This window comes from Rhopilema esculentum, chromosome 8 (genome assembly GCF_057945365.1).
Source record: "Rhopilema esculentum isolate cy_ngs chromosome 8, ASM5794536v1, whole genome shotgun sequence".
Classification (NCBI taxonomy): domain Eukaryota; kingdom Metazoa; phylum Cnidaria; class Scyphozoa; order Rhizostomeae; family Rhizostomatidae; genus Rhopilema; species Rhopilema esculentum.
The window spans coordinates 2,475,057-2,697,530 of NC_142822.1; the positions used below are offsets into that span (position 1 = coordinate 2,475,057).

Below are 222,474 nucleotides of genomic sequence, written 5' to 3' on the forward strand. Positions count from 1 at the left end.
CTGGTGTTTCGTAGCCTGCGTCCTCGTCACAGACCATCTATGACGCAGGCTAGTGTTTCGTCACTTTCGCAGAGAACTGCACACCCCAAAGATGGTGCAAACACGCTTTTCGTTAGTTCCTTTTTCCTGCTACAACAAGCATGTGCGAGGAAAAACTAATAAATGTTTGTTTATACAACAGAACAGGAGGGTTATGAGCAGGGGCATGTGGGCATAACGGTGGATAAAGGTTAGGGGGTCTTTGTATGGATCCTGCCCGAATATCATTGCTACATTGAGATGGAACTGCCCAAATGAAGCCTGAAATGTAACAAATCTTGGCTTATTAGGGAGGGGCTGCAGCCCTCTAAGCACCTATTTCTTCTACACCTATGAGCTGGGGCACAAATGAAGGCTAATCAATGCCCCAAAAATCAAGTCAATCGGTCCTGGATTAAGCTATTTTTGCTGCTCTCTATGCAACTATGAAAAGTTTGCCTTGTTTTCCAGTCCTTGGAAAACATTCAAGGGAAGACAAAATATCGGCCAATGGATGAATGCGGGAAATGCAACATGGAAGGAGTCGCTCCCAGCAAAAATGCAGAGCTCCCAAGTTATTCATCCCGCAGGTGCAGGGAATGATACTCCGCGAAGTTATTTTGATCTGGAACCAAAAGGGAGATTAGAAGGCGAACTTTGGTGCGCTTTTGAAATTTTATCTAATCCGGTCAAAAACTATCGACATTGACAATCAGTTACCCTGGGTACAAGACTCACTCATCCGGACACTTTCGCATTTAGATGCGAATCTGCTGTGTAGATCAAATGAAATCAGAGTTAATTTCACGGGGGATGTTGTAGAATTTGATTTCGCTGGGGTTCTTATTTTAGCTTATTTGTATTATTCTCATTTGGGTGTCGATTGTCATGCTTCAGTTTGGTATTCAAGTCCTTATGCGCTCCTTTGATACCATTGGGAATAATAGAGAAGAAAGAGTTCTATAGTTTGGGCTTTTCTGCACAAAACTGTGGGTTCCTTGACTCAGATGGGTGTGTTTAATTGCTTGGGTCGTCCCTCCGTCTCCTTTTGATATCAAGCGTAGTGTGTTTTTCAAATCCTTGTTTATTCTATTGTATTAGGCTAGGGCCTGTTTAGATCACGAGATTCATTTAAAAGTTCTTGTTATTTTTCATTTAGGAAAGACTAGGCTCTTAATTCAGTCATGTTTTCTCTTCCCCTCTCATATCTTAGGTATCTAAGGTAGGACTGGTGCATCGGAAAAGTGAACTTTACTTGAGTCTATTAAGCTATAACAAAGGTTAGGATTTTGTATGGGTTAGGTGAAGCAACTTGTGCCGATGCACCAACGGCCCTACCTTTTTTATCTTATTTTATTGAATGCATGTGTTGATGTTTCTCTACAGCTTTCAAAGCCAATTTTCATGAAACATTTGTATGAATTTAATCGAATTTTGTCTTGAAGTGTCTTTGGCCTATGAACTATTTATTAGTCAAAAGAAAAATTTATTTCATAGATATGTAAGTCAACGCTGTCGGGTTTTTTTTGTCAAGCCTGTAGCGACTGAAAAAATTGACTTACGAACAGCTGTAAAAAATAATGCTTTATCACAATAATGAAAAAAAAACTATCATTAAATTGCTAGCATCACTGGATGTATCAAGTCTGCTTCTTTAGTTTAAAAATTAAGAATTGTAATTGTAATTAAACTGAGTTGAATTTCTGGGTAAAAATTTACCAAGTGATGTTTTACTTACATATCTTATATGTCTTGAAATATGGTGATTAGACCTACGATCCCCGATAAACCTCTTGTCTAAAACAAAGCTATTCAACCTATCTTGCCAAAAAATCCAAGTTGGAAATATCACAAACATTGATTTGGGGGGATGGTGTGTTTGCATATTTATTCCACTTTTGTCATTTTGTGACTGTCGCGGAAAGCAGAGAGTTTGCTGCGCAAACGCCTTTCTCGTGGTTTAATTGCGTAATTAACCAGCGTGTTATTAATCAAGGTCGTGTTTCCAGTATTCTTACAATTTCTTTTGTTTCGTAATAGCTCTACATAGGTTTAATCGTTAACACATTCATTGTTGGTAATATCTTTTGTATTTGCCGGTTGGTTAATTGACTTGGAACGTTTACACATATCTTTTGTATCTATTTTTTCTAAAGGGACCAATAACTAAAAACTAATTGCTTATGGTTTAATGAAGTCAGAGTGTGCTTGAAATGAGCGTTCAATGTATGTATACCACATATTTTTACTCATAAAATTATCAAATACAAAATTTTGTATTGATTGTTGATTGCCTTACTGCAACACACTTTGTTGATTTGTTCGGACTGTTATTAAGAAAATGACAAGGTGATTAGCGATTTGCCGAAATACAGGGCATTTTTTAACATATAAAGTAGTGGGGTAATTCCCCACCAGCCCCTTTCATTGCCCCACCAGTGGAACATGTTTGCCCCACCACTTAAGTGCCCTTATGATTCGGTGACTTTTTTACTTTTTACTTTATTTGAGATATTTGTGGATGAAATCTTCATTGAACAGGTTTCAAATCTCAATTCATTTTTCCCTGGAACTGCTGCTTCTATAGGCGATTCCCCTAGAATATTTTTGAAAGCCTGTTTATCTGTAAATTCTAACTTTATCTATATGCCCTTTTCTCAAATGCCCCACCAGTGGAAAATTCTTAAAAAATGCCCTGGAGAAATAATTTTCATAATCACAAGCATTGAACTTCTTCAAATTATTTGCCAACAAGAAAAATAAAACCTGAGAAACTAATTGAATGATACTGCTATCCTTGCAAACGTCAGAAAAATTGATAGTCTTGTCACGTTTAACCTTTTTCAACCTCAATTTTTTCTTCTCTGCGTCACAACATTCCGCCTTGATAATGATAAATTATTTTCGCATTCTTTTACGTAACAACATATAAGCTTTAAACCCTTGACTGTACGCTGACGAATGAGCTTTCTTATATTTTCTCATACACACCTTTACTGCTTTTAATAATTTGATTGGCTAAATTTTAATTCCTTTTCCTGAAGTTTCCTATTTCCACAGTACAACTGCAGTTACCCTAATTCACGTCTATGCGACCAGTTACCCACCTTTTTAAAAGAATACCTCATTTTTTAGTGAGCGTCAATAATCAAAGTTTTTTAATTTGAGCCTACGATTGTTCTTACGTCATTCTTAAGCGACATAAAGTATAACCAGGTTGCATTATAGTCTTAATGACTGCAAGGCCAGATACGTCTATTCGAAAAATATAGCCTGAAACTCACATTTGTTTTGCTTTCTGAAGATTTGTGCCACTCAAATGAACAAAATTTATGGTGAAGCTTGAGCACTATTCTAAAATTATGCTTAAATTTCAGTGATTTTGAGCCACAGTATTCTTATAGACTATATTGTTAAGATGATATTGTTATGATAAAGAAGTGTGTTGAGCAATTCCGTATCCTCTTTCAGGAGTTTACGTTTGTTGGATTTATTATAACGTTTAGAAACGATGGTATTGAGGATACGGAACACTTTTTGTTGCTTTGCCCTTCCCTTGCAGTACTACCACGTAGAGACCTTCTCGCTGGAGTTTCTGCTTTAATACGACCATATGGACATACCGACCTCCAAAATAGTCATCTAATGCAGATTTTATTGTATGGTGACAAAAATTTCCCAGATGAAGTTAATAAAGATATACTCCTGCTGATGCTTAAATTCATCCACAAATCTGGTCGATTTGATTTGATTTGATTAGAAAATTTCAAACTCCGTTATAAGTCATAAAACCACAGCCACCATCTCCCATTTCCCATGTTCCTTTCTTTCTTTCTTTTTCTTTTTTTTAGTCGCGTATTTTTAAAAGTCTGCCTCAAATTGGATGCCACGCAGTAGTTGCGATGATACCTAAACCTCCCTTCTTAAATTTGAATTCATCGCAGACATTCTCGTGGTATGTAAACAGACAGACTATAGTAGTTTATTTTAACTGTGTCTTGGCCCCCGGGTAGTCATAGCTCCTCGGGGGTATCGTCCGAGTAGTATTGTAAAGTAAATTTGCGTAGCTTGTATTTATGTATTGTAACTTTTTAATGGAAATATAAAAAAAACGTTTAGAAATACACAAGTTGCTGTTTGTTTGACCGCTCGAATTATCTCTCATCTGTATACTGTATGGACTTGGAGTACACTACGCAGTTCAAATTGTGCTTATTCAGAACTTTATGTGCACAGTTGAAAAACCATAAACAACAGTGTTTAGATATCTGTTGCATCAGCCCCTGCTCTATCTTCAACTTCATCCAATTGTATAATTTCGAAATTTTTGGTAATCACATAGCTAGTCTCGGAAACAAATCGACAAAGTTCTCGAGCAGCATCGATTAATCATTTTCGCTGTGCATGTGCAAAATTTTCAAAAGCCAACAAATCAACCAAAAAATAAAGTTTCGTCTCCCCACCCCCCAACAAATAAGTTATTTCAAATAACACTGTAGGACTTCCTGGGGGTTCAAAGATGTAGGAAGTATTTCAAAAGAGGAGGGGCACATGTAGGCTAAAAAAGGGGCATCTCCATGAGCTGTTTTTGCCTCCGTTTTTCTCAAATTTAAGGGGCACGTGTTCCCCGTGTCTCCCGGTTCTTACCTCTTTGCAGGTATCTCTAGCACCAAAGAAGAAACTCCTAGCTGAAAAACTGGATGCAATCGTATCCCAGTTTATGTCTAGGAGACCCATATATGCCAAAGTCCAAGAAATTTTTAAGGCACAAATCTGTAGGATTTCTAGGGGCCACCGGAAAAATCTGCACCCCTGGGTGAAGCAGTAGAGGGAAGAAAGAGGAGAATGAGGCTCTTATCCCCCTCGGCGGTCTAGGGAGCTTCATAAAGTGATTGTATTGTAAATTATTTAACGTTGGTTTATACAATAGTGAATATACACTAGTGAGCATGCGCACTTGTTTTCAAGAAACCAAGTTTTGATCAAATTCTTAAATTGTCTAGTATTTTGTGCTGTCTTTATTGATTCCGGGAGTGAATTCCAGATTTTAGGCCCTTGAAAACTTAATGATCTGATACCATTATTGGTAGTTCTGGCTTTTGGAATGTCAAGGGGGTTTTTGAGTCGAAGGTTATGACCTGTTGTTTTGGGTACAAAATAGTCTTTCATGAAAACAGGATTAAGGTTGTTAAAATGAATTCTGTTTTCAAATAGAATTAATTGAAAGTAACAGAATTATATCTTGCATCATGTGCCGTCATCTTAAAGGAAGCGTTGCTAAATACAGTTTCAAAAGAGGCACTGAAATCTCCGTTTCTCTGTGGGTACCTTATCCGAAATGGACGTTGGCGATCATGGTTCTTTGTGGTCAGCAATAGCTCGACATCACCTAACCCAAACCGCGACCCAAACCAACACTTCTGCTCAGGTTGCTGACGTACGTTAATCTTGGTTTTCCTCTGCTACGTTTACCTTCTATCTTCCATCACTGAAGTCATACTTATGAAATGATGCTGCCAGTGTATTAAACTACTTAACAGGGTTATAAATCATTCTTGCTCACAACATGGCGGTAAATTCCAGATGCCGGCCAACGCCCCTCCCCCCAAATTAAAGATCTCTAGGCAGATTACTACTTAGAAATTTCACCTTTGTGATTAAAAGATTTGATTGAATATGTAGAAGATGTAAAAAAAGATTTAAAGAATATTCAAGACTTAAAAGCATTTAGCAAGCAAGCAGAAAAGGAAGCAATAGATCACTACAAAACCTGCAGAAGCTTCTCATACTAAAATGCAATAACTGTAAATATGGTTGTGTGAAAAGCTGTTAGCTTCCAACAAAAATGGCGATCTCATCTTATTGGAGTTGATGCAATTAATAGGATTGGAATTTTGGGAACCAGGAACAACACTAAATCTAAAACTGGTTGCCCTAAGTAAAGAATTATATCGAATGAGCTTTTGAGAGAAGTTTACTCATAACTGCCTTACTGAGAAAAACCCATTCCTAAGCATATCTTAAGTCTCTGCATTTTGCCATAAGAAACATTTCTGGAAACATCTTTCTTCGAAAAGTGATACGTTTAAAAGTCGCGGTTATAGGTAGTGCTATAATTACTTAGACTCGAAGAAAATTAAAGCGATAGTAGAGCAACAATGATAACAAAGTGAAATCCAAAAATAAAACGTGTCGATAAAAATTATGTGAAATTGGTGCATTTATGATGAGTAGTTATCCTTTCTAGATTACTATAAATGTGGACATAATGGCAAGCAGCAGAATGGCGAGTGAACATGACAGAATCGGGCCAGCACTCGTTTGATTGTCATCCCAAGTGGCTACGATTCGAAGAGGCCCCCCTGTACCTTCTCCAATTTTCATGGGTAATGCATATACCATGGCCCCTTTGGCTGGCACTTTATCCAAGTTGGCAACGTTTTCAAATGCTGGAACATTCTGTGCGAATAAGATTCTGTGTGACTGGTAGTCCTTTGATTGGCCGTAATCGATGGATGCTGTGTCAATGCCTATCGATTTTATCTGTTGAAAAATTGAGGGAAAAGTATCAGGGTGGTCGTCGTAAGTGAATTTTGCAGTGCATTAAGGGGGGTGTAGAATAAGAATTTTGCTGATAAAATGTTCTCTTTAGATGGGGCAATAAATTCTCGTTGCAGAGGAGATTTGAAGATTTTCCGACCACGGAAGGGGTTTGCCGGGGCAAACCGACGTCTGGAGGAGGGTTGTGTGAGATAAAACTGAGTTCTCTATCAAAACGGCCTTGCGGGGTAAAATATTGTTAACTGTCCAAAAAACAAAGAAAATAATATTCAGAACAAATAGAAAGCAAGATTTCTGTTTGACAAAGCGTCTATGTTTACGGGAGCTGTTGAAGGCATTGGCCATTTTAGTCAAGGTTGGGGGGTTTGGGTTTGACACTCGCTAGAAAACATTTCAATTTCAAAAGCGAGGAGTCTTTTGCCTTTTGGCCCTTTTGGGGTCCTTTGTCGGAAAATTTTCAGATCTGTCGGCAAGTAAAGGATGGCAAAGGCCCTGATATCGCCAGATCTCTCTCTCCCTATGAATGGACATCGATAGCAACAAAGTTTAACTAACCTTGCGATTATTCAACAGCCAAGTTGCTCCGCTGGGATCAAGACCGGGAAAATGCAGTAAATCTGTATTGTTTGTTGCTGTTCCAAAGTACAAAGCTGCATTTGGCCAAAATTTTCCAAATCCTGAAAATGGAATTTGCCCTTATCAGAAATTTCCTTGATTAAAGAAACTCTGTAATGGTACAGTACCAGGGATGCCGTCCTAAAATGTTAGGGAAGGGGCTGTGCTGTAGGTAGATTCAAGAGGTCATGCCCATGACCCCACCCTTACCAAACACAATGTACTTGCATTTATGAAAAAGACTCTCCGTTGTGTATAGGAATCATTCGACCAATAAAAATTTCTCATTCACGAGGAATCTATAGTATAATGAAGGGCTGCAAATACAAATTTCGTCTTACCAAATGAAAGTCCCCCCCCCCCCCCCCTCAAAAAATCTCGCTGAATATTAACAGGGTGGGCTGAGCCCCTCTGAACCCCCCCCCCCCCCTCCCTCTCTACTGCACCACTGTACGGTACTAATGTAACAGCTGTATGGTAATGTTTACTGGTATGCTGTGTATGAAAGTCAGGGGCAAGTGTACAACATTTGGAACAGAGGGAGACGACATCATTGTCAATGCAAGCTAACACCATAATTAATTCACTCAAAGTAGTGTTTAGCATCAGCTCAAGAAATTAACTGAATTTAGCATTTTAGAGCATACTTACGCTTTTTGTCTGACACTGTTCACAGTATAAAATGTCAGAACAAAGAACTAAAACACTACGCTAGGAAATATATCTGTGCTCGCCTTTTTGACTGGCCTATTTTGATCCACAACTGAGTATATACTATATGTATTTCAATATGTATTTCAATAGGCATTTCGTAAATTGCTAGAATTATTTCTTTAAAAATAGTAGAATAATATTAAAGCAATTTGATTGGTTAAAATTTTATAAACGATTTTGATTTCTGAAGCGTATTCGAGATTCGAATGCATGCCAGTTCACATGCTTCAACATCGAAGCATCCAAATAAAAAATAACAATATTTTCATTAAGGATAACCATCATGAAGTAGCTTTTGGATGCATCATATTCCATGCCCCCATTTCATACATCGAAGATGCGTTTGTAAGAGAAAATATGCCCTTTCCTCTTTTGTCAAAAGAATGCCCCTTTTTCAAGAATGTTGGAAATGTCTCTCTTTTTGACAGAGAGACACCTCTCTTCAGGACTAAGTGCCCATTTTTTAAAGCGTGGCCAATTTCTTGCTGTGCTGTCCTCTCAATGATTGGCTAATATCAACAATTGGACCTTCCAGCCTTAGCTGAATACGCTGCTCGCTTTGACCGGCTCTGGAATCAAAGTTGTCCCTTGTTGGTTTAAATATCAATAAGATAATGCTAAAAGATGAAAGCTACAGAGGGTGCGGCATCGGGCGCGGTGCAATGTTCTTATCCATCAGACAGTTTAAACTCGAACAACTGGCTTCAGGTTTTGGACAATGCATCTGACCTTTATTCGCAAGGTTAAAACCATTTTTCGTCATATTTGCAATACGTTGTCCAGATATTGTAGACATTCCTTGGCTTTGAAGGGTGTTAGCCTACCAAGCCCACACTGCTCCGTGATCCATGGTATCTTGATCATAATCATGTTTCCTTGAAAAAATCGTCAAGATAAGTAGATGATCGCGTTAGTTGGGAAGGGTAACGCCCAAATTCAGAACCTCGTGGAAAAAAATGTTGGGAATGGAGCCTGATGTGTCCTGCACTGATGCCAATATACAAAATATGCTGCTTTGGGGATTTATACAACAAAAGCTGGGAGGTATAATCCCACTTTATCGTCTCTCGTCCAAGGTTGTCCAACTCACAAAGAATACCTTAGCAAGCACCATGTATCCATCGCATCGACAACATAACATTGCCAACATAGCATCAAAGCTCTACTGCAGATTACCGATCAGAACAGAGTATAGCAGAAAAATTATCGTCAAAATACAATTTTACATATTTTATTACTTTAAGGTAAGAATTGCTGTTTGCAAAACATAAAAAATCACTAGAAATGCATCTCTATGTATTTGGCAGTTTTGATCTAACTCTACCGGGACCCCAGGTCTCTCAGCCAAGAAGATCATAGCTGTTGAAGGTGGTCTCGGGTAGCAGGGATGGGGTCAAAGTTACCAACCAACCGAAAGTGAAATGATGCAGCGTTTATGGATACACTCAATTTTTTTATAAGAAACAAAGGTCGATGTTGAGTACTCCAGTTTCTTAATGTTCTGGAAATCATTGTTTTATAAGAGTTTTTTAATTATGATGCCATGAATGATGTTATGAAATGTTCGTGACCATTTTTATCACATCAAGAGATTCGCTTCCGTTCTGATACTGTATTTAGATGTAGGAAGTATATTTTTTCCCTTGTGTCTTAAGTTCTTGGCCAACAGAGCATTCATGTTCTTAGAATTTACCAAATTTCGTTGTTCTCAATTTTATCACCATTTAATAGTTTCTTAAATTTTTTGCTTCGAGTACTGAAGTTTCTTAATTTTTTCTGACTGTCCAGTACTCGTTTCGTATAGCCAGTTTCTTATAAAAAAGGAGTGTATCCTTGGATTATCTTCTATTTAAGTGGTTTTTAGGGCCACCATTGGCCTCCAGCCGCCGTTACTGAGCGTTCGCAACCGAAACCTCGACCTTTGAAATATGAGCTCAATTCTCTTGTAGTTAAGTAACACGACCCTCGAAGATAAAAATATGGAAACAGATTTTTTGTGTAACGTGGGTCAAATATTTCACAGCATGACATATGAAGATAGAAACATAGTTCGAGGTACATAAAACACGCATTGGAAAATCAAGAATTTGGAAAAAAGTTAGAACGCATTCTTTCTTCGTGTCTGTGAGCTACCAATAGCAAGGCCGTTAAGAAGCCAAAGGGCATGCGCAGATAGACTCATAGCCGAGATCACCATGGCAACTAAACTACATGTTTGAAGTTACAGGAACCTGCCATTATTTAGAGGTACCTTTTTTCTGAAAAGTGTGGAATTATCGGTATCACTTTTTAAAATATGTGCGGAACTATGGGTACCCTTTGAAGAAACATGCAGAATTATGAGTACCATTTTGGGAAAATATTGCAAAATTATTAGGAGGGATATTTAGCATTAACAAAATGAAATAAAACTATGAAATATGTGTAATATTGAGATTTTGGGGCAAAGGCCATGCAAAATTTGTTTAATGATTTTTATGTGCTTTAAAGTTTTTATTTGCTTTGCAGAATTATGGCTATAGTTTTCATTATGCTTGCGGAATAATGGGTCACATTTTTTCAGACATTTGCGGAATTATGGGTCCAAATTTTTAACCAAAATGGCACGTCCCCGTCAAAAATTAGGCTTAGTTTACACCCCTGAATTTCTACCCACCTGTGTAAAGTAAAACGATAGAATCATCGGGAATTCGTCCGAATTTCTTTTCATGTTCGCGGAAATGAACTTCGCCGATCTGAAGATCGCTATTAAGTCTAGCTTGTTCCGTTACATTGATAACAACAGATAGGCCAATCAACCTGGAGAGGGGAATACGAGCAACACCGTATCCTCCTGCCACAAAGTGTCTTGGGGCATCGATGTGAGTTCCCGTGTGTTCTGCGACGGAGAAACTATTCGCTTCGTAGTGTGGCGAGTCATATTTTTCTCTTTTCGTAAAGCGAAAACGTTCTTTCCTTTCAGTTGGCCAGTTTAACGTTTGATTATTGTAAGTATAAGACAAATCAACCAAATGCTTTCCCAGTAGAACTTCAATGTAAGATAAGAGGAAGAGAGACAGGACGAAACTCAATGCTGCTGCCATTTAGCTGAAACACAGTTGTCTATTCCAACCCAAGGAAGCCGATTCCGCAGTTGTTGGCATTCATTCGACGCAACAATAATTGTTGACAATAAACAGTTTTCACAATAACACGAGCACGATACACTTTCGGAGAGTGCAGCTTTATATCGAGGTAAAACCGTTGTTTCCTGTTTGCAGGCGCTGCTCTTCTTGTAGCCTAGAAACAGCGTTGACACAAGTTAGGTCCCTAGCCCCCAGCCCCCAGCCCCAGCTCCTCTGACCCTAGACTTAAGATAGAATGGCACAAAGCACTTGTACTGGTTACTGGTTACTCTTCGGGATGTAATATTGCATAAATTAGAATAATTAGTTAATTTTGTGATGATAGAGAACCATGCTGTAACCAATGATATATAAGCGAGGAAGTCGCTAGATATCTAACTCTATTGTCATCGAACGAGGCAAAATCACTCATGCGGTAAAAGGGCAAGAAGGCGATTCCGGATAAGGGCTCAGTACGGGAAATTCCGAAGCTGGCGAACGGAACCCAAAATTTTAGATTATTTTATTTACAATTTAGATAAGTAACTTATATTGTGTCAGCTTGCTGTATGCATTTAGAAGGTTTTAAGCCATAATTATTGTTTTAACACGTGTTTTAAGATTTTTAAAATAATTTTTTAACCGTGTAGTTGATAAGGGCATTCTGGTTTAGAGAATATTTATATTTTTAGGAAGAATGTTTTCGGGCTTATTCACAAAAATTTCGTTTATGAAAACATATTCTGTTAATTTTTTATCGTAACATTCAACGTGGTAAAAGAGGTCATCTTCAAATCTGATTCAGCCACTCCACCTTCCTACAACATCCTGCTGTCGTCCGTAAATAAAAGTCTGATTTGCTGATGAACGTTAAAGGGAAGGTCTTGTCATGAAAAAAAACTTGATAAGATTTTTTACTCTTTACATCTGGAATCTCTACCACAAGTTGGCATATGTAGGGGGTTGCCAAAGTAGGGGACTGTTAATTTAACAAGTTGTCATAATGATATAAGAGTATTTGTTTACATCTACCCTTTTACTTAGAAAACACAAAATAAACCTAATTTTGAAATCATATGTGGATTTTTTTGCAAATCAACCCGAAAACAGTCTTCCTGAAAAGGTAAACATTGCCTGGGCCAGAGTGGCTGCCGCAGCAGAAAGTAATCTTAAAAATCTTGAAACCATATTGAACAACACAATTTATGGCTTAAAACTTTTTAAATTAATACGGCAAGCTAGTAAAATGTTTTTTACCTTTCAAGACTATGCTAACTTTCGATAATCTAGGTTTTTCTTCGTCAAACTTGCAACTTCCCTCACTGAGCCCAAATGCGGAATCGTCTTTTTGCCCTTTTACCGCTTCAGTAATTTTGCCTCACCAGCTTAATGGGCCCAGTTAGACATCTAGCGCCTTCGGCGCTTCTATATCATTGGCTGTAATGTACTTTCTCTTGTGTGTTACCTGCAATACGGAACATAATAGACTCCAGCCCCTTACCTCTAGAGCGAGTCTGGTACCAAGGTTACCAGCACCTGTTCCTCTTACCCTAGAACAAGTGACACAAGGCACTTGTACTAGTCACTTATTACACAGATGCGACTTTTCTTTCGCCTCGAAACTCACGTTCTTTTCATTCGTGGCGCATTCTGGAAAGAAGTTTACATGAAAGATAGGATATAAATCTTGTGGAGCTCAAACTCCTATAAGATGTAGTTCAAAAATACCCTTGTGCGACCTTTCTCGTATTTTTGTGGCAATTTCCGGAAAGGAGTGACCATTGTAAGTTTAAGTGTGGGGTTTCAAGCTTCCTTTGCTCCTGGTTGCAATAGTCTGGGTACCAGAATCACCAAATTTAGAGCGCTTAATCTTCTAAACTCCGTGCTTGAATTTGTATGGCTCTGGTGAGGGTTTTTAACGTGCAGTTCTATACAAAGTGTGCAATTCTAAAACTTCTTGTGTGTTGGTAAGAAAAATCTGTGCAGTTCTACAATTTTTACTTCACTGACTTTTTTTTGTTTTTAAGTCATGCATAAATAAAGCTCGAAATTGAAAGCGTCAAAGCAGGAACCTGCTTGAACTTTGAAAAATCATGTCACAAGTTTCATTTTTAGACTTAAGACAGTCAAAAGTTTATTTACAATTTAAATTGCAATCACTACTTAAACATACGTTTGAGAATCAAAACAGCTTCCTGCTTCGACGTCATCAATTTCACCCTTCTAATGGACATAACTTAAAGAAATAAAGATTTTGAAGTCTTGTAAACATTATTTATTTAAATGCTATTAAAGGTCATTTCATAAACAGAAGTTGTTTCTTTAGATTCAACGTAATCGAGTTGGTTTCTTGAGATTCTATATAACCATTAACTCACCTGGTAATTAAATAGCCTGTCCAATAGCTTTCAATCGCTGCAAATGATCTATTTTTAATTTTTTCCTCATTTCTGTGGTTGAAAAAATGCCACCAAAATTTCGCTATTGGAATGGGCACACAAATCCGCGCAACATGGACCCACACTGATCCGATCCCGTGTAAACGTGAATTTGTTCAGATAACATCCCGTGTAAACACCCCCTCAAAATTGAGATCAGATCTAAATGGATCCCATACTGTTTGTGTCCGATCCCGTGTAAAAAGGGCCTAATTCTATATATATTTATAACCTTTTCTCAATCATAAATGCGCTGAAAAGTCTCTTGTTAACTCTGCACGGTTCAATAGAGTTATCAAGTGTGACGTCACAAAAAAACTATTTTTAGAATTTTTCGAATTTTAACCACATAACATGAAAGGACACTATAAAATGCTCCCATATATGCAAAATCAGGTAAATTTGTCAAAAATCGGATCACTGTTATGTTGTCAAAAATCGGATCACTACTATATGAGCTACGGCAAATAGAAGATTTGAAGTTTGCTAACGGATCACTGTTATTTTGGCTCAGTTCATAAAGTTATGAACTGAGACCAAATTACAGAGATTTGATGGGGCCAGAGCTTGTGCTCATCTGGACATATCTCAACCAATTCGTTATACCTTTAACTGATTTTGCAGATTTAGAGGTATTGTATTGTATTGTATTGTATTGTATTGTATTGTATTGTATTGTATTGTATTGTATTGTATTGTATTGTATATTTTTTATTGTTAGTTTCTACAATAGTGAATATACACTAATTAAGACTAACATGAAGCAATTTCAAGGATTGCATAAGACAGTTAATTTACTGCACAATGAGCATGCGTACTTGTTTTCAAGGAACCAAGTTTTGATCAAATTTTTAAATTGTCTAGTATTTTGTGCTGTCTTTATTAATTCCGGGAGTGAATTCCAGATTTTAGGCCCTTGAAAACTTAATGATCTGATACCATTATTGGTAGTTCTGGCTTTTGGAATGTCAAGGGGGTTTTGAGTCGAAGGTTACGACCTGCTGTTTCGGGTACAAAATAGTCTTTCATGAAAACAGGATTAAGGTTGTTAAGTGTTTTATAAACTTCGAGCGCTAAAATTCTAACTGATTGGACAGTATCGTAGTTTCTTTTGAGTTAGCAAGTAAGTCTTTTTAAGAAGATGAATAGTCCGAATAGGCTAGTCTTAATGCCCTCTCGCTAATTTTCTCTAGCTTATCCTGACTTCCTTTATCACATAGCATCCATATCAATGGACAATAATTGAAGTGACATAGTATAAATGAATTCATAATTATCTTTTATTCTCTGTCGCCTATAAATCTTGCCAGTCTTTTTGAAGAATTTAACTGTTTAGCTGCTTTTTTACAGATCTTATCGACATGAGCGTCAAACTTCAAATTTTACATCAATCTGAACACCAAGCAAAGTAACGTTTTTCTCTATTTTAATTGCAAATTTTTGATCATTTTCAAACTCATGTATGCATTTATCTTTGCTGCCGATTGTGATAGCTTGAAATTTAGAGGGATTTGCAATCATTTCATTAGATTTGAACCAATCAAGACATTTTTTGGTGTTAATTTTAACAAGTTGCAATAGTTGCAACAATCAGTATTTGTTGCAGTGACAGACATCGTGTTGTCATCAGCAAATTTTACATAAAGACACTTCAGTAAGGCTGTAAAAAATATCATTTAGGAATATATAAGTAGGGGTCCAAGTATTGAACCCTATGGCACTCCTTGTCCAAGTTTACCCCAGGAGCTGCAATGACCTTTCACTTTGACTCTTTGCTTTCTATTAGACAGGTAGATTTGTATAAGTAAAAGAGAATTTCTATCTACACCATAGGCATGTAGTTTTGCTAAAAGTAGGTTTTTTTGGTAAACAGTCAAAGGCTTTTGACAAATCCATAAGGACAGCGCCAATATGTTTGTTCCTTTCCAGTTCTGTTTTCCAGTCATCAATAAGTCTAAAGAGAGCGTGCTGGGAACAAAACTGTTTTTTATATGCACATAGGAATTTCGAAAATTTTTCTTCAAGAAATGGAGAAAGTTGAAGCTCTATTGCTTTTATAAATACCTTTGAAAGTGTCGTTAGTAGACTTATTGGTATATAATTTTCCTTATTGAAAGAATCTTTTCTCTTATAGACAGGTGAGACTATAGCCCTTTTTAAAAAGTTTGGAAAAGTTCCTTGAATAATGCATTTATTTATGATTTTCAAGAGGGGTTGTAGGATGATATCAACTGAGATCTTTAGAAATTTTGCATTTATCATGTCGTGGCCGTGTGCTTTTTGTGATTTAGCTTCACAATTATTTGTCTTAGGCTTTCTTTGGTGATCGGTTTAAAGATTAAGGTTGAGTTATTTGTTAGGAAGTTGTTGATTGTTTTTATGCTTGAATGCCCTTTAAAGTATCTTATTATTTCAGTTATTGTTGAATTCTCAGTCCGGCCTTTATGGATTGAATTTGTGGTTTGACCAATGCTAACGAAATGGGTATTCAGAATCTCAGCAACTGACTGTGGATCACTAATAAGACAATCATTCTCAGAAATTGTGATATCTGAATCGCCTTGACCTTTAGTGAAAAAATATGGTTTTAATTTTTTCCAAAATGTTTTTGAATCTAGCATGCCTTCTTGGCAGATTTTTGTGAAGTAATTCATGGTGCTCTTTCAGGTTATGGGAAAAATTTCAAAAATTCTAAAAATAGATTTTCGTCAGTGGCGTACCCAAGAGGGGGGATAGGGGGTCCGGACCCCCCCACTTTTCTAAAATATGGTCCTCGAGATTTGTCCAAAAACGATGTAAAACTTATTGGGGGGGGGTAGTATACTGTATGCATGTGTCAATAACAATTGTAAAATGCTTTGCTATTTACCGTAGCTAACATGAATAAAAAATGGGGGAAAATTTTGCAAAAAAGGCGTTTCCCCGCATTTGCGAGTGTTTTAAGGGCGTGGTCCCCAAAACATTTCTCTGAGGGCTACGCCCCGGACCCCCCCACTGATGCAGCCCTGGGTACGCCACTGATTTTCGTGGCGTCATTACTTGACAACTCTGTTAGTTCTTCGTTATGAATACATCAGATATATTTTGGGCGTGTTACTTTAAAATCACATCTGTGTACGATAAGGTTAAGATAAGACAGCAGCTGATGTGAATAATTTGCAGAAGAACACCGTAGTAGGAGCAAAAGTACATTTGAGAGTTGATGTATCCTCATGGTGTGATGATGACAGTCAACCGTGATCAACTATTGTCTTATAGGGGTGAAGACCCTTCTGGTGTTAAGGGTCCTTTTTTATTTTAGTACTTTAGAGGCACCGCGGAGTAGGGGGGGCTGGGGGGGGCTTTTGCCCACTTTTTGCAAAATATGCCAAATATCAAACTACCAGAAAAGCCTCTTTTCATGCGGTTTTAGCCCCCCCCCCCACTTTATTTAGACCCCCACTTTTCTCAACGCTCCGCGGTGCCTGCTTTAGGGTCCTAGGTCTCAGGGTCTTGGGGTCTGGTTTTTACGGTATGTCAGTGTGATGCTGGCTACGTAGGGCGCACAACCCAAAGATTAGAGGATTGAATAAAACAGCATGCCCCTTCCATTATTAGAAACACAGCTCTCCCCCAAGAGAACAGCCTCTTTGGTCTTAGATTAAAGACTCATAGCTAACAATGGGCCTTTGCGAGCGTGGCGACGATCCAAACAATGGCAGTAAACTTCTACGGATTAACCAAAATTGATTTCAGACTGTATGAAAATGCATTATGGGATGCTTGCGTAGCGCAATGGCTCATTGTTAGCAGTGAGTCTTTAAAAAAAAGAATTAAAACGTGATTTTACTAACAAAGGCGGAATTTACTGGAAAATCCAGTTGGTGCAAAAAACTATAATGGCGACACGTTTCGTATTATTGGTAAAGCCCGATCGTCGTTTCATCTGGCAGTTTCGAAAATTACATACATAAACATGAAACAACTGTTAAATTAAAGGATTAGAGATGAACGCACTTGAACGCACTTAGTCGCCTACTGGGAACCAAGCTTTACAAGCAAAATCGCATCAACTAGAGTCTTTATATTTGCCAATTTGAACACTACAATAGATTTTATAGCAATTGTTGGTGCCAAATGCCTGTAGAATTCGTTCCCAAAAAATAATAAAAATAACAAATTCGTATGAATCCATCCTTTCTTTGAGTCTCTTTGCATCATCTTGCTCATTTTTGTTTTTTGATGTCGGTAATTCGAGTTAAAACTGTCATAATATGTGGATATTTATCACCGATTATGTTAATTCGAAAAAATTAAAAACATTCTTCAATGTCCCAAAGAAATAATTATTCTTCGGTACTGCCACCACAGCTTCACTAATGACCAGATTCAAGTGATGGCTGTAGGTTGCCGGGTGTTTGTTAAGAACGTGACGTGACCAGTCGGTGAAAAGTGTTTGGGAACAGTGGCGTCGCTTGACCTTTCAGACTAAGAGGGTGGAAGGAGGGTCATGTAATGGAAAAATTTACCGACGAAGACATAGGTGGAGAAGAATTTAGGTGCTATTTCACCTAATGATAGATGATTTTACCGACAAACTAAGGATTTTATAAACGATAATTGAAGATAACAGATAAACTACCCAGGCATTCCCACTTGCAAAACATAAACCCTCAGCTAGCTGTGTGAAGACAAGTCAAAATGTCTAAATGTCGCGTTTTATAGACTCTCGGACATGCATTCAAACACTAAGATAATTATCATTTTTGCTCTTTTATCACTTGTGAATTATATGCAATTGTAAGATGTTGTAACCCTCTCTTGAAAATTATGTAAAGGCCATTGTTAGCCACACTATCCGATCAAGTATCGCAACAGGATCGCAACTCAAGTTCCCTTGCATTTTCGTGACACAAATTTCGCAATTCTTTTACGTGTACATTGTAGGTGTTCTATGCTTTCAGTTTATGGCCTCTCGTTAGTCATTTCAAGTAATCCGGATTGTATAGCTCTTTTCAAAATTTCCATGTTAGCAGAAAAGGCAGTTATGTTAAAGGCAGTATGTCCGGCATTGTGGCCACGATATTCATGCATCGTTGATTCAATGCACAAATAAACAATCAGAATGAAGAACCATTATAGCGTAATTTTCCTGAGCATCACGAAGGGGACAGACTGCCTTTAATTGGCAATGTTTTATTGATCGCAATGTGCTAACAGTCACGAAATCGATTTCATGCGTTGCTACGGTTGAAATTGCTTTATTTTGGCTTTACATTTGCATCTTACTTGTTGGTTGATGAATGAAATATTTTCTGAATTTTTTGGCTTTTTTATGCTTAAACGCTCAGATCAAAATCTTTTGATCTTGGCGTTTAACTTTTTTGAGCTTTCAAGTGCGTTCATCTCCACCAAGTTAAACGCCCGGAGCATTCCCAATTGGCGTTTAACTTGAACGCTCAGAGATGAACGCACTTGATCGCACTTAGTCGCCTATTGGGAACCAAGCTTTAGTTAGCTGCCAGGTTAGTTACAAGCTCGTGCAGGCAAGGAGTCACTCACCGCAATCGATGAACAAACTGCTTTTGGGGCTATTTGACAGAATTTGGTGCTAGATCCAGTGAATTATGCCTCTTTGGACCCTCTTTTATTATCTGTTTTCTGTTAATGAATGATTGTACGCCCCATTTTTCATGGGAATTCATTTATTAATTCGAGTTAATACCCGCGGGGAGGGCGCTTATTCTTGTGCAAGGGTCGTGTTATCTTGCACGTACATCCCTGCTAGGCCCTCAATCATAAATTGTTATCTATTATTTTGCTAATTACCTCGTGGTGCTTTTACAAGGCAGTGCTCTAATCTGCGTGTAGTTTTTGATCTGGCAGCTCGTGGGTTACGCCACAATGTATGCATTTATTTCCCCTCCCAGTCCCACCCCTCTCTCAGTTCTTTTTTCTTCTCTACCTGCCCCGACTACACTTCCTTTTGCCTCTCTCCCAGCTAGTCTTCTCACACAGTCATTCGATTGTGTGACAGATGTATCAGTCTGATTGGCGGGTTAAAAAACTGAGATAGTTTTTGCCTGATATCAAACACCGACCATAAATTACGTCATTGCTCAGGCAATACAAGGGCTGATGCACCGAAAGCCCAAATTGTTTTTCGTGAGATAGAGATTCACTTAGTTCATTTTTAGGGGCCCCGCGAAGGAATTGACCGGTTCTTGTATTTCAAATCTGGCGATCTCCGACAAACATGAACGTATTTTAAACAAAAGAATAATAGCGGCCAGTGAGAACAGCCAAAAGTTGGAGCAAGCAAGATAAACGCGCAGCTGGAATACACTAGACATTTAATTGCCAGACAACTAAATGCGGCAATTAAATGCCTAGTGTATTCCAGCCTTTAAACAAGCGCCCAGTGTGAACACAGCCTTAGAATCAGAGCTACTGGCATTTGCTAACGAGTTTCGCGTCAAAATAAAAGAGAAATGGACAGCTGTAGACTTGGTTGATTTGATGTTGGAAAGTCGAGCCAGCTCTTCATTTCCATAAGTCTACAAAGGTTTTTTTCTTTTTGCCACAATTCCTATCACTGTGGTTACAGCAGAGAGATCTTTTCGAGGCCCACATTGATTGTCTTGAAAAAAATTCATTGTGAAAGGGCACCCAGGCAAAATATTGTTAACGGCCCCAAACTGTACCGTTGCGCCACTGGACATAGGACAAAATCATGAAACAAAAATGTAAGGCAAAAGCAAAATGCATACCAGTATTTAATAGAATGATAGACTCGTCTGGTATCCTCCCATGTTTCTTCTCGTATCTTTGAAAGTCAGGAGGACCAATCAAGTAATCACTGTTGTTCTTCGACTCTGCGGTGACATCAATGACTGCTACTTTGCCTATAAGCTTCGATAATGGTACTTGGTCTGCAGACATTTTCCCCTGCACAAAATGTGAAGGCGCATCCATGTGTGTGCCACCATGTTCGGCAGCACTGAAAAAGTTCATTCCGTAGTAAGTTGCGCCAGAACCAGCCGTGATTTTCTGTGTAAACCTGAAGCGATTTGACACTGCTATAGTTGGCCAGTGTAATGTTGTGTTATCGAAAGTGTGTGTGAGGTCTTGAATTTTCAGTGCACCCTCTGCATTATATAAAGAGAGAAGAACCAGGCAAAGGCCTCTTGCAATCTTTCTCATCGACGTTGCCATGCTGCTTGTCTTCACGCTCTTTCGCCGTGCAACTGACTGGACACAACAAACAACTCGAAAAAATCGATTTATCTTTATTGTCCCATTGTTTTCGCCAATCAATAGTGTGTTCAATGAAGCATAACAATTCATTCCTGGAAACAAATATCTCCATTATTTATCCTCAAAAAATACCTCCATTGTCTTGCATGTGGCAGCATTTGTAGACTCAGACACAGGCTAGTCCTGCACAGGCTGGAAAGTAATGAGATCAGGTGTGGAAAACCCTCCCCACTCACATTTGGGGGCCTTGTCATGTCAAGTAAAGTATATGCCAGTTTGAAAACACGACGAACTTAAGGCCAAAAAGGCGTTTAATAATCCACTAAAACAAAAGTACTGGTTTCGAGAAAGATTATTTTGGCTCACAAAACGATACGTCACGCTTGCTCAAACGCGCTTTACAAAGGGGATGACCAAGAAGAAAGACGTTGTTCCAGACCGATAGACCCTTTGGCAGTGCCACGTCTACCCATGGGCCCCAATTTTGAAAAGCCTTTAACGTGCTCTTGATTTCAATCTTGTGTTTGAATTGAGCCAGGGGGCCTTGTAAAGTAATGAATGGAATTAAGGGCGTGATCACAAGAGTTCTCAGCACGCTCTGCTCGCAGGGGGCCTCATATTTTGTATCATAGTGTAGAATAAGACAAAAAAGGCCTTTGAGTTGAGTTTGGTTTCTTGTGATTAAAGGACAAGTGACACGCTTTTGGCGCCAAATTTTTTTCTTCTTTTAACTTAAAGTAAAATGCTGTATGAGAGTGTTGTTGAAATATTTTTTCTTTCTGATTTCATTTTCCTACTTAAAAACCCTTTTCAAATTATGGCGGGAAATGAGTCACGTGACACCGTGACGTAGATTGTGATAATTTGTTAGTGTTGCTACTGGTATACAGTGCAACATTAACGTTTACAACACAGTTCTAAACGAATTCAGTTGGTCTGGACCTGTCGCGTCGTGTTTCGTAAATTCTCTACTAATGACAGGAAAATTCCGAGTTATCACAATGTACGTCATCGGGTCACGTGATAAAAAGCAAAATCGCGCCTTCTGTGCCCTCTGATTAGAATTTTTTGTTCTAAACCAGATAAAACTTACTTCTAAATGATGATCTATTAGTTAATTAAAAGAAAAGATAGGGTGAAAAGTGTGTCACTTGTCCTTTAAATATAACCAAGAATCTCAATGGTTGTCATATACTCAAAATTTGATTTTCTATTTTAATGTACTTTATATGTTTGCTCCCAAGTTGAGTTAGAATCTACTTGCTTTTTCTGCAAATTGATATTACATTGTTAATCTATTTGGAAAGCTTTCCTTTGAAATTGAGTGTTATGTATAGGTCTGAATTATACTACCAATAGGCATGGCAATTAAACATGCATAGTAACAATGTCCAGACCTCTACTTCCAAGTAAGGGGTCTGGAGCACAAGCTACCTGTACCTGCGCAACATCATGGCCGCCGAGAGGGAGGGAGGCAAGAGGAACAAATCGCCAAAGGGCCTCCAGGTATAGGGGGCCACATAAAGTAATGAATTGCGTTTTAAGATAGAATTAATTTAAGGTAGGTTTTGCCAAAAAATAATAAAAAATTTTAAACGAACTAATAAATTTAGGCCAATCTTAAGGGCGTAGTCCCAGAAATTTTCTTTTCACTTTGCTCGAAGGACCTAGATACAGTGGGGCCGGGGGCCTTGCCCTCCCAAAAAAAACTTAATTGGTATAAGTCAAATACTTTTATCTTGTAAGATATGGCTGTTTTCAAACTTATTTATCGGGGCTGGCCCTCTTAAAAAAACTTAATTGGTAATAGTCAAATACTTTTATCTTGTAAGATATGGCCGTTTTCAAACATATTTATCAGGGCTGGCCCTCGCAAACAATAAATTGGCATTTTTCTTGAATTATGGAGGCGCTTTAGAAGGTCGTGGACGAGACAACAAGTATAGAAGATCGCCAATTCCTAAAGGTGGATTCGAGATACCGATTGTACTAATCGTTAATAAGGATAAGACGCCAAGTTCTGTCTTCAATCGAATGAAAGAATATCTGCAAGACTACTATATTGAGCCAGAGAAGATGATAGTATCTTCTGACGAAACTGAAGCCGAGGAGAGATTGGCCGCTGATGATTTGGACGAATATGGCCCTGAGGAGGAGAACACTTTGGAAATGGAAGAACAAAATCACCCTTCAGACATTGGAGAGGACAATATTATCGTTATCAAAGATTAATGGATTTTTTTTAACTACAGCAAGCCCCCTTAAAAAGACACAAGTTTGTCATCTTTGTCAAATTTTAAGGATTAAGAAATCTTTTTATGGCCTTCAGTATGGACATTATTCCAGAAAGTCACTAAATGAGAACTGTAACAACGAAAGCAATCAACGCAGGATGAGAATTTGGCGCGCGTAAAGATGGTAACTTGAAGATTTCTTGAAGGGCCTAAAAACTAAGATTCTATTATAGAAAATAGATATTTTAACCACCTTTTAATTATCGCTACCTCTTATTTTCGCCCCCTTTAATTCTCGCCCCCCTCCGGGGCGAAAATTAAAGGCAGGTGAAATTTGAAGGGACTAAGGTAGTTAACGCACACGCTTTTGCAAGTGAAAGACAACCGACCGATACATAAGTGGCTTAAGCCACCCTTCAATCAGCATTGGCCAATCAACAACACTGATACGACCCAGACGCTTCATGATTGGCCAATAGGCCGATAGTTGCCTGGCAGATGGCATAAGCCAATTAAGTGTCTTCCGATTGCTTTATGCTTCGTTATCATGGACTGACCATTCTTATTATTCGTTATTATGGACTTTATCATTCTTTCATACAAAGTAATTTGACGTCAGCAAGTTAGTTGTAACAATACCGATTAACGCAAGTTTGGAAAATAAGATGTATATTCTGGCCGTCATGAAGAGCTGTCGCTTTTGAAGTTGTTGTCTTTTTTTAGTCCGTAAAAGAATAAGCGAGAACGGGATGGTTAAGTGTCCCACCTGTAGGTTTTAGAGCAAGCTATGATCTTTGCAAGATTAAATAAGAAACAACGAATTTTTTAAAAACTAATATAAAATATATGTTGTACATGGGCTAGAAAAGGAGGCTATTTTTCGATGTAAATATGATGGAATGCATAGTATAAACCCTAGGAGAGGTATTGGTGAACGAGGGGCAATTCACTCTTGCAAATAGCGTACGAGATTTTCCCTAAAACAAAAGGATCTCCGGCAATCTCTAGATAAAACAATAGGATTTCCACTAAAGGTGTACGAGATTTTTTGGAGTGATTTGCCCCTCGTTGGTGAAGAAGGCCTTTTTTGAAGAAGAAACAGATATCATCAAAAGTTTATCAGTACTCAGAACCACTTAATTACTTATAATAAATAATACGTTAAACCCTTTTACCTGTATAGAGATAGAATTATCGCTATGGTTATAAATATGTTACACCTTACAAATACTCTATCAATTCACCCCAGCTACTACCGGTCCTAACTTTTACAGGAAGACGTACTGCAAGTTTCAATGCTTGTTCCATTTCTGTTTTCATGATGCGTGTAAACAGTTTATGTTCCTGAACAGAACATTCATAAATCAATTCATCGTGAAGTTGTAGGATCAGCCTCGGCTTGCAAAGCCAGTTTGCGTTCATTCTACGAGAGTCGTTCGTACTTCCAAAGGCAACGTTCGGAACATTTGCATCATGAGGGCAATTATACGTGTTTGTTTTCTCCGGAAACTCTGCACTAATTCGCTTATCAATTTGAATCATTGCTTTTTTAACTAAGTCCGCAGCAGAACCTTGTATGGCAGTATTCACAGCCTGCCTTTCTGCAAGACTTCGCGACTGGGCATTTCTAGAATTGATTGTCGAAAAATACCTTTTTCTTCCAGACATTGTGAGGACGTAACCTTTTGCCCTGGCGAAATCAACCGTCCGTTTCGTAAACTCCCTGATGCCTGAAAACCGACATTTGAATTGTTCCATGAAGGCACTTGCCATATCCTCGTTGACATGTAGCTTTTCAGCAAGGGCTTTTGGTCCGATTCCATATATTATACCGTAGCATATATGCTTTGCGCTTTGTCGCTGTTGGTCATTAACTTCATTTATATGGCACTGATTTATTTCAGCTGCAATCATACGGAAAACGTCACCTTCACTATTCAGTATTGACAATAAGCGTTGATCACGTGACAAATGCGCTATGATTCGCAATTCTAGTTGTGAATAGTCAGCTGAAACCAGTATTCCCCCCTCTGCAGGTACAAAAGTTGTCCTCATGCTAATGTCGTGCTTGGCACCCTCATTAGGCCGATCACCTTCACCAAACGAAAGACGGGTACATTCTCTAACAGGCCTACGCGTAGAGTATGTCTTTTGAAAAATATCCTCTACGGCAGTACCTTCGCCATCCTGAACAATGTCAAAATCTTTCGGAACGTTTTGTATACACGGTTCAATGGCAATCATACGACCAGTAACAGTATGCAGTTGATAGCAAGAATGGATTCGAAACATCTTGGAACTTTGACAATATTCTTTAAGATGCTGCATCGGGTAAACGACTGATGTCAGAGCTTTGTTTACTTTCCTCCACTCAAGGACTACTGATGGCAATGGGTGAAGGTCCTTTAATTTCTCAAGAACACCTAGAAAAAACAAGAAAAATACTTCACACTCTGATTATGCCCTGTATGCCGAGGCAAAACACAGTCCTTTCAAATTTTAGTCATTTTTGTGTTTCCGTAAATCAAAATTGCGTTGTTTTCTCGTCGCATTGGATTTGTACTTCGTCAGTTGCGTTGCTCGTCTTTTGCAAGATTTGGTCAATCGAATGAAAGGCCAACCTTGGGCGTACCTTATTTTATAATCTTTGATAGTCCATGAAATAACGAGAAATGCAGAAGTGGACACGAGAAATTACTAACGATTAAGTACATAAGAGCAAGGAGAGTTAATTTTTTACTTTTAGATAAAATAAGTCTAGCTTCAATTGGCATTTGGCGGGTATTTATTGATCGCCTAAAACCTTATCAACACGAGAAGGAAAGAACAACTTGCAAGAATGTAGGTATAAGAATCGAGAATTTGGTTTCTGGGAATTTTAGTAACAGCTACCATTGGTTTTCAGTTTAGCTCGGTCATAAATTCTATACCAGTGAAAAATGTAAAACAGATTTTAGGCAAGTTTCATTCATTGAGTAGGCGTCAAACTCAAAATGTGAAAACATGGCTATAAAACTTGAGTTCAATTGTAATGAAAAACAGACATATGAGTACCTTTAGCAGTGCTGAGATGCCTCGTTCTGGACCTTTTCCCGCCTAATCCTCGTTTCTGTGCAACCAACACCTCAGCATCTCCACCTGGAGGCAATCCCAGCTCAATGAAAAGAACCTGGGCAACTTCCTCAGGATTATTAATAGAAAACGGACGCCGCGCTAGAGTCTTTGCTTTAGCTTCCAAATCTTGCAGTCTTTTCAGTAGCTTGTGCTTTAGTGCGTCGCACTGCTCAGGGGAAAACCCAAAGCCATTCAACTCCATTTTGGCAACAGTGTGTGCAACCGGCATTTCAATCTTAAATAGACACAGTAACTTAACATAAATCTCTATAAAGTACTAAGATACCATTCTCTAAAACAATATAGTGACTATAGTTTGCCATCATTAGAAGGTGATTCGGCTTTGGTATGCCATAAAATAAAACGGTATGCTTGTCACACTAGCGGTTAAGCTGAAGATAATTGGACTTTACCATGGCAAAGGGAAGTGGAACTTAGGTTCTCCATTCGGCTGTAAAGTGGTGATATTTTAGCATTGTTTTGAGAATAACGAGGAAATATTTGTACCGTCTGAAAGAATACTACTGAATTAGAGTCAAAGAAGTTCATGATCCTAAAAATGATGGAATCGTTTGTGTAGCTTCTGTCAGGGTTGTAGAATTATTGGCTCCCAAATGTCTGATATTCTGGAAGTCATGGGTGAAGATTTAAAAAAACACTGGATACTACTCAAAATTTTTACTGAGACATCATTCACAGACAGGAAAAGGTAGCAGTTGACAGAAAGAAGTTATTTAGGGTTGCTGGCGCTGAGAGTAAACAATGTTCAATGAATCTCTAAGCGGGGGCATCAAACAAAAGTGATGGGGCCATAGTACCACTGACACCTTTTGTTGGGAGCATGATAAAGATCGGACAAGCGTTGACCGGCAAAACAGGGAATTGTTTGGAAATAAGAGACAGTGTGCGATACAGGGCCTAAAATAAGCGTGGATCTGACTCACTTTGTGGTGTCGTAAATTAAAATTGTGGACCTGTAATTGTAGAAAGTGTGGACTTGTAAATAATGCATGTTCCTAAAAGTGCAGCATAAAATACCAACCGAAACGCCTGAGAAAGAAATGGGAACATTTTTTCAACTCGGAGTGAATGCCCGATCCCAGCCTTATGTATTGCACTCATTTTTTATAAGAAAATTACGATATGAAATAAGCAATGGATAATAAAGAAGAATTAAGAAACTTCAGAGCTCGAAGCTTCAGTACATGCGAAGAAAAATCAATTGCGCTTTATGATATTGTTGTGTGCTATTTTGAAGTAAGATGGAATCTGTATACAGCTTTAACTTCAAGACATCATCTCAATTTAGTGTGCTTTTATGACTTGCTTCAAAAAAGACACTGAGCCTTAAGACCAAGACCGAGATTATGATTTCCTGCCCGTAATGTATTTTGGGGTTTTTATGTGATATTTTTCAGTAGATTTCAAAGAAAATTATAAACCTTGATTTGAAATCTAGCATAATTTTTGCAAATCTAGCACAATCTTATGACAAATTTGGCGTAATTCCAAAATTGAGATCTGGTGCGTGGTTTCTGCATTACAAACAAGATGGGGGTAAATATCATGCTTTCAAACTGGGCGAAAAGAAAATAAGAAGAAACAAGCACAATTTGTACATCAGTGAGAGAAGAGTTTATTTGCCATCTGTAACGAGGTTTTCGTTTATAGTATCAAAACTTTTTGAAGAACAGATTTGATGGCAAAGAATTTGATGGGCTGAATGCAGTTAAGAACTTTCAATAAGTAAACAGAACTTAAGAAAGCTTCACCCAGCTTTTGTCCCGGATATCGCAGCAATCCCTAATTCTGTCGATGCAAAGAGGCTGATTCCCACCTATAACAAGATAGAAGCAGGTGGGGAAAGCAGCATAGCTCCAGAAAACTTATCAAATAGATAAATATTGCAATTAATATGCTTGATCTCGCAAGTTTCGAGTTCCGAGAAAAGCTGCAAAGATATGGTTCCAAAAAACCAAAAAATACCAAAAAATACCACAAGTCTGGGAAGTGAGGCTGATTTAAGAGAGTTTTTGAAGGTGACAGGAAAAAAAATAACTTTGACAGAGACCCGAACAAACCAAGAAAAAGATTTTTCTTTCGATAACTTTCCGCTCACACATTAAGACATCGCTATATGAAGCTAATTTTCTTATTAACCCAATCCATGTATTGTGAAGAATCAGCTTTTGCTACTTATACTTCATTCATTTAAGAATTTGCCAATGAGGACATGCTATTTGCACTATGATGGCAGTTTCTATATTTGCCACCCCCATGATACCAATCCCAGCAAAGTAACACGCCCAATTTTTATTAAAAATGTGGATCTGTAAAAATTTCTTATTTTAGGCCCTGGTGCATACTGCATTGTTTTTATAAATCAAGGCATCAAAGCTAGCATAGAAAATCACAATTCGTTACCAAGGCATTGCAAGGTTGTTTTTTTCAAACCAAGTTTGCTACAATGCTAGTAGCAATTTTGCGTCTGCATACCAGGGAACGAAGGTTTGAGGAAATTAGAGCATAAATGTTAGAATATTTGCGTAGTCCTGATGAAAATAAACGACTCACTTGTAGAAAACTTGAATAGAGACCTTCTGACAAAATCCTCATTTCCAATATTTCCATCAATCTGTAGATTGTGACCGCTTCAACGCTAGCACGTAAACGAGGCGACGCTGCAGTGTCACTTATGAGGCCGATACTTCCTGTGTCATATGTACTTCCAACCCCTAGAAAACAATGATTTTTAATATGTAATGCTTTGCAAATATATTAAGGAATTGCTACATTGAAGTAATGCACTAATGTGACTGCAGATAGTAAAATTTTCATGAAACTTAATTTAGAGTGGACTTACAGGTTCTTAATTATTGGGAAGTCATGCCACACGTGTTTGAAAGGTTCCAAACGTGAAGAGCAGTCCGGGACATTTATCTCAGTAGGACTGTGGCAGGAGCTGTAGGTTCCTTTGGTGAGCGACAGCAGTGTCTGCTTTAAACAACAGATCTAAAAGTTTGACGAGGGATCGTTGAATGGGATTCCCAATGCTCTTCCATTTTTTTATTCTATTTATCTCAAAATTCATATTCTTAAATGGAAGGTCCATAGTAGGGGACAATAGTTACATTAAGACCCGACGAACCCATTAATTATTTCCTTAAACTGATCGATTAATTCTGCTACAGTTTAAGAAGTAAGACGTACTTTTGTACTTATTATATTTGTGTCTTAAGAAATAAAAGAAATCTCTTCAAGGAAGAACATTCAGTCAAACGATTAGAATAATCCACCAAGTAAAGTGGCATGCACTCAAAAAAATCAAAGCCCTAGACTTTTTATATAAAGCCATCCTAGCCTCTTTCTACAATAAATAAAGATTAGTAGACCCATTGGTTCAGTCCCATTGATGGCTGACTTCCCACCAGTGGACACAATAACTTAATTCACTAAAATAGGATAACTTACTGTGAATTATGTCTTTGTAATCTTCTGGTAGATAGCGCAATGCAAGTTCGTGGAAGGTTGGTTCTTTTGAGCTAGGATCCAAAAGCCATGCGGCAACCTTAGGATCATAAATTTTTCCCTTCATCTCACATCCAAACGACTTTAAAAATACTTTGAAATGCTCTTTGGCATCATATACAATCTTTTTAACTGAGTCGCTATCTCTTGTCAACTCAACGATTAGTTTCCTAGCTATATCTTCGTTTCCTTTCAAACTCCAACCAATACAGTCTTGTAGTTCCAGAAAATCAACGAAGAAAGACGTCTTCCCTCCAAAGCAAACAGATAGCCCTGCAATGTCATTTTCAAAAGCTTGCTCTTTATTTTTGTTTGCATCCAGGTTTGAACCCCGAGCTACAGAAAATGAAAAGATCTTTGTACTTCTGCACCTCTCTATAAACAAATCAAACACATCTCTTTTGGCCACTACATCAACTATCCGAAAGGAGTCATCGTTACTTAACCTCCTTTTCGCGATACGTTCACTGCTACGCCGCTTGTTGCCATCTAAACGATTGCTAGCCTGGTTTAACTCTGCCTCGTCAGTGACCTTCAACTGCTTCTTTACGGGGTCATTTAAATCGATTTCACAGAGCGCTTTTGTAAATGAATCGCTCCCCGACATAACGATCTCGGCATCACCATCGATCCCTTTGTCAAATCCACATTTTGCTTTGATCTCAACCTTATCGTTTTCATCATCAAGAAAGTCAACAGCACTTTGTTTATGGTCATTGATTATACCAGATCGATCAGTCTTCTGTTTACGCAAAATAGGGATATTGATTCTGTCTTCAGTTGTTTCTTGGAAAGCATCGCCTTCATCAGCAAAAGACTCTGATAGCTTCAGGCAAAACGATTGTTCGTTATGATCATTATCATTACCAGGTGACAAAAGATTACAGGTGCCAAAACTGTCGAAAAGAATACTTGAAGTAGAGCCATCAAAAGAGATATTACTGTTTTTTCTCCTAATGGACAGGCAATTGTCCACAACAGTACACCCTTGTTCTTCGATCTTTTCGACATTGCTATTTCTAAATTCCTTATCTTGTCTGCATAAATTTCCTTTCTCGCTTAAAACAGCCGCAGCTCCATCAACATTCTCTGTTTGATTATCAAAAACATAATCAGATATCTTGGTAAATTTATTTATCGATCTGTATTCATTGAAACTTAGCGGTGTGTGAGTTTCAGCATCATCAAATTGTGGTTGTGAAAATAACTCCATTGATGTGTCCTTTTTAGATCCTTCACGATCAAACCCAACGTGTTCTTCCTCTCGTGAGTTAATCAAAATGAACGATCCATTTGCATCTTCTAGTGAATTTTCAGCAGTTCTGTCTGGTGACCTTTCAATTTGCAGGGGACTGATTTCCTGTTGTGCAAACGAACATTCCTCCTCTATATTTGCAGTCATACAATCGTTGTTCATTATCTTTTCGCTACTGTTGCCATCAGCTTCCTTCAAATCTGATATACAAGCATCAAAATCTTGTATATTCAAGGAATTAGTCATCTGAAAGTATTCTTGGTTCTTTGAATCATGAGAAATGTCATTAAAGCTTCTCTTTCTATTCGAAACTTCATCACATACCTCAGGAGATGACGGCTCATTGCGGACCTTCATGTCTTGCGGAGAAATGTTCTCCTTGTTGTTACTTGTATCTACACGTTTTATTGCGACTTGGGGCGGGGCAGTATATTTTGGTGCTTCTGCTTTGCTAGTGTCTCTTGGTTCTAAGTCTTCATTCACTTGGTCAAGTGTCTTTCTTAAGTTGCTCCTTTTACCCGTAGCTAGAGTTTGTTCAGCAGCTACAATGTCACGAGCTATCCTATCTCCATTCTTTGCAGTATTTCCATCATTTACTACCAGGTGCCTTTTCTGGTTTTGTGAAGAAGAAGAGCTCTTCTCTGAACAATTCACTGCAGGTACAGGGACTCGGTCACATTGCATACTGACAAAACCATTCGTTGAGGTCTGCAGCTCAGATATGTAATCGTTGTTGTGTTTCACCGCAGAACTAGATACCCTTCCACGATTTGAATGGTCTTCAGTCTTCTTGTTGACATGCCTTGTGAACTGATTGGTTTGAAATTGAACGTCATTCATTTGCACTCCCATAGCAGCAAGGTCTCCTTGCACAAGCTCCTTCGCCTCACATACGATCAACTCTGCAGCTTCTGCCTCTGTCATTGCACTCCGCCCTGTCACCCAAAAGTTTCTCAAACGCTTCTTTGAAGCAACTTCCCAGCCACTCTCGCCTTGTAGCTTTTTATCACTCTCGAAAGGAGCAAAATTTTCCAGCAACTTTCTTAAATCATTTGGTGAAGAGACAGCTAAAGCACCGACAGTATGATACCCAGCATTGTATAGTAATCGTGCTCTTGCACCGTTAAGACTTGAAATACGAACCAAGTCACAGAGTTCTTGAGTAACGCCAAACGATAGGCGATTTTGAAACTGATCAACAAGCATCTCGAGGTTTCTCCAACCTAACTTCTGACAAAACTTTGTGACCATCCCAGCAAACGTTGATGCTGAATTTTGAAGAGATTGCAGGAGGCCTTTGTTGACATTGTACCGTCTGCTCACAGTTCTCAATGGTATCTCATTTACTAATTCTAAGAGTACAAGTGCGGAGTAAAATCGTTTGTGTACCGCAAGCTTCTGTCTTTGGGCCTCTGATCTTGTTGGTACATGGCCACGTACTGCACTTGCGAGGAAAGCTTCTTCCACGCCAACAATTTCTCCAACTCTTTTGTACTGAGGAGGAAGCTTTTCGTAAATACTGAAGTAACGATACCAATCCAATTCTGGCCATTGTGATTGCATGTATATAGGCATCACCTGGAGAAATATAAGGATATTTGAATGGAACCTTGTTAGCAAGGTTTCAAGCTAGGCACAATAAAAGACATATAAACACATTATCTATGTACCATTTCATATAGAAGCACTATTTTGATATTTGTCAAGAGTATGTACTTAAAACACTTTAACATTAACAAATCATGTTATTTTCTTAAAATGCGGCAGTCGTTTTCTAGAATGCACCAAATCCGGCAGGCTTGTCCATAAGCATAATATCGAGTGTTTACTTATAAATGCAGAAAAATTACTTATAAATCACCGCACTTAATGAATCTAAGAGCGATAGCCGTGATACCCGTAAAATGAAGATAATCTTAAGTGTCAAAATTTTTGCCGTCCTTTTAATCGTCTTTTGACGCCTTTGAAAGCTAAACTCTTAAAAGGCATTGCTTTTTTGAAGATTGCATACTTATTCTCTCTTGAAGCTTCTCTTTCTCAATTTGGGTCAATAATTTTCGATCTAAAAATTGCTTTAATACATTAAATGTGTCATTTTTTGCATAACAGAGATAAATAAACTCAGTTCTTGAGGATATGGGAGAGTTTCTGGAATACCTGGTACACAATATGCAGTTCATTTTCCAAGACAAAACATCGCCTAGCTTTTTGGAGCTCTTTAAACACGACTAGAGCTTCGTCAGGTGATAATGCAGATGCCAATGTAGCTGAGCCTAATTGTGTTGGGGCGAATCTTTGCTCCGTTTCGTCTTCCTAAAACAGATAATCGTTGTAAAGAAAAATATAACGACGTCTGCACTGGAGATGGAGCATTTATTTATTTGTGCTTGGCTAGAAAGTGAAAAGAGGCCAAGAATTTGCAAAAAGTGATTTTTGCTACTCACACAAAGTATAACTAAAATTAGGACAAGTAAAACAAAGAAGGACAGGAAATATTTTGGCAGAAATACCACCAATTTCGATCCAAGGAGACATTTTTTATAGTACTTTCTCCATTTCGATAGGAATTATACGTTTTTTCAAGTACAATCGGGACTTTAGATGAATTACAGATATAGCTGTGATTTTCTAGAAAATACATAAATATTATTTATCAATTATAAATTATCTTTTGTGTATTGTTAAGTAAAATTGAGGTACTGGTGGTGGAGAGTCAAGGCAGGTGCAGTCAAAAACTGCTGTAAAGTAGGCAAAAATGGTACAATGTGGATTTGAAACATCGCTTTTTCCAGTGAAAACGTAACATGCAAAGTCTACAGGTCAAATATTTGGAGAAGCCTTTAAATGAAAAAAGAGATATTAAAGAAAATGAATATCCATCTGCAGTGAGACAGTGTGGTTGATTGACAAGCCTAACATTTTTTGATCTGACAGTGCACCGGCAAAGCCAGAAAACAATGTGTTAGCAAAAATGTGTTGGGATTTCTAGACATTTCAAGAACTGAACACTTCTGAACATTTTTTTTTAATTTAATGAAAGAAATCGATGTAGCCACTTTGAAGATTAAATAACAAAATAAGTTATTGATAGAAATAGAGATTATAAATTGTTTATCCTTACGAACAATTGCTTAAAATACTGGTTTTAAAACATATGCCAGAATTACACTAAGATTCTTAAAACAGCCGTTGCCGTTTCTTAAATAACTTTTCAGAAGAAAAGACTTGCTTGTTTCTCTTTGAAAAACTTAACGATGAGAAAAAGAAGAGACGGGATAGAATGAATGACTGTTCATACCAACTGGTTGTCCAAATTCGGTCCTTTATCGACCCTGATAAACTCATTCTCAATCAAAAATGAAATTGTGTTTTTGATTGCTTTGGCAGGGTCACAGCCTTTCAAGGAGGCAAGGCAGAAATTCAAATACGTGCTCTTCGCGTATGTTTCCGCGTCATTTCTTGTCGTTGCGACACCAGCAGCAATGATTTCAAGCAAAGCACGCTTCATACCAGGTACCTCACTCTCATTATCTGTGCCTGCAATATGACAAAAATGTTTACCATCTGAGCAGGCACTTTACTAAATCTCTTGCTTAACTTGGTTGAAATATGCAAACAATCTTTTCGTGGGGCAAAGTTGAAAACTGGCTTTGAAAAAAGCAAACATTTTGTGTCAAACTTACGCTTTTCATCTGACACTCTTCCGAGTATAAAACGGCAGTACATAGATCAAAACACTTTTTGCTTCAAAAGTTTTATTTTGTTCAATTTTTATGGATAAAATTCAATATGGTATAAGAATAAGATGAAAGTAAATTGACATATGTTCGAAGCATAGCATAATTAGGCAGTTTAAATGCATATAATCAAATTGGAAAACTTCTTGTTTATAAATATACTTTTCAATTACCTGCGACAAACATTTTGGGCTATGTTCATTACATGATAATTGAATATATCCATACTTTGAGAAAATACGATAATTTAGAACTTTTGTAATAACTGCAAAATTATAAGATAAAACGCTTTTATCTTCCAGATCTTTCTGATCGAAAGAGATTTGTAAACAAGAAGGTAGTGATGAGAACCAACCAATTAGGCAGCTGTAAACTGGATCGAGATGAGATCTGAGAAGCTTGATTCCTTTTTGCTTTTCACTGGGTTTGCAAATGAGAATACTTTCGCCTGTTGTGTCAACGCCCTTTCGCCCAGCTCTGCCTGTCATTTGCTTATACACCAGAGAATTTATCACTTTACCGTGAAAAATTGGGGTTCGTAGAATCACACGCCTTGCTGGTAGATTTACACCTAAAAGTCGGGTTAAATAATTTACAAAATAACCTAAATTTAAATCAGGACATGATAGAGATAAATAGCCTCACACTCCAGGTGGACATCCATTAACAGATACCAAAAGCGGATGCATTCATACAGCAAGGAAACAGTTTTCAATGTTTCTTTACTGCGCTAAAACCCTCCTAGATCAGAGATACTGGAAAAATAGAAATGAAAGGAATAGTTTATTAGAAACAAAGGATCTTTATGATATTTGAGGGGGCTCGAGCCCCAAGAACAATAGCCCAGCCCTGACATGCAGCCTTTCAGCAACAGATGCCTCTCTACAAACGACAACAGCTTCGGCACAAATGGGCCTACAATACGAAGGTGTCATGGTAAGGTATTGAACATCTGATTTAAAAAAATTTCAAATTATCAGAATACATGCTATAGAAAGTTATCTAAAAAAGAAATTATAATAGAATTCTCAACATCTTTCTTATTTTACCTTATAATGGTGTAAAAGCTTACACAGAAAAAACGTATACGTGAAGCATTATTCCACTATGAACTTTACCTGATGACAGAGTTGATGTAGCAACAAGAACCCTTACTGCTCCTCTTTTAAATGCACCCTCGATTATGTCTCGTTCGTCGAATGTAAGTCCAGCATGGTGAAATGACACCCCAGAAGAGACAACATCAGCAACGACTTTATCGAGCCCCGCTGGGGAACGTTTAAGCTGCTCAATGACTTCTGCTATCGCCACAGTGTCTAATAGGGCCGTGCGGCTATCCTCTACGCTCTGGAGTTCTCCTTGCTTGGGGTCGGGCATTATTAAGTGCTTTAAATTATCAGCAATGTTCTTTGCAAGCCGTTCACACCACTGTTTTGTTGGACAAAATATCAGCACAGAATGACAGTTGCGTATGGTTTCCAGGCAGAGCGGTACGATATGGTCCTCGTCTCCACGGACAATGTCACTTTCGTTGATTTCAGAAATCGTCCGTTGGTCTTGGTCCATTATAACCTTACCAACTTTGATCGTTTCAACAAGAGGCACGGGGCGGTATTCAGTGAGGTATAAATCAGCGTTGAGCCAATCAGCTAGCATGTTCAAGTTTGGCAAAGTGGCGCTCATACCAACGATTTGTACACCGCAGTCTTCTGCTGTATCATCAGTTGCAGACGATTCTTAAAGGAAAGTGTGAAGGAGCGTTTGACTTTAATGTGAAGATCAAGCATTATTGAATATAGTGAACGGTTAAGGCCCTTCATGTAGCCACATTTAAGATACATGTAAAATTAAATTAGAGGCATTGTGTCGTGATTAAAGGAGAGGGTATATCCAAATATGGCGAGTCGTGATATTCGTGCTGCATTGTTATTGGCGGGTCTGAGACTGATCACATGAACTCACCTCGTACTGATTAACAAAACAGCTTTCGTCAAAATCAATATCACATGCAACTACAGCGATCACACCGAAAGCAAATGGTCTCCTATAGAGAGAGCCTATTACAATGACTCGGTGCTTTAAGAAATTGTCTTAAATCTCTTTTGTTCCCTCTTTGCACTCATACTCTTTTCAGAACCCTAAAGGGTATACTTTTTGAATGATTGCCTACTTGGTTGGTTAGGTAATATCTACTTTGATGACTTGCTCGATCTTGCTAAACCCGTACAAACAGCGCTGCTCACCGCATTAAAAGCACTAGCCAAACCGTTACCACTCTCATTCTATTCAAAAAGGACAACAACAACTGTTTTCAAGCTTACTTTGAAGAAATCGAATCTTTGACAACATGAGTTCTAGCAGGTATCCTCTGTGACCATCCCCAATCATATGCATTTCGTCAATGACAACCATGCCTAAACTGCTTATTTTCCGCTCCTCCATTAATCGATTAACCAATGAGTTTGCCTTCTCGATTGTGCAAATAGCAATATCTGTCCCTATAAAGCCTTTACTCGGTGCCTGAGCACCCATGTATCCATCAACGCGAATTCCAGCTGCTCTGAACAAATCCTGCAAAAGAACCAACCTTTGTCAATGCAATGGTAGTCTGTGAAAAAGTTTGAAGAAAACAACAGCCTCAAGCTGAATAGGAAGCGGGGGGAGGTAACCTCTGGCAATTATTCCACCATGTCCATCCTATATCACAAAAATTCCAGCTTCTGTATCATTTCAGTACTATAACTATCTAATAAGATAATAAACAGTCATGACCTTCCGATGCCCATTTCCCCCTGAAAATCTCAAAGTGAAACAAATACCTGTAGCAAACTTTGATGGTGGCAATGTTAAACCAGGAAAGGTCTTAAAGAGATAGATATATATGTGAATTTAGAATGCAGAAATAGATTTATATTAGATACCTGTAAATAGAACATCTTTTCTCTTGCAACACTGACAAATGGCAAAACATAGATGGCCTTCTTTTTGGTCTTTAAAACCTGTTTCAGCATGAGAATTTCAGCAACAAGTGTCTTTCCAGCACTAGTTGGAGCACTGTAGACCAGGTTGCCTAGGTAAAAAATAATCAAACCTATAGGACCATCAAGGTGACAAAAATACAGTTTAATCTTGATAGCACAAACCCCCAAGGAAGATGATGAAATGTTTTTAAAATGTGTGAGTTACTGATGTTTGTAATAAGGGAATGTTCAAGCCTTTATTAAATGTAGCATGGTTTTCTTCTGTGTCAAAATCTTGACATTGTGTTAACAGTACTATGGCTATTATCGTCTACTAGGTATGAGAAAAAGTTGGAAAAAATATTCTTGAAATTAGAATTCAAGGGAAAATAAGAATCAAAAACTCTAATGAGGAAGGCTCTAAACAAAAGTCTTAAGAAGAAGGGAAACCTGATATATAAAAGATCATATGTATTCTTAATACATGTTTACCTCCGTTCAATGCTTTGCCAGTAAGCAAGCATTCTCTTTGCCATTCAAAGATATTTACTATGCCATGAGCAACATATTGATTGACAACACACTCTGGAAGACCCCATGAGTCTATTTTCAATGAGTATTTACTTGGTTTGGAACCAGATTGTGAATTGCATCCCAGACCAGGAGCACTTCTTGAGCTAGCACCAAGTCTAAAATGTGAAGATCATTATACTCAATAAAAAGACAACATGTCAGTCCATTATAATAGTAATTAGCTTTAATTTAAAATTATCAAATGACAAGGTCACCACTGTCTACAACAGCAAAAAAATAACAAGCAGATTAAAAAATAAGACCATTATGTAAAACATGAATAAAATTCATAGCCATGCATTAATTCGCAAAAAAATTCCAAGCTGCAATTTAGCTTTTTTTATTATTATTTTATCAAAAAATAGAGGCTTCAAACTCATGCAAAACTCTAGGTAAACAGCAAATTTTAAAAAATCACTTTGAAAGGTAATCATCTTGTTTGTTTGCAAGTTCTCTTTTGTTTCCCTTTTCATGTAAAAACAACAGACTTCCATCTTGTGTAGTTAAGGCTTTTGTCTTCGTGTTTACTGTACCAACAGGGGATATCATGCCATTGAAAATGTCTGCATGTGTATCTTTTGCCAGATCAGCAGGTGTTGAGACTTGTCTATTTTTTAAAAGATGTACACTATTCATGCTTGGGGATTTAAAACTTTCCAGCTTGCACTTTGAATCATGCTTTGTACTCGTGGCTGCTTCTTTGCTTGTTTTCAGTTGGCTGACAGTTGCAATTTCTTCAATTTGCCAATCAAAAGATGCTCCCAAAGAGGGCTAAAAGAAAATATTCACAAGAATAATTAAATATTGAGATTTCGGAAATTGCAACTTGTTAATAAACTTGATGATAAGTAACACAACCAATAAAAAAGACATTGTTTGAAACAGTCAACAACTTGTTATGAGTAGAAAAATCAGGTAAATGATGATGTTGACAATTCAATTAGATAAACAAGACCATAATACAAAATGATAATGTTTGACAATTCCATTAATTATACAAATCCATGATATTGACAATTCCATTCAATAGACAAGTCCATGATAAACGTTTTGACTCTATCTAGAGTCATCTTCAGGATAAAATAAAGGCCGAAAGAAGAATAATAAGTACATAGGCTAAACAAAGCGGATCATAAACCATGTGATAAAGCAGTACGCTAGAGGAGCAATCAGGATGCAAGAGAAGTCATAAGGAATAATAAACAACCTAAAGAGATAAACAAGGAATAAAGACGCACCAAAGAAAACAATGCGGGAAAAGAAAGTTAGAACAAAACCATAGGAATAGAGGACTGTTGGGAATAACACCTTTGATCTACTTATTCATGAAAGCACCATGACAGACCTTTGCTTAATTCCCAACAGTCCTAGATGGGTCTTAGAGTCAAAACGTTTATCATGGACTTGTCTATTTAATGGAATTGTCAATATCATGGATTTGTCTATATAATGGAATTGTCAAACATTATCATTTTGTATTATGGTCTTGTTTATCTAATTGAATTGTCAACATCATCATTTACCTGATTTGTCTACTCATAACAAGTTGTTGACTGTTTCAAACAATGTCTTTTTTATTGGTTGTGTTACTTATCATCAAATAATTAAAGAGGTCTTGACAATACATAAGGCAATGTAATTCCTCTAAAAAGACTCCTTGCATACTAAATTGTGATGACTACATTGCCAAAATGAGCCTTATATAATTCTCAGGTTGAATATTTAACAGATAGATCAGTTGTTTTATCAATTGATCAAACAGTTAACACATGGATATGTATCTTTTGTAAGAGCCTGAAAATAAGTGTGAATATTTTATTTCCTACAAAGTATACGGGTGATTGGGCAGACTGGTCTTCTACGTCCATCCACATGTTTTAATGTATCTTGAATTACCATAAGATCAAAGTCATTTTCTTCCTCTTCTTGTGTATCTTTTGTTCCGCTTTTTCTTCTGACATTATTTGACGAATGAGATGTATTTCGTGGTCTTTTCTGCCTCCATGTCTGACTAAGTTTTTTCATATCCGAGCAGAATCACAACTTTCTAAGGCAGAAATACCTCGTTTCAAATGTTCTTTTAAGCAGCGGAAACTCTGTCGTTTTTTAATACCCAAACTAATTTGAGCAAGATGGATCATTGTGTTGCAAACGGAAAGAGACGAGCGCAATCTTTCAACCAATCTTTGTAATGAATAGTTTACCCATTCAAAACAACCGCCATTTTGACTCTACGCATGCGTATGCTATATAAAGCTCCACCGTATAAACAAAACCCCGCAGTTCCAAAAATGATATTTACTGTAGTTCAGTAGTACCACTGAATTGTATGGAGTCATGTACTGGACATAATGGGTACCTTTGTTTCGTCGAGGCGATTGTCTGATCGTCGAGGCGGGTTTCTCTTCGTCGAGCCGGGTTTCACTTCGTCGAGCCGGTCCTGTATCGTGAAAGCTGTCGTTTCGTTGAGGCGGGTTGCTCTTCGTCGAGGCAGGATTGATTAATCGTGACAGGTCTCGCTTCGTCAAGGCAAATGTCACTTCGTCGAGGCATTGAATTGAATTGATCACTTTCATGTAGTCGAGTCGTGTTCCAGGGGGTAGTGGTTTATAGCAAGGAGCGGAAAGAGGCGGGGAGAGGAGGAGAAGTGTCTTGAAACTGTTTTTGATGAGCAGCTTGGTGCCTATCTTGCAAGAAAAGTCGTGTATTTTGATGACAGATACTTCCTATTGTAAGCCGGGACACAGAATACATACTGACTGATAAATATTTGGTCCTCAATTTGCTTTTATCAAGTTGGTTACAATTTCCGTTAGGTAGTTTCGTTTTTATTAAAAGTACCTAGTAGTCGGCCTAAGTAAGCTGTAAAATAGCCATATTCGTTTTTAGCATGCTGTAAATAAAGAAATAATTACGAGATGGTGATACACCCTTTTTTAATGAGAATGTTATAAAATATTTCCAGCTTCGATATTCTTATGATATTTTTGTTTTGACCCTGAATATATTCTGTCGGTATTCTTATTTTTTAAATCTGAATATAAACGCTTTTTCAAAACGCTCACTGGGGCCCCCCTCACTCTATAAAAAACCACGCTTTTTGAAAAACGAGATATAGATAGGTCAGTTCTACGATTCAATGCTATGAAAATCTCAAAACAGGCAAATGCTGAAAAATTAGGCACAAATATGCTGAGACTGAGCAATATTCTTAGAATATTCTTATAAATTGGATGATTCTGAGTTTGAATATTTTTACGAACAATGTTCTTGAAAAAGAAAGTGTTGTGGAGGGTGAGTCAGTGGCGTAACACAGTTTAAGGCCGCCAATTCTAAAACGAGGAACAAGCTGAACAACCCAGTAACAAGCGGATCAACTCTCAATTTCACCTCATTCTTGTAAACGTTTTATGAATTGCGTCAACTGGAGCTTCTTTTTCTCAAGCTCCAAACTCAAATTCATTTAATATTCAGCAACCATTTTACAATATTAGAAGTCAATAAAGTGTCGATAAAGATAATTACGAATTTTAACAGCAAGTAACATGTTAACAAAAAAGTTGCCTAGGATGTTGGGAGGCACCGAAACGGTGTTCGAGCCCAGTGAATACAGTAACATGATTATAGTAAAAGTGAAAATGATTTATAATGACAACGTTCTAGGTATTAAACATTACAACTTGTAATACAAGATGATATGAATTCGAGTTTTACATTTCAAACAGTAACAGAAAAGGGCCGGCGAAACGTATTTGAAAGTGGAGGGGCCAAAAAATCAAGGTTATGAAAGGTTTTAGGAAAGGCCACCATGGTTGGCGGCAAGAAAAATTTTAGAAATATGATATTTAAGGTATGGCCAGAAACAGTATCTAAAAATGGATTATGACTGAAGGAAAATCCGAGGAAATATTTTCAAGCTTTCTTTTATCAATGTGTCGCATAATTTCGTCTATTGTAATGTTGACATGTAACAGGAAAGTTTTTGCAAATTTTGGAGTAACCTTTTAATTGTAGCTCTTAATCAAGCTTTTTAGATCTAAAAAGGGCCCAAAAAGGGGCCACGATTAAATGAAGGAGAAAAAAAGGAATCAAGCTTTAACAAAACCATCAACATTGAAATATCAAAAGAATCACTGTCAACTCAAAATTAAAGATTATGCAACAAAAATTCTTCATTTCTCGTATTCTCAAAAATTTTCTTTCCAGCAGTTTCTTTCCTTCTACAGTTTTTGAGAAATTTCCTGCCAACAAATAGACCTTAGGAGCGAAGTTTAGGCTACCACTGGGACAATGACCGACTTTTTTGACCAAATTCCCATTTTCAATTTTCTTTTTTGTCCTCTTTGGTAAATACATAGTTACCAAGCTTAATCTAAGGTCATTTTAAAAATATTACTAAGTATACTTCAGGCACCGCGGAGCGCTGAGAAAAGTGGGGGTCTAAAAAGTGTGGGGTAAAAACAGTATAAAAAGAGGCTTTACTGGTAGTTTGTTACTTAAAATTTGGCATTTTTTGCAAGAAGCTAAAGCCCCCCCCCCCAGCCCCCTGCTTCGCGGTGCCTGCACCTACTTACAGAATGGTATACTAGATTTCTTTCCACTTTACCTCAAAAAAAATTATTCTACTCTGCAGAAAGGTGAAGGGGCCATGGCCCCCCGCCCCCCTGTTTCACCGGCCCTGCAGAACAATTATATAATGATAAAGATAAAAATTACGACAAAATAAAATGAGGAATGGGGTGTAAAATAAAGAGAAAAAAAAGAAAAATGGGGAAGGGGGACTCTTTAGATTTGTAATGAAGAAATCGAATATAGATTTTTTAGGTTCACATTTCATTATATATTTGTAGAAGCCAGTTGCGAAGCTATTTCTGAAATGATATCTTGCTTGACTTAGTACGAAGTTCCAATGAAATCTCGTTCCATATTTTGATTCCATAAAATATAATGTTAAGCCAATACGTTTGCACTACTTTTTTGACAAATTAAGAACAATCCAGGCCTAAAAGTTGGGAAAAAATTAATGAAAGCCTGTCTAAATTTGAATTTACTTGTTCTTTAAAAAAGAGTGTGATTGGGATATTTGTGAAAAAATTAATTGAAAGCTACTGGGAGAAACTGAAGCTCCTGGGACTCTTTAGAAAATCTTGAGCTGGGCCCCTTTGAACAAACTTCATGCTTCTTCGAAATATTCTTTCGTGTTTAGAAGGACGTAAACACCACTTCCCCATGGCTTCCAGCTGCTCAGATGGGCATCCAGTTGCTTAGCAAAAACAGTTTCAAGACACTTCTCCTCCTCTCCCCGCCTCTTTCCGCTCCTTGCTATAAACCACTACCCCCTGGAACACGACTCGACTACATGAAAGTGATCAATTCAATTCAATGCCTCGACGAAGTGACATTTGCCTTGACGAAGCGAGACCTGTCACGATTAATCAATCCTGCCTCGACGAAGAGCAACCCGCCTCAACGAAACGACAGCTTTCACGATACAGGACCGGCTCGACGAAGTGAAACCCGGCTCGACGAAGAGAAACCCGGCTCGACGAAGAGAAACCCGCCTCGACGATCAGACAATCGCCTCGACGAAACAAAGGTACCCATTATGTCCAGTACATGACTCCATAGAATTGTCAGACCTGACGACTCAAATTTCAAAAATGATGGCGTTGAAAGAATTTTCAAAACAGATTTTCAAAAGTGGCTTAGAGTCTGTGCTACCAAGGTCACTGATAATAAACAACCTGAAAATTGATGAAGGACAACTATTTGTAGGAGGTAAAAATTACAATTTGGACAATAATGTGTTTGTTATAGGCTTTGGTAAAGCAGTTCTTGGCATGGCTCAAGCTTTAGAGAGTTTGCTGGAAAATCATCTTCAGAAAGGTATTATTAGTGTCCCTGTGGGCATTCATGAATCTCTGAGGAACAGCCCTTTCAAAGATGCAAGAAAAATGCTTCTATCTGAAGGAAGTAAAATTTTAGCCAAAGAAGGTGCAAGAAACAATCTTCCTGATTATGCTGCCATGCAGACTGCTGTAGATATTGAAAATTTTATGAAAAATCTTCAAGCTGATGACATTCTTATTTCTTTGATCTCTGGTGGTGGGTCAGCATTGCTGCCAGCACCTGTCAAAGAAATATCCCTGAGTGACAAGCTTGAAACTATTAAGCGTCTTTCCAAAAATGGGGCCACCATACAAGAGCTTAATACTGTAAGAAAACATTTGTCAAGACTGAAAGGTGGCAAGTTGGCTTCAATGACAAAATGCAAATCTGTAATATCTTTAATCTTGTCTGATATAGTTGGAGATCCTATTGACTTGATAGCATCTGGACCAACATGCAAAGATACCTCACAATCATCTGACTGCATAGAAATTTTTAAACGTTACAGTATGTTGGACAATATACCTGAAAAAGTTAAAGAATATTTATCAAGAAAAAAATCAGAACCAGCACATGTCATTCTGGACTTACCAAATGTCCAAAATGTTATCATCGGCAACAATAAAGTGGCGATTGCCAAATGCAAGGAAATGGCAGAAAGCAAAGGCTACCCTGTCATGGTTATGAGTGATAGTCTTACTGGTGATGTGCAACGTGTTGCAAGTACTTTTTCAAGCATGCTTCTATTGTTTATGCATGATAGAATGCCCCAGTCTAACCTCTGTTTTGATCAACAAATTATCAAAGAAGCTTACCATATGTTCAAAACTAAAGGTAAAATATGTTTACTGAGTGCTGGAGAAACCACAGTCCATGTCAAAGGAACAGGGAAAGGTGGCAGAAACCAAGAATTGGTACTATGGACTGGATATACCTTTGAAAAGCTTGTTAAGTCATTGAAATTGCCTGCTGAGAAATCTGGGGTATCCTACTGCTTTTTGTCAGCTGGAACCGATGGGCAAGATGGACCAACACCTGCAGCTGGTGCTACATTTACAAAAAGTCTTTTTGTCCCAGAAAAGATCCAGGCACTGCAAATTGGAAAATATCTAAGAAACAATGGGTCTTATGACTTTTTTTCTACCTTTGACGATGGATCTGATCTTTTTGTGACAGGGCTCACAGGTACTAATGTCATGGATATCCAAATTCTTTTAGTAGAGAAAGCATAGTTATCAAGACAAAGAAATGTTAGGTTTATAGCAAGATCAAATTTTTCACACATTTTTAAGCACAAAAATAAACACACTCAGGGAAAGATTTCTTTCAGAAAGATTTCTTACAGTGATTGTTCTGTAGAAATAAGAGAAAGAGAAAGATGCAATTGATTTTTGATGAATCAATTGAAAGTCCTGTTTCTGGCTGTTTCACTCAGTTAGTGTTAATATCTGGATCAAAAATTTGATTGACATGGAATAACATCCTGGCAAAACAAACAAGATAAATAATATAAAGTGACATTAACAGTATAGGCTATTAACAAGTTGAATGATTGATTTTATATGTTTGAAGCAATAATATATTTTTGTGTGAGTGAAAGCTATAATAGAGTAAAAGTGTGAGTGAGTGAGTGAGTGAGTGAAAGTGAAAGTATAAAGTGAGAGTGAAAGTATATATATGTATAGCTAGAAAAATATCAAATTAAAATAAGGTTACAAACAAACAAAGCAACCATGATTAATTAGCCAGCAAGCAGAAATCCATTCACAATGAAATGATATTGATAGGAATAGAATCATTGAGTATTGCATTGTAACACAACATAGACCATACATCTCTACTATTTTCAAACTAATTTTTTCTTGATGCAATTTTTGCTTGTCAAAGGTATTTGAGTTTTCTAGATTTGGGCAAACATTTTTTAGATGTTTTGAGACTGATCTTTTGATAGTTCAGTGGAAGCCCTATATGATAGGGTGAAATATAAACTGAACAGTTTTTTATTTGGTTTTTTGTTCTCTCAGTGCATTGCGGCTGTCAATGTATCCTTTTTAATTGCCCCCCTCCCCCACTGCCTCCGCTAATCATTTTGTATTTAGAAAAAACATTGCCTCAATAAGGGGATAGATGGTTGACATCTCCCTAGGCAATAAATAATAGACGGTTCAAGGCAAATCAATACAGAAGATGATTCCAAGCATGTTCAATTGATTCCCCTTTTCCCCTAACTTCGTAAACAAACTTCGTAGCAGCCCCTCCCATTTCTTTGCAAATCAAAAAAGCTTTCTGGGAAAAATATTAGCAATGATTCTTTATGTTGCCTCCCCACCCCACCCCCTATTTTCAAACTTGCATTGGAGCCTACTTTTCGTAGCAGTTGGTTAATCTCTAGATCTTTGAAGATCTCTAGACTAAGATCTTCTTTTGCTTTAGATGCCGCATATAGATATATCACTGATTATCATATGCCTTTTCCAGGGGGGGGGAGGTAAAAATCGCTGTTTCAGACCTGCAGCCCTCAAACTATCCTATCGACTTCTTGGGAATTCTCAGTCATGATCCATACCCTTTCCAAGCTCAATTTTGCATAAAATTGAAAATACTCTTCCTTTGAATTTGATAACAGCACCAACAAAAAATGTCTTTCTCGGTTAATAAATAATTTGATAACCGTAAACAGTAGAACAATGTTTCCAACAGCAGCTTTGCCAATATTTGAAACGCACGCGATAAAATTGGAATGCCCTAACTAGTTTGTTACAAACCTGACCTATGTGTACATTCTTAGCAGAGGAATTGGTGCTTGTGGCTGACAGAAAGCTGTTTAAACAAAACGAAACGTAAACCGTTAGGTTTGGACTGACCAAAGACCCTCAGCAGAGGATCCTATTTCCAAGCGTTGCTCCCATTAACTACTTGCACAAAAAACTTACGGCTTTATCAAGGTCGGTCAATCTTTGTGAAAGTTGGATTGAACTTGTCCAGCTTGCTGTCAGTTTGAACACAGAATAGAGAATACAATGTATTATGTAAGATTAGAACCAGGACTGTAGCTTCTATATATAAAGGGGGGACTCGAGCACGAGCTTCTGCCACTATTGGGAGAACGAAATCAAGAGAATGTGGACAGTGGCGTAACGCACGGTGTGCACCTTTAAGCATAAAACTAAGGGCCCCCAAGCATTTGGGCCCTGAAGGGGCCTCCAAGAAGTTTATCGAAAAACGGGTTTTTAATGAAAGCGTATGATTCTTAATAGCATTATCAGCATCATTGGCGAAAGACTGGATACGGTTTGTGAATGTGAGCAACCAGTAAAATAATGATGCAAGATATAGCATGTCAATTAGGTTTTGCTCTAATGCACATCTATATCGGTATGAAATTTTGTATCTAATTTTACGAGAGTATAACATATATTTAAAATTTAATCGATGTCCTTCACGAAGCAGTTTGAAAATATTAATCTTCCTGAACATGTTTTCAAATGCATGTTCAATCCCAATCTGTATATGCTGCATGGAAATCCAGGAAAGCTTAGATGAAGATCAAAGGAAATGTCTCAGGCAGCAGAATTTCTCTTTATATGATTCTATATGTTATTTCTTTGGGTTTTACAGGAGCGAGTACTTAGCCTTTAAACCTGACGCAGATTTTGTTAAGTATACGGGCCCCAAAACACCACTTTCAATAAGGGCCCCCACACTTCTCCGTTACGCCACTGAATGTGGAACATGACATTTTGAGACTGTAATTCCGAGTACTTGATCAGAGAAGGTTAAATTCAATTTTGTGGAAATGTACCGCAAATTCCGCTAGAGTATGGTATAGCCTCTCCTTATGATGCCATAATGAGCCCCAAACATTACCCTCACCCCAACTATGGGTTCATTAACTATCCCCTTTTTCTCTGAAGTACATTAGACCCCTGACAGCTGAAAAGGTTTTGATTTTTTGAAAACTCTCATTGCAAAAGTATTAAACAAGCTTGAAATATTTCTAAATATATCTCCCTTTTTATTTTATTCATTCTCATTAAGGTTTGAGAATACATATCAGGCTACACAACGAGTGAAAAAGTGGAAAACCTGTGTATGAGCGTGCATACACCTAAACATTACCCCAACCCATTAACTGTGAGGTATTATCGAAAATAGAGAGAGGTACAGCTACTTAAACTGTAAATATGTAGGTGACTAACAAAAAATAGGAGGGAAAAGATAACAATTTTGAAAAAAGGTGAATAAAACTGTTTCATACATGCAGTATGTGATTGAAATATGATCGAGGCTTCTGAAGCGAAATCAGACTTATGTATAAAGAAAAACTTGAAACTTAACATAAAGCATAAATATACTTGACGGGTAGTAAGAAAAAGTCGCTGAATCAATGTTTGATCAATTTCTTATCAATATTAATTTTGTTTGCAATCGAATGTATAGCTGGTCTATTTAAAAGCAGTTTCTTCATGCTCTTCTTCAAACATACAACGGATTCTTGCTTGTGAAAGACAAGGATTACTAAAAACGATCTGCAGCACGGATGCTATTTCTAATACTGTTTCACCGAATACGGCAACCTATTATTCGCTATATGTAAACGGAGAAGAGATGGGCGAGTGTTTGGCTAATGATCTAGCTGCAAGCAGTCCGCTAGTTTACCATGCCATAACTGTAAAATATCTAGATATTGTAGCAACCATAGTGACAATAATTGGAAATGGTGTTTGTATTTTGACATTTATAAAGACAAGAAGTCTTCATTCACCTGCAAATTTTCTTGTTGGAGCTTTATGCATGAGTGATTTCATTGTTGGCTTAGTCGTGCAACCATTCTACTTGGCAATGTTGATTACCATGCAGACAAGCTCCGTCTCTTTTGAAGGGTATTGGAAAAGAACAGATTTTGTCATGGTATTATTTAATGGCTTCTCAGTGTTCTTGGCCTACCTCGTAACACTGGACCGTTACCTTGCTATTTGCTATCCTCTGAGATACTATACCATGGTGACAATAAAAAGATATGTATTAATGGTTTTCGTTGCGTCCTTAACCGCTTTGATAGGTGCATTGGCTGTCCTGTACGATCGTGCAGCGTATTACTACGGCTCGGCTATGATATATATAATTTTTGCACAATTTGTTGTGTTCTATGGCCTTATATACAACGCCATACGTCAACAGCGTAATAGAATTACAGTACTTGGAAGCATTGATGGAGAAAGCCGCAGTGTTGTACGTAAACAGAAGGCAGAGAAAGACAAAGCATACACAATTGGAATATTATTGGTGATATTTTTCTTATGCAATTTCCCAGGTACTGTTATCTTCATGATCGCTAAAGGAACCAACGAACTTTGTGACTGGACAGCAGTTGAAATAAAAATGCACATGTGGAGCTTTTGGTTGTTTCTTTTGAACAGCTCAATCAATCCTATTATATACTCCTTGCGAAGTAAAGAATTCAGACGTGCAACAAAACGTCTTGTGTGCCGGGGTTTCTTGGCAAGGCTCTCTGATTCTGATAGTGGTATTGCTTTGGAAGTTCCCGGAAGGAGACTTAACACAGAATCATTGTAAAAGAATATTCAGTTTTAAAGAATTCAGCAGTAACAACACGAAATATCAGTGCGTTAGAATGAAATTCATGTTAGTGGAGGGCTGCCTATTGTATTGCTTGCTATTCAGTACACTAGTGTAAAGAAATATAGTATAGTCTAATAATTATTGGGGGATTTGGGGGGCTCCATCCCCTGCTTCTGGCGGCCTTGCATACAAATACAGAAAAAGCAAACCAAAGAATGTTTTGCAAAGATGTTTTATGAGAAAGAGATTCACAAGAGAAACATTGAAGACAAAAGATTCAAAGTTATATGAATAAGCGCTAAAGAATCAATGCTATCACTTTAAATATATTTGTAAAACCATAGTTTGTCGAGTGCTATAACAATCTTGCTCATTATTATTTCATTTTAAAATATCAAAGAAGAAGGTAAAAGGCACTTTATGACAAGGCTTTTTGAAAGTTTACCACGCATCAAAGGTTTTCCGCCATATAGATATATTATAACATCCCAAATTTCATCTAACCCATCACTTCTTATTTCTATAGAGTTTATCATTAACTACATCCAATCGATTCTCTTCATCCGTCCTTACAAGAAGACTTTCCCTAATAGGCTGATAAAGTTATTGCAAATATATTAATTCTTACCTTATTATATTAATTCTTATTATAATATGTAAATATTAATTCTTATTACATCTGAAATGCTCTCAGTCGGTACACTTCCATAATTCCTAATTATATATCGTTATCAATAAAAAACGGGCTTAAGCTTGCTAGTTCGCAAACAAAAATCAAACTATGGAAGCGGGCCCTTTGAGAGCCAGCGCTTGCCCTGGGGCTACGAAAAACACGGGCTCTTGTGCTGGATTTATGGCGTAGGGGCAAGAAGAGGCTTTAGCATCAGCAAAATTTTTCGCGGGCCCTTCTTGGAACCCGGGCCCTGGTAATTTATCCCTGGAATGTTTTCTAAAATGCATTTAGGTTCATAATTCTTTATTTTCAGGTGCATTGATGTTCTGTGTAAGATATTTGTTATGGCAACAGAAATCAACAAAACGAGATCGCACTTCTTCATTTTGCATTTTCATAATGTAAATACGGTTACAAGTTAATTCAGTAAAGATACACAGTCACTATTAATATATGATTGGATTTTGGTGCTACACCCTTAAGTTGATGGAGTAGAGTTAAGTTGATGGCTAGAAATTGATGGAAACGACTATTTTCAAATTTCAGCTTTTAACTTCAAGAAAGTACGAATATAAGATACGAATAATAATGAAGCAAAATTTCCAGAAGGACGCACATATTTTTGGGGGGAGGGGTGTCACACCCTCTACACTCCCGGTAAATCCATCCCTTGATATATAGTTGCTATTGATGTACTTAAGATGTATAATCAGTGCCTGTTTGATTCCGAGGAAGGTTTTGTGCGGGGAGAACATGGACAAGTTTCTGCACTCTGAAATTTCCTCCACTGATTTAGATTCATTACCAAGGTTTTTTTTGAGATCAATACATGTTTGCTACTTGCAGTTAAAGCAGAACGTTACCCCTTGTAAATATTCATATTGTTGATGTGTTAAACACGTTGGTAGTTTGATGGTGTAAACGTTAAAGTTATGCCGCAGAAAACCAAGTATATATTGTCACGATTTAAACGACAGAATCAGAAGATTTGAGCAAGATTCATATTTAGTTGCAGCATAGAAAATACTTTAACTCTTTGTGTTGCTATTAAAAACGCTTCTAGCGATCAGGAATAAGTCTGATATTCCTTTTCTTTGTTTTCTGCGCTACGATTTTCGTCACCTAAAAAGCAAACTTTTTGAAGCTGAAACTTCTCTTTTTATCTTTCTGAAGTTAATTCTTGGTGCATGCTTTCAAAGGGTTATGCTAACTTAGCTGGGAAGTCCAAATGAACAGTTTTGTAATCAAGAACGAGATTTAGATAATTTAATAGACAGGGAATTTTGCATAACAATCTAGCAAGCTGGGTAACCGAAGTTTTTAAAGTTTAAATCATAAGAGTAAAGGCCACTGATCATTTTAAGCCCTGGAACATTCTGGCAAATGACCGGAAGTTGCGTTTCCGGAAGCATGAACAATACACGGTCAGCAAAATCTCAACTTTTGAATTTTTCAAATCTGATGATACTATCGGAAAAAACATGCAAAACTGAGCAAAAGATTTAAAAAGAGCAATGTGATCTCACCTATAAGCAAAAAATTATGGCTGTGGAAACTTTTCGTTTTGTCAAACAACTTGCTATCTCGAGTTTCCTGATAGTGCAGACGCATAGCAGTAGAATTGTGCATGTTGTCATAATAGTATGAAGTTTGATAAAGGTACACAATCCGATATGCTGAATAAGATGAAGTTCATATAAAGCTTCAAAAAAGCTGGTATAGCACTACAACCTTCTTAACATTGAAAGTTATAAAGCTGAAACTTTTTTCTGGCGTTATTTGATGTGCTGGATAAAATGGATAACCGGTCCTCCACTGCTTTCCGCATGCAGTGCTTTATTTAATGGGCAGCTTGGTATCGACTTTGATAAAGTTTACATAGAGAGTTTCAAAAAAGAAAGCGGTACAGAAAATTCGACGAATTCGCGTATTAAGGCGCGAAAACGCGAAAAGAGGCAGACGCGAAAGAGCTGCTTCAAGTTTACTGCGCAGGATCAGTTATAAACAGTAGTTTTTAGATGGAGTTAAAACAAAAATCAATCTTGACTTGGAAAAAATCAAGGATTCCTTGAAAAGAGTTTGATCTGCCTTGGTAAGATGTATTAAAGGGCTCTGTTTATAGAATAGTATTTTTTTCCAGCAATACACATTGTTAATTGAAGGGTTTATTGTATAAATTACGCCGGCTCTAGCTAGAGGCCAACCAAAAAGGTCTAGCAAGTAGATTGCTGGAAAATTACTAAATGTTATTACTCAATCTTCCCTCCCGCTATAGTAATTCATTGGTTTAATTGAGGTCCAAAGACTAAATTTTTTAATTAAAGTTGTGAACCTGTGTTGATATTTGTGACCCACCTCAACCCCATTGTAAGAGGCGTTACAACGTAAAGAGCGAGAGGCAAAGACAACGCGCTCTATACATTTTGTGTACTCTTCAATTGCACTAAAAACTAACTCTCTAAAAAATTACAAACACTGATATATACGGTAACACGTGTATGTCCTTGATTAATAGCTAACACGTGATATAACACGTCATTGTATATATACCATGATAGGGGGTCAATGTTGCTCCACCAAACATTGCCTTTTAAATGGGGTTAAAGGCATTGAGTCATGGTGAATAGGCCTTCTCTATAGGGGCTCATTTGGTTTCAGCATGATTGCTGCTGTTTCATGTGATTCTTACATCCATTGTTGACCACTTGCTATTGATGAAAATTGTTTTGTCAATCAGTACAAGGTGAGTTCATATGACCAGTTCCAGGTCAACCAATAGCATCACAGTCATGAAAATCATGACTCAGTGGATTTTGGCACTTAGGGTATACCAAATCCATTTTATCATGACTCAATGCCTTTAAGGTTAAGGGGTATATAGTTGATGGACTGCTCATGGAATTCATGCTATTGCTATCTGGCATGTTGGCAGGTGTCAGGGCTGGCAAAACCGGGGTGGGGTCAGGGCGCATGCCTTTTTTGCAGAGCATAAGCAATTTTTTGAGGCAAAAGTAGACAGAAATCTACTATATCATTCTCTAAGTAACTGTGCTTAGTCAGGCACGGGTCTATTTAAATTTTGACCGGTTTTGGGGTGCTGTGCTCCGTGGCAGCCCTGTGTGTTATTGGTCCATAAAATATTGCTAAAAGTTGCTAATGAGGTTAGTAAAATGTGCATAATTTGGCCTTTTACCATTCAGCATGGCCTTCGATCCTCTTCTTGTAACTGTAATTCTAATTTTTATGAGTTTTACTGAGAAATAAAGTCTAGTCCCACAATACAAAACCTCAGATTCTTATTTGCATCCATATTTCATTTTGTATCCTTTTTTTAAGCGTCCACACTTTCAAGCAATGGATATCAATATGGCATATGCTTTTTAGCCACTGGTTTTTTTTGCACGAGGAAAACATATGGGCACCAGTTTTTACAGGTTTTCAGAAAAAAATAGCCACCAGTTTCAATATTGGCGCATAGAAAGCATATTCCAAACTGTCATTTCGAGTAGCAACTGATTTCATCGGTTTTATATTCCTCTGATACTTTGGGAGCTCTATCAGAATCTTGTTGGGGTTCAATTTAGTATGTAAACGGAAGAACTGTAGCCAGTCAGGGAGAAATGCAGCAATTGTTGCAATTAAAATTTTAGATCAAAAGTTCGAGATTTACAAAGAAACATAGCTCAATTTGACTGAGTTTTTGAAACCTGTGCAACCGGTCTAGATCCGCGCCTGTTAGTAATCCCTTAAATATGCCCTTAGCTTTAGCTTGGTTGCTATATTTTTACCATAGAAGACATATATAAATTGAATATTGGAATTAAATCGAAGAAATCGGTCATTGTCTAAGTTTTACAACGAGTAACAGCTTGGCTTAGCAAATAGAACAAGAAACCTGATCCAAAATTACTTGGTGCCAGCACAAATTGATGGAGTTTCGTTTTTTCTATGGCCTAATCAGAAACATTATAAAAAAGAGAGAAATCAGCTGTTGAAGGAAAGAAAAAGCTGTGAAGAAAGTTTTAGAGGATATGAGAAATAAAGAACAGGCAGATTTGTTCTAAAAAAGTTTCATCAAGAAAACTTTAAAATTTGGTTGCTTGGATAATCCATTCCTACTAAGGATTTAAAGTCTAGAGTCTTTTTGTTAAAAACCCTTTATTCCAAAAGTTTAAGATCAGATGTTTCAAATTAATATCCCAACTGTACAAAAACTTTTATTTTTTATTTTTAGCTGATAGTTCTTCTGTTGATATTTCAATGTTAATGTTTTTTATTAAATCATTTTTTATTTATTTTTCTCCTCCATCTATTTCGGGTACCTTTAAAATCTAAAAAAAGTCACCCAGGACAATTTCTGCATAGATCTTTTTTTATAAACCATAAATTTTTGCAAAAGAATGTCACACGTCATCACATGCCTTGATGTTTTCAGGCGTGTGGTGGTTAGCATGCTTGCTATATTTTTCCCATGAAAGTCTGGACCATGGTAGCGGCCTTTCCTGATCACTTTCAAGTCTTTGATATTTTGGCTCCTCCACTTTCAAATATGTTTCACCGGCCCTGGGTGTTTGCCGCATCATCTATGTCCAGGACTTCGAATCAAACTTTCAAAGTTCTCTGCCAGATTAGACACACTTGCTATTCACAGTTGCAAACAACTACAGTCAAATCATCCTTAATTGCACCACAAAGAATTTTCAAACTTGACTTTAATATTTTGCTCACAGCAAATTCTAATCCTTTTTGCAACTCATTCTTTGGAAGCTAACTCCATGCAGCTATGCAAAGTCATTTTTAATTGAATACTGACACTTTGATTAGAACAGAAATTTCAGAAAGCAAAGAACACAAACAAAAGTCTGGAAATTTGAAATTTAGGTTCTTTAATTAATTTGGAACAGAAAACAATGTTTGGCATACATATAAAAGTTATAATATTGTGAAAGAGACCTGCACTTTAGTATCTTGATGAATGTTTAAACATTTATCAACTCTGCTCTAATTGTCTTATTTCATTGCGGTATGAAGCACCTAAGATGGAAACTTTCACAATTTACATGACATGCAAGCATTTTTTGTGTGTTTCTATAACATATGATCCAATTTTTCTTGAAAACGAATATTTTATTTTAGAGACAACTTTGATAAGGTATCATCCTTCATTCAGCATGGAGTCAAAAGAGTCAACAGAGGGTAAGAACTAATGGTTTTTAAAGAACAGCAAACTTGAAAAATATTTGAAGGCTTAGACGTACCTAGGCAAATATACATTATTCTTTTTGCAAGCATAGATATGTATGCCTGTGACAGAGTGACTTAGTGCCACAGAGACACATGATGCAAACTTACATAATTGTTAGAACTAATTCTAGAAACATTACATATGCCATTGTTTTGTTTAAGATTTGCTTTGTTTATCCCCTGCTGACATTTGCTCTGTAATTGTAGTTCATGGTATGATTAGTATGCATAGAGTTTTCTAGAACGTTCGACTGTAATCACAATAGGTATTTTTAGAAAAATGATGTATTGATTAGCAGTAGTATAAATAGAGGTTGTGTGCCCGTAGAAGAGAGATCATACTGAACTGTTCGAGTAGCTGTTTGCATTCGAAACAATTTTGAGTTCACAACAATACCTTATTTTGTAGAATGTGCAGAGAATGATGGTGAGGCAACTTTACAAGAAATGAAACCATCAAAGTTAAAATGGCCTCCAGTCAACTGCAAAGAGAAAATTGTAAGTTGTTAAAAACATTTTCCAGCAGCCAAAGTAGATTTCATTGTCTTTTCACATTTTGCTTTGTCAGTATCATTTATGCAGACTATTTTGCTGTTCCAATTCAGGAGATTTTAAGATGTCCAGTTACGATAGCAGTGACACAGAGAGTAGCTCAAAGTTGCTTTAAATATATTTCTGTATATTTTGATGGGGAATTGAGCTATACATCCATTGTTTTTTGTTATATTACAGAAATTCTATCCACACCTTGGCAACCTGTACTGTTTTATTTGTGTTTTTCTAACAGGTTATTTTTGTAGACATATCATCAGATATGAATAGTGAATCACTTAACCAAGGGAGATCAAGGTATGGTGATACATTTTTCATAAAACAATAAAACATATTATCTTTTATATTTAGATCATTTGTACTTCTGTTTAGACTATTTATAATAAATCTATTGTTGGTATTTGCTTGTTTGTTTTACTAGCCATAAAATTGGATTTTATCCGTTTTAACTTGAACCATTGAATTTGGTTGATACTATAATATAGTGTTCTAAATAGTTGTATGTGCTAGTTTCCCTTTTTGGTTTGGTTGTTGTTAAGAATTATTAGTCTTGATTATTATGATGAGCATCATTATCTTGTTTATGAGTTGAATTTTGCACATGGAGATTAACAATAAGTGATAAGCACGCTCCATTAATTCTAACCTTTTGTATTCAGCTCTATTGCTATTAGTTTGAGTTCTGTTTGATATGATAAATATAAGCTTGGAGAAAAGTGAATATCTTGTGATACTTCTGAAATTCTAACAGTTGTTCCTTGCAGTAATAATGCAATTGGCATGAATTTGGATTGAACTTTGTATCAGTTTTTTACATTAATTTACAGATCACAGCCCTTTATCTGGTTTGTCAAAAAGACTCTGCAGATGTTCTTTGTTTCAAAAACAATCTTGAATCCTGAGCATGAATATGCTTTGGTCCTTATGCAAGACAACACAACTGTCTGGGTATGAATGCAGTGTGTTTTGTTATTTTCTCTTGGTTGTTTTTTTATTAACAAACTAGTTATTTTGGTAACACTTGGTTGGCTGCCAGTGAAATAGCACAGAGATTGCCATCTACTGAATCTTTCTCATGATGAACTTTCATGATGAAAGAACGCCAAAATATATTGACATATCACTGAAAGAAAATACCAAAAATTCAAGTCCTTCTAGTTCTGTGCCTTTTTTTACGTCATCACATGCTTCTAACACATTCAGGAATGATGCAGCAGATCTATTCAATAAACTGCCGGCAGAAGTCAGGACAGCTAAGACTACAAGGGAATTTTCAAAGCAAATACAAGTATTTTATATTTAGATGAAAAGAAAAGACTTCTAGTACAACATTAGTTTGACATGAATTTTTTATTACTTGTTTAAATTAATTACCTATTATATTGTAAATAATTCTAAGAATTTTAAATCTTAAAACAAATAAAGTAGTTTTTAGCGACCAGGTGAAGAGTCCTTATTTTTAAAGGAGAGAACGAGGGTGAAAATTGAAAACGCGTAAAACGCTAAATTCTCATTCCTTTAAAAATAAGGTCTTATATCTCAATTTTTGAAAGAGCTTTGTTCCTTTGTTTATGTATTTCCATTCCGGAAGCTTCAAGCAAAATTTCACTTTTCCGCGTGTTCCCTGTGTTCCGCGTTTTCCGCGTTTTCGACCTGGCCGAACTGGCTTGCCTTTATGTTTCACTTAATGTTGCTTTTTCATCCCAAGAATCTTTCTCTCAATTTCATTCGAGGTTGATGTTGGTACAAACTATCCTTTCTAAATCTTTAAAATTCCACATTTTTCACCTTTCTACTTGTTTGCTAAACATCTCTTGTTTGATAATGTCTTTCAAATCTAATAAGCTCTGCCTATCATGTTTTCCTTAGCCATTTCACATATAATCTTCATCCTTTTTAGCAGTTTAATCATTTCAAAATTTAAGCTTTTAGTTAACATTTAAATTTTTTACCTTGTGTGATAGTAGTTTGTACTAGAAGTTTCAGCTCATCGACTGAAATAAAGTTAAACCTGATAACCTGGAAAAATCTAGGTAGAGTAAAGCTGAAAAAGAAGTTTGTTGAATCATATTTGAAAGAAATGCAAGCACCTAACCCTCTTAAATTCTTCTTTAGTTCCAAGAGTTCAGCAACAATTCTAAAAGACTGTGTGAATCAGTGGCAGATCTAGAAGCTGGAGAAGAGCCTGTTGATTCTGAGAACACCTATGGTATCCTTTCCAGATAAAAACTGCTGAAATATCTTCTTCTTTCTTTGTGTACATTTTCATACATGTTGTTGAATTGTTATATCTGTCATTTTTCAGAGAAATTGTCTTTAAGGTTTGGAAGTAAACAAATACTACCTGGCAACAAAATCTAGGAAGGATTAACCCGACAACTTAGTATTGTCTTTTAACACCAAATTATGAATTGGCTCTTTTTCAATGTTGCTAAAAAATTTGACCATATTTATAGTTGTGTGAACTACTTTAGAAAATTTTGATAAGCAATTTTTCTGAATCCTTCTTAACTCTCCTCCAGATTTTGGTGCAGTTGTAACACTCTTGTAAGGTTTTGAATTATTTTAGAATGCAGTGTATTTTTTTACATGAATTACTCAGTTTGATAAAATCAATGTATCCATTTATAGAAACAAAAATAGGACTATGTTTCCTGTCTTTCTTAAATTTTCTTCTTTACTTGAAGCTTTTGCCCTGAATTTTCAGAGATCTGATATCACCTTAAGCTCTTTATTGATTTGCATTGTTGTATGTATTTGTGTTATGTTTTTCTGTGCTGCAACAATTGTTTGCTTTTTGAGAACAGAAAATTTTAGAAAATGAAATAACCAGAACAGGACTTAAACCTGTGCTTTTTTGCTCCACCACTTAGCTTACCAGTAGCATTTTAAAAAAATCTAAGCATAAATTGTTTCACACCCAGTTTCTAAACCCGAAGTCAGGTTCTTTTAGCTTTTGTTAGAGAATACTAGAATCTATTCATAGGAGCTTTTTGGAACTTTGTTGATTGAGTTATATATTGTTCTGGCATAATGGGTTCCTTCTAGATTATTATTGCTTTTGTAGTTATAGTAGATAATTTCATATCATTGCTTTTTAGGAAAGAACACTGTGAGCTTCCAGAGGTAGAAGACATAGCTTTGCCACCACCATACATCATCCGTGTGATTTTCATTTATGGAAGATCTCAGTGTTGCTTGAATATGTCAGAAGAGAAACAGAAGGTGAAGAATCTCCCTGTTTTCTGATATAGTTTTCCTTTGTTTTCATAAATATATGTAGAAAGGAAAATGAATGTCTATAGATGGAATTTTTTAACTTTTTATGAATAAAATTTCCATTTAATAAGATTTTTTAAATGTCACATTTTTTTGTATAGGAGCTAGAAGAGCTGAAAAAATCTCCATATTTCTTTCTTGATGTTCTTTACCTGCACGAAATTCCCTCTGCTGATAACAAAGCTCAGGTATGCATATTATAGAGTTTGTTTGTTCTATTATGTGGATGAATTTCATGCCCGTTTCATCTTAATTGCTAGTCATTTCTTTATCAAGGTTGACAAAATGAGATTTACAAACCTAGAAGTAAAGTTAATGCACTTAATCAATATAAGAACAGTTTATTTAAATCCTAAGCATGCGACTGATACACATGAGAAATTCAGCTGATCTTGGCAGTTTGAAGAAGATTTTTCGATCGATCCTTAGAAAGTGATGAATAAGAGTACGGCGTATTTTCAATTTCTTTTGTTTAATATTTTTTAAGGGGTTTTGAACCACTCAACCTCTTTGTGACCCAGAAAAGTGTTCTGGGACACTGATTAGTGGCATCAGTAGCACTAGTTAATGGTGATGGTACTAAGTGTTCTAGGTCCAATCCAGTCAATTTGAATTCGGTGGATTTGTTGGAGATTGACAGGAATATGCTTGTGGTTGCTAGCTAGAAGCACATCCGTGTCTTAGATATCGCTCTCACAGAGGATGAAAGCAGTTGGGAGAAATTCTTCTCTTAGAGCCCGAAATACAGAGATCTATGACCATACCTACAACGGGGCAAATTAGTTACGAAGGAAATTTCAAATCACGGTTTTTCCAAACACTGTGGGTCCTTAGCTTTTACTTCCTAGCTTTTTGATTGCTTTGCACAACGGCTGAACAATCACACCAGCAATAAATCAATTTGAGAAAACACGCCTACAAGGAAGATTTTATTGAAACGAAGACATTTTTATAAGCCAAATTTGTAATCATGGTAGCAATTACTTTTCTTTTTACGTTATTACACAGTTTTGACACTGTAAACACGAATTATTTCTGGAAGTTGCTTTTTGCTATTTTTCCCTCCTACAAAAAGATGAAATCGCCAGTTTCGAGTAATCGCAATCTTCGATGTGTAATTACCAAACGCCTGACAAAATTCTTCTGGGTAAATACTGACAAAATCGAATTTATCCTTCTTGGTTACTTTATCCAAAGGCAAAGAGTTTTCGACTGTCTTAGTAATTTGTGTATCTCTTGCCAGGCAGAAATTTGAAGAGGAAAAATCAAATATTTCAAATGAGCACAGAAGCTATGTTAAAAACTTCGTTTGGAAAATAATCCGTATATTGTTCGGGAGACGAAACAATACCGTCTGGTTCCTTTGCTTCGAAACAATACCGTCTTAACCAATCAGCGTCGCAGGGTGATAAGAAGCGTGAATTCAATAATTAACTTCAGAAGTTCCATAACTGTTTTAATATGAGACACAGAATAGGATAAGAGTGATTATCTGGATGTTCTTACACTCGATGCTATTTTATCTGCCATAGCCCCAATTTTCCCTCTTGAATTTCCCTCCAAGGCTTCAAGTGATAATGCGCATGTGCCATTACCCTCTAACGGGGGCTAGTGCCTGTTCTGAAAGGCGGGCATGATTCGTCTCCCGAACAATACAGTTTTTCCTTTTTGATTAGGCCCCTGCTCGGAAATAACAGTAGAAAGTATTTTAATGAATAAGACTACCCCCTTCCCACGCCGTCCACAAAGTGCATGTGTATTGAACTTCGTCATTGATATACAAGATCATTAACCCCAATACTATGACTTACTTATTAGATGATTTGTGCGTTTACCCAGCAACCCCTATTTTGTTTTTCACAGCATTTTTGTATTCTCTCAAGTATTGCAAAACTTGCTAAAGCTAATTCTTTTCCATTTCCAGGAGATTTACGACTTCTTCTGCAATCTAGACAAAGAGGAAAAGGGATACATTTTAGAAGTCTCAAATAGTGCAAAGATTCTTTATGAAACTTTTGCAAAACTAATATGTCATCCGTTACAAAGATCTCCTCAAAATGAAGCTTTCTATGATTTGATACCAGCTCCAGTTGAAGAGGTTGCCGATAAACCGTGAAAAGTGTAGCAGAACAAATTAATAAACCACCTATCGCTGAAATTACAGACAAGAGTCTAGAAGAACATCAACTGAAGCCAACGATTAGAAGATAACACAAAATTCTGTCTAAAGGAGACTGCTCTAAGCTTTTTTAGTAAAGAATTTTTTGTCAAAATTTTCCTTTTACAGAGAAAATCCGTAAGGTCGGAATCTACTGTCCATTGAAGACTATTCAAACATTTCTAACGTAGATTGGTCTTCGTTTGATCAGCTTTGTTTATATTTCTTACGATGCTATGAAATAAATGTAACGTTATATTTGATTGCATTTATGGCAGATTATGAATAAGTTGCATAGTTCGTTTAATAATATCCCCGGGAAATTTATTGAAAAGAAGAGCTAACGTATAAACACATTTATTCCTAAATTTGAAGTCAAGCAACTTGTATTAAAGCATTCTAAATCCTTAAAAAAGCAAATTTTTTGACTCGGGTATCGGCATGTCGTCATCATAACCTTTTTGGGTGCATGGAGTGCGTTTCCTCGTCGCATCTTTTAAAAGGTAGTATCCAGAAATCCATGAAAGACATTTCAGTAATTATTGTTGCTTATTGTAGTTCAATTTCACAAATAAATGATGAACAGAAGAATCAAAGAAAATTTGTTGTCAAGGTTTTCTCATCAAGACATGTCTCTTTCGTAATTTATAACCCTTCCTTTTTAAAATTCACTACCATTTTATTACACAACGAAAATAATTTTTCAAATACTTTGCTCTCTACAGTTTGATAAAGTTATGAATCAAAGAAAACTAACACCCATTTTTGATCTTCAACATATCTGCGCAAAAAAGCTGCAATATACATATCAACAACACAGTTTTAAATTAAAAAAAGAATACAACTCAACTCTATCATAACTCGTAAACTGCTCTATCCCAAATTTGAACACATCTTCACAACAGAAACTCAGAAAAGATAGTCACATTGATTGTGCACCCCGAACATGCGGTTTAGTGTCCTTCTATTACCTCTTCTTTAAGGGGCCAAACTTGTGATTGCTTTTTACAGCGTATGCAGTTTCTTAATATCACAATTGAGTTAAGTTTGTTTCTTGGACAAGGCCTACCATAAATGTATTATAGAGATTTGAAGAACATTTAAAGATCGCCAAAATTTGCTACAAACTTGTATTGTATCAGTAAAGCACAATTGTCCCATTATTCTTTTGAATTTTTATATGTATTATTGACAAGAAATTTGTTGAAAACAACTTCGTGAGTAAAACTTATGTATGCCAAGCTCCTGTTGTGTATTGGCGAACGGAATCATAAATTCAAGACACAGTTAAGTGTCAGAATTGTTCACGAAAGGATGCTATGAAAAACCAAAATTAAGCGTCATTGTGAGTTCAATGAATTTATTCAGATGATATTTAAATGCTCAAAATGCATTTTGTAAAATCGTTGATAAAAAATTGACTTTTGAAGGTCACGAGATTAATAAGACGAAAAATAGATCGGGCTCAATCTTGTCTTAGTGCCGTAGTATCAAACTTGCGATCGATTATTTTTTTCGTTAAATTCTTGACGATCAAATTTTTCCCAAGTATGTAAAGGCCTGAAATTGGAACATTCTCAATATAAAATTTTGCAGGCAATGCGCCTTTTTGTCTTTTCATCTTTAAATCAAACAAACACATCTACCCATATGAGCATGCATTTGCACGAATGGTTTAGTTTACACGAAAGGAAATTATTTTTCGAAGGGTTGGTTTCAACCCAGGTTGATCCTAGGTGAAAATTTACATGTCCTCTTCCTTCGTAACAAATATAATCTTTCGTCCTTAAAGTTGAAAAGCAACAGATTTGATCATATAGATAAACCCTTACTCAGAACTTCTCATCTTCCTTTCATTTGCTAGAATTGTGACAAGGACCCACCCGGACCTTCCATTTACATCACCAGCTAAAAATAGTCCTGTGAAGAAATTTCGTGAAACATATTAGGCAATTTTCCTACTACTATTATTGCTTTCTCTGATCAGTGCGTAATGGGTTCATATTGCATCATTTCATGGAACTGGTTACTAAAAATATATGTACAAATATTATACACACAATGACGTGTTCGGTTCACAGGAACTGAGGTGTAAGCCTCTCTTTCGCAATCGATTCTGATAGAGGTTCCTGACGTCATCGTTTTATAAACGCACGCGTAATCCTGACATCGCTTCTCATTTTTTCTAGCAAAGTCTGAATGCCTGAAGTATAAGGCCGCTCTTCCCGCTGGTCATTGTACTTTTAAAGCTTAAGCCAGACGGGTGTGAATAACAAAAAAGGAGAAACATGGCTTCCCAACAGTAAGTACTTCATATTCTTGTTCGAAACTCAATAGTAGTGGTGTAAATTGAAGTTAAGTAGGCCCTCACCCTTTCAATAGCCCAGGTGCGGCGTCTGCCGTCCATTGACAAAAAGACAATTCTGATCTGAAACAAAATCGTACTTTATGTATTAGCTAGCAATTTCGTTACAAAACTGAGAATCTATTAATTAAAAATCGGTCGCAATCTTGAATTTGATTTTACGCTAAAGTGTTAAATGATTATAGTTTCTTTTAGTTGAGTTGTCTGTAGGAAGTTTAGAACGCTCAATTGTTTCTTATTACATAATGCCAATAAAACGAAAAGAAATACCAAAAGTTGTGCCACTAAAACTGTATGCAAGGTATCAAAAAACTCCCTGAGATTTCATGGTTTTAATCTAGTTTTCAGTTTCCTCATTTGATAGTTAATATAGGCCTACCATAGCCCTACCAAGATAGGAATTACGCACAAACAACCCGAAAGTAAGAGCAACAATTTTTTTAAAATGCGTTTTAGCAGCGTTACCCTAAGAAAACTCTCGAGCATTTATTAAGATGGTAATAGTCCAGAAGTATCAGACATCAAGCTGACCGTGTGGGTTTTCTATTCAATGCCAGTACACTTTCAACAGCTGTCAGTGCAGATCAATGCAAAAAACACTAGCATATAAAGGAAATTATAAAACGCCATTAAATGTATATTTTTGCAGTGCCATCGGAACGAAATTCATATTGGGGGGGGCTGCCCATTGTATTCCTTCTCATTTAGTACACTGTTTTAAAGGAAATATACTACAGTCTGACAATTATTGGGGGCTCCAGCCCCCCCGGTTCCGACGGGCCTGTTTTGGCTAAATTAATTTCAATGCCTGCGCATTTCTGTAAAATAATGACTTCTAAAAGGCTTTCAACATAAAGTTACCAGTATATATATTGTTAATTAATAAAGTGAAACAGGTATTGGTTGATGGAGATTTCAGGACAGTTTTTAATAATCATTATCCTTTTTTTAAGGGATGAGTTGGCAACTGCCATTCTCAAACAAAAAGCAAAGCCAAACAGATTGATGGTGGAAGAAGCTGTCAATGATGATAATTCTGTTGTTACTATGTCTCAGGTTTGTCTATAGTCCTTCATTGTAAACTTTAATATCAGATAAAAAAGATAGAACTGTAATAAAGGCAACCTGCTTAAAGTAAACTGTCTCAGATTTGTTCTGCAAATCATAAAGGAAGTACATGTTTATCCGAACGTCATGAGCTTATTGTTCGAATAAGCTGATTTACGGATAATCTAGGATGCATTGTTTATTCTATGCTAAAATCGAAGGAAAATATGCTGCTGTTAGCCAAATGGTCGAAATAGATACAAGGAAAAAGATAAATGAACATGCACTGTTTAATGAACATAGGTGTCACATGAAAAGAGAACAACATGATGCCCCTTGCAATGAAATTCTGCTGCACATGATCAAACACAATTTTCATGTAAACAAAGAAGTTTTGCTGATTTGCTGACTTTATTACAACATATACACCTTAATAAATGAGAGGTTCTCCTGAAGAAGGACCTAAAATGCCATTAAGTTTTTGATTATATTATTCCTTATCATGCTTTTTATGGAGAATTATATTTGCAAAATTATTGAGAATAAAAATTGATTTTTTCTGCCCTTTTTTTAAGGCAAAAATGGATGAACTGCAACTCTTTAGGGGTGATACAGTCCTTCTAAAAGGCAAAAGAAGAAAAGAAACAGTAAGTTTATTCGTAACTTATAAAATGTTGATAAAGTCTAGTTAATAATTCAAAGGTGCACAGAAAATTTAAATTGTTTTGGTATGGAATCTCCCAAAATATTCCCCTTCTGTTAAAATTTAAACTTTCATAAACCCTATTTAAAAGAAATTTCTATTATGTTTTCCAATACAATACTTTATTCCTACATTTCCTATAAAAACTTGGCTATGATTTGCAAGTCAGTTTCCTACAGAAAATCTGTTTTTTTTAATATTTTGTGCTCTGTTTCTTTAACAGATTTTGGCTCTGATTCTACAGTCTAGAAATATTTTTTAAATGTTAAATTTTAGGAGGTTAAAAATGTCTTTGTATTTAAATTAATTATGTATATTTATAGATAATTATTTGTTATTTTTTGTATGTTAAGTATATATTGTCTGGGCTAGCCATCTAGATTGATCTGTGTTCTGCCAACTGGAAAAATTTTCTGTCTTTATAACGACAGGCCTCTTAACCCTAACCCTTACATTTTAACCGATTAGATAACACTGCCCTATTTTCTAATGCTTTACTTTACCACATGTGGATATTTTCCAGGGTTTCTTCTCAAGAGCTGTTTGTTTTAACATTGAAAAGTTTGAACTATATTTGTTTTTATCTGCGAAGCCTGTAATCATTTGAAAAACAGTTTTTCTGATATGTACATCTACATATGCTAAACCTCTTTGATAAAAAAGCTTTAATTTCTACAGGTTTGCATTGCTCTATCAGATGAATCATGCTCCAGTGAAAAAATTAGAATAAACAGGGTTGTAAGGCAAAATCTGCGAGTGAGACTTGGGGACATTGTGAGGTAAGTTGAATGAAATACCTTTGGTAAATATCAGTAATCACTCTACCCTTACAAAGTATTGTTTCTGATACAATACAAAGAGATGTATCTTCACACTTAAGTTCTGCTTTTGATGTTTTCCCTGTTTTAACCTTTTTCGATAGCTTTGATTGTTTGAAAGCTTCAATATTTGTCTCTTGTTATACTTCTTAACATACAATTTTTCATTTTATATTTCTTTTATATCCCTTTAGTGTACAAGCCTGCCCAGATGTGAAGTATGGCAAGAGAATTTATGTTCTACCAATTGATGACACCGTAGAAGGATTAACAGGGTACTTAGTTGCTATTTAACACCACTGATTATTTTATTTGATTAAAACAGCATATATAATTATAATATTGATCTATCTCAAAGTATCAAATGTAAATAACATGGATGGGGAGGACTTTTTATCTAATGCTTTGCACTTAGATCTTTCTATGCTTTTAATTTCTAGTGAGTTATGTAATATTGTAATGTTATGTTCATTGTATTTGATTACAAGCTACCTGATATTTATTTATTTTATTGCTTTTTCTATTTTTAGGAGCTTGTTTGATGTTTATTTGAAACCATATTTCTTGGAAGCATACAGACCTGTGTGTAAAGGTATACATTTGCTGAATTTCCAAGAAATCCTACTAATTTCTCAGAAATTGAATAGGGGTTTTTTTATAATGAAACTGGAGAATCACTGAAATGTGTAATGAAATATGATCATTCAAGGGCAGTTTTGGCCATGAAATCATTTTTGTCAGTAACTAGGTTATTCATTTTACCTACTCACTATTATTTCCTCCTCCCTCCTTCTGACAATATGGATGCTAGGCCCTTAGTATAAGGCTGTGGTCCATACTGAAGTGTGATGCCTGATTGTTCAGAATTTTTTGTAAAGCCCTATTTGTGTCGTCAAAATTGACATTTGTGAAATTAATAATATATAATTCATTTTAGGGGATATATTTTTGGTCAGAGGTGGCATGAGGGCTGTAGAATTTAAAGTTGTGGAAACAGACCCAGCACCATATTGTATAGTGGCACCTGATACTGTGATACATTGTGAAGGAGAACCTATTAAAAGAGAGGTATACAAAACATTCTTTTGTTATAAGATCTATCTAAATGTTATGTTTGTACTTTTATTTTTGATAACAGACAATATCTTTCAGTGTTGTACTGAAAAGGGAAATCTTGAGACTGAGTCAACTAACTAGAAGATGACAAAACAAATATATAAAGAAATTTTTGTTAGAATTATTGTAGCCATATAAACTCATTTGTAATGCAATGAAACATGGAATTATAAAGCTTTAAGTTTGTACTTGGTTACCACTGCCAGACTTAAGATCATTTCAAGTTATACCTTTGATTATACATTTGATTATAACAGCATTTGAATATTCATCTAAATCATACTCTTTTATTTGCCATTGTATCTGTGCTCATTTGAACATTATTACCCTTTATTGATTTAGGATGAAGAAGAAGCTTTAAATGAAGTTGGTTATGATGATGTTGGTGGGTGTAGAAAACAGCTTGCTCAGATCAAGGAGGTATAAAGACAGTTTCAAATTGTATTGTATGTAAAACTGTTCTTGTTGAACATTTCATTCAGATGTTAACAAGTTAAATAGATTGATTGTCTTTTATTATCCTTTGATTTTTTAAGGCTGTCCACTTCTTTTACTACCTGGGCTATATTTGGTAGTTTGAAAAGGTCTACTGATGTAATGATTTGAAGGTCTACCATTAAGTATTTGATGTGTTTTCCTAGTTGTAAACCTTTAATAACTCTTTTCAGATGGTAGAGCTTCCATTGAGGCATCCACAGTTGTTCAAAGCTCTAGGAATAAAGGTCTGTATTTGACAGTTTTTTATTATATATATATTGTTTGCTGAATTGGTTATATTTATGCTACATCTATAGATGAATTATTTGTAATCAGTGTTGTCGCTGACTCTTTCAGCCTCCAAGGGGAATCCTGCTCTATGGGCCTCCAGGAACTGGAAAGACTTTGATAGCAAGGTAAGTGTGGAGGTCCTTTTATTTAAAACAGGGAAATAAAAAGTATGTGAATAAAGAAAAGTCACAGTAGCAGTCTGCTCGACGGACTCCAAGGAGTTCTTGGGGCGAAAAATTAATGAAAAAGTGCTACAAATAAAAAGTGTTTCTTAATTTCTTTGGCTCAACAAGACATTAAATTGACAATTATCAACAATCTTTATTAACAAGCAAAGTTTATAGAGTAGGTAAGTGTGGCAGCTTCCACAAAATCATTTTTTCAGCAAAGACTATTTTCCTATGATTGGCAATATATGAAATAATTTGGTTTGTTCAAAATTTTGTTTCCTTTTTAGGGCTGTTGCAAATGAAACTGGTGCTTTCTTTTTTCTTATAAATGGTAAGTTCTGTGTGTATATGAAATTGCAAAGTTGAGAACTATTTTTTATTATTTTTTCAAATAGGATCTTTGGTAATAATTACTGCTCTACCCATTAGCTTTTTTGTCAGTCCTTGGTATCATATGTAATTTGTAATGCTATACTCGTAAGGAACTGGTACATACTCATAGTATTTATCATAACAAAGCTTTTAAAGTTATGTTTAAATTTGTAAAGTATTTCAATTTTTCTATTGCTGCTTTTTAATGATTTTTTGATGATTCTTATTGTTTTTAGAACACTTGTGGAATTCATTTTGCATGTTGATAATCTGTATACACTGTTTCATAAGGAGGTTTTGAATAAATTTCAATGTTAAATAAAGTATTGTTATTTCATTCTCTCAGGTCCTGAAATAATGAGCAAGTTGGCTGGAGAATCTGAAAGCAATCTTCGAAAAGGTTGGCTTTGAAATATTGATTGTTTTATTAAATATTTGGTTTATTATTGTAGTGACATGCAGTTGAATAGTGTTATGGCTTTGTTACACTTTGACCAATTAGCTTTTCTCTTTCTTTTTAGCATTTGAAGAGGCTGAGAAAAATTCACCTGCAATTATATTTATTGATGAAATTGATGCCATTGCACCAAAGAGAGAAAAGGTACTAATTGATTAACCAATTAACCACTGACTTTTATGTTAAAATATTGATTGTCAATAGGTACTTCTTTTCCAAATTAAAACTTTGATGCTGCTGAGTGATTATATGTATATGTACAAAATAAAAAGACATTGAAAGTGAAATAATTTGCATATTGGATATCAATGAAATGTTCTAGCAGTTTATTAACAATGATAAAATATGATTGTTTGCTATTTTATACAGAAAAAGATATTCACTACCTAGCTTAGCATTCTCCTTCATAAACACGTTGAAATTTAGCTATTTTTAAATCATAATTCTAGTCAGCATCCCAAAGCAGTTGAGCCTTACTCATAATTAAGGTGCAATGATCACAGGGTGCTAGAATAATATGGTGTAGTTCCACTAGCAGTTTATTCAACCCTTAGGACATAAACTGCTAGTGAACTGTGCTTACCAGATATTTAGCCTCTAAGCTTCTTCTTTATTCTGGTGAAATTCTTAAGTATTAATCTCATGAAAATCTTCAAAGATACATCCCTAGCAACCAATTGCCTATTGCCACTAACTAGCAAAATTTAGGAATTCCTCTTGTTCATATCTCTTGGCATTGCAGCCTGTTAAAATTCCAACAAGCAGCATAATGAATTCCTTTGAATACAGGAGGACTTTTTGCTTGATAAATTACTGATTTATTTTTGCAGACACATGGTGAAGTGGAGAGAAGAATTGTTTCACAGCTTCTTACTCTCATGGATGGTTTGAAACAGAGATCACATGTTATTGTCATGGCTGCCACCAATAGACCAAACAGTATAGATTCAGCACTAAGGAGATTCGGTTTGTATTCATTGGTTGTTTTTAAAATACATATCCATTACATTTATCAGATTTTCCATGACTGGAGTACATTTGAGTCTTGAAACTATGAATTTACTTGAAACTTAGGTCGTTTTGATCGTGAAGTTGACATTGGAATACCAGATGCAACTGGTCGCTTGGAGATCCTGCAAATCCATACAAAAAATATGAGGCTTGATGATGAAGTAGACTTAGAGCAAGTAAGTTTTGATTAAGTTCAATTTGTTTCTTATATTAGCCTTTGGAGGAGGTTTTTTGAAATTTTTTAACTGATGAAGCAGAATTGTTGAACATTATAAAAAGCCTAGCTACATTTCTGTTGTTTACGATATATGTCAGTTGTTATATGCTCATTCAGAAAATTCTTTTGGCATACCTCAGGTTGTGTGGAGAGTTTTGAAGTACGTAGATAAAAAATATCATAGTTTTTTCTGATTTAAAACCATAAGATATGAAGACACAGATGATATGTAGTAAAAGATAGTTAATTTTATTGTATTCAATCACTGAAATATTGTTAGTTCATAATTTTGTTGTTTACTGGAAAGTTGATTTTTGAAGTTATTTTAATATTTTTTTCAATTGTTTTATTGTTATAGCTAAGAATGATGCTGTCAGTGATTTTAGTTATATTGTCATTTGATTACAAGATATATATCATCCAATTAATAATTAATTGTGAATTGTTTCTAGCAGTTAATTAACAATGATAAAATATGTTGATAACTGAACTGAAATTTGGCTTTTTTTAAATCATAATTCTAGTCAGCATCCCAAAGCAGTTGAGCCTTACTCATAATTAAGGTTCAATGATCACAGGGTGCTAGAGTAATATGGTGTAGTTCCACTAGCAGTTTATTCAACCCTTAGGACTGCTAGTGAACTGTGCTAACCGGATATTTAGCCTCTAAGCTTCTTCTTTATTCTGGTGAAATTATTCAGTCTCAATCTCATGAAAATCTTCCAAGATACATCCATAACAATCAATTACCTATTAACACTATAAAGACATTTCCCTTGAAATCATTTCCTCAACGTAATCTCCATGGCTATCCCTTCAAGTTAATCTTTATTTATTTCTGGTTTTGAACGTTCTATCCTATTGCATTCTCTGTCATTGACAGGCAAATCAAATCACTTTTCATGTCTTATTATTTTTGTATTTTTCCTCTACATTTCAACCCTATGCCAATGAGATCTCAAACTTACTCCCTGTACCAATGTTACAACCCCTGTAATTCACCTGAATGAGTCTGGGCAGCCATCATCCTCATCATTCCTATCTGGTCACATGTTTCCTTCTATTTCTCATTTCTCCATACAGAATCCCAAAGTTTTTATGCCTTGCCTTCTTTCCCTATGTAGGTAGCTGCAGAAACCCATGGTTATGTTGGTTCAGACATGGCATCTTTGTGCTCAGAAGCGGCTCTTCAACAGATTAGAGAGAAAATGGATCTCATTGACTTAGAAGATGACACCATCGATGCTGAAGTTTTGAACTCGCTAGCAGTTACAATGGACAACTTTAGGGTAAAATTATATTTTTGTGAGATCTTTATATTCTACAATAATTGCTAAGTTTTACCTTTGCACAATATTCCCAAAATGTATTTGCAGGATTGACCATGTTCTCAAGAATCATATCTTGGCATTTGTATGAACCAGATAAGTTCCAGAATGGTAATTACATCTACTCTAATGAATGTGTTTTTAACAGATGTTCAGCCCTGGCCGTTTGAGACGGGTGATCACCCGCGCCCGCCTCCACACTTGCCTCCCTCCACACTCGCCTCCCTCCACACTCGCCTCCCTCCACACTCGCCTCCCTCCACACTCGCCTCCCTCCACACTCGCCTCCCTCCACACTCGCCTCCAAAGTCGCTTCGGGTAACATGGCGAGCTATTCATTGCTCGTCCAATGTCAGTTCACACGTTAATCGCCCATCTTGGTCTTCCTTTCATTTCTCAACACCTCTTGAAGTAAAGCTAAAATATTGATAGGAACCTGATTCCCAATGTTTTGACTTAGAAATAACGTTTTAATCTCTCAGGGAGTCATCTACTCCTGTAAACTGGTTAACTACTTAACAAGTCACGCAAAAAATAAACGAAGCATTTTTAAAAGGAATAGGGAAGGAAATCCTTTGAATGGTTTCATTTCAACCAGAATGCTATTTCGAAGGCCAATTGAGTATTTCTAACATGTGAAACCCGAATCATTTCAACATGACTGTTGAGCTAAGAACTTTCGAAAAATACAACAACGGGGCTGTTCTTGGAAAAAAAATTGACGAGATACATGGAAAGTAGATGGTGACGTTCGTTTGGTGCAAACTTTTTGCTATAGATAAAGCTTCTATTTTCTTAAACCCGCTTTTCTTGAACCATGTACAGCATTTTGCATGTCTTGACTACTTTGCACGTGCAATGGCCTGCGGTGTGGACTGCTTTTTTATTGGTCGTTTATCATTCCTCTTGTCAAGAACTATGGGGTGCTGCTTTCAAGAAGACCTTTGTGCTACATACTGAACAGAAACCAAGGAAATTGGCAGAGAAACTGTTCTTGTTCCTCTTCAAAGATGTTGAATTAAATTAGTTAATAAATGTTTAGGATATAATTATAGAATCTTTTTGTTATCATTTATAGATATCTGAGTTGAAAAAATTTCAATTGCTCCTAGAAATGCATTGCTCCTACCATGCATTGTCGAGAAATTACCATGCAGCATCACTGACTTTAGCATCACTGACTTCAGTATCACCGTTAACGTAGTGGATATCATAGCAGATATTCTTTAAAAAAATATCCTTATACTATTTGATCTGTGTTCCTTTCACAACAATATGGAATTCAGCAAACAATCAAATGAGAAGGCATGGGTAGAAAAATGACACAAAGGTCGAAATAAACATACTTTCTTTGAACCCAAAAACAAGTTTTTGCAGCTATTAATCTTAAAAATAGTTCTATAACAGTTTAAAATAATTGAAAAGCAGTTTAGTCATCATCTCTTCTTTCTCAGGGCTTTCTTTAGTTTCCCCCTCTTTCTCTAGCTTAGGTTTCTTTGATGTACCGATACCATTATCATGCTTTCACTTTCTGCTCTTCAAAAGATAGAGCATCGTTGCCTTTTTCAAGATATTTTCTCTTTCTCCGTCAGTTCGTGTATTATCATTGATTGCAATACAAAGTCACATCCCCAAAACACTGTATGGAATTTGTAGTCTTATTATAATTAAGTTCTTTCTCCAACCAATGAATGTCGCCAGCTCCACTTGATTTCCTTTTCCCATGGTCACCAAAGAACAGAATAATCAACTGAACAGTGAAGACAACTTCTGGCTTGAAACTTAGTTTTGAATATTAATAAAGCACCAGGTGTTGATTGCAGATTACTCCCCTTTGACACCCCCTTGGTTAAATAACCGTGACGCTGTTGTTGAATAATAACTGCGGCCTGTATGGGCATAATTTAACAACACTTTGAAAGTGACAGAACTGCCTTTGAATTTGGCGACTTTGATTTACTGCTGCTTTAGATATCTTTGGAATATAAGCACTCTTTTATGGCAAACTCTTTGTTTTGCACATGTGATGGTTTGCACACCTTGGATAATCTGGGTGTGTGTGGAGGCACGTGTGTGCGATCGCATGCCTCGTATTACAAAGACTGGTCTTCATATGTAATCATTTGATTTTTAATTTTTTTATAGTTTGCAATGGGCTCAACCAACCCATCTGCTCTCCGAGAGACAGTTGTAGAAGTTCCAACAGTATCTTGGGATGATGTAGGAGGTCTTGAAAATGTTAAAAGGGAGTTACAGGAGCTGGTGCAGTACCCAGTTGAGCATCCAGAGAAATTCCTTAAGTTTGGAATGACACCTTCAAAAGGTGTCTTGTTCTACGGCCCACCAGGTTGTGGCAAAACTCTTTTAGCTAAAGCAATTGCTAATGAGTGTCAAGCCAATTTCATTTCAATCAAAGGCCCAGAATTACTCACTATGTGGTTTGGAGAATCAGAAGCTAATGTTAGGGATGTTTTTGACAAGGTAAGATCAATAGATTTTATTCATTATAAGTATGGTGGTAGTAGATATTTGCATCTAAAAACGATCGCAGGCTGCCAATTAAATCAGTCTGTGATAAGTATAGATGCAAGATCATTTTGTGCTATGATAGCTGGCTTTTGAAGGGCTTGGCTCTAATGAACAGTCAGAGAAATGCAACAATACATTTGTAGTAAAAATCTAATTAGAGCTTTGTCAGACAGAAGCTCTGTAGTACTTTCAACAAGAATTTGCTTGTTACAGGCTCGTATGGCTGCACCATGTGTGTTGTTCTTTGATGAACTGGATTCAATTGCAAAGTCAAGAGGTGGAAGTGCCGGAGATGGAGGTGGTGCCTCTGACCGTGTAATTAATCAGATTCTCACTGAAATGGATGGCATGGGACCAAAGAAGAATGTCTTCATCATTGGAGCTACCAACAGGTGAGCAATCTTTTCAACTGCAGAATGTTTTTAGCATCTTCATACAATCACTGATCCAATTTAATGGCTCTTTGATAATCAAGAGATGCAATATTATTTACCTGTGCAGTCTACCACATTTCCATATACTTTTTACTGGATGCAAAAGACTGTATAGTTACAAAAATTAATGACAGTAAACTGTTAAAATTTGTTTGCAAAAATTGGCAAGGAAAAAATATGTACTTACATTTATTAAATGCAAAATGATAACCTATATCTAGTGGTAGTAAATATCTGCTTAACTTTGAATTTTCATTATTAAAAATATGCTATGATTAGAAACATTTGTATCAATAACATGCTAGATAATGCCAGCACTGTCAATGGCTTTCTTTTATGCCATAATGAAGGTAAAAGAAAATAGCCCATCCTCTACCATGCCTTGTTCTTGCTATACTTTGTTTCCTTATTTAATCAGCTTTCCTTTTTAATGCTGTCCAAAGTCAGCTTGGTTTTGATAATTTCATGTCAGGGAGATAATTTTTTATTTATTTATTTAGGAAAGTATCCTGTTTTCATTTTGGACCACTCTCTTGTAATCATAATTGTTTTTAATTATGTCTTCTAGTGGAAGAAGTCTAGATTCAAATTTAGCAATAAGTAAGGTTTCAACCTAAATCATTATGCCAAAACTTTTGTTCATGTCAAACTTTTGTTTCTCATCAGGCCAGATATCATTGACCCTGCCATATTGAGACCTGGACGTCTTGACCAGCTCATTTACATCCCACTGCCAGATGAACCTGTAAGTACTCATGCCACTGCCTTGTTTCATATCCATATTTTGTTTCCTGTCACATTGGATGAATCTGCAATTTGTCAATGATATAATTGTCTGTTTAATTTTTCATTAATTAAGCTGATTATACACTATAATGTTTTTACTGGTGGATAATAGACTCACTTCAGAGAAAACTATACAGTTGCCTAATAGCTAGAAATAGGAGAGCTTGGCAATGTCTTGTTCACCTGGCATTCCTTTGTGTAATCATATCAGAATTGTAGCAGTACCAAAGCAAAAGTCTACTAAATGATATCAAATTTTTGATCATCACCATTTTTCTGTACTAACATTGCTTTTTAAGAGATGTGTAAAAGTTATCTCTAAGAAGGATTGCTACTTTACAGAATTTCGTGGTATCAAGTATTTTTTGTGAATTTTAAAATGAAATTTTATGTTTTTCTTTGTTTCAATTTCAGTCAAGGCTGTCTATTCTGAATGCATCACTGAGAAAATCTCCTATTGCTAAGGTAAACTACCTTTCCTTAACCTTGAAAATGGGTGCTTCATTTATTGAACTTCAAAAGAGAAGGAATAAAGAAGGGAACTTGTATATAAATATTGCCCTTCTGTTTACTATATATCAAATAATTAAAATATTTCTTCACCCTAAGTGAAGAAATTCACCCTTTTCACCCTAGGCGAACTGAAATGTATAGTATGCATATACATTAAAAGCTTTAATGTTGGTGGGATCTAGCAGAGAATGGCTCACATGATAGCTTAGATTTTATTTTGTAACTAAAATATTCTTATTTGAAGCCTAGATATCACTCAGCATCCCAAAGCAGTTGCGCCTTACTCATCATTAAGGTTCAATGATCACAGGGTGCTAGAAAGAAATCGACATTGTTTCTGCAGCAGGACAAACCATCTTGAACTGTCTAGGAACACTGTTTTCGGATATTTTTCTCATATATACATAGTTCTAAATGTAATTTATTGCTCTACCATTTTGAAGTTGTAATTTCTTTAGAGAATAATTCTCCGCATTGATTAATTAAGTTTAACTACTGTTGTATTGATTAGCCTTTTAAAATATGATGTTTTGAAACAGATGTAATTTATATTGATGACTATCCTATTAAAGTTATGCAATAGCTTTTTACCGTTTTCTAGGATGTAGACCTGGGATATCTGTCAAAGGTTACTCATGGATTTAGTGGAGCAGATCTGACAGAAATTTGCCAAAGGGTAAATAGAATATTCCATTCAATAATCACAACTACAATATTCCATTCCATAATCACAACTACTTAAGAGTTGGAAGTTTTGGGCCAATGGTGCCAAAACTGTGATAGTTGTAGTAAGTTATCTACAACTCAGTTTTAAAACTGATTGACCTAATTAATTCAGATTAAACAACCTCTTAGCATACTTTCATTATAACTGTATGATAGCTTGGAGTACCCTTCATATGGTCATTTTGAAAAGATGATACTAAACAGCATCCTTAAGCAGTTGTGCCTTACTAATGGTTAGGGTGCAATGATCACCGGGTGCTAGAAAAAATCGACATAGTTTCAATAGCAGTTCAACACACCTTGAATTGTCCAGAAACTCTGTTTTCGAATATGTAGTATCTTTAGTACAACCACAAGTACATTGCTTTGGAAGATTCCTTTTCCTGGGAATTTTTCATTCCTTGCACCTTTTTATTTCATTTGTTCGCGTCATTCTCTGTTGATGGTGTTTTTACACTTTTACTGTTTACTGTGGATTAATATATTTTAGATTTAGAAAATGAATCAAGTAAACATAACTTTTTTTTGTTATTTGATCATTTCAAATTTTCACCTTGTCAGTATGGCTTTGAAATATTTTTAAAACATTAATGTCGTTACTTTTGGATTATAATGAAAACGGGCTAATGTGCCCATATATATGAATATTCAAAAATTAATTTTCAATACGTTTTTAGAGCAGGTCCTTGGTTGATAGCAGCAAATTATTTTGCTATACAAGTTATCCTGTATAAATATGGTTTTAATATTATTATTATTATTTTTTAGAGCAGCTCTTTAAATTTTTCTATTCCCAATTTTTAATTTCTCTGTTTTCAAGTCTGAGAATTTTGCCAGATTTGAAAAGTCTGTATTGCATAACTCTTTTGAGAGAGAGAGGGAGCATTTAGATATTGCTGTCAAGTACTTTGAACATGGATATGGTTTTTGTATTTTGTGTATATTGTCTCATACTTAGGCATGCAAACTTGCAATCAGAGAGAGCATAGAGGCAGACATTCGAAAGGAACGTGAAAGAGAAGGAAACCCAGAGGCCAACATGGTAATCTTTGCAAAGTTTTATATAGTATATATATTGCATTTCTAATTAATTGATACAGTTAGATTTCACTGGTGATTTGTTATCACTGGTGGTCTCCAATTACAATATATGTGTGGAATGTTTCAAAATTTTTATTGAGATTGTTTTGATAAAATATTTAATTTTGAGGATTTTTCGTAATTTTTATTTGATAAATTTGTTTTGATTTGAAGCAGGTTGAAATTACATGTATTATTCTAATGATTTTATAAACTTTGAAGCAATTTATTTACTTTCCTTTTCTCACTTGAAAAAGGTGTTCCATGTACCATGTTTGTTGCAACAATTCTAATCAAGACCTGCTTCTTGTGTCTTAGTCCTATATATCTTACAAAAAATAAGCAACCAGTTGTTTGTACCAAAAAGCTAACCAAATCACTTCTAGTTGAAGTAACGTGGGGTCATTCACAATCAATTTATTATTAATTGTTTTAATAAAAGGATTTTGAGGATGACGAAGATGCAGTGCCAGAAATTCGAAGAGATCACTTTGAGGAAGCAATGAGATTTGCCAGAAGATCAGTTAGTGACAATGATATAAGAAGATACGAGATGTTTGCACAAACACTTCAACAAAGCAGGGGACTTGGCGGGGGCTTCAGGTGAGCTTTATTTGTAATAGCATAGTAACTACCTTGGATAAGGACAAACAGAGAAGTGGCTGCACTTTTATGTTAAGCATTGTTAGGATGCCGCTTTTGTTTAAGGGTTTGTGTAAGGTAAATATAAAATATGAAAATGCAGTGGAGGAATCCAAGAGATTTTGGAGTAGTATGCATTTGAAATGGTTGATATCTGAATGATAATGTTAAGCAGATCCTGTTCAGATAATGTTACCCCTTCATGCTCAATGTTGATATTTTTCCTATCAAAGTACATATGAGAGGCTTATTTCAAGAAGGACAAGTTGTTGGGATATGTCATAAAGTGTTGTAATTTGTTTGGGCTGGGGTTTCCTTGGAGTATCACCAACCAGACCAGGGATGCTTGAAGATAAAGCCTGTTTCAATCTCCATTTCTGCCAGAGAAACTTAAGGTGGAACTGGAAGAAATGGTGAAGACCTCAGAAGTTGGATATAGTTAGAAAATAGAACATCATAAGCAAACACTGAGTTGTAGCATTTACCTTAAATGTATTCTTACACAGAATGATTGGTGGAACTCTAAAGACGGGGGCAAATTTTGCTTGGAAAGGGAGGGCTTGCTTGAGAGAGAAACTTACTCGGGAATATGAACATAAATGGCTTGTAATTTTTATTTGTAGATTCCCTGGACAGCAGCAGGGTGGATCTGGGGGCCAATCTGGATCAAGCGGCAACCAGGGAGGAAGTGCAGATGGAAATGGCTTGTATAATGTCGATGAAGATGACTTATATGGCTAAGAAGCCAGGAATTTAACTTAAAAAACTGTTGTTCTAGTCATAAGATATTAGTCATGTCATTAAAGTTCTACATGTTTGTCCTTTTCAGCTACTATTTATAGATGTTTAAAATTGTATAAATGGTATTGTACCTGCCCATTTGTTCATTACGTCAAATAACTTGTCATACATTAAATAATGATGAATTCAAATAAAAATTTCTGTCTATCAACATTTTTGGAATTGTGTTATTTACCATCTATTTTGTGTAATAAATTTCACTATTATCATTGTTATCACAACCAATTCTACCATTTGACTTTATCCAATCATATCTTAAAATGGTAAAAGGAAGACAATAGCTTTAAAAAATCATTCACAGAAGGACCCTGTTGACTGCTCCAGATTGACATTTGTTTATCAGTGAATCCTTTAAGTCAGCAGTCTTTTTTCTCCTTCACTATATAAGTATTATCACAAAAGCAAATTCCTAGCTTTATAATATTTTCAGGAAATTACCGAATTACAAAAACTGGAATCTTCAATCCTTTTTTCTTTTCATTTCTTAAATAAAAAAGTTTTAGTACAATATGTTAGCAGAGAAAATTATTTAGATACTACAGTTTCACAAACCAAGAGCCCACTTTTTGAATTTTGTAGACGACTTTTTGCTAAATCATATCATTGTTCTCGATCAGAATTTCCATTTTTAAAATTTGCACTTGTTAGGTGTTTTTAACACTTAGATATGGTAAGTCTGTATTTCAAAATTTGGTTGAAGAAAGTGCATGGCAAAACATTCGATTGTGCAATTGCTATTATTCAATAAGAAACGTAAAAGTCTGATTCTTGAAAGATTTCTGTCTTCATCTTCTGGAACCCGGTTAATACCATCTTCCTCCAATAAACTCTGGTTTCAAGTAGTTCTATGCTACACACAGATTTACAGGCCTTTCCACCTACTTCTGTTGTAAAAGGTTTGTGCCCTGCACTAGTATTTAAAAATACTTCTAAAAATATACAAATTATTAATGAGGCTTAGGTACATGACCGTCAACATAAAAGTTTCTTGTTATTCTTGGCAAGGTCAATTCCATCCCTTCCATTTCTTTTGTCAGTACTATTTGACAACCTAAAACATAATTAATTAATATTTTAATTTTGGAAGAAGACCTGCAAATATGTATGATTATCATTCATTGTTTTTAATTACATATAAACATCATTATAAATTAATGTGCATACTGTTTATTTATACAAATTAATGTGCTGATTCCATTCAACAACAAAAAGTGATAAAAATACAGTGGAATCTCATCAAGTTGTGCCCTGAATGAATAGGACTTAAACTGAGTTGGAATATTTAATTCTTATTGAACATTACTACTTTATACAAAAGCTGTACCCTAGTTAGGTCATACATTTGTTAATTTGCACCCATCCTTACCATCCCCTATGCCTTTAGGGTCAAATTTAGGATTACATTGCTAAGTATAACTAACAAAGAAAATAAGTTTAATTTACCAAGCCTTGAGTTATCCTGCAGAAGAGGAGCCATGTCAAGCATGTCTTCTTCCCTGAAAAAGTAATTGTCATTTTGAGATTATCTTTGTCATTTCCTTGATTAAAGAAGCCTAAAACCTATGTTCAAGTAAATAAACCACAGTTGAATGTTGGATCGAATTTATAGAATTATATCTCAAAATTTTCAAATGATTGATGCTGAAATAACCAAATACATATTAAGTAAATTTCAACAATCAAGAAAGGCCTCAAGAATTTATTTTATCACAACAAATAATGTGTATTCTCTACAAATATAAATCAAAAACTTTCAGCAGGAATCATGCGCTCAAATACATTCTCTCAGAGTGAAGATAGGGGCCAGCTCTCTGTAATTCCAGGCATAGGAATCACAAGTAGCAGTCATCATGTGGCCTAAATTTTCCTTAGAAGCAAGATAGTTGCAATTACAAAAACATTTTAAGAATAATTGGAGTCCGTCTTCAGATGAAAATGAGTGAAGTTACACACCCTTCAAGCGGTTCTGGTAATATGTCTAAGATGTTATCGTCCACATAAACATGACAGGTTGAGCAGGCAAGAGATGCTTCACAGGCACCTTCAAGATCCACATTATGTCTATGAGCCAGGTATAGCACATTATCACCAATTTTGCCACGAACTGGTTGCCTTTGATTTTTGCGATCAATAAAGACAATATTAACTCTACAATAGATATCAGATTTTTAGTACCCCATAGTGCAATTGTTAAAAATGGGACTGTAAAGTACTATTTTTGATTATTTGAATGTTTATACTTTAAAATAATTTCCAAGAGGAGAAAAACATGAAAATAACGATTTGAAACATGGACTTGGGGTTAACTGCCATGAAGAATGGCAGATATGTTGTTCTTTGTTATATATTAAAAAAGACCTTGATACGAATAGGACTTTTGTCATGAAATAAATATCCTCAACACTATTCAATAGAAAAAGTCAACAATTTTCCCTTTCAAATCAAAAGAATTATTTATTTGTAAAATACCTTTTAAAAATTAAACAATTCAAAGTAAACTGAAGGCTAATATATAACAATGAGCACAATAAAAAAAGCTTTATCCGGTGTGAAAGTGCTAGGCTTGCATAACACGTGTTATGCTAGGGGCAAGTTGGAATTTGAAAACCAGTGGATTACAGGTAAAATATTGAGACAGTAATTACACTTCATCCTCAGATTTCGGATCCTGCCATTCATACTCGCCGTGAAACTGTATACCTGTCAAAACGAAATATATGTTGCATAAGTATGGAGATCCGAAATCAAACTGAAACTTGATCTCGAAATCTTTCTCACAGCATCAACAAGTTAATTACAACAGACTGAGATAAAACAAAGAAATTTGGAATTGTGATTTATACGATTAAAGTATCAAATCCGGAAACAGTTTTGCTTTGTATCGTTTCTTCTCTGTTTAAGAACCGACCGCATACAAAATGCATAAAAAAGAGGACTGATGTGATGACAGAAATTAAATATTACCTTTTAATGTTCCGAAGCTTCTACTTGCTGGCAGGAAAGATCTCGTTATAATCGTATACACTTGGAGAAAACTAGGTGAAATTTTAAAATTATTCAGATTCTTCCAGAGCATTGGAAACAAACAAGACATACTGCCCAATTGCAACTTCTATACTTCCAAAGTTCACAACATAGGTTTCCATTTAGATACAGCCTCGTTTCCAAAAAGAAAATGAAGTTGGAAGTACATTTTGTCGAATTTTTTTATGAATCAATAACCTTGATTCCTTGATTTATGAATCCTTGAGTCATTATCTATAACGTAAAGGCTTGATTTGGCAATTTCTTTATCTTTCTTCCTTATCTTTTAATTTCATTTTCTTTCTTTATTCCTGAATTCCAAAATGAAAAACCACGTGCCATGCTTGTGAACCCTTCTCTTGCGCATGTGCAGACATATCCTTCTAACAACACTCTGGCCTAGTGAATTCCAGTTTGGTGTGTGGTGTTATGCTCCTCTATAGATGTTAATTTGAAGAAGATTATAATGGAGGATCCAATTGTCATGCCACCGCCTGAGCCCATGCAAGACATGGATGAAAACCTAGAGACGGCTCCTATGGAGTTATCCAATGACAATGAGGAAAAAGAAGGTGTAATTAAAGTGTCAAACATTTCACCGCAAGCCAATCTTGAGCAGATGAAGAAACTGTTTGGCTTTCTAGGAAATGTTCAGGAGTTGGTTCTTTACCCAAAAGGGTCCGTATTTTTGTTAGTTTAATTACTCGTTCACAGTAAATACAAAAGCTACATAGTTCCTGACAAACCTTGGGTTTGATATTATATGTACAGTCCACTCCCCTTATTATATAGGCCCCCTCCGCTCAAAGTCACCCTGTCTTTTACAGTCGTATTTCATTTAGATACCCACTTATTGTCCAGAACCACGTTATGTAAAATCTGTTGCAATCAGAACAACGTTTTGTATTTTATGTTAACCTATCTTTTTGATGAAGCATTTGTTGAATATAAAGCTTAATTTTTTAACAGGGAAGAAATAGAAGTGAGTTCAAAGATATGTTATGTCAAGTATGAAGACAAAGCAAGTTGTGATGTTGCTCAGCATCTGACCAATGCTGTTTTCATTGACAGACCTCTGGTTGTTGTACCACTGACAGAAGGTATGATAAAATAATATGTTCTTCTGATAATCAACTTATCATTTTGTTCTAAAGTTTTGTCATTATGAAAAGATCATTGTTTGAAAAAATTCTTGTTTGAATACAGTGAAACTTCCTACCTACTTGGGGACTTCTGGCAAAGCTCACTCAAACATTTCTGGCTCTAAAGTTTCAGAAAATCATATTAGTCACTTTATTGTAGGAAAAAGACAATCTTGTCAAATAATGCTATTCAATGTCATTTCCAGACTACTAAAGATCACTTTGTATAGATGATCAATTTTCACAAAGTCACAGTTTCATAGATATTGCAAGACTGCCTCTGAAAAGCAAGATATCTTTGTATGTTTAAATTTTAGGCCCATAACATATTATAATTTTGTGACCAAAGTTTTTGGTCAATTATGCCACCAATTGGTTTCAAACTCAGCTAGACTTGAATAGGTCACAAATGTTGACAAAAACGTATCATTTCTTATACAATGAGCTGACATACCTTCAGAATATGTGACAGACAGACAGCAACAAATATAAGAAAAATGGAAACCAAGAAGCCCTTAGTTTTCTGTCATGACCTTTGTCTTTATGGGCATAAATCATACACTTTGAAGTATAAGGCTTATATTTTTCTTTTGCCAGGTGAAATTCGTAGGCAGGAACTGTGTATAGATAAAACACCGTAGGTTCTAATTTTTGATTCTTCAGATTTTCTAATTGTCTTGCTATTTTCTTTGTGAGCTTTTCTATTGATCAAGTATAAATTTGCCATTCTAGCAAAGATTCCAGATGAAGGAACTGCCCTTAACAATGAGACACAAGGAAATGGGTTCTTTGATAATGGGTTACTGGATCCTTTTTCATCTGATCCTTTTCAGCAGGTATGTTGACATTGTATTGCTTTGTAAGAAGACTGTTCTTTTTAAAGTCTGAATAGTGTAAAAAATATATTCATGCTCATTGTTGCAGTTTTATTGCCTTATCACAGATCTGGTGTTCTTTTTGGAGTTCCTGGTATGGTATTTTGTGTAAAGTTCATGTTATAGCAGATTCACAATCGGAACACAACAAATTGGATTTATTGACTCTCTTCACTTAAAAGTATTTGCTTTATGTTATTTTGTGTATTTTAAGGATTTTGTTTTGATTTTTGTTATTGATTGCAATTGTTATTGTCATGCACTAAAGCATTAAAAATGTCATCTTATAGGTCATGATAGGGTTGGGTCCTGGGACCAACTTGCCCCCACCACCTGTTCTTGGAAACCTTGATCCTGTCAAGTTAGAGGAGATAAGAAGGACAATTTTTGTTGGGAATTTAGAAGAATCTGTAAGTTGTAGTATTTATAAGAATTTTTATGATATTTTGTTATTATTTTGTAGCGGATCTTATGAGGCTTCAGTTCAGTTCATTTATTTTAAGGCTTAAAACTGTGCTGACTGGAACAAGAAAAATGGCTTGCTTGTAGCAATTATATTTAGAGCTACATATATATTGATATCATGCTATAGTTAGGGCTAGTTACATTGTCCTTAATGAGATGTACAATCTTTGTTAAATGTTACGTTGTTACTTTATTTAAGCTAGTGCATGTTCTTGTAAGGTGCCATTAATGATTTCAATATATACTTCAAGGTCTTTCAAGTTAGTGTACCACTGTTATTAGTATTGAGTGCACCATATTAGTGTACCATTGTACTTTGACATTTGATAATTTTAAAGATTTTAGTAGTTTTATTTTTGAGTTATTCATTTTAAATTTTAATGAGGGTTGAATTATAGGAAAGCTAAAGTATATGTAGGAATTTGCTAGCATTCCACCTGAATACACCATAGGAATTTGCTCATGATATTGCTCACGATATTGGTATTGCTGACGATATTGATTTTATGACAACAAAAAGATAAACATTTTGTAAGGAATTTGACCGTGATTGGTGACTAGGGGGGTAAAGTTTCACCAAGAATGATTTTTTCGATTAAATCCCTTACAAGTTTCAAATTTCAATTCTCCGTAAAACCTAAAATACAAGCACAAACAATATGAAAAAATGTATCCAGCCTAAAAGTATGGTGATAAAACCAAATCTGAGCTTAAAAAAGTCATATAATTCAAATTGGTGTATTGAGCTGTCAATGTTTTTGTACTTTGATTGTTGTATCAAATTTTAAAATGATGACTTCATTGAAGGTCTCCCCAGAAATGCTTGTGGCATTCTTCTCTGGTGTTGGTGAAATAAAATATGTTAGACAGTCTGTTCATGAAACAACTCAAGAAAGGTGATTTAACTTTATTTTAAGAAATGTTAGATGAATTTGAAACATTACTTAATTTGCTTATGTTTGCATGCATCCTTGGACCGATTGCATGTACGCCGTGAAACACAAATTATTCAAACTGAATAGGCTGTCACCCAAAGCTTTTAATTTTTTTCAGTTGACTTAATGCCTTACCTTTATTACCTTATCTAATTATTCTGTAATTCATTTACTCAGACAGGTGCTAAACTTTTCCAACTACTTTAACAAGGGTATCTGTTAAACTTTTGATCAGTTAAATGTTTTGATTGAATGTCTCTATTACCAACAGATATGCTCTGATTGAATTCACCGATTTGACTGCAGTGCTAACAGCTCTTCAGTATAATGGAGTCATTTTGTGTGGCCAGCCTCTGAAGTAAGAATTCATTCGTCTGCTTTTTGCCCTTGGGCCTTCTCATTGCCAGAATCCCACATTTTATTTTGCGCCATATCTTAATGAACTGTTATGCTGACAAACTGATAAACAGTTGTAGGTTTTTTTTCTGGGAGTTGGTAAATCTCTTATTTAATTGTGTATCATAGACATAGTGTTGCCAGTTGCAGCTAATAAAATCTTGATTGATTGAGGATACCTTATCTGTCCCAATTGCTTATTCTCGCTAAAGTGGAAGTATATAGATTGCAAGTTGTATATCTTGTGGTTTGCAAAATATGATATTGTTTCAGATATTGGCAAACCACTGCAAGTCTTGAGGTCATTTTGATAGAAACATCTAAATAAGAACAGTTGACCCTTGCTTGGATGAAATCATTGTTTCAGATGGCCCAATGCCTTGAACGGCCTCTTTATTAATGGCCTACATTTTCTGTTATTAGATAGCAGCTTTTAACTTTTGTAATATTAAATTCCTAGACATATATTTAGCGCTTTTTTAATACCATGTCCTTAGAGTGAACTACTCCAGATGTTCAATTGCAAAACCTGACTTAGAAAAGCTGGAAGCAGAGAGGAAACTGGCTGATAGAAACTCAAGATATACGTGTAAGCTAATTATGCTTGTTGTTTAAAAGTAAATTGAACAACTGGTTATAAAAGGAGATTCTAGATTTTGCAAAGAGGTCAGTTTTTTAATCTGAAACGGTATCTTGGTGTGACAAATTATCCAAAACCATATTACGATGAGAAATGACATGTTACTTTTGTGCTTCCTTAGCCACGAGTATTCTTAAAACAACATGTCACCATTAATAGCTACAGTTTACCAATCTGTCTTGCCTTGTTCAATACCAACCTTTATTGCATAATCCAATCACACAATAATTTTGTCTGCTGTTCAAATTACTATATGTATCTTCTAAACAATATAAAAAATATAAAAAGCTGCACACAGTGTAAAAATACAACACATAGTCTGACTATTCTTGCACAAAATAAGAGAAAGAAAGGCCTATTTGAGTGGATCCTTGTTTTGAAAAGTGTTGTGCGAAAGTTTGTTTGTTTTAACTCATTTGACTCATTTTATTTATTTTGCTATTGAAACTCGTCATGGTATGCATTAATACTAACATTAAGTTTCTAAATTTTCTTCCTTTAGCAAGAAGAAGATCCAGCTCATTGTAAGTTATTCGTTTCTAAATTTTTCTTTTTGTAGTTAGTTAAGGTTTTGCTTTACCTACCATTTTAGTTATGATTTTAATGTACGATTTTTTTTAAATAATTCAATATGAATGCAGGGTTTTGACTGAAAGTAAATTTGTAAAAATTGGGATTTTTATAGCGCCAATATAATAGTTGTCAATTATTTGTTTACTATACAGTCTTTGTTTTCTTAATTTGTCTATTCGCTAGCAAAGCCTTACTTTTTATTGTCAACAGTACGATTTTAAAACTGTCTTTTTATTACTTTTGTGGCACAGTTTTAAAACCCCAGTGCTTTTGAAACTGTTTGTTTATTGATCCCCAATGGCTTTTAAGTTACCAGTTTTTATTTCCCAATCGTTTTGAAATTGCCGATTTAAATTGCCACTTTTATTGAAATTGCTTGACATATATTCCATAGGCAAAGATCAAAGTCGCGTACAAGAAGCCGCTCTAGAGACAGAAAACGGCGAAGCAGATCAGGATCTAGGAGATACTCATCACGTTCGCGGAGGTCAAGGTCGAGGTCATCTCGTCGCCGAAGGTCAAGGACAAGGTCACCACGCCGAAGAAGGTCACGCTCGAGGTCATACTCCAAGTCATCAAGGCGAAGATCTAGATCAAGGTCCGGTTCACGCAGAGTAAGGAGGTCTAGGTCCAGGTATAGTCTCCTTCAATTCTAAATTTAGTTCATTAATCAGGAATTCCGCAGCTGATTAAAGATTCTTTAAATCCTCCCAGTCACACGTGATATTTGGTAGATATCTTCATTAAATATATTTTCATTAAATACTAAAGAATTTCGTTTAAGATATATTTTCTACAGTTGTAAAAATTTATACAGTTGTAAACCCAGCCCATGAAAGATATGAATTGGTTAAGCTTGGGCAATTTGCAAAAAGGTAAATCTTAAGCGTAACAGTAATAGTATATGAATGCAAATCATTACTTAAGTAATACTTTTTAAACTAGAAAACATATAATAAAGAAGGCAATACCATATTTCTTTCTTTGATTTTTTAAGCTTATGATTGATAGTACGCCAATATTTTGATAGCAACAGTGTCTATTATTCCAAAATTGAACTCAAGATGATATTTTACAATATTATGTCAATCCAAATACTTATTCTATTTTATTTTCTGGAATTTTTTTTGTGGATGGGTTTCAATTTAATGTTTAGGTATATTTGTTTGTTATTGGTTTTTCAAGATTTTTGGTTTATCATCTCTTGTTTATCGTCTTCGCTAGTTTATCATCTCTTGTTTATTTAACTTTCATGATTATATAACTATTAAACTTTGGACTGCTTTTAACAGTGTATATAAAAACTAGTCACGTGTGACTAGCCATCGAAAAAATTGAATATGTTTTCATTGTAATGTTTTATCCGGTCATTTGTAGGGACCGCCGTCGTAAAAAGTCAGCGTCTAAATCACGTTCCAGGTCACGTTCCGGTGGAAGAGATAAAGCCACACGCCGTGGCTCAACAAGCCGGTTAGTTTTTTAATTAAATAGAAGCTGTATGTGTTATTCTGTAGTAGGCTGCTGGGTTTGGGGTTATAGACGATAGATAGAACAACAGATTTCAGCGCGTTGTAGCCTAATGCCTTGGTTGAATTCTGCAAACTGATTACTCGCCTTTGATGTGACATCTTATTAGGAAATAAACTAAATAAGCATTGATGAAAGATTTGGGTTGCTACCAGGAATCTGCATCTATTATCCCGGATAGACAGTGTCAAGATTTTGCGCCCCCCCCCCTCCTTGTTGAATGTTTAAAGCTCTGCTTTTAAAGCACATACACACTAACTGAAATTGGAGGAGGGGGTAGATGATTGATTACACACTCATGCTCCCGGGCACATGTCTAAGGGTTTTTCTCAACAGCACTCTCCAATATTGTTGTTGCTGATAACTCTGCAGTAAGCTTAGCCAAAATGAATTTGTCCAGAGCAATGTGAGTTTAAATCTCGAGACTAACTAGAAACGTCATTGGTTCAACTTGAAATATATGTTAATGGATTCATTAGATTCAGCATGAAATTAGTTACAAAGTTTGTTGCAAATGCACAACTCTTGAGGATGGATGCAAAATTTAAGATTTAAAGATCTGAGATTTTGCAAAGACTCTTTGGTGTATAAAACAGTTCTAATTTGCAACTCTGAGTTTCATGTTTAATGCGACCATTAGGCAACTGGGTTTCGAATTCAAGTTGATATGCTATGTAACAAAAGTTTTTTTGACCTTGGAAGATGAGTCAAGTACATTGAAAATTTTGTTTCTTTCCAGTCGTCGTTCGAAAAGCAGATCTAAATCACGTGACAAAAAGAGATCGAAATCAAAATCTGCATCACCGGGAAAAAGCAAAGACAAAGAGAAGGCAAAAGAGAAGGAAAAGGAGAAAGAGGATGATGGGAAGGTAATAGAGGAAGTTAAAGAAGAAGTTGCTGCGGAGGAAAAAGCACCGAAAGAAGAAGAGAAGGAAGCAGAAGATAAGGGTCGATCAAGGTCCCCCTCGCCGAGTAAATCAAGCTCAAGGTATGGGTTATAGTGTCATTGTTGTTAGTCTTTGAGAATAGGCATTATGTTGTCATTATTAGATTATTTGAGGAGGAGAGGGACCTTGGTTACTTTAAGCTGTTTTCGGGGGAAGGGGTGTTGAGGCTTGTCGAATCTTTTACGCAGAGTGTAAGATTTTCTCTAGGGTGGTGCTTGAATTTTAGGAAGTAAGTCGAAAGTCAATGTAGAGAGTAACTGGTGCCAGGAGGGGTTGGAAAGGTTTGTGGGCACTGGATTGTAACCCAGGGGGGTTGGAAAGGTTTGTGGGCACTGGATTGTAACCCAGGAGGGGTTGGAAAGGTTTGTAGATTATAACAAAGTAATCCTATTTATGAAAGATTTCTCTAAAGGGGGTACTAGAACCGCGCAGGTAGGATATTTTTTACTTTCACAGAAAGGCAAAGAAACACAAGGAAAAATTCTCGGAATTTTGGAAGAGCTTGATATGATGATTTTTTAATGCACGATCATTTAAACTTAAGTAGTTTGGTGTACTGATTTGTGCTTGCGCTTGGTAAATTATTGCTGTGGACTTTGCTCAGGATTTTGTGTATTTTCTTCGCTTATGAACTTTTTCAAGTATTAGTCGTGTTTAAATTCTACACTTCCCTAAATTCTTCTGATATTGACGTTGTTGAGGCGATCTTTCTGAGTCATGGCGCCAAACATTCATTTTACAGTAGAATTGGTGCTTGCAAGGGAAGTTTAATTTGTGGATTTGTAATTTGTGCCCACCAGAAACATCTATTTTAGCAAATTTGTATTGTTTTTTCTGCTAGAAGACGCAGCAAGAAAGACCGTTATAGCAGATCACGAAGTCGGTCCGAAAGCCAAAGTCGTGATCGTAAAACACGCGAGAAATCTCGTGATAGAGACCGGGATCGTGACAGAGGCCGAGACAAAGATAGAGGTAAGGATCGTGGTCGTGATAAAGATCGTGACCGCGAGAGAGATCGAGAACGTGACCGTGAAAAAGATCGAGAACGTGAAAGAGATCGTGAACGGGAAAAAGATCGTGAACGGGAAAAGGAGCGTGAACGGGAAAAAGAACGTGAACGGGAAAAAGAACGTGAGCGGGAAAAAGAACGTGAACGGGAAAAAGAACGTGAACGGGAAAAAGAACGCGAACGGGAAAAAGAGCGTGACAGAGACCGTGATCGTGACAGGGACCGGGACCGTGATCGCGATCGAGAACGTGAAAAAGATCGGGATCGTGCAAAAGATCGTGACCGCCATCGGGAAAAGGATCGTGATCAAGATAGGAAACCAGACAAAGAAGAAGAAGTTGTAAAGAGTAAGTTGCGAGTTATTGGGTTTTTCTGCAGTTTAAGTTCATTCCGTCATTGAGCTTGCTATGTTTATCGATTGTTAGTGATTTAAAGCATAATATTCATTCCATGAATGCGGGCTGGTGAGAGAGAGACCAAAATCTGGACAACATGACCATTAACTGAAATCATTACTCACTCAATACCATTTCAATTCAACGCTTGTCAAGAACACCTTTTTTAGATACATTTTGGATTTTTAGTTGTCGTACAATTTTGTTTTGTATCCAAAAATTAATCAAGTGCAGCCCTTTTCGTTTAGCGCGTGCGATCGCACCCGCACACGCCTGCACACGCGCAAGTTAAATTGCGCGTGCTTTTCATCACACGCGCAAACAGGTGATTTTGCAGTTTTCTGTTAAGAACAAATTCCCATGGTCTCATGATTGTTTATACTTTTTCCTTGTTACTTGATTAGCACTTTTGACAACAATATGATTCTACCAATTTTCGGAAGTGATGTTTGGCTTTTGTCTTAGCGTTCGGAAATGCTCGTCTTTCAGCTAAGTCACCATTAGCATGTTAAGTGTAATAACTGATTTCCTGTCAAAACGTAATTGTTCCCTGGAAGCAAGTGGCTGTTGGAAACAATTTTTACTTGCTCTTGTATTGTAACTTTGGAGAGTGACGACGACTTTTAAAAGATGGCTGCTAAGGGCAACAAAATTGAGTTCTCTACTTTTCAAAAGTACGGCAAATCGGAGATAATTGGTTACAAAACAGTAGATGAAAAAGGCAAAACGTTTGTTAATTTTATTTGGTGTAAGCTGTGTGCCAAGCACAAAGAAACTATCCTTGCCGATCCAACATTGAAAGGAAGTGTAAAGGCATCAGCAAAAGCGTTCATTGATGGAACTAATGTTGTCACCAAGTATCAGGTAATTAAGGTTTTTTATTTTATCATTAAGAATTAGTTGTTTAATTGATATCTATGAAGTAGATATGATGCTCATTGATAACTTTGTATGTACAAACTACACAGGTCTATTTAATTGATTTTCCGAAACGTCGTTGCAAATCAATTTAATTCTAAATATAGCATCAAGACTTATTTGCTTTCTGCTCGTAGATAACAAGGCACCTGGATGAAAGTGCTGGTCATAAGATGGCAATTGAACTTGAGAGGGGGAAACCCAAAACTGAGCCCAATCGATTCCCTGACAGTGTTCTTGGTGCTGGCCCTTCACAGCCACAGGCAGATATTCTACACGAGAAAGCAACTCGAGAAGCCTATATTATCACGAGAAAGCAACTCGAATATAACCGAATGATCCGCACAGCATATGAACTAGCTTTAAATCCACAGCTTCCATTGTCTACTTTCAAGCTGCTTTTAAAGTGTCAAAGAATGAATGGTGTGAAGCTTATAGAAGGAAAGGATGATTGCAAAGCAACAGGCGAATTCTTGGATGCCATTTCAAAAGCTGTCACCGAGAAAGTTGCGGCCGTCGTTGCCAGTAAGAATGCAATGTCCCTTCTTTCAGATGGTTCACAAGCAAGGAAAACGAAATCCGACAAAGAAATGGTGCTTGTGAGAGTCGAACGCTTTGGAATTCCTGTCTATTTGTTGTATCTCTGCTAGAAATGTCTGAGTGGGGAGGAATCTATGCCGAAGCACTCAAGAGGGCTATTGACAGCATATTTGGACCCAAAGGCGACATTCCTTTGACTGATTATTTGACAAAATTGATTTCCTGTACAGCTGATGGTGCCAATGTAAACATGGGGCGAATATCCGGACTGCTGACGCGCATTGGTCACGATAGAGATTGGCTGTTAAAGATACATTGCGCAAACCACAGGATAGAACTTGCCGTTAAAGCTGCTTTAAAGACACCAAATTTGCGCAAGTGGACGAGTTTTACCAGGCAAACTTTAACATTTTGAAAAACTCTGGAAAGCTCAGAAGTGCTGTCCAAGCTGCTGCCTCTGCGATAGGAATTGAACATTATGTGTTGTCAAAGCTCACTGGAACAAGATTTGTTGGGCATCGAAGCAAAGCCTACAAAAGATTGCTGGATATGTGGCCTGCATTTATCACAGCATACGAAAACTGCCTTGGCGATCCTTCGTATTCCAGCATCAAAAGCAAAGTCAAAGGTCTATTGGCAAAATTTGAATCTTATCAAATGCTTTGTCTTGCATCAGCATACTTGGACGTATTGGAGAAGATGATACCGGCATCTAAAATATTTGAGGGGAAGGTCTGCTCGCTTTTGATGTCAAAAACACGATCGATCTTTCTTTGCTGGAACTGCAAGACTGTCGGGAATGTGCAGGCACAGAAGATGAGTTCCTTGACAGTTCATTGGCACGCTTCCAGACAAAATGTGAAGGTGACGGCAGTTTTTCTCTGGCATCAAACTTTTTGATTGCTGGAGAAGCGTTGAAAAAGGCTGATCAGCGCAAGACAATTCGATTTGAATTTAAAGGCATGAAACATTTAAGTGACCACACAAGGATGGAGGCCAGCAGAGAAAAGATCAAAGTTATTGGCAATTTGTGTGAAATTTTGAAGAAACGGTTTCAGGATTTTGAACACGGGATTTATCCACTAATAAGTGTGTTTGATCCAAAAACCTGGACAGAAGAAAAGGAATTTGGAAGCACCATGATTCTAGGATTAGCAAGTCATTTCAAGACTACGCTGAGCGTTGCTGGTTACGACAAGACGAAGGTTCTGAGTGAGTGGAAAATGCTGCGAAACTTTGTTAAAATATGGCTCAAAAAATCAGAAACTGCTGACTTATGGAAACACATTTTAACACACAAACGGAAAGAGTACCCAAATGTCTGTTTACTCGCAGAAATTATGTTTACTGTCAGTGGATCAAATTCGTCAGTCGAGCGGGCATTTAGCATGCTCACAAATATGCTTTCTGACAGAAGGCTTTCCATAAAACATAAAAGAATGGAATCGATTCTTAAAATTGCCGGAAATGACAAAAATTGGTCAGCAAGAGAAAAAGAAGAAATTCTCGAGAGGGCTGTCGAAATTTATTTGATGAAAAGAAGAAAAACCAAAACATCTGAACCACCACAAAAAGTGCGAATTATCCAGTTGGAAGAAAATGATGACGATTCTGTTGAGACCGCTGACATTTTTTCTGACGATGAAGAGTATGACGATTCTGACAATAGCTCGATTATTTCTGACGAGGAACTTTAATCTGTTATGTATTGATTTAATCTAGTTTTGCTCTTGCACGTATACGAGTGGCTTTTACCTTTCTTGCTCCTTTTACCAATTTTATCAGGTTGGCACTTCAAAATTTCTAACAAGTGCGATCGCACGCGCCAATTTGTTTACATGTGCGATTTACCGCACACGGGTAATTTTGCTCACGAAAAGGACTGCAAGTGGAGCATTGTGTATTGGCACTGTTTGTTCCAGTTTGGTAGTAAAGATCATCATTTAATCTTAGGGCTTTTTTATTTATGACCTAGTGCCGTCTCGAAGGTTGCAAAAGCTTGCTTCTCGGCCAGTTTTAATAGGATTTCTTGAATTTAAGAAAGAGTACAAAGGTAGTTAAGACTGCCTTGTCCTGGCCAATATTCGGACCAAAACTGTGAAGGATATGTCATCTTCCTACTAGTAAACGAACTTTTTTACGTTTAGTCACAGATGACGTCATTGGTGAAGAAAGCGACATGAGTCTTGATGAAGAATACACTACGTCGACGAAGAAGAAAGCTAAACGATACAGCTACGACTCTGATGAAGAGCGCCATCGCAAGTCAAAAAAGAAGTCGTCGCGATCTTCACGAAGAAGTGACTCAGAATAGACTTACTTGTTTCACTTTATTTTAAAACAACTTTTTTCACTGTAGAAACTACTTATTCCTACTATTACTTTACTCCAGAAAGTCATTGAAAGGTTTTTAAAGTGCAAGGAGTTTTTTCCTGTATTTCCTCTATCTTGATGTCGTGAAAACTAACTTTTTTATTTTCATATGCCTGCTTATGCTAAGAGGCTCCTCAAGATCTTGGTCTTGATCCCCTTCTTTTGATAATTAGTTATAGATTATCAAATATGGACGCACAAATCTTTAGTCTTAGAATGCAAATGCTTCTTCCCTGTTGTGAAGTTTTGTTCTGTTCGGTATGCAAATAGGGTTATGCCATGTCTCAATACCTTTATGTACTTTTCCTCTCCAAGTCGCATACTTTTAGGACATTACAATAAAACCCTGAGTGCGAACAATTAAGGTGTGTGCTTTTGATTAAGGTGTACAGTATTTCCATGGAATGATTTGTCCTTCGATTTCTTTTGTATTTTATATATTTGTGTAACGCTTATCAAAGGCTATTGAAATCATGGGCTAACGGAGCTACACGGTAGGTCAATCATTTTTATTGTTTGGCAAAGAATTTACCGCAATACTGTCTAAAAACTAGACATTAAAGTGTATTTCAGCCAAGTTAACAAGTGAGGATTGCAAAAATTTCCCAAGTGAAGGCCCTCTAGCCCCTCACGCCACAGTACATATTCCTACTCGATTCCTACATGTATTGTGGACACAAGTTTCACTGTTACGAAGCGATTCTAAACCAAGCTTTCTCATTAAAGTGATCTCTAAATAAATATTTGAAATGACAATGACTGCTGGACAATTGTATCAAACTTGTGTCCACAATACATGTCAAAACTTAAATAGGCATTTTGGGATTTGTTTCTATGGTGTTTATTTAGTAAGTTCGTAATCGATAACAGCCATCATAACTTCTTATTGTCACTATAAATCTTAAACAGCCACCAGACTAAGTGCCCACCCAAAATATCTATAGCCCACTGAAACTTGATTACTGATATTAAATGTTCAAAATAGAAATTTAATAAAATCATAAAAACGAAAAAGCCGCCATTGTGTAGACAAAAGGAGTTCGTTTTCTCTCTTGGACTCCATTGGTAATTTTTCTTTAGGCTCGCGGCACTGATTGGTCAACTATACCGGTCTTGTGCTTGCGTTTTTCTGATTGGCCTATTTCGATCCACAACTGGGTATATATTTTTCAAACGTGTTTTTTTTTCGGAACCTATTCTGACGTTTTATGCTCTGAGGAGTGTCAGACGAAAAAGCTTTAAGTATGTTGTAAAATGTTTGCTTTTTTCAAAGCCATTTTAGAAATTTAATATGCTACATTGATCACAAGAGGCTTCTTACTTTCCATTGATCAATGTTGCAAATGACATTTTATTTTCAATCGATTAATTGTAATAATTAATCTTAATTAGGTTCAGATGCAAGTAGATGCTTGGGTATTTAACCCTGAGGACAACTGAACTGGCTGTTCGGAAAAGTTCGTTAGCATGGTCATGGTTACTGCAGTATAAAAATACATTTTGGTCATCTTCTGGTCTCTTTGGGCGCCAGAAATGGATTGTTGCATTCAAACTTTTGTGCGATACACTCATTTTTTATAAGAAACAAAGGTCGATGATGAGTACTCCAGTTTCTTAATGCTCTGACAATTTCAATACGCATTGTTTCTTAAGAGTTTCTTAATTATTATATCATGAATGATGTTCTGAAATGTTCGTGACCTTTTTTATCACGTCAAGAAATTCGATTCCGTTATGATGCTGTATTTAGATGTGGGAAGTATATCTTTATCCCTTGTGTCTCGAGTTCTAGGCTAACAGGGCAATCATGTTCTTTGATTTTACAAAATTTCGTTGTTCTCAGTTTTCAGCACGATTTAATAGTTTCCTCATTTTTTTGCTTCGAGTACTGAAGTTTCCTAATTTTTTCGGACTGTCCAGTACTCGTTTCTTATAAAAAAATGAGTGTTGTCAGACTCGTTTGGTTGTAGACAATTAAAAAAGTGGAAAAGAGAATAGGAATAAATTCTAGAAAAAGTAAAAGATGTCAGGCCCCTTTTTTGCAAAACAATAGAGCCTTTTTCAAAATCTTTTGTTATGATTGTGAAATTTTTCCTTGGCTCACCCACTTTCTTAACTACGTCGGAGCCCATGATATAGTGACCAACTGCCTTTGAAGGTCATGCTATGCCCTAAAAACTACAAATTAACACAAGAGTCCATATATAAGATCTAGGCAAGATTAGAACTTATCTAAGAGCTACGGTTTGCCCAGTTTTAAATACAACAAGATATTGAATGCCAAAAACAAAGTAGTGTTTTCAGGATTGATTACGACTACCTAGTATTGATTTGTACAAATTTGAGTATGGTTTTGAAACATTGTTTCTTGACAGCAAGATTTAGAAATGAGAGGAAGAAAGACCGCAGAACGAAGGATGGTGACAAGAGCAAAGTATCTTGTTTATCTCCCAGTTCCCCAGCATCAGGAAAACCCTGATAAACCCATTCATAAAGTCCAGTATTGGTATGGAACTTATGAACTGCCAAGCAACCACGTTGTTTTGAATTCAGAACATATCGAAGCCGGGAAGTCCTTCGATCGCCTTCAACCATTGCACTTTATTCCTTTGCACTTCTTTCCACGTGGCTCTGATTAGATTATGAATACACCAAAAAGATATTGATTTTGAGGCCAACAACTAATTTCTAGGACAGTAATACTCTTCGTGTATCTTTTGCTGTGATCAAAATGATTAGAATAAACCCGCTTATAATAATAGAGCACAAAAAGATAAAATAGGCATGTTTGTAGTAACCAAAGGCAACAGGAGCGTGACTGTCAATTTCCTGTTTACTCATTCATTCTTGATCACATAGTGCTGATCTTGCATCAATGTTTACTCGCTTCTATATTTCTGTTTGATCTTGCTATGTTCAGTGCAACCGAACGGACTCGGAACATTATATTTGTTTTTAACAACATTGACATTAATACAGGTACTGCTTTAAGCCTCTGGTGAAATTGCATCAAGCAGATGACTTAAATAAGCCTGTATCATTGAAAGGATAATGCAAGAATGACATAAACTTTGAGGTACGTGTGTGTCATTTATTTGCCTTTGTCTTTAGATAGAAATGCTAAATCTTAGTTTGAATTGAATCGACCTTTCTATAATTTTATGACAAATCTTAAAACTCTACTAGCTACTCCAAGTTACTCTTTAAAAACTCCTTCCTTTCTTGACAATAACCATTTCCAGCAAGATGTTGCATACCGAGCAAGGATGAGAAAGGTTTTAATTAATGATGCCGAATCTTGAGGAAAATAAATCTTTGTGATATTCACGGTGTAGGAAGAGGAAACAGTTAGTCCAGTGGTAATGTTTTAAAGTACTGAAAAGCCTGTTATTTACGTTGGATTCGCAGGTAATTTTGAAGCGCAGAACTATGCAAACGAGGCTTGGTCCCAAAAATAGCAATCTTAACTATCTGGACATTGCCTGATCTAGAGACTTTCTAGCAAGCTGAAGAAGTTGACGTCATATCCACTAACATAAATGCATATCAAAACTTTGTATCATAGCAATGTTAAACAAAGTGCATCATTTTGCCTACTTTTCCGGGCACACAAAACACGCTCTTTATCATATCTATGACTAGAAATAATGAATAATCGCAGCAATAGCGCGCGATGCAGGTGTTTGTGATATCATGTGACACGTCATAGGCCCGTTCACACCGCTCCGTTTTCATAAAAAAACGAAGTAAAAACTATCAATTTTTGCCATGCTTTCACACTACTCTGCTATGAAACGGAGTCACTTGAAAGCGCAAATGAATATGGAAACTTTTGAGTACTGGATACGATCTGTTTTCAGTGTGAACACCAAATCGGATACATTTAAATACGCTAACAACAGCAACAACTTACGTGCTTTCTAGCCAGCCAATTTCAGACATTTCAATTGTGAAATTCACAATGGACGGTTGCTTTAAAAAATGACCTCTGATTAAAAACGAGGCCAACGACGTCCTTTTCACTGGGGCAGTGTGAACACTTTACGAATTCATAGTGTATTCATTTGAAAACTGACATCTTTGAACGGACATCGTATTCACCAACGAAAACGGAGAGAAAGAATACGGAGCAGCGTAAACGTAGCATTAATCGCTTAAATGACTGCGTGTTGCGCAAGCGTGATTGCTTGCTCCTTCGCCATGCGCAACAAAACAACCGTTAAGTTCCACTGTAAGAGAACTTTGATTCAACTCTTGCTTTGAAATATTATGCTTTGGAAAAGCCAACGCATATCGCCCACCTAAAAGCAATTCTATTTTTTGTACAACTGAATACATTAAATCACCTTGGTGCTAATGTGTTGATGACTGAATGGTTAGACTGAATTAATTGCGGTCTCTTGGTATTAAGGAATTTTCGGCAAACGTGTTGAAACGTCACTCATACTGAGCACGGTTAAGCCATCTCTTCTACACTACGAAACGTTGTTCTTTTCAGTAGTGTTCAACTGGCCTATCTTAGTATAGGAGAACTGTTCAACGGGGAGATTTTCAGGATGGGTTCCGGGCCAAGCAGCGCTAAAAAAAGCCATCTTGTCACTAAAGTTCAAGCTGTCGTTGCATTGACGCCAAGACGAAGGGTACCTTGTCAAAGTGGAGATGAAGCCACATCCAAGGGCAATGAATCTGCGAACGCAAGTGACTTTGTTACAAGGTATTTGCTTATGCAAAGTTGCAATTTAATGGTCTAATCTGCTGTATTTGCAATTTATTTGAAATGTTTAAAGCTCTTTTAAAGTAAGTTAAAAACAGTTGCATTGAAGATTATCAAATTGTTATTTGAAAACATCCATTTACACCGTTCTCGCTCATGGCCGGCTTCGTATGAAAAAGATAACTTGATATAAATAAGATTCCCGCGTCGTTTATTCTTGCCAAAATTTCTTACTAGGGCTGACAGATTACTTCACTGGTTAGGTGGAGGGGCAAAACGAATGAAAGGGCCAGAAAGTTACTATAAATGCACTGTTTCAAATAAAAATGAAGACGAAAATTGCAACCGAAAAATTTGGGAGTTCTTGTCCCTTCCTTAGTTTGGCTGTTTCCGTTGTTGGTTTAAAGTAGCTAAATTTTGCATTAGGCAGATCATGTGCAGCATACCAATCGTTCCTATAATTTTTTTCAAGTCATTGAATAGCTTCATCAATTTAAACTGAAATCATAAGAGTATTTCTAGAAATAGCTTCTGAGACAAGCATTATCCTAAAAAACCCTTGATGCGGAGAAGTTTGTTGCTCAAATATGAAGTTTCATAGATGCGGCCTTTATTTGGAATTACTTAAAGCCGCGGAATGAAAAGGAGGCTTTGCTGTTTTCAGAAGGATGATCGATACGTCTAATTTTTTATTACATTTCATGAGAAATTGTTCATCAATAAGTAAAAGTAGCATAGATATACGGTTCACCTAATGATCTAAAGCTTTGCGAAAATCCGTCATGGCAGGGGCGGCGTGGGGTGGTATTAAAGGTATTAGTCTAATACCATTTTATTTTCAAAGGAAGGCGACTTTGGGTCTCTGAGATTGCAGGAAATTTATTTTGCTTTTTGTACGCTGCCACTTTTTCACAACAATTTTATCGATGCGACCAGCTCTATTCATATAGCCAAGCTATATTTGCTTTTCTGTTCGTTGAATGAAAGCTTTCCTAATCCTCATTGAAATCTTTGAAAAGTGTAATCCATGCCGTAATCAGCAGCCCTGGCCATGGTATTAGCCTCCAAAAACTAATACACTGCCCCGAAATTTCTTTTGTCTGTTGTGGTCTGCATGACGTGAATTTCTCTTGTTGAGCCATGGTAGAAGAATGGGTGAACAGCAGTAAGGTATTAGTTTTTCATTTCTAATACTACGAGGGCCACTGTCAGTGGAAGGGACGGTGGAAAGATCCCCAGCTCTATTCTAAGGCCTCAGCTTATAGAAAAAATATTTCTGGAAATTAACTTTATGAATTTACAAAATGTAGCTGTACTTTTGCTAGCAATGCCTTTGGATGGATAATTTGATTGACAAAATTTAGACACTGAATATAAAGAGCAACAGTCATGAAATAATTTGTTTAAGCTAAAGGCAGTTGTAAAAGTTGTTTTGTTTGAACTGTATGTTTTGTAAAACTTCGATTCTATATGATTGTAGAATTCTCTCGGTTTCTCAAATCACATTATTTCTCTCGGTTTCTCAAATCAAATGATACATCTTACGTTTTTTTGCTGCATTACTCTAAAGTAAATCGCTCGCTTTATCGTAATAGAATCTCATTCGCGGGCCAAAAGCCTCATGGTATTAGAATTAATGGGCTAATACCTTGGGGCTCCATTACTGGGCAGCAAACCGCTGTATCAAAACACGATTTCGCTCGAGTAATTTGCCGCAGCCATAATTCATTTGTATTTCGTAGGACCGATCCTTCACCCAAAACTAGTAGGATGAACTACATTACCACAGGGTCATCAGTGTCTGGGGGGAGACAACGGGGGCCAGTGCCTTCAAATAATTTTGTAAGATATGGTATTGCCAAAAGCTATTTTAAACCATCATATCGAAAAGGTCATTTTGCCCACCTTCTTAAATAAGAACATATAAGCTCCACCCCTGTTAAATAGTTTCAGGACCTTGCAGGGGGACCTTCTTATGTCTTAATTTCGGAGGCTAATACCAATACTTTTCTACTCCCAGCCGCCCCTGCGTCATGGGCTATTCCAAATGCCGTCGTCGGCAAACTTTTGATAAGGACTCTCTCTGTGCTCACAACGTTTTAACCCCGCTTAAGGTTCCCACGTTCCATAGGTGCATGGGCTTTTTTACGAATAACGAATTTTTCACTAGCAATAAAGTTAAATGTAGAGTGTTTTACTTTACTTTTACTTTAAAGTTAAATGCAACATTTTCAGATCTTCAATTCGACGCAACGAACATAGGATGTCTTACAATGATACATCGAGGGCATGGAAAGCTTTAAACAAAATCGTAAGCGATCATGACGATCCTTTTGAAGAGGACCCGTCAATCGAGCCAACGCGATATCAGAAACAAATATCTACAACCGAAAATGGTCATGACTGCAATCAGAATCAAGAAGAAAATCCAATGCTCCTTTATTGCGCAAAAAGAGAGGTATCTTATACCTTACATGTTGTTTCTTTTTGAACTGCTTGAAATAACAATGAATTACATAACTAGTTATTTAGTTATCCATAGACCCCGTCTTTACGAATGCGTCTTAATGTGTAGAATTAACAGTGTTATAACCTATCAATATGTCCGTTAACTCGTTTATATTGAATTGCTTGGCAATCGCAGTAAAAATAACAAGGCAAGTTAATTATCCGTAGGTCCAATCTCCACGAGTGCGTTTTCAATGGCAAAAGCAACCTATTCTTCGTAGTTTTGCCTCCCATTTACACGGCAAAAACCTGAGTCAACAAACCTGAGGGTGAAAATGCAAATATATGCCGTCCAGAGTCTTGCATCTTTGGCAAACGAATCGTTTCAATGTAGAAAACATTTGCAAACCTTTGTCGAGGAAGATCATGTAAATAGTGTTTTAGATTGCAAGTGTAGGGTTTTTAGAAACGAGACGTGTTGCTGAAGTCTTTGTTTAACCATGGGTATCTCAAATGCAAGGTTTATGGGTATCAATGTACCTGTTGGCACTAAGACTTCCAAGTGATTCAGAAGTTGTCTGCCAGTGTTGTATCTTATTGTTACTTAAAATAAAGTTGATTGTTATCTTTTTAATCCCAAGTTAAAAAGGGACGAAGATTGTCATTACTGTGGAACAAATGTCAGTCTGAAAGGAACATTGCATGGTTGCAGAATATGTGACAAGATATTCCATCGATCCTGCTTAGAACGAAAATGTTTTCTAAATGATGAACTGTCGATTGAAGCACTTGGCGAATCAGAAAACGAAGTCGGCTGGAGCTGCCCTACCTGTGTGAGTAACGCACATTGCTCTACACAGACTCTCATTAGCTGCCAATTATATAACAGCCTTAACTGTTTCAGTATAAAAAGCAGCATTCGTAACATCACTTCTTCTTTTAATAATAAGCATAAGCCCGTAGCAAGATCCTTGGGGGACTCCTCTTTCCTCACAAAACCTGAAAAATCGCTGTGACGTAAGATACGATGCCGTCTATGTTGTATTAAACATGATCAATCTGAAAACCAGCAGTTTCACCTGAGCTATGTTTATCTAGCAGGCTTAGCAAGATTTGCTCATCTACCGAATCAAATATTTTATCGACCAGATTTGCAAGCACTCCTAGTTGAAATGAAAGTAACATATATCCGGTACTCTTTTTTGGTGCCATCTTTTACAAGAATCACTTTGGTCCTTTAGTTTACAAAATAACTAGCGTGGATTGACTTCCATGTAACTTGTCGTTATCCTGTCTTGTCGTTATCCTTTCATTCTCTAATTATAGTGGAAAAAATATGAAATTCTGATAATGCCAAAATGTATGAGAAATAATGAAAGAGTTATTTTTCTCTGAAAAATCAAAGAAGATAGGATTGCCATTGGCTGCAGTAACAATGCCTGTCTTTCCATTTGCTCCGAATTTGATAATGTTGCTAATATGAATGGGTACGAAAAAACCTAATTTAATGTCAATGAAAGTTACACTATCTCATCCGTAGGAGGACATTTTCAGTTTATTGGACGAAAACGAGAAGAATCACGTGATCGAGGCCTTTGATGAGATGGTTGGAAATGGTAGGAATTTTGACTAAATGTCGAGATTATGTCGTTTGTTCCTTTATTTGCTAGCTTGAGTCTTTTTCTTTGCTAGAGTGAATACCTTCTCGTCAGCTTTTGTCCCTTACTTTGCCAGTTTTTGTCCCTTGTTTTCTAGATTCAATACTTTTCTGCCAGCTTTTGCCCCTTTTTTGCCTGTTTTTGGTATTTGATTTGCTTGCTTCTGTGTTTTGCTTAACTTTGTGCATTGATTTGGTTTTTCCAGAAACTTCTGTGGATGTGAAGAGATACCTAGAGCACAGAAGGGAATCGTATCGAAATCTCGTCGGAATAGACATGTCTGCGCAACGAGAAGGGCAAGAGATTAGGATATTTGAAGAAATAGACAGTGATCACTCGGGTACAATTGAATGGTGGGAATACGCACGATCAACGTGTATGAGGCTACTCAGCAGGCGCAAGCAGGTATTATTATAACTACACTATACAATTTATTATTTTTAGGGAGAAGGCTGAAGAAAGCTGCTTTTCAAATGTTTGCTTTGCTTTGAGAGTAGAGTCGAGAATACGAACATTGGTTTTGGAGGAAAGCAAATTAAAACCCTCTTGTGGATTTAGAGTTGCGTATCACAGAAGAGATTTATGTTATGAGCATGCCAGGTAGCATTTTCGCCATATTTTGTCATTTAACTTAGATGCATTCTATATGCTATTTTTATCGTGTCATTCCATAAGGAACTAAAGCTATATTTTGTTGGTGTTGAGGAATAAGGCAGGGGAATTATTCAATTGACCCCTACAGAAAATCTTCATGTTTTGTTATAATACCACATGTACTGGATTATATTTTGTACATAAAACATTTCTTAAGAATTTTTGCTGCATTTTTACGGAATTCGTTTCATCCATCTGTATGTTTATCTACAGGAGGATCTTTTGGAGCTAATAACACCACGTGAAGTAGCAAGACTTGAATCATTCTTCAAGAAATACGATAAAAAGGAAACAGGCGTAGTAACTCTTTCTATAGCCAGAGTCATTTATGGAAAGTGGATGCTTTCGCTTGTCAAGGATGGAGATTTGAATGTTCCTAATGAATGGCTAGGTGAACTGCCTGCTGAGTGGCTTGGCATTCCAAAACGAGGGTCGATTAGAAGAAAAGAGACAGAAGTAACATGGCAGGAATTCTTGCACATGAACGCGTTTCACATTATTTGTGCTCGGCTAAATACTGTGAAGGGTAAGCCCCAATTACCAACGATAAATGAGGCAATTCGTGCTGTTGCTGAACAAAATGAAGATAAAGGTGGAGAGAAAGTTTCAAATTTGCAAACTGAAGTTCTAAAAGAAAGCCAAGAAAATGAGGAGGAAGATGAAATGGACCCATTGGAGAAAATAAAGATGCGATTGAAAAACAAAGTCTCGTGATCCTTGAATCTGCTTTTGTTTTTTATCGATGCCAAGATAGCCCTTGGCCACATAGCTCCAGGATAATACTTAATACCTGAATTACACCTATTTGCATATTAATAATTACGTAAGTGAATGGTATGGTTAGAAAGGTTTACAGCCCGTTTGTTTATGTGTTGACTACTGTTGTTTACCACAAGTGTATCATAGGGTCGATTTCGTATTTTCGTCAAAGGTTGATGTATATCCCATTCCATTTCGCTGAGGGAGGTACTCGATATACGAAATTTTCCAAGGTTCTACTCAAAGCCAGCAAGTGTATTCCAAGGCCGTGTAAGTCTTTATTTCTAATACCCTTGCAGGTTTGACATCATATTTTCGCAAGCCAATTCCCTGTACAAAAATTGGTTAACAACCACCCCCCCCCCCCCCCGGTATTCCGGGTATTTGTCCTTGTTACAGTCACAAACGTAAAATTTGGACTCTTTTCTCAATGGACAAGGGTATTTTGAGCAATCGAGGCTCCTGATGCCTGCCTTACCAATTGCGACACTTTTTTGTAAAAATCTCAGCTTTCTTACTGTCTATCTTTGTACATATTTTTATCATCCTGTAAAAAATCTCAGCGTAGTTTATGCATCGATATATTTTGCGCGATGTTTTTCATCTATTAGCTTATTGCAATTGCAAGGTTTAAAAACATTGTACAGCCTTTGATAGCTATGGTTGCTAAATAAAACATTGCTTTTTCGTATTTTTTAGCTCCAGATTGGTATCACATCGTATTTACTCACTAGATATGATTAAATGCATACATGGGCCTAAGCAATGTTTTTCTTTGTTAAAAGCTAATGAAATGCTTGGTACGAGCTTCATACTTTTTAACACTTTTTCTAACTCAAGCTAAGTACGTGTAAAGTACAGCTTTAATATAATACCTGAAAACTCCTGCTAATAAAAATCAAGGTAATTTGACTACGGTTGACGACAGGTGCTTTGATTGAATGAGAGGACCGTTCGAGCGCGTAACCAAGACCACAAGCAGTCGCAACCACAGTCGTAAACAATTTACGAACCGAAGGCGCGGCACTAGGCTACTTCAAAGTTAAAATGCTTTCTTCTTAACACTTTCCCGTGGATTTTCGGCATTTAGAAGAATACCAGTAGCTTTTCTGTGTCTATTTTACGAAGCATTGGCGCATTTGTTTGGCCAACCTGCTTGCTAACTTCAATGAATAAAGCTTATCCAGATGGAGATGCTAAGCGCGCAACGTATAACGAGTTTGTCAATGACTCATAAATCCTGGATGCAAATTGCATACGCGCACCCGTAAAAAAAGCGACGCTCGAAAACCAGATTCGTTGATTGTAAACATGAAGGGTTTGTTGTGCAAAGCTTAGCCGCATAATATCAAACTTACTGTAAATCAGAAATAGAAAGTGCCAAATCATTCCGCTTTTGACGAAATCGTGTTGTATCATGATAGAGGTTTGAAGGCAAAATGGGCGAGTTTTTGGGCCTTATTTTAACCATTATTTGCTGTACAGTTTCATTGGAAGCTAAAAAATCGTGGCATAATGAACGGAGATCACACGTGCTTCGACATTCGCCAAAAGGATCAGGGACAACTGCAAACGAACAAAAGGCTACAAACCCACAGTTAGGGACTGCAAAGGAATTCCCAGGCAGTTACACGTCGTATGCAACACCGCAAAATCCTCATGCCTATCAAAAGTATCCTCCCTTCCAAGCGCAAGTTTCGCAGCAAAGTTCTTCAGCTGTAAAGGGAGATCTGCCTCGGGAGAAGTCCAAAGGTGCTGCAAAGAAGATTGCAAAAACTATGAACTTAACGATGCTAGAAGAAAGATTAAGAGAAGTTGATGGGGGCAAAATCGTACATCATAATTACGAGCAGCTGACTTGGTTTTTGAAATATTTCGCGGAGCAGTACACAGAGATAACGAGATTGTATTCAATAGGATCCACAGTGCAAAACAGACAGTTATGGGTTATGGAAATAACTGACAACCCAGGCGTTCATGAGCCTGGTGAACCAGAGGTAAAGTACATTGGAAACATTCACGGTAATGAGGTTATTGGTCGCGAGATACTATTGCAGTTCGTCAAGTATCTTTGCGAGGGGTACCGAAAATCAGATAAGATCACTGCATTGGTGAATTCGACAAGAATACACATCTTGCCTAGTATGAATCCAGATGGGTACGAAATGGCTTCAGTAAGGTCACATGATCTTGGAAGGCTCAATTCCAATGGTGTTGACTTGAACAGGAATTTCCCTGATCAGTTCTTTAATTCATTCAGCTCCAATGCTGACCCAGAATTAGAAACGAAAGCTGTTATAAACTGGCTAAAAAAATACCCCTTTGTGTTGTCAGCAAGCTTCCATAGTGGGGCACTCGTTGTGTCCTACCCTTACGACGATTCACCATCGGGGCAAAGTATTTACAGCTCGACCCCAGACGACGATGTATTCAGGCAACTTGCGAAGGCGTATTCTGAGAACCATCCCACAATGCATTTAGCCAATTCAAAAGAAAACTGCAGTCACCCTATGAAGCGTTTCATTGACGGAATCACTAACGGGGCAGCATGGGCCAGTATTTCTGGTGGTATGCAGGATTACAATTATGTTGTACATAATTGCATGGAAGTAACTGTTGAGCTTGGCTGTCATAAATTTCCAAGTATATCTTGGCTGGCGCATTCATGGGAACAGAACAGGAAAGCTCTTGTTTCCTACATCTCTATGGTACGATGGTTTTTTATCTTCTTATAGTTTAGTTTAGAGCTGCAATCTCTGTTAAATGTCATCGGAAGCCCTGCATTAAGTGAAATATTTTGGACAATAAAAATTTTCAACATCAAGACAAAGAACAATTTCCTTTTTCCTAAAAAACAATTTGGTTGAAAAGCCTTTTTCTTAAGTTATGCAGTCAAACTAAATCGAATGAATTTCCAATTCTGAAACTCTTGCTATTCGACCTTGTTTAAAGGGGAGTGCCAATGACGATAAGCAAACATTTTGCGAAGTGTGCGAAGACTTTTTGCAGGCATTGTACGTGCTGCAGTTTCTTTGCATAGTAAAATACCAAATTGTTCTTTGCTCAGTCAAAAGACTTTGATACAAAAAAACAAATCGTACGTCAATTTAGCTTCTTCAAATAACGGTCGCTGAAAAGTTTTGGAGCAGTTTTTATGTCTCGATCAGCTAGAACATTGAAAATTCCAAACTGATGCTTTGATGTTGTGTAACAATCATGAATTACGGTGAAGCGGATGCAAAACAGAGTGGTTATAAATGGAACAGGCTGTAAACAAGTTATCTTAATTATAATTTAATTTGAAGTAAACATTGACAATACATTTATCACAGCTAAAAAGCCAAGAAGAAGATTTTTTGGAATCTGCTTTTATTAAGGAAACAGACAGGATAACAAAGCATATTTTTCCTGGATGAGAGTGAATGATATTGTTGTTGCTTTTAAAACATATAAAATTTAAACCAGGGACCAGATATCGGGGTTTTTACAACCAGTCAATGTGCCAAAAATCCTTGTATTACAAATATTTGTATTCTACAGGCACACCGAGGAATAAAAGGATTTGTGAAGGATCAAGATGGAAAGCCTATCAAAGGTGCGACCATAAGTATAGGGGATCGAAGGCATGACGTCATCAGTGCTAAAGATGGCGACTTTTGGAGACTGCTTGTACCAGGCACATATGACGTCACAGTACGAGCAAAGGGCATGAAGCCATCTACCAAGTCAGTTGAGGTTGCACCAGGGATTGTCACCACTGCTAATTTTACACTCCAACCGAAGCAAATTGATGGACTGGAGGAGACACTTGGACATGTTAACCGAGTAAGTTTGCAAACGCTGATTTTCATTATCAGAGCCTTTGCGTTGAAGTACATATCATCGTTAAGAGGCTGAAAGGTTAGAGCTATTCAAGATAAAGCCATTCAAATCTATTAGAGCCACAGTATTATAAAGAATGGTTTTATACTTAAGTTTTTGGAATAACTTTGACTACTAAGACGCTTTTTTTCTACCATGTCAATTCTTTCTACCAGAAATATAATTTTGTAGACCTCTGGATATTTTTCTGGAGAAGTTCTGCATCCTTTTTCAATCTTGTCTCTTTCCATTATTCAGGCCACTTTATTCACACACGATCTGATATATCGCTATGATGGACGAGACTCCGGCGATATTGGACCAAAAGACCAAATCCAAAAGGTTGAACAGAATCAGAAAGGGTGAGTAGTTATTCAGAAAATTTTCTGTTCAAATTTTTCTGCAATGATGCCACAAACGAAACTTCCTTACTCGCTTAATCACCCTGATTGGCTAATTTTCTTTTGCTATGAAATCTGTCACCTTGTTGATGATGTGTTGCTTTAAAAAATGAAAAGGGACCAACCGTTCAAGGCGAAAGAAACGGAAAGAGAAGAACTGCTTTCAGCCTCCTCACAAAAACGTGGCCATACAAGTTTAATTCAGAGGGCATTTTACTTATTTACAAAAGGCTCATCTTTTCTCAAAAAGAAATGAAAGACTATTTTCATTTTCCAATATCTTAAAAAGTTATTTTAAGAAGCTATATGGAGTTTTTCAAAGCTTAAACCCTTACTTTTCAAGGCAGTGCAAGTAAGAATGAATTGTAAATAAGACGAAAGCATTGCGTTTTCCTTTGTGCGCATCAGTACTCAAATTTGCTCTTACTTCTGCAGTTCTATAATTCGCTTTTTGAGTTCTCAAAACACCAGATAAAGATTATTATTTTCATTTGGATGAGCAGTATTTATAATTAAATATTGCAGTACAACTTCTAAAATGAAATTTGTAAGAAAGAGATTATCAAAATATCAGTCTGGTGGTTTCATGACCGTTGCTACATATGTTGTCATAATTTTGTTAATTTAGTTTTCATCGATCTTCGTGTAATGCTTCTCTTCTTTTAACTAAAATTCATCACCTTGATATCACAAACAGTATAGATAATTACAAGAAAGAAAGCTAGGATTTATGGGGAGAAGCAGGAAGTAGGCACAGCGGAGCGTTGAGAAAAATGGAGGGTCTAAGAAAGTGGGGGGGGGGGGCTAAAACCGAATAAAAAGAGGCTTTACTGCAGGTTCGTTTCATAGAATTTTTCGCAAAAAGTGGAGGGCTAGAACCCCCCAGCCCCGCTGCTCCGCGGTGCCTGGGAACAGTGAAGCTTAGGCCATATAAAAGCGAGTTTCTGTTTAGCAAAATGGTAATTTTTTGTTTTTGACATTTCTTTACAGGCGTGAAGGAATAACCGAGGAGCAGGATACTCTTGCTCAGCGAGAAAACGAAAATTTCGAGCCGGAGATATCAGGAAGTGGTTTGGAGGAGAGTGCTCAGGCGCAAAAATTAGCTGAGAACCTTGCAATAAACAACATCCCGTTGATCCGTGCACCCTCAGAAGGGACTGTTGTAAAGAGGAAGGTTTTTGGGCGACAAGAGGACCGCCATTATTTTGGAAATGGGGAGGCGTTCAAACGTAGCAAAATAAACAAGCCTACGTCCACTTCCGCAACAAGCAAAGGTTCCACAATAAGTGGCATAGACAGCAAGAAATCATCTGGAACGGGCTTAGAGAGTGCGACGAAGCCAACAACAAAAGCCACTGAAAATCCATCGAATGGCACGGATAGCTCCGCAGTAAAAGGCTCAAATTTGGACAGCGAAGCATTGAAACAGGTAGAGGAAAAACTCCACGTCAAGCCGAATATAGGGATGCATTTGAAATGCTCTGTCCCGGGCAAATCTGATCCCATCCGTGGGGTGCTTAAATGGTTTGGTCACATCACAAATCTTCCTCGAAGAAGCAGCGTTGTTGTTGCTGGTGTGGAACTCGAAAAGGAAGAAGATCTTGGCACTAACGGAACTTTCCTTGGGAAAAGGTACTTCGAGGCTGCTCCAAAACGAGGATACTTTGTACCGATCAAAAACTGTCATCCAGTTTAAAACTAGAACAGCTTTTTTAGAGAAATCGACAGAATTCTTTGTATAATAGCAAAATAACTTTTATTTTTTGATTTTCAAAATATGCACTTAAACGACGATGAATCGAGGTTTATTAGAGACTGTAGAATAGGATAGGAAAAGAAACTTTAATTAGCTTTGTGATGATGCCCAGCCTGGGCAATAGCTGGTTGGATATTGTGGATTACAATGTTAGACAAAAAGTTTTATGTCTCAATGTTTTTAATTTCGATGCTATTCAAGACGATATAGATTTATGAATACTTCAATTGTTGTTTCTCTTACATTGAATTCTACCCCAGATTTGTGCATTAGGAGTTCGCACGCTTTAGCTTAAATAAACTAATTTCATTCTTGTACCATGTCTCACGGGAAACAATAACATACGAAGTACTAGTCCAGTTTGTGCATACTTTGATCCCTGGAGTACATATTTGTGAAAAGAAATCCCATTGGAGGCTTGCTAAATCGAGCAAGGTAGACAACAACTACAACATGATTTCTTTAAGCTAGCACGAGTTGGTTTCAACCTGGACGTTTCTAGAACAACATTATGGCTGCGTTCATCATAATATACTGGACAAAACCATCAAGAAAAAGTTATTCAACTTTGTTCTATCAATGCCAATTGATGCTCTTTAAGACTCCAGTTGAGGTGACATTGAAGGTAAGCTCAATATTTTAGTAAACTGAATGATCTCCTGACTCCAAAATGCGAAAGTACCACGTTTGAAAATCCTTGTTCGGGACTGCATTTTCTTTCCAACAGTGGATGATTCAATATTAATTGATGTTTGTGTCCGCGGATGAAGTATCGAATGAAGGTACATGTCTACTGAAGTCTTAAAATAATCTTAACATAAAATCTTGAGATGAAATTTGATATCAACAATGACGGGAAATAAATTTTGAGAACACAACCATTACTGCTCTCCTGCCCTCCTGCCCCTTGGACCAAGTCAGAGGTACAAATGATCTTTCCCTGTCGCGAAAAGCCAGATTCTACAACAACCGACCCTTAATCGTAACACGCAAACACTTTTTCATGGCGGAAACAGATGGGGCACCACGGGAATGTCTCTGACATTCTCCCCTATTTTGAAAAGAGCCGATTTTTCATAACGTCAAAAAAATCAAAGGGGAAAATGCCGCAAGAAAAATACGCTTTTGGTGTATAGAACAGGATTCAAAAGCTCTTGATCTACACACTTTTTTTGAAGAACATTTTTATACGAACATGAGCCCCAATAATTGTAAAAAAATATGAAAAAATTAAGAACAAGACAGGGTGAGGTACTGTAAAATTTAATTTTGAGCAACGTTTTATTTAAAAATGGGTAGTTTTTCTGCAATTTTTGGTGTATTTTCATACCTATTAGTAAATAAAAGGCCTGAACATATCTCCTAAAGCATGACAGTAATCGCACTCCTTGCACCCTAATGATTTAAGAACAAATTAAGAACAATCCAGCCTCGAACTTTCGAAAAAATTAAGAAAAGCCGTCATGAAATTCAATTTACCAATTTTTATAAAAAATTGAGCATTACCCGGCGAATGACGGGTAAACAGTAATTTTCTTAAAACCGATATGCATATATCTCCTATTCAAAATATTTCAATCTCACTCTAACCTAAACGCTCTACTTTGTAATTAGCGACACTGTTAAACAAAACTGGTGTGGTTTTCAAGAAAAGTTTCATTGTATTGAAAAGGGTTTTCCTTGTAACTAATGGGCGGAAAGATATTTGGCCGAAAGGGAGATTAAAACTGTCTTCAGTAAATCATCAGATTTTCGCAAGTCTTGCGACAACGAACAGTTCCAGGCGCGTGTTTACAGAAAAGAGGTTAAAACGTAAATATAAACAATGCAAGGAAGGATGTTTCTTCTCAAAACTGAACACAATAAAATCGATTTTGATCGAAATTTGTACAACTTGATGTTTAAGGACAAGTAAAACGTAACACAAACTACTTTATGATTTCTGCAACAATATTTGTCAGAAGTGAAATAATTTCAAATAATTCTAAATTTCTCATCACAATTATTCTACAAGCGATTAAAATCATACTTTTCATGCAGGGTAAACTATTAGTCTTGCGATTTGAACGTCTAGGCCTATTGTATGGATGTTATTCATCTTAAAAGTGATGGTAACTTATGAAAAAATCTACTTATGTTCCACAAATACAATATCAACATTGGGTAAAACAACATAAAAAATAACAACAGAAAGGCTTTATATTCATACATTAAACAGCGAGGGTGAGACAAAGTATGACATATTCCCATCAGGGGCGGACACTTGATCAAATATTGGGGGGGGGGCAAGCCTATTATTTTAATAAGATGACGTCACATTTACCATTGTTTTAGAACAAAAGACCATTGTCATCCAAAGTATCGCCCCCCAAGTGTCCGCCACTGATTCCCATGTTCGAGGAAGAGTCTTTCTTGGAAGAGCAACTTTGTCTGCTTCTCTCGATTTAAACACTAATAAATAACAGCCTTTCTGAAAATGAATGGATGAACTAACGGACAAAAATTTACAAGAAAAAAATAACATCTATGCAATCCTATTAAATATATGTTTGTTTTCAGCGATGGTTACAGCATTCTTCCTTTAAAGAAAGGGAAGCTCAAATACATCAGTAATTGGAAATTTACTCTCTGTACCGGTTCGGAGCACCAAACTCTAAATAGTCGAGCTAAAACGCTAAGATCATATATTAGAGTGATAATATCTAGCATCGTCAAAATATTTTGTGCAGGTGTACAGGTCTTTCGTCAAAAAGGTGCAAATGCTAGTGCTCTTGTGCTTTCTGTAGGCCTTTTCTTTGCTTTTGGCCATTGCCGTCATAGTAAAATTCTGTTTTAGCTCTCTGACGATCGCATTTTTATGGACAATTGCTCTTGCTATTTTAGGGACAATTGCTCAAAATTAAGATACTAAGCCCATACGTTGGAAAAGTGGAATGTTGACACTATGGGGAATAAAGAGACAATTTCAAGTTTCCTAAGTAAAAAGCAGCCTAAGTTTTACCCTTTTCAAGAAGAGGTGCTTCGGCAGATATCAGTCTAGAGACACTAATGAAAGAAAAACTGATGGGGGGGGAGGGGGGGGGGGGTTGGTGGTGGTGGCAATATCTGCAACTTGCCTCAAATAGCGTTCTGGAAACTGTATTCTTGCTCTGGGTTTAATGTGAAATTAATGTTAGCCACAATCTTACGTCATTAAGACACTAGGCCTAGAATTTGTCATCAAAGAACTGATGAAACTGTTATATGTGTGCACAGTAGACTGTCCGCAGGTACGTATATCAAATATATCTATTAGCCGTGAACAGCTACATTTCCTGTACTGTAATACCTAAAACTTTTATCCGAGTTTAAGGCATCTTTCAAAAATATCGCTACTATCTAATAAACAATTCAACACTACTTATTTTACTTATTCATTTCAAACGTAAGCGCTTCTAATAAATCCATTTTGATTACCAACGGATCCATTCCTGGACTTAGTCCTTTTCCTGCTTCTTTCCATCAAATCTCGCTCCGATGTGCTTCCCTCCTCCTCAGAAGCCGAGTAACCTTCATCATCTGCCAGCTCCATCGATCTCTGGGGAATACACAAATCTTCACTTTTCGACGCTTGATTTTCATCATAGTCCCGCGTAGTGACTTCGTTGGTAAATGATGTATCAATTTCACTGCTTGGTGTTTCTCGTTCTGTTTCTATCCTAGTGGAGGAGCCGCGCAGCGGTCCAACAATTAATCTTCCTACAAAAAAAATGAGAAATTGGTTTTACCTCGATATGGGACAATCTTCAGATTTTTCCCAAACTACGAAAAGCTGATGCCCTCAACAGCTCCCCTCCCCTCCCAGGTTAGAAACGACTGCCATTTCTTCAGTAAACCATTATTTAAAGCAAAAGTTAAAATGGGAAATTACATTCCCATTGCTTAACAACTAAATTTTGCAAAGAAAAACCCTTTGATTTACCTAAAAGCGAGTTCCTCGCTGTTTGTTTATTATTATCGGCTGTAGAACCAGTCGCACTTGATAAACTTGATCTACAGCTTGGCAGACTGTGACTTTGCAAATCGTTTAGACTCGAGCACATTGATGAACGGTATTCATCACTTGTGTCACTTGCAGCATCTTCCTCGCCATTAACCTGAAGCCATTTCACAACATCCTCGTGAAGAATACCAGCTGAAAGAGCTTCCTCGTGCAGATTCTGATTGCGAAGACCAGTGTCATTTTCCTGGAAATCTTTCCCCATGGCTCCTTTGAGTGTACTGTTGTCTGAAACCATTGATTCTTTGTTGCTTTCGAGAGTGTTGCAAGCGGAGTTATCGTAAAGTCTTGCTGTGCGGTTGCTTGATTCTAAAGTATTGATTGGAGTTTCTTCGTCTGCCATTTTGTACGTGGAGCCATGTGGTGTTGCCTCCAAACAATTTGCTGAACCACAATTCTCAGCAGATTTTGAACAGTCACTTGCGCTTGATACCATGTTAACTGTTTGTAAAGGTTCAGTGCCCACCGCCTTCTTACGAGTTGCTGCCGCTTGCGTGAGAACCCGCGGCTGCCTTGCTCTCATTGTTGCAAACTCGGTCAACTCAATGCTTCCCCGATCATTGTTCACATTTTCGCACGATCGTACTGCCCTCATTTTGTCTTTTGCTTGCAGCATTGGCGACGAGCCACCGATAAACAGCGACTTGCGAATTAGCATTTCGTTTGACTTCGACGAAGATTTTCGTTTGTCGACGAGAGACAGCAGGTCATTAAGCTCTTTGATTTCACTAAGTGCTCTGTACGATCGGTACGGCTGAAGAGCAACTTGAGAACCAGCTCTGGTTCCGTCTTCCTCTGCACTGCTTACAGAAATGTGCGGCTCCGTGCTTGCGTTTGCTCTCTCTGGATCGCTGACGTAAATATTCGATGTCAGATTATCGATAAACCGATCTTCTATGTCCACTTCTCGGATGGTCTGCATTTTAGCTTGTTCATCTACCAAGGCCTGGACCTCAAGTAGTCTGTTCTTTGCTGAATCATGTCGCATCATCTAAAAGGGATATGAGCAATTAACAGCGTATGAATAATGTCCCAGTTTGATTACTATTTACACTGATTACTAATGATTACTAATGATTACAACTAATTACTATTACTATTACTATTTATAATTAGAAACTGTAATGCCAAACGTAAAGTGAAACATTGAAAGAGACGAAAGTTGACTGACCATTCATTCATTCATTCATTCATTCATTCATTCATTCATTCATTCATTCATTCATTCATTCATTCATTCATTCATTCATTCATTCATTCATTCATTCATTCATTCATTCATTCATATGGCATTCCTTTTGACCATGAAAAAACTTCAAAAGAACACCTAAACAAATTGACCGAAGAAAGGAAAAACATCCTTTCGGGAAAATGCAAATGGTATTAATTTCTTCAATAGCAGCCAAAAATTCTAATTAATATAAAATCATGGGGTAAACTTAGTCAAAGCAGAAATAATTTCACTTAAGTTGCTTCAATCGCAGATTGAGCACAATCAAAGTTATCCGTTGTATAGAGGTTCCTCTAAGAGCGTTTGGACCATTTGGGACAAAAATACCTGTCCATTGCTGAGAAGTGTTTGACAATGGAGGTTTTACTGTAGTAAATGTTAGGTAGTTATGATGACGTCTGTTCTTACCACTGTGGAGGAATTCGTTCTCGTTCTTGGTATAATCGAGCTCTTCTGGCTGACTGAAGATGACAACCTTCTTCTTTCATAGTAAGAATCAGTCCGCATTTTTAAGTCACTTCTAGTGTCACATCTGAAGAATGCTAGCCATGCGTCTCTGACGTTCTTTTGAGACAGACAATAAAAGACGAAGATAGCAAATCCCTGCAGTGAATTACAGATAGCAAATGTGTATTGAAATACCAGGCGGAAGTCTTCCACAGCTATAGCGCCAAATATCCATGTTAGGCCCATAAGGATCATAATACCAAAAGCCCTCTTCAATCTTTGCATTGCTTCGCTTGTCTCTTTCGGGTCCATGCTCCGCGTTGGCCGAGTACTCAGCTTGTACATGATGATGCCGAAGATAACGAGGTTGGACATGAGAATGAGGCAGATGGGCCCAAGAAAGCCAATGTAGAACGGAAGACCATTGACACGACAGCTAGAAAATTTTGCAATTGAATATTGAATAAAAAGGATTGGAAAGATCTGCATTTATGTGCACAATGCTAGGCGAAATATAGCAACTAAATCAAAGGTATGTGAACAAGAGACTGTTTTCTATCTTTGATCTCAAACCAGTGGCTTTCATAGCTAGCAAAATACTGTTAATTATTGGTTAATTGTGTTATAAAAGTACATTTATCTTCTTCTCGAAAGAAGCATATTGTCACATAAAGTCAAACAGTATAGAAAAGTGTGACTCATTCATGAAGATGTGACAGTCTAAGTTATGATGTTACAGAGCTTTAAAGGAAAAAGAAGCTTAATCCAAGGGTATTCTTACTAGTGTTTTCCTTGATAATGGCTAAGATCCGTGGCAGCCGTGGCTGCGACAACAATGCCAGGCAAACCTATAAAAAATCGATACAGATTAGATAAATGTCATTTTGTTAAGCATTCATAAAAGGTCTTAGGATCACTTGCCTTGCATGAGACCATATAACTCTATATATCCCAACTGGAATCAATAGCGCAGAAACTAAGACGCCACAAGAAAATAAGTACAGTTGGGAAAATTTCATGAAACATAAAAACACATAATATAGCAAGAGCATAATATAAAATAATATAGTAAATTACCCCATGCAATGAAAGTGCATTTTAGAACATCGTTGTCTTCTCTTGGTGGCCAAACAACAACAAAAGCGTGATACATGAAAGCCGCTTCCATGAACATCCACATAAATGCCACAAGGGTAAAGTAATGCAAGGCAATTCCGATAGCAAGGCACGTGTTGGGCTCTTTTGTTCTTTCGAGGCCAGTCAGAAAGAGAACGACAACAACAAACAGAGCAAAGCAAAGTTGCAACATGATGCGCGCTGCTATTTCACGACGCAGTCTCCTAAAAAGGACAAAATGAGAAATCTGAGACTTGTGACGCAATCATAGAGATAATCTGTATGAATGAATAGGTAGGTGCCAATGCTTAAAGCTGAAAAAGAGCTCGAAACTGAAAAAAGTCGTTGATTAAGTTGTTTTGAGAAATACGAGAACAAAAAACGCTTGTTTAGTGACTATGTAACATTTACTCAAAAAATTTTTTAAAAGAAACAAAGCACCGGATTAGCACCCAGTTCTTCATTGTTGTTGTTTATTTCAGTGATTAAAGTTTCTTTAAGCTTTCCTAAATACAAAATGCTTACTGAATTACCTGAATATGATATAGGTCACCATTGTTAGAAACAATCCTATGAGCGATAAGAAGCAGCCAACAACGCTGATGAACGATAATGCTCGACCATGTGAACCACAAGCTTTGCTCGTATGAGCGTAGACGTCCTGGTGTGCAAAACAAATCATCAGTTAAGTCTCTGCACTTTCATGATAGGATAATGTTACTGGAATGCGTTTTACAAAGAGAAGTACCTGAGACGAACGATTAGCGTAATAACCAAAAGGGTTCCGCAACTTAAATACTGTCACTTAAAAGTACTTGGCTCAGGCCTACTCCGAACCAAAGAAATTCAATATTTGTTTTTATGGTTATAAGGATCGTATCTAATGTCATTACATACCATCATTGCAGCAAAGTTGGTCATATGATCACACTGGCACACGATTGTTTGATTTACTACTTCATGTAGCCTGCATCCTTTGGTCGACCAATCACCAAGACCGCCTGTATAAAGAGGGGGAGACAATTTGGTTAAGATCTCGTTTTGAGAGAAACAATTCTAACTGATTTATCGACGGGGCGTTTGAAACCAAATGTCAGAAAACGGTTAACAAATCGGTTAACCGTTTTCTGACACAATTTTTCATCATGCTATTTGAATTTTTGTTTAAAAAGGAAGAAAAGCATTATTTTTTCTTCCTTTCTATTAGTATTAAAGACGCAAACTCAAAACAGTGACCATAATCACCATGTCCGTATTGACTGGCCTACTCGTTTGCCACACTTCAAAGCACGGAGTAGCCAAGAAGTAGCCAAAAAGCAGCAAGCCTTTAACCCTAATAACCTCTGTATGATTAAAATAAAGAGTCTTCTTTTTCCCGTCCTCGCCATCTTTTATCAGTGCATATTAATTTCCTTAAAAAGAGATGGTTTGAGATGCACATTTGTTTACCTTTAGCATTGAAATCCCAGTAAACGCAGGCAGTCTTTTCGATTTGCTGAAATTGGATAAGTCAAATTTTAAAATATTGACAAACAAGGCAATTCGACATGATGCAACAGAACAAAGCCAGAAGAAGCAAAAGAAAGGGCCTAGGCCATGCTTAAAAACCGAATCCTGACAGAATTTGATAAAATGGCCTAAATATGAAAAGAAAGGCAAAAATGACACCACTAACCTCTTGTTGTGGCTTTGCTTTGAAACGCAAAGTAACAGGTTTGCTTAAGTTTGTGACCTCCTTGCCCACGATACTTGAAGCTAATACTGGAGTATAAACTTTTCTTTCTTCTGTAGTGAACCCATTAACACAACTTACAGATACTTTGGTTTTTCTCGTGAAGAATCTGTTTCTTTTGTAGTAAACAAAGTAAATACTATCATTGCTGCCGTTTGTGCCATTTCCCCCTGTCACTGCTTCAACAGGAATCACAACCGATGCTTCTCCTTTCTCTTCAAAGACAATGTTTTTCTTTATTTCCCCTCGTACAAGTTTGATTTTCTTCACAATAATGTTTTCACTTTTTTCAGTCACATCTTCATCCGTGACATCCACCTTTTCAAGCCAGCTCTCGAGAATCTTGACGTACCTATAAAATCATAACAACGTCACAGTGAGAATTTCAGAAGACTGTCACCTAAGCACAAATGGCTCGATCCTCAAGCATCACTTTTTAGTCGGCCTTCTTCTCAGGTTACAACATAGACATAAGATAATAAGATGATAAGACGTTAACAAGCCTTTGTATCAAGCCTATTCAAAGAATTCTGGATATATGTACTAGAAATTAGGGAAATATTCAATCTAACAGATAATCGAACATTTTGGTACTGATCCTTTTCTGGGGCTTCCTTGTCACCTTTCGACCCACCATTAAGGCCATCCTTTATAATTTGAACTACACGGATGAAATGACATTTATCCCACAGCTATGGGGAAACGAAACACCACAGTCCATACCTTATTCCAGTATTGTTTTCCTTGTAACTTTTTTCCAGCACGGATGCATTTGCATTCAAAATATTGCTTACAGACTTCACGAGGGACTCACCAACCTGAAATATTAAATTTCAGCTACTTAGGCAAACTGTAGCTAAAAACCTCTAGATTCGCATAAACAAATAATGCAGATATAGAAATCTCTTCAACCTAACCTTATATTGGAAAACGTTTTTTAAACTTCTATTCTAAGCAAAATACTTTAATCAAAGTTGCTTTGCATCAAATTTCAATCGAAGTAATGAGCATGAAATAAACCATTAGTATAAAATATCCTTTGTTAGAAAGTTAGTTAGATCTGATCATGATTATGATTATGCTCAATAAGTTATCACAAAATGCTACGTTTGTATAGATGACGTCATCTGCTTACCTCTCTGCTCGTTCCATTTATGAGAACTACTTCCTCCAGAATATCAGCTGTCACCGCAATATCTTTTGTGCTCAACAATTTCGAGTTGTTCGTCAGCTTTTGCACGGTTTCTGTGACATTGAGCACATTATTCTCGTCAACGCCTGCCTGTAGAATATCAAGAAATAAGTTGAATAGGGCAATCCAAAGAGATCTCTAATGAATGTGGTGGATTAAAAGAAGAAAATTTTCATTTAACAGTGAAAAGAGAAAATAAATATTAGTATGGAAAAATTAAAATTAATAAAACTAAGAACTACAGAAAGGTCTGTTTAAATTCGCTAAGGTATTCATAATTCTGCTTGGAAATTGATTGCTACTCAGCTTAACTGGGAAAACTCCCACTTTTAAATACAGAGCCAACAGCCAAAAGCCGGGTAAATATTCACCTTATAACATTCTTAAAGATTCAGTCGATCAGAATATCAATGCCTACGTGCGCCTTCCTGAAGTTTTTAAACATAAAGCAACTTTCTATTTCTGAAAACTTCGCTAAAGAACCAACACATGACCAAAATATTTTACAAACAGACGCTCGCCTGCTTCCTAGAGGTAATTCCTGGAATTCACTAATAACACAACTTCAATATGAAGAGAATGTCACTAGGATATGACAGATTTCCTAGAAAGGTTAATAAAATATGAACCTACAAGAAGAAGTGTTAAGTCTATCAGATTCCAAGCTTAAACATTTCATTGCTCAACCGGATGCGTGGGAGATAATCTTGTTCAAGCCCTATTCACTTCTTTTGATGGAGAGGTATCGTAAGGGTAACCAAACGTAATGCACTTTTAAACTCTCTATGACTCTCTTATAACATTTAAATATAACATACAACATAACATAAAATGTAATATGAACTCTTTTACACTTATGAACTATAATATGAACTAATTTTAGCTTGATGGGATGACAGGGGATAGTTCTATGCGATTTCTTAAACATTACGCAAGGATTTTAGATTTAAAAATTTTAGAAGGAAGTTGACTGATAGGAAAGGAGAGCAGTAAAAAAACTAGAATGCAGAGATCTGCAATAAAGGAACTTGAAAAAAAAGCGAACCCTAAAATCTGAAAGCTATAATAAAGTTCAACAGAAAACATTTCAAGACATTTCGAATATTTGAAAACGAGAAACTTAGGAGAGAACAGTCTGTTCTCCAGTTAGAATGACTGACCTGTTTCAGTTTTCTTAACTCCTGAGATATTTGTACAGTCGGCTTTCGAGTCGTAGTGGGGGCTGAGGTTGAGGGCCTAGCTGTTGTTCTTCGCTGCGTTGTCAGCTTTGTTGTTGCAGCTGTTGCAGTTTTTGCTGGAATGACAAAATAAAATGAAAATGAATACTCAGGGAGCTCATATGCTCAACAAAAACTCTGTAAATATAAAACACAACTAGGGAAAACCTTACACAAATGAATACAGGAAAAGAATGTCCAATAAAACATAGAATGGAGATTGCATTTCCTCTATTGCAGTTTCAAACAAACTTAAAACATTAAACCTTTCATGTGTTCCATAAAATGGGAGGCGAACCAAATTGTGCTGATCTAATGTTGGGTCTTCAAATCTACACGACTTGATGAGAATTCACATTAATGCGGTTAAGGGTAATTGATAACCCCACTTCAAATGATATCTTAAGTATTTTACCCCTCTTCAAATGATGCTTCTTCAAATGATTCCTTAAGTATTTAAAAAAACCCTTCGTTTGCCAATAGAAATTTGCTTTAAATATAAAAATCCCTTGAAACAGATGCAACAACAGGCCTTAATGCGTTAGGGAAAACATCACTGTATGAGAAATAACCCAACGAGCTACTCACTTTCAGCAGGAGAGAACGTGATGATATACGGGGTTGTGAACGGGCCAGGACCAGCCGATGTCCTAGCTCGTACGGTGACATTGTATTCAAACTTTGGAACCATATTCACAATGGTGAAGTTCGAATTTTTGGTCGTATTAAAAGTTTTGGAAACAAGACGGCGTTCCCTGTCGCGAATCACAACAGAAACATCGTAAGCAGTGAGAGTCACAGTACAAATGTCATTCTCAGGTCTTTTCCACTCGATTTCGATCTTATTCTTGACAATTCTTTTCACTGACAGGCCTGATGGAGTTCTTTCTGGAGCTGCAAACAGAAAAAAATTGCCCCAATTTAAATGGCTTTGCATAAAATGATCGTAAATTTTAAAGGACAACGAATGGGTAAGTTTGGAAATTTCACTTCTTCAGCCATTATGGTTATTAATGTTGTTGCCGTTGCATTTGGTTGTTCAATGTGTGAGTAATATTGTAACATGTTTCATCAGATATTCTTAACATCATTGGTAAATCCATACGAAAACATCATTACCCTAAATTGTCAAAACTTTATTTAAGTGTAGTAATCCACGTGTAAGAAGAACTTGTACTTGACCTGCTTTTAGGTATGGATTTAGTTTAAAAGAACTACACTTGGCGCGATAATTAAGGGTGATTCGAAAGACCCTGTAGGGCTCCCTGACGAAATTCGAAATACTTTAGCGCTTATATCCTAACGAGACACTTGAATGTTTTCAACGTATTTACAAAAGATTTCAGTACTTACTGCACTCTCGTGTCCTGAATTGCTGACTTGGAATACTGGAGCCTTTCGTGTTGTCAGAATAAAGAAAGTTAACATTAATACTGTATTTGGTAAATGGCTTCAGCAACTTAATAGTTTTTGCTCCGACGGTTGTGTTGAAGGCGAATCTTCCAGATAGTTTCTCTGAGGTAGCAAAATTAGTGAGAGTCACCTCATAGGCAAGAATATCTGACATAACTGTCCCTGTAACACCAAGAAGTATTTCTACGCTGTATGCCTCTACTTTGTTGATTTTCAAAGTTGGTATCGAGCCTGCAAACGAACAACAAACATGGTCATCAGGCATTTTTAACTCGGTCTATGAAAGCCAACGAAACCTTTTTGTTAAACATAAAGAAATAGAAACTTTAGAATAGAAACAAGGGTCATGTTTCACAAGAAGGTAAATGGGCAAAGATAAATAAAGAGAAAAACGAGAAATAAGGGAAGACAGAAAAAAGAAGGCAAGAATGGTGAAGAAGATTCAGGTTTTGTGTCCCCAATTAGCTTGTAAGCTAAATATATATATTTTTAACACATTAATAAAGTTTTTGATTGATTGATTGATTGATTGAGGTTGAAAATGAAGATTTGCACTTATTTATTTATAACTTTAAAAGAGTAGTAAGGATCTTTGCTTCCTTTGAGAAGACAGATTAACCCTGTTCCACGTTTTTCGCGCTCTGAAGTTTTAGATGAATTTAACTCATACTGTCCAATATCAATCATTAAAATTAGAACCAAATATCACACCTAACACCAAAAGCATGATCTATCAACTTACCATCGACTGTGATTTGGGCAGTGGACACGGCTCTAACTGTGACACTTGGATAATTTGCAGCACAGGAGAAGGTGTTACCATTTTCTCCCATGTTTATCTTCTTGAAGACCAGTGAAGTCACATACATGCCTTCCTTGTCCGTATTGCTGATGCTCATCATATCAGTAGTCGAGAGCGGGTTTCCGTTTTTCTGCCAAGTAACCTTTATTCCAGGCTGGCCAGTCAATACGCAAGTGAGGTTGAAGGTTGTTCCTCGCTTCACTATTTTGTTTTCGATCCCTTTCTTTATGGTCGGGACGGATCCTACCATAAAATCATAACATTCGTTAACAAGACTATTTCTCTAATCTTCCCGAAATTTAGAAATTTTCATTGGAAATTTTTGGGTGATACTCAACAACATCTTGAATGTCATTTCTTCATTCTTAAAATCGTTTCTATTGAAACAGATAAAATATATGAATTACCTTTGATTGGCGCACATTGATAAACTTCGACCCTCATGCACGCCATGTCACTTGGGTAATTGTTCCAGCTCACGGGTATAAATCGAATAAATCTTGCAATAGTCTCCACACTCACATCCAGCATGTGTGTCCGGATCGTTTTGTTGTCTGAATTTCCACTGAATAGCTGAAAATCGAGGAAGCTGCTTGAGACGACACTGCATTTCAAGGTTGAGAAGTAGAAGGAACTACTAGAAATTCAGGATATGGTGCGCTTTTAGCCAATTTTTTCGACTAGAAACCACTTTTTTCCTTTCAGATGCCAGTGGCATGAAGCCTATGAACAATCACTTTTCCCAAAAACGATACATGGTATTATTTTCTATAATAGCCTTGGCTCTCGCTTATTTACTACATGCATTAGCTACGAATAACACATTATTACTTATAATTTATCTCAAGTTTTTCCTATAATACGAGGATATATGGAAAAACAACAAAAATGCTGCGATAAACTCTCAAAAAAAACTTCATCCCTATTTTTTTATTCTTCTGCTTTAACTTGGCAAATTTGCCTTAAAAATGTAAAAAGCTTTTAGCAAGGAACCCTGATCAGGGTAAACAATAAAATACACCTCGATTCAAAAGCAACAGTATACTACCTTCAAAATAAAAACACGTGCATCAGATTTAGAGCCCTCACCTTAACACTTCCATGATCTGCATATTGTTTCCACAAAGTTCCATCAATACTGTAGTTTAAGCGATAAAGAGTTGCCCAAAGATTAAAATTGTAGCCCTGGGTTGCAACACCAGAAACAACTCGTACACGACCTAAGTCAATCTAGAAAAGATTCAATTCAGTTAAGTACAAATCCAAAAAAATCTGTTTGGAAAGCAGAATTTCTAGCTTTTTGTTATTCTGGGGGAATGGGTCTGCAACATACGTTTTGCAATTTTGTATTTACTCATTGAAAGGCTGAGGAGTTAACTAGACATACAGTTATCGAGTCTTCAGATGGTAATATCTCCAAATCGTTAATTCCTTGGTCAAATGTTGTTTTACTTATTTCTTAAACGAAAGTGTAGAGTGTTACTAACATAGAATACTGACATGTCAAGATCAGAATTCCAATTTGTTGGTAATTAGTACTCAGGTTGTTGTTGCTCTGAAAAAGACACATGCAGAGTTAATTTCAATTAAAGGGTATGCTATACCTGCAAATAAGGAGACAGGTCTGTTTTCTTGGGGCACCATGCACCCCAGCTTCTCTCTCCAGTGGGTGATATCTTATGTACGTTGTGTAGTCTTCCCTCGTAAGCAAAATGCCTGTTGAATTCTGACGATGCAGTCATACTGCTATCCGGTATCTTTCGAATGTTCGCGTCAACACCAATCGGGAAACGGCAGTCTACAAAATAGCAAACGAATCTGTAGAGAAAGCATTTCCTTGAGACTTGACTGCATATATGATTTTATCCTTGACAAATCTTGGTTGCATTTCTACAGTCGGATTGAACACTGCCTTATTATCAAGTTGTAACCTTTTCTTGTTGCAATGAGTATGTTAAATGGTACGATTACATATTTGTGGGGGCTCAAACGACATATGATGAAGATCGTTGCTTGTTAAATCAATTGTATCTCATACAATAGGATATGGATAGTAACTCAATATCAGGATAGCAGAAAATTCCAGCAGAACAGAACCTGGCTTTTCCAGAAGAAGCACCTATAAAATTTAACAAAGCAGTAGGCGTAGATATTGATAGATAAGAGTTAAGTTATACCTTCTTTGGGCTCGCATCCATAAAGTTCTGCCCTCAAACAAGGACATGTGCCAAAGAATGTGAGGGGCACAATCCTGATATACCTTGCTGTCAATGGTGGGTCAACTTGGTTTTTCACTGCGTCATATCTGTCTATGTTTCCTTTGAAAGTCTACAGATGAAAGACATTTTTATAGAACTCCATAAATGTCACAATTATCTCGAATCTGACTACTTCTTAATTCAAAACCCAAATGGTATTGAAAGAACTATGCACTTTACAGAGAGGTTGGTTGACACGTTCGAGACTGTTTAGGCCGCGATCAGCTTTTCATGATGTCGTCCAACGTTTTTGCGAAACAGAATGCAGGGCAGCATAATTCGAGAATATGCTGTTAGGGATATCATTTTTTTCTGATAAAAAAGGGGAAAATTTCATTTTCTCCAGAAAAGGAGAGCTAGTGCCAGGAAAGAGTTCCAGACGTTCACCTCTATTCAGAACAAAAAAAATTCGCGTGAAATTTTAAAAGCCCAAACAGGTGGATCTATTGTAATCGACAACGGTGACCCGAGAGCGAAATACGAAGACATCATTGAAGTAATGAGCAATAAACCATGTTTGCTCTAAAACATAGTATGGCGTGTTCTAAGCAAATCCCTTTATGTTATCCATTGTCTAAGAAGAAGAAAGTTTTACGTCAAACTAGAAGAGGAAATCCTTGTGAAAACACTGCGTATAGACGTAATGCAAAAGCAAATGTTTTCATGAATTTTTTGTTTCCAATAATCCAATCATGGCTACATCAGAGAAGTGTAAACTGTAATACATTTTCTCAGGTGATTCGAATTGTTATTAGAATTAGCAGGCTCAGAGGGAATTTTACACGAGAAAATGTATCTTTTATAACCCAAACAACGCTTATAATCCAAACTGCAACACCTTTTCCGCTAGAGTCAGTCAATGGCAACCATAGACTCATGCGCTGACTTAGATATAAAGACACAAGGATAATAGAATGAAGAAAACTGTTAAGGCGTGTATTACCCATCTTAGCCTATTTTTACGTTCTAATTGGAGAGGCCATGGCCCCACCAGCCCCCAGCTATGCCTTGGCTTTAGAAAATAGGGTACTGTCTCTTATTATAATGAAACAAATTTGATTTTCTCTTTTCAGAAATTTGTTATGCCCATTGACTGGTGGGGCTTATTTATAAACTGATCTATAAAGTTTATAAATACACCTCTGTTCATTTGCAGAAACTTCCCAAAAATTGCACGAAAATGGTAGATAATTCAGGAGATCTCTTCCCCTCCTAGACACGACCTCGTCTGCACAACAATGCGATATTTTATTTGTCTACTGACGACCAAGACCAACATAATCAGTTATTAAGTATTTCAATCTGAATTGCTTATTAGACCAAGACCCCTAAGACTTGTGTTTAAGCGACTCTAAGTTATCTTAACCTGTGTCACAAAAAATGATACTCAATGAGCAACGACATAAGAATCTCAAGACTGTTTCTTATGTACACAAATATTTGAGCCTACCTTGCCCTTCCCATTGACTTTATAGTCGTGCCATTCAATGTTGTCATAACTGTAGCTAAGACTGTATGACTCCACGAATTGATTTATGCTGTAACCACCCTGCGTCTCCACCGCTGTCAAGGTCGTTGCTTTGCCTAAATCCACTTGGAGATACTCGATTTTCCCAGCCGAACATTCGTATGCGCACCATGCGCCAAAATTGCGTTTTGATTGGCTACAAAGGAAAAAACTTCCAATAAATGTTTCTGGGGTATAAAATACTTTCCAAACTACATTTAGATTGCAAGGGCACCAAGCTGCTCTGTCGATGAAGGGCTGCTATTCTGATAATTTGCAGAGTCTTGGAATACCATACCTCAAAAAGCACCCCTTCCAGTTCGAGGACCTATTTACTGATTGCAATAGCGTACAACATTTCCACCAAAATAAAACTATTTCTACGGATTTTCTGATAAAGCAATAGGATTTCCATAAAAGGTATACGAATTTTCCATAGAGTGATTTGCCACTCGTTCCAGGGACTCTATGTAAGAATTCAGCAATGATTAGTTTTTAGTGTGCAATTCCTCCTCATCCATTAGAAAGTTTGCGCCACAGATCCCGCCTAGGCCAACTCTTTTCTAATTTTTAGAATTTTTGGGAAGTGTTGTCTCTTGCTGTAATATGGTCTATTACCCAGCAGTATGAGCCGCTAGCAAAAACTTTCGAATATAAATAGCCATGGATTTGTATTTCTGACTTGTTTTTTTAAAGTTGCTGCAGTCCTTCGGTGGCTTGAATTCTTCCTCGTATATCCTAATATTACCTTCCTGACAGTTCCATTTCTACCTTGTTAGTCATTCTTACAATCATGCTACACTTCTTCGTTTTATCTTAATTTTCAAATCATTTTTCAATCAGCAAACTTACTCATATTGTTCATTCAAACGACCGTATTTTGCAAGGTGTAGTGGCTTCTCTGAAGAGGCAGTGATACTTGAATCGGGTATTTTCTTGTTGTCTGCATCCAATCCAAGTCCTTCATCACATCCTGCAAATAAAACCATGAAAACCCCATCAAAATCTGTCTTTTGGATTGCTGGGTGTGGTTTCAAACCACAATCCCACTCCCCCCAACAATTTAAGCAATTCATCGTCATAAATTGCTATGGGGAGAAAAGTATCACACGAAACTCTCTCAAAATATCAAATTTATTAATTGTCAAACATTGCTATGGGTAGAAACTCTTTTTTATCATTGACGATTCATTTTCTTACATATTTGTAATCTCTTAAAAAGTCTCCCTATGCCGCTGTTTTGTATTGAAACAAGTTTCCAGGGCGTTTATTTTTTTCGCCGATAAATGACACATTTTGTTACCTGAACCAAAGCGAATCAACTTGCTTTTGGTATCTAAAAGCAAACAATTTCAATGTCCCACACTCAATTAGTGCTTCTACATAATAGTATGGAAAATTGCGCCAAATACCACTACATTAAGCGCCAACGGCATTTGTTAGAGAAATTCACTGCTTTTTCATCGGCAGTTTGTTACGAAATCGTGATGTCAAACGGGAAAGAACCATCTTGAAATCGATGCTCAAAACCAACAAATCATTTTAAAAAATTTTTTTCTTCTGCTTTGAATTGTACGAAAAAAATAATTAGATCTATAAGTTGGTAAGTGGTATTCGTTCAGTTAATAGTCAAGAAGCATCATAAACGGCCTATATTGTCAAATTCTACTCGAAGCAAATATATAGACATCGAAAAGGCCACGCTGCAAGCAAAACCCTAAAATAAGTGTCTGCTTCCAAAATAGGTTCTTTTGCCTCCTATATGACGTAGTTGACAAATGAAAGAAGGTTGTTTTGGTTATGCGACGGGCGTGGGGGTGAAAATTGCAAAAAATCTTGATACATAACAAGAACCTAATTATCACTTTCAACTGTGAATTGGGAATGTCAACAGGAAGATGAAAAAAGAAAAGCCGTCAACTCAAAATTCCAGGTATCCGGAACAAAGTCATGTTGCTCTGGGCAGTGGCATGAGGTCTTCTGCTAATGCATTGAAAGCTAGTTTGTAATGTTCTCTTCTTTGAAGATGATATACACGAGATGTTCTGTTCTGCACAAACTCTTCAATCTAACGAAATCTCCAGAATTTTCTATTAACTTTTCTATAAACTATTTCTCAATTATTTTCTAACCTTTAGGTAATTATAACACTCGATCTGGCTAATTCAAAATTATCTAGCTTAGATCGGCTTACCCTTTATGATGTAGAGTGCGTTTACATTGCTTGAGAATTATATCTCTCAAATTTTTAACTTCTGAGCAATACAGTAAATTTTTGACTAGCAGCTCAGTGCAATACGTTTGCTAAAAATCAGCTTGATTGATAACTTTAATGACGGAATTTGACACCCAAACACTTTTATCTACATGACAGTGTTAACAAAATTCTCGCTGAGACTATCTATATTATAACAGCTTTGATAAAAGTTTTATCAACCAACAATACAGTTACTAACCCCAACAGAGAGTGGCGCAGCGCATAAAATTGTCACGTTTTCAGTAAGATCTTCTGGTTTAGAAAAAAACACCGCCAAATGCATCGAAAATTTTAGTGATATCTGTGTATTGTCTCTTCATCCGAGTTCAGGAAGATTCAATGTCAGTATGACCACATGAAGCAGCCAACTTTATCTCATTGAGTAAACAGTAAGTGATCCACAGCGGAAGCAAGGGGCAAATACAGACATTATTAAATACCGTCGAATCAACAAGAAGTGTAGTCATCAAGTACTGGTTTATTTGCCTATCCTAATAATTTGAATACTCTTGAAGAATAAAAGGTTGTTGAGTTATGAAAACAACTTGACTGCTGCCTTTAGGCCATGATAAAATTTTCTAATATAAATGACGTCATCGCTTTAAAACGAAATCGAAAGCTTTAATTGGAAAGAATATTCAAGTGCTAAGTGAGTCATGGCCAATGCGGCATAAAGATTCTTAAGATATTACGCACTAACTAAATACTGTACTAATAAAAACAGGTGCAACCCACGAGGCTTTGGCTCCGGCCTAAAGAACAATTTTCTCAATGATCTTCTTGGACGATTGTAGTCTAGTTTTTATATTATATAAAGATATTCTTTTTAAGGAATCTCAGGGTGCTGTTAGAAATTACTTTTTAGCCCCCTCTGGTTTTCTATTCCATTTGTTTAGCTCCTATATTAAATGCTTTCGCAACTTATGTAGTTCCTTCTTCGAAGAAACTTACTTTAATACTTTGTTATATTACCCTGCTTATTTAACCTTTATCTAAAATACTATTTGCTATCTCTTTGGTAATGCAAAACTAAACTGGTCGCGTGCCACAAAGGCCAAAATATAAAAATATTTAGATACAAAACAGGACATATAAGATACGTTCATATTTTGAAAACATGAAACATCTTATTTAGCTCGATGATAAATATAGCCTTATAAATCTACGCAATCTGGAAATAAATCTAAAACTATTGATGGACTTTTAAACCTAAAAAGCAGTAAAATTGGTTTTTTCTGCACTTTGTTATTCACCCAGCGCAAGCCTTTCAACACGTCGAAATGTCTCATGACCCTCTCAAATCTGAAAAGCTTTCTGTCTGTGTTTGAGAAATAACATGAAATACTAGCATCAGATTTCTCCTTTCCCTTCGATGAAAAGCCGAATGAAATAGCACACTTAAAAGTTCGTGTTTTAGAAATAAGTTAACGAAGGGAAGAGAGTGGAGAGCATTTCGAGGCAGCGATTTAAGCGGGAGAAATGGAACAGTGCCAAGGCCTGTCTCTGATTGTGATACCGCTGATTCTATGATAATTGTTTCTTTCTAGACAGTTGTGTTATTAACGATCGCTCGCACATGATTCCGGAAGATCACATAAAAATGCGAGAAAAAGACTGTTTTGGTTCGAGGTCAGCTCTCTCCAGGGAGAACTGATTCTACGGCCTTTAAAATCACCTTGAATTTCCATCTTGTTGATAAATGTACCCGTGTGTTGGGACGTAGCCCGAGTTGAATTTGTAGGACATAGACAAATGAATGGCTTCTGACAATGTTTATGGGATATTCAGTAAATAATAATATAGTAAATCGCGCCTTATACATGAAGTACAGGCATGAGGGATGCCTCTTCTAATTGTCCTTCCTCGCAACTTAAATTACAATATAATAGCAAGTTTAAGGTAATACATACCAGCCAATGTTCTTTTTGTGATGAACAATAACAGTAGTAATACGATTTTCGTACTAGCCATGTCGATTCATGCCAGTTAATAGACTCTAATAAGCTTCACAGGATTTTCGTCTCAGCCGTTGTGTTGATGAGTCCCTACAGAAAAGTTTCTCTAAACAGAAGGCATAAAGCCTATTGTTAACTCAATTACGTGTGAGTGACAGCTCTATTCTCTTTGTTTTTGCCGGTATAAAGGATGATCACCAGGAAAAGTCAACATAAAGCGCCAATACCACAACGTTTTCTCTGTCCTTGCATTCAGTCCTGTTTATTTTAGCTCATACAAAATACAGCGTATCACAGATCATAAACTTCGTGCGAAGCCGACCAGCGTTATCCGCTCGAGGTTGCCTAACAATTATGGCTTCTTTCCCTCCGCGATCAAAGCAGTTTTGGCTGCGTCCAGCCTCAATAATAATCTAGACCCACTGCTGGATTTCACCAACGGAAACTGTATGAATCAGACAGGAAATACCGCGCGACTTGCAGCGACACCCAACTTGATGTGTGAAAAGGAAACGTTGAAAGTCCGTCCTGGAGACAGTTATCCATCAATGTTTCTATGCGTTATATTTACCCCTAAATTCGCCCCAGTTCATTGCCTAAAACATGACAAGTTAATTAGGCAAAATTACACACACTGACTGCAGCTCCCTTTTCTCACTGCAATTCGACACGAATTTTTTCTGAATTTAAAAAATGTGTTTATGTAAATTCTTTGTAATTTGAGTCATGAAACGAAGCTGTGACAAGAATTTGAAATTTGATACCCCTTCGAGTCTCACTTGAATTGCGTCACGATTTACGTTTAGGGGACTGGGTCTTAGAGAATAGTATTGCGTAATGAAACTAAGATAACTTGTAAATAAAAAATGTCTTTCTAAATTATAGTAGTGTTTTATAGTAGAATACCTTGCTTAACACATGAAAGTTATTGGTATTGTCTGTTGTGATCCAAAATTGATATAAAGTTAAGGACATCTACTTTGTGGAAGCCCGAGTAGGAAGTGTTATCTAAGGAAGACGTTCCATTTTTAGCTGCTTACTATTGAAAAATCAGAAGCAGTGCATTTTTTGTTGCAAAAAATGGATTTTCCTTCAGCTTCAGATATTCTAATAAAAGCTAGGAAAATTACTAGGATTTTTTACTTTTTTCAATAAAGCAAATTATGTTTTTCATAACTGAAAAGATTTATGTTGTTTTGAAGGATGACGATTTGTCACTAGAAAAGCATCAATAACACAAAAATGCTGAAATAATAAGAATTGTTTGTAATTAATCCGACCATCAGATATGATCGTAAAAAGACCATAAAAGATATAAAAGCCTGATCCTTAATCTGTTCAAGATAAAATAATATCTTGATATGTTTTATAGAATCTGTAGCATCAGGTATTATATTTGCTTTCTAACTTTGAAAACATATCGAAACCATAGTTTAAACCAACCAGATCCTGAAAATGTATTTTGCAAATGCAGCTTTATAAACTAAACCAATGACTGAACGAAATCTCTCTTGTTTGAGATGAGCAGCAATCTTTTTCGTTTGAGATGAGCAGCAATCTTTTTCGTTTGAGATGAGCAGCAATCTTTCTCGTTTGAGATGAGCAGCAATCTTTCTCGTTTGAGATGAGCAGCAAATAATTGTCATGTATATTAAAGCTTGATTAGAAACATGTAGGCAATCAAATACAACTTGAAAGGCGGGAACGGAATGCATTTTGTTGGGTAACCCTCTAATCATGAAAAGTTATTACTCACATTGTGCAGGATTTTTTTAAACTGTAAACGTAAGTAACAAAATCAAAAGGTTGTATTGACTTTGGTCATGCCAAGTCGGTCCCAAATCCCTTGAACAGGGGCTCCGACGCAAGTTGAAAAGTAGGGACCCAAAAGAAACGATTTCGCGATAAAGATTTCTTCCCTGATGATGTTTTTAATCATGCTCGAAGAAGATATTTTAAGATTTCCCTTTGGTTAGCACCGCAGTGTGTTTAGTATGAGCAATTAAAGTTTACCTATTGTCATAATATATACCTGAAGGCCTAAGTGTTTTGAGCCTTAATAGTTGAATCTCACGAATCCTCTTAGCACCCACTTTGCAGATAGTTAAGAATTAGCATTAGCTCGCGCTATAAGTGTCATAAACTACCTGATTCTGTTAACTCTATATGTCTGAAAATCGCTGTAATAAAGTGAAAAACCTTTTTCTAACTTGTCGCATATTGATTGGGTGATTTGAAAGGTTTTTAAGCCTCTACACTTTGTGTAAATAAAACCAACAACTTTTAAGAGAGAGATTGTCTCCATGTGCCAAGTGCTAAAGAAATCGCGTGTTTAAAGAAATTTTTCGTTTATATGCGAACCAGCACTTTTTATTTGTCGGGAAAACCGTTCTCTGCTTAAGTTGATGGCGATTCAATACTTTTGAGTTTGATGGATTAAGTACAAACTAATTGGCAAGCGACAAGGTTCCTTTGATTTCCTCTAGAAGGTTTCACAGGAAAGGATGTTTCCTAATACAGTGAATCAGCTTGGTTGCGAAGGAGAACTGTTGCAAAGACGTGCAGGGAGGGATAAGTGGTCTGAGACGAGCCTAGCAGGTTTCTCCCAAAGCAACGATTTTCTTAACTTATTCCTTTCAAAATGTTAGACAGTTTTCAAAATACCTTTTTATAGATTTAATGGATCAATTTCTGTGCACAATTTGGGCTGAGGATATAAAACAAGTGATATATGGATTTATATGTTACATTTTTTTTTTTATAAGAACAATTTTATAAAAACACGAGCCTCAAAACTGGTCAAAAGTTAAGAACAAATTAAAAACAAGCTGAGGCTGAGCTTCTGCAAAATGCAATTTTGAACAACGTTTCTTCTCAAAATCGAGGATTTTTGGCGAATATTTGAAGTTGTCAGCAAATTAAGGCTGTCTCACTCAATTTGATGGCAAATGAGGCCTGAAAACCTCCTTAGAGTGAAAAAGCTAGCACTTGCACTGCTTAGACCCTATTAGATTAAGAACAAATTAAAAATAATCCAGCCTCAGATTTTCGAAAAAATAAGAACAGTCAGCCTGAACTTAAATTTACTGGTTCTTATAAAAAAGAGTGTAAATGACAGCGAATGAATCGACATTGTCCTTTTGAGCCCGAATAAGGAAACTCTGGCTAAGTATTGCTAATTGTGAGGAGGGTTTTTGCCACATATTTATTAAATTTCATGACGGCGAATTTCTAGCCACATAGGTAAAAGATCTTGAAAACAAAATCAAATCTAAATCAAAGCTTCATTAAGGAAAATTTCGAGGATAAAGAATTTCATTACAAACCAAAGATGAAAGCAACTTGTCTTGGGATCCATACGGGGGGTCATCCGCCTCTGTTGCCGTTTGATAGAAGGAGCAAGGGGGCCAAAGTGTCCTTTTCATTAGAGTGCTCTTAAAACCGGCCTTGTGTTATTATCAAAGAGGTTTATATGAATTTTTGACTGCAGTGCCTAATTCATGACGTCATTTCTCAAATTTTTAAAGCTACGAATGACCTTTCAAATGCCCTTTTACTTAAGCCTGCCCCCTTGTTCCTTGGTCGCTCCGGCGTCTCTGACACTACCACAAGTACTGAAAATTCCGACTCCCTTCAGATATTCAAAAAACTTATTATCCATAGATGCCGTATTTGCAACTGCAAAGACTAGGTTGGATTCAATATTATGAATTCTATTTTCTAACTATATATCTATAATGATAGATTTTATTGATTTTCATTAAAAGTTGGCCTTAATTAGCAACAATAGGTATGAATTAATTGCAATTATTTACAAAAAAATAATTAATGATAAAATGTTTATTATTTTAAGGGGACAGATTGCAGACAGGTCGGTTGCCCACTGTAAGCACCATGATTTTCAGATCATTTTGCATAACAAGTAATAAAATAATGGGCTTCTGTAGTGGGTCCTTCTTTCTCCTGTTAAACTTGCAACAATATCAAGGTCGACCTATCACATGTTGTTATGATTTTGCCCCTATAAGGAATTTTGTTTATCTACGTCACGCAAAGGGATTTCTGTTAAAATATTGGTCTTCCACCTCTGAAGCGAGGCTGGCGCTTTACCACAATCTGTAAATCATGTTGAGATGCTTAACCCAAAACTGTAGGCGCACACTTGAAAAGTGAAAAGACACGCTATGCTAGCTATTTTTGCTGCGGGCTATAGTTATATACTGCCTGTGGTTTTGAACCAAAGCCATCATAATTTGCTGCTATGTAATTTTGCCCTCAAAATATTGCAGATAAAAGTTTGCTCTTATAACATTGTAAATTACATCGCATAAGCAAAATATGTTCTTTCGACATGCAACTAACAGGAGTATGAGGGGTAGACACTAGGATTAACACTTCTGTATACCATCACTGCAAATGTATTGCGTTCATAATCAGCTACAACGGTTAAGAAGTTAGACCAGCACATACAAAGGCAGATACCTCTAAATTTGCAAGATCAATTGAATCTGTTGTATATCCACTAAGATGTTGCCACGTAGGCATGGGCTCTTTCCCCGTCAAACTATCGTAAATTGGCTTTAAAACGTATGAACCAGAGGCAAAACAACAATGATCCAGTAGCAAAACTAGTGTCTTTTATTGACCACATCTCAATCAATTTTGAACAAATACAACTGATTTTACATATTCAGAGGTATTTTGTGGTGTTCTTTCAGGTTATGAGGTCAGAATTCTAAAACTCTAAACATAGCCTTTTTTGATAACGTCACTCTGCCATTCTATTCCCGACCTGTAAGATGCTTCCCTGGGTACTAGAGTCTCATGTGTACGAGAGTATGTAAAAGTAAGTAAAAACAGAAAAAGGAAATTGTGAATCTTCTCCATTAAGATGCCTACTTTCCAACGATGGAGAAGATATTCCTGGAAATTTTAATGTTCATTTTCTTTCTGTGAAAATCAAGCACATCTTTTGAAAGAGTGAACAGTCCCTCCCTTGCAAAAAAACCAAAGGTTAAACCTACCCAATGAATGCGATGTCTTAAATAAATGACTTGGCACTGAACAAGGAAGTTATCCACCATTATTTTTGGCAACTGGACACATGTATAAACGACTAAACAGCTATTGTATTCTTACTGAAGGACCCTTCTGAAATTTTTTGGAACAATAATAAAAAATAGAGGCCGCTCTTCAAACATTTTCTAGAATTAAAAATACCCTTGAAAAGCCAAGTGGCAGGTTGACCTAGCAGAAATACCTTCTATCTTAGAGCAAGCATCTGATTAACAACACACCCACTACTGGAATTGACACACTGTAAATTTTTTGATATATGATAAAATAACATTCAAAAGTAAGAAGAGCAACAGCAATAGTAATAAATTCATCGCTTGGCTTAATGCTACAGAACATACTGTTGACGGAATGGATTGGGTTTGACCCAGTCCTCTTTACCTCGAATACCTACCTAATCGTGTCTAGGATTAGCACAAAAATCTTGAAAGAGAGTACGATCTAAGTTGTCTGTGGGTAGAAGGCCCTTTGATAATATATGACCTGATATTTTCTATAACAATACAAACGATTTAGTCACTGATGCAAGTTTAGTGCTTGCCAAAATAGTGAAGTAATGTGCAGGTCGAACTTCATAATGCCATGTTTTTCCCATTTGCTTAACACACTTTTTATGAGAACCAGTAAATTTGAAGTCCTGGCTGGCCGTCTATTAATTTTTCTAAATCTTTGTGGCTAGACTTTTCTAAATTTGTTCTTTAAGTATTGTTTTGCCTGCTCAGAGAGGATGCAAAGAATACACTTCTTTTCGAATTGAGCACAACAACAATCGATAATAAACTCCTACAAGCATGGACCTCAAATTGTTATGAGTCTGGGCTCTACTGTATTTATTTTCAATACTACAATTGATATGGTTTATGTGAACAAAATTTAGAGACGAGGCAATACTTTTCTTCATAACAATCACTGATCAGTGATAACAATATTGGAAGTGCACCATGCAGTAACATTAATGTCGAAACATTTGGGACGATCAAACTTTTGGACAAAACTTCAGTTATCAGAAATCTTGTTTTGTCCGAAATTTGTTTCAATCGGAAGTTTTATACTTTAAGAAAAAACACAAATTAATGTGTAAGCTTGCCATAGAAGATTGAGATTTGAACAAGTACAGGAACTTTTGTCTAATCCCTCGCGCTAAAAGTTCTTAATAAGCGTTTATTCATAACAGCTGCGTTTAAATATCGTTGCCTCAGATGCTATGAATTTCTGTTTTTAAGTTTTGTCATGCTCTGAATTTCCCCAAAATCTTTCCACAGTTTTTTTTGTCGCTATTAGTTTTCTCCTTTTGTTTACGTTGCCCATTATTGATTAACGTATAATTATATTCAGTTCTAGCGAATAATTTTGTATCCTCCAAAAACTATTCATTGCAAGTTTTTGTTGAGTGTTCGAAAGTTTCTCTCCGAGGTAATTTTTCTGACCTGAATCTGGAATAGTTCTGAAATTATTCTTAAGCAATACAGCGGGTAAAATTTTTAGTAATCGAGACGAAAGTTGCAATCTTTGCTATTTTCATGGAATCGAGGGTGAATTTTTAAGGCAGTAAAAATTAATTAAAAAGAAATGAAAATTCACGAAACAATGGAATTCCACTCCAAACGCTTTGTTTTATCAGCCAACTGCCAACTGCCAATATTTAAAGGGTATATTTGTTTTATATGCCCTTTAAAAAAGTTCAGAAAAAGAAAAATTAGAGCAAGCTCAAGAATTTTGCATGAATATCACAACTGTTTTGCTTGCTCAAAAACAGACTGTCGGTTGCATTTCTTGATAATACCATTCAAATAAAGACTTTGTGAGAAAATTCACAGAATTTCAACTTTTCTGGAGTACCATTTGGACCTCTCATTGCCAGTGGAATTATGGAGGAGTGGATGGAACCATTGGCAGGGAAGGCTGGGCCAATCATTTTCAAATTGTTTCCTCTCCAATTCTTTTTAGCCCCCATATCCGTAATATTCTTTGCGGTCTTTCTTCATAGGCCGTTTCTAGAGCCGTTGAATGGAAAATTTGAAAGAGCATAAATTTCCTTTTGTTTTCGCACAAACCCCCACAGGATATCATTACTGTCTGTTATTGTTATAAGGGCGTCCCACATTGGGCATGGTTCTTTTCAAATTCAAAAAAAGAGGCTGACTTCACTGCATTGGCCAATCAGGTTCAAGTGATCGCTGTTTCAAAATATGGCGGTGGTTTCTATGGAATGCCAAACACGCTGCAACGGTGCAATGAAACTCGAAGCTTGAAGTTATTGGTGATAACTATGTATATCATTTAAGCTTAGATTCACTCTTGCAAAATAAAGAAATGGCACAAGCAAATACTTTGAGGCCCATGAAGACGAGTTCTCCAGCCCAAGGAAATTCTCCGTTCCAGGCGACTAAATTGGTATGTCCAAAATGGCTTAGGCCCAATTCATGTCATGTTTTTCTCGTTCAGTATAATATTAAGAAAAACGGTATTGTAGGGATAACTAACAAGATGTATATTATAAAGCACAAAAGCTGTAGTGACGAATCAGATGTAAAACCTCCAAAGTGAGGTATGAAACGCTCAGGAAATTGAAAACATGTGTTAATTTTCTGCAACAGGAAATTATGAGGAAGCAGATTGGCTTTGAAAGCATCACACCAGTTTTCTACTTTTAGCAATTACCTGGGCGCGTGTGTGCTTTTTAGGAAACAAACATGTCTTATGATGTCTGTTTTGAATTAAAAAAAAATCGTTTTTTGCATGTTGACAAATTAGCCCTTTAAAAATCATCAGTTACAGATTAAGGGTAAAATGTTTTTGATTATTCATGGAAATTACTCCACCTTCCTTCTTAAGCCATGAAACAAAGTCTTTTTGTCCCGCAAGCATAGAATGATGATAAAAACTGTACAAATCGATTGCTGGATTTATGCTATTTTATGCTATTAATCTTTAATCGATCCTTTTCAGTGGAACAAAATGATCAGGAATTTCAAAGAAGGCATCGAGGTTAAAAAACGAAGATGGAAAATGAGAACATATGAGAATACTTTTTGTGGACAGGATGCTGTAAACTGGTTTCTGCTATATCTTCGAAGTAACCAAAAGTTTGGAAGCCATGTTACCAGACCTCAGGCGAAAATGCTACTGCAAAAATTTTTAGAAAACGGTATATTTGAAGATGCTAGGGGTAAAGAGAAGCTTTCTTTTGAAGATGATAATCACTTGTATCGATTCACACAAAGGGCTGATTCAATCTGCAAAAATAAGACTGAAATTGCAACTCAGACCTCAGTTACAAACTTACTTCGTTCTGTTAGTGTGAGAAGAAAACACACCAGTGCAGTTTTTGAGTCAAATGCAAAGGATGTTGTCATTCGGGGAAACCCTGTTGCTAGGTCACAGAGTATGAGGTGTGCTTTATTGTCTCCCAGAACAAGTGTAATGCCACCACCAGAGGCAGCAAGAGTCACTCCAGTTGCAAAGGACCTTGCCTCTTTTAACATCAACTCTGCAGAGAAACCTGGAGGTGGAAAATCTTTTGCCTCTACTGGCTGTGAAACTGGTTTGCCAAGTAAAGTTTCAAAAACCATATCTGGAATCGCTCAGCCAAATTTTGATCTATCTGATGAAGAGAACTATAATTCTATTCTACAAGATGCTGGGATTGACAACAGGGCTTTTGTTGTAACAGAAATGTCACCAATTGGTTCCAACTTCCAAAGAACCAGGTCTCTGAGAGATCCCAGAAGCATGAAGTATAGACACAAATTCATTGTTAATTGTGAGGAGGAAGATTTTCCAAATGAGCCAAGCTTTGTTCTAAATAAATCAATTCGCAGAACAAAATTGAAAAGAGCAAAATCTGGAAAATTGGTTACAGGCATCAGTTACGCAAAGACAGATAGATTGGACAGTCCATCCAAGAAGGCTAAAATGGACCACAATCTGCATGATGCACCCAGAGCACAAGAGTCAGTCACAAAAAACAAAGAGAATTTTGTCCATGACGATGAGCCTCTTCCAAATTTTCAACGAAAGAGATCTTTAAGGCCATCAACAAGAAGTGATACAACATTGGCAAAGCTGGAGAAGAAGACCTCACTGCACACCAAATCATTTTACAATGCAATCGAGGAAATTGATTCTCTATGGAAAAGTGAGACAATTGATGGGTAGGCATTGTGGTACTTACTTCTGTCTTGATATGATTTAGATTGCAGAAGTCTGTCTTGACTTTTATTATGTCATTCAAATTTGCATCATCAAATGTAAAAACATACATATAATTCATATCCCTGTTAAACATTAAGGCATTCAGGGATGTCAAAAGTATTCAAATTCAAAAAAGCCTAGGGGGATGTGGCAGTATGTAGCAGCTAAGGTTCTTTGTCCAAAATCTCTTCAAAGCAACTAGAAAATTTTCATAAGGCACCCGCATTATCTCCTGTTCTCCACTGCTTTTTCAGAATGTGCTTAAAATTCTTCCCTTTGCCATCATTTTACAGCATTAAGAAGTAAATCACATAGTAAGGTGGTGATGGAATAAGATTTTATATCAGCTTTCATGTGATATATGTATAAGAAGGTTGTGAGGTTTTTCTTGCCATACCTAGAACTCCTGATCGTTCTATCAGTCAGTTCAATGGCCATGGTAATAAAAGTACTGATTTCTTTTTCTAGATTCATTTTTTCAATCAAAAGGATATTATATATTTGTTATAATCCATAGTTTCTGTATGAAAATACTTTTTATCGTAGTTGTGATTTGAATTTTAAAATCTAATTTTCAGGTATTTAGATATCGTAAATGTGATGTTTCCCTCTGTAGGCTCAAAAAAAACCTTGATACAGAACGTTTGGATGACTTTGTAAATATCTCACTAATATCAGATCATGATACAAAAACAAATATTCATCTGGAGTTAAAAAGTGGTATGTATTGTTTTGGATAAGTTTATGTATACTTTTTCGTGATGGCCTTTTTGAATTAGTTTGTTAGGAAGATTCACCATATTATCTCTATTTTTATGTATTTTTTTGTTTCCTACACTGAGCTCTCTGCTAGATCTAACTTTAAAGTCAATTTTACTTCCTGTATTCTCTACTGTTTTCAAAGAAATATCATTGATAAAGTTGAACACATTTTACAGGAGTGTCCATCATGGCGGGTGGCATGGGAGAAACATCCCCTTTTGAATATAGGCTGCTGTCCAATCACTGTTGTCATAAACAAATCTAGCATATCTCAACTTCACTGAAAATCTAGTTTTAAGGCCATATCTATAGAACACATGGCAAGCCCATCTTGTTCGGCAAATATCTTCCAGTCGTGGAAGCCTTCATTTTAAAACATTTATAAGTTGCTTAGTAAGTTTCTTTTGATTATTTTAGCTGAAATACAAGAGTGGACCCTTTCAGCCATGAAATTCCTTGTTGAATGTGAGTATGTTTTGTATAACTATCAGGACCGCACTTTGCTTAAATGACTAAGTACTGACTACAATCACTGCCAAAAGTCTTGGAACACTAACGTAGGTTTTCAAAGGCAAGTACAGCCATCCCCCTCCCCCCCCCTAGGAACAATGTTGATTTACTATAGAAAAATAAAAAAGGGGTTATGGAGTACGCTTTTTCTTGTGGATTGTTTGATACTTTTCTTTACTTTCAACATTGTTTTGGGGGGAAAGGGGGCGGAAGTGGTTGTATTCAAGAAAACAAATGAAAAATAGAAAAGCACAGCGCAAAGTGTTAGGTGTTCTAAGTAATTTTGGCAGTGATTGTAGAATGTTTCTGTAAAACAAAAAAGAAGAAAATATGGCATTCTCTAAATGTATTATTTTCTTAATAAAAACGGAGGGAAAAGGTGGTTGAACGCTTTTATAGATAAAGAGTTTACAATATCTTTGAAGAAGAACAATTATAGCTTTTCTTGACTCGCATGAATAAAACACTTTGAAAACCAAAGTAGAGCAGCCATAGAGTAGAATGAGTTCACTTATAACAACCTATCTTACTGGAATCTAAAGGGGGCTTGGCCTACCCGCCCATTGACGTGGTCCACATTCTTTTAATCCTCGTGTGTCATCATTTTATCAATAGACGGAGATGATGTGGACGGTTCCAGTCCTAATTTGAGAACAATTCTTAAACTTTATTTTTGCTTTCCGTTTTGTTTGAATTCTTCATTTTGTAATTTGAAACCTTTTTAGGGCCAAGAAGCAAAAGCATTGAGGAAGGCGATCTTCCGTCCTACCAAGGGTTTGAAAGCGATGTTTTTCGCGCCGTTCAGGATCACTATGAGTGTAGCCTCAAAGAACCATTGATGACATACAATATGTTCAAAGTACTCGATCTTATGTCAGGTTTGTCAAAGTACAGTTTTCTTAGAGCTTCGCTAATAACTCAAGAAATGCTCAATTTAACTCAAAACCACATTTGAAATCAGTGCTAAGAAAGAATTCTTCGTTATTAGGCTCAGGTCCTTTCTTCGATTAGGCTCTTGCATCTTCTGTACCTTTTTAATTTACAAATGACGTGATTGATTTTCTGCATTTCAGATACGATTGCAAAAGACTTTCAAAGAGCGATTCGTCTATTTCAATACATTTGCCTTCTTATTCCAACTTGGAATCGAAAGCAAATCTTTCTCATCCTTCGATTTATGGATAAGGTTTCCAACAACCTATCACTGAAGCTGAGTCAGGATCTACCTAATAAGGAACTGGTATGTACCATTTTTGTAAAGTAGGAACCCGCATAAAAGAACCTAAGTTTTTTCTGGCAGCCTGAATACGAGGGGAAATTCACTCTTGCAAACAGCGTACGAGATTTTACCCAAAACAAAATGATTTCTAGGGATTTTTAAGTAAAACAATAGGTTTTCCATAAAAGGTGTACGAGATTTTCTTGGAGTGATTTGCCCTTCGCCTGAATAGGTTCTTGATTAACAGGCTGCTCTTCTAAATTCCAGTCTAAAAGGTTCTTAACAAGGTTCTTATATACGTACAGGCCTTGCACACATTAACGATGTTTTCCAATGCAAGAATTCTAACAGACACACGTAAACCAGCTTTGTTTTTCATGTTAAATTTCAAGCCAATCTAATTAATTTGTGTTGTTAGATTGTCCAATTAGAATGCAACATACCATGCCTCTAGGCTGGTTTAATTTGCCAGTGTGAATAGGGTGTAAACATACCAATCCAGAAACCTTTTTTCTTACATATATATATATATATAAGAACCTTCCAAATTTCAGCCTCTTGGGGGTTCTTAAAATTTATTAAATTTCAGCCCCAAGGTTCTTTAGAAACAGGTTTTTTTATGCGGGTTTCTACTGCACTGTTTTTACGCAGATTATTATGCCGACTGCCAGATTTATTTTTTCTTTAATATAATGAATTCTGAAGTCGTTTAATTGGTAAGCTCTGATGCTAATTACCATGAAACAGTGATTAAATTCATTTTTGTATTCTTTAAGAAGACAACTATAAACATGACTTGGTAAGGTAATTTGCAAATTGCTGTAAATGTTCAAGAAATATTTGAAGGACTAAACTTGTAATCTTAAAATAAGAACATAATGAAAGCATAAGAAACGGTAACAAATCTTATTTTATAGAGATAAAAATTGGAATATTCCCATCTCCCATGTTTTGTTTGGGCCTGCAACCAATGTAGTAGCTGGATCTAAATTTTATTTAGGGTTGTTTTTAGATGGCAAACTACAACTAGCTCGGGTGATTTTACAAATAAACTATTCTGAAAAGCCATTGATGAAATATTTACAAAGCCTTCAATTCCACGGTCAATGATCAGATATATTTTTAAAATGTATAAAGTCATCTGTCCCGTTTGTTGAGTTTACAAGACAAGTTTTGCCACAGCTTCTTAACAATGTATTTGACTGTCCACAGTATACGGATTTACCCGTGACGTTCTTGCATCATTGCCTCGACGTAAATGGAATACTGCATACATTCTTTATGCACACGTTAGAGTCTACTTGCTGACGTAATCTTACTCAAAGTTTCTTGATTTTAGTACAGCTGCAATGGGGTTATCTAGTAATTAAACTACAATGCCTGCCAAAAGTACTTGGAACACCCAGCAATTTACGCTGCATTTGATATCTTTCATTCCTTTCATGAAAAAAAATTGCTACTTCCTCCCCCTTCCCCCTAAAACAATGTTGATAAATTAGAGAAATATCATAAAAGAAGCACAAAAGAAAGTGCTTCCTAAAATCTTAACCCGTTTAATAGTAAACCAACATTGTTTCGTGAGGGAGAGGGGGATGATTGGTTTTGATTTTGGAAATTGATGTCAGTGTTCTAAGAATTTTGGCAGGCATTGTAGCCATAAATCCGCGATTAACTAGGTAAGGCCTGTTTGATTTCCAGTCAACACTGTTGCACGGTTATAGTTACACAAAATGTCGCAGAAAGTAGTTTCAAGGCAATCGACAGATACCAAAGTAGCTTAGAAAATGTGTCAATCAACTATTGCCCAATCAGTTGTGTGATACCACTCAGGTTCTTATTGATTGGTCAATGGTTGACTGACATATGACTTAGGCCACTTGTGTTTTTTGATTGCTTTTAACAATTACGAAAGTTGAAAATCACAACCCAGTGAGTTTAATATAAAGTATATAAAGTGTGGAAACCAGGCAACGTGTTTTTTAGAAAGGTTATATGAAAGGCGGATGCCTTAGGCAACGATTATTCCTAAATCTCCAGTTTTGCGAATTCAATATCTTACAATGTAAGGTTATGGCAAGAAGATCCAAATTTTTGTCTGTATTAAGAATTATATTTATTTGTGGAAAGCATTTCTTGAGACCCAAAAACACATTATAAATTTGCCCTGAGTGAAACATATGCAAGACTTTTATCAACAAGTATAAATGTTAGCAATATAGACACATTACTCCCTTAAATTATCGCCATGAGTAGGTCAAGTTTTTCTGCAAACGTAGTAAAATTGAAATAAGCCTCAAAAATCGACGTTCGAAAGAGGTACTGCTTAAGACTATAGTAAGAAAATTAAAATTAAATTGAATTTTCTGATCTAGAGGAAGATATTTGCGCGCTAATAAACTCACAAAATCAACCACGAGCCTTGCAAACTAAGCATATTGCCAGTGATTGACTTTCTATTTGTGCCAATTATATCAAGTCTTGAAAGGTCGTTTGAAATTTGAAAAGCCGTGCATTATATGGAATTTCATTATAAACCCACATAATCGAATGCCAGGCAATTTAACATGAAAAGTTGCCAAAGAAAATATATCTCTGTGATAAAAATATGCTCTTCTCTCAAGCAATGGATGCCTGAAAGAAACTGCTGCTTTCTGTGATCCAATGAAAACTGATGATTAATCTGTCTAGTTTTTTGCAAAATTTTATTGCTTGAAATTGTCATAAAAAATATAGCATCGTTGAAACTCCATTAATGGACATTTCTCTATAACGCACTTCTGCAAGCAACATTTTCCCAATAAAAAATTACTTCTAAGGCAATCGACAGATTTTGTGTAGCTTCACGCTCACTGATTGGTCAATTGCTGATTGACAAATAGGCATTGACTTTAGTAATTTGTCAATTGCCTTTTAATTCCCTCGTTTTGGTTAAGGACGGATAACGGGCTCCCCCTATAGCAGAGAGTAGCACAGTTCTACAAATACTCACCATATTGATGTTTGACCGTGAATCCCGTCCATCTTTTTTCTCAAAGCTTTCATTTGTCCTTTGCTTTAAATGCTTTTAGTTCTTTTTTTGCGGCTTAGTATTGCCTCTGATGCCTTCTTTAATCTAATATAGGTGGTCAGGTCCTTCCACCGAACTGTCATTAGAAACAAGGAGATGAACTATCCTGAAAAAGACACTATGACTTCTATTAGAGCTGTTACATTCATGATGGAGAATCACAAGCAAATTTTGTCGGTAAGGTAGCTGCGCTTTGTACAGCTTTCATAGCCTTATAATCGTATATTTAAAAGAGATATTAGTATGTTCAAAGGGTCCTGAATTGGCATTCACCTGTTAAATTACATTGGTTACATTGGGTTGGGTAGGGATTGGCAAAGTGTTTATAATATATTAATTGGAGGTATCAGTAGGCACCTGTTACATAACGCAAGAGGGTAAGCAATATTTATGTGCGTTGTTTGTCGTGTTTATGTCGAGTTTACTTGCTCGAGATCAATTCTACCTGCATTTATCTCGTTGATACCTTAACTAAAATGGTATCCTTAACTAGACAGTTTGTTGCGGGAAAGGGGGTAGGGCGTTGGCAAACCTTTTATGAATCGGTTTTCTATTAAAGTAAGCTGAGACAAAGACATAACGAAAGGTCCATTCAATGAGCTGGTCAAAATAGGTTACTGTCACATTTTAGTCTGAAAAATGCGAGAAATGATAGAATTACAAATGATTGGCTTATTGCTATCTTGACGTCAATGTTTCCTTAACAGATACCAGAAGAACTGCAGAAAATGAAAGAGACTTTCAAAATCAAGGAAAAAGATTTAGTAAGTATTGTTGTCAATTCTTCTAACATTTGTTTATTTTTTTTTGAATCACTGTATGTAGATGTAGTTGTAAAATCTAGGGACATTTAAATACGATCCATAGATTCTTGCAATAAAAAGTTAGATGCAATCCACCAACCTTTTCTAGATTTTGTAAATTATGGTCTGCTTTCATTCTTTGCTTTCACTTTTTAGATGAAAGAGTTAAATCTATGTTTATTTCTTTGGCAAGACTAACTTTTCTGAATTCATTCAAATGCTTGTTTGTTACCCTTCATAACAACATTTGAGTAAAAACATCAACGAATTAGTTTGTCAATATATAACAAATACATAAATCAGTTGATGGATGAATAAATGAAAGGTAAGAGCTCAAAATATTAGATTTCGCATGATAAGCTTTTCAATTTAGCTTATAATACATTTTTCTTTTAATTTATGAAGATTTAATTATCTGCGACTACCCAGCAGCAAAGAAGCACTCTCGAAAAAGATCGATCTGCTTTTTGTTATTCATCCATGCTTCTGCCCATTGCTTAATAGGTTTTTAAAAGAAACTGTTTTTCGCAAAAAAGTAATTGTTTGTGACACGCAACACACATTTTGTGCGTTCTATCAATGAGATCGTATCTTTGTTTCAATGAATTATGGAGAATGAAGAGAGAAAAAATTGTTGCTTTCTAAATGACCTAGTTAGTTAATGACCCTGAACTCACTTCTCCATAAGTATGTCTAAGCTGGGAAATAAAGTAGAACCTGCCACTTCAACAGCGAAACCTGTTTACATTTAAAAACAACTGAAGGTCATTTGCGAGTTTTTATAGCATATCTCATCTCCACCTCCACTAGTCCCATATGCTTAAAGGGGCGATCGCTCTCATCAATTAACACAGTCAAGCTCAGCTCGATTTGCAACCTGCCAATTTCTCATACTGCCAAATGCCGCTGAAACTCTTACCTGAAACAAACTGATGTTCCCCGTGACTTGTGATACACAACATTTTAGATGTGCCTCGATCGTGCATAAACAACTTTGATGAAGTCAGATGTGAAGTGACGTCAAATTGGGCATTTTGAGCTAGTCAATAAATTTGATGTTAAATCATATATTGACTCAGTTGATCGTTGATCGTATCTAGAGGTTGTTTTGGGTGAATTATATTGCTGGTCGCTGCTATTCTGAATTTGCTTACCTATAAACGATAATGGGGACATCGACAAGTTCATTTGAAAGACCTCTGTCTGGCAGCAGTGGAAACGATGTTGATGAAATACATGTGACAAGGGAATTTGTGCCGCGGCAACAGCTAATGCCCGCATCGAAACCAAAAATGAATTACTACAAATGTGACAGTGACGGCTCCTTGAGGAGCAACCAATTGCCAGGCCAAGTTCCATCGAATGATTCAATTTCCTATGGTTCATCTCTTTCTGACGACATGTCATACGGAGAAAGCATTCATTTAAGTGACTATGCTCTTAAAAATCAGACCGAGGATGAAGAACTATCAAAGTTAAGCAGCGAGCCAAACTTGCCCGGCCGTAATTCAAATACTGATGTCGCGCGATCGTCTGACTCAGTGCCTAGCATGAACAGAGATACGAAACGCTTCCCCGCTTTAAAAGTCTGCGAACGTCCAAAAAGGGTCAAATCAGCAATGTTTGAGTCGCTTTTAGTCGCCGTGCCGTCGTTGAAACGACTGAATTCAGTAGGGAAAGAAAACAACCATAAGGGTTCAAGAAGACAATCGTCATCAAGAAAGGGAAATTCATGTAATCAAAAAGAGGAAACAGAAGAATTGGAGAACAGCTCTTCTACCTCATGGCCTGCTCCACGTGAAAAGGCGTTAGAAATTTGGGAGAAGAAAGGATCAAATGATTCGTTTTCCACAAGTCTATTTTCGAAGGATTTGGCTGCTTTTGACAGACAAAGAGTGCTGTCAAGGGTTGATGAAGTACTTGAAGATGTATGAACCAAATGTTTCACCCCCTTTTCTTTATGCAGTCTTATTGGAATAACGTCGTTGTAATGAAAACCTTTGTAATGTTTGGATTGATAAGAGTGTTTTTTTTATGTTAGTAAATCGTGTTAGTTATCAGGAAAATCTTTTGTTCATGTGTCCAAATTGACTGTTTCCTCTCGAAGGTGCCGTGGAGAGGGCTCTGGGGGGCTTGGCTGGGTCATAACAAGTGAGCTCATGTTTGGTTGGACGATTTCTTTTGGGCAACCATTTATAATGCTTTTCTTTGAATGACAAATTTCCTATAGCCTTTTTGAGTCAGTGAATTGTTTGGATGGTTTCTGATAAACATCAGAGAACATTTATAAAAGATGCAAGTATATTTGGTGTGGTCATGGGAGTGGGCACGGTTATGGCTTCTATAAGACCCCGTCTACACTGTCCCGGGACAATTTTGTACCGTTACGGTTCGCAAGTGTTTACACTGTCGCGGTTCCAAATTGTTCCGTTTAGCCGTTCCGTTTACACTGTACCGGTACGACCTTAATTTAATGGTAGAACATTGTTTAGAAGAAGCTGTGTTTAGTCAACCAAGGCTTTTTTTTGCCGCTGAAGTCAACAATCGAATTTTTATTGTGAGTTAAAATGGAGCGGAAGGCCGATTAAAACTTTACTTGGATGAAAGACAAGGTGGCCTTAATTTTCAGTGTTATTTTAGACTACAAAACTGCAAAGTCCAATCAAGGCTTGGACTGGGAAACACTACAAGCCCTTTCTGTGGTCGTCTTTTCTTCAGAATTTCCTTTTCTTCAGAATTTGAGAACGTAGTTACGCCACAATCAAGGCCTCGATTACCTGAAACAGCCATACAAAAGACCTCTTTGTGAATTCGTGACAAAATCGTCTCGGATAGGTGTTTACACTGTCCCGTTCAAAAACGGAACCGTGACGGTACAAAATTCGTTCGCTTTCAAAGCAGGGTCAAAACTGTTCCGGATAGCAGAGCAAAATCGTCACGGTTCCACATTGCTAGTGTAAACGCAAGGGCGAACCGCGTCAGTTTTGTCACGGTTCCAAACTTGCACGGGACAGTGTAAACGAGGTCTAAGTTGCTACAGTACAGCTCTGTCACATCTTTGACACATATTCTGTTTAAGAGACGTATGCATGGTTCTGCGGGGCGCAAAAGCAGGGGGTCTTGGGAGAATCGATGGAAATGTTCCATACTGACCATGCATTTTAATCTATAACACAAATACAAATGCATAATATTGACTTTTTTGGATAGGTCACACTCTAATTCATTACGTTTTGTGTCAGTATCGCACGACAAAAAGTCTTCATTCTCCATCCAAAAACTTGTTACCCATGTTCTACATCACCTGCCAAAATTGTAACATTATGAACTTGAGCGTGAACTACGTAACATCGCTCATGTTTAGCAGAATATCATTTTGATTTTGTAAACCTTGAATACGAATCTATGTATACCAACCTTGAATCCAAATTTCAGTTGTATTTGTAGGAGTAAACCAGGTTCTTGAAGAAATACACACTAAGGTTGCCTACCGATTTATTGCTGCATTTCATAAATAAATACTATGCGTATTCATAATACGGCAAATTATGCCTGTCTTTCCTTCTTTAATTCTCTGTCGAGGCATAGACACGCTTTATTGGCCAAGCTTCAAGGAAAAATTTCCCGGATACTGCAGTTTTGTTGTGTACGGAACTGCTCACTTCAGAATATCAAGACAACAGACAAAATTTAGAATATCAAGATCTTGCAGATTAATTTCCTTTAGACTGCTTTAGATATTCTTACAACATTTTTGAGCTGACATTGCTAAATTATGTAATTTTTCGTAACTATCGTAAGGGAATATGCGATAAAATGCTTGACAAAATATTATTGGTCATGCAACATTGTTTTTATCCTAATGACGATCAGCACCTACGACGCTACGACTAAATCAAACAGTTATTAGAGCGAGAATATCCTGATTTTTTAAGAGAATCACATCAGAAATGGATAGCCAAATACTATTCTCCGAATCATTTCTGATTGTTTGTACCCCCGACGCAGTCCCTATCTAATTTTGTTCATTGCGATTATTTTTAGTAGAGTTCAAATACTAGCACACAAAGAGAAGCTAGAGTTTTTAGCTGTGTCTTCAGTTATTGATGGTAGTTCTCTCCAACTGTGTTGAAACTTGGCTCATCTCACTGGAACCATCCTCTAAATCCACCTCACAATCATTCATACATTGACAAGGAGTGCCCTCGGGGCAAATTCCAAACAAACAAACATCCTTGCTGCCGACTGCAAGGGTCTGGCCCTCCTTGGGCTCAGATTCATCGCACTCTTCATAATCCTCGTCTGCTCCCTTCAACTGCCCCATTGGTGCGTTCATCAATGCTTCCATTTCTTTGTTCATCAGTTGTACGATATCCTCATTCACATCGCGCCCTTCTTCGTTCTCCAGCTCGCAATATCGCTCTGCTTCGCTGTAGTCAGATTCTGTGGTCGTCTCAGTACCCACAGTTTCGCTTGTTACGCTCCCCTGGGCTTCGGACTCGTAAACTGCCACCTTCGAACCACTGCTCGTAACTACCTTTTTTGTGCTCTTGTATGTTCTCTGGCAGCTCGCTGTTTTCGTAACAGACGTTGCGGCGGGGCTGTTTGTAAAGAAAGACTTCAACATGGCAGACTTGACGCTCTCACGTCTATTTAAATCCATAGTTGTCAGAATCGCTAAATGTTTAATACCGAATCGATACTGCTTTGTTCGTGTTTTGTTTTCTAGTATCAGTTCCAATCTCAACGTGCCCGAAACCGCAGCTTTCTAGCTGGTCTCTAGACAAGGCAACGTTGATGCAGCTCTTCCCTGTTTTCTCTAGGGCGATAGTAGTTCCTTAAACCTGTACAAAATCAGTTGTAAAATCAGTTGTACGTCAATGCAATTGCCTTCAAAAAGAACGCTGATTGAGCTCAACTGTCAGTGTATCTAGAGCTCTATTTACGACCTAGACTTGAATTCGATTTCACCTGCATATGTAAATCAACTGGAACAATGTCCTTTCCATATAAATCCACTCTGCTTATTGCAGCTCTCTGTATTTTAGCGTAACGATCGCCATTTGCATACCAGGGGGTAGAGATGTTTGCAGGGGAGAAGCACTTCTGCAGGACTCTCTTAAGCACTGTTATCCTTGATTCTATTTGCAAATGGTCAGTTGATCCTCCTACTGGCGATTTAATAGTAGTTTTTGTTTCTTTCTTGAGTCGCTTCTGCATTCAAATGGTAGATTTTGATGATAAATTGACTCCGCTCTGGCTATCAAAAGGTTTTTGCTAAGTGTTACGTGTTTGTAAAATATGATGTATTCACTGATGTATTTATTGAAGGTGCTTGTTATTAAAGTAGTTCAATTTGATTTTTTATTTGGAAAAACAGGCTCATCATCGCAGGGTTTCTATACCTAATGATATATTGTTTTACAATTTGTTTTTATGTCTTTGAGTGATGAAGATCCTTCACCTCTCAGATACATTTACAAATAAGTAAGAATATCTATAATTATCGATGTTTATATCTTTAAAGCTCGGATATATTCTCAAAGTTGCAGCCAATGCATTCTTTGGGGCTATTCCTCTCTACGTGCGTGGTAGGCGTGGCCCGCCATTTGATTGCAAAACGAATGCTTGTATAATAAGCCTTTTCGGTATTCTACTCCAGTTAGGTAAGAGATCGGTTTTAGAGAAAATGTTTCAACGTAACCACAGACCTCAATAAATTATTTATCAATTTTTTGTAGATTTTACGGTGATCTTTCTGTTTATTACTTGAATTGAAAACCAGAAGACAATTTTTATACTCCATTAGTGACCGATTACCTTGAGGTCTAATGACGTCACATGCACAGACATCGCGTAATAATCAATATAGCATTGCCTTGTACCAACAATTCTCCGTTTGCTATGATCAGATATTCCCCCTGCTCTTAAAGTGGGCAGGACGCGCTTAATATTCAAGACGAACGTTGATGTTTCTAAACGTGCCACATCAGCTAAGACTCTCATGCACAATCAGCTTTGAATACGGCTTGTTCGGGCTCAGAGCCTCTCAGTATTGATCATCCTGTGCTTTATTACAAGCGTCGCTCTCTGATACGTCGAAATCTTTAAAGTTCTTTGATCTGGATAAAGATTTGTTGTCATATATCCTGATTTTGTCAACTCAAAACAGTATTTTTCTCATCTGCGTTTGATAGACAAAATTTACTGAGAATTTAAAGAGAATCTTGCTCTTTAGATTTTCCAGGCTACAATTATTGCAAAAAGTAGATGGAACACCCAACAATATGCGTTGCTATGTTTTTTATTTCTAGCAGTTCTTTTCCCAAATAATCCCACTTTCGCACCCCTTACCCTCAAAACGACATTTTAGAAAATATCATACCAGTTGCAGGAAAAAATGTGCTTCTTGTTCCCTTTCGTCATTTTGTAGTAAGTCAACGTTGTTCAAAGAGGGAAGGGAATGGCTGAATTTGCCTTGAAAACTGACGTTAGTGTACCATGACTATTGGCAGGCATTGTAGCAGCCGGTAGCAGCTTGATTTGAAAGCCTGGAACGGCATTAGAAAATGTCCAAGAATTTTACGGTGTCCATTCTGTTCCTCTCGCAAACATGGCTTAGTATTGAAGCTTATATTGCTAAAAATGAGCCATTGCGCTAGCAAACATCCCATAATGCATTTTTAGACAGTCTGAAATCAATTTTGGCTTACTGCCATTGTTTGGACCGTCGCCACGCTCGCAAAGGCCCATTGCTAGCAATGAGTTGAAACATGCATCTTTTGTGTTCCTTGACGGTTCAAATCTGTTGTTGTTCAATGATATTAGAAGAGTTCTATTATAGCAAGCCCTGCATCCTTTCCTTTCCTTGTCACTTGTCAAACCTAAATGTACCCAATAACAGTGTACGATTGCTTATTCTATGACAAAGGCACACAGGGGCGTAACTTGGCCAATAGGTTTGGGGGGGGGGGTGAAAAGGATTTCTGCCCTGCAAAACTGAGTGGTGCCCTGCAGACCTCGTAGCAACGGTTGTCTATAGGTTACTAGTGAAAGCTTTACCAGTGTACACTGGTCTTTACCAAGGATAAACTTCTAAGCAATAAAAACAAACTTGAAACTTCATTGCCTATGAAATATCTATTTCTCTACGTGAGCGTAATTGTTTTTCATTCATTTCATTTAATGTTGGTTTGCAAAATACAAGCTAATAAACAGCTAATGGGGGGGGGGATACATGATGTAGACAGCGCAACGAAATTTAGCCCAGGGGGACTAAGAATCAAGCTTAGTGAGGTAGGAGGACCCACCATGGTTGGGTCCGACGTGAAGAAAATTTTTGAAATTATACCTTGTAAAAGGGCTAAAAAGCATCTTTCTGACAAAAATTTAGCAAAATACTATTGGGCTTAAAGAACTGATTGTTTATTGAAAATATTATTGTTTATTGGGAAAAATAGGGAGAGGGGAATATCATGCTAAAACTCTAGTATTAAACGTTGGGGAAGGAAAGAAACGGTAACCTTTCGTTTCAGATTGCACATAGTTGTGAATGACAGAGGAAGATGTTGTTTTGATTTGGGGAATTTTTTTTCCTGAACAGAAATGTGCAGTTTCTTGTATCGAGAAGGCCATGTTTACACATCCAAAATTAAAACATTGCAATGATACAGAAAATGATTTACTGAATTAATGCAAATAAAAGAAAAATGATAAAAATATACGTAAAAAAGTTAGCAATTAGATGAAACAAAATTGGTATCTCGACGATTTATTATGTTTTTTAGTTCATGCACTGTTAAAAAGTAATATATAAAATGATAAAAAATTCTTTTCTTGATCAAAGTGAGGGCTTTCAGCTCTCTATTCCCCCCAGTGGCGCCGTACCTGTCATGAAAACAATTTACAACTTAAATTAATTTGCATGGACTCAATCTTGCCCTCATAAATCAAACTTCTGCTAGATAGATCAAGTATTTCTACAGACAATTTGAACTTGGCTTGAAGTTTTGAATTGTTTTGCAAAAGCGTCTCGTTACATTTTAAGATAAAATAATGCTGGTTTTGGTAACTCATCTTTCTGGTCTTGGTTGTTGGTACAAATAAAGTTGTAATTCAGTTGTGTATATTCATACATGACTTCCTTGTAATAATTTTCTTTTGATACTTAGTATATCTTGTTGTTTTATGCTTTGTTTTCTTTGCAGGAGAATAAGAAACTAAAGGAGACGGCTAGTAGGAAACCGATCTCTAATCGCCCTGTGAGCATATGTGCCCAGTGCACAACAGACGAATATGCGAAACAGGCTGTTGATGTCACTCGACAAGCTTTGGTCGATTTATTGAACCTGATAGTCAGTGACGACACACTTCATCCAAAAATTAAGAAAAAGAGATTAAAAGAGGTAAAAAGAGCATTTAGAATTATATTTTCTTATTTACAAGCGATATTTTTCGATCAACAGGAACTCCAACCTTTGCAAAAACATTGGCTTGCCAGCATGCTTTCAACCAGAAGGCTGATTGAGAGAAGATAACATCTGTTGTTATGTCTGCATTTGGCAATAGTCTAATTTTGCACTGGGTTTTAATCTGTAAAGCTGCACAGATCATTTGGTTGTTTTATTAATCTTCCTCAAGTTCTCACACTTAAATTAGAATGATATGATAGCAATAAAATGTCATAATGAGGATAAAACAAATTGATATACTCAAGCCAAAAAATTATTTCTTGTATAAATTTGATGTTTACATGTTCCCGTTAATTGCAAACTTTTATTGCAAAATTGTATGGGCTTGTTTCCGCTAAAGATTATATAAAGGGTATTCAGACCAGATACTGAAACTCAAAATGGTCCTTCCTTACTTCCACGTGTAAAAAGAGGGCAAAGGGGTTCGGTTATTCTTTGAATTACCTGAATGTCGCTGACTTTTAATCGTCTTAATTTCAGTTTAAAAAGAATTACCCCGAAATTTACCAATTCAAATTCCCCGAAGACAATATATCGACGTGCAGCACAACAAGCCAGAGGACACTGCGCATTCGACAAGCCATTCGGCCGTTCTTCTTTAACAAGAAGAATTCAGAGTTCTGATAAGATGCAAGAGGTTTCGTACAATCTGTTAGCTGCGCTGGTCTTTATTTGGACTGATGGTAGAAATTTGATCACGCATTTTCTATCTTCGTCAGATTTTCTCTATGAATAAGAAATTACTTACTGTTCTAACTGATCTTCAATGACATGGTGATCTGGTCCCAACCTAATGACAGGCGTGTTTCACCGCCTTTTTACCCAAACAAGGACATGTTGAATTGCAATAAGCCTTTTCATCGATGTCTGTATCTACCTCACTTCCATTGAGCCATATATGATTGTGGCTTGCACAGCCTTCTTAAATCAAACATCTCGCTGAAAACAGCATTGACTCGTGATGAGGACTCGAAGCAGAGTTATTCCCAGCTAGGAATATCATTTTAAGATAGGAAATCTTTTTTGTGGAAATGTAGCATGTTCATGTTTTTGCCTTTCCTACTTTCTGGAAGTCCCACTGCCTTTTATTGTGAATATAGACACAAAAACATGCAGACGAGGCTGATGATGAAATGTGTCTTCTCTCAAGTCATTGCTCTTATCTTGTGACGTTTCTTGTCACCCACAAGCTGAACAACTTTTACCAAAAATATTTGCTTTTTCTACACAGTCATGCTCAGTTTTCTCGTCCAACGCAAAACACCTTCTAATGATTTGACTATCAAATACCATTTCTATTAGATAACTGTGAGAACCAAGCATAGTTTATAGAGCCTGGTACTACATGAATTTCCATCGTCTGCTTATAGTGCCAACTACTTCATGTAAAGGCTAAGCCTACTCCACTGGCCTTCTCCATAGCTTTTGCGAATCATCTTGTTTTTGAGTACTGTGTTTTTCTGTCTCTGCGTGCCCTTAAAATGGTTCAATAAGCAAAATGTAGCTATAGAATCTGTTTTTAACGTTATTCTAAAGGGCCTGGGCCTGATAATACCAGCCTCGATCTATGTGGATAATTATAATTTTTATGATCAAAGTTTATATTCATTCGCTTGGATGCAGTTATAAAGAACAATTTTAATCTTATATAATTATTCGTTTCTTTTTCATATTTCGTCTGTATTTTTAAATGAAGTTTAAATCTGAATTGAGTATATATATATATGTATCACTTGAAGTAAACTGTCCATTCATTGAAATCAGCTTTTATAATCAAAATTGGCGCCACGGGGGGACTCGGGGCACGTCCCCTAGTTCTCGGCAGGATCAATTTTGTAATTCTTCCAAATTCGATGAGATAATATTGGGGGAGGGGTAATATTTTAACAATGTACTTTTTTGTGATGTAATCCTACGATGTCGAAACTAACTTTACGTAACCAGAAGTTAGTCCAAAAGTTAGTCATGGGTGTTCCCAGAAAAAATTGGCGTTCTTTATTGGTAAATGGGAGTTTTCTGCCGATATAAAGGGCGTGGCTTAAAAGTTTTTGTTTTGTCCTTTGTTCTGGCGATATAAAAGGGCCACTTTTCTGCAGACCAACAACATTCTTAGACAATAGTAGAAAGAAATGTACTATATCATTCTGCAAGTAACTGTGCCTAGTATTCCCTTGAATATGCCCTTTGCTCTAGCTTGGTTGCCATTTCTTTATCAAAGAAATCCCATATTAAATTGAATATTAGAATTCGATCGAAGAAATAGGTCATTGTCCAAGTTGTACAACAAGTAGCAGCTTAAGAAATAGATCGCGAAAACTGATCCAGAGCAACTTGGTGGCAGCACGAATCGACGGAGTTTCGTTTTTTCAAGACCAAAACTTGGCTCACAAGGTTTATTTGTTAACGAAAAAGTTCTCAGAAACATTACAAAAATCTGCTGGATAGAAAATGTTTTCAGGACGTGAGGAATAAAGAATGGGCAGATTTGTTCTTTAAAAGTATCATCAAAGTTTAATTATATCGATAACCCATTCCTACAAAGAAAGAGAAAATCTAGACGCAATTACGAATTCTATCAAAGCTCATTTTGTCCAGCGCAGTTTGAAAGTTTTCAAACCCTGAGTTATTTTTATCAAAAGCACTTTATTCCTGAAAAATTTAATATCACATGTTACAAAATGATATCCTAACTGTACAAATTTGCTTAATCGTTAATTGTTAGTTGATATTTCTTCTGTTGATATTTCAATATCAATATTTTTATTAAACCTTGTTTCATTTATTCTTTTTCTCCATTTTTTGGGTAATTTTATAATCTAAAACAGAGTTTCATAAAGAGCTATGATATAAAGGTTATTTTAGAACTTGCGAGACCTTTCCTATTTCAATTCAACATTGAAATAGACGAAACTTCATGTGCAAACAACGTAAAAAAGGAATAGGATATTGTAAGGAGTCGGAGTATTGATCAAACAAAACTTAAACATATTGCCTTGGATTTTCCTTCAGTCAGAATCCATTTCAGGTAATTCTCTGGCCATCCATGAGATAATATGATTCTAAAATTTTTTTTACCGCCGACCGGTGGCGGTCTTTCCTGACCCCTTTCAAGATTTTGATATTTTCGCCCCTCCACTTTCAAATATGTTTCGCTAGCCCTGGACTGGCGATGCCACTGTTTATACCGTTTTCCAGCTTTGGGGTTTAGATAAATTCGGCTAAATAAAGATCTCGATGACGCAAAAAATTGCCATTATTCGCGTAGCGACAGAAAATTATTTTATGCTGACGTAGCTTTCTTCTACAAGTACTGAAAACTTGTATCACACCTGACTAATTAAAAGCGAATTCGCGGTGCATTCGACGCATACTAACAGAGAGACAACAGTGTTACATGGGATAATGTTTGTAAAAGTATTTTAGAATGATTTAAGTGCAAGCTGCTGGTGCAAAATGGTTTGAAATCTATAATCAATCAATCACTACAATCAATCACTACACTTCAGTCAGTCAATCAATCAATCAATCAATCAATCAATCAATCAATCAATCAATCAATCAATCAATCAATCTATCAGGAAATATAAGCAACATACCCTTTAAGGGGCTAAAGCTTCTTTAAATGAAGGCTAAACTTAACTCCACCTGCGGTGCTAACTGCCACGGATAGAATAATCACCGACGTGGCCATCATTAAACCTTTGAGGTCACACCCTTTTATTCCACGTATGGAGTATCAGCTTACCTAAACCACCACCCCCACCCTTTGGTGCCATTACCAGCCTTACTCCATGTGGCTGACCACAGTCCAAGTCACCAAGTTACGTTTTGAACCATATTCTTTCTTTTCAATGGATATTTCTAAACTCTCATGAATATTTCATTCTATCTTTTATATCTTTTATAACCTTCTGCGATGAGAGGTTGTCGCATTCCATAATTTATGTTGTCATACAACAGAAATTAGAATTAGGTTTAAAAACATCTTAGGATTTCCATCAAGTATTCTGAGTAGAAATGTTACTGATTTGGAGCTCCGTCCTTTGGCAAATTTTGCTTTGATATCACATTCTTTATCAAACGTGTTTTAAGAAATTTGGCGTTAATAATAACTCCATAGACACTTAATTCTTCAATAATTCGCATTGGAATACTATTTACCAGAGTCTCTTCAATGTAGCTTACACAATTGTTTTATAATTGCACGCCATAAATCTAACTTAAACCCCTCGATTTACCTTCCTTTTCGCATTCTGATTCTCGGTGGAAAGGGCTCTGTTGTCCGAAACAAGACCACCTTTGACAAGAGCAAGCCTTGCTGAGACGAATGAGTCGTCGTTCTTACATGCAGGCAGGCAAGAATTTCATAAACTCTTATTTAGAGGGGGTCTTTTTTATTTCATTTTTTATAACCCATGGAAGAAAATTAATTGAAAGCGTTTATAGTTCGCAATTTTTTCGATCGATAGTCACAACGAGGAGATTAGGGTCGATTGTGAGTTAAAAATGATTGGAACATCCGAAAAAATTGAGAAAGAATTATGAAGAGCCAGTAATATAAGTATGAGTTCAGCCCATAGAGAACTCAAATTTATTGGATGTAGAAGGCGAACGGAAAAAAGTGGAGATGAGCTGGATATCTTATTATTTGTTAATGACGAAGGGAACAAGAAAGTTAAAATTGATATTTAGTGGATGTATAGTAATACTCAAAGAATATAAAGAAAAAAATTTGTTGTTATTTTTAAAATCCATCGGTGAAAAAAAGATCTTTCTAGTTTTTGAAAATTTTGGTTTCAAAAAAATTCTGTGGGATTAATTTTTCGGTTGCACTGTTTCACCGAAAAAAAATCGGTACCTAAGGTATGACAAAGAAGGAATATGTGGGGGATTTTTGAACCAAATGAATACATGATCCACATGAATTTATTATGGGATTATGGGTTTGGTGATAGAATTAGAGTAGAAGAGTAGAATTAACAAAGAAAACAAAGCAATATCAGTTTCTTTATACATTAATATTATCTTGATACAATTCAGTGAAACTTACAAAAAATTAAGATATATGAAACACTTGGAGTCGAATGTTTTACGAAAAATGAAAAGAAAATCGCGTATGCATCTTGCCTTGCTGTTTGCAATTCTTAAACCCTGATTGGCCTAATAGACACCGGAGTTTAGCAGTGACAGTGAAGCCCGTGTAACCTTTCAGAATATCATAGCGGCGACGATTTGTTTCATATGAAAATATGAATCAGGACACAAATCATCCTGCTACATATTTAGCCGAACCAAAAATCGAATGGCTATTTATAAATGAGGGCATCCATATATCACTCTTTAATGGGGAGAATAGCTTCTTGGCACGGAATTTCTGCCAACCAAAGGACTAGACCATTTCAATATCGGCAAATAATATTGCCAAACAATATTATGAATTTATTCTTTCTTAAAGCATTGAAACTGAACAGCGTTCATTCAAGAAAAAAGGGCCGTTACAAAGGGGGCTATCGAGGACCTTTAGAGTATCTGAATTGTGTGAAGCATACTTCATCTCGGTGAAAGTAGAGGCATTACTGACGATTCACTTTCATTTGCTAATAACATACATAGATCATACATGCATGTATACTTAGGAAACTACCAAATCTTGAACTAACAAGGCATGAAATATTGATTATGAACAGGATATACACATTTCAAAACTACATCGTATTATAAAACAAAAATGGGTTTGTATAAATTGAACATCTAAATTTACGAGATGCGATAACTGATTTCAGGACAGCATTCGACGAGAAGAGTTGTTTTAACTAAATCTGCCTAAACAGCGCGCGTGTGTATATATGAGCAATGATAATATATTCACATCCTTCTAAAATGAGACGGAAAGCAAAAACAACTAAGTATTTGTGGAAAAGTCAATATATTGAGTCTTATAAGGGACTTTTTATTCAAAAAATGTTACGTCAGACTTAATAGCTGTTCCACAGAAAGATGTTTATGTCTTTTGGAACATGCCCTGTTTATAGGCGACTTTGATTATACGAAAAGTTAAAGTAAGATGGAATAAAAGTACGTAAAAATACCGATGAATTGCAAACTTAATAAAAAGATAGGTGAATGCTCAATTGTCTCAAGCAAAAAGCGGAAAAAGTGATGGGAAAGAATGGTTGTCATAGCATCATTAAATAGCCATACACTTCCTTTGCATCTTTGTCATGAAATATTTCAAAAGAAAGGTTAAGGTGACGCCGGAAGAACATCTTACCGGGTCTAGTGTCTTGTTGACTTTGAATGTTACATCCCTAATAGAATGCAAATTCTTTTTCAAGTTTAAGAAAGGTAAATAAAATTCGCCCTAAAATACAATTGGTTCTGCGAAACTATTTAAAAACATAACTGGCCGGTTTGGGCTTAATATAAGATTCATAGGACTGGTATTGCAATGCAAATGCTATTTCAGCATTATCTTTAGACAGGTGTACATATTATTATACCCAATGCTCCATTCTTTCCTTGCCAGCTGGATGCTTCGACTTTTCCTTCTCAACAAGAGCAGGACTTCGTCTCCCAGGGCTCCTCATGGCGGGACTCCGCATTACCGGACTTCGCCTGTTTTGGGCATGCGCATCAACAGCTCGACGCTCTGGTGCAGGCGAGAGACTCGGGAACTTGATCTCCTTCAATTTGATTGGTCGATGGATTTTGTTAGGTTGGGGGATTCCCTTGACGTCGTGGTCTTTCAAAGCAGATTCCCTGGTGAAAAATCAAAAGAATTTAAAAATTGTTTTTAGCATTCTTTGTTTGAGAAATTTCCTGGATATCATCTGCAAAATGTAACTAGGCTTTTTATTCGTTAGAGAATTGATAATGCAAAAGACTCACATAGAAATATTTAACGAAGAAACTTTAAATTGGCTCCTTGAGTTAAGGGTTCTGCTATTACCAAAATTAGAACGCAAAATTAAAGAACATAATGTGTTATTTATACGAAATCCTTAAAATTAAAATTACGATAACTTTGTAGTTTTCTTATTTCAGAATTACACTTTCTTATTGGCAATCGACCGGTACTCGAGCCGTCTGTCAATCGAAATTGGCCAATCAAAATTTGCCAGTCAAAAATCGTAATAACACACAAACGCTTATAGATTGGCCAATAAATGAGTGACAGACGCCTCAAACCACTGAGGTTTCTGTCGATTTCTGATTGTATCTGAGCCAACTTTTGATAACTCGAACTCTCCGTAAAACGAACGTATTTTGTTGACCCTCAAGGGAGTCTGAATTGACGGTGGTCGATATTATACTGGATGCGTCGAAAGCTTTTATTTAGACACGTAACCCGTTTTCCGTCTGTTCAACATGAGACAAACATTATGCAAGGATTGAAAATCGAATACCCAAAATAAAAAATTCGTAGAAAACACTTGACTATTATACTAACTGTATATTGGCATTCGCCTCGTTATCAAACGATGAAAAGTCTCGCTATCATACCTGCTAGTTTCATCATATATTGGCGGCGATGACTTCTGCAACCGTGGCGATGGCGGTGCATTGTCCCCGTCACTAGAATCCGGTTTGCTGCCAACTGAATCCGTATCCGAGAAATACTTAACCGGCGGCGTCACGGAGCCTGCTGTGATTTTTGTTTTGACTGGTTTTAGCTCTAATTCGCGTTGAGTTACAGGAGCAGAGCCACTTCTTGACAGCGAAACGCCCTTTTCTATGTCACGAACGATGATTCTGTGCAGTTCACCGGCAGACTTTTTCTGTTGTCCCAAATTTTCTGAATTTTTACTGCGATCATTTACAGGTGTTTCTACAAAGTTATCCGCGTTTCCCCGCGTTTGCCACGCAAGCTCTGAAAATGATCGATCGTGATAGTTTTTTCCACTCTCCGTTAAGTTTGACGCATCAAAATACAGCTGTTTTCGATAGCTAAAATTTTCTTTAAGTAGTTTTTCGTACTTTTTTTCGAACAATCGCTTCTGACGAGACACTTCCAAGGCTTTTTCCATTGCTACATCATTCGCACGAGCAACTGCTTTTTGAAGATCTAAAATAAGCTCCTCCGATTCTTGAAGCTTTTCCTTATATCCCTGATTCTCGTCATCTAGCCGAGTAACTTTTGATTGACATTCACTGAGTTCTTCTTTTACTTGCTCAATTTGAGCCTGAAATTTTGTCACAGCCTCTTCTCCATTAACCGACTTAGCCTCCTTATCAGCAATATCATCTTGCCGACGTGCTAATGATTCCTTCAGCACTTTAACCTCTTTTTCAAGATCCTCTTTTTCATGCTGTACATTTGCAAGCTGCAACTGCAGCTCAGTTTTCCTTGCTTTAAGACTCCGAAGAGCGTTTGCGTTTGTCTCTTCTGTGCTTCTTACCTTATCGAGCATTGTCTTGTTATTTGCGTAAGCTTTTGCTAGATCGTCTTCAAGTGAACTGCATTTTTGCCTAAGTGCCTCATTTTCTTCGCTAAAACTTTTCATAGAAGCATCTTGGCCCTGTGTATTCTGCAACTGTGACATCTTTCGAATTTTTCCAGACAACTCCGAATTCTCAGTCTTTGCAGATTCCAAAGCCATTTCTAAATTGCTTTTATCTCGTCTCAGACGCTCGATATTTTCACTTAAGCCATTGATTGAATGCATGAACTTAAGTTCTTTGTCTTGAGCCTGCTCTAAATGCATTTTTGTCACACCTAAATCATTCTCTATCATCTTTTGTTCTTCCTTTAACCGTTTAATTTCAAGCTGCAAATCATTTCGCAGCTCCTCATGCTTCTGTAGATGCGAGTTTATTTTTTCTGACAACAACGTCTCTTCTGATTCTTTACTCAGCTTCTGTAGTGTGCTCGCATTTTCAAGCTCAAACTTTGAATATTCTAACTGCTCTTTAAACAGTTTCTTTTCACCGATTGCCTTTTCAAGATCTGCACAAGCATTGCGTAGTTGCCTCGTTACTTTATCAAAATCACCCCGGACAGCAGCTAGTTCAGACCTCAAACTACTAGTCTCCAATTGCAACGCGCTCTTTTCTTTTCGAAGAGCGCTGGCAACATTCTCTGAATCACTCGCTTGCTTCTTCGTGTATTTTAACTCTCCTTCTAGTTCCTTTACCTTTGTTTCCGCTCGCTCAATAAATATATTCATATCCTCTAATTTCGATTTCAACTTCAGTACATGTTTTTCTCCGCTACCATCCGAAAACAACCTCTTTTGCAGTTCACTAATCTCCCCTGCTAGCTTCTGCTTTTCACTTTCATGGTGTTTCTTTGCCTCCTCAAAACGAGATAATACCTCGTTTTCAACATCTTTCTTTTCTTTAACAGCATCAGACAGCGACTGCTCCAGTTCCCTGATGCTGTAATTTGACTGACGAAGTTTTTCTTCGTTCCCGGCAGCAGCCTTTACTTGATCATTCAACAACCTCTCACTATCCCTCAACGATTTCAACTCCAATTCTAATTTCTTCTTACTTTCCACAGACGTGCTTCTCAACTCCTTAAGCTCTTTCTCAAAATTATCTTTTTCCTTTTCTGTCTTTTCACGCAGACCCTTTTCTTTTGACAGTTCATCTTTTATTACATTAAGTTCTGAAATTAAATCTTTCACTTCTGATTGCAGTTTTTCTTTCGCTTGTTCTAATGAATTCAATTCCAAAGACAAAGCCTTCCTCTCTTTGCCAAACTCCTCTTTTATCCTTGAAATCTTGGCTTCAGCTTCGCACTTTCGACTTTCGAATGCTTTCTTCCCAGCCGTAGTTTCTTCTAACTCCTTTCTTAAATCATCAACAACATCACCCAATTCAACGATCCTCTGTTCCTTGTCATTCAATTCTCTTTCTCTTTCTTCGACCTGACTTCCAAGTTCTTCTTTATTCTTTTCCACGACCTTCTTCAGACTTCGCATTTCTATTTCAAGTTTTCGTTTTCCTATTTTCAAGTTTTCAACCTGTTTCGTCATTTCGTTCACCTTGGTAGCTTCATCACCTTTACTCTCCATTTTCTTTCTTTCGTCTGCAAGCTCGTCTGTGAGTTGGTCAATCTCCTTTTGCATATCGGCTTTTTGCTTTCTACCCAATGCCCTTTCATTTAGCAATTTCTCTCCAATGTCAGCCATTTGCTTTTCGATAACACTTTTCTCCTTTCGAGAACTCAACAACTCTTCTTGAAGCTCCTCAAAGCCAGAAACCTGATCCTCAAGTTCAAAAACCTTATCCTTCAATTCCTTGTTTTCATTCTCAATTGCTACAAGATCATTTGTTGCACGATCTTTAAACAAAGAATGCTCCTTCTCACTTGTCATCTCCCTTTCTCTGTACCTTGCGCATTCTGCCTCGCTTTCATCAAGTTCTGTCCTCAACCTTGAATTCTCCTCTTGAAGCTTCTGCAGCTTTGACTCTTCTGAAATCCTACCTTTTGCAATCCTCTCATTTTTAGCATCTGTGCTCGCTAATTCGTTTTGCAATCTAGTGACCTCCTGTTCAAGAGAAGTACAAAACATTAAATATCTGTCTTGCATCAAGGTTTACAAAATTACAAACTTGGATCTCATATTTTGCGATTGTTAAACGGCGAAGAGGTATGTGTAATGATGATGGCAAAGATGAGGAGGAAAATTAGGTTGATTAAGCTTACTGAAAGAAGCTTTATTGATGATGATTGATGGACCGCTTGATTGACTAATCATTTGATGATCGATTGACGATTTGATGATTGTATGATTGGAGATTGATTTAAGATTTGATTTTAATGATAAATGATTATGATTGCTGATGGTCTATGATTGCTGACGATCTGTGATTGCTGATGATCTATGATTGCTGATGCTGCTACCATAAAACATTGAAATAAAAACATTACCATAAAAGTACATCTACTGTGAAACATCTACTGTGAAACATCAAGGAAACATCTACTGTGAGAAATTGTCTTATTTTGATCACATTAGATTATAAAAGTAAAGATGATAAACAGTTTTGTTACTTCGCCTAATCGTCAATTAGGTGATTGGCAAATGATTAGCAAGCGATAGTATCAAAATGAACGGTATGTCACTGCGGGTTGTAATAAACTCTATTCATGGCAACTGGGCTAAGTAAACTTTTTGTCATCAGTAAAGGCTACAGAAACAAAACAGTGTTCAGACTGAACAGAATTGATAAGGGCCGCTTATTGTTTTCACAATTCAGCTACAGTCAGTTCACACCACGTCCCATGCGTAACCCTTATGCTTGGATCTACTTAACCACGGAAAAACGTGCTCTTAAAAACCATCTGTCATCCACACCATTGTTGATGCAATGAATATCCAGGGCAAACAGACTAGACATATTTCTTGCATAAAAGACAAATCAATGAAATTAACCCACCTTTTTTAATTTTTCGATTGTGTCAACCTTTGCCTTGATATTTTCCATAACCGTATCATTCTTATCATCCAGTTCATCATTAAGCTGATCATTCTCTGCCTCAACTTTTGAAAGTTCCTCATCTAACTCTTTAATTTTTTTTTCCAAACTTAGCTTTTCTTGCAGACTCTCTTGCAGGTACTCCTTGCATTTTGCCAGCTCCTGCGTCATTTTCATTTCAGCTTCCTCAGCCTCTTGTACACGGTCCCGCAGCTCCATACACTCACCGCGTAGCAACGAGGACGATGATGCGCTATCATTTGATACGACGCTACAAGATCGACTCCGAGTCTGGATGACGTCATCGACCTCTCTTGAATGAAGATTCAATAAGCTTTCGATCAAAGACTGGCGCTCGTCAAGTAATTCGTTTATTTGCTCTTTCATTCTTTCGTTCTCTGCATTAACGTCTTTCAGCTGTGCTTCCACAGCTTCCTTTCCCAATTTAAGGCTGTTTTCCTCGACTTCTTGTCGATGCGTCAGGCAATACTTTAAATTTTCAACCTCCTTTGCCAGCTCATCCCGATCAGCCTCGATTGCCTTCCGCTCAGACTCGACCTCTCGTACATGGTGCATATAACCCTCAAGGTCCCCGAACGCATTTTCTAGCTCTTTGGCGAGCTCGTCCCGCTCTTCCTCCATTCTTTTATATTCATCAGTCAGAGAAGCGTACGGGTTTTCGTTCTGCTCCAGTTCGGACAAGCACTTCTCCAATTCAGCGACAATCGAATCTTTGTCTAATGAAGACATATCTTTGCTCAACAATTTGGCAATTCGGGGCGAAGAGGCGTCCTTTGTAGGGATTTTAGTTGCCTTCGTCACATCTTCTTCGGAAGAAGACAGACACTTCGTAACCGGCTTTACGGTGGCAATTCGACTGTTTTTACGAGATTTCGTAAACGACCCTGATAACGTACGACTACCAATGCTGCCTCTTCCATTAACAAGGCTGTCACCCATGGTGTTTTCCTCCAAATCATCCTTGCCCTTACTGCTCATCCTGTTCGATTAATATTTGTCTTGACTCCATCTGAAAAGAATAAAACAAATTTGTCACATTCAAAATCCATCAACAATATTTGACTAATAAATGGATTTTGTTTGCTAAAATTGGAGAGTATAATTTCGTGAAATTCTTTCACAATCAATGAAGGACAAACAGACCGAATCGGATAAAACGACCCACACAACTATCTTAAGGGCAGTTGCAAAATTCCGTGATGATGAAATTAGATAAAAACAATTTGGCTTCATTTCCGCACCACCATAATAAAACAGAACAGCAAACCATCAAGTAGAACAACATCAACCAAACGGACGCGAAAACATCTTGTTAGCAGCCAGTTAAAAGTAACGGAAATTAACATGAAACTTAATTGAAAATCTGCGATAACTTTTTACGATAACTTTTCACAATGATAAATTGAGTATTTCATAACAATCACACAAAATTTATGATAATTTATGAAGCTAATCGCTAGGTAAACAAGCATGGGAAAACTTTTCCAAGCAGCAGAAAAAGCAGCTCATTGATAGTTAACCTACTAATATTTTTTACACAACATATAAAATGACTATAACCGGTAATTTCATATGGGATTTGGTTTCCTTCAAGAAAAGGTCAGTCCTGGCTTTAAGAAATACTCGAAGGTAGATTAAAAGGAGGGACATCGTTATTGGTTCTAGAATTATCTTGTCATTTGCAATTAAGGACATCAGCTGTTACAAAGATATGAACCCAACATGTGCATCTTCTACCAGAAAAGGCCCTCCTCTAACTTTGATTTCTTCCAATGGATCGATTCATAACCATATTTAGTTCTAATTACAACGAATAAGAGTCTTGGTTTAACAATCAACATTAACATGAAACAGATTAATAAACACAAAGCCTTCCAACCAGACCGTAAAATCTGTCTGTTCCAACTTCAAATGAGACAAGAGGCTAAATCTACATCGCTTTCGTTTCGCCTATTTCTTTTTAACTCCGTAACATTATGGGAATTTTCCGTCATCCGTGTTCTGTCTTATTAAATTTCCGTTTCGTATACAGAGAAGACTAAAACATTTTACCGTTTTCAAGGAGGAGTTTGATCCGAATTTCGTTTCACATTTAAAAAATTGTAGGCATCAGTGTTCCGTTTTATGCTCAACCCCACCCCCCCCCCCCCCCTCTTCAAAAATTGTTATTTTGTGTATATGGATAACTCTGGTTCACCATATCACGGCAAAGACTGAAAGGGTCAAAACCAACTGAAAATAAAACTATGTTTAGAATTATTGGCAAATTCTCAATACATCTGCTCTGGGTATGGCTCGAAAAGAAAAAAACAAGAAACCACAAACAGTCTGAACCAGAAGCTTTTAATTTAACAAGCGAATCAAGTGTCCACGTTCAGGTTCTGTTAACATCATTTTACCGAAAGGTTATCAACAGTAGTGTAGGTAGGGGAAATCATTAGAGGGGCGAGAAAATTAGATCTTCCGACTGAACTCTAATAAAAATATTCATCTTTTCATAGATTTGAACATGACTTGACGACATGAAAACTGAAATAAAGAATCTTCTCATATATTCAGATATTAAGATGTTATATTCAGCTTTAAAATCTTTCCTCGCAAAATTTATCATTTAGATAAGAAAAAATCATCCTGTGAAAATTCTGACAAGATAAAAAATTTTCCAACAAAAAAACAGTTTAGCTTTACAGTGGTTTTCGCTCCCTCTGACCTCCCTCATATCTACGCCACTGGTTATCAAACGTACCCATAAATCCCCATGTGTCGCTTTAGCTGCTATTTAAGAAATCGTTTAACTAATGTTTTTCCTGACATTATAAGTCTCTGAATTGATTACCTGAAGGTTTTTCTGGATTCTCCATTTCTAGGGCAAGTTTCTTGGATTCAAACAAATAAAGTTCTTGAAGGCCAATAAGCATGGCCACGCATTTTTAACAAACTCAATATGAAAGGAAAAAAATAAAAATTAACCACTATAGCCGTTCTAAATTATTCACAATAGCCGTTCTAAAGATACCTGTGAGTTTAAATTGTTTTCAAAAGCGGGAGGCAAATCACTCCACGAAAATCCTGCGAGCCTTTGGTGGAATTCCTATCGTTTTGTCATTAAAATCCCTAGAAATCCTTTTTGGTGGAAATCTTGTGCTTTTTATCATGAGCATAAATCGCTCCACGTTCCAATGAACTGGATGCAAAGAAAATTGGTTATGCACAGGAACGACTGATCGTCGTAATGTGGACACGAAACGCCCTTTTCAAAGAACAGTGTCCTACCTCAATATCAGTGCTTTTTGTGTAATAGTTTTTAGCATGAACTGGACTTCTTAAGCTGTGCTAACAACGTTTAACAAAATTAATACACCTTCAATAATTGCACTTGAATCTGGTAAGCTCGTTGCAAGTGAAAGCCAGAGGTTTACTCCTCGATGGGAGGGTTTAAAGGTAAAATTACAGTGTTGAAATTCAAGCCTGTCGGTGTATCTTGGATAAACATACAGCAAAGGTCGCTTTTCATTTCTGACACCCAGCTCCTCTGCGCAAATTGCCCCGTTAAAGCATCATCATAAACTGTACCTTACAGAAACTTCAAACAATCTAGTAACCATCAAAAGTGTTCTCGTTCTACTAGAGCCTTAAAACATACACGCAAAATTTCAGCAGGCAAAAAATCAGTGCTTTTGAAAAATAAAAGGAACAGTGTATCGCGATGAGGTTTTGCGTTTGATGATAAAAACCCAAAACTTTTTGTTGATAAACAAAATGAGTAATGCAATCTTAAGTGCTATCAAGCTGTTTTGGTACCCAAAGCACCGCCCAAAAATACAGATAAGCTCAATAAAAAATAGACACGAAAGATTTTGAGAGAGCAATACGTGTCTGTAGCCTCGAGGAAGTGGATGAAAAAACACAAACGCTCGTGCATCAGCGGGCAATATAATCAGGTGGATAAGACACTGTAGATTGCCAAATTTTATCTACACAGCTAGAAATGCGGTCAAACCCTTGAGTGTTCCTAACTTGAGCGAACACGAATGACGCAACACTATCGAGCATACCCGAAGGTTGCTTTCTCAAGTAAACGACGGCACATTTTATGGCCAATTTCTTGTAAAAAACGACAATTCAATTACTTACGCTTAGTTTTTAGTGACACCAAAAACAACCCACTCAACAAAAGCACCAATGAATGCGGAGTTATCCTGTTTGATTCAAAGCTTTAAAGTTATAGAGTACCATGCTAACAAAGTTTTTCAAGTCAATTAATGGGTATTCTTACATCTGCGACCAATAAACCAATTGGTAAAACCATATGTGGTCAGTTAAGCCACATGATTAAAAGAGGTTTAGTAGTTTAGACCTCAAGGTGCAATTGGCACCTGAGAATTCACTGAAAATTCCCTAAGTCAATACGGTTGAGTCACATTTGTGACAATCAGTGACAGAAATGGTTACTGGCTTTGCACCAAAAACCATATGCTGAAAAAGTATCTTACTGGATTGCATCACAGAGAACTGATGGGTGATAGCTTATAAAGTTACAGTACACAAAGACTTGGTGTGGTTTGTTTCTGAGACCTTAATGTGGAAAAAATTTCATTATTTCAAAAATTGACAACAGTTGAGTCCAGTCTACAACTTTATCTCAGATTGGAACTGCTTAAAGGGAAATTTCCCAATTAAAATGATAAGTATATTGATAAGTTTGCTTAAAAAATTGTTTCTATCTGCAAAAAAACTCAAAACATGTCAATCTTCAAGACAGGCTTTGTTTAAGATTTCCAATCATTCTCTCTACAGCTTGACAAGAGTAGAGTATCCATTAATTTTCAAACAAAAGAGTGATTAATAATTAAATTACATTTATGAACAATGCACTTACGGTTTCAGAAGGAAACTAAAAAAACTCATCCTTATCTTGAATGCATTACAACATGTACAATTGTTTAAATAGGTAACTTAACTTAGAATTGTATTACCCTGCCTCTATTTTTATCACAATCATCAGCTCTCACAATTACACAGCTGATATATTCTTAAGTTTTACCTTCACTGTGGCAAATACTTTGAGAACAGCTTTGAAATTGATAGGCTGTTTACTTTTCAACCTGCTTAATAGTTCCTTCTTTGTACTATTTCTTTAGTCATAAAATAAAAATGCCTTGGGCTGTAGAATAAAAAAATCTGAGAGTATTTCTATAAGAGCTTTCAAAAGGCTTGTTGGTCAATTCTGTTAATGTTTTTTTCAGGTTTGAAAAATTTTAAGAGAACTGGCAGGCACTTTCTTCAAAATTCAGATAAACACACAAGCCTAGCCAGGCTTTGCTTGAGCCCTGAACCATCAAATATCAATTATATTGCTGGTAAAGTCACCATTGTTTTACACATGAGAAGGGGGGCAGAAAAACTTTTGCAAGCATTAGTGAAGGTAAATGATGAAAAAACTCAATACATTGCTTGCAATCAGGTAAATGTGATTTAATTTCATTTTGGCTGATATTGACTAGCAGAAATTTTTTCATCAAAGCCTGGTATTATCAATATCACAGAAGTAGTAATCTTACTTTTAATTGTATTGCTGAAGCAAAGTTGTCAATAACACTTTTCATGTTGGTGTGTATGTGAACTTGGCCATTAAAATGTTGACAACACCAATGATGTCTTTGAAAAATTGAAACTGGCTTTGGTTGCGTGATCATTAATGCTGATATTCATTCCATTGAGGAATTTAGTTACAAAAATCATTTGGGAATCATGGCACAGTCTTTGTCTTCAGAATTATTGATGAATCTATATATTGTTTGAATTCAATTTTGCCTAGGAAAAGATTTTGAAATTTTCAGACAATCTGGGAGATTCGGAAAGATCAAGTGGCTTTGGCCAGGGCTTAAAAGATCTAACAGGGAAAAAGCAAAAGTTCATTTACATTGCTGCAGCATTCTTTGTCAATCTAACAAGCTACTGGCAAGAATTAACCTTTAAAAACCATAAATAAAAATTTATAAATTTAAGACCCAATTTCCAACGAGATGGGAAATAGTTCTATGTATATAGTCAGTTTTAAAGAATGATTATGATTTTTTCAGGAGAAGAAAAAGCTTTCTTTGTTTGTTAATCATTGTTGTTCTTCTAACAATAAATTGTTTTAAGTAATATGATACTGAAGCTCAGATAACAATTGATTATGATTTAGTTGCTATACAGACAAACATCAAAATGTTTACAAAGGATATCAAGTTACTGCTCTAGCATTATTTTGACATGGGGCTTCAAAGAAAATCGGTGCTTCGGAAAGTTTAAATCCAAAAAATCCTTATTCCTACATGAGATTATCTGTGCTGAAATAAGATTTGTACTGGCAATGCAATGATTCACTATAATGTGTAATTCTCACAGTCTTAAGGACAAAATCTCTCAGTATGTGATATACAGACTGGCTATTGGGAAACTTGTAAAAGCAAGCCGTGTCCTTCTTGTTTTGAACACATACTAATTGAACACATTTGAAATCTTAATTTCCCTGCAGGAAATCTAAACATTCTAACCATTGTCCTCCAAACTGTGGCCTCATCCTTTTCTGAGTTTAAAAATAAACATCAATAGCCTCTTCCGTTACACCAATTTCGAAATCCCTCTTGAGAAAATCATTTATGGTTGCATACATGAACAAAATTTGCTTGCAGTTTCAAAGCACAATTCGTTCAATAAAACATCAGATAACTTTTTAGCACTAGCACGGAAAACTTTTGAACTTGCAACACGCCTGTTTCTGCGCCCAAAAAATTAATTAAAATTTGTCCATGAACTACTGAACAAATAAAATATTTCTTCCTGTTCTATAAATTGAGAAATTACCTTGCAAACTTCCGTAAACTGTTTCCGTACTAATAACAGACCTCTTCAAAACCATTCGCCCTTGAAGGTAATCTGTCGCGGTGCGAATTATGTTAAAGCACCGAAACTTGGTTACTTACAGCCAATTCATTTAGAGAACTGTACTTCCAAAAACAGAGTCATGTGTTTTTCGTTCCAATATGGAGCAAATTGTATTTTCGGAGTAAAAATATACAGTGTGAGGTTAATCCTAAAGGTCACCTATCAGAATTTCTTGGCTGACCTCACAGGCCTAAGATTTCCTATGTTTTCGGTGTCCAGATTTAACAAAGAATCTCGATAAAAAGACACGAAAAACAGCACTTACCCAGCAAATAAAGTAACATTAAAGGCGTTATCTATGTACATCATGCAGCAATATTTTGCTTTCCCGTACTTTTCAAAGCATTCACTGTTCAATTATACGCAACTGCCTTGATCGTCCGAAGCAACACCCTTTGTCAAATAACCGCCTCCACAGCAACAATAACACCATTAACTTCGATGACGCATTCACAAAACACCTTGTCATGTTTATCCGTCAGCTTCTTGTCTTTTGTTTTGTACCGACTGTCGGCAGAGTTGATGGAATAGTTATGTACCTTCAACATCCACGAGCTCACTTGGTATTTGATTTCCAGCGCCAAAGAAACGCTGAAATGCTGAAAGGGGGAGCTATAAAAACTGAAGGAAACATGTAGAGCTCTGATGGATCAAATTATACCAAGATCTCCCATTATATCCAGGTATCTTAAAGATACTTAAATCGAATCAAGGGAACCTAGGGAGAGAAAAACCGCTAGATCAAATTTTTCAATCCATCAAAAGTAACAACAGGGGTTTGTCCCAAAATAGTTCGGCAGGGACGGCGGAGCAGGGGGGCTGGGGAGCTTTTTGAAAGGTTTTGCATTTTAGGAGTACTTTTTGGTGAATTGCCAATCTTGTTGGCAAATAAAGGATGCCTAATTAACTTTTTTGGCAAATGAGACCTGGACATTCCCTATAGCAGACTAGCCTCAAATTTCGAATAAATTAAGAATAGCCACCACAATTGCAAAACCACAGGTACAGGTTAAGTACAATACATACAATGCCTATTTTGTTGGAAAATTTCTAATCAATAAAAATCCCTGGTAAAATTCATTCCGTGTGATCCTCTACTAGCTTGTTGCTAGAAGCTTGTCAAGTGTCGTTTGTCAAAGGATATTTTGTAGCACGCTAAAAACGGGATTCAAAACTTCCAAAGATACATTCAGATGGAACATTACTGCTGTCATAAATTTGATACAAGGAAATTATTGTTTGACTTCGTACAAACTTGGTACAATGGATTGCTAAATAATGCGTGTGCCCTTGAAGAAAATTTGGCTAAAATAACCCTATCATTTGTCACAGATGCTAAGTTGCTATTTTAGAAAAGTCACTTGTAATTAATATTTTGTATTTAGGGCCTCAGACGACTGCGGCCGTGGTACATGGTCCTTCACTTATTAGCAGAAAAAAAGAGATGCTATGCAAAATGCTCTTAATTATGAGTCTTTAAATGCGCTTGCCCCCCCCCCCACCCCCCTAATTTCCAACTTTCGTCTCAGTGCACGCGTTAATTGCGCATGCTCAAAAAGAAACAGACAACAACAACTAAAGGTTGAGTCCGAGCTCTGACGAAGAAACTGAAGATTTATCCGACAAGCCTAGGTTGAAAACGTATCTGATGGTGAAGTGCTAGCAACAAACGCAAGTCCCTAAGTGTCTGTAAAATCAAAGACGCTGGAGCATAAAACTTTGCATCGCTTTTATGTATATTGCTTGAGTTGAGCAACAAAAATGGCCGACAACAATCCTGTTCGAAATGGCAACAACGAAGCCAGAAATGAGATACAGGTCAATACAAGAGATCGTTTATTCCATGCTATTTTCATCAAAGCAGCTGCAGTTTATATACGAGTTGTTCCAAAATGGTGTAGAGCACTACTCGAATTACTTGTTCTAGCAAAGGTAATTGTTTATATTTGTACCTTATATTCTTTGTTCAGCGGACGTCATATGGACAGGGGAATAATGTTTTTCTAATGTAATATGCAAAAGCCAATTGGATTCCTTCAATTGTGAGAAACTTTGTGCACTTGTCTAAAATCTGAACAGCAGCAACTATGTGACGATTGTTTTATTCCTAGGTTTTGGGAAAGGATCTGTTCATCATATCCTGTTTTAGAAATCATCAATTTGTAATTGTATTTTCTAGACCATAAATAATTTTTCATAAGATAAATAGATGTTGACACTTTTTCAAAACAATAACCAGGGGACCATTTTGTTTATACACAATATATATATTTTGAAAATTGCAGCCTTTGTTTTTTAACACCATTGCCCAGCATGGATTCCATGGCAGCTGCACTCAGTGTGACCAGATCTCAATTTCGGAATTATGCCAAATTTGTCATAAAATAATGCTAGATTTGCAAAAATTATGCTAAATTTCAAATCAAGGCACCCCTGCTTGTAATAGAGGCTAGAGGATGCTCTGAATATCAAAAATGACTTAGATCAATGGTTTTGACATCCAAATTTTTCAACCCCTTGGCTGTCATAAATTGAGTTGGCCGAAGAAGCAAAAGTTGGCAGAATTCTGGTAGCAAGTTGCAAAAAATCACAAAAAATGCAAAGGAAAATAAATTTTTTACATAGATGATATTCAAATTTGTTTTAGAATGATTTCAAAATTGCAAATAAAGAAACATGAAACAACGTAAAAGATAACAGACAATGTAAGATAAAAGTAAATGAAAGCTTTGTAACCTACAAAGCAAATTTTGATTACACTATCATTCTCCACAATTGTCAAAAATTTAGCTTATTTGTGTACTGAATTTAGCTGGCTGAATTTGGCTGCCAACCATAAAATATTTGGCTGCCAATCAATCCAAACAACTGGCTAAACATTGAAAGTCGAAAGTCACACATTCTTGTGTTTCCATTTGGTGGTGATAGACAACAGATCAATGGAAACAGCGATTTTTTAAAAGCTATCGAAATTATGCCAGAGTTATGCTAGATTCCAAATTATGCTAGATTTTATGCTAAATGAAGATTTTTGGTCAATATTATGCTGAAAGCATTATATTATGCTAGATCTGGTCACACTGGCTGCAATCCCGAGAAATTTTTGGAAAATAATGGGTGCGCTTATGCACACCCCAAAGATAGGCATGTTTTGGGCGTGTTTTTGGATGTGGCTCAAATTAAAAAGTTTTTTTCAAGTATGGTAAATGACTTTCTAAATTTGTCCGCAGCTGAGATTGGCAAAAGAGTGTCATTCTAAATTGGGTGATCCACTTGAGATAAGGACTGCCAAAAAATTTCATTGGGCCTGGGGGCAAATCTAAAAGAATAAAGGCACCATTTTCTTTTACCCCATTCTTTAGATTAGCCTAAAATATGCTTGGAATTCTTTCAATATTACTTTGTTTCAATTGTTTTATTGTTACATTTTACTATTATTTCCATTCTATAAATGTGCTATTATCATTTAACTATATAAACAGATAAATGCCATTCATAAATTTGAATTCCTTTCTTTATGAGGTTCCCTAGACATTGAGGCCCTTAGGAAATTTGCCCCCTTGTCCTTCTCTTGGTGGCCCTGCTTAAGATAATGTTTTTGGCCTTTAAAACATTTTTTTTAATTTATCATTAAATGATAGTAATCCTCTATAATTTGCCAAGTAAACCTCTTCACTTGGCAGATGTTTAGGAATTTGAATAACAGCCACTGATGGTTGTAGTAGGTAAGCACAGTTCAACTCTAAACCATGAGTTTCGCTGAGATTTGAAATTGATCCAAACAGGAAAGTCCTAAAAAAATATGCACACACTCAAGAATCATTGAGAAATATGATGCACACTCAAATGTGCAGACTTATCACAAATTGCAATACCAAAATCCCTTAAAAATGCACTCCCTTTTTAATGAGTGCACCCCTTCAACTGATCACCCCCCTGCCATTCAAATGAGCATTCCACTCATGTGTGCACCCCTCAGAATGGTTGCAAAATTTAAGAAGTGCCCCCCCAAATGAAAGTAACCACATACATTCTTCTTAAAATTCAATGCTAGACATTGACGTAAACTTCTTTCTTATTTAAGAAATGTGTACAACAGGTATTAACTGTTGATTAGATAAATGATAAAATATTGATTCAATTACAGGCTCTGATCTTGTTTACAACACTGTCATATATTCATTTTACCTTCTCAAAAAACCCAATGGACTGCCTCGAAAAGTTCAAAGATAACTGGCCAAGAGATGGGATATTGCAAGTCCAAATTTTAAAGAATCAGCCAAAGCCAGTCATCAAAAAGAAACTTGATTTGCCACCATACTTTGCATCAAGTTGGAACCAGTCCCTTGTGAAGAATGTGTCATTGGCAGAGACCAATCAATGTGGCCCTTATGATCAATTCTATGAGGAGAGAAAATCAAAGTTTAATGCTTCTGAATCATATGAAATTGAAATGGACTCAATACTCATTGACTCTGTGATTGATGATGAATACCTAATGAAAAGAGACACATACTTCCATGACAAAGCATTCCCAGTGAAAAAAGTGAGGTATCAGCAGCAGCCAACATACTTCCCCACCATGCAACAGCTTATACATTGTAAGTTTAAAGAAATATTGTAATAATTGATAAACATTTCAATTCTTCATCTTAACCCTATCAGGACCAAGGTTTATTGAGCTTTTTCAGACCAAAAGGGGTTGGGATCTGAATAGTTGGTGATAGAGAATTGAGACTTGGACATCATTCTTTTCTTCTTTTAAAAAGATGATTTGACAAAATGTTTTGTCAATCAAATCAATTATGACGCCACACTGGTGTCATCAGTAGTTTTCAATTCTACTAAAAATTTATTTTAAATTCATGTAAATTCATGTTTATTTTAAATAGCACAGGTAGTTTTATGTAACTTTTGCCAAAACATAGAAAGATAGCTTATGATAAACTACAATATCATCAACAATGCACATGGGCAGTCAATAATATCAATTCTTCTGATGAACATTTTCAAATGTGGTCAAATTCTAGCTGTAGGCTTCATTACTTCCAAAATCCGGTTCAGAAATAAAGAATGAATAAAAACAAGCAAATTATTTAGTGAATCAAAACAAATTTTGCTGATGCTAGCAATTTTTCAAAATAGTTTTGAAATTCTTTTTAACAACAGAAAAATTCTTTTTACAATATATGGAAGAAGTTTCATTCAATATTCAGATTTGAAATGGAAGCTACAAAGCATGTTATTTCATCTTAGAAAGTACTATTTCAAAAGCTGGTTGTTATGGCAACTGTCAACAAGATATTTTGTTAAAAATTGCATCATGATATCAGTGGAAAATTTTTAGGAAAAGTCGTTTATGCTTAACAGTATTTCTCTGTTGCAAGTTCACTTGTGAATGGAAAAATGAGAGGCGGGCTTACTTAGCCAGAGATAGGGTTAACAAAGACAATGTGTTGGTTAGTCATATATTGTCCAATTCTACAGAAAGAACAAATGTTCTTAATATCTGTAGAAAATAAGGAACACCACAATGGGCTCAGAAAAAACAACAAAAAAGTACAAGCAAATTATAGTTACTCATTGGACTCAGACGAAGCCTTGTATGTTGGGGGGCAATATTAGTACTAGATAAATTTAATTTATTTTAAAATATTATCTTATCACATTTGGATTCCTGTCCTGGTATTGCTTTGTTCATCTCTGTTTTTTATAACTCATTGCAAGACTTGTAGAATCTGGAAACACAGCCTACCCTGCCTTTTTTCCCTTTTTACACACACTATTAAGTTGCTTATGTGTTCTTTACTGTTTGTTCTCAGCACATTGTGGTGTTCCTTATATTCTACATTTTTGCGAACCTTTTCACCACAAGAAATCCATTAGAGTCCACCCAGCAGTCTGCTACAATTGCCTTTTCTTTATTTGCATACATGATATATAGCTGACCAAAAACCTCCTTCATCATTTTGCAAAAAAGTTTCTTCTTCCTAGCAGCAAAATAAATAATTCAAGATTTCCTGTGAAGCCTTGACAAATTTTCCAGCTTCTGAAAGTGATATTTTAAGTTGCTTGATTTGTTTAAACATTTGTCTGAAAAATAAAATGTCAGTACTGAAAAAGAACTAATTGGTGGTCCTTGATTTTTGATCTCAGCTATTCGAACAGCAATCATTTTATTTTATACTTTGTTAGATGATCAAGAAGAATTTGAATAAAGCACAATGCTCATAGTTTATTTTCAAGGTTAATGTTAACCTGAAATTCTTTATAACTTTGATCAAATTTCATACTAGTACTAGCAAACTAAATACTATTGAAGTATTGATGTATCCTACATCTTGCTCTGGGTCTCATGTTTGCTACTCATTTTTATCATCAAAGCCAGTTGTTCATACAACATGTAAGAATACTTTTTATTTTTCAATGGTTGAAATTAATGTTTAAAAAAAATAATGCCAGTAGAAAAGTGTGAATAATAATGAACACATCCACACATGGCTAATGCTTTAGAATGGCTAGTGTAAGAAGTGAAATGAAATTTGTTTTGGCTTGCTAGAAATAAATTTGTTGCTAAAATTTATCCCCGATTTGCCGGAAATTTGGTAGAACAGACGCTGATAATACAAGATGTTGTATTTTGAAAGCTAAACTTTGTTTTTTATTAGTAGTGCAGAACAAAAATTGTACAGTATGTATGTATATCACAGGAAAACAGTGTTCAATAGAAAGAGAGTAAAATAAATTCCATGTCTATATAAAAATCAAGCAATCAAGATTTCATGATAAAAATTTCCTGGCAAACAGCAAAAATTTTCTGCAATGAGATTGTGCTAAAAATTTCCTGGCAGCGCTGGACATTTTCCAACCCTGTCGTTTTGTTTCGTTCAGGACAAATGTTGTATCAAAGTTGTTTTTTCTCCACAGTTTATGCCAATAAGCAAGTGAAGAATTACTATCTGATGGAATATGCTTTGGAGTATGGTTTCCTGAGATTGTCACATGAAACAAGGCAGAAACTTAATATTACAATGAAAGTTGTTACCTTGGGTAAGGATCTGTATTCTGCTATTCTTGTATAATATTTTCACAATGAAATTGTTGTGGCTCGAGAAATTTATATTCTCCATCATGAGGAACACTGTCAGTTAAGCACTGTAAATTGATGTATATAGTTCAAGCTCCTCTAAACAAATCTTAAGCTCGTTATTATTTATTCCTTATGAATTACCTTTAACTGCAAAAGGGAACTGGAGAATAGTAAGTGCAAAAAGTCCACTTTACCTTTCCGCTCACAGTTTCAGTGTTTCCATAAACACTAGGCCTATTTTGGTTTTGTCTACGCATAATGTCATGAATAGAATGTGTTGTGCATATTGAATTACCACTTTTGTGACCTGATGACCTCCTTCTAGTATACTATCAAATACACTTACATTATATGTAGTATATTATCAAATACAAGTTACCATTATTCACACTCCATTTATTCTCTAATTTTTTATATAATTCACATGTTAAAGATTTTTCTTTCAATAGATCCAAAGACTGATAAATGTTTTGGAGATTCACTAAGCAGGTTTATACTTGATAAACTGCTTGGATATGATGATCTACTGATGGCCAGCATCAAAAGATTAGCTGAAAAAGAAGGAAATAAAGGATATATGAAGAATGTGCTGACTGGAGAGCATTACAAGTTTGTCACTACCTGGATGGGAAGGACATCTTACTTTGTTTCTTTTCTTCTCATGTTTGTGTTTGTAAGTATACCCCATCATTGGATATCTATTCTATTTCTGCATAGTCTTTTACCCAGAAACCTTCTTTTTATCAAGAATATATGGAAGATGCACTGATGTCAAATTTTTACTGGCTTTTAGATGCAATGAACATAGGAACCAAGGGAAAGGGGGCATGTACCCCTACTTTAAGAAACAGGGGTAAAATACTTATTTGTAGCTCACTGATGTGCCCCTTTACACCTAAATGCGCCCCAAACTTTTAAAATGCCTTGTATTCCCGTGTGTATATGCAATACATCATTTTAAAAATTAGGCAAAATGTATGGATTAACCACTATACTTTCCATTTTTGTCACTACTCCTGGGTTTTTATTTTCCCTATTGCTTGGGCTTATGTTCTTGAATTTTTGAATAATGAAATATAAAAACTTATCAGAAATATGACTGCAAAATGGCCTGCTGAAATTAATTATTGAAATTATTTGCATGAAGGCTCAAATACTGGTCTTTAATGCAAAACTGAAGTCAAAGATTTGGGTTAAAGAAGTTTGAACCATTTTCAAACACAATATGCTGGATGCCTTTTTTCTTTATCTTCTAGTAGAATTTTATCTATTACTAGAATTCTGTCTTATTAATTATAATTATGTACCATTAATATTATTGTAAATCCAGATTTCATTGAAGAATTTTCGAGAAAGATATCAGGCAGCATGGTTCATTTGTTTCATATCTAAATGCTATTCTTGACTCGATTGCTCATATTTTGCAGAATTTACCCACTATTTGTAACAAACAATTGTTATTCAAGACATATATTTTATATTTCCTTTCTACAAGTGATCAATTTTCGCTTACAGACAATATCAATTTCTACACTGCTCCGATTTTGTCATCAACAAATTTTTATTTTTATTGGTAAGTATTTCATTTTTATTGTTAAGATCAGCCAATTACTACTCGCCAGGTTTTTGTAACGATTTGTACCAAAAAAAATTACGATTTTATTATCAATGCAGGGACAAGTATGGTAGCCTATTTTGGTAGATCTCCCGCCAGCCTATGTTTAATTGTATCCTGCAAAATGGGTATTCATTGTAAATAATCTAACTATAAGTGACAGCCTTCTTGCTTTTTTAGTGCACCTTCTTCATGTGATGGACTGGAATGCAACTTTGATGTTCCCTGTTGCACCAATGTTTACTGTCATTTTGTCACTTGTTGGTAAGTCTTTGCTGATTTCTTTTACTAGAATATTGATGTTCTTTATACAGCAATATATGTTTTGCTTGATTAGCTCTTCATTATCATCACTATTAACATATTATAATTAGTGGTATCCCAAAATCTTTAAGTCAGTTGGGGTGTAGTAAATATAATTTACAGTAAGGTTTTAATCAAGATTAACTCATCATAGTTATAAAATAAAATTTTAGTGCCCTAACAAGATAGCAAAGATGAGGTGTTTTCAATTACTACTGGCCAAGATGTGAAGTTCACCTTTTACAGAAAAGCCAAAAATTTACTAATGGCTTCAAAAAAGTGTCCCACCTGTAAAATTAATTGTTATATCAAAGTATATTTATATCCAAGTAACATCTCAATGTCAAAATTTCACATGTATCATCTCGTCTGTAATTCAGCTGAAATGAACTTCATTATCCCAAGAAAACTTGATATGAAAACAAGCAATGCCATGCTAGGTGTGATTCGGAGGCCAAAAATACTGAAGCCAAAGAAATTCGGAAGCAGCAGTAGCTCTGGAATGTTTTCAAATTTATTGCTTCTGACTATATCTAGATAAAACTCCTTGAATTCCACAGTAACTCTGCTAGCAGAGAAGAATGGAAATGCAAATTTGTAACAGATAAGCATTGTACCAGCAACTTGTGACAGGATATAATTATGCTCATATTTTGATGTCTTCATGAATGTCACCCACTCAAATATCATAGCAGCTACCAAAAATATAAACATCACATTGTGTACAGCAAACCAGTACTTGAATTTGTCTATCATTTTCTGGGTGTAAAAAAGAAGTTTTTCGTGGGCATTGAAAAAGTCCTTTCTGGTTACAGCTGTATCAATAATGACAGCTTTTGTATGTCCAATTAACATAATGATTCGCCTTGACATTATGTGGAAAATACAACAGGCACATACTGTGCCCCCAAACCCCCAGAATAGCATAGTTACAGCTACAATGTAGATGGCTCGATTTGAAGGTGTTGTTTTATAAAGAAACTGACGAATCCCATGAAAATCGAACAATGTATCAGTACCGAAGTCAGTGGCAATTACAAATATAACATTTGCCATTCCAAAAACAAACCAGCAATTTGTAATGAGCCACTCTTTGTTGGAGAGCTCGGTTACTTCGTTGATGACATCAGTATCATCTTGATTATCGAATTCAATTCTTGGTATCAGTTTGAAATCATTGTCTGCGCTCGAGGAGAAATCATTATTTTTGCTGTAAAAGTAATAGATAGCCATGGAAACTGTTATTGCTCCAGAAACTGCTAGGCCCAGCAGGAGAAGAAGTGTCTTCTATTGGTATTTCTGGAAGGTTGTCCGATGTGCGTGTTCCATTTTTACTTCCTCCCTGGGAACTTGAACGAACCCAAAACACATCAGTGCAGTAGGCATACCCAACAATTGCGTACCACTGCAGCAAGATGAAGCACAACGGTATGATGAAGGAAAGATATTTCCTCCTTTTCTCTGCAAACAACTGTGGAAGTATTCCATAAAATACGCATACGAAAAGTTTAAGTATTTTACTCGTGCAAAAAACATTACATTTCCTCTCTGAAGTTCTCTTGACCTGATGATCGTACGAGCTCATATCACCACCATTTGGCAAAACGTCACACAAAAAGGCTTCGGTTAGATGTTCCCTTGAGTTGGCATTCGGCTGCATTTTCCCTTCACCGAAAGCTTTCTTCGAACAAACTTGCCTCGCGGAATATTTCTCTGTTTTCAGTTTTCAGTCATTCATAAGTGCACGTCCGCCCGCATTGAGCTGCTTCCCGCTGGCAGAAGTCTGTGATCAATTTTTTTCTTACGGGTTTCCCTTTTGTGGAATTACAAGTATCACGTGTACAGTATGTTTCCGGGTTGTATTGTTTTGCCAGCATATGATTTCCTCGGAAGCGATGTGCCTTTTGTTTCCAGAGAAATTTAAGGCTGGTTTTCATATATCGTATTTCGACTCATTTTATCGCAATTCAGGATCCGTATTTTGTCGGGATTTTTTCCGATGAATTACGTCGAATTACGTTGAATAACGTTCTATTAGGATTATTACGATAGGTGGTTTTCATAAAATTTGGTCGGTTTCTGAATTGCGAAGAAATACGTCGAAATACGTTATATAAAAACCAGCCTTTAGAAGCCAATCGATAGTATTGGGTAAATACTGTCATTGCTTTTTTAGGATATGAAATATTTTTAAATCTGAAGGTTTTCTAAGTTGGAAGGGCAATCTTCCCTTGGTAACTCAAGGAGTTTTCCCTGATATTGAAATATCACGTGTACAGTTATTTTAAAGCTAATTAGCTTTCTGTTTCCATTTCATTTCCCTTTTTTCATTTCATGTAAAATTCTCAACTTTTAAGAACGTTAATCAAGTTTTAACAAAAGGTAATAATCTTATAGATTAATACATAATTGATACAATAGGGTAAGTCAAATATATAAGTTGAAGAGGACACATGAAAAGAACTCTGGAAGAGCTTTCGAGCCATGTGCCCTTGTTTACAACAATAAGACATCTTTTAAATATGCATAATATTATTTATAATAATCAACAAACATTTTTTAAGTATAGTATAAATGGTAATAAGATGTTGGAGAGGGAGGGGGAATGGAAAATGAATGCAGAAAAGTGCAGTAAAGGGATCTTTTTCCCGAGGGGCAAATCACTCCAAGAAAATCTCGTACACCTTTTGTGAAAATCCTATTGTTTATCTGAAAATCCCTGGAAATCCTTTTGTTTTAGGGAAAATCTCGTACGCTATTTTCAATAGGGAATTGCCCCTCGCTTTTTCCAATGGATATATCCATCCGTCAATAAGTTTACAATAATATTTGTTTGTAACGTTTACCAAATAATTTTTGGTTGGAGAGTTCCGTGTATCAATGGGTATTCCATATTTCGACTCCTGATGTTGTTATAAAATTATGTTTATATTTAGTCCTAGTTTTTGTGAAAGAAAATTTGCCAGAAGTTTCTTGGCGTGTTTGTATTTTATGTCTGTCCTTGGATAGTTGAAGATAAGTACTGAAGAAATCTTCGCAGAGCCCTTTGAATATGTCAAACATGAATTTAGCGCATTCTAGGTTAAATGTGTCTTCTAGGGTTAAGGAGTTTGATTTCTTAAAAAGTGGCCTAGAGTGTACAGTTTGTTTTTCAAAGGATATGATTCTTGCAGCTTTCTTAAGGCTTTTGTTTAGAGGGTCTAGTATTGTAGCACAGGCCCCACCCCAGTTTTATTATTTTGCAAGCCATTGATTTCAATAGACTATAGAAATCCTCTGAAGTTTTTTTTGTTTCCAGAAATCCTATTGTTTCGTCAGAAAATCCCTGAAAACTCTTTTGCTTTTGTGCAAATCTCGTGCAAATCTCGTACGTTATTTGCGAGAGTGAATTGCCCCTCGGGGAAATGCATCGTAAAAATACCATATTCAATTTATACTGTCACAACATCCATAAATATGAAATATTTTAAAATCTGATTGTTTTTTAAGTTGTAGGGGCCTAGTCTAAAAAAAGGGTAAAAGCCCGCTGGAGGGGGGAGGACTGGACAAAAAAGTTTCTCAGTTAACGAATGCACTAAAATTTTCAGGCTCCACTGTGCAGGAGTTACCCTTCTGCCTTTTCTGCTCTGTTATGAGGGTCAACCAAAGCCCTGGTAACAAAAAGTTCTTGATTGATAAATGAATTTCTCGATTATCATTAATAATTTTCGCCATCATCATCATTATCATCTTCATGATCTTTAGATATTTATTCAGAATACTTTTTCAGGTATGGAAGCTATCATGGCAGAATTCTTCAACGACACAACCACGAGTTTCTATGTTATCCTGATTGTGTGGGCAGCAGACCAGTTTGACTCGATTTGTTGTCATACCAGACTTAGTCAGAAATTCTGGTTAAGGTAAAAACTATGTTTATGTAAACCAGTAGCGTGTCTAAGTACGCCAGGGTAACATAAGTTGGGGCTGTAGGGGGTTTAGCGGGAAAGGGGTTCGACCCCAGGCACCTAGGATAAGTATTTTCGAGCATATCTGTTACTTAAGCTTAGATAAGAGGTTGTATCCTGAAAGCATAATTATTTACAAGCTATTTTGCGAGAGGTATCTTAAAATTAATGGCTAATGAGAAAAGGGTTTGTAGAAGTTTCATGGGAGGGGGGGCGCAATTGACTTACCAAGGTTATAAAATACGGTTGCTAAATCGTTAAGAATTACAGTTAAAACTCTGTTAGAAATAGGACAAAGTTGTTGTTTTAATGCCATACCTATAAACCAAGACCGTTTTGTCAGTCGTCACCTACCATTTTACTCCTAAACTTTTATTTTCAAGTGAAAAAAAAATCGAATTTAAAGAGGACGACTTTCTGGAAGTATTTAGAGATTTCCAATTAACCTGAAGATTGAAACAGTTTTGTGCATTGAAGTGATATGTTAGGCGTTGATCTAATCTATCTGTGCTTCTTGTAGGTTCTTCTACTTGTATCATTTCCTGTTTTACGCCTACCATTATCGGTTCAACGGCCAGTATAGCACCATTGCACTGGCGGCGTCATGGTTCTTCATTCAGGTATGCCTCAATATTTTTCACTAGTTTTCTTTGTATCTCAGCAACAATTGGAATCGCACACTTAATCCTGTTTTTTGCCAATGTAAAGTTCAGTTTCCTGTCTACTTTAAACTACACCTGATAAGTAGTGAATCCCATTTCTATCTTGCAGAAACATGTACACTCTTTTTTATAAGAACCAGTAAATTTAAGTTCAGGCTCACTGTTCTTGATTTTTTCGAAAAACTGAGGCTGGATTGTTCTAAATTCGTTCTTAAATTAAGAGGGTGTAAGCAGTGCTATTGCTAGCTTTTTCGCTCTAAGGAGGTGTTAAGGACTTATTTGCCAACAAAGTGAGTGAGAAAGCCTTAATTTGCTGACAAATGTGAATATTCACCGAAAAAGCACCAACACATCGCTAAAACTCCTCGATTTTAAGAAAAAACGTTGTTCAAAATTGCATTTTGCAGATGCTCAGCCTCAGCTTGTTCTAAATTCGTTCTTAACTTTTGACCAGTTTTGAGGCTCGTAAAAAGTGTTCCGTTTGTGGTAATGTATTAAATTTCTTACCTTTTTCAGACAACTATTTTCGAAGTTTTATTTCTCGTATCATTCGCATCTTCTTTGTTGGACCCCCTGACTTGTCTCCTTTGCAGCCATTTCTTTCCTCTATAAACGAGGACACATAAACTGACTAAATAATGATTTTGAAATACCATGCTTCCCTTTTTAAACTCTATAGCCTAACGCAACTACAAAAAAACCAAAAATTTCAATCGCTAGTTAGCTTAATTTGTGAGTGTTATATATGTTTACTGTACTGATATGCCTTTTCATAGCATTCGATGCTTTACTTCCTGCACAATTACGAGATACCGGCTATCGAAGCGGCATTGAATGCACAAGGCGGTAACTACCTTGATGATGCTGTTGACCTGCTTGTCGACGAAATGCAATTTCCACCGATACCGGACCATGTGAATGCCCAGCCTGAAAATGGCAATGCACAACCTGAAAATAGCAGTTCACAACCGGAAGACTCAAATTCACAACCGGAAGATGGAAGTACACTTCTGGAAATTGCAGTTTCACAAGGGGAATATACAAGTCCTCAAACGGAATATACAAGTCCACAACCGGAAAATACAAGTTTACAACCGGAGTATACAAGTTCACAACCAGAAAGTTTAAGTTCACAACCTGAATCCACAAGTTCACAACCGGGAAATATCACGGTGCAGGATAATAATATCAGTGAAGCGTCTGGAAATGTTTACACAGAGCCAGTCATGGATGAGAATTCCCATCCCAGCACTGTTATGACAAAACGTCAGTCGAGTACGGATGACACGCGGATTGGTACAGATGCAGAGGTTAATTTTGGTGTTAATTGTAGTCAATTTGAAAAAGAGTCTTTTGGTGTGCATGAAGGCAGTGTAAACGAGGACTGTGCTTTTGTAGAAATAAAGCACACAGCTGTTGCATCCATAAACGTAAAGGAAAGAACTCCACTTGAAAATGCTTATGAAAGTAACTTTTCCCCTCTGGAAGAGGGAAATGCTTTCATTCAGAGGGACTTTGTCGCCAATAGAAGTGACAATGCCCTTTCGAATAAACAATCTGAAGATACTCAGGCTGTCCTGGCGGTTAATTTACCGCAGTCAGATGTCGATGATACAAATAAAGAAAAACAATTAGAATCAAAACATTCCTTGCAAAGCACTCTGGGCGAACATTCTCATGGCAGTGACGTCACATCACGTAGTTTTGATCATGTCAGTCAACTGAACAGTTCTGAGGATGAGTCTAAAATTACTCATAATTTACGAAATAATGCAGATTAAGATTGAATTTACTTGCTATAGTAATCTCTAGTTTATCCCCAAATGTTTAAAATATATTGGTAAATCTGTTTGCTTTTGTTGAGATTTTGTTTATATTCTACTGTATATTATAAAATTGGTGACATTTTCTCATTGTCTAAAAACCTATGTCTTATCAGCCACTAGTCATTATTGTTTAAAATTATCACTTGGCCTTTCAAAGGACCCTATCAACACAGCATTTGGTTTTAATTGTAATAGGCCGCAATTGAAATATCATTCGACCCCCACCACCCTCCGACAGTTTCAACATAAAAATTGACCAGTTTTTGTCATAACCAATTTTTCCAGTAAATAAATTGTTTAAATAGTTTAAATAAATAGTTTTCAGAATCTCAAAGCATTTCGAATCTATAAAGTTCTTATCCCTCATTTTCTTAGAGTCGGAAGGGTGTTGCCGGACATTTTTTCAGGAGCTTCACTTCAAACCTCTAATGTCGTTTTATTGTTATGATTAAATTTGTTTAAGGTAAATGTTTCAATCCGATCAATAATTGCGCTTCAAAAGATCTTCCTCATCTCTATCCTCTCCTGCAACAGAATTCGTGAATGTTCATTTTTATCTTCACTGAATTAATCATTATCAAACACTGGACAAAGACTTAAATGCTATAGACACAGGTATTATTATAAAGAATAATGATAATTTCATTATGTATTTATTTGCATTTGGTTAGCCGTTTATTGCTTCAAAGTTACTCAATATTAACGTATTTACACAAATACTGTTAACTAATTCACAATCGCAACCCTAACCTGCCTTAAATTTAAACGATCTGCCAAAAATAGGCAATGTTTTGCTGCTTTTAATCACATCACATGTGCTGTTCCAAAGTATGCTATACTACGCCTGAATGTTCCTGAATGAAAATGTATGAATATCTTTAAATTTCAAATTTTAACTAATAACGTCAATCATGCGCTTCTGCTGGTTCTGAGTACAAACTGCTTTTATATTGCTCTTATCGTAAAAGTTATCAAATTAAATTGTAATGTTCTAAAAACATCAAATTAAGAGTGGTGCCTGACGGTCAATGTGATATAACCGATAACGTTAGGTTACCTTACATTTAAGTGGATCAAGAATCTTGTCACCCCGCGAAAGGCACTTGCACGTTTTCTTGCTTCTATGAATTGAGATGTTACTTCGTTATCTCATTTCCCCTTGCAGTCAATAATCACGAAGTTTGTTCAGCTGCAGTAATTACTATCTTGTATTTTTTCATAATCATTCCCTCGGCGACTGGAAAAAAAGCAATGGCATGATATACATATTCTCACCAATAAAGCTGCTTTAATGAGAGCTCTTTGTAAAAATATGCTGATGTGATTTTCAAGAGAAGTGGAACATGGATTGAACCTTGTAGTACAACGTGTATAATTCACGAGCTCTAGGTAGCGTTAATCCTGACCCCTTGTTCTTCAGACGCTACATAGTCAGAAAAATGTCACTGCCTACCAGTGCCAATACCATCTTTATTGTGAGGAAGCCATTGCATGCTACCAGTCACAATTTGTTGAACTGTGTCACGAAAGGTTCTTATTGATATCACTTGGCTGCCTGGTGAAGAATTAAACAACAGGCCAATGTTATTGCTAAGTAGGTTTTTTGAGCAGGTCTAAAGCCAAAACCCGCAAACAGTTTTGTCTTAAAGACTTTTTAGAGAGCTTTGTGTAGAATTTCTGGCCCTCGAAATTTCCAGCCTTACCGAATGAAAGGAATTGTCGCAGCTTAAAAGAAAATTTTTAAACTCCCATGCTTTGGCTATGGCTATGCAGACAATGAGACCCAGGATGGGCAAAGTGTCATTTGTGGGAATAAATGAGAAAACCAAAGCAGCTGAATATCGCGTCAGGCTGACGGGATCAAACGAAACACGCTGTTGAGCTGAAGAGGTTTTAAAAAGCTATTGCATATGCAGAGATGATGACAGACTCTGCTGTTGCCTGTTTTAATGACAGGTTACACTCATTTCTTTTATAAGAAACTGGCTATACGAAACGAGTACTGGACAGTCAGAAAAAATTAAGAAACTCCAGTACTCGAAGCAAAAAAATTAAGAAACTATTAAATCTTGCTGAAACTGAGAACAACGAAATTTTGTAAAATCCAAGAACATGATTGCCCTGTTGGCCAAGAACTTAAGACACAAGTGATGAAAATATACTTCCCACATCTAAATACAGTATCAGAAAGGAAGCGAATCTCTTGACATGAAAAAAAGGTCACGAACATTTTATAACATCATTCATGACATCATAATTAAGAAACTCTTAAGAAACAATGAGTATTGAAATTTCCAGAACATTAAGAAACTGGAGTACTCAACATCGACCTTTGTTTCTTATAAAGAAAAATGATTGTATCTATCCCTCGCATTTCATTCAACCAACATGAGATTCATGCTTGTAGGTAGAAGGGTAACGTTTACCATTTAGAAGATTAAGTTTTTTTTGATGAACAAATAATGATTACGCAATAAGAGCCACCTACAGGGCGCCCCATTTTCTTGTATTTGTTCCATGTTTCCCTGCGTTTTTTTCTTGTGTTGAATGTGTTTCAAAGTATCGCACAATCTTTTAGGCGATGCAATACGGTGTAAATATTACCTTCTAGTACATCAGTGTAAGCCATGTGAAAAATCTGTTATTAAGGGCTATGTACAGGATCAGGTTTGCAGTTAGTCTTGGCTTCAGGTTTGCTTTTAGTTTTTAACTTAGTTTGAATAATAACACATGCTATGGACAAAAGAAATTTTGTTTTTATTTTCAAGAAAAGAATGATGTAGAAAGATTTCAAAATTATTCTCACATAATTTAGTTATTAGAAACGAACTTTCTGCAGATATATAAACTTTACTAAAAAAGGTTTCATAATCACTAAAAGAAGCTTCGTACGTAAAATAGGTCTATTTTACTGCTGAAGAAATTATATTTTGCAAACATCTAATGGTTTTGTATTGTGAAGCTTACTGTATGACGATTTTACTATATTTTCCAAAATATTTGTTAATGTCCTTATGACCAAGCTTACTAAATTTGCAATTTAAGGGGCTAGTCGCAAGACCATAGACGTGGGTATTTACATCAAATTATGTAATGTTTTCTCTCTGATTTATTTTACAATCATTAAAGCATCCAATAACCCTCTTTTTTTTCATTCTTAGCGTTCAGTTCTGTAAACCCATCTTAGAGTTGCCGTGCACCATCATCGATACCTCCTTTGCATAACATGTTTGCTCGTCATTTTCTGAAAAAGGATCTGAAAGGATTTATTATTCGATGATTGTGTTACTTTGTTCTGTTTAGATGGCATAGTAATCGGACGCTTTAAACCCACCGCATCAGTTTATGCCGTGGAAAACCGTAACGGGGTATGTTAATGTATATTGTTTACTTTTTGCTGGACTTTGTTGTGTGTACATTTTGTTTCATCCGAGCTTTGGTTAGGGTGTTTTGTTAAGTCTGCCATCAGGTCCGTTCATCCACTCTAAACGGTGGACTTAGGATCATTGACCCTAAAGGGGACGCAGATACACTACAGATATAGTTGCGTATTCTAGAACATCAAATGGCTTAAGTAGACATAGGAGAGAAGCCCAGGGGGAAAATATCTGTTGCAGAAAGTGATATCTTCGATGACTCTTATATAGGGTATCTTCAACTTCAATTAATTTTTTCATTATCCAAGAACCAGTGTAACATTTCCTTTTCAATTCTGTTAAAGATTTCCTTATCTTCTGAGCCAAATCCACCGAATGACAAGAAGGCTGTGGGGCTGTAGTTGCAAAATCGTGGCCTCGCTTCGAATAAGAGGTTCCACACGGGAAAGCGAAAACTGGTTCACCAGTAGACACACCTTTTGTTTCTTATTTTCCGACTTCACTTACTCAAGTTTCTTGGCAAACTTTCATACAACTAGAGTGGCTCATATTAAGAAACTGGTTTGTTCGTTGGTATGAGCCTTATTTTTTGTTTTGCAGGTGCACACACACGGACCAAATAGGGAATGCAATTCAAAAATACAAAAAAGTTAAGCGTGATTGATGATGGCTGATCGGACCACAGCTTATTGTTGGTATGTATCACAGGTTTGTTTATGTTTGTTTGAATTTACCTTTATAGAATTAGAGAGATACTATTTGCAATAATGTTTTTAAAAATGTCGCAAAAGGGTATTCCTCGTGTTTCCCCTTTGATTTTGAGATATTTTGATATCTCTGTGGCAGTGCAACTTCTGATTTTCCATTACTTCTAATAACATTCATTTACGCCCTGCCATCTCTCCATATTTGACCAGCCCCGACAGTGGAATGCTTCTTCAAATATCTTGAAATAAATCCAAGTTATATGCGGTGGCAATACGTTTCTGTATTGCTTACCGAACAATTACAATGTTATTAATATTAGATAACTTAGGTAACAAGTTAGTTATCAAATAAACGAGGGCTATTTTTTAATGCGACAGACTATTCCGCCATTTTGGTATTTTTGCTGTATCTTCTTTGCTTGAATTCAATTCCACATTTCACTTTTCGATCCGGTGGTACTTCATTTGTGGTCTTGTATTTTTTGCTCAGAATATTCTATTTAATTTATTTTGATGACTTTATCTGTATAAATGTTTTTCTTAATATGACTGTCACTTTTTTGCTGCTCATCTTGTTCAACTTTCCTTGCCGTTTCTTTATTAGAGACACGTTGCTATTGGAAATTCAAGTCATACCCGTTCCTCTTCCATGTGTCCATACTTTATCTAGACAACTTCCAAATCTTTAGCAGATGCATCTGTATACGGTGAATCTTTTAACTTTTCACACTCTTTACTATCTCTTTTACTGTACTGCAGCTCCTCTGAAATTTTAAAACTTTCTGTACTAAAGTTTTGTTTCTGCATTCTGGCTGATAAAAACTGCCCTTGTACTGGTTTAAATTTACTATATGTCTACAAAATATTAAATAGATTTAAATAATTGTTATGAATTACGAAGCAAATTCGGACATCAGCTGCCGCGCCATCCAGTCAAGTCCTTCTTGTAAGCCTTTTCCACTGTGAGCATCGGAGCCTAAAATGTTCCAGCTTCTTCCACAACATAGCTTATGCAAACCAAGTCTTTCAGAAAGTTCCTCAACACCAAGCGAAGTGGCAACGTCCTTTCAAAAGACAAACAAGCAATTTCAGATTAACTTCTCCTAACATGACGTCATACAATAGTTATCGCTCAAACTTGTTATATCGAAACAAAATTTAGGCCTTATTGGCATAATGAAAACTTATTTGCGTATCTTCGATTTATTGGACTAATGGGCATGTTTACGTTCTCCACTCGAAGACATGTGACCCGTCCAACCTATAGTTATCTGTATCATACTCTGTTAAATAAATAAAAACTATTTTTCATAAATTTAATCACTCTCTTCGCAAAAGATCAACCAAGCTTTGTTCTATTTCAGCCCATTGAATGATCATATCACAAACCTGTTTATTCGCAAACACGAGAATCAAGGCATCTTTCAGCCTCTTTTCCGCCATCAGCTTTGCAAGTTCTTCGTGAGCTTCGTTTATTCTTTCTCTGTTAGCACTGTCCACGACAAATATGACAGCTGTAAAAAATAAAAGGAAAATTAGACGAGAGTTTTGAAGAGATAAATGGGGAGATAAAGAAGAGAAAGATTTGATAAAAAAGGGCAGAAGCAATGAACCGAAACGGAACGGAAGAAATTTCCAAAGGGAAACTTGGTTGCTTTGTGACCTTCACTCCCCTTCCAATAAAATTAGAAATTGCAGTTGACAGCTAAGAAAAATATCTTTTGAGCTTCTAAATGACTGCTCGAAAATGGGAAAATGCACTGCGATCATCCACATGCAACGAGGGAATTTCTTTTCTATAGATTATCATGAACATCAGTAGCTGCATATAAAAGAGGGCAGCAAGAATGACATCACATTCTCGTGTTCGTGCGCTGGTACCTGTGGCTTTGTTGAGAAATAAAAAACTAAAAAATAACATATATTTTTTCCTTCTCGTCGAAAGAAAGGAAATTTTGAAGTTAAAAATATCGTTTTTAGTTATACACATACTCAAAAACCTGCATCTGATTTAGTCAGGCATTTAAATATTAGCAGTGTAAAGGTCTTTTCAAAGTGATTGTTGGTAGGAATTTCAAAATTATTTCGGAGGACAATTTTCAGGAGGAGGAAGTTTCTGCTGAATAAAAAGCAAGATTTTTCTGCATTAGAAACGTGTACTATTGCTGAAAAACTTTTTGTCTTGTTCAATTAGCTAGAAAAAGTTTTTGGCCTTGTACCCACTTATTTTGACATTCATAAGCAACCCCCTTCATTTTTCACTGAACACATCGAGACGAGGAAGAGAAAAGGTGGGAAGGAAAAACGACAAGTCCAGGCAGCGTAGAAGAAAAAAATTATTGACCCTGGGCTGTATAAGGAAGTTGCGAGAGTAAGGGTTTTTGAATAAGCATACCTTGCGTATTCAGGTAATAATGTCTCCACAATGGTCGTAATTTCTGAAGCCCACCAACATCCCATATAGTGAATTTCATACTCTTGTGCTCAATAACTTCAACATTGAATCCTGAAAAGTTTCAATTTTCGCTTAACAACAAGAAATTAGCAAACCTCTTTCTGAAAAAGATTTCAGGCAACATTTCTATTTAAGAACCTTAATTGAACAGGTTTCTGCTTATCTGTTATACGTATACCCGGTCATACAGTTATACACAGCCTAGATTATGTTTCTTCTTATGGAAAGCACCAGAAGGGTGAATATAGGAAGATATCATATATCAACACATTAAGGATATATTATCGAGTATCAAGACCATTTTTTCAATAGAAAGAGGTCAATCCATGGTTGTCTTAAATCACTTCCTTCATATCATATCGGCATTCATACTTCATTATATCTTAAAGTTTTACTTTCAAGTGTCACTTTTCTTATTCTACTAATTTCCGCCAGGAATGTCACGACAGATTTTGGAGACAAATACAACATTGGTAGGGACAGTTGGCCACTGGGCAATAAAAAGACAATATTTGTTTTTAAAACCTCTTTGAAGCATTTGAAAACTTTCACCATCTAGGCTTCCTTTAAACAGACCCTGATTAACTGGTTCTCACCGATGGTGGTTATGGTGGAGACAAATTCGTCTTGCTTTAATTTAAATAGTATGGATGTCTTTCCAGCATTGTCCAGTCCCAAAGCGACAACCCGCATCTCCATTTTTGGGCCTATGTGCACCCTATTATCTTTTGTAAATGCAACTGGTATGCTTGATCCTTCATTGCATAGCTCAGCCAAATCAACAAACTGTCGCTGTTGCTCCTGCACAGTGCCCAACAAATTAAGCACACCAGTTCGAGCTTGAATCACCTACATGCAATGAAATAAAAAACACGATGAAGCTGGTAAAACAAGGTATAGCTATACGTGGATATCCAGGGAGCATCCATACTTAGAAATTTTGGGCTGCTTACAGGTTAACCGAATAAGCAAACTAAGTTCACAAGGGCTATCAGGTAATATTTACTATTCTATATTGACCAGAAAAAACTGACAAAAATATTTTTTCTCTGAAGATTTTTACCTGAAGTTATTCTCAAAAGATTATCGTCTGCAGTCCAAAAATGTAAAAGGAAATCAATTCAAAAAAAGGTATTTTGGGTTCCAGGCTACTGCTTTTTACACTCTGTATGGGGGTATACACATCCTGGAACAAAAACTGATAGATTGTTCTTATTTGCATCATTCACAGATAAACATCTTCTAACAAGGGTCAATTGGTAAGGTAAATACACTTACGCTCGAAAAGTATTGCACCACTTCGAAGAACGAGTAATGGCAACGGAGTTTTAAACAACGACCTTCGAAATTCAAACCACTTAAGTTTAAATTTCGAAAAAGATATATTTTTAGAATTCTAAAATTTAAAATTTTTTATTGGCCAGTCTCGAAGCTTTGAAATCTTTGTACGATATGCTAGATTTGATCAAAAACTTTTGAGACAGGTCATTATATATGCCACAGGATGATTTAAAAAAACTATTCAGAAGATCACATTGAGGTGTCTGAGATAACAAATGATCATTACGACCTTGAATCCTGCAGAATATGGCACTTTATGGCCGTTTTTTAATGTGGACTCTTTCGATGCCATTCAAGCACTTGCGTGTCTTTGTTTCTGACTGTTTTTCGCACAAATTTTGGTATTTTTTTTCAACGAGGAGATAAAATATTGTGTTTAGCAATTTACAGCATCATTTGTTCTCTAAACAATATCGCAATGGACTGGAAAACATTAAAGTAAAGACTAGTAACATGTTTCATCGATTGAATTCTTTCGCAAGGTGCTACGAAATGGTCTTCAAAATTAGGCCCATTGCAGTGCAAAAGACGTGCAACCTAGACTTTTAAAACATTCTTTAATATCAGTCAGGGAAATTAACAAATTTGGGCACCCTAGCATAAAGTGAGTATCTTCGAGTTCGCGTTAATAAAATCTTATAAGTTTGTGCCGAGAAAAATATTTTCTATTGTAACTATTCCATAGATATACTCCTATCATCACAGCTCACTTTTCGTGTTATCTCGGTGGTCGACATGGTTTGGAAATAAGAAAATATAAAGCGTATTTTTTTATTTTTCATTTTCATTGATATTCCTTTATGAATTTCCATTATTATCCACTCAAACAGTAATCTTAAAACATTTATTTAACTTGATCTAGCTATTTGAATTTCGGTTAGCTAAAAAAATTTTTCAGCAGTGCGGCTATTTTGTGGTGGATAGTGCAATACTGTTCGAAACGTAAGTTTACATGTAATAAGAACAGACTTGCATTGTTTCATTGATAAACATTCATTGAAAAAGGAATTAAGCCTACCTCAGCATCATTCTTTTGAACTGAAGTTTCGCAGTCTGCACAAACTGCTGACATCTAACAAGGGAAGAATTAGTAGAGATTACCACATGCAGTCAATGTAAGTGGCATGTAAATGGGCACTTAGAATGAGCAACAAGAATCTAATGGAATACAATCAAAAGATAATGCTTATGACTGTATTGAAAATAGAAATGAGCAGACCTTAAACAGAATCTAACATTCTGATCACAAACTGCATGAAACGGCAAGTCAGGAAATTTTAGTTCCCATTTTCCGACAAACTGTTTTCTTGACAAAAAGTACTTTGACTTTACCATGATAAAGAGAAACCTATATCAATTCAATTCTACTCCTCTGAAGCAACTGATTGAACACTCATGTCTTTGCAGCAGATAGCTTTTTGGAATGCATCAAAATTGGAAATTTTCCATCGAAGGTATAAAAAGGTTCAGCTGAAGCAACAAAAAAAGATATGGGCGAATAAAGGAGAGGCCATGATAGCAGGCTGCTCGATGGACTCCGGAGGAAATCTTGCGGCGAAAAATCGATAAAATAGTAGTGTATAAAGAACACCGCAACGCGACGAGAATAAACAACAACAAACACACAAATCAGTGATGGCTTGTTTGTGTGTTTGTTGTTCGTCGCGTTGCGGTGTTCCTTATACACTACTAAAAAAAGATATCACTGGAATTTATTTTAGGAACTGTTCAGTAAACAGTATCAACTTGATTTATATTTGCCAATCCACTTTTGGGCTTTTCAAAATAGATCATCACTAAGACATAATAGGCAACAAATATGATTTTCATAAGTTGCGTTATACATCAAGAAACATTTCATCACCTGAGACATGAAAACTGCAATATCTTCTTGCTGCTGCCTAAGTGAGCATAACTTTTCACGAACATAATTATTCACTACTGACAGGCCAGCCTCTTCTTGCTTATTGATTGTATCCCTTAGGTCATCAAAGTAGGCTCTCACTCTAATTCTTGCATCTTCTGCACTGCCAAGAACAGTATCAGATACAAACATACCTGATTCATCTTCCCTCACAATTACACTCCCTAGTTAGAGAGAGAAGAAATGCCAAAACCAAAGCAAATGTCTAAGCTTTCTCAACACATACATTTTTCAAACATGTTTCTCAACATATATTTTAATTTTCCTATGAATTAAACCTTGCAATTTTTCAATGATATGGTGTCAGATCTAAAAAAGCTTTTGAATGTTTCAAGGACATTAAGTAGGAGCAAAAAATTTCTGAAACCCAGATAGGATAATTGGTAACCTATCATTGCAATCATAAAAACTTCTTGAAATTTCTTTGCTTGGTGGTGTGCAACTTTTGATGATTTTCCTTAAAAATTTGATCAATTGGACCACTTTAAAGCAAATTACCCTTGAAATCCAAATATGTAATGACCGATTAGGATATGATAAGTACAAACCTTCGATTTCATTAATAACCTTCACAAGCCTTCTTGTGTAGTCAGATACCTCATTATAAAATTTTTTGACATGTTTAATAGCACTTTGAACAGAAGATCTCACTCTTTCTGCTTCAGTTTCTAATAATGAATGTTTATGTCCTTGATGTCTTCCATAATCTTTGCAAATGTAACACATAAGAGGAGTTTCTCTGCAGCTTTCTTCTAAGCATGTGAATTCCAGAACATGACTTGGATGAAATGGACATGGTGGATTTCCTAACAAAAAAAGATACAAAACGAATGAATAGGCCAATCAGTTTATCTGAAATGGATACAAAAGAGTAATTTGTAATTGTTTAACTATTAAGCAAAATGAAAAGGTTTGATGAAAGTTATCAGTAAAGCCATAAATGTACAAGTTTGAGAAAAAAATAACCAACAATTTAGAAATATTTAGCTCCAAGTGTCAATCGTGATGATGAATAAGGTGCAGATGGGAAATTAAGCACTAAATAGTTTACCTTTAGGCTTCTCACATAGTGGAACTCTTTTATGCTTTGACAGTGTTTTTGTTGAGTGTGTGTTTTTTGAGCATTCTTCACAAAGATGGGTTGAACATACAAGACAATATATTGAAGCTAAATGTTTCTCATTTTCATCACATCGGATCTTCTCCTTTGCTTCCTCATCATCATCATGTGATGTTTCATGCTCTTTTCGTTCAAGTTGAAGCCTCTCAAGTAAGTCCAGGAGAGCAAAATTTTTCTTCAGGCCCCAAATGCCAGAGTCGCCAACATTGGTTGGTTCCCTGTCAAATGGGCACAACAACACTTGTCCTCTTACTGACAGTTTGGACAGACATTCATGACACAATGAGTGCCCACATGACAACAGTCTTGGTACTTTGTCTCCATGCAGCATGAAAACATCCTCACAGATTCCACATTCTAGTGCCTATATGAAAGAGTTAAAAGAATATTCATGCCAAAATTCAAGTCAGTCAGACCTGAATTGTCAACTGGATAGTTTTGGTCATTCAGCTTCACTTAGAATATGGGTGACCTTGGTTTGGATCTGATTGTTAACATTCTACTATCAAAACTTTTCTTCATGCTACAGGGACATTTGGGGGGGGGGAAGGGGAAATCAGAACAAATTAAAGGAGGAGCTGTTGGTATGGGTGCTGAAAAATTTGTTTTTTCTTCATTTCACAGAGACATGCATATGATAGAAGTACTTATTGAGGCCAAGTGAGTAGGTAAAAATATCAGACAGAGTAATTGTATAAAATGTTCTTATAGTAGTTATTATTTTTATTGATGAAGATTTGGAAATTGTCATGTAAATGCTTCAGATATATGTAAACTCTCAGAGATGGTGCCACAAAATTGAGCCTGGGAGGGCTAGGAATCAAGTTTAGTGACATAGGATGACCCATGGGTTGGGTCTGACGTGAAAAAAAGTTTTTTTGAATTAAGCCTTCTAGAATAGCTAAAAATGCTATCTGAAAAAGTGGAAGGGCTTCAGCCGCCCAGCTAAACCCCCCCCCCCAGTGGCGACGTGCCCGACCCTTCACGTAACGTTAACTTGTTTTTCTTGCTGCTTTTGAAATGAATGACATTTGAATTTGATTTCTGGTATATAAGTACAATTTAAAAGATTTGAATATGCCAGCCTTTTACTACAAACCTAAATGTATTTTACAATGTTCACCTTTCAGATTTTTTATAAAAAGCTGCAGCATATATTTCTATATCCGAAATAATAAACAATAAAACATTATATATACTATAAAAATTGAAGTTTGTTAACTATAGTTTATGGGTACTACTTGCTTAAGTAGGGTATTTCGCGAATTCGTTAGAAGGAAAATATTAAACTTGCATTATTTTTCTTTGTCTTCGCGTGCACCATCAGGCTAAACCCCGAAGGAGACGGCAGCGAAGCCATTTTTGCATCAGGTGTCCTTTACACAAACTACAAGTCACTCCATGTTTTTATTTTGATCTAGAAAAAATGCTGCCACCTTTACTCAATCCCCTTAAGGCGCCCACGCAGGGTAAAGTTATCAAAACAATTTACACGTGCACGTGTATTGCTAAACTAGTAAAAACGTCCAAATCTTTGGAAGTTATTGTTCAGAAAGGTAGAATGCAGATCATGAGATTTAATTTCTGTCAAATTGTTTACCAAACAGGTAACGATCACATGGCGACGATTACTGACATTCACGAGACATTCCGTGTTGTGTCACCACGTTGAGAAAACAATACGACTGGGGTCATGTGAGCAATTTTCACATATATATTTGTCATATGCCACCCAGTCGAACCACCTTCTAAACTGGCTGCCGGTTGCAAGGGGCGTTCTGTAAACTTTAAACATGATGCTTCCGTATGCAGTATTAATAGCCGTTTTAGGCCTTTCCGTCTCGCATGGTTTTGTTCTCCAACCATGGGCTGGAAATACTGGCTGCAATGATCCAAAATATTGGTGCCAGAGTATTGAAACTGCAAAGGAGTGTGAGGTAAGTTACATGCCTTTTTATAATAAATTTTGGCCAAGGTCTAGCACTGGAAATTTCTTACCGATGGCCAAATTTTGGTACTCGAAATTCCTTGGCATTTCCTCAAATTTATTGTTTCTTTAAAGTAATACCAAGATAAAATAAAAAAACCCTTGTTTATCTTGACAATACTAGTAACAAGTAAGTGGATTTAGTGTCATAAAAATATTAGAAGATAAGTAAAAATGAAGGATTAAAAATTTTTTGCAGTGCATTCAAAGGTTTAACACTTCCAACTTCCAAAGATTCTTATCCAGCAGTGTTAAAAAGTACCAAAGTTTTTAAATTTCTTCCTATTAGAGCACTAGCTTCCCAAACGAAACATTTCCTTTTTCAAAAAAATTGTGTAGCTATCACTATTACTGTTTTGCATAATTTGCATCTAATCTGATTCTAGCTTATGCCTTTTAAGTTATATATACAATCTTTTATTTAATCATATCTTGAAATTGGGGCATATTTTGGAAAAAGAGTTTCAATTATTAATATTCTACCTGGAAACAGGTGCTAGAGTACTGCCAAATTGGATGGGAGAGGAGCCAAACAAAAGACCAGACTGGAAATATTGGTATCAAAAGCCCAAAACCAGATGCATCACCAGTTAAAGTTACCCTTTACTACGAATCTTTGTGCCCTGACTGCAGGTGATTTTATTTTCAAACCATAGTTTCTCACCCCCTTTATGCTAGACCTATAAAACACTTTGCCCCATACTATTTATATAAGTAAATATATTATCAGTATTTTAGATATATGTAGATGTAAATGGCTTTTAGTTCATTATTTCAATCCAAACTTAGCAGTTCCCAAGAAGCAGGTTTTAGCCAATTGGCAGACTTACAGGTTCTTTGGCCTTTGGCCCATGAGCTGGATAACATGGATAACAGCGAAATTTATGGGACCAAGTGCTTTTGGTCAATTCGAGGGTGCTGATTTCGAAAATTTATGTTATGCGGGGATTTGGGGGGCCATCAGCCTCTTTTTCATGTTCGAAGTCTCTTTTTGCGTATATGAAATTAATCAATGAAAAAACAGTTTAAATGGAAATAATTTAAAGTCTTAAAGTTAATTAAGCATATTTCTTGCCCATTAATGCTTGAAATTGAATTATGGGGGCCAAATACCTGTTAAGGGGGCCAAAAGCCTCATTTTCATGAGAAAATCTAAAAAGCTTAATACATCTTATGTTGGGACTAATTTTTGAATTGTCATCAGAAGGAACTATGCAGTGCTATTAATTACTAACTGATAAATAACACCATGGAAAAAACAACTGGATCATCTAAACGTAGTTCAATCGTTTCAGAGTTCCTCAAGATCGTCTTCTGAGTCACTGCACACAACATTTTAAGCGTAAAACTCTTTTTCACTCTGGAAATAGAATCCTCATTCACCCTAATCATGATCTTTCTACTAGTAAGTCCAACTGAAGCATCAAACCACCTTGAAAATCATAGAGATATAATTTGCATGTAGCATATAAAGCCTTGTGTTTTCTTTACATGGCGGCAGAAGACTGAAATTATGATCTCTTAATGTTATTCAAACTTCTGCACAAGCAATATGTGTCGGAGAAAACTCAAGATGTTCTTGATTTCTATAAAATACAGGACCAAGTATAACTAGGAACATAACTATAGCAAGAAAAAGCGTGCAGGCCAAGTAATGCTTTCTTTTTCTAGACCTCATGATACCATGTCCATTATCTTCCTTTGTTTTCAAGTACCCTGAGAATCTATGAGAATCTTCGTTCCACCCAATTCATGCTACAAGGATCTTGTTAGATAGTCACTTGCCCAGTTTTTTTAGAACTTCAACATTATCCTCTGTGACTTTGGTACACTGAAATTGGGGGCCCTGCCAAAGAGTTGACTATGATCCTTAATAGTTGCAAGCTGAAAGGACTAAACAATACTTCTTTGCTTTCTTCATTGAGATGGAAGCTGTTGAAGTCACATAGCACCTTAATGTCAGGACTTGTTAAGGTGTGTAGCTAACTTCACCTCTCTCAACTGTTTCACAATCCTTTATATGCTGTTGTCCTTGTATTTGTGAAAGACAATCACAATTTTTGTGCACTGGTCTAGAATGGTAGCAGTACTGGTATTTCGGTCTCCATTTGTTTCTTGGTAGATTTAAGGCAAATCAAATATTTGGCTGCAGCAAGGTCCAAGCTGTACCTGTTCAGTTTCTCTGCAGGTGATAGTTCATCAGAGCTAACGATGGTCACTTGTGGCAGTTTCATGCAATTTATTTTAACAGTCATTCTAACCATCTGCTGTGCTGAGAGGCATTGAAATAGTTGCCTGCATCGTGCTTGTTCGAGTGCACAACTATAAGACCAAAAATGTCTCTCTGAAAGCTCTTTTTTATTCCTTTAATGTTCAGCTCATTTTCACTGATGAATCCTTGAAGGTTGCAACAACTTCTGTTCCAGTTCGTTTAAAAATAGAAAGTAAGTATTTTCGAGGGTACTGTTCGTTGGTAAATCCCGCCGACACTGTCAGGTGTACCCAAGCTCATTTGGAACATTTCTCTGAAAGAGGTGGTCCTTTCCTTAAACCTAGGACAGGTAAACTTGGAAAAAGGGGTACTTTTTGAATCTGCAAAATCACTGAAAAAAAGTGCTTTCTACAACCAACGTAGACAATGATTGACAATGATTGACAACTTTACTGACAATATCACAGGATCTCGAAGATTTTTTAGAAAGAGTACCACCTCAATTTGATTCAATACAACATTTGCAAGACAAGATTTTTGTTTGTATAAAGGTCATTTGCAACTTATAATAGAAATGTTGGCAGTTTTGCTTGACAATGTCTTCCTTTTTCACTTATCACCATTCTAGACAAACCTATAAACCAATAAAAATAAGAATCATATAAACTTCAGCATTCTCCAATAAGTACAGTTTTAGCCAAAGTAGTGCAACAGCATCATAGCAGAGCAGGAACTCCTGTTCACTTTCTTCTTTTGTACAAATTTCATTATCATTTGGTATTATATCTCAGTAAAAAGGGTATAAAAAGTTCACAAAGAAGTCAGAGGAAAGGGGTCTTTTTGTGTTTCTCGTATGAGCATGGGTACACAACTGATTGAGAGTGAACAAGCTGGGCAATGATTAAGCGAGGTTTGTCGTGTATTTTATAGAAATCAAAGAAAATCTTGAGTAAATCTTCTTTGGCACAAGTTGTTTGTGCAAAAGTTCCAAAGTCAAAAAGAGATCATAAATCTCAGTTTTCTGCCGCTATGAAAATAAAACAGAAGGCTTCTTACTCTGTGTGCAGACTATATCTCCATGATTTTCAAGGTGGTTTGATGCTGGGCTCCTAGTAGATAGATCATGATTGGGGTGAATGACGATTCGATTGTCAAAGTGAAAAAGAGCTTTACGCGTAGAGTGTTGTGTGCAGTTACTCAGAAGACAATCTTGATGAACTTTGAAACGATTAAACTATGTTTAGATGATCCTGTTGTGTTTTTCATAGTGTTATTTATCAGTTAGTAATTAAAAACGCTGCTTAGTTCCTTCGGATGACAATTCAAAAATTGTTCCCAACAAAAGATGTATTAAGCTTTTAAGATCACACAATTTTCTCATGAAAACAAGGCTTTTGGCCTCCTTAACAGACCACAAGTCAATCTTAAGCATTTATGTGCAAGAAATATGCTTAATTAACTTTGAGGCTTTAAATTATTTCCATTTAAACTGTTCTTTGATTCATTTTTTTCATATACGCAAAAACGAGACTTCAAACATGAAAAGAGGCTGATGGCCCCCCAAAACCCTGTATAACATTGATTTTCAAAATCAGCACCTTCGAATTGACCAAAAACACTTGGTCCCATAAATTTCGCTCCCGGGCGACCATTCGCCTATTCTCAGCCTGGTCTATTACAGTCATCAGTTGACCTCCTAGCCAAAGTATGTTTGCATGAAAAGTTTAGCTTCACCTTTCAATTTCAAAATTAATTGCAAATTTTCCCAATTCCTGTTATTGTAAGATTCATTGAAGCTTTGCGTCATTGGGCTAGCAGGTGCTAATGCCTCCTTAAATCTTTTCAAAGATATGCTGCAAAACTTTCAAAAATTTATGAAATACCATTTGATGAGAATGAAGTCATATATTTCGTTAAATTTCATATATTTTGTTTAATCGAGAAGTATCTCGTCTCATAGGCTGAAGAAGTTGCTTTTCTTGTAAAACCTTGGAAGAATGTGTCTCACTAACTGACTAATGGGCTTTGGGCTTTAGTCCAACTTTCAAAGTCTACATATCACCTAAGAGCGATACATCACTTGATCCCTTAAAAATTTTACCAGCTTGACTGAAAATCTTCTTTATGCCAATGCCAATTGTTAATAAAAAACGTTGATATTCAACATGGAGCATGTTCTGACATTCTAAAAATCACTATAACTTTATATCCCTGTAATTTTCATATTTTCCTGTGGATCTTTTATAGATATTCCAGGCAGTGGCAGCGCCAGCTACTGCAAAGTGGAAGGATAATGGATGTGACCAGTGAGACCATGCCCTTAGGAAATATGAACTACCCCTACCTAGTGCTTTTTAACCCCCCACCCCATACCCCCTTGGAACCACTACTGATACCTATTAACCAATTATAAGGCTGATCTGAAAGAAGGAAGGCCTCATTATATAAATAAATTTGAGACTCAAATCTTGATCAACTTGAGAAGACCAATAATAGTTTTTTTGCAGCTTAAATATGGCTCAGATAAGATAAACTTCAATGAATTTCATTAACAGGCAGTTCATCTTGGATCAGTGGTTCTCAGCATTCACCAAATTATACAGTTCTGGCATTTTGGATGTTGATTTAGTTCCATATGGTAATGCAAGGGTAAGTTACTAAAACTTACTTATAATCTTTGCATATTTGAACTAATTGCTGGTAAATTTAAAGGAAATTTCACAACCACTGGTGTAGAACAAAAGATCAAATTTAAAAAGAAGAGAGTTACATAGTTGACTGACACAATTGACATCTGCCAAAAAAAATTTGCAGTCAAAATTTCCTGAAAAATTTGAACATGGCTCATGAAAAAGAATTTAGCAACTGTAGGTTAATAATCTTTACTCAATTTCAATGTTTCTGTTTTGCAACATGTCATTTTCTGCTGGCAATCTTGCTGGCCAGAAACTGGCAGACTTTATTTATCATCTTTGTATTTTCTTTATATCTCTTTCTTTATATCTCTTTATAACACCTTATTCATAACAACTTTTGCTTCTTTTCCTAAGGTTCCAAGGTACCTTAATCATGCTACTATTAGAGCATCGTTTTGCACCAATTTTGCAATGTGTATCCAGTCCTGGTAAAATCATTCCTAAAACTGTTGAGGCATGCTTTTTATCGCATTCCCAGGTCAACATTTTGAATCACTGTCCTTTGTTCTTTTGTTTCTTTTAATTTCTTGTTTATTTTTTCTAAAGTAACTTTTTATTATTATTTTTTGAGTGCTATCTTTGTGGCATTTCCAGAGGCATTTTAACTCTTCAAGGCCGGTTTCCATTACTCTCTTTTCGTATGTTTCTTCGTTTTTCTCATTTAATTTTCGTATTTTTTTTAACAAATTACCCTGAGCCACTCCATTTTGGTCAAAATGATAATGTGGATGCTTCCATTACTCCATTTTCATACGTTCTCATATCCTTTCTTTGAGCTCTTCTTGCAGAGATTGAATGACTCAGTTTTTAATTCCTTTGCCTTCGCTGTTCCCTATAAAATGACACCTTTTCAAACGACTCTGTTTTTGAATGACCCCACTTTGAACAGTGTTTTCTAATGACTCTGGTTTGGTATCAAATGACTCCATTTTTGAGCTTATTAATGGAACTCAAAATGTAAAACAGATTCATTTGAATCTGTTCTCATACGAAAACGGAGTAATGGCAGCAGGGCCTAAAGACTTGTATGCTTTTTGTTAAATTATAATTTTGTTTTCAAGCAACCTCTCAAAATTTTTTTGGTTTTGTGAAAACCTTGAATGTTTTTTCAAACAGTGACACCCCTCTTCAAATACATACATGGAATTTAAAATGCTATCAGGTCTTAAGAGAAATCGTAAGGTCTCCATTTTATGGATCGCACGCCATTGCACACCATCGCATGCCTAAACTTTTCAAGGCATACGATGTCCAGCACGCTGCCAAATTTCATTTTACCAGGACTCTGTATCTAAGAGAAGGAAACTGTATTTTTGTAATTTTGTTCGCAATATATAAGCTGTTCTTTAATAATAATTTTTTGCCAGTTTCTGTTTAGATATAGCACCCTCTTTGTTAATCACTCTTAAAAATTTCACCCCTTAATATCTTTGGTTGTTATTAAAACTTGTTGATATTTTTATAGGAATACCAGTATGGTGGACAATGGATATTTTACTGCCAGCATGGTGCAAATGAATGCCTTGGAAATTTAATTGAGGTCAGTAAATTGCCAAAGAAAATGACACAAACATCTAAATGTAAATTATGTACCATGGGTAACATGTGTATTTTTTATATAACAGTTAAAAATGTTAAGTTTAAAGCCAGGATGATGTCAGTATTCACACATGTTTTCCAAAATTTTTTGCTGAAGTGAAAATAGTAGCCTGAAATCTAGTAGCTTGAAACAGATTTGCCCTGCTTGTAAGGTCTGATTTCACATTTCTTTGACTAGCCGGGTACAGTAAATTAGTTCTCTGGTGCATCGTGTTGTGCTAAGGGTAAAGTTTTTGTGATCTACTGTCTCAACAATTGATATGCTGTTTTTAAGATAAAAACATTCAAAATTTTTATAAAAACTGTCAATGCCTTTTCTAGACTTGTGCCATCCATGCTGCTGGTAATGCTTCTGTTTATGCCCCATTTATTCACTGCATGGAATATTATGGACCAACAACAAGCAATTTGCAATATGTGAGTTCCAGTATACCAATCTTATAATATTTTTATGATTTTAGAATATGACTGTTAATATGAATTTCCAGATATCCTGCTAGATTATTATACTGGATTATGCTGTTTTTATATTGATATTTATTTTGTCAGGTCAGTGCTTGATTCTCTCATGGGCTTGATTGGTAGGTTTTTGATAAAATGCAACTGACTGCAGCTGGAAATAACTACAATCACTGCAAAAACTCTTATGATATTTTCAACATTTGCATGCATCCGTTTCCCTCCCTGTCTTCAAACAATGTTGTCTCACAGCATAGTTAAGACATGCTTTTGTGGCAAACCTTTTTCTACCGATTGCTGTGATATACTGCATTGTAAGCAATGAAACACTTTTTCAAGAATGTATCTGATGTTTGTGCTTGCTTTGACTTCTAGTGTGCCACCACAAGCCATATGGATTATGCTACTATCAACAGCTGTGTACAGGGTAGCCTTGGAAATCAATTGCAGCATCAGGTATGCACCCATATTAATGTCCTAAACGACTGGCTGTAAATTAAATTTATTGATGTATGGATTACACTATCGTCATGTACTCAGTTTCTGGTTGGTTCTTATGATTTTTAATTATTTATTTTTCCAAGCATTCTGAAAAGACAGAAGCAAGTGTTGAGTTTCATAAAAGGCATTACAAGGAAGAAAGATTTTGGACCTTTTTTTGGGGGACCTATAGGAAAAATTATTTCACCCCCTCAACCTTTGTAATTTTATAGAGCATTAGTTTTTCAGTCATTAATTTTGTAGAGCATTAGTTTTTCACTTTACATTTACTTACCAGCTTTTTCTAAAGATGCCATTGTGTCTTTAAGAGATTGACGTCACTTCCCACCCTTGCATCTGCCAAAGCTGAAAAGTTTCTAGGCTTTAGATGGGCCTTACGCAAGCTTTTTGGGTATCTATGTTTTGCTTAAATAATGAGTATCCAGATGAATTCGGCCATGTTATTAGCTAAGTGTGATTCGGTCATGTTTTGCCAGTAACGATTATATTTGGTTTTAATAAGTATATTTGTATTCGAAGCTAATTTTCAATCTTCGTCAGACAAATTGTAGTTGCGGGTTTTTCCAATATAAATATTGAGTGATGTGATGCTTGTGGCTACCGCCGCGACCCCTCCTCCCAACCTTTTAGAAAGTACACTTTGCATATCGTCTTTGCGCGTTATTTTCTTGGTTAAAGACCCGTAAGATTTATTTCCCAATGAAATTTTATCAATCCTATTATCCTGTGACTAGCTTATTTTTTCTGTTTAGATGGCATTGAAAACGGACGCTTTAAACCCACCGCATCAGTATGTGCCGTGGATAACGGTCAACGGGGTATGTTTTTAAAGCTGTTTTGTTATTGTTAGTTTAAATCAAGTTTTGTTATAGGAATGTTCGCACTATGCGTTACAGATTTTGATTGAGGTCTGCACCGGAGGGATGTTTCAAGGGGATGCAAATGTGTACCCAACACCCATCCTTAAGATTCATAAGAGCAATTGGCTTCTGGATATGAACTAATGCCACAATAGTTCTGTAAAGGGAAGTACTCATTTCGGTTCCTATATGATGGCAACGTCCGATAACGCAAGCCCTTTTTTTGGTATCATCAAATTTCGATTTATCATTCGTTGGTCTAAACAGTAATGACAACGGATAGAACAACTTTAGCTGTGTCGTTATTTACCTAAAGAAAGTACACAAGAAAAATCTTCCATGATTTCAGAAACATTTAAGGAGCAAATAATGAATTGATTTTTTTTGCACTAAAAGCTGACACTCCTGTACTGTTGGTTAAAACACAATTTTGTAGATACGGAGGAATGTGTTTTTAACACGAACAGAACAGGCGTCTATACTCAATTGTCTGTTGCTATGAATCTCAAGATCATATGAAAGGAGAAGCCGCAAATATTTTTACTTGGTCCGAAATCAAAGGAATATTACAATATAGGCTTAGGAAAAAAGAGTCTTTGTTGGGAATGGTTTTTTTTTAATGTAAAACAGCAAAGCCGAGCTAAAGTAAGCTTTTTGAAAACTGTTTTAAAAACCAAGTTCTGTTTGACGCCGCAGTTAAAATTGCGATAAGTAAAATTTCATAAACATGTCCATACAAGATATACACAGAAGCCGCAAGAATGTTTGATAAAGTTATCGCTAATTGATAAATTTAAACCAGTAAAACCCCGCAAATCAGAAGATTGTTCTTTGAAAACACGATTAAAATCAGCCCCTTGTTATTCTGTTCAAAAAAATTCGAATGGAGGAAGTAAAATGGCTTATCGCGGTGGTGTGAGCGTGGAATGGAATAAAAGATAACAATTAGATACAGATAGGCGTTCCACCAGGGCCAGTGAAGTACAAAGATGTCAGACTCTGTCGCCAAGTGGCTCAAATGTAAATATTAATGCAAATATCATATTGAACATTTGCTAAACCAATTTAGACCGGTTTGATAGCCAGACAACTGAAAATACTTCAAAATGAAATTCGATAGCAATGAATTAAGTAAGTGAACTCTGATGAAATGGGTTTTGTAAATCAATTCCTGTTACGCAATATGTATATGTAATCAATCGTGCCATTTCAGGGTAAGCCTAATCAAAATGTCCCTAAAGAGCGAATAAAGCTGGCATGACCGGGTAGAGAAGTTAAGGAGTCCACCCGTTTCAGATTCAGTTTTCGACATTCTGGTGCAGGTTGAAGTTTAAGCTTCAAACAAACATGTTTTCCTCTAGAGATGATTTCAAACAGAATTTATAGAGTTTTCCGTATATTCTGTGAATTTTAAGGGGTCTCACAACCAGAGTCTTTTTACACCGCCTTTTTTCTGCCATCCCAGTTTTCTCAGTAGATGCTAATTTTTACATTACTAAAGAACTGGCTCTTCATTTTCGTGAGCTTTCGTTTTCCAGGTGCATACAGATCAAATACAGAACGCAGTACAAACAAACATGTTGGGATATGTTTGCTCCATGTACCAAGGCACAAAGCCAGCAGTTTGCTCCAGCAAAACCGTTAAACGTGCCAAGGTTTGCTACAAAGACTGAATTTTGCAAAATCGTTGTTATTTAATTTTTTTGATATAAAAATGAAACCTGATGTGAATAATTTTCGAAGAAATGTTCCCGCTTCCCTTGTATTAAATTGTGTAGGTATAAAACACATGAAGTACTATTCTCAAATAATTTTGAGACGTCATCTCCATCTTCCTCTCATCTCCAACAAAAAGAAAACGTATGTTGTCTGTCAGTTTCAACCTCGGGGGTACCTTAACATGTTTGAAGGTACGAGCACGTGCCATATTTAGAGTAGCCTTTTTTCTGAAAAGCACGGAATTATCAGTATCAGTTTTGGAAATATGTGCGGAACTATGGGTACTATTAAAAGAAGCATGCAGTGCCATTTTGGGAAAATATTGCAAAATTATTAGGATGGAGATTTAGCATTAACAAAATTAATGTCTAGTTTAAAATGAAAGTATGAAATATGTAAAGTACTGCATCGGACGAAAGAAAGTATGAAATATGTAAAGATATTTGGGCAAAGGACGTGGAAAATTTGTTTGATGATTTTGATGTGTTTTAAGAATGTTATTTGCTTTGCGGAAATATGGGTCACATTTTTTCATACATGTGAGGAAATAAGGGTCCAAATTTTTTAACCAAAATTGTACGTCCCCGTCCAAAATTAGGCTTAGTTAACCCCCCGAGGTTTCAACAGCTGACATTCAGCTAGTGATCTTTTAAGGAAGTGTAACTGTCAGCCAAGAACATTGCAAATGTTTAAAAATCCTGGGAGACCAAACGGATTGCTTGATTAATTTGAAAAGGGTTCCGAAGAGCAAACAATGATCAAATTGTTTACATAATGGACCATATGGTCCTTAGAGCATATCTATCTTCTGTTATATTGTTATATTGTTATAAAATTATCCGAAATGGTCGTCTAAAAGCTAACATAGCAGTTCCGCGGCTGTGATCCTAAGGAAGGTTATCCAACAACGGTGCAGTAGTTTTGAGGACGCCCAATGCATAACTTGACTACTAGAGCATATAAAATGAGAAGAATCTACCGTTGGGCTTGATCGTTTCTTTCCAGACAAAGCATAAAGACCAAGCCATAGATGATTTTCCTTAATTTCTATTTCTGAGTATCCTTTATTGGAAGCTTACAAGGAAAGTTTTGAGTTAGGCAAATAGGGCTAAATTTCATCCGGATGAAGATGAAGGTTGAGATGTTTCTGAACTCTGTCTTTTAGAACGCGAGCCTCGAAATCAGTCCAAATTAAATAAGAAAGAAGAACACTTTTTTGTAAGAAGCCTGAAGTGCAAATGATGCACCGTTTTTTTTCTTTTGTATCGTTAGTGACTGGGTATGTCATTTTGTGAAGAAATAAACAACATCAAATGTTGTCCTACCATGGTCCTACACTCTCGAAATCAAAGAGGAATTAGAACGTCCGGTTTGAGTTCCGATTTTTCCGGATCTTATAAAAGGTGATTGTATACAGGGACTGAGATATCGGGGGGGGGGGGCGGTGGCCTTGACCCCCAAAAAAATTTAAGTAGCATAAGTAAAATACTTTTATTTTGTAAATTATGGCTGTTGTTACGCTTATTTATAAGGGCTGCCCCCAAAACAAAAAGTTGTATCTCGGTCTTTGATTGCATATGGTTGTCTCGTCAGGGAGATTTCAGTTCCTGTTAATTCCTTCGCGGGGCCCCTTATTAATTCTAAAACTAAATCCCTATCTCAGGAAAAACAATTTGGGCTTTCGGTGCATCAGCCCTTGTATTGCCTGAGCAATGACGTAATTTATGGTCGGTGTTTGATTTCAGGGAAAAAACTATCTCAGTTTTTTAACCCGCCAATCAGACTGATACACCTGTCACGCAGTGAATACTGTGTGAGAACTAGCTGGAAGAGAGGGAGAAGGAAGTGTAATAGGGGCAGGTAGAGAAAAAACTAAAGAGAGGGGTGGGACTGGGAGGGGGAAACAACGCATACAACGTGGCGTGAGCCACGTGCTGTGTAATGGCCTGCAACTGGATATGCTAGGGCACTGCCTTGCAATGGCACCATGATGTAATTTGCATCATAATAGGTTGCTAACTGTAATTGACAGCCTTGAAAGGATGAACGTGCATACTGACATGCCCATTGAGAGAGGATGTGTGCCTTCCCCGCGGGTATTAACTCGAATTAACTGATTAATTCCCATTTAATTCCTTCGCGGGGCCCCTTATTAATTCTAAAACTAAATCCCTATCTCAGGAAAAACAATTTGGGCTTTCGGTGCATCAGCCCTTGTATTGCCTGAGCAATGACGTAATTTATGGTCGGTGTTTGATTTCAGGGAAAAAACTATCTCAGTTTTTTAACCCGCCACAAAACATGATAATGTTTACCCATCAAACACAGACCTAAGAACCCCTTGAATGATAAAAATCTTAGAAAAACTAGACTCTTCCCTAGTTAAAAAGGGAGGGGAAAGCAAAGAGTGAGACAAAAGAGAAGGTTAAGGTAGAAGGTTGCTGTTATACCATGTGAATTTGCATAGCCACAGCAAATCACTTGCCATTATTAAGTAAGTTTGCATAGCAACAGCAAACTACTTTGCATATACCTTGTGAATTTGCATTGCCACAGCAAATCACTTGCCATTATTAAGTAAGTTTGCATAGCAACAGCAAACTACTTTGCATATAATTTGTGAATTTGCATTGCCACAGCAAATCACTTGCCATTATTAAGTAAGTTTGCATAGCAACAGCAAACTACTTTGCATATAATTTGTGAATTTGCGTAACCACAGCAAGTCACTTGCCATTATTAAGTAAGTTTGCATAGCAACAGCAAACTACTTTGCATATAATTTGTGAATTTGCGTAACCACAGCAAGTCACTTGCCATTATTAAGTAAGTTTGCATAGCAACAGCAAACTACTTTGCATATAATTTGTGAATTTGCATTGCCACAGCAAATCACTTGCCATTATTAAGTAAGTTTGCATAGCCACAGCAAACTACTTTGCATATACCTTGTGAATTTGCGTAACCACAGCAAGTCACTTGCCATTATTAAGTAAGTTTGCCTAACCACAGTAAACTACCTTGCATATATACCTTGTGAATTTGCATAACCACAGCAAGTCGCTTGCCATTATTAAGTAAGTTTGCATAGCAACAGCAAACTACTTTGCATATACCTTGTGGATTTGCATTGCCACAACAAATCACTTGCCATTATTAAGTAAGTTTGCATAGCCACAGCAAACTACTTTGCATATACCTTGTGAATTTGCATTGCCACAGCAAACCGCTTGCCATTATTAAGTAAGTTTGCATAACCACAGTAAACATCTTTGCATATACCTTGTGAATTTGCATAACCACAGCAAGTCACTTGCCATTATTAAGTAAGTTTGCCTAACCACAGTAAACTACTGTGCATATACTTTGTGAATTTGCACAACCACAGTAAGTTACTTGCCATTATTAAATAAGTTTGCATAACCACAGCAAACCACTTTGCATATACCTTGTGAATTTGCATTGCCACAGCAAATCACTTGCCATTATTAAGTAAGTATGCATAACCACAGTAAACTACTGTGCATATACCTTGTGAATTTGCATTGCCCCAGAAAATCACTTGCTATTATTAAGTAAGTTTGCATAACCACAGTAAACTACTGTGCATATACCTTGTGAATTTGCATTGCCATAGCAAATCACTTGCCATTATTAAGTAAGTTTGCATAACCACAGTAAACTACTTTGCATATACCTAATGAATTTGCATTGCCCCAGAAAATCACTTGCCATTATTAAGTAAGTTTGCATAACCACAGTAAACTTCTTTGCATATACCTTGTGAATTTGCGTAACCACAGCAAGTCACTTGCCATTATTAAGTAAGTTTGCATAACCACAGTAAACTACTTTGCATATACCTAATGAATTTGCATTGCCCCAGAAAATCACTTGCCATTATTAAGTAAGTTTGCATAGCCACAGCAAAACTACTTTGCATATTCCCGGGCAGAGCCAAGAAAAATTTTTTTTTTTTTTTTTTTTTTTTTATAACTTTAGCCCAAAACTTTGGGGTTGGGGCCACCACTTTTTCATTTGGGGTACATGCCCGCTATATGGGCAAATGCTGCAACTACATTTGTTCATAGTGGCTTTAAATCCATAAATATTCCACCGAACTTCTTTTTCCTATTTCCTAGTAGATCTTAGCCTTTGAAGGTACATTACAGAGGGCATAGATTGTGAAAAAAAACAGTATATAGTCCAATGCTGCTTTATAAGGGACAGAGTGATAAAATACGGTAGGTTCTCATATTCTATCGGTTAAACGGGCATTCTCAAGCCTGACTTTGGCTACACTATAGCTTGCGCCAAAATTGTAGTAAAGGTTACATTGTCTTTGATGCCTTTACCAGAGCAAGTTCTCTAGACCGACTATAGCTCCAGATAGCCACTACAGCTCAATTCTGATTGGTTACCATCAACATAGAAAAGAACTTTTGATTCATCAAAATTTTTAACATTAGACCATTCTGTGTTTAGTGTTTTAGCTATATCTTAATCTGAGCATCATTTGAAATATTTCATTGTTATGAGACATTGTTATGAAACATTGCCAGCGTTTGGTGGTTGTAAATTGCATTTGTTGACAGGGTACAATATTTTCAGAAATGAATAGGCTTGATAGCAAAGAAAGAATAAACACTTGCAGGGATAAACACATTTTTAGGGACTGCAAGGAAACTTGAAGTTTGACAAATCCAACTATAGCTCGAGCTACAGTTGCTAAATTCTGGATCCTGTCCTATATATATACCATGTGAATAACATAGCCACAGCAAATAACGTGCATTATCAAACCAGTATGAATAACCACAGCAAACTACTTTGCATACCAAATGAGAATTTGCATAACCACAGCAAATCACTTGCCATTATTAAGTAAGTATGCATAACCACAGTAAACTACTGTGCATATACCTTGTGAATTTGCATTGCCCCAGAAAATCACTTGCCATTATTAAGTAAGTTTGCATAACCACAGTAAACTACTGTGCATATACCTTGTGAATTTGCATTGCCCCAGAAAATCACTTGCCCTTATTAAGTCAGTTTGCATAATTCAAGCAAATCGTGTTGCATAAACCAGGTGCATTTGCATCAACACTGCCAATCATTTTGCATTTAAAAAGTTAGAGTGCATAATTAAAGCAAATCATGTTGCATATACCATGTAGATCTGCATAACCATGGCAAATCACTTGCATTTATCAAAGAAGTTTGCATAACCACTGCAAACTAGAAACAGTAAATTGCATCCATGTTTCGAAGAAGTTTGCATAATTAACTCAAATCATTTTGCATAAACAAGGTGAATTTGCATATATACCGCCAACCATTTTGCATTTAGGTTGGAAGATTGCATAAACCCTGCCGATCATCTTGCAGTTATGAAGCAACATTGCATAATTAAAGCAAATGATTATGCATATACCATGTGAATTTTTATAACCACAGTAAACTGTAATGTAAATTTGAATAACCACAGCAAGCAACTTTGCATTTACCAAGTAGCCTTTCATAATTGCAGCAAACAATTTTGCATGTACCATGTTGATTTGAATAACATGGCAACTGATGTTGTTTTTATCAAATAAGTTTACATAACAAAAGCAAACATCGTGAATTTGCATAAACACTGCCAAACATTTTGCTTTTATAAAGGAAGATTGCATAAAGTCAGCGAATTACTTTTTGCATATACCCTGGAACATTTGCATAACTGAGGCAAATCACCTGCGTTTATCAAATAAGTTGGCACAACAACCATGGCGAACACCTTTTGAGTATACCCCCATACAGTTGCATAACCACCGCAAATTACCTGCATCTATCAAATAAATCTGCATGGCCACAGCAAGCTACTTCAGAGCGCACCATGTAAATTTGCATAACCAACGCAAGTCACTTGTTCGCTAACTCAAAGCGAACTATTCCGCACCAAGCAGGCGAACAAGTTCGCCTAACTAACGCGAACTGTTTTGCACATGCCAAAACGCTTGTAGGTGAATTTGCATAACACAGCAACTAATGTTGCATTTTCTTAAATGAGTTTGCATAATCACAGCATAAACTACCCTGACTTACCAAGTGGGACTGCATAACCACAGCAAACTATCTTGCACTTACCATGCGGATTTGTAAATTAAACCACAGCAAACCATTTTGTATTTAACAAGTAAATTTGCCACACATTAGCAAATTGCATTATATCTTAAACATATTGATACAGCAAACCGATTCTGCATTGATTTAGCACGTTTGGATAAAACAATACAACACATTTCTGTTTTAAACACAATTCATACTGGACAGCAGCACCAAAGGTTGTTGAGAATCTAAATTTCAGTTGGGCATTGCAGCCTTAATTGGTCATGTTGTACAACTGTAATTGGTGCCAATTTCCAAATTGAAAGATATGATAATCGAGCTTTGCTCACAAAATGCAAAAGGTGTTGAGCTTTGCTTTCTGTTGGATCAGTATTTGAGCGAAAAGATCGCTAGGAATGTTCCTCTACCTAGAGAACTAGCCATAAACGTGTACTCGGGAGGAATGCTATCATGTTAGAGCGAGCAGGCATGCCACTTTGCCGAGTTTCCCTTTTTTGCATCGAAAAACTTTGAGATACAAAGGCGCCAGGATTTCATAGCAATCGGCAGAAAAATAGTGGATCGACAGATAAAAGCAAAAAACCTACAAACCATGCTACAGCCAGTGTAGAAAATAAAGGTAGCCACAACCTTTTCCCTGGAGGGCGTGGTAGACACGAGCTGCAGGATAGAAGGGGCTCTGTAGAACAGTTGACAGCAGCCACGGCAGCGCTAGAACGGAACTGCAATAAGGTGGCTTGGAATAGGATGACTCTGCCATGTCGAAGAGGCCAATAGCCAAGATTTTCATGCCATGCGTTGCCAATGGAGAGGGTTAAGAGCCAGGGTCAAGATCATGAACTTTCACCTTTCACCTCACAAGACAACGACCGGCCATTTGACGGCGAAACAATGTCCTTTGAACGCAGTTTTTCATCGTTGCGAAGAATCAAACGAAGTTCCTGTTTCGCAAAAGAGTATACTTTTGTCCAGGAACCATGAACCAGAGGAAACAACGCATACAACGTGGCGTGAGCCACGTGCTGTGTAATGGCCTGCAACTGGATATGCTAGGGCACTGCCTTGCAATGGCACCATGATGTAATTTGCATCATAATAGGTTGCTAACTGTAATTGACAGCCTTGAAAGGATGAACGTGCATACTGACATGCCCATTGAGAGAGGATGTGTGCCTTCCCCGCGGGTATTAACTCGAATTAACTGATTAATTCCCATTTAAATATTCTAATTCACAATAACATTACATTTTTCCAGCCCATTTAACCGATATGAAAACCCCATACGGTTTTTTTAAAAACGGGCTGAACTTCAAGCTTGTTTGACCAATCATGATATACAAGTTTGGTTGGAAACGTGAGTGGATGGTGCATTTGATCAGTTCCTAGTTTTTGACCAACTGGCAACGGTGTACCCCTCATATAGTTGAAGAGAGAAACGAACTGTTTATGTATAAACAAGTTGGAATGCTATTGCAGTTATGAACTGAATTAGAACTTTACATGAGATTGCACATTTAATCCAATGTACTGTGGCAGACCACTGATGAAACCCTTATCTAATTAAACCCTGGTACTACAAAGTGAAAAAATAACTACATACCTGTGGCTTCATCACAATCTGCACAATTATTAAAACTGCTGCTGAGATTCTGCCATTAATGCCTAGCAACATAGAACATGGCTGGATAACAAGGCTCATTTTTATAAAGCTAACCACGATCAAGCAAATAAAGCAAATATCATACCCCTCTTTGTCTGAGAAGTGTGCGTCGCATAAGAAGTACTTCGGATTTTCTAAAGAAATTGTTGGTATAGGGGTACCCTGGACGCCTTATGCCACCAAATTCTGGACACCGGAGCCTAAAAAATTAAGGGGTAATCTCCATTCTCCTCCCAATTTCTCGGGGTATGGTTCCCGGAGTGGGGTAGGGGGTAATATTTTGGCAAATAATTTGTTGTTGTGATCTTATCATTTTGAAACTGCCTTTACGTGAATTAGTAATGTGCATTCTCCATCGGTAAAATCGGCATTCTCTATTCGCGAAAGGATGTTTTCTGACAGTAAAAAGTCCCTAACCCCCACAATCTCGGTTGGTGGCACCGCCAATGCGATAATCAATATTGTTATCGTAGATACGGGGTAGAGACGGCTACAGACGGACGAACAAGAAACTAGTTTAGAGCGATGAACAAACAGATACAGGTAAATTTGTCTCAGAAGTTTTCAATGCATGGGCGGCTACTTTTCGATCTAATCATGTATTGACCAAGAAATAAAGTTATATCTTAACCACATTGAATTCGAAAGGATGGAGAGGTTTCGCCTTTTCAAATGACTGTTTTTCAAATCTAGACATGCTTTATTGAATCCCAAGAAATTGTGACAACTTTTATTAAAAGAAGGAAGTATATTTTTATTCTCTGTGTCCAAATTGTTAGGCCAACCGGCCAATCATGTTGATAGATTTTTACCAAGTTTCTGAATCCTGGACTTTTCCAAAATCATTTGTTTCTTAATTTTTTTGCTTTAAGTTCTGAAGTCTCTTACCTTTTTCTGATTGCCAAGTACTCGCTCTTATAAAAATATAAGCGTATATTAGCAAAATAAGATTTTCGAAAAGTCAATTCAATTCAATCATAATTCAAGCTTCCTTACAATATGCAAAACTATCAATTTAATTATATGAAGAAAAAGCGTGAGAGTATGCGAATAGAATTATAACAAAAATAAACAGGTAAGAAACTAAACGAAATTAGTGCGAAGGGAAAAAGTTAGAAATCACGCTAAGCACATCTGCTTGTTAAGATTTAATTTTTCAAATGAAACAGCATTAAAGACTGAAATGCCAAAATATGAATACTAATTGCAGCAAGGTATTATGTACATAATACATAATGGGTATTATGTACAAAACTGGTGGATAATTATTCAAGCATTGATTTCGGTAAGCTA

At 36.4% G+C, this 222,474-nt stretch overlaps 16 protein-coding genes and 1 pseudogene across 24 annotated transcripts; 11 read left to right on the plus strand and 6 right to left on the minus strand.

Annotated features, from left to right (window-relative positions):
* Positions 1 to 5,668: 5,668 nt before the first annotated feature.
* Positions 5,669 to 20,850, minus strand: LOC135694721 (uncharacterized). 2 transcript variants are annotated; one of them, XM_065213568.2, is made up of 3 exons: positions 20,200 to 20,850; positions 7,135 to 7,256; positions 5,669 to 6,561 (listed from the first exon to the last, which is right to left on the minus strand). In XM_065213568.2, exons 1-3 carry the CDS (start codon positions 20,774 to 20,776, stop codon positions 6,262 to 6,264), a joined length of 999 nt encoding a protein of 332 aa, XP_065069640.1. In that variant the 5' UTR covers positions 20,777 to 20,850; the 3' UTR covers positions 5,669 to 6,261. The 2 variants fall into 2 exon arrangements, with proteins under 2 accessions (XP_065069640.1, XP_065069641.1); XM_065213569.2 differs by lacking the exon at positions 20,200 to 20,850 and adding an exon at positions 10,565 to 11,185.
* Positions 20,851 to 23,925: 3,075 nt separating this feature from the next.
* LOC135694715 (DNA polymerase theta-like) lies at positions 23,926 to 48,842 on the minus strand. Of its 3 annotated transcripts, none has more exons than XM_089109663.1 (13): positions 39,914 to 41,582; positions 38,506 to 38,858; positions 38,007 to 38,203; positions 37,476 to 37,624; positions 36,876 to 37,125; positions 35,673 to 36,290; positions 34,910 to 35,125; positions 34,116 to 34,354; positions 32,975 to 33,130; positions 29,506 to 32,395; positions 28,609 to 28,769; positions 25,975 to 26,269; positions 23,926 to 25,343 (listed from the first exon to the last, which is right to left on the minus strand). In XM_089109663.1, exons 1-13 carry the CDS (start codon positions 39,959 to 39,961, stop codon positions 24,142 to 24,144), a joined length of 6,774 nt encoding a protein of 2,257 aa, XP_088965789.1. In that variant the 5' UTR covers positions 39,962 to 41,582; the 3' UTR covers positions 23,926 to 24,141. The 3 variants fall into 3 exon arrangements, with proteins under 3 accessions (XP_088965789.1, XP_088965790.1, XP_065069629.2); XM_089109664.1 differs by lacking the exon at positions 39,914 to 41,582 and adding an exon at positions 48,742 to 48,842 and having other exon boundaries at positions 23,928 to 25,343; XM_065213557.2 differs by having other exon boundaries at positions 23,929 to 25,343; positions 39,984 to 41,582.
* On the plus strand, positions 43,527 to 45,938 carry LOC135694711 (glycerate kinase-like). The gene has a single exon (XM_065213551.2). It carries the CDS (start codon positions 43,748 to 43,750, stop codon positions 45,206 to 45,208), a length of 1,461 nt encoding a protein of 486 aa, XP_065069623.2. The 5' UTR covers positions 43,527 to 43,747; the 3' UTR covers positions 45,209 to 45,938.
* LOC135694712 (trace amine-associated receptor 13c-like) lies at positions 48,087 to 52,049 on the plus strand. Its single transcript, XM_065213552.2, has one exon. It carries the CDS (start codon positions 48,585 to 48,587, stop codon positions 49,551 to 49,553), a length of 969 nt encoding a protein of 322 aa, XP_065069624.2. The 5' UTR covers positions 48,087 to 48,584; the 3' UTR covers positions 49,554 to 52,049.
* Positions 52,050 to 52,200: 151 nt separating this feature from the next.
* LOC135694713 (BRISC and BRCA1-A complex member 1) lies at positions 52,201 to 62,077 on the plus strand. 2 transcript variants are annotated; one of them, XM_065213553.2, is made up of 10 exons: positions 52,201 to 52,324; positions 55,369 to 55,428; positions 55,886 to 55,974; positions 56,264 to 56,325; positions 56,856 to 56,976; positions 58,144 to 58,237; positions 58,551 to 58,575; positions 59,130 to 59,253; positions 59,409 to 59,495; positions 61,232 to 62,077. In XM_065213553.2, the coding sequence occupies exons 2-10, from the start codon at positions 55,404 to 55,406 to the stop codon at positions 61,421 to 61,423; spliced, it is 819 nt and encodes a 272-aa protein (XP_065069625.2). In that variant the 5' UTR covers positions 52,201 to 52,324; positions 55,369 to 55,403; the 3' UTR covers positions 61,424 to 62,077. The 2 variants fall into 2 exon arrangements, with proteins under 2 accessions (XP_065069625.2, XP_065069626.2); XM_065213554.2 differs by having other exon boundaries at positions 52,221 to 52,331.
* Positions 62,078 to 63,606: 1,529 nt separating this feature from the next.
* Positions 63,607 to 79,499, plus strand: LOC135695160 (transitional endoplasmic reticulum ATPase). The gene is made up of 24 exons (XM_065214153.2): positions 63,607 to 63,767; positions 64,784 to 64,886; positions 65,453 to 65,524; positions 66,259 to 66,359; positions 66,593 to 66,673; positions 66,929 to 66,990; positions 67,336 to 67,466; positions 67,857 to 67,934; positions 68,183 to 68,236; positions 68,349 to 68,407; positions 68,740 to 68,783; positions 69,171 to 69,224; positions 69,346 to 69,425; positions 70,112 to 70,247; positions 70,356 to 70,468; positions 71,634 to 71,798; positions 73,983 to 74,318; positions 74,580 to 74,758; positions 75,467 to 75,545; positions 76,001 to 76,051; positions 76,701 to 76,775; positions 77,784 to 77,867; positions 78,348 to 78,508; positions 79,171 to 79,499. Exons 1-24 carry the CDS (start codon positions 63,754 to 63,756, stop codon positions 79,286 to 79,288), a joined length of 2,430 nt encoding a protein of 809 aa, XP_065070225.1. The 5' UTR covers positions 63,607 to 63,753; the 3' UTR covers positions 79,289 to 79,499.
* A 460-nt stretch (positions 79,500 to 79,959) lies between these two features.
* LOC135695165 (ferredoxin-2, mitochondrial) lies at positions 79,960 to 82,624 on the minus strand. The gene is made up of 5 exons (XM_065214159.2): positions 82,313 to 82,624; positions 81,994 to 82,048; positions 81,302 to 81,496; positions 80,792 to 80,844; positions 79,960 to 80,399 (listed from the first exon to the last, which is right to left on the minus strand). The coding sequence occupies exons 1-5, from the start codon at positions 82,440 to 82,442 to the stop codon at positions 80,296 to 80,298; spliced, it is 537 nt and encodes a 178-aa protein (XP_065070231.1). The 5' UTR covers positions 82,443 to 82,624; the 3' UTR covers positions 79,960 to 80,295.
* A 124-nt stretch (positions 82,625 to 82,748) lies between these two features.
* Positions 82,749 to 95,155, plus strand: LOC135695162 (uncharacterized). Its single transcript, XM_065214155.2, has 13 exons — positions 82,749 to 83,050; positions 83,342 to 83,472; positions 84,247 to 84,350; positions 84,680 to 84,799; positions 85,662 to 85,750; positions 86,061 to 86,147; positions 86,683 to 86,774; positions 87,328 to 87,349; positions 87,793 to 88,032; positions 88,776 to 88,868; positions 89,665 to 89,913; positions 90,714 to 91,228; positions 94,882 to 95,155. The coding sequence occupies exons 1-13, from the start codon at positions 82,839 to 82,841 to the stop codon at positions 95,046 to 95,048; spliced, it is 2,121 nt and encodes a 706-aa protein (XP_065070227.2). The 5' UTR covers positions 82,749 to 82,838; the 3' UTR covers positions 95,049 to 95,155.
* LOC148959790 (uncharacterized) lies at positions 91,235 to 94,875 on the plus strand (annotated as a pseudogene).
* Positions 95,156 to 96,373: 1,218 nt separating the features above from the next.
* LOC135695164 (PHD finger protein 24) lies at positions 96,374 to 105,589 on the plus strand. Of its 2 annotated transcripts, none has more exons than XM_065214156.2 (7): positions 96,374 to 98,183; positions 99,606 to 99,821; positions 102,057 to 102,279; positions 102,911 to 103,102; positions 103,810 to 103,885; positions 104,133 to 104,332; positions 104,795 to 105,589. In XM_065214156.2, the coding sequence occupies exons 2-7, from the start codon at positions 99,664 to 99,666 to the stop codon at positions 105,293 to 105,295; spliced, it is 1,350 nt and encodes a 449-aa protein (XP_065070228.2). In that variant the 5' UTR covers positions 96,374 to 98,183; positions 99,606 to 99,663; the 3' UTR covers positions 105,296 to 105,589. The 2 variants fall into 2 exon arrangements, with proteins under 2 accessions (XP_065070228.2, XP_065070229.2); XM_065214157.2 differs by having other exon boundaries at positions 99,609 to 99,821.
* Positions 105,590 to 106,628: 1,039 nt separating this feature from the next.
* LOC135695161 (uncharacterized) lies at positions 106,629 to 111,585 on the plus strand. The gene is made up of 4 exons (XM_065214154.2): positions 106,629 to 108,048; positions 108,881 to 109,165; positions 109,460 to 109,563; positions 110,593 to 111,585. The coding sequence occupies exons 1-4, from the start codon at positions 106,780 to 106,782 to the stop codon at positions 111,296 to 111,298; spliced, it is 2,364 nt and encodes a 787-aa protein (XP_065070226.2). The 5' UTR covers positions 106,629 to 106,779; the 3' UTR covers positions 111,299 to 111,585.
* A 1,281-nt stretch (positions 111,586 to 112,866) lies between these two features.
* On the minus strand, positions 112,867 to 133,192 carry LOC135695159 (uncharacterized). Of its 2 annotated transcripts, none has more exons than XM_065214152.2 (22): positions 130,769 to 133,192; positions 129,165 to 129,285; positions 128,256 to 128,469; positions 126,725 to 126,875; positions 126,152 to 126,345; positions 125,637 to 125,777; positions 124,955 to 125,120; positions 124,488 to 124,790; positions 123,686 to 123,976; positions 122,921 to 123,226; positions 122,276 to 122,409; positions 121,059 to 121,205; positions 120,647 to 120,741; positions 119,867 to 120,275; positions 119,641 to 119,686; positions 119,089 to 119,192; positions 118,725 to 118,852; positions 118,153 to 118,415; positions 117,857 to 117,923; positions 117,037 to 117,511; positions 115,320 to 116,388; positions 112,867 to 115,096 (listed from the first exon to the last, which is right to left on the minus strand). In XM_065214152.2, the coding sequence occupies exons 1-22, from the start codon at positions 130,791 to 130,793 to the stop codon at positions 114,777 to 114,779; spliced, it is 5,169 nt and encodes a 1,722-aa protein (XP_065070224.2). In that variant the 5' UTR covers positions 130,794 to 133,192; the 3' UTR covers positions 112,867 to 114,776. The 2 variants fall into 2 exon arrangements, with proteins under 2 accessions (XP_065070224.2, XP_065070223.2); XM_065214151.2 differs by having other exon boundaries at positions 112,869 to 115,096; positions 132,480 to 133,192.
* A 6,543-nt stretch (positions 133,193 to 139,735) lies between these two features.
* LOC135694486 (DEP domain-containing protein 1A) lies at positions 139,736 to 158,614 on the plus strand. The gene is made up of 10 exons (XM_065213253.2): positions 139,736 to 139,994; positions 140,550 to 141,754; positions 142,411 to 142,514; positions 142,974 to 143,021; positions 143,792 to 143,944; positions 144,140 to 144,306; positions 147,407 to 147,529; positions 148,060 to 148,116; positions 156,363 to 156,560; positions 157,107 to 158,614. The coding sequence occupies exons 1-10, from the start codon at positions 139,914 to 139,916 to the stop codon at positions 157,248 to 157,250; spliced, it is 2,280 nt and encodes a 759-aa protein (XP_065069325.2). The 5' UTR covers positions 139,736 to 139,913; the 3' UTR covers positions 157,251 to 158,614.
* Positions 158,615 to 161,625: 3,011 nt separating this feature from the next.
* LOC135694485 (uncharacterized) lies at positions 161,626 to 175,430 on the minus strand. 2 transcript variants are annotated; one of them, XM_065213251.2, is made up of 4 exons: positions 175,273 to 175,430; positions 168,015 to 169,083; positions 164,130 to 167,122; positions 161,626 to 163,385 (listed from the first exon to the last, which is right to left on the minus strand). In XM_065213251.2, the coding sequence occupies exons 2-4, from the start codon at positions 169,050 to 169,052 to the stop codon at positions 163,121 to 163,123; spliced, it is 4,296 nt and encodes a 1,431-aa protein (XP_065069323.2). In that variant the 5' UTR covers positions 169,053 to 169,083; positions 175,273 to 175,430; the 3' UTR covers positions 161,626 to 163,120. The 2 variants fall into 2 exon arrangements, with proteins under 2 accessions (XP_065069323.2, XP_065069324.2); XM_065213252.2 differs by lacking the exon at positions 175,273 to 175,430 and adding an exon at positions 172,209 to 175,266.
* A 1,145-nt stretch (positions 175,431 to 176,575) lies between these two features.
* On the plus strand, positions 176,576 to 190,524 carry LOC135695046 (membralin). Its single transcript, XM_065213989.2, has 9 exons — positions 176,576 to 176,939; positions 179,155 to 179,608; positions 181,935 to 182,057; positions 182,547 to 182,770; positions 183,613 to 183,670; positions 183,893 to 183,976; positions 187,785 to 187,917; positions 188,483 to 188,582; positions 189,401 to 190,524. Exons 1-9 carry the CDS (start codon positions 176,769 to 176,771, stop codon positions 190,403 to 190,405), a joined length of 2,352 nt encoding a protein of 783 aa, XP_065070061.2. The 5' UTR covers positions 176,576 to 176,768; the 3' UTR covers positions 190,406 to 190,524.
* Positions 190,525 to 194,477: 3,953 nt separating this feature from the next.
* On the minus strand, positions 194,478 to 203,108 carry LOC135695047 (E3 ubiquitin-protein ligase TRIM23). 2 transcript variants are annotated; one of them, XM_065213991.2, is made up of 9 exons: positions 202,975 to 203,108; positions 201,306 to 201,738; positions 200,803 to 201,060; positions 200,195 to 200,418; positions 199,349 to 199,402; positions 197,586 to 197,838; positions 196,930 to 197,040; positions 195,924 to 196,048; positions 194,478 to 195,598 (listed from the first exon to the last, which is right to left on the minus strand). In XM_065213991.2, exons 2-9 carry the CDS (start codon positions 201,703 to 201,705, stop codon positions 195,428 to 195,430), a joined length of 1,596 nt encoding a protein of 531 aa, XP_065070063.2. In that variant the 5' UTR covers positions 201,706 to 201,738; positions 202,975 to 203,108; the 3' UTR covers positions 194,478 to 195,427. The 2 variants fall into 2 exon arrangements, with proteins under 2 accessions (XP_065070063.2, XP_065070062.2); XM_065213990.2 differs by lacking the exon at positions 202,975 to 203,108 and adding an exon at positions 202,669 to 202,791.
* LOC135695050 (gamma-interferon-inducible lysosomal thiol reductase) lies at positions 202,997 to 213,499 on the plus strand. Its single transcript, XM_065213994.2, has 8 exons — positions 202,997 to 203,311; positions 203,855 to 203,994; positions 208,129 to 208,222; positions 209,735 to 209,809; positions 210,190 to 210,285; positions 210,703 to 210,783; positions 211,581 to 211,646; positions 213,227 to 213,499. Exons 1-8 carry the CDS (start codon positions 203,168 to 203,170, stop codon positions 213,359 to 213,361), a joined length of 831 nt encoding a protein of 276 aa, XP_065070066.2. The 5' UTR covers positions 202,997 to 203,167; the 3' UTR covers positions 213,362 to 213,499.
* Positions 213,500 to 222,474: the final 8,975 nt, after the last annotated feature.

Excerpts from the sequence above, each read along its gene's own strand:
- LOC135694721 (XM_065213568.2), bottom strand. The coding sequence starts at position 20,776 with ATGAATTGTTATGCTTCATTGAACACACTATTGATTGGCGAAAACAAT. Across the intron at positions 7,257-20,199 it reads TATCATTCTATTAAATACTG|GATTTGGAAAATTTTGGCCA; the intron begins GTATGCATTTTG and ends TTCCATTTTCAG. Across the intron at positions 6,562-7,134 it reads GGCTGTTGAATAATCGCAAG|ATAAAATCGATAGGCATTGA; the intron begins GTTAGTTAAACT and ends ATTTTTCAACAG.
- LOC135694715 (XM_065213557.2), bottom strand. The coding sequence starts at position 40,112 with ATGAAAAAACTTAGTCAGACATGGAGGCAGAAAAGACCACGAAATACA. Across the intron at positions 38,859-39,983 it reads AAAATGACTTTGATCTTATG|CCCTCTTTGGGAGCATCTTT; the intron begins GTAATTCAAGAT and ends ATTTTCTTTTAG. Across the intron at positions 33,131-34,115 it reads CGAATTTGGACAACCAGTTG|GAAGACGAAACGGAGCAAAG; the intron begins GTATGAACAGTC and ends TATCTGTTTTAG.
- LOC135694711 (XM_065213551.2), top strand. The coding sequence starts at position 43,748 with ATGATGGCGTTGAAAGAATTTTCAAAACAGATTTTCAAAAGTGGCTTA.
- LOC135694712 (XM_065213552.2), top strand. The coding sequence starts at position 48,585 with ATGGGCGAGTGTTTGGCTAATGATCTAGCTGCAAGCAGTCCGCTAGTT.
- LOC135694713 (XM_065213553.2), top strand. The coding sequence starts at position 55,404 with ATGGAGTCAAAAGAGTCAACAGAGG. Across the intron at positions 56,977-58,143 it reads AAGACAACACAACTGTCTGG|TTCCAAGAGTTCAGCAACAA; the intron begins GTATGAATGCAG and ends ATTCTTCTTTAG. Across the intron at positions 59,496-61,231 it reads CTGCTGATAACAAAGCTCAG|GAGATTTACGACTTCTTCTG; the intron begins GTATGCATATTA and ends TTCCATTTCCAG.
- LOC135695160 (XM_065214153.2), top strand. Across the intron at positions 66,991-67,335 it reads ATACAGACCTGTGTGTAAAG|GGGATATATTTTTGGTCAGA; the intron begins GTATACATTTGC and ends AATTCATTTTAG. Across the intron at positions 69,225-69,345 it reads TGAAAGCAATCTTCGAAAAG|CATTTGAAGAGGCTGAGAAA; the intron begins GTTGGCTTTGAA and ends CTTTCTTTTTAG.
- LOC135695165 (XM_065214159.2), bottom strand. The coding sequence starts at position 82,442 with ATGTCTTGTTTGTTTCCAATGCTCTGGAAGAATCTGAATAATTTTAAA. Across the intron at positions 81,497-81,993 it reads CCGAAATCTGAGGATGAAGT|AGTTAATATTGTCTTTATTG; the intron begins GTAATTACTGTC and ends TATCTATTGTAG. Across the intron at positions 80,845-81,301 it reads TTACCAGAACCGCTTGAAGG|GGAAGAAGACATGCTTGACA; the intron begins GTGTGTAACTTC and ends TTACTTTTTCAG.
- LOC135695162 (XM_065214155.2), top strand. The coding sequence starts at position 82,839 with ATGGAGGATCCAATTGTCATGCCACCGCCTGAGCCCATGCAAGACATG. Across the intron at positions 83,473-84,246 it reads TGTTGTACCACTGACAGAAG|CAAAGATTCCAGATGAAGGA; the intron begins GTATGATAAAAT and ends TTGCCATTCTAG. Across the intron at positions 86,775-87,327 it reads TAGAAACTCAAGATATACGT|CAAGAAGAAGATCCAGCTCA; the intron begins GTAAGCTAATTA and ends TTCTTCCTTTAG.
- LOC135695164 (XM_065214156.2), top strand. The coding sequence starts at position 99,664 with ATGGGTTCCGGGCCAAGCAGCGCTAAAAAAAGCCATCTTGTCACTAAA. Across the intron at positions 99,822-102,056 it reads GCAAGTGACTTTGTTACAAG|ATCTTCAATTCGACGCAACG; the intron begins GTATTTGCTTAT and ends CAACATTTTCAG. Across the intron at positions 104,333-104,794 it reads TACTCAGCAGGCGCAAGCAG|GAGGATCTTTTGGAGCTAAT; the intron begins GTATTATTATAA and ends GTTTATCTACAG.
- LOC135695161 (XM_065214154.2), top strand. The coding sequence starts at position 106,780 with ATGGGCGAGTTTTTGGGCCTTATTTTAACCATTATTTGCTGTACAGTT. Across the intron at positions 108,049-108,880 it reads TTGTTTCCTACATCTCTATG|GCACACCGAGGAATAAAAGG; the intron begins GTACGATGGTTT and ends TGTATTCTACAG. Across the intron at positions 109,564-110,592 it reads GTTGAACAGAATCAGAAAGG|GCGTGAAGGAATAACCGAGG; the intron begins GTGAGTAGTTAT and ends ATTTCTTTACAG.
- LOC135695159 (XM_065214151.2), bottom strand. The coding sequence starts at position 132,540 with ATGGCTAGTACGAAAATCGTATTACTACTGTTATTGTTCATCACAAAA. Across the intron at positions 126,346-126,724 it reads TGGATGCGAGCCCAAAGAAG|ACTGCCGTTTCCCGATTGGT; the intron begins GTATAACTTAAC and ends GCTATTTTGTAG. Across the intron at positions 117,924-118,152 it reads ATGCACTTTCATTGCATGGG|GTTTGCCTGGCATTGTTGTC; the intron begins GTAATTTACTAT and ends GATTTTTTATAG.
- LOC135694486 (XM_065213253.2), top strand. The coding sequence starts at position 139,914 with ATGGCACAAGCAAATACTTTGAGGCCCATGAAGACGAGTTCTCCAGCC. Across the intron at positions 141,755-142,410 it reads AAAAGTGAGACAATTGATGG|GCTCAAAAAAAACCTTGATA; the intron begins GTAGGCATTGTG and ends TTCCCTCTGTAG. Across the intron at positions 144,307-147,406 it reads ATCTACCTAATAAGGAACTG|GTGGTCAGGTCCTTCCACCG; the intron begins GTATGTACCATT and ends AATCTAATATAG.
- LOC135694485 (XM_065213251.2), bottom strand. The coding sequence starts at position 169,052 with ATGAGCAGTAAGGGCAAGGATGATTTGGAGGAAAACACCATGGGTGAC. Across the intron at positions 167,123-168,014 it reads CAATCGAAAAATTAAAAAAG|GAGGTCACTAGATTGCAAAA; the intron begins GTGGGTTAATTT and ends TCTCTTGAACAG. Across the intron at positions 163,386-164,129 it reads ATATATGATGAAACTAGCAG|GGAATCTGCTTTGAAAGACC; the intron begins GTATGATAGCGA and ends ATTTTTCACCAG.
- LOC135695046 (XM_065213989.2), top strand. The coding sequence starts at position 176,769 with ATGGCCGACAACAATCCTGTTCGAAATGGCAACAACGAAGCCAGAAAT. Across the intron at positions 182,058-182,546 it reads AATGAAAGTTGTTACCTTGG|ATCCAAAGACTGATAAATGT; the intron begins GTAAGGATCTGT and ends TTCTTTCAATAG. Across the intron at positions 183,671-183,892 it reads ACAAATTTTTATTTTTATTG|TGCACCTTCTTCATGTGATG; the intron begins GTAAGTATTTCA and ends TTGCTTTTTTAG.
- LOC135695047 (XM_065213990.2), bottom strand. The coding sequence starts at position 202,734 with ATGGCTTCGCTGCCGTCTCCTTCGGGGTTTAGCCTGATGGTGCACGCG. Across the intron at positions 201,061-201,305 it reads ACTATGTGAGAAGCCTAAAG|GAAATCCACCATGTCCATTT; the intron begins GTAAACTATTTA and ends TTTTTTTGTTAG. Across the intron at positions 197,839-199,348 it reads TTCAAAAGAATGATGCTGAG|GTGATTCAAGCTCGAACTGG; the intron begins GTAGGCTTAATT and ends CATTGCATGTAG.
- LOC135695050 (XM_065213994.2), top strand. The coding sequence starts at position 203,168 with ATGATGCTTCCGTATGCAGTATTAATAGCCGTTTTAGGCCTTTCCGTC. Across the intron at positions 209,810-210,189 it reads GCCTTGGAAATTTAATTGAG|ACTTGTGCCATCCATGCTGC; the intron begins GTCAGTAAATTG and ends TGCCTTTTCTAG. Across the intron at positions 210,286-210,702 it reads CAACAAGCAATTTGCAATAT|TGTGCCACCACAAGCCATAT; the intron begins GTGAGTTCCAGT and ends TTTGACTTCTAG.